This window comes from Gossypium raimondii, chromosome 8 (assembly GCF_025698545.1).
Source record: "Gossypium raimondii isolate GPD5lz chromosome 8, ASM2569854v1, whole genome shotgun sequence".
NCBI classification, from domain to species: Eukaryota; Viridiplantae; Streptophyta; class Magnoliopsida; order Malvales; family Malvaceae; genus Gossypium; species Gossypium raimondii.
The window spans coordinates 60,010,265-60,246,268 of record NC_068572.1 but is presented as its reverse complement, the minus strand read 5'-3'; the positions used below and the strand labels follow the sequence as shown (position 1 = coordinate 60,246,268).

General features: G+C 31.4%; 27 protein-coding genes across 46 annotated transcripts; 14 read left to right on the top strand and 13 right to left on the bottom strand.

Moving 5' to 3' along the window:
- Nucleotides 1–20,018: 20,018 nt before the first annotated feature.
- On the top strand, nt 20,019–24,987 carry LOC105792720 (isopentenyl-diphosphate Delta-isomerase I). The gene is made up of 6 exons (XM_012621458.2): nt 20,019–20,356; nt 21,247–21,302; nt 22,758–22,849; nt 23,782–23,884; nt 23,981–24,118; nt 24,502–24,987. Exons 1-6 carry the CDS (start codon nt 20,091–20,093, stop codon nt 24,750–24,752), a joined length of 906 nt encoding a protein of 301 aa, XP_012476912.1. The 5' UTR covers nt 20,019–20,090; the 3' UTR covers nt 24,753–24,987.
- A 652-nt stretch (nt 24,988–25,639) lies between these two features.
- Nucleotides 25,640–28,305, bottom strand: LOC105792707 (pentatricopeptide repeat-containing protein At1g25360). 2 transcript variants are annotated; one of them, XM_012621433.2, is made up of 2 exons: nt 27,766–28,305; nt 25,640–27,684 (listed from the first exon to the last, which is right to left on the bottom strand). In XM_012621433.2, the coding sequence occupies exons 1-2, from the start codon at nt 28,145–28,147 to the stop codon at nt 25,781–25,783; spliced, it is 2,286 nt and encodes a 761-aa protein (XP_012476887.2). In that variant the 5' UTR covers nt 28,148–28,305; the 3' UTR covers nt 25,640–25,780. The 2 variants fall into 2 exon arrangements, with proteins under 2 accessions (XP_012476887.2, XP_012476886.2); XM_012621432.2 differs by having other exon boundaries at nt 25,641–28,304.
- A 503-nt stretch (nt 28,306–28,808) lies between these two features.
- Nucleotides 28,809–33,321, bottom strand: LOC105792709 (histidine--tRNA ligase, cytoplasmic). Its single transcript, XM_012621435.2, has 7 exons — nt 32,258–33,321; nt 31,852–32,031; nt 31,458–31,715; nt 30,931–31,065; nt 30,429–30,716; nt 29,715–29,849; nt 28,809–29,427 (listed from the first exon to the last, which is right to left on the bottom strand). The coding sequence occupies exons 1-7, from the start codon at nt 33,179–33,181 to the stop codon at nt 29,122–29,124; spliced, it is 2,226 nt and encodes a 741-aa protein (XP_012476889.2). The 5' UTR covers nt 33,182–33,321; the 3' UTR covers nt 28,809–29,121.
- Nucleotides 33,322–36,417: 3,096 nt separating this feature from the next.
- On the bottom strand, nt 36,418–40,044 carry LOC105792716 (26S proteasome non-ATPase regulatory subunit 12 homolog A). The gene is made up of 12 exons (XM_012621452.2): nt 39,927–40,044; nt 39,614–39,811; nt 38,872–38,979; nt 38,666–38,770; nt 38,529–38,585; nt 38,220–38,416; nt 37,740–37,839; nt 37,554–37,666; nt 37,293–37,446; nt 37,126–37,203; nt 36,753–36,998; nt 36,418–36,660 (listed from the first exon to the last, which is right to left on the bottom strand). Exons 1-11 carry the CDS (start codon nt 39,927–39,929, stop codon nt 36,780–36,782), a joined length of 1,332 nt encoding a protein of 443 aa, XP_012476906.1. The 5' UTR covers nt 39,930–40,044; the 3' UTR covers nt 36,418–36,660; nt 36,753–36,779.
- A 3,278-nt stretch (nt 40,045–43,322) lies between these two features.
- On the top strand, nt 43,323–47,202 carry LOC105792717 (alcohol dehydrogenase-like 6). 2 transcript variants are annotated; one of them, XM_012621454.2, is made up of 10 exons: nt 43,323–43,491; nt 43,575–43,711; nt 44,790–44,827; nt 45,038–45,360; nt 45,579–45,661; nt 45,764–45,839; nt 45,932–45,993; nt 46,074–46,169; nt 46,273–46,434; nt 46,904–47,202. In XM_012621454.2, the coding sequence occupies exons 1-10, from the start codon at nt 43,443–43,445 to the stop codon at nt 47,018–47,020; spliced, it is 1,143 nt and encodes a 380-aa protein (XP_012476908.1). In that variant the 5' UTR covers nt 43,323–43,442; the 3' UTR covers nt 47,021–47,202. The 2 variants fall into 2 exon arrangements, with proteins under 2 accessions (XP_012476908.1, XP_052490159.1); XM_052634199.1 differs by lacking the exons at nt 43,323–43,491; nt 43,575–43,711 and adding an exon at nt 44,519–44,667.
- An 812-nt stretch (nt 47,203–48,014) lies between these two features.
- Nucleotides 48,015–51,437, bottom strand: LOC105792712 (uncharacterized). Its single transcript, XM_012621440.2, has 4 exons — nt 51,141–51,437; nt 49,601–50,435; nt 48,777–48,943; nt 48,015–48,400 (listed from the first exon to the last, which is right to left on the bottom strand). The coding sequence occupies exons 1-4, from the start codon at nt 51,350–51,352 to the stop codon at nt 48,193–48,195; spliced, it is 1,422 nt and encodes a 473-aa protein (XP_012476894.1). The 5' UTR covers nt 51,353–51,437; the 3' UTR covers nt 48,015–48,192.
- Nucleotides 51,438–53,142: 1,705 nt separating this feature from the next.
- Nucleotides 53,143–60,965, top strand: LOC105792713 (DNA-binding protein RHL1). Its single transcript, XM_012621444.2, has 12 exons — nt 53,143–53,627; nt 53,737–53,847; nt 54,892–54,978; nt 55,095–55,306; nt 55,955–56,070; nt 56,232–56,449; nt 57,823–57,859; nt 57,951–58,000; nt 58,158–58,206; nt 59,361–59,395; nt 60,227–60,265; nt 60,558–60,965. Exons 1-12 carry the CDS (start codon nt 53,310–53,312, stop codon nt 60,591–60,593), a joined length of 1,308 nt encoding a protein of 435 aa, XP_012476898.1. The 5' UTR covers nt 53,143–53,309; the 3' UTR covers nt 60,594–60,965.
- Nucleotides 60,966–61,929: 964 nt separating this feature from the next.
- LOC105792710 (probable metal-nicotianamine transporter YSL5) lies at nt 61,930–68,959 on the bottom strand. The gene is made up of 6 exons (XM_012621436.2): nt 68,421–68,959; nt 64,249–64,403; nt 63,940–64,037; nt 63,714–63,848; nt 63,446–63,635; nt 61,930–63,362 (listed from the first exon to the last, which is right to left on the bottom strand). Exons 1-6 carry the CDS (start codon nt 68,830–68,832, stop codon nt 62,259–62,261), a joined length of 2,094 nt encoding a protein of 697 aa, XP_012476890.1. The 5' UTR covers nt 68,833–68,959; the 3' UTR covers nt 61,930–62,258.
- A 9,498-nt stretch (nt 68,960–78,457) lies between these two features.
- Nucleotides 78,458–81,105, bottom strand: LOC105793478 (uncharacterized). The gene is made up of 4 exons (XM_012622385.2): nt 80,751–81,105; nt 80,082–80,594; nt 79,450–79,848; nt 78,458–79,347 (listed from the first exon to the last, which is right to left on the bottom strand). Exons 1-4 carry the CDS (start codon nt 81,103–81,105, stop codon nt 78,458–78,460), a joined length of 2,157 nt encoding a protein of 718 aa, XP_012477839.2.
- A 6,776-nt stretch (nt 81,106–87,881) lies between these two features.
- On the top strand, nt 87,882–96,503 carry LOC105792706 (uncharacterized). 3 transcript variants are annotated; one of them, XM_052634310.1, is made up of 15 exons: nt 87,882–88,547; nt 89,055–89,144; nt 89,364–89,426; nt 89,684–89,770; nt 89,881–90,033; nt 90,142–90,302; nt 90,530–90,764; nt 90,880–90,990; nt 91,511–92,569; nt 92,651–92,911; nt 93,697–93,882; nt 94,004–95,158; nt 95,307–95,657; nt 95,853–96,171; nt 96,245–96,503. In XM_052634310.1, the coding sequence occupies exons 1-14, from the start codon at nt 88,128–88,130 to the stop codon at nt 96,141–96,143; spliced, it is 4,623 nt and encodes a 1,540-aa protein (XP_052490270.1). In that variant the 5' UTR covers nt 87,882–88,127; the 3' UTR covers nt 96,144–96,171; nt 96,245–96,503. The 3 variants fall into 3 exon arrangements, with proteins under 3 accessions (XP_052490270.1, XP_012476884.2, XP_012476885.2); XM_012621430.2 differs by having other exon boundaries at nt 95,853–96,503; XM_012621431.2 differs by lacking the exon at nt 89,055–89,144 and having other exon boundaries at nt 95,853–96,503.
- Nucleotides 96,504–97,717: 1,214 nt separating this feature from the next.
- On the top strand, nt 97,718–98,469 carry LOC105792719 (protein METHYLENE BLUE SENSITIVITY 1). The gene has a single exon (XM_052634697.1). The coding sequence runs from the start codon at nt 97,864–97,866 to the stop codon at nt 98,176–98,178; it is 315 nt and encodes a 104-aa protein (XP_052490657.1). The 5' UTR covers nt 97,718–97,863; the 3' UTR covers nt 98,179–98,469.
- Nucleotides 98,470–100,894: 2,425 nt separating this feature from the next.
- Nucleotides 100,895–103,627, bottom strand: LOC105792708 (pentatricopeptide repeat-containing protein At4g21065). Its single transcript, XM_012621434.2, has one exon. The coding sequence runs from the start codon at nt 103,475–103,477 to the stop codon at nt 101,240–101,242; it is 2,238 nt and encodes a 745-aa protein (XP_012476888.1). The 5' UTR covers nt 103,478–103,627; the 3' UTR covers nt 100,895–101,239.
- A 2,811-nt stretch (nt 103,628–106,438) lies between these two features.
- LOC105792715 (zinc finger CCCH domain-containing protein ZFN-like) lies at nt 106,439–117,736 on the top strand. Of its 2 annotated transcripts, XM_012621447.2 has the most exons (7): nt 106,439–106,826; nt 108,377–108,534; nt 109,219–109,281; nt 114,397–114,516; nt 115,069–115,359; nt 116,150–116,470; nt 117,161–117,736. In XM_012621447.2, the coding sequence occupies exons 1-7, from the start codon at nt 106,712–106,714 to the stop codon at nt 117,440–117,442; spliced, it is 1,350 nt and encodes a 449-aa protein (XP_012476901.2). In that variant the 5' UTR covers nt 106,439–106,711; the 3' UTR covers nt 117,443–117,736. The 2 variants fall into 2 exon arrangements, with proteins under 2 accessions (XP_012476901.2, XP_012476903.2); XM_012621449.2 differs by lacking the exons at nt 106,439–106,826; nt 108,377–108,534 and adding an exon at nt 108,628–109,106.
- Nucleotides 117,737–125,076: 7,340 nt separating this feature from the next.
- On the top strand, nt 125,077–131,710 carry LOC105792711 (protein SIEVE ELEMENT OCCLUSION B). The gene is made up of 7 exons (XM_012621438.2): nt 125,077–125,346; nt 125,984–126,085; nt 127,515–127,936; nt 128,559–128,665; nt 129,067–129,158; nt 129,660–130,133; nt 130,859–131,710. The coding sequence occupies exons 1-7, from the start codon at nt 125,158–125,160 to the stop codon at nt 131,471–131,473; spliced, it is 2,001 nt and encodes a 666-aa protein (XP_012476892.1). The 5' UTR covers nt 125,077–125,157; the 3' UTR covers nt 131,474–131,710.
- A 538-nt stretch (nt 131,711–132,248) lies between these two features.
- On the bottom strand, nt 132,249–141,573 carry LOC105792705 (uncharacterized). 3 transcript variants are annotated; one of them, XM_052635084.1, is made up of 15 exons: nt 141,358–141,573; nt 139,597–139,719; nt 139,184–139,234; nt 138,988–139,083; nt 138,194–138,274; nt 137,987–138,105; nt 137,799–137,852; nt 137,060–137,176; nt 136,823–136,891; nt 136,502–136,568; nt 135,693–135,746; nt 135,496–135,618; nt 134,248–134,322; nt 133,060–133,092; nt 132,249–132,774 (listed from the first exon to the last, which is right to left on the bottom strand). In XM_052635084.1, exons 1-15 carry the CDS (start codon nt 141,373–141,375, stop codon nt 132,679–132,681), a joined length of 1,176 nt encoding a protein of 391 aa, XP_052491044.1. In that variant the 5' UTR covers nt 141,376–141,573; the 3' UTR covers nt 132,249–132,678. The 3 variants fall into 3 exon arrangements, with proteins under 3 accessions (XP_052491044.1, XP_012476882.1, XP_052491045.1); XM_012621428.2 differs by having other exon boundaries at nt 137,799–137,900; nt 141,358–141,568; XM_052635085.1 differs by lacking the exon at nt 141,358–141,573 and having other exon boundaries at nt 137,799–137,900; nt 139,044–139,083; nt 139,597–140,168.
- Nucleotides 141,574–142,504: 931 nt separating this feature from the next.
- Nucleotides 142,505–147,924, bottom strand: LOC105792704 (protein TRIGALACTOSYLDIACYLGLYCEROL 3, chloroplastic). Of its 2 annotated transcripts, XM_012621426.2 has the most exons (11): nt 147,456–147,924; nt 146,676–146,804; nt 145,411–145,506; nt 145,220–145,297; nt 145,078–145,139; nt 144,641–144,716; nt 144,215–144,322; nt 143,798–143,973; nt 143,626–143,710; nt 142,824–142,880; nt 142,505–142,719 (listed from the first exon to the last, which is right to left on the bottom strand). In XM_012621426.2, the coding sequence occupies exons 1-10, from the start codon at nt 147,654–147,656 to the stop codon at nt 142,842–142,844; spliced, it is 1,050 nt and encodes a 349-aa protein (XP_012476880.1). In that variant the 5' UTR covers nt 147,657–147,924; the 3' UTR covers nt 142,505–142,719; nt 142,824–142,841. The 2 variants fall into 2 exon arrangements, with proteins under 2 accessions (XP_012476880.1, XP_012476879.1); XM_012621425.2 differs by having other exon boundaries at nt 142,505–142,880; nt 147,456–147,923.
- A 12,771-nt stretch (nt 147,925–160,695) lies between these two features.
- LOC105792703 (putative F-box protein PP2-B12) lies at nt 160,696–164,185 on the top strand. The gene is made up of 3 exons (XM_012621424.2): nt 160,696–161,281; nt 162,096–162,214; nt 163,249–164,185. The coding sequence occupies exons 1-3, from the start codon at nt 160,964–160,966 to the stop codon at nt 163,742–163,744; spliced, it is 933 nt and encodes a 310-aa protein (XP_012476878.1). The 5' UTR covers nt 160,696–160,963; the 3' UTR covers nt 163,745–164,185.
- Nucleotides 164,186–165,710: 1,525 nt separating this feature from the next.
- LOC105792699 (uncharacterized) lies at nt 165,711–169,970 on the top strand. 3 transcript variants are annotated; one of them, XM_052634984.1, is made up of 4 exons: nt 165,711–165,979; nt 166,294–166,459; nt 167,674–167,808; nt 167,926–169,970. In XM_052634984.1, exon 4 carries the CDS (start codon nt 168,016–168,018, stop codon nt 169,795–169,797), a length of 1,782 nt encoding a protein of 593 aa, XP_052490944.1. In that variant the 5' UTR covers nt 165,711–165,979; nt 166,294–166,459; nt 167,674–167,808; nt 167,926–168,015; the 3' UTR covers nt 169,798–169,970. The 3 variants fall into 3 exon arrangements, with proteins under 3 accessions (XP_052490944.1, XP_012476866.1, XP_052490943.1); XM_012621412.2 differs by lacking the exon at nt 166,294–166,459; XM_052634983.1 differs by lacking the exon at nt 166,294–166,459 and having other exon boundaries at nt 167,674–169,970.
- Nucleotides 169,971–173,598: 3,628 nt separating this feature from the next.
- LOC105792698 (sterol 3-beta-glucosyltransferase UGT80A2) lies at nt 173,599–181,725 on the top strand. Of its 3 annotated transcripts, none has more exons than XM_012621409.1 (15): nt 173,599–173,849; nt 173,999–174,064; nt 174,678–174,781; nt 175,480–175,704; nt 176,615–176,726; nt 177,303–177,473; nt 177,763–177,826; nt 178,049–178,106; nt 178,187–178,364; nt 178,862–178,992; nt 179,299–179,401; nt 179,498–179,574; nt 180,401–180,448; nt 180,527–180,676; nt 181,294–181,725. In XM_012621409.1, the coding sequence occupies exons 1-15, from the start codon at nt 173,747–173,749 to the stop codon at nt 181,471–181,473; spliced, it is 1,770 nt and encodes a 589-aa protein (XP_012476863.1). In that variant the 5' UTR covers nt 173,599–173,746; the 3' UTR covers nt 181,474–181,725. The 3 variants fall into 3 exon arrangements, with proteins under 3 accessions (XP_012476863.1, XP_012476862.1, XP_012476864.2); XM_012621408.2 differs by having other exon boundaries at nt 174,570–174,781; XM_012621410.2 differs by lacking the exons at nt 173,599–173,849; nt 173,999–174,064; nt 174,678–174,781; nt 175,480–175,704 and having other exon boundaries at nt 176,591–176,726.
- A 119-nt stretch (nt 181,726–181,844) lies between these two features.
- LOC105792702 (mitochondrial protein pet191 homolog) lies at nt 181,845–184,861 on the bottom strand. The gene is made up of 3 exons (XM_012621423.2): nt 184,637–184,861; nt 184,405–184,509; nt 181,845–182,162 (listed from the first exon to the last, which is right to left on the bottom strand). Exons 1-3 carry the CDS (start codon nt 184,703–184,705, stop codon nt 182,121–182,123), a joined length of 216 nt encoding a protein of 71 aa, XP_012476877.1. The 5' UTR covers nt 184,706–184,861; the 3' UTR covers nt 181,845–182,120.
- A 5,883-nt stretch (nt 184,862–190,744) lies between these two features.
- On the bottom strand, nt 190,745–194,640 carry LOC105792701 (probable UDP-arabinopyranose mutase 5). Of its 4 annotated transcripts, none has more exons than XM_012621418.2 (4): nt 194,438–194,640; nt 194,316–194,359; nt 192,366–192,495; nt 190,745–192,276 (listed from the first exon to the last, which is right to left on the bottom strand). In XM_012621418.2, exon 4 carries the CDS (start codon nt 192,148–192,150, stop codon nt 191,089–191,091), a length of 1,062 nt encoding a protein of 353 aa, XP_012476872.2. In that variant the 5' UTR covers nt 192,151–192,276; nt 192,366–192,495; nt 194,316–194,359; nt 194,438–194,640; the 3' UTR covers nt 190,745–191,088. The 4 variants fall into 4 exon arrangements, with proteins under 4 accessions (XP_012476872.2, XP_012476873.2, XP_012476876.2 ...); XM_012621419.2 differs by having other exon boundaries at nt 192,438–192,495; XM_012621422.2 differs by having other exon boundaries at nt 190,745–192,140; nt 194,316–194,640.
- Nucleotides 194,641–197,162: 2,522 nt separating this feature from the next.
- On the top strand, nt 197,163–204,721 carry LOC105792700 (protein PELOTA 1). The gene is made up of 16 exons (XM_012621416.2): nt 197,163–197,474; nt 197,547–197,629; nt 198,440–198,512; nt 198,648–198,722; nt 198,806–198,862; nt 199,736–199,781; nt 200,874–200,949; nt 201,601–201,676; nt 201,830–201,862; nt 201,954–202,022; nt 202,192–202,298; nt 202,792–202,864; nt 202,983–203,021; nt 203,688–203,782; nt 204,248–204,354; nt 204,439–204,721. Exons 1-16 carry the CDS (start codon nt 197,424–197,426, stop codon nt 204,510–204,512), a joined length of 1,134 nt encoding a protein of 377 aa, XP_012476870.1. The 5' UTR covers nt 197,163–197,423; the 3' UTR covers nt 204,513–204,721.
- A 2,146-nt stretch (nt 204,722–206,867) lies between these two features.
- Nucleotides 206,868–213,152, top strand: LOC105792697 (uncharacterized). Its single transcript, XM_012621406.2, has 8 exons — nt 206,868–207,553; nt 208,661–208,752; nt 208,883–209,583; nt 209,673–209,743; nt 210,017–210,106; nt 210,222–210,422; nt 211,337–211,472; nt 212,407–213,152. The coding sequence occupies exons 1-8, from the start codon at nt 207,185–207,187 to the stop codon at nt 212,568–212,570; spliced, it is 1,824 nt and encodes a 607-aa protein (XP_012476860.2). The 5' UTR covers nt 206,868–207,184; the 3' UTR covers nt 212,571–213,152.
- A 448-nt stretch (nt 213,153–213,600) lies between these two features.
- LOC105792696 (uncharacterized) lies at nt 213,601–217,311 on the bottom strand. 2 transcript variants are annotated; one of them, XM_012621403.2, is made up of 6 exons: nt 217,146–217,311; nt 216,286–216,386; nt 216,098–216,175; nt 215,908–215,979; nt 215,726–215,823; nt 213,601–214,679 (listed from the first exon to the last, which is right to left on the bottom strand). In XM_012621403.2, exons 1-6 carry the CDS (start codon nt 217,167–217,169, stop codon nt 214,096–214,098), a joined length of 957 nt encoding a protein of 318 aa, XP_012476857.1. In that variant the 5' UTR covers nt 217,170–217,311; the 3' UTR covers nt 213,601–214,095. The 2 variants fall into 2 exon arrangements, with proteins under 2 accessions (XP_012476857.1, XP_052490127.1); XM_052634167.1 differs by lacking the exon at nt 217,146–217,311 and having other exon boundaries at nt 216,098–216,188; nt 216,286–216,384.
- A 1,357-nt stretch (nt 217,312–218,668) lies between these two features.
- Nucleotides 218,669–224,140, top strand: LOC105792695 (uncharacterized). Of its 4 annotated transcripts, none has more exons than XM_012621398.2 (5): nt 218,669–219,092; nt 219,197–219,250; nt 220,294–220,419; nt 221,009–221,212; nt 223,823–224,140. In XM_012621398.2, exons 1-4 carry the CDS (start codon nt 218,724–218,726, stop codon nt 221,186–221,188), a joined length of 729 nt encoding a protein of 242 aa, XP_012476852.1. In that variant the 5' UTR covers nt 218,669–218,723; the 3' UTR covers nt 221,189–221,212; nt 223,823–224,140. The 4 variants fall into 4 exon arrangements, with proteins under 4 accessions (XP_012476852.1, XP_012476853.1, XP_012476854.1 ...); XM_012621399.2 differs by having other exon boundaries at nt 223,770–224,140; XM_012621400.2 differs by lacking the exon at nt 223,823–224,140 and adding an exon at nt 222,996–223,217.
- Nucleotides 222,693–225,708, bottom strand: LOC105792694 (B3 domain-containing transcription factor VRN1). The gene is made up of 7 exons (XM_012621396.2): nt 225,467–225,708; nt 224,891–225,353; nt 224,653–224,792; nt 224,302–224,575; nt 224,052–224,207; nt 223,805–223,977; nt 222,693–223,052 (listed from the first exon to the last, which is right to left on the bottom strand). The coding sequence occupies exons 1-7, from the start codon at nt 225,539–225,541 to the stop codon at nt 222,798–222,800; spliced, it is 1,536 nt and encodes a 511-aa protein (XP_012476850.1). The 5' UTR covers nt 225,542–225,708; the 3' UTR covers nt 222,693–222,797.
- Nucleotides 225,709–227,601: 1,893 nt separating this feature from the next.
- LOC105792693 (26S proteasome non-ATPase regulatory subunit 8 homolog A) lies at nt 227,602–230,390 on the top strand. The gene is made up of 6 exons (XM_012621395.2): nt 227,602–227,772; nt 228,061–228,139; nt 228,726–228,828; nt 229,352–229,615; nt 229,797–229,908; nt 230,005–230,390. Exons 1-6 carry the CDS (start codon nt 227,668–227,670, stop codon nt 230,143–230,145), a joined length of 804 nt encoding a protein of 267 aa, XP_012476849.1. The 5' UTR covers nt 227,602–227,667; the 3' UTR covers nt 230,146–230,390.
- Nucleotides 230,391–236,004: the final 5,614 nt, after the last annotated feature.

Here is a 236,004-nt window from a genome sequence, read left to right as displayed (position 1 = left end):
ACTGGGCACACTTTCACACTCTCCGAAAACGGCCTATTTTTAAAAATTAAAAAAAAAACTAATATTATTGGACCACGGCTCATTTAAGCAAATTAGTTTGACTTTATCGCTTATAAAAACACAATCACGAGTATTTTCATAATTTACTAATGAAATATTTCTTGTCATTGGAATATAATGATCTAATCTCATCGCCTACGGATGTTAAGATGAAGAAATCATTACATCAAGAATCTTATAAAATCATTGATTGATATAGTTTTGATTTTACCCTAACTTCCACATTCATACACTCAAATACCTATTTTCACTTTTCTGATATCTCTCTTTTATTTTTTTACTTCTTCCCTGACCTTGAATTGTAGTGGAGTTTGATGATGTCGATTGTGGGCATAAAATTCCCATTTATCCAGGTTTATTTACTTTGTCCATTATACAATATCAATAGAGAATGCCCTCAACTTTTACCATTGTTCCCACTCATGAGTCCACAATAGATGCAATTCAAATTTTGCATCAATTGTTAGTAAATTTCTCACTGTTGCAAAAAAAAAATTATATCTATACCCGATATAAATATTTTGTCTCATACGAAAAAACATAGCAGACAAAGTAAAAGATTATTGCACGACTATATGACCATCGAGATTTATCATATAATAAACATTTCTTGTTATGAGGATCGTTTGGTTGACGCGGAGCATATATTACATTACTTTTCTAAACTTTCAAGTCATGTATTAATTATGATTTAAGTGGAGAATTGTACTTTTATCCAATAATATATACAAATAATTTCTTTTAATATTCATTTAAATAATTTTATTTTTTAATCCCAACAATAATTAATAAGTATAGAAATAAAAACACGAAAAATATTCAATATAGACTATTTCCGTATTTGTATAATATCCTAAAACATGCATTTAAATTTTTTATTTTTTTAAATAATTTATATAATTATTTAATTTAGTAAAAGTTAAGAAAAGGAATATGTAACGACCCGATAGTCACAGGTGTCAAAAAGTGTATTTCTGAGACTCCGTTACCGTAAATCGAACTCGTAAATATTTATTAAAAATATTTACGAAGTTAGTTGTGTAGTTAATTAGGTTTGAGTTAGATGAAATTGTATGAATTAAGAGCAGTTAAATAAAAGATTAAATTGTATAAAATGTGAAAGTTGAATTATAGATTAAAGAAAAATTAAAGGGACCAAAGGAACAATTATGCCAATAGTCATAATTGAGGCGGGATAAGTGTATATATATTATAAATATTTAAAGTTAAAATATATATAATAATATTATAATATTAAAACTTAAGAGTCAAGTATATATATTATTATATTATAATGATAAAGTAAAAGAAAATAAATAAATAAATAAAAGAATGAGAGAAAGAAACGAAACAGAGAAGGAAAGAAGGAAAAGAAAAAAAGAAAGGAGGAGAAAAGTTAGGGTTTTAAGGGTTCAAAGCTCAATTGGTTAGTTAATTTAGTCTATTTTCTTGTAATTTTTAATGTTTTTGAATTTGGTATTAAATACTACCGGACCCATGTCAAAATTTTAGAAATTATTAAGTTTTTAAGTGATGTTTATGTTGAAAATTTTTAGTATTAGGGATTAAATTGATAGATTTTAAGTTAGAAATGAAAATGGTTGAACTGTAGAATAAAGCTGTAAATTTTGAGTATTAGGGACTAAATTGTGAAAAATTGAAATTTAGGAATTTAAGTGAAATTAGGAGTTAAATCTAGTCTAAAGTAGAATTTGTATGAAAATATAAGATTGATTGTGAAGAAATAAATTTAATCTCGGTTTAGGGATTAAATTGGAATTTATGTAAATATTGAGTAAAAATTGAAATATTAAACATGAGATTGAATTGTGTTGTATTGATGAATTTTAATTGTTTTAATTCCGCAGCTAACGTCATACCGGAATCATCTACTAAAAAGGGAAAAGATAAAGTCGACGAGGAATAACTCAGAATTTCTGGTTTGTATTTCTATAATCCGAATCTAATTATTAATTGTTGAATTTTGATTAAATGTTATGGTAAGTGATTAAGGTGAGAATTATTGTGTTTTACAATTGAAATTGATTGATTTACTATGTGATGAATTTATTGAATTTATATTGATTGAAGTGGTATATATATATTGAATATATTGATTATTTGAATTGAAATGAATATTGGTTGTGTTTCGAAAGTGAATTGAAACCCTATTAACTGTATCGGGCTGAGTCGGATATAGATGACATGCCATAAGATTGGAAGAGTTCAGGGATTTCTTCGACTTCGAGTCGATGAGACACTGGGTGTCAATTTATTACTTCGGATTAATTCGATGAGGCACTGGGTGCCAATTTACTTCGGTTTAACCGATGAGACACTGGGTGTCAATTTATTACTTCGAATTATCTTATGAGGCACTGGGTGCCAAACTGGTGCATTTTGGTTGGATCCGTGTATCCGTTCGAGTCCGAGTCATGTTAATAGGGATAAATGAATAATAAAGTCTTATAATTGATATTGAAATGGAATGATATGAGAAATGAAGTGGAATAGTGAATTGAATATGGTATGGATAAAGCAATTGCATAAATGAAATGTGATTAAATTTGTGAAAAAGTTATTTCTATAGCAAGTGATGGAAAATTTAGTGTTGTATGGTTTTAAATGTTCAATTGTGCTTAACATTTCATTATACATATTATATTGTTTTATTTTAAATATTCGGATTATAGAAATACCACTGAGTTTTTATTCAGCATACGGTTTTGTTTTCCGTGCACAGGTTAGGTACTTAATTTTGACCATCGATTCAGCATCCAACAACGATCCCCAACTCAAACGTGGTGATGTTTTTCCTTTTGTGTCGGCATGTACCTAAGGTGTCTAAATATTAATCATTTTGTGGATTAATTGTAAATAATATTATAAGTTATTGTTATATATATATAAATATGTGTTTATGTTTGAGGTCAAATTATGGCAAATTTAAGTTAATGTTTAAATAAACATGAAATAGGTAAAATAGATTGAATTTGACATGTTTACAAATTGAATTTGAATGATGTTATATTGGTATGTTTTGATGATATAATTGTGGTACCTATGAGGATACATTGGTTAGGCACCTAGGATGGTTGTTTTGACATATTTTGGATGTGTTTGATTGTGTTTTGAATTGGTTAAACGAATGATTTTTTAGTTGCTTACTGTTCAAGCTTGCAGGGAATGGTAAACTTGTTGTTAAAGGTACATTTTGAGTCCACACGGCGTGTGACTGGACTGTGTGAGACACATGACCTGACCACACGGGCGTGTGAACCCTGCAGCTTTGAAATTTTTTAATATTTTACAAAAAATTCTCCGAGTCTCCGAATTAGTCCCGATTTGTTTCTAACACGTATATTGGGCCTCGAGGGCTCAAATAAGAGACATTATGTATGAATTTAATTGGTTTTTGACCTGAATATTATGTGATATCAATGTATAAATTTATGTCTGTTTGATCGATAAGTTTCAGTAATGCTCCGAAATCCTATTCCGACGACGAATGTGGGTTAGGGGTGTTACAAAATCAATACCCAAATTAAATTAAAATTTATATTTTATTCTTCTTTTGATTATTCTATTATTCTGATTGAAAGAAAAATTATTAGGGAATAAAGCTTTAGCTTATAATTATAAAAGTGAAGCGGATCAAGATTTATCTTATGCAATTATATATGCGGTCTTCAATCACAAAAGTTTCATTGATTACATTTTAATCGGTTTGATTAAAAAATCATTTGACTATTTATAAAGTTTTGTGTTTACTCGGTTTTACAAATCAAATAATAGAGCTAGAGAAAAAAAACCAATTTGTAAATAAAATTAATAAATGAATAGGGTTATATGAGTAATTTACCTATTTTCTAAAACGAGAAAAACTTATCCATTACATCCGCACAAATTTTATTTTGATCATAACCTAATATACAATTAATAACAAAACTATTATATTAGTAAATAAGGATTTGTTATACCATATCATTAATAACAAAAACTAGATACGGATCATAACCCTATATACAATTTTGCTACTGTGATTTTAATTTCTAATCAGTCCATCATTAGATAAAAATTAGTTACTCGAGTGTCTACAAGTATTTATCTCATACTAGAAATTAGTTAGAAATTAGAATCTAGAGTTTTTTGGGGTAAAATTAAGTTGCATATTTTTACAATAGTAAAATGTAATTTCACCATTTTAATAGCTTATATCTTTATCAAATTCTAAAAGATTAAATCGTTTTTTAGACAAAGTACAATTTTATCATTCTTGATCTAAAGTTTTAAAATTATAAAGAAGTTAATAGAAAATTTCCATTTTAAAAGGGTCAAGGCCCCACTCCTCCCTGGACTAATTCTTTGGGATAATGTATCTAACATTTTTTAAATAAAAGTATCAACATGAACTGAATAAAATATTTAAATATCAAATTGGACCTAATTGTTAAATTTATGTGCTAAAAATTAGATTAACTTGTTAAACAAAATTTAATATTTCAATTGTACAAGCCCAAATATGCCCGGGCCCAAACCAATAAACAGGCCCAATTAATAGCCCAAAACCCAAATTAACCTAGCCGAAACATTAACCCAAAACTCAGCCCAAAAAGAAAACATTAGCAGAAACCCTAAAGCGACCACCGGCGTTAGTTTGGCGCCAGAAGCTGCTACCTCTTTTTGCGCGCCTCAAAGACACACCTACTGCCAGTAAATGTCGCAAAGACGACCCTCCCCAGCGTGTGCCGTTCCATACGTCACGTTTGTACCTGCAACAACAAACAACAAACAAGGAAAAGGAAGCCAAACAGGATAGCAAAAATCGGGCAATATAATGCCAACAAATAACAGAATAGATTTGGTGGGATTTTATTTTATTTATTTCTTTTTCTTTTCCATTTTCGACTATAAAAAGGCCAATCTCAGGCACTGTAGTGGGGGGGGTTCTTTCAGTGTAAAAGACATATAGAAAAATAGAGAGAAAAATATTGAGATTACACAGTTTTTTTTCGAAGGTAAACGAGTTTTTTTTATTTCGTCTATTCTTTTATTTTGTTTTTTTATTTATTTATCTTTCATTTAAAATATAAAGAAAGGGGAAAGGAACTTACAGTCGCGGAGTCGTCGGGCGGTGTTTTCTCCGTGAAATCGGGCGTGGGCGTGAGGCCAATGGCGCAAAGGTGGGTTAAGGAAAACCCTAGCAGAGCACCTTCCCCCCATTTCTCCCTTTGTTATTTTAAGAAAAAGAAAAAAAGAAATAGAATGGTTTCTTTGAAAGGAAATTTTAGATTTTGTATTGAAGACAAAACGGCGCCGTTTTGGTGGCCATGACCCGCGCGTTGACCCGACCCGGGGAGGATCCGCGCGTTTTGAATTTTGGGGAGATTTGCGCTATGGATCCCTCCTTTTTGTGGCGCACTTCAATTAAATCCATTTTTATTTCTTTTAATTTTAGCCGCATATTTCGCTTTTGTTTCAATCGCCCATATCTCTGTGCGTTTTGGGAAAGCAGGATAATTTCCTTCGATCCTCCATTGTTTCTGCGCATTCAAATTGGTCTTTTTTCATTTATTTCAAATTTGCCCGTTTTTAGTCTTTTGTTCAATTTAATCCATTTTTTAAACTATTTCACTATTTAAATTTTTTATTTGTTGTTATTATCTTGTATTATTACTTGTTTATTATTATTTACTATTACTATTAATATTGTAATTATTATTTTCATGTACATACAAACATTTTTTTATATTTTAATTTCAAAAGCCTTTTTACTTTTGTAAGTATGTATATCTGTATATATATTTAAATGTTTTATATGCATATGTTATATCGTAATTATTATTATTTTATAACATTCATGCATTGTTTTTTTAATACATGTACATACGCATGGCTTTTATATATAATATATATATGCACTTTTTTATAATACCTCTATATATTTTATACATTTTTATTTGATTTTCTTACTTTTACATATATATAAATAAAACTTTTATATTTTAATTTTTTATAAATATTTATGTACATATGTTTTTTATTTTATTTTGTTTTTTACGATATACTTATACTTTTCTTTGTAAATATATACATATCGTATTTTGATATTTTTATCTTCACAATTTTCACATATACATACACGTGTTTTGCATGCATATTCTTAGAAACTATTGTGAGCTTGTTGTATATATTTCTTTACCTTCCTTTTATATGTACACTTCTATGTATGCATTAAATATATGCGTCGCATATATTTGCAAGTTTACTTGTATACTATATTTGTACATATATATACGCAAATATTTATTCGTGTATCTTTGAAAATTAAAGGATCATGATCATATTGTATATTAGTTCTTTAACATACCCTCTTGAAAATATATTTTGGTTTTAGCCATTCATCAAAGTTATTTTCTTGATTTAAAAGGGTTTTTTTTTAATAAAAGCATTTTTGGAAGTTTGGGATTTTCGAGGGAAATTGAGCCCTAACGTATTGGGTTCTGATTTTCTTTGTCAATCCTAATTGACCGAGAATATTTTTATTCAAAATGCATAAAAATCATTTTTGGGAACTTAACTTGTTGTGCCCTAACGTATTGGGTGTGGCATGTTACTTTCTCGAAATGAATATTTTCGTATAAAATAAAAGTGATATTCAAGTTTGGGGAATTATGAGGAATTGTACCCTAACGTATTGGGACTTGATTTCTTTACATGACTTAAACAATTGGTTATCCTTTTGCAAATTTCATCATTCAAGCTTATTTTAAAATCTTTTTAACTTTCGACACAAATACATCAAATAATCAATTTGGTACCGATTTTGGGCGTTACGAGGGTGCTAACCCTTCCTCGTGCGTAACTGACTTCCAAACCTGTTTTCAAAATTCGTAGACCAAAATAGTTTTTAAGGTGGGCCGGTCACACCTTAATAAAGGATCGGTGGCGACTCCAGTTTTATTTTTTAAAGTCGACAACTAAATTTTTGTTTTCAAAAAAACGGTTTCGACATCAATTATTGAGTTAAAGTGAAGTTTATGAAAATATTAATTTCATAAATAAAATAGCTTGACTTGATATATAAGGATAGCAAAAAGACTTGGGCTCCATGAGTTTCGATATAAGCTGATAGGGTTAATTTTTTTAAAGAAATTGAGCTTCAGAGCATGACGGGACAAGTTTAATTCTTCAATTAATCAGGTTGGGTCGATATAGAAAAAACCTGTTTTGCCCACCAAATTAATTATCAAGACACCATTTATATATAATATTAGTTTAGAATATACGATAATAAAATTTATATTAATATTTACTCTAACATAATTATGCATAGAAAATAGTTACTAGTATCATTAAAGATAAAAGAAATTATAAATGGTTATTCTATTTTGATAATAAAAATAAAAAATAAATATTATAACATTTTGGATCGGGTCGGAATTAAGTATAAATTTAATTTTTTTTTAAATCGATTCAGGATGAATAAATTAACATTTAATTCTAGTTGAGTTAGAATCGAGTTATATTAGAAGTATATTAGGTCGGAGTTGGGCGGGAAAGAAACCGTCTCGGTCTGACCCATTGCCATCTCTCTATATATTTAACTTAAACTAGGCTTAACTAAGAACACCTCTACTTATATAGAAAAAGATGGGCTGTGGCCCAAACAATTTTCAGATTTTATCATGGCCGAGGACAGCCTGCTGGTCAGTATTGTCATTTAAAAGATATTAAATTTAAAATTCCCTTTATTAAATAAGAATTTAGGCTAAACGTGAAATTCATAACATCTTGGTTAATATATAAAAAAGCCCTTAAATTATTATACTTTGTTTAAACAAGTCCACTTTTTAGTTAAATAAATCCTAATATATAACTTTTATCCATTAGAGTCCTTAATTTTAATGTTAATTTAAAATTATTTTGAATTTTAAACTAATTTATATTCTATGTTGATGCGAATAGTTTATTAAAAATAAAAAAATAATATTTTAAATTTCTTGAAAGTGCTTATCTACCTAACATTTAATCAGTCTTTTGAAACTTTACATTACTATTTTAAATTTTATGTTGATTTAAAAGTGTGTATAATTTCCATTGCATCAACATAAAATTAAGAGCATAAAATGCAAAATAAATTTAATTTAATATTAAAATCAATAGCTTTTATAGGTAAAAATCATAGGATAGGGGCTTATTCAACTACAAAAATAATTTAAGGGATTGTTTAAATAAAATACAGTAGTTTAAGGGCTTTTTTAGTATATCAACCTTGAAAACTTTGTTGAAAACTCGGTTGACAAGTTTGCCTATCCATTTATGTATTTTTAGTACATAGTTTAATATTAAAAAAAAACAATTAGATATAAATTGTTACACATACCTCGTTAAAGATACTTTTGCTAGGGATATTCTCAACACCTGATGCCACTGGACTATCGAATTTCGACTCTGCCATCTACCTTGTTTACTAGTGATCTCCTTCTTCGGTTAGAAAATTGTTTTGTCGTGTTGAAAGAAACATGCAAGTCATCTATCATTGATAACCTAATCACTTCAACAACGTGTATATCGCTTGTCACATACCTACTTTGTTATCTAATCACTTCACATTGCATTGTTAATCTTATAAAGAACTAATGTGTGATAGATTAACCTATCAGGAAGCATTGCATGGCATGATAACCCTCCTAGTCCTCAACAATGAGGGCACTTTCTCACTCTCCAAATTGACTCTCCGTTTCCATCCTAAGCCTTCCACTTTCCTCCTTTCCAAATTCCTACAACACTTCCACCTCCATCTCACGATTCTTCCTCCTCATTGAGTGAATCAATCCCAACTTCCATGCCACGTTCTTGTATCAATATATAACTTTTATCACATCTGTTAAAATTTAAAAATTAATTAAATGTATTATTAATTAAGATTATAGTCTTTTCTAAATTGAATTAGACTCGAGATGTGATTTTGAACTTCTAATATTTAAAATCTTAAAATATATTTATAATTTAATTTAATTAATAAGTTCTAATTCAAAAACAACTTTGTTGAACTTTATTTATCTAAAAACTTAGTTTTAGTGGGGCTAAATTGATCGAGCGGGACAAATTAGCCAACTCTTAAATAGGTCTAATGTTAATAAATAAATTTTAGTATAATCATTTAAACAAGACAGAGTAATTGAATGAAAGTGTAATTATTATGGTAATAATTACACCTCTTATAATTACAAAGAATTGTAATTCTCTAGGCGTGTTTGGCTAATAGAGTGTAATTACTTCGTAATTCCTATATCATACTTGGTAGTACAATTTGTAATTATAGAGGTAAATAATTTATCCTTTTTAAAAATATTAATTATTATAAAAATTACTACCATGATAAAAATCAAGTAACAAAAGTTAAAAAAAGTCATCATATGTATTGTGTTAGTATAAAAAGTAGTTGATAATGCAATTACTAATGAAAATAACAAGAAAAATGTTATCATATACATGCAATTTTATCTAATTATTATAGTGTTACATGTTTGTCACGTTATTTCCTCTTTAATATTTAACTAAAGCTCCTTTTCATCATATGTTGGTCATTAACCAAATTCATCATCATCATCTGAATTTGCATCATTAAGATTATCAAGATTTCTTTTCTTTTTTGCCATGTAATCTTTGAGGTATGGGTCATCCCAAATCCACTTATGACTGAAGTTATGAAGTACGCATGAGCTAACTTTGTTGTTTTTATGGTAAACTAAAGTGATGTTGTTAATACAAGAAATATTTTTTAGAACAACAAATGTCCTATCAACCACATTTCAAAGCCTTAAATATCTCAATTTAAAGAGTTTGTAAGTCATCTTTGGTGCTTGCATCTAGCTCCATTCTCTCAAATGGTATCATACCCCACAATATGATGTAATAAAATATTTTGTATTTGCATACTTAGCATCTACCATGTAATATTTGAGTTCACGGTGCAAATAGGTTCGTAACTTTAATCATATAAACTTATATAAACTTAATTTGGAGAAAGACTTATGTTATGTTATAGCTCTTTTTATAATATGTAAATTAATTAAAAATAGTAAAGTTTATAATACATGACATTTATAAATAATTTTTATAAAGTATCCAATAACTTTCATAACATTCGTGGGGTATGATACCATATAAGATAATAATGCTAGACACAAGCACAGTAGACAGCTCGTGAACTCTTTAATTTGAAACATTCAAGGTTTCAAAATGTGGTTGAGAAGAAATTTGTTGTTCTAACAAAAATATTTCTCGTATTAACATCATCTTAGTATAACATAAAAAAAAAATGTTGGATCGTATTAGTATGTTGCATATTTCACAACTTCAATCATAGATGAAATTGAGATGATCCGTACTTTGAAAAGTATATAAAAGAAGGAGATCTTGATTATGCAAATTCAAATTCAGATAATGATGAACTTGGTCAAAGACCAACAAATAATAATAAGGAGCACATATTAAATATTAAAAGGAATAACCCAACAAATATGAACTAGAACAATTAGATAAAATTACATATGATGTTTATATATATATATATATATATATATATATATATTTTTTTTTGGTAATCATATTATCGATTACTTTTTTAGACTAACATAATGCATATGATTGTTTAATTTTATTTTTGTTACTTTATCAAAAATATTTTTATCGTAGTAATTAATATTTTTAAAATGAAAATTAGTTAACTGTGTAATTAAAAATTATCTTGCTAAACATGTCTAAAAATTACAAATTCTTGTAATTAGAAGACAATATAAATATTACCCTAATAATTACATTTTATTTAATTACCCTATATTATTCAAGCACACCTAAATCCTAAATCCTAAATCCTAAATCTTAAACCCTACAAATCTTCTAACCCAACAAATTTAATATAAGGAGATTTTAAAAAAAATATCATGTTTCAAGGTGGTGTAGGTTGGTTTTTCAATTAAAATCTTCAGATGAAATCTGCTCACCCTAATATATTTATCAATATACCCTCATTTAATTTTTATAATTTGTTGTCAATTGAGCTTTAACTCGATTGATATGAACGTTGTTGTTAGTATAGGAGGATGTGGGTTCGAATGTATTGAAGCGCATTATTCTCCTATTTAAGGGTTGAGGAGGAACTATGAATAGTTTTAAGCATTGTATCAAAAAGAGCAGATATGATCACAACCTATAATGAGATTGTTCAAAAATAATTTCTTCAATGCTTTTAATTATAATTTCTTATTTTTATAAAAAGTATAACAAATATTTTAGTTTTATAAATGCTTTTGTATATTTCATCATATAAAAATCAATATAATAATAAGTTTATTTAAAAATTCGAGACAAATTAAGAGCAATAATTTTTAATAAAATCAGATTTAAGACAAAATAATAATAATAATAATAATAATAAGTTGAATTGGGTTTGGTTGGGTTGAATAAAAAGTCACGTAACTTACTCTGGTAATTCGATATCAAGATTTTATGATCTAATTCTAATCCGGATTAAACCATTTTTTTCCGACCCTAATCTGATTTAAATCGTTCTTTTCCGACTCTTGAAGAAGTCTATTGTTGATTATTAAATTTTAAGCTTGGTGCCCAATTCAAGACTTGTAAGTTTGGCATATTTTAATTTAGGTTGGACTTCATGTATTGACTATTGACGGCGGCATTACTTAGGAGTTGGGACTATTTGACCGTTGAAAAAAACAAATTGGGAAAATTTAAAAATTGGGGCACCTAATTTTCTGTAAATTTTCAACTATGATGTATATGTATAAATCAGATAGATTACCATGCTTACGTTAGTTTTTTTTTTTTAATCTTGTCTGATTTGAATGATGTAATTTAGAAGACTGAATTATCAAATAGTATCACTTTGACTTAATGGGCTGCCAATTTTGACTTATTATTTTTGTTTATGAACCGGCAAAATTGACTCCATATGGCCGGCCAAAGTATATGAATCTATAATAAAATATAATACATACTTTTTATATATTTATTCAGCTGAATAAGAGTCGGATTAAATTGATCAGTTGGATTAATTAGTTTGAGAGTCGATCGATGTATTGATTCGAACAAAAAGATTGAATTAATCTTTTAATAAACTATTCAAAATCGATAAAAAATCGAAATTCGAGACAAAAAGTCGACAATTGAACTAGTTGAACCGGATTATAAATTTTAATTTTTTTATGGGAAGGGATTCATGTTTTACACCATTTCATGATTTTTTTTGTATGATTAATATTTTAATGATACAACCATCATATTTCACATTTCACTTATATAAATCGTGCACCTCAAATTTGACATAAATAAAAATTTTCTAACTATTTATTTTATGTAAAAATTCAACCGTTTAATCAATAATAATATTTATAGTATTTTAGATTGATATGATAGAGATCTCGGATCGGTTAAAAATTTATATGCATAATAAATACAATTATATCAATAAATATAGCAGTTGGGTCGTGAAAATTTTAAATATACAGAAAATGTATGGAAGGGTATAAAACTATTTTTATTTTACACTGATGGAAATAGATCCTCCATATATTTTTATTACTTTTAAATTATTTATTTAGTTATTGTTTGACCAGTTGTGAAACCAATTTTGTGTTAAAATAGTTCTAATTGAATTATTATTATTTTAAAGGAGCCATAAATAATATTTTCTATTTAACCAAAAGACTAAAAGGGTTAAATTGAATAATTAAAATTTTGAAGGGGATAAACAAAATTATACCATTAAAGCAATGCCAAGGCCCCAACATGAGAAAGTAACATAAATACAATTAAATAAGTAAATGCACTAAAATCTACACAAAACGAATTATTCTTATATTAAGATTTATATAAAATTGAATCGCGCGTGATGGCATGATGGTTAAGCGTGTTCCTTGCTGTAGGTGTGGTTTGGGTTTGAGTTACGCTAATCGTGTTTGTTGTTTGGGCTTTACTCTATTATTATAACAGAGTTAACATTTATTGTTAAAATTCAATCCTCGCCCTGGAAATGGAGCATCAATATCTACTCCCTTAATGGACTTACAGAATACAAAAGATTAATTACTAAACTTGCTCCGATAGATACCTTATTGAAATTTGATTTATTTATTACACTCATCCTTCGTTTTCTATCTTTTAACCTTTTCCATATATAAAATAATAATAATTAAAGCCCTCAAAAACAACCAACTCTACTGATTGCTTGGGGACACCTCTAAATGGTAGGGTATAGGTTTTAGACAAATCTTATCTCGTGTGTCACGTGCAACTCACAATCACCTTTAAAAATAATTTAAACAATTCCATAAATCAATTAAATTATTTTTAAAAAAGGTCAAAATGCGTAGTTAATCCATATACTTTGATAAAATTTGATATTTTGTCCCTGCATTTACTTAAAAATTAAGATCTATTTTCTTAACTTAAAATCCTAGTCTAATCATTAAAGTTATTTGTATTTTCTTTAAATTTTACCAAATTGACAAGTTGATTAGGTTGCTTTCATCTGATGTGATATGCGATTAAAGAAAAATAAACACATTTAAGTTGTTAGATTTAACGAAAACTACCAATGATGATAATGATTGGATTAAGATTTTAATTTGAGAAAAGTATTAACTTTAAAGTACAATGACTAAATCTCGAAATTTTCAAAGTACAGGGCTAGTTGCGTATTTTAACTTTTCTGGAAAAATAACTTTTAATAAATTAGAAATATTCTCACTATCTAATTATAAAGTCTGATCTCAATATTCTCTTCCAACTTTTGTGTTGTAATTTGGATAATTTATGAGATTAGTTTACTTACTTTTCAGAAAAAATATTGTGAAATCACACCATAATTATTATTATTTTAAAAAATAACAATAATTATTTAAATAAAATAAAAATAAAAATGGGGACAAATCCTTCACATGTACAACATCTTGCTATTTGTACAACATGATTGTCTTCTTTGACCCACCAACTTCACGTGATAAAGAATTGTTTATGGATAGGATCAAATTGAATTGAACTAAAATAATTTTTGAGAAATTAATATTTAAATCCATGTTATTTAAGGTGCTAAATGAGAGCTTTACAAGTGTTGGCAATTGAATTAAATTTCAAGGTTAGATAACAAATTAGTCTAACATAAATTTTAAAATTATTTTATTTAAAATAAATAACTCTTTTTATTTTCCTTCAAACAAATTTCCATCTAAATAATCAACACTTCACCGAAAATAAATATTTCTAAATTTTCAACCCCATTTTTAGGCTTTTTATTACAATATTATTCTTAATTATTTTTCAAACTTGTTGATATAGAGTTCAACAAAGTAGAAGCTAACGAGGAGATAGTGATGGTTTTATGAACATCGGTTCATTTAAAAAAGTCGAGAGTTAGACAGTAACAAAATGATAAGTTGATTGTTTGAATTTTGAAAGAGAACGATTGCTCAAAGTAACTTTAGAATATTTAGAAAATCACCCCTTCTTCCTCAGTAAGAAAAATATTTATAAGAGAGATTCACTTGTTCATTAGTATGGCGTGGTAGGATAAGCATTCAGTCTCGCCAAATACATAAAGAATATTCATAGGCGTATATTATGAGATATTATCGGTATGAGACTTAAATGAACGCCTCATCAGATCAAGAGTATATTCACACTTGAGAGGTGTTCTCACCTAACGCTCAACCTTGATAATGGGAGGGTGCCGCTCCTTTACTCCGAGAGAGTGGTCTGATTGAACATCTCATTCGGCAATAGTCAATAGTAGGTCAACTCTGTTTAAGAACTTGACACGTTTTCACATGATAGAGATACATAACAAAATTATTATATTTTTTGGAATTAAAAACATTTTTTTTACTTATTTCGAGATTTACAATTCTGAAATTACTGTAAAATTCAAATACAATCATTTTCAATCCAATTAGGATTAGAGAGGAAAAAAATAGAGTCTATTTTGAACTTGTTGGAAAAATATTATCCATTATAAAACATTTTGGTGGTAAAGTAAATATAATAAATTTGTATAAACGTGATAAGTATTTGTGTTCTTCACAAAATTAAATTTTAGTCCTTATATTTTTATTTTTTGCAATTTAGTTAATCTCGTTTTAGATTTCAAAATTTAGGTATAATTGTTAACTGAATTTCTATTTTGGTTAAAATTGTTGATGTGATATTTTGAAATAATAAAATACTAACTCATTAGGCATATAACTAAAATAATGACATCATGATGAACTTGAATTTAACAAAATAATTTTTATAATATTAATAATTAGACCTAAATTTTAAAATCTAAAAATAAAATAATTAAATTATTTAAGCAATTAGGTAAGATTTTAGATTATTAGAAAAGGTAAGGTTTATTACGAATTAGTTTTTAATGTCTCTCGTGAAATCATCACTAAACATTTTCAATTTTTTTAAGAAAAAGTAACACATATCAGCGTTGCAATAAAATCATTATATCTTTTGAAAAGTTGTCCACTTTTCTAAATAATATAAAATTTAATATAAATTTCTAATATTTTTTCTAATTGATGTATTAAAAAACCGAATAATTAAAAAATTGTAAAATAAATTATTTATATTGTTTAAATATTTGCTGATATTAAATTTCATATTTAAACCCGAAAAATTTGCTCTTCTAAGCTCTACCTAATAAAATAAAGATATTGATATTAAGTCTCAATTTAAATCCAACGAATCCGTTCCTCTAACCAATGAAAGTAATATGGAGGTCTTTTGATGAAAACATAAAAGAAAGAAAGTAATATGGAGGTCATTATATTAGAAATTAGATTGTATTTTTTCCTTTTACTTAAAAATGGACAAATTAGTCTCTATATATCGAACAAAGAGCAAATTGATCATTTGATTAAAAGTTCTATCCAATTCTATTGTTAAAAATTGGTCTTTATACGTCAGCATGAGCCACGTCAATTTTAATAGTAGAAATTGATGAATTTTTGATAGAAATGATCAATTTACTCTTTGATCTAATATATATGGATCAATTTACCTATTTTTTAATAAAAGGCAAAGACATAATTTGAATTGTAGTACAAGGAACTCTGTGATACTTTTTAAAAAAAATATTATATATTTTATTGATTAAAAATATAAAAATATATAATGTTTAAAATGTTTAAAAATATTTTTATAAAATTCTAAAATATATAATTATAAATTTAAAAATATTAGAATAATATATAAAATTGAAAATGTTAAAAAATAAAAAATAAATCTTTAAATTTCAAGTAATTGTAAAAAAACTTCAAATTTAAATGCTTTTTTAGAAATTTATAATTATATATTTTAGAATTTCATAGAAAAATATTTTAAACTTTAAAAATTTAAATTTTTTTACATTTTTGTAATAATACCATTAATTTCAACTAATTTATTTTCAATTATTTTTAAAATTATATTTTTCTAGATTATATATATTCTGAATTTTTATATATTTATTTCCATTTCTATAGTGTATATTTTAATAAAAGAAAATATTTATTGTTTTACATAAAGATGTCATGTGACACTTTATAATTGACTATAACATTTTTTAACTTCTGTAAAAAAATTAATTAAAAAAAAACTTTAGATACCAAAATAAATAATGTGTAAACTTTAGAGTCCAAATAGATAATTAAGCCTTAAAAAGACAAAACAACAAAGCGTGGAATAAACTGGTTGGGCAAAGACAGCAGCTGCCACTTTTGATCCATTTGTTGTTAAAAAATTATTCACCATTTTTTTTTTGGTCTATTTTGAATGATTCTTTCATTTGTCAATTAAACAATAAATTAACAAAAAAAAAAAGGATTTTGGGAGAAATTTAAATTATGGCATCGCACCCAATATTTTGTGTGGAGAGAGTGTCAGCGTTTTTCATCAGAAATTTCTGGATTGAAAACGACTAAAAATGACACCTAATACTACCACGTGTGATTTGATTTGATTGTTAATTAGTTTCTTAATTAATATGCTAATATTGTTTCGATTGTATCGCTCTTCTTAGGATTAATGTAATTTTTGGTCCTTCAATTTAACAATTGATTCATTTTAGTATCTGTATTTTTTATTCATTTTGGTACAATAATTTGATAACAAGGTCCTTTTTTTTTTAAATATATTCTTGTTGAGGGTAAACCGGCTCCTTCAAAATAAGTAGTTTGTCGGGCAATTGGTTAGACCCCCAACAACTAAAGATATGATCCTTGTATCAGGGTTTTGTCCGCGGCCTTTGTGGAGAGTCGTGTGTGTTGAGGGAGGTGCTCGGTTGGTGGAGATATAACCTATAAGACTTGATAAATGTGTTACTATAGGGTCAATGAATAATAATTGAGCTACTTGGTTGTATTTCCACCACCTGAGGCGTCCCATTTTGTGAACCATATACTACTTTCTGCGAAGGCCGAGGACAAAACCTCGACATGGTGACAATACTTTTGATTGCTGCCGGCTTGATCAACTGCTTGGCAGACGGCATTTCAATGATTTCTCTTGAAGGAGTTGACCCATTCTGAACTGTCTTTAAATTTTTAATTGATGACGTGCAAGGGCGGAGCCAGGGGTTGGTAGGGGCCTCGCCCCCCCTAAAATAGAATAATTGACTTTTAGTCCTTTTAAATTTATGGACTTTAAAATTAGTATATAGTAAAATTACAATTTATCATATCCAAATGACAAAAGTTTGATTTAGTCATTTAAAATTTATAAAAATATAAGCTATTAAAAAAGTAAAATTACATTTTTGCTATCGTAAAAATATATAACTTAATTCCGACCCTCCCAAAAAAATTTCTCACTTTGCCCTTGATGACGTGGTACAATTTCAGAATGTTACCTCATTAAATTTTGACCCAATCTAGATTTAGAGACCAAAATCGACTTATTTGCCAATTTCAAATAGCATTGTGGACCCAAAATCAGTACTAAAATTAACCAAATTACCAAGTTTAGGGTTAAAATTATATTAATTAAAAATTAAAATAAAAACAATAGGGTTTAAATAGAATAATTAAGATAAATTTTGAATAAACTTTCAATTGGATTCAATGTATATAAATTATTAAATTAAATATAAAAGAATAATTAAAAATTGAAACTATTTTTTCAAAGATAATAAAAAATTGAAACTATTTGAATAGTGTGAAGTAGATTTGTTATTTTAATGTGATGTGGGCTATATTATACAAACATAATAAAATATTTAAAACATGACATTATATAAATATGTATGTGAAATAAAACGTGATGTAAAGCTACAAATTATTTCAATATATCTATAAAATAAATATTTGCTGTCGCTATAAAGTTTACGAATATTTTTCTTGGTAAATTAGTCACTAAATTATAAGTAAGTTATCGTTTTGATCTTTTAATTAAAAAATATTACAATTTAGTCATTAAACTATTCAAAATTCTCATTTAAGTTTACGAATTATTCAAATGTTTTTATTTAAGTCATTGGGTTGTTAAGTTTTTTTCTTTTAAAGTTCTACTAGCGAGCTTCAAGCAACGATTCAATAGTCAATATGGTAGATCAGTACTCATCAGTAAGTAGAAGAACACACCTTAGACCCGAGTCGATCTAACGATTAGTGTTAGAGATCGAAGAAAAAAGTTGTTTGAATTTGACTTGCAGATTTGTAACGTCTAAAGGTGTTTTCGTGAAAAAACTAAACTGTAAAAGAGGAGGGGAAAAAGAACTTTCGAATGATGTAGACAACATGAATAAAGAAAGCCATGTAGCATCCATTTTAACAACCCAATGACTTAAATGAAAACTTTTGAATAATTCAGTAACTAAATTATAATTTTTTAATTAAGTGACAACAAAATTTACCCATAATTTAATAACTAATGATATAATTTACCCTTTTTTAACTTTCCATTTGAAGTTATTAAAAAATCTTTTACTGCTTAGAACTATATTTTATATATTATTGTAAAATATTTAACTAAATTTAGTTTCAATAATGTTTGAATCTTTGATTTACCAAAATAATTTTCTCACTTTCAAAAGTACAGTCAAATTCTGCTATCAATTCCTAAATTTTATTCAAGCTTGCTATAATTTAATTAATTTTAATTTTTATACATTTCGAATATAGTTTATGTATTTTTAAAATTTGAATTTTCAATCTTGATCTAGAACAGTAACAATTAAAATTTTTATTAGTTTTATATTATCGTAAAGTTGTAAATTTAATCCATGTTCTTTAATTGGATTATTCTTAATCTTTATAATTTTGAATTTCAAATTTTAATATTGACACAAATTTGTTAACGACATTAATTAACTTTTTGTGACTAATACGTGAACTTTTAAGATTTGGTGTCTATATTTTTTTGTCCACTTTGGTACTTAAACTTGACAGATAGATTTATTTTTATCCCTGAACTTAAAAAATATATACTTTTGACTACGTAGTACAATTTTCAAGTGTCACACCATCAAATTCTGATAGGATTCAAGTTTAAGAATCAAAATGGACCTAATTACAAAGTTCAAGACCATGTTCTAAAGCAGACATAATTACCAATTTCAGAGACTAAAATTTATATTAATCCATTTTTTAAAAAATGTAAACTATATTAGCTGTCATCCAATTATGGTTTTTTCTTTTTTATCACCAAATTATTAGTAAATTTATTTTTTGGTTATCAAACTATGAAAAGTTACAAAATAGTCACCCAACTATTCATTGAAATTTGGGTGTTTCAATATTTGCGTTACCCGATTGATGACAAAAAAGATAAAATTAAATAGTTAGGTGACCAAAAAAGAAAAAAAATCATAATTGAGTGACCTCTATTATAGTTTACCCTTTGAAGAAAAAAAAGAAATTAAGAGTCAAAATTTCAGTCTATAAAAAATGAATAAAACATAGGCAAAAGACATTAAACAACAATGTGGCCGATTCCATTGACAGAGTAGAGCATATGCAGAGAGCAGCACTGACCAACAAATGCTTATGCTTTTAAATACTCCATACGCTCTCTCCCTTTCTCGCTCATTAGCTTCTTCCTCTTTCCCTTCTCCTCCCACGCGCCGCCTTCTTTCCATTTCTTCCACTTTTGCCCTTCCTTCCCCTCGATTCCCCCATTCCTCCCTCGTTTCCTCGAGGGTATCCCCGTCTTTTCGCACCCAAGCTTCAGCCGCCACCGCGACCATGGGTGACGCTCCCGACGTTGGTATGGACGCTGTCCAAAGACGCCTCATGTTTGAGGATGAGTGAGTTTTCCACTTTCCCCCGATTCCCCTTTTTTTCGCCCTTATTTACGGTTTTGCCATTTTTCCATTGCCTTCTGTTTGATGCTATGTTTGATTACCGAGGAAAATGATGGATAAAAGAAGGGAAGTTTAAGCTAAAGTTAACTGAGTTCATTAGGTTCCCTTTTTTTCTTTTTCTCTTTTGAAAATATATGTTATCGTTTTACAAACAACGTAACTGAAATTTAAGCTTGTTTAATAACTTTGTTGATTGAAACCCAGTTTTATTTGCCCCTTTTCTTTTATCAATACATATAAATTTCACGTAGACTTGTTGTATAGAATAAAGCATACGTATATGTGTGTTCTAGCTGGTAAGCATTGAAAGTGGACTTAAACTGATAATTTATTTAGCTACATGATTTGATGATTTATGAGATTGGAACTTTTGTAACTCTGGTTGGTGATTCAAAGGGAAAATGTTTGGGGAACCTCTTTTGTAACAGAGAAATAATTTCCCTTTTCTTTCATTGTGTCAGAGGCTGTTAAAATTTGAGCCATATTTGTATATTGACTGCTGAAAATTATTTTAATACATCAGCGAAAAAAGGGAGAAATATTTATTAAAAACCTGATACTATGACCATAGTTTTATTCATATTATTGGATGATCATCTTTTGACGGCTGGATATATTGACTGCGAAAAATGAATAGGATGATATTGCTAGCTAGTCCCATATTAATTAATTATTAGTATTATTATCTTGGATGCTATCTATTTTTTATGGCAGTTATGAAGCCTAAAAACAGAAGCAACCTGACTGTATGTAACGCTAACATATGCTTCAGAATTTTTTATCAGTCCCATACTGTATGTAACCTACTGGCCTTTGTTTCGATCTTCTTGTAGATGTATTTTAGTGGACGAGAGTGATAATGTTGTTGGCCATGAATCGAAGTACAACTGTAAGTAAAATGTCTATGATGCAGTTTCCATGGGGCACAGCACTTTGATTTTCATTATTTTTTTACTCGCTTTTTCTATGTTGTATATGCTCACTTTCTTTTTCCTGAAGTTCAATGGACTGCATATGATGTAATCTGGTCATGAAAGAAACTTGTTATTGTGATGACCAAATAGCTATGTTAACCGTCCAGTCACAAGATTAGTTATTAACTGAATTATGACATTTTCTTTATCTAGCTATTATTTATATGTATTTCCTCTGAATTTCTTCTTGTTTGGCACAATATAGCATTTGCACCGCTGAGTCTAGCTTCTGTGGTGGCCATCACTGACAACAAAGACTGAGTATGTTGTGATATGTTGTAAAACGTTCATATGAAAGTTGGTAAAATTTCTTAGGGCTTCCATAAATGGTTAATAAAAGAGTCCTCCTTTTATATGTGAGATTAGAAGGACATGAGGAAGCTCTATGGTTTTATTGTGTTCCTAATATTTAATTAGTTTCACTTTTCTCCGAGCAGAGATTGTACGCAAATATTAAATATGGTACACCGGTTGAATGTAGTCCTGCTTTGATACTTAGTATATTGATGTTGAGATTATGATATATTTGCTCCATTGCTATACTTGGGACTTCCATAAATGGTTAATAAAAGAGCCCTCCTTTTATATGTGAGATTAGAAGGACACGAGGAAGCTGCATGGTTTTATTGTGTTCCTAATATTTATTTAGTTTCACTTTTCTCTGAGCAGAGATTGTATGCAAATATTAAATGTGGGACACTGGTTGAATGTAGTCCTGCTTTGTTACTGAGTATATTGATGTTGAGATTGTGATATATTTGCTCCTAATATTTAATTATTGAGTGTTAATATTTTTAAGTTGGCATATTATCTTGATTGGTGGAAATCATATTATTGTTGTTTTGGTGTTGAAATAAGAAAGATGATCCAGTATTAAATTTGTCGGTGACTTTCATATAGAATGGGCCTATTAATGATCTCTCAATTTGTATAAGATGGAAAAGCTTGTTTGTAGAAATTTCTTAGTACACTGGAGCCTTAAACTTATTCAGTATTTTGCAAAACCCTGGTTATACAATTGGCCGAGCCTGAATTATTTAATGCTTTTTAATTTCTTTTATAACATTAAAAAGAAAAACCTTTAACATCGATCTTTATCAAGAACTTTGGCTATGTAAATCCAATGAGCTTATTCATTAGGCTCTAAGATGAATCACTTCATGTGCATGTGGGCCCTTTATTCTGTTTATCATTTAAGAAGTGAAGATAAAAAAAATGCTTGAATCTCTGGCCTGGATGCTGAATCTTTGAGTTTGTGTTTTACATTTGCATTATGGGAATTAAAGGACGTTAGTCTCTTTTTCTGCAGTCAATTTCTTCAGTATGTTGCCTTTATTTTTGCATTTTTAAAACCGTTTGAAAATTTACAGGTCATTTGTGGGAAAAGATTCTAACTGGAAAGATGCTGCATAGAGCATTCAGTGTATTTTTGTTTAACACAAAATATGAGTTGCTCCTTCAGGTAACATGATAGAATATGGATAGTTGAGATATTTAGAACTGTTGTTTCGAACTTCAGCATTATAATGACCATGAAGCAAACATGTTATGCCATTGAGTGTATTTATTTGCCTTGTTTTCTTTATCATTTACATTCATTGGAAATCATGCTTTTGGAATCTAAATCACTGTCCTTTTTATCATTTAGAGAACCTTACTAGTCCTAAACCCCAAAGTAAAAGGAGAATCGATAATAGTCCGAAGTTGGATAGGCTGACCACTATTAAGTCAATTTCTGTAGGGTCAGTTGCTTTTACTTATGGAATGGTTGTTAAAACAAATAAGAGAAAGTAAAAAAAAAAAGTGGGGAGCAGGATATTGTTCCTGGTCTTTGGCTTTGCCTGGTAAGATGAAAGAAAAATGGAAATATGGAAAATTGAAGGTGTAGAAAAGTAGAAAGATAAAAGAATATATTTTTTCTTTCTATTGGTGTGCTTGGTAGGAAAAATAAAAAAATTAAAAGAAAAAGGTAATTTTTTTTTCATTCATTGCTTGGTATAGTTGAAAAATGAGAAAAAAGAAATGCATAATTTTGAACACTTAACTTACATCTCTCTCTTTTTCTCTTCTCTTATCTTTCCAATTTGGAATGATTTGTTTTTTTGCATTTGGAGAGAACAGTGTCATATTTCCTATTTCCCATCGTTCCACTTTTCTGTTTAACCAAGCACACCCTTAGTGGAGCTAGCTAGCACCTCTAACTCCACTCTTAATTTCTATTTTGGTTCCGGCTATGACACCAAATACATTGCATAGCATTTTTTTTTTGTTCTTGTTTGTGCCAATTCAAAATGTATATGCTTGATAGCATCATAGCATATGCTAGTTATGCTTTGTAAATATTCGATGTGGAAAGTTTTTTTCACTTGCCTTTCCTTTTGGGTACTTGGGCAGCAACGATCTGCAACAAAGGTAACATTCCCTCTTGTCTGGACAAACACCTGTTGCAGCCATCCTTTATATCGTGAATCTGAGCTTATTTCGGAGAATCATCTTGGTATATATCTTCTGCACCTGTTCAATCTACCAGCACTTTTTTCTTACTGTGGCTGATAAAATTTTCCTATTTCCTTCTCTAATTTTCTGCTTACAGGGGTGAGGAATGCTGCCCAAAGGAAGCTTTTGGATGAGCTCGGTATTCCTGCTGAAGATGTTCCTGTTGATCAGTTCGTCCCACTGAGCCGCATGCTATACAAGGCACCTTCCGACGGCAAGTGGGGCGAGCATGAACGTAATACCAACACTCTCTCTCTGCTTAACATTCAGCACTAAGTTTTGCATATTTGGTCACTTTCAAGTCTTTTAACCGCAAGAAAAGTTTTTTTTTTGGATACAATGCATACCTTTGCCTATAACCTCCTAGCCTTTAAATCTAAGGGAGATACGTGCTTAAGCATGCTCGAACTTATGTCATCTGAATTGTTGCAATAGCAACGATGCCAACTGAGCTAATGCTCAATCAGCAATCAAAAAAAGTTTTGATGGAAAGTTATTACAGTTTACAGTTTACAAAATATATATTTCAATAGCTGGTGTTACAATTATTTTGTATCCATTTCTTGGCCCACCAATTGGCATTGTGGATATTACATGACCCTGTTCATTATTTTGCAGTTGATTACCTCCTATTCATTGTCCGAGATGTTAACGTTCATCCAAACCCTGATGAGGTAGCAGAGGCTAAATACGTGAACCGTGACCAACTGAAGGAGTTACTGCGTAAAGCTGATGCTGGTGAAGACGGTTTGAAACTGTCACCATGGTTCAGACTCGTCGTGGATAATTTCTTGTTCAAGTGGTGGGATCATGTCGAGAAAGGGACCCTTAAGGAAGTAAGTGACATGGAAACCATTCATAAGCTGTGATTTAAGATTTTAGAAGCAAAAAGGACATGAAACAAAGTTTGTCAATGGGTACTTCCAGAAAGAAAAAGGAAAGGTTTTAATTCCAATAAATTGCAGGTTTGAAATAGTTCTTAAACATGCTGGTTTCTTAATGTTTGTAAGATCGTGTTGCTGCTAAATTTTGACTTAAATGTTGCAAACTATAAGGGCATGTATTTTAGATTTGAGTTCAATAAAATAAAAGGTTATTTCTTTATATACATGATCAAGCACCCTTCCTATTGTAGCTTCGGATGATAAATTTCGAATTGCTATTTTATGGATTTTGCGCAGATATGATTTTTTTTTTCTAAAAAAAGGTAGAAGCATGTGCTGGATTGTGTTATTTGTGTTATCTGTATTTTTTGAATTATTTAAATTTATTTAATTGATATAAGATATGAATTTATTTATTATTATTTAAAATGCGATTTTGTAGAAAATTTTAACAAACATTAGATTTTGTAACGCTAAAAGAATATTTTATCTTAAAAATATATATTTTTAGAATTTCTCAATAATGAATAAACTTATATTCTAATACTATTGGAAGTGTTCAATCCTTAAGACAAATGACATCATAACAACATTAATTATAATTTTAAAAAGAATATTTTGTACTTTTATAATTGAGTTGATAACTCGATTAAGAGTGACACAACTGAACAAATAGTATAGTAATTAATACGTTTTTTTCAAGATTTACCATATTTTCTATGTGTTTTTATTTTCTTTCTTCTCTTCAGAAGATTTCCTAAAAATATTAAAAATAACTATCTATGCTTATTTTTAAATAGAAAGATGACATAATCTGGTTCAATAGCAAATGTAAAATTTTACATAAATGCTCAACTTATTAGTAGTAAATAAATATTCTTCATAAATTAGAATGAAATAGGACAAGAATTTTTTTTAAACAAATTATATTAAAATAAATTTATCTAATGGTTTAATACAATGATTTTTAAAAATTAAAGTTATAAATGAATCATATTTCACAAAAATTGTGCCTACCAGTAATCACCACAAGAGCACTGGGAATCTCTAAAATGATGAAACCTCTTTGCATCTCTTACAACAATTTCTCTTCCCACCACTTTTGACATAAACTTGAATGCATTATGGCAGTCTCCACAGATCCTAAGGTTCTTAAATACCCTGACCGTGGCTCCACGAGGAAGCCTCATTAGTGCGAAAGCTACGGCAAGCTTCTCGCTGTGAGCAGACAAGACACGTTCTTTCTGATCAGACTCTATATCATGTAACACAAACTTTGTGTCCGGAACATAACCTAATCTTTTCATTTCCGGCACCAGTTTGTTAAGATAACTGTACACTGCTTGCACCTCAGGGTGCACTGTGTCATCAACCAAGAAAACATGGACTTTGTTCTCGACCTCTACCCAACTACACCCAGGTTCCTTGCGTACTCCTCTATCTCTCATTAGTTTTCGTGCGTTTGCGGCATCATTCCACCGCCCAGCAGTAGCATACATATTAGACAAAAGCACGTAGCTTCCGTCATGATGTGGTATCAGTTCAATGAGTCGTTCTGCGGCTTGAATCCCCAAATCTACATTTCCATGAGTCCGACACCCAGCCAAAAGAGCCTCCCAAACTGCCGCGCCCGGCTCAAAAGGCATTGATGAAATCACATCATTTGCTTCTAGGAACTTTCCAGCTCGACAAAGCACATCAACAAGACGGGCATAATGATCTTCACCTGGGGTTATTCCATAAAGCCTATCCATTAAATTAAAATAATATTGGCTTTCTTTGACTAGACCTGCATGGCTACATGCAGATAGGATTGTTAGGAAAGTAATCCGATCAGGTGATATGCCTGCCTCCAACATCTGCTCGAAAAGTTCTAATGCCTGAATACCATGCCCATGCTGGCCTAGAGCTGCAATCATGGCATTCCAAGAGACTGAATCCAAATAAGGCATAGTAAGGAAAAGTAGATTGGAAGCTTCCACAACACCGCACCTTGCATACATTGTAATCAATGCATTTCCAGCCGAGAGACTTGAATCAAGCCCCAAACGAACAAGTTGAGCATGGAGTTGACGTCCATTTTCTAGTGCTCCTAACATGGAACAAGAACTGATTGCTCCAGCAAATGCATAATCACATGGCTGAAAACCCTCTGATTTCATCTGGTTAAACAACTTCAAACCCTCTTCCCCAAATCCATTTTGTGCTAATCCTGATATCATTACATTCCATGTTAAATGGTTCCTCTCAGGCATCTTACTGAAGAACAACCTGCCTTCATCAATACGACCGGCATTCACATAGCCAGATAAGATTGCATTCCACGAAACAATGTCTCTTACAGGCATGTTATCAAAAATCCGCCGTGCCCAATCCACTTTATCACATTTACAATACAATGTAATTAATGCATTATTCACAGGCAACGAAAAATCAAGGGTAGGCTTAGCCTCTGTCCTCAAAACGTAACAATGTACTTGCTTCCCAAGATAAAATAATCCAGCATTAGCACAACAACTAATAACACTGGTATATGCAAATTCATCAATTTTAATTCCCATAAAATACATTTTCCTAAACATATCTACTGCTTCGTCATAACGATTGCAATGTACGTACCCTGAAATCATAGCATTCCAAGCAACTGCCAACTTTTCACTCATCCCATCAACCAACTCTCTAGCTGCATCAAGTTCATCATTCCTGACATACCCTGTAACAATCGTTGTCCATGACAACTCATCTTTCGTATCTATCTCATCAAATAACTTCCTAGCTTCAAACATTAGTCCACAGTTAACATAAACAGAAACAAGTGCATTTAAAACCGAAGTAAAAAACCCTGTACCCGTCTTCAAAACTAAGCCATGCAATTGCTTACATTGCATTACTTTATTGAAAACACGAGCCAATCCACCTAAAACAGTAGTGAAAGTAAACTCATCGGGCCTAAATTCATCAAGTAACATCTGGCGAAACAGTTCAATACAAGAATTACCATCTTCATTGCGCGAATAGCCTGTGATCATCGCGTTGTAGAAAACACTGTCTCGGATGCTCAAAGGAGTTTCTTCGAACATTTTCTGCGCTGTTTTAACGTCACCTGATAAAGAATAAGCTAAAAGCAAAGATGTTCTTGAAGCTATATCCGGTTCAGGAATTTGATCGAACAGGTGGCGAGCATAGATAATCTTTGATGATTTACTATAAACATCAATGAGACGGTTGAGAAGGTGGCCACGTGGGTGGAAACCAAAAGTTATCATGTGAGAGTGGATGGTTTTGGCTAAGGAAAAAGAGGCCAAAGTTTGGGGGTAACATAGTTGCAGTTGAGAAGCGTAACGGTTAGCTACAGTACGTATAAAATCGGAACCCTTCATAGTCAGTTGATTTACCAGAATTCACAGGTTCGTTCATTTACCAGCACTAGTTCGTACCTTAGCAAGCAAGCTGCCGCGACCTCCGGTCTGCAAGCACCTCTGGTCCTAAGCACCCCCGGTCTCCAGGCTTAAGGCAACAGGGAGACAAGCTCCTTCGAAGCTTTTAACATATATAATTTGCCCTTTAACTTGCTCATTTGTGTTCCTAAATTTTTGGTACCTCCACATGTGGCAACCTTTAATTGTAACAAATTTTCTTTACTAAAAATATTCAAAATTATATAATATTTATATTTTGTAAACAATTATTAAATATAAATTATTGAGTTAATTTCATTAAGGATAATATTTATTAATTTAATTAATTTTAAGATTACAATAACAAATGGATTAACATTATTAAAAGAAAACATATTCAACAATTTATCGAATTAATTTTTATATTTTGAATTTTAAAATTTTAAAATTAATTTTTTAATTTTGATAACGTGATAAAAAATACAAATTTGGACTTTTTTAATGTTTTATTTTAATTTATACCTTTATTCACTTTGATAAAAATTTACTCCAATACTTCAAAAATAAGGATATTTTTTCGTGGCCAAAATGAAAATACCTAAAATTAGATGACCAAAATAAAATATAAACATAATGTAACATATACAAGTTAATTTGCATCTTAGATCACCCAAAGTAAAAGTTGACTGACAAAGTAGGTTTACCCAAATTATTACAACGTTAAAGCCTACAATGAACGACGAAATATTAATGTCACAAAAGTAAAATAAAATGTATAAAACCTTAAATATAATTATGGTTAAATAAAAAAAAATCAAAAGCATGAGTACATGGATCTATTTGCAATACAACAATTACTAAAGTAAATTTGTATGTTCAGACAAAAATATTTGAGAATCTCTACCTTTGTTGAGAATAGAAGAGCATTATGATGAGAGGGCAAAGAGACCCCTTTTTCATGGGTTCAACTTCAATCGTTGCTGTAGTTCACCAACAAGATTACTTCTAGGAATCACTTCCTCGTTGGTGGTTTCGATGTTTTTCAATTTTACGATCCCTTCATTTAGCTCTCGCTCGCCCACGATCACCATCCAAGGGACCTTTGAGTCTATGGCATATTCGATGTGCTTCATCACCTTTTTATGAACCTTGTATTCTGCTTTGATGTCTACGTCCCAAAGCTCACTGACCAGTTCTGCAGCTACAGCGAGTTTATCCCCCAGGACAGCAACCAAAACTTGGGTTTCAGTGGCTCGGACTGCCTGCAAGTGCCGTCCCAAAAGTAAGTATGTCAGTACGAGTGGTGGTAGACTCACGAATGAGTGTTATATACATGTATGTGTTTGCCACGAATATGCTGAACTTTTTTAAAGCTTTTTCAATGATTGGAGGATCATACCATACCCGTATCCAAATATACATAGGACAAGGGTGTCAAACATGGTTACTTCAAAAAGAAATGAGTCAACAAAGGAAATGATACTAAGAGAATCCTTTCGCACCACACTTAATGAATATATATCTCAAACATCTTAGGAATACAAATCACCTGGTTCTGTGCTTTCTCTTCCATTATGGTCAACACTCGTTCGATTCCAAGACTCATGCCAACGGCCGGAACCTGCTTTGTGCCAAAATTCCCGATCAGATTGTCATAACGCCCACCAGCACCAATTGAACCAACCTGAAAAGAAGTTCGATCATATTATCAAGGGGCAGCTAAACAACCAACAAAAGAAAAGAAAAGTTATGACATTTGCAGTTAAAAGTTACATTTTCAAAAGGTCCAATGATGAAAACATTCTTGAATTTTTTGGAAAAATGCCTACAGAAAAACTAGGAAATGGGAGCACTTAATGACCTCCGTTTCTTTTGTTTTTCATGGGCTTAAAAACCTACGCTGATGAAGCGCACATACGCACATGTACAACAGTTCTACATAGCTTCGTACTCTTGCACTGGAATAGAACAGAGTAAGAGTCTCTATCACCCTGGGTTATGAAGCAGAGATGGGGGAGGATCTAAAAGAACCGCCTAGAATTCCAAAGAATAAACCAAAGATGAATTCCTAATCAAAAAGTAGTTCCTTCGTCCTTCACCATCAATGGTTATCACATAAAAGTTCAAATTTGAGTATGGCTTGACCCACTATAAAGCTCTTAACATATATTTGATAATATACTACAAAAAAAAAAAAAAACCAGTACAGAATTCATGTATATGTACATAGCATTCATAGCCCCCTGGCAGAAAACATATTTACCTGCACACCTCCTTTAAAAGCAGCTTCAAATATGACACCAGTATAATAATCAAGACCTCTGGCGAGACTCAAATCGAAAACCACTTTGTCTATGCACCTTGATTTATACAAAGCATCAAATAAAATGGACAAGTCACCTAATGCTTCTTTGGAAGCATTGTGTTTAAGAAGCTCACTACCCTCAGTTCCTCCCATAATCTTTGACAATAATTCCAGAGGAGGTCCTCTTATCTTCACAAAAGTGCCAATTTTATCAGCTGTCTCAACAGATAACCCCTTCTCTTCCACCTAGCAAGTAATAATTGAACAATTCAAATTGAAACCATCATAACATATAATAAGATAAATAACTAAAAAATGAATATATGCAACACACATAATTTATCCACTAATAAAAAGAGAAAAAGGAACAGTTAGTATATGTCATGAAAAAATAATTGAACGGTGGTATATTTACACTGTTTCTCCAAGAATTTAGATGCTAGATAGAGGCAGTCCTCACCATTTCCTTTTTAACCTGTTCAAAGGATTGTTTGTCTAGCTTGTCAATACTTGAACAAATAGTTCTAAATTTTGCTGGTGGCACACCGCAGATTTCCAGCACTCCATCAAGTAACTTTCGGTGGTTCAATTTTATCTGTCAAAAGCAGATAAAAAGGAAATTAACCAATTTGGAAAGCACTTCGAGCAGTCTTTTGAACCAAAACATGGTAGTAAAAGAAGCAAAAAGCATAATGCTACAAATAACAGGAAAGTGCCTTTGACATCATGAGCTTAGGCAAGCTAGTGAAAATGAATGCTAAAACTGCACCAACTCACCAAAAATTGTAAAAATGAAACATCGAAATTTACAAACGTGCTAAATCTTTTTAAGTTGGAAAAATGCAAAATGTTAAATTCAGGTATAACAGCTCATGCAGGTATGTCAGCCTAAATTGTAAGTTTAGTATAACAACCGAAATACACACTAATTAACACCAAGAAGCTGAATATCAAATACTGACAGTGAATAGAGTAACGAAAATTTACCTCATAATCTCCAATGTTTAGTGCATTGAGTACTTCAGACAAAATTCTTACAACCTCAAAGTCAGGTCCCATCTTTTCATATTGACCAGCAATATCAAAATCACATTGATAAAATTCTCTATATCTCCCTTTAGATGGGTTATCCCTTCTCCAAACTTTATCTATGTGGTATCTTTTAAATGATGTGAGACCATTCATCGCCACATACCGAGAAAATGGAACAGTTAAATCATATCGTAGAGAACAAAGCTCTCCACCCTGTAAACAAATACGACAAAAAGTTAGAGCTAAAACTACATAAACCATACATCTAACTTCTCTACATGGAACAGCCATAATAAACAAATTTCACACAAAAGAAAAAGACTTCATTTAATGGATAGTTCTTACTAACCTGGTCTGCAAGATCATAAATCAATTTTGAATCCTCCCCATATTTTCCGGTAAGAGTCTCCTTCAATTCGAAAGCAGGAGTATCCAGGGCAGTGGCACAATGCCTCTCAAAAACCTTTGTTATAATAGAAAAGGCCTTCTTTCTTATTGTCATTTGCTCTTTCGCAAAATCCCGAGTACCCTAGAAACATCCAAGAAACTTAAACACTCTGCTGAATAAATAAGGCATACGATTATTGCATTATAATGATGTAAACTCGTTATCCTTCTCTTAATGTTTATAACATCAATGAAGATAAACCAACCCAGACGCAAATGCTCAACTCCTAGTTATAGTTTTAAGCAATATTTCCAACAAATGATAACTGAAGCTAATATGAAACAAGAATTATGGTTCAGCTTTTTACCTTAGGGGTCTTGGGGATCCTTCTACTTTCATTGCTCTCCAAAATCTCCTTCACCTTCTTCAACAACCCATCAAAATCTGCACTTTTTGGATCTAAAAATGATAAAAATTCCTCAACTATTTTCTCTAAACCCTCTCCCTTACTCATCAACCTATCCTTTATCATCTCCACAATAACACTAGTTCCCTTCCCAAGCAAAACCTTCCTTTTTTTCTTCTTTTCCGCTTTCACATTCCCTCCATCAAACTCTCCTCCTTTTCCACCACTCTTCTCATTCAAAAACTCAACACCTTCAAGCACGAAAAACGCGGTGACAGCCTCCCAAGAAACAATTTTCCATACAATCCCCAAAACCAACTCCACATCCTTCACCAACTTCACATAATCTTTCTCCAGCCCAGCTTCCACAGCCAATTTTACTCCATTTCTCAAACTTTCCTCACTTAAACACTCCTTTTCAAAAATACCCTTTAAACCCTCAACACCAACTGAACCCAAATTCGATCTCACTCTTTCCAAACTGCCCTCCCCTAAATTCCTCAATTCAAAGCACAAATGCAGTACTTTTCCCCCTAACTTCTCGCCCGAATTCGAAACCACACGAATAACAGAATGCAAGCTCTTGACAGCTTCCCTCACATTTCCATAAACAACAGGGATCTTAGAAAACGAGTCTGTGTTAACTTTATCATCACCTTTATTAGAACTCACTGCCAATTTGGAACCGTTAAGTAAGACTTTGATGTCGCTAGAAACCCCGATGTCTTCTTTGGAAACGGATCCGTCGCCGGAATCGGTCAAGTCGAAAGCTGATAAGTTAGCCCTTGCGGCCTCGCAGGAGAGGGCGGCAGATGCTATGGCGACGGTGGATAGAGCTGAGGAGCTTTGGTCCATAAGCTTGCATGATTCAAGTAAGGATGACATGGCGGATCCGCCTTGGTTTACGCCGCCCACCGCCGTGGTATTTTTGCGAGAGTAATTTGCGAAATAACGGCGAAAAAATGGAGTGTGTGATATGAAACAGAACGTTTGAGCTGTTAGCGTTTTTGCGCGAGTAAAATTCCAGCTAGGGTTTTGGTGATTTTTGTTTGGTTAAACTACACTCAATGTCACTAAATTATTAGTAAATTTACGTTTTTGTAACTTAACTTTAAAATATTACAAAACGGTCATTAAATTATTAGAAAATTTTTATTTAAGTCCCTAAGCTGTTAATGTTGTTGTTGTATGGCCTTTTCCATTTAAACTGCTTGCACCAATCAAAAGCTTTTGTTCCTATCCTCTTCTACAGTTTAAGGTTTTTTTAAACAACTTTTAATAACATAAATCTGCAAACCAAAATACAAGCAACAATCTTCTCTGATTTCTGGCATTGACCGTGAAATTAACTTGGATCTAGGTTTGTTCTACTCTTCGATAGATACTGATCCACTATATTGATCATCAAATTGCCCCTTAGAACTCGCTAGCTGGACTTTTAAAAAAAACAACCTAATAACTTAAATAAAAAAAATTTTGAATAGTTCAATGACTTAAATAAAAAATTTTATTAATCAAATTATCATTTTGTAACTTTTTAAAGTCGAGTGATGAACAGATAAATTTATTAATAGTCTAGTGACCTTGAATGTAATTAACCCTTTTCGTTTTTGTTAGCCTTTGTTAAGGTTAATGTAATTTTAGCCTTGAACTTGCGGATCAAGTTCAATTTAATATTTATATTTTTTATTCATTTCGGCTACTAAGTCTATTTTTGGCTCATTAACTCGAAATTTGTAAAATTGTTATAACGAATACAATACCAATGATTAAAATAGACTTAATTATCAAGTTTAAGTACTAAAATCGAAAAAATTTATAAATACTAATATAAATCTAATTATCAAATTCAACAATTAAAAACTTTTTTAACAAGAGCATAAGTTGACTAAAGTTTGAATTCAAGATTTGATTAGACTTATAAATCAATCTAGTTTGATTTCTATTCATTCATGTTGTGGGTTGGATTAATTATTTATTTATAAATTTAAAATTACAATTTCTTCAAAGTTTTTATACTATTAGTATATTTGGAATTTAATTCTCATATTTTATTTTCAAAATTTAGTTTATCTACTTTTTAATTAAAAATTTAAGTCCATTTATTAATATTGTTAGAATTCTTTTATCTTGGTGTGGCATTTTGAAAAATAAAATAAACTTAGAATCTACGTAACCAAAAAAAACATTATAACGAACATGAATTTAATAATGAATTTTTACTATGGTAACATTTCTTAAAATTCACATCAATTAGAATAAACTATTTAGACTAATTAATGGTTATAAAATTGAGGTATTAAATTATATTAAAATTAAAGTATATAAACTAAATCTCAAATTTGAGTGAAATATAATAATCAAATTGGAATTTAACCACTTTTATAATCTAAAAAGTAGAATGATTGGAATTGAAATTTACTTATAATGTTCTTGTGCCAAAAAAAAAAGACGAGTTTCATTGTGGAAGACTTCCTTTTATATTAAAATCCTATTGCACACATATGCGTGTGGAAATTATAGGTTTAAAACACAAATGTATGTTTAAAATAGCATACAATAAATAATGAAACATATACATCGATAAACAATACTAAATGCACTACAATTATATATAATGGTTTTGCCAACAATTGTTAGTATGAGTTGACTTTAGATACAACTCAATTAACAAAAGTATAAATATATACAACTAATGGAGGTAATAACTTATACATATTAAAATAAAAATGTATAAAATGTATTAAAATGGAGCTTGGGTTGGGTGGTAATTTTAATGTTGTACAACTTTCATTGGGGAGAGTAAAATATATTCAAATAGTACAACTTTCATGCGCATTTTAATTTATTATTGTTTGAATGAAAAGACTAAAATATATTCAAATAGTATAATTTTTTTATTATGGAAGAGTATTTCTATAATTTCTTAACCGAGTTGGTGATTCGGTTGAGGATGTCACAAATTCAGTAAAATACTTTGATAAAGATAATAAATTATGCATATTAAAATAAAATGTATAAAATTCATTCAAATGAAATTTTGGCTAAGTAGTAAATTTAAGATTTTAATAATTCAATAATTGTTGCGAGTTTAAATTCTTCCATATACATGTTTTAATTAGTTTTTGTTAAAATGAAAAACTAAAATATCCTAAAATAATATAATTTATTTTAATTACGGAAATTGATAACCCGATTGAGGACAACACAAACTCAGTAAAACACTTAATACCTAGTAAGTATAGATACAATTAATGAAAGTAATAAAACGTATTTTCATAATTTTTTAACCGAGATAATGATCCGATTAAGGGCAACATCAACTTAGTCAAAACTTAAATAATAATGTAGGTACATTCAGTATAAATTTATTTATTCAAATTTATATTTAATCGTGTTCAATTACATTTTATAACCCTTTGAAATTAAAGTTAAAACTTATCAATAATTTACTATCTTTGACGTAATTTACTTTTTAAATAAATAAACATATTTTCAAAGACTATTAATAATTATGTTATAAATAAATAAAATAAACACATAAAACAACACTAATATATCTAATTATATATAATAATCCAACACTGATGAGCTTTACATAAATCTTTTCTTCTTGGTATGAACTTCACATAATTTTTACTTTGAGCTAACTTGGCCCAAATTTGATACAATTGCTTGCTACCATGATCTTGCCTCCTTAAAAAATTACCAAAAGTACCACAAAAACCTTGGAGCAAGAATCAAATTATATTTTAGCACTTCTATTAAAAATGATAAATTATAAAAATTTTAACATTAAAGCACGCATGACACGTCAAGTGTAATTATTTTCTTATCCTGTCAGCAACACTAATTTTTAACAGTAAAAATAATAAATTTTTCAACAAAAATATTAATTTACTATTTGATCTAACATAGAAAGACTAATTTGTCCATTTTTTAAGTAAAAGACGCAATCTGACTTTTATACTTTTATCTCATACCCCTTCAACAGATCGTAGCGATGCAATCATTTAAAGATACCAAATGGGAGTAAACTGATAAAGAAGCTTTGTTAAAACGAGTTACTCCGACGCATGGAAATCATCAAAGACGAAAGTGACGCAAGAATACAAGTGCAATGAATGCTCGAAGAAATAGTGGTGAAATAATGTGAAAGATGCGAAATTGTCGAATAGTGATGAAGAATACAAATACCAAACCTAATTGTTTTCCTCCCAACTGCTATAAAAAACAAGCACCATCTTTTGGTTTTCCCTATAGTAACCAAACTTCAGTTATAGAAAAGGTCATAGCAACATACTTTTTTTTACCATCTATTAGACCACTTGTCTCCAAAAAACACATTTCAACTCGGCCACAACCTGTAGATTATGAAATTGATGTCATGGATTTGTCCATTTTGTATGTGAACATAAAGACATGAAGTTGAACGTGACGAAGGAAGGATGATTACCTGTAGTTTGGTGAATGTTCGTCGTTTTCATACTTTCAGAGCAGCTTTGTGAACCATGGTTTCTTTGTGTATTTGGTGGCAACTCTTCTCGACAAGATCAAGAAGTTTTTCCAAGTTCGAAGCCCACGAATTGAGAATTTCATTGCTATCCTTTGCTACCTGGAAGCAGACTATTCCCATTGGTCGGTCAATCTTTGCCACCAGTGCCTTGGAGACAACCATTTCAGAAAGATGCTTCTCAGCTTCCTGGAGTGAAAAGATAATTATAATTAGCACAGAACATGGAAATAGCAAGGTGGCATGCTTCTCAACTAGCGACAAGGTTTCTCGAGAAAACAGATAAGAGGGAGAAGGAAAACAGAAAGGGACAAACCTGGATAGTGAGACACAACAACTCTGCAAGTCTCTTCAATGTAATCCTCGAGTAGTACTTTGAAACAACAAGGATATTCTGAAAAGCAATAAATTGGTTTCCGATGAAAAATGGTTAAGAAATTAATGAGTGAATCGAATTTTATAGCAAGAGGGTGGAAAATTTACATGTTCAATAATTCTCATTCTCAAATCTTCTGCAGCTTTGTCACCCAAAGAGCCTCCAAGCATGTTCTTCTCATTCTCAAATTCATCCTTGTATAAATTCCACAGGGATGTCCACTGGATAACCTCCATTGTAACTAACTGTTTCAATAGCAACCTGTAACAGAAGATAAAGCAAATTGGTCAACAGATGATATAACATTTAATAAACAACAAGCCAAGAGCTCGAAGTATTCGTGAATACTAAATTCATCAAGGACCTACTTAAATTTTGGGATCTCAGAAAGATTCTTATCCTCCAATGTGGAATTAAGAAGGCTTGACTGCATTGGATCATGTGGGGCCAAGATCAAGTACCAACAGATTTTTCTTAAGACCTGCAAATAAAGCTATATACATGAGAATAGCTCAACAGAACTTTGAAAGGAAATATATTGAGATGAGCTTTACCGGAATCCACTGAGATGGATCTTCTCTTATGGATGGAATCTCGTATATTGCCTTATAGCAACGGCAAATTTCAAGGTAGTCATTGTTATGAAAGTAATACCTACAGAGGTAAGTAAACCTCATGAGTAAGACGATTCCAAACACATAGCAGGAGAGAAGGTAATTCATGAAATTCATTTCACATCCAATCACTTTGCAGTTATTTGGGTTTTTACAGTGAAGTAAAGATGGTTCATATGTCTTCTTAAGTTGCTTGGTTATAATGGTAAGTCAGTTTAACTATAAAAGCCAAAGCAGGAACTATGATTCTCATTCTTACATTCAATGAAAATTTGAGAACTGTAGCTATAATGGTTAATATTTTTCCAGGACCTATGATCCTCATTCTTACATTGGTTCTGGTTTTTATTTTTTACAGTTACTATGCAAAGCTAGTCGAGTATAAAAATATGGAAGCCAGCAAGCAAACAAGCCAAGTACCTAATCATCAGTTCATAGTAGATACGCTTCAACTCCAATAGTGAAGGTATATCAGCAGGAGGCTCCTCCACAACATTGTCACCTTCTTTGGGTTTCTTCTTTTCCTTGGAGGTATCGACCTCAAATACTCTAGGACTAATCTTCCTTGACAGAATTTGAGCACGGACATAATCCTGGCGATCTAAGCAGAGGCGAACCTGCATAGTTTAATTATTGGCACATAGACGCAATTATTATTTTAATCTTAATCTAAAAGATACAGTAATATTTAAAACAATAGGGGCAATGATCAAAATAAGATGCCCATACTTGTTCAAGAATGAAGGCAATTTTCTCAGTTTTTGCCATGGCACCAAAAGTTTCCACCTGCAGATCAAACCAAACAAAAATTAGAAAAACGGGATAAATGGCAAAGAAGCTATAATCTTTTTATAAAGGAAACTTACTGCAACTTCCTGCATTAAATCTGCAGCTTCAGCAATAAGGCCCTGTTCTTCTTTAATCTTTGCAAGTCTCCTAATCAATCTTGCTCTCTCAATTTCAACATAAATCTACAGATGAAGAGAAATAAATTTGTTCCGAGAAAGTGTTAAAACATTAAACTGGTTACATCAAATAAGAAGAAAACTTAATGTCAAATTCAAACACTTACCTTTCCAGCAGACACACTGTTCAGGGTCTTGATAAGCTCTATACGAGTTTCAAGATCTGGTGCCTCATCAATGTATTGCATTGCTTGCTGAACCATCGCAGTCACTGCCTGCAGAGTGCAGAAAAATAAACAACTCTTGTAAGTAATAATATTGGTTAATCATAACCTAGGTAGAAAACTTCAACAAGGATATGAAAAACCCTCAACCAAATAGCCGTTGCAGTGCGTCAACATTTCAGACAAAACTACTTTATAAAACTAGAAGGGAGGGCTAAAAAAATCTATATTTAGGGGCTTAATCAAGAGGATAAGATCTGAACTTCACTAAACAATATGGTTCAGTAAAGGGTTTTCATCTATGTCCTGTGGTTCTAACTTCAATGGTAACAACCATTAAAATGGAAATTCTGTTCTAATTAACATGAGTTTAATAGAATCATAAACTTAATCACACAACAACAATGGACTTCAGCTAAATGTACAATAAAATGCCAAACATACCAATAAACCTACATCTCAAAAAGTACTACTTACAACTACCAAATGAAGCATTTACAGCAATCAAATAAGTAAGAAAACCCTAAAATGCTCAGGATAGATGCACATCCACTTACAAATAATCAAATTAGATTCAGCCAACAATGATACACATAAACCCTAAATTTCCAAACACAAAGCGAGTAAAACGATAATTGAATCCAGCAAATAGAAACCGCACACGCACAAGAAGAACACCCTTTACCTGCTTAAGTTGACCACGTTTCTTAGACAAATTAACGATCTGTTCATTGAGAGACTTCCAATCCTTAGCTTCAAAGCAAAGCTGCAAAATGTCAGAGACCGCTTTCTTGGTGCCAACCACATCGCCGGCAAACCGCATCTGCTTCTCAACATTAAGCAACTGGTCGATCGCCGCTTCCAGATTCGCATTTTTACCCTCCTGCAAAATTCCCCCAAAAAAATGAAAAAAAAAAGTGAGAAACTGAATTTTTAGAAGGAAATAGAGATTTTAGATCTGAAAAAAATATATAATTAACAAATTTTTGAAGTTTTACCATAGCTTCAGCCTTCAAATGATGAAACCTAGCAGAGAGAAAAAGGGAGGACGAATTGTGAGACTTTTTTATATAGGTATAAAAAAAAAAAGTCTTATAAAGCCCTGAAGGGGACAGCCACGATTAAACCGGGTTTTGGTATTTAAATTCAACAAAGCCCGGTTTATAGGGTCGCTTTTTTTTGTTCCTTTCTTTATGCACAAGAAAAAGAGTAAAACACTTTAAATGAACCGAGCATTCTTCATTGAACCTTACATGGGCCGGTCCGGATCAAGGTACGGCCCGATTTTAATTTTTTAATGCCATTAAAAAATCTTAACAGTGAAATATACATAAATTGTCACATGAGCTGCATTAATATCATTAAAATTTTAACAGTTCAATCAATTTTTTTCAATTCAAAATCAAATAATTTAACTAAAAATTAAAGGTTAATAAAAATAAATATTTAAAATAAATACAATGAAGGTCATATTGGTCAATTCAAAAGTTATCTAAATTAGTATTTTATTTAAATTAGTTTCTAATGTCACACGCATTGCCTATAATTTTACGCATTTATTTTTAAATAGTTTTAAATAAAATTTTAATTATTGTTATTTGTAATTGATAATGATAATTTCTCGTAGTTTTAAATAATATACCCACTTAAAACTATATAACAAAGTAAACTATAATATTAATTTGGAATAAAAAATAAGTAAAGCAACATGCAACAATTATAATAATAATTTATGATAAATACAAAAATATTTAAATTAAATTAATAAACACATTTATTAATAATTATTAAAATTTTGTTAGAAATTTAATTTTCACATGCACCAAATAAATAACGGATAAATAAATAAATAAAAGAAACAATTTTAAGAGAATTTGTTTTACATTGTACAAGTAATTTACAAAAAAAAACCAATATCATGATATTATATTGCCTCAACATCGATGAAAATAAGATTCAATCACTTTTCGTGTCATTGTTGATAAAATATGATTTGATAATATCTCTTGAATAACTATTGCTTTAATATTTCATTCTTTATATATATATATATATATATATAATGTTAACTTATTAATGCTCACTGTCTTTATTTTTTACTAGTAATTTTTGTTAGATGTTACTTGATTTATAACCATTATTTACTTTATGAGTGTCTATGTGTTTGTAATATTTTGAGATTTACATGAAAATAAATAACTCGAAGGCTAATATACTAAACAAACCCTTAAATTATTACACTTTGTTTAAACAAATCCTTCAACTATTTTTATAGTTAAATAAGCCCTAATATATGGTCTTTACTAAAATTTAAATATTAAAGTAAATCTATGGCTTAAATATGCCATTGAGTCCCAGTACCCATTTGAATTTAAAATTTAATCTCTATACTTTAATTTTGAGATATTGGGTCTCTGTACTTTTTTATTTAAAACTTGGTCCATCAATATAATTTTCTCATTAAAATTAATGGTTTCAAATGTAAAATTCTTTTTTAGCCCTCAACATTTATAGTTTTTTGTTAATTTAGTCACTACCCTTTAAAAGTACTTAAAATTTCAAAAAAATATTATTTTCATATTAAATAAAAATAAAAATTATATTTAGAATAAAAATAATGAAAAAAACTCCTTAAATTTCAAAAAAATAAAAATAAAAATAAAAAAATCCAAAATTCAATGTTATGTAAATTAGATCGGACTAACCAGTTGGACTAAGAGTTAGTTGGGGTATAGATCCAACAAGAGGTAAAAAACCGTTGACCCACGAACTGGTACGAACCGGTTGAATCAAATTAAAAAATCGATTAAAGCTATTTTGAAATAGTTTGACCAATTGATTCCTAAAACAGTTGGTCTGATCTGTTTAAATCACGTAAATTATTAAAAAATAAAAACCTGTTTAATTGTCAGTTCAACTGGTTTTTTTAGCCTAGTTCAACCACTCCTTATCGGTTCATAAGTCAATCCATTTTTACTTCTCATCGGATTGATACCTCAACTGATTCCCTGACTAACTGGCCAGTTAGGTCCAGTGTAGGCAACATTGAATTTTTGAATGTATTTTTAAAAGCATTTTTTTAATTTAAAGAGTTTTTATTTAAAAATTATAATTTTTTAATTTTTTATGATTTTATTTAAAATATGAAAAATAACTTTTAAAATTGTTCATGTAAATGACTAAATTGACAAAAAAAACTATAAATGTTGAGAGTTAAAAAATTGCCATTAATATTATTAACTTTAACAGCAAAAAGAAAAAAAAAAGAAAGAGAAAAGTATATGAAGTCAGTGTCTCAAAATTAAAGTATAATAATTAAATTTTAAAATTTAAAAGAGTGCAAAGACTTTTATCATATTTAAATCTAAACATATCTTTAATTACAGACTCTTATATTAATTTCTTATTGATGCAATAGAAATTATATACACTTTAATAACAATATAAAATTTAAAAGAACAATTAATCGTGTTATATATATAAAATATAAATGCAAATTAATTTAAAATATTAGTTTACTTCTTAATTAATAAATTATTCTGGTGAAATTCAAATAAACTTAAATGCAAATTAATTTAACATTTAAATATTAAAATTAAGATTTTTAAAAGAATGATTAACAATATAAACACTTTTTAAGAAAATTTAAAAGATTAGTTTAAATAACAAATTATTTCATCAAATTCAAATTAACATAGAATTTAAATTAGTTTAAAATTTTAAAATATTTTTATTGATATTAAAATCAATATTTTCAAAAAGAGTAATTAAGTGTTATATATAAGTATTTTTGAAAAATTTAAAATAATAAATTACTGTTTAATTAATAAACTATTTTTATCAAATATAAATTAACATAAAATGCAAATTAATTTAAAAATTTAAAATATTTTCATTGTGTTATTAAAATTAAATGTTTTAATGAGTAAAAATCGTAGATTAGGACTTATTTAACTACGAAAACAATATTTACTTGTTTAAATAATGTATAATAGTTTTAAGGTTTTTTAGTATATTGATAAATATAAAAATATCCATGGATTTTGATCCAATGTTGAATGTCTTATGTGAAATTTAATTTTGTGTAATTTTATACAAAAAAATTGTTTGATTCAAACTTCACAAATAATTGACATCATTATCAAACAACCCCATTTTGCATTGATACATTGTATATAAAAATAATTATATTAATTGTGTGTATGTATACATATGAACCACAATTCAAGTTTCATGTATATAATTGCACAAAATCAAAGTTCATGTATCAAATTGCATATTAGACTAAAGTTCATGTATGAATTTGATATTAAGAACTGAGTCAACTCGTTGAAAACAAAAAAGAACAGAGTCAACTCACCTACTACCTTACCTACCAACCCACCGATCAACAGCTCCTTTCCACCCACAACTACTACTTCCCATTCTGCCTTTTCTCCTCCATTTTTAAACTAAAAAGAAGCAAACAGTTGAAATAAATTGAAAACTAATAATCAGCAAAAGCAAAAATAAAAATGTCATCATCATCTTCCATTGATCAACCCAATGTCATCACCTGCAAAGGTAAATTCTGTCACACCCATTTTTCAATTTTTTTTCGATGTGGGTATTTATGGTTTCATTGATATTTGGTTTAAAATGAAAAGCAATGGTGGCATGGGAAGCTGGAAAAGATCTGGTTATGGAGGAAGTGGAAGTGAGCCCACCTCAGCCTCTAGAAATTAGGGTTAAAGTCATTTGCACCTCTCTTTGCCGCACTGACATTACTGCCTGGGAATCTCAGGTGCCCTTTCTTCTTCTTTCTTTTCATGGGTTAATTGCACTATATGTCCCCGGACTCTTAAAGTATCATTATCGTATTAATCAAGTTCTTCTCTCGTCCAAATGGATGTTAAATATCATCTGAATAAGACGTAAAGTATATTTAAAGCTAATATTTTTAAAATCGAAGTAGACTATGTTTTTAAGGATAAATATTAAAATTATAGATCAGCTTTGAATTAATGTGTAATTTGATACAATTTATAAATGAAGTTTGATTTTGTGTAATTATACACATTAAACTCAAACTTGCTCAAATGTATATATAAAACTTTAATTTTATTCAATTCTACACATTTATATAAATAAGTACATAATATTTTTTATATTGGATAAGTATAATTATTTGTGTAATAAATATGTAAAAATAAAATAGTGTTTTACCGAAAATGATATTAGTTCTTTACAAAATTGAATCAAATCAAAATTTTATGTATAAAACTACACAAAATCAAAATTTGTTTATAGTTTTGGGATTTATCCTTTTTTTTTTAAGACATTAGATACTTGATTAAAATTTGATCTTGCGTTTTAATATATGTTTTCCGTGAGATCCAATCTAAAATTTGATCATGGTTAGACTGGCGAAAGTACCTATTTAATATGATATTAATACTTTAAGGACTTAATTAGAATATTTTGAAATTTGATGACTAATTGACAATTTAGGCAGTAATTTAGGGACATCTAGTATAATTATTAACTTTTCTTATTGTCTTACAAGCTAGCTTTTGAAGTTTATGTTCATTGCCCATTGAGTTTGTTGAATCTTTGTCATTAACAGTGTTGGAACTTAAATATAATAGAGTAATTTCGGTTGCCGGATTTAACATGGTATTTGAAATCTCCCTAAGTCGTATTTTTGGAGCTGCCACTGATTTGAATCCGGCGAAGCGTGTTTAAAACTTAAATATAATAGTTGAGTCATTTTATTTTAAGGAATATTGGTTTAAATAACATAACATAGATGCCATGCTCAATGAATGTCGAATGAGAATGTTATATCAAATTTGGGCACTAAAATCTCTAGTTGATTGCAGGCTATATTTCCTCGGATATTCGGCCATGAAGCATCAGGGTCAGTTCAGCACCGTTTCTGGTTTTAAGCATTCTTTATTAGTTCTTTTAGTTTTTAAAACTTCAATCTGTTTCTCCATCTGTTCGATAAAATGTCGAAGAGAAACTAGTTAAACCCATAATAAAGATTTGTATATTCTACCGATTAGTGATACCATTGTCGTGTTTAGCATTACTTTGGATTTAAGTTTTAGTGTTGTTTTCTTTGTAGGATTGTCGAGAGTGTGGGCGAGGGAGTGACTGAATTTGTGAAGGGGGACCATGTGCTTACAGTATTCACCGGAGAATGCAAGACGTGCAAACACTGTGAATCCAAAAAGAGTAACATGTGCCAAGTTTTAGGCTTAGAAAGAAGAGGTGTGATGCACAGCGATCAGGGTACGCGTTTCTCGGTTAAAGGGAAACCCGTTTATCATTATTGTGCAGTTTCAAGTTTCAGTGAGTATACGGTCGTGCACTCTGGATGTGCCGTTAAAGTCAGCCAGCAGGCACCTCTGGAGAAAATATGCCTACTGAGTTGCGGAGTAGCTGCAGGTATTGCAGAACTCACTGTCCAAACTCTCTTTCAATCTCGATTTTTCAACTATGTAGTAGGAACGTATGTTGAAACCTTTATGTACAATTAATGCTCATATGAAAATGAAAGTATGAATATTTGGGTTTCCATGAGTTTCTTAGCTAACTAATACATTCTTGAGCCTTATAAGTTCATCTTGTTTTACTACACTTGATAATTTAGCCTATGGTTTTAGGTCTTGGTGCAGCTTGGAATGTTGCTGATATCTCTAAAGGATCAATCGTGGTGATTTTCGGACTCGGAACTGTAGGCCTCGCTGTAAGTATTACTTGAACGTTTCGGTAAAAGCTCAGTGCTGTAATGACCCGTCAGCCATATTTGCTCCATTTTGGTTAATCATTAATATGCTTGTATGATAAGGTTGCTCAAGGTGCCAAACTTAGGGGAGCATCTCAGATAATTGGTGTTGATATTAATCCCGAAAAGTATGAAAAAGGTAAGTTCAATATTGCACCTCCAATTTCCAGGTTTCTGAGTCCTGAGCCTGTTGAAATTTCTCTGAAAACAAATTTATCATTACGGTTGCAGCAAAGTGTTTCGGAGTCACGGACTTCTTGAATCCCAACGAGTATAACGAACCTATTCAACAGGTACCCATTCAAAGAGCAACAAAGTTCAATAGGTAAAACCTTATGCAATAAGAAACTAAAACTCAATCAGTATGTTTCAGGTTATTAAGCGAATATCCGGTGGAGGGACGGATTACTCCTTCGAATGCATAGGCAACACCGGAATGGTAACAACTGCACTGCAATCGTGCTGTGACGTAATTTCCTTGACTCATGATTTGATAATCCTTCTCTGTTCTAGAGAAGATTCTTAATCATCAAAACCGAAACTCACCAGTTTCTTTGCCATCCATTCCGTAGGGATGGGGTTTAACAGTTACGCTCGGTGTACCAAAAACGAACCCGGAAATAGCATCTCATTATTCAGCATTTCTTTCTGGGAAAACATTGAAAGGGTCCCTATTTGGAGGATGGAAACCTAAATCTGATCTTCCTTCATTAGTAAACAAGTACATGAACCGGGTAAGATTTTCCATAACATCTTGTTAGATTGATTCGTACTTATTACTTCATTGATAAATTAGTGAAAAAATAACTTATTTTTATAACAAAAATTTCGGGGGGGGGGGTTTAATTCCACATCACTCGATTAATGGAACTTCGTAACGATATTGGTGATTTGAACTAAGGCATAAACATTAATAATAGTAGGACCAAATTATGTCAAATTAAAGTATAAAGACTAAATCATCAAAGTGAGTATAATATATGGACGAAAACCATAATTTAACCTTAAAAGGAAAAATCTTGAGAATAAAAAGGCAAGACTTAGGTGCTTCACAATAAACCTTGATTTTCCATGGTTGTGAATCTGTAGAACATTCAGCAAGCTTGAAGGTGGCAACCATGCATGTCTGTGAATGTTATTTTATCTTATACATGCATCTATCTATCTATCTATCTATATATAAATTTATCATTGTTTTCACAGGAAATACAGGTTGATGAGTTCATCACACATAATCTGCCATTTGAGGACATCAACAAAGCTTTCACTCTGATGAGAGAAGGAAAATGCTTGCGATGTGTCATTCACATGCCAAATTAGTTTTCCATTTATGGGATTGTATCAATAAATGTGGAAATCTCCCTAACTTGGGCAATTCGTGTACTTTATTTATATTTTATACAAATTTTAATATTTGTATATGTATTATGTTTGTGTAACCTTTTCCTATTGTATTTTTTATCATGTTAATATTATTATTTTGACTGAGTTAATTTCACAAATTAATTGAACACCAATTTAGTTATAAAAAATTTAAAAGACATTTAAAAATATATATTACTATAAAGGTATTTGTCTCTTTTTATATAAAATTTATAAAAAAACAAATTAAACCCAAAATAAATCTTAGATTTGAACCTAAGACAATAAGATTTCAAAAACCTCAACTCTACCCTTTCAATTAAAGCCTAATTGTTGATTTTTACATGAATTTTTTTTATAAACATAGCTTTTACATAATTTTCTTTGAAAAATGAGATGAAAGAGATAGCCATTTTCTACCTTAATACATAAAAACAAATCATTCCAAACTGAAATGATAACATAAAAGCAAAGCCTTAATGTTGCACACCATACCAATTCCATTATTCTATGGGTTGGTTCTCACAACATCTAACCAACTCAAACTTTGTTACTCTATCAAGCAAAAGTGAAGAATAAGAGCAATCACGGTTTGACTCGGTTCTTCTAGAGTAAAAATCCAGCTAATACACAGTATTGTGAATCTTTTTAAAACAAAAAACAAGCTGAAAGCCATACCTAAGCAAACTGAACACTGCAGTTCATTTTGGTTTTTACAATATTCTCTTCGGCCCTAGTGACAAGGACATATAATAAAGTTTGCGAAATAATGGGCAAGCTTCTAACTGAAGAGGATCAGTAAATTATTACTGCAACTTCAGAGCTTCTAGGGTAGCTAGTTAACCATAATATGATATAATCAAGCATAAAGGCTAATGTCTCTTAAGCTTAAGCCTACTTGGTTAAATTATTATATATATCTGTCTCTATCTAATGGGAAAAAGTGGTCATCTTCCTTTAAAATGTTCTCTAACTATGCCTTTCATTAATTGAAACAGCCAAAATGTTAGTAAAAAAGCAAGTCTGGTTAACCGTATACAAGTTATAGGTAACAACAATAAACATAGCCCAAGAGTGCTTTAACCAAAAATGGATCTCTTCTTACTGGCATGTCAGACTGGTTAGTGCAGCTAGTTACCGGTTAAAGCCCGTGGACTATGCTCAATAGTAAACAAAGACATCCCTGTCTGTGCTACTGCTCTCACGAATGCCATATTTGCAGTCAAAGTTGGGGCACGCCAATAATCACCAGTTCCAAACACAATCTTGTTTTTCAGTGCTAGCTTTCTTGTAGTTGGCAGGCCTATCAGTCGTTCTGAAGGGCTATCTCGCACAACCCTGTTACGGTTCATACATACAAATGTTGAGATAAGTCATATGACTCCAAGTATAACCTAGGATCTAAGATATAACATAACAACTTATTTCACAAAAAGGGCACTATTTCCTGCGATTTTCCAGCAGTATGCACTTCTGACTCTAAATCAGTAAACTTAGAAATGAGTCCTATGACTCTGATGAAAAGCTAGCAACGAATCTTAGTTTTTTCTTCTTTATTAAAATTTCTGCAGCTTTAATTGAGATTTCAGAATTGAAACCAGATTTCGTGCTAGTTTGATATGCTACCACAAACCTAAATGACTTATCACTTAGTTAAATCCTTAGACTCATGTCATTTCACCATTAACTTAGCAATAGTTGTCAGAAAACTCACAGGAGGCATTTCAGGAGCTGATCAGCTCTGTGCTTCTCATTAGCTCCTCCACACATCCATACTAGCTCCTTGAACTCTGAAAGAACACTCTCACATATTATGCCCCTCTTCCCAGATACAGCAGCACTGAGGTTCGCGTGTATTGGGTACTGAAGTTCAGACATTGCCTGGCAATAGGTACAAACCTTGTTGAAAGAAAGTTCTACGTACAATTTAAGATATAATAAGGCATAAAACAAAACAGCAATAATGCTAACAATAGAAGACGTAAAAAGTTAGCATCATAAAGTAGAACAAAAACCGATGTTTATTAAGAAGACAGAAAATTTATACATGTAACTGAAAATCTTTTTGCTTTTCCTACTATGATGGAAAGACAGTTGGCTACTGAGAAAATGGCATATCTTCTATAATCTTTTCAACTTTTCTAGTAAGGTTTGCTGGGGGTGAAGAAATATAATTGGCCATCTGACTTTTCCGCAACAAGCCAACTCATTTCATTGTAATTAATTTAACAAGAAATATTCCTCACTGTCATTCCTCATCTTTAAGTTAATGTGTAGGCAACGCATGAACCAGAGCAAACAAGAGATTAGTGAACTGTAGTCCACAAATTAAAAAAAAAAAGTCATCAGAAGTTGTATACATACAGTGAACCTTCAAAAAAACATAATTTTCAATTTAAATATCCATGCGTAGAACCTGTTTTAGACCATGAAGGTTTCATGGGGTAATGCCAAAGATACGAGGATTGAGGAAGAGATTTCAATTTTTCCATATTGATCAACTCAGTGGGAAGAACATAGCTTTAATGAAAATTTTACCTGGGCAATCACAAAATCATAATTTCCCTTGAATCGATGCCGCAGTTCAACCTCTGGTTTATTCAAAAGTTCCTCGGCACAACCATTGCTAATTCCTGATACAATAGCTATCAAAGCTGTTGTATCAAAGTTGATAAAATCATCGTCATGGGAAAAATCCTCCATCTTAGTAGATTCCACCTTTTTCATTTGTGAAAGAAGAGCAGAAAAAGAATTGCTAGAGCCTAAGTTAGGATTCACGTTCTCTCCTTGATGCTCAGGAGGAAATACATTCAGAAATGAGTCTTTCACCTCATGCTCAGAACTAATGACATTATTCACAACATGATCAAACTTAATTTCAAGTACACATGCCTCCTTATACATCCCTGGAATTACATGAACCCATTCACCTTCAGTTTCCTCGGCAAAATCAAAATCAGAGTCAGAGAATTCCAGAGCTAGCTTGGAGGCACCAAGTTCATCCTTAAGTTTCTGATGGTTAAAAATGGTGAGTCCATTTGAAAAGAAAAGGATAATAGAGTAAGGTCTTAAGGTGTTGGTTGACTTTGCTGCATCAAGAACTTGTTGAATTCTAGACTTCAAACCCTTGGTCTTGTTATTTGAATGCCAAGTAATGTAATTCGGGTTTCTATCAGAAACAATAACCCAAACTGGGTTTTTGTTGAGATTACATACAATATGGACGTGGATGGAATTCAAAGAAGCAGCAGCAGAAAGGGTTTTATGTTTACTTGATAATGAGAGAGGAAGTGGCTTGCAAACACGAGAAACTGCAGTTATAAAAGGTTGTTGAAGAATGTAGACAATGGCTTCCAGGTGCCCAAGGTTGACGCTGTTCATTCCAAACAAGATAACAAAAACCTTTCATCAATTGTATGCTTACCATTAAGGTTACACATGCGTACGAAACAATATATGTGATGTTCGAACCAGAGTTTTTAAGGTGTGTGCCAATACATTGCAGCTTGCTGATAGACAACAAAAGCACCCCAAATCCTCCTGAGCAAATCGCATTTGATCAGGCACACGCCTAGGCAATTCGTTTGTTTTTAATCTTTCTCATTAACCATACCTTCGCTAGTAAGAAGGCTAAAACTCCGTACTTCTCAAATTTTGAATATTCAACAGCATAAAGGGCACCATAAACATAAAGAAATCATGCATATTGCCCAACAAAAACCATTTGCATGATTTTGTAAGATGAATTGGACCGTTCTTCAAATTTTAAGCTCATTTCATAAATACACATAAACAAGCCTGCAAAATCACGCACAAATAAGCATAATCTCTTGACTTGTGAGTGGGTTTTTTTGCATCTTGTGCTGGATTCTAGCACCTAAACCATGCTTTACGCCCTTAAAAACACTGGTTTTAACTTTTAACTACTTAATTTAATGAAAAACTTATTTTATTTACAACTATTAAATGATTCTTTTTCCTTTTTTTTTTCTAATTATCAAATACATGTACAAAGAGCTAAATTGTAAAATAGACGAGAAGACAAAAAAACGATGGCGAACTAAAGAGAAAGAAGAACCTGAGAGGTTGAGAAGAAGCTAGATGAATGGGAAAGCGGGAGAGGAACGAGAACTCGGACTGGACCAACTTCAAGAGTGTGTGCTTGCAATTTGATTTGATGGTGGCGACGTCCAAACAATCTATTTTTTCTATCAACTCTCGGCATCTCTTCTTCGCCGCTTCCACCTCCGCCTCCATGCTCCGCCGTTCCCGGTTACCCTGATTCCTCATGATCGTCAAATCTCTCCAAAATTTTATTACTTGGATCAAAAAAGTAAGTTTATCTCTTCTATAAGTTTATTTGTCATCTACAAAATTAAAGGTTAAACTACACAGTATCTTTTCCTTTTTTATTCATTTAACTTAAAAAAAAATTATAATTTATTCATTAAATTATTCAAAAGGTTTTTTCTCTTTTTCACACCATATGTGCCAATCGAAAACTCTATTTCTTTTTTTTTTTATAATTCAATTTATTTTCATGAAATAACTTTAGATCTCACGAATTTATGAAGCAAAATTTAAATAGCTTTTTTCTCCGATATCGGATATTGATTGTCAAATCGACTTTGATCTAAAATATATTCTTCTACTTGTTGATAGATACCGATTCAACGTACCGATCGTTAAATTGTTACTTGGAGCTCGCTCGTAAAATTTAAATAAAAAATTTAACAACTCAATAATTTAAATAATAAATTTTGAATATTTTAATAACTTAAATAAAACCTTCAAAAATTTTAGTGACTAAATTGTAACTCTTTTAATTAAATAACCAAAACAAAAATTCACTCATAGGAACTAATGGGTAGTTTATTCAAAAATTAATTTGAGATGACGAAATTTATAATCTTTGTCGTATAGCACAAATAGTAAGCTATAAGGAAAGAATGTTCAATCAAGTCTACTAAGCTTTGTACAAATACTTAAAATTTTTAATCTTTTGTCGTATAACACATTATAGATCACAAAACTTTTTATACAACACATTATTATATTTTTAATTTTTAATAGTTATATATAAATAGAGATAAAATGATAATTTTATATAAGTAGCATTTGGGAACTAGGGTTTTAGAATTAGAATTTGTATTTCAAAAATAGTGTAAATTGAGTAGTAAACTATTTAAAATGTAAAATTCATGATAATTCCTTAAATCCGTGGATTTATTAGTGTCTATTTAGTAATGAATTTGAAAATTTGAAAATATTTTTGAATATAACAGATTCATGTTTTTATCCAATTTTTACTTATTTTGTATCCAATATCAATTAATTTACTCATAATATATGCATTCTCTATTGTAACTTATTGATTAGATTAATAATTACTAATTTCCATCCTTCATTAGAAATAAAGCCTAAATGCATGGGTTGAGCCTACAGAAATTAGAAATGCTTTTTCGTACTAATAATTGCTAGGTGCAATAGTAAGGTATGTTCTGTTTTAAGAGAAAATTATAAGTTTGAACCTTAAAATAACATTATTTAAAGGTAGGGACCTTAGCACCAAAGCCAATTTCACAAATCTCTCTAATATCAGTTTTAGATGTTCATCAAGGGTATGAAACTTGACTTGAAGATATTACTAAATTGGTTTCGAGAAACAACGAGGAAGTATGTAATGATATGCCTTTTTTTTGTCTTGTTATGTTTTTAATTTGTTATTAGATTCTAGTGAGTGATAATTTTCTTTATTTATCATACATATTAGTTATTCAACAATATTTTTAAGATTTTATTTTTCTAGAATTTTTTTATACTTTTGAGTTTTTTAATTTTTTATGTAGAATCAGGGTTAACTTGATAGAAAAATAAAATATGAGTACTAAAATTATTATTATAGAAACTAAAGATACCACTAAAAAGATATTTCTGAAACTTTAGTGACCCAATTATAATTTTTTAATTAAATAATTAAAACGAAAATTTAACCATAATTTAATCACTGTGGAATTACCAAAAGAAAAAGTAGACTCAAGCAAACCGGACCTTGTGCGAATATAATAAATTAAAAGGAAAAAACAAAAGGCAACGAGTAAGCAAGAGAAAAGCCTGAAAAAAAGGCAGCAAAAAAACCAATCGGATTTTCCCGCCTTACCCGCAAATTGTAGCGGCAACGATTATCACTGAAACCACACTGTTTTCCATTTCCAGATCTCGATCAATCGATCCCAAATTTAAAAAAATGGTGAAAGCTTCATCTTCAAAGAAACCACCCATTGCTGAAACCCCAGAAGCCACTGAGCGTAGAAGACTGAAGAAATTAGCTTTGAAGAACAACTTACTTTCCGACACACCGGCCGCCCCTAAATCTTACGTTCCTCTTAGCCCATCCAAACAAGTAATCAAACACCATGGCAGAGATATTCTCAGGAAATCTCAAAGGAAAAACCGTTTCCTCTTCTCTTTCCCCGGTCTTCTTGCTCCTATTTCTGGTGGCAAGATTGGTGAGCTCAAGAATTTGGGATCAAAAAACCCTATACTCTACCTTGATTTTCCTCAGGTTTTAAATTTTAAATTTTAAATTTTAATTTCAATTCATTTTCTTCTGATTTGCTTTAGAGTAGGAAAATCTAATGGTGGAATTTGTTTTTTTTGGGGGGGTTTTATAGGGTCAAATGAAGTTGTTTGGGACCATTGTGTATCCGAAGAATAGGTATTTGAGTTTGCTGTTCTCTCGTGGTGGAAAGAACGTTATGTGCGATGATTACTTTGACAACATGGTTCGTACTTTTTTTCATGCTTCGGGAGTATTGGCAAATCAGTGGTGTTTATTTATCACTAAGTTTCTTTCAATTCTTTCAACATGTGAGATGAATCGGGTTCTGAATGTGCAACGAATGTTTGCTCTTCTTTCCATAAAGCTCACATCCTATTATTTCGATGTTTGAACTTAAGAGTTGAGGTCAACGAGGCTTTGGTTGTGTTGGTAAAGGTTGAGGCTCTAGGAACTCGAGCGCCTAGGTTTGAGTCTCATCATTTTAAATTATGTTTGGGCTGGTTAGTTAGTTAGTTAGTTAGCTAGTTAGTTAGTTAGAGTTGAGTAACTTAGGAAAAGAAAAAACTTAAAGAGTTGAGACCTTCAGGTTACTAGTCCCTTCTAATTACCAGTGTTTTCTGGATATTAGGAGATGTTGATGTTATAAGTGATGTGGATGAATATTGGGTTGCAGGGCAATGCTAACATTGTCTCACAGTACAGATAACTAATTTGAACAATTTGATGCTCATTAGCACTTAATTCAATGTTCTTGTAACTGGACTGGAGGTTGAACTGATGGGGCTTTGGTTGGTTGATACTGTCTGATTTTTATCCCCTCATGATGAATAATATTAGGTATACAATGGAACTTTTAATTGGCTTTTATTCTTTCTTTTTGAATGTCATTTTTCATGGGGTTGCCAAATGTCAAAAAGGAAAAACTTAGTTGTGTTTGTTCTTTATTATTACTTTTTCTATATCCTTTACTACTTAGAGGAGATTATATGCTCTAATTTTGGTTACCTATAAACTATAGCCTTCCAGTTTTTACTTGGTTGGGTGCTTAGAATGCCATTGGGCTCAATATGTTAATGTTGTCTTCCATATAAAGGTTCCAGGTAGCTTGGATCTAACAATATATGGTTTTTCTTTTTCCTCACGAGTCATCATTAGTTCTTCGTATTTCCATGCTAGCAGCTATCCTATTAATTCTTCTCAACTATATATTTTGGAGCATGTTTCATTTTTTTTTTCTAAATCATCACTGCAATATGATATTTTTCAGATTGTATTCTCTGATGCATGGTGGATTGGAAAAAAAGATGAGAACCCAGATGAAGTGCGACTTGATTTTCCAAAGGAACTGTTTGAGGTTGTTTCTTTTGATAATAGTTTCTTATGTTTGAATGCTTATTTGCTCTAGAGTGTTTCTGTGACTTGCAGATAAGCTCCCTTATTAATCTTCATCAAAGTAAATTACTATTTCAGGGAGAGCAGATGGAATATGACTTTAAAGGTGGTGCTGGGGTGACATCTATTAACAAGCAAGGCATTCCAAGAACAGAAATGAAACAGGCTGATACGGAGTCCCTCGATACTGAGTCTGAAGATGCTTTATCAGATGATGAAACCAGCTTGAAAGTAAAGATGGAAGCGACACCAACTCGGCACTCTGCAAGAAATGCTGGAAAAAGATTCAAGTACACTTCTACATGTTTTGTTTTATTTTACATGCAATCTTTATTATTATTATTATTGTTGTTGTTGTTGTTGTTGTTTAAAGATGTCTGTAGTTATCCAATCCTTGTAGCTGTGGAATATAGGATTGTATCAATTCAGTATTAATTTATGCCTGTAGAACTGAGAACTGACTAGTATTTCTTTGGTTGATCCAATTGGTAGATTTTCTGTTAAGCAATTAATATGGAGGTAGTGGAACATAGAAATGATTTATTTCCTATGGAGCTTTACAGGATGGCTACATTTGTTCTCTTCTTATATGGTAATGTATTATAGTGACTGATTGCTAGACCAGAATACTATTATGATCTGTATGATAGAAGTGTCATGAACAATTCTATTGATTATTAATGCTAGAGCACATAGAACACATTTCTGGTCACATGAGGTTCCTGGGGATTGTCATGCACTTCTATTGACATTCTTCTAGTACCAATACCTAACTTTGTTGTCCATTTATTGAGGTCCTATTTGTGCTTCCCCTAGTCCATACTTTCTCTTTTGTAAATAAATCTATGTATTAAGCTTAAGAGTATCTAAGTAGCATTTATATATGTTTTACCAGTTTTGGAAGTTGAGTTCATCTTTGACTTCTCATGTTAATTTAGATTTGCTGAGGCTTCTTCCGAGGAAGACACTGTCAGAAGTGATGCTGAACCATCGGATGAAGAAGAAAAGAAAGTTGGCCTGAAACTTGATTTCAGCGACAATGATATCGTTGCAAATATCCTGATATAGCATATCTTGATTATTTTGTATTATCCAATTGCATATTCCTCTTGCCTCATTTCTGTAGGTTAGGAGGATGTATTTTAATTTTTTGTCTATTTATTTACATAAGTTATTCTACAGCATTTTTTTTTTGGCTCCTTAACTGATAGTTACAACCTATTACTTCTGCCCCTGTGGTCCTTGGTTCTGATGATTCAGAAGATAATCAGGTCTCCAAACAAATTCAAACTAACCTAATTCCAGTGACCAAGTTTAAAAAAACAACCCAGACAACCGTTACAGTGCCTAAATCTAAGGAAAATTCAAACACAAGTCATGGTTCACTTGTTCAAGCTACCATATCTACATTGTTTAAGAAAGCAGAAGAAAAGGTAAGGCAAAACAATCATTATTATGACAAGAGAAGTTGTGTTATTTAGTTTTACTTCATTGGGTACACTTTTTCTCCTCTTACCTGATTGTATGGCATGTTACTGGCTATGTAGTGAATTTGGAAGCATACCGAGAGGTTTTTGTGGTTAGTTGCATCATGGATTTTCTAATTTTATCTGTGCATGTTCTTAGGAATGTTTCCACTGTTTATCATGCGGACTTGACTGTTTATATTAATGATTTAGATCTAATTTTCTTATCGATCACATATTTCTCGTTTATTTAGATTTTAGATGGTCTGTATCCTTCCATGTGCTTGACATTTTTTATTACCTAAGCCTTCCACGGATTTTATTAAAAGCACAAGAAATTTCCTGCCTCTTTATTCAATCATTTGCTTGTAGACAAGCTTTGTTTTTGCATAACCATCCATAATCTTGCGCATCAATTTTTTTGGCTAGTGAGATAGTTAATCCCTTTAATTAGCAAAAAATGAAGAAGCATGAAAGTGTATGGGCCACTGTGCAGTGTATAGGTGAACCTCAAAAACAAATATATGAAACATGTTTTTGCATATATCAATTTTCTTTTGGGTACATAATCATACTTTCAAGTTCAACCATGTCAAATCAAACTTCTAATCAGGTGAAAAATTGATTTGTGATTATCAAAGTTGCATGAGTTTATGTAAGAAGTATGTAGGTGACACCATGCTTTCAAGTTCAACCATCCTTTCACTTCTTTTGGGTACATAATCGTACTTTCAAGTTCAGCCATGCCTAATCAAAGTTCTAGTCTAGTAAGGTGAAAAGTTGAATTTTGTAGTTGTTGAAATTGCATGAGTTTATGTCAAGCATTGCTTGCCATGATATTAATGATGTTAGTATTTTGTGCGTGCTTTACGTGTAAAATTCTGGTTGGAGATTTGCATAGGCATTCTTATACCTTTCCTCCTCCCTTTGGGTTAGCAGCATTACTTCAAAGAATAGAATCAACTCTCTCTCTCTCTCTCTCCCCCTCCCTTTCCTTGTAGGTTTCTATCTTGAGCATAATAATTGTTACTGCCCATGACTTTATGCCATGTTGCTATAAGAATTTGCCTCTACTCCATGAAGTTAATTGCTTTGTTCCTAGAGTAATGCTAAAGTAGAAATATTTCACCTTAAGTTTAAACAATGTAGTTGAGATATGCCAAGCAATGCTGTCTCAATCCTAATAGGCCCTTTCTGATTTCCTTGATAGGTAATGGATCATGCATTTATTTTTGCCACTGAGTTGTATAATTACTCTCTGGGAAGTTGGTTTGGCCGTAAGTGTATTTTTCAATATTAAAAGTTCTTATGTACTAATAATATTGCTTTAATTCCTGAAGGGACCAAGAAGTTCAGATAAATCTTCTCCCTCAAAAGGTTGCAGTTATTCCTGCTTTCTTATTATAAAATATTGTGAAAGATTATTAATATTTCTGATTTTTAACCCTGTTGTGCACTTTCCATCTAGTTTCTGGCAAGAAGTCGCAGTGTAAGAATTCAGAAAAGAAGGTTGGTCAGGTTAAATTGAGCTTGGATAAGGTTTTGTTTCTCCGATTTCTGTAAAACATTTATATTTTCCAACTTTTTGCCTGTCGTTTAACCGTATGAAAATTTTGGGAAATTATTGTAGTTGAAGGTAGTAACTGACAAGCAGCATCTGCTTTTGATGTCGCAGAATGATGGATCTAGTAAAAAGGGAAAAGTAATTAAAGGAAGAACCAGTGGTAATAATCTCTTTTCCTTTCTTGCTTCATATTGATGCATGCATGTGCAATAGACTGATGTACTCTCAATGAGAAAGTACAAGAGTCTAATGTAAGTTGTCATGACTTTTCACCATGGACCATTAGTACCTATTCATGTAAACTGGAGGGGACTGTACATATCATTTTCATAGAATCTATCATTTGAATGAGTGAAAAAGGAGGGCATGGTTTGGGTCAGGCTTCGAATCTATTGCCTGTGGCTGAAGTGTTGATTATGGAGAAGGGTGAAGCATTGTCAGCTGTTGGATGTAATGCTTTATTTATAAGGTTCAGAAAAACGTGTTTTAGTTCTGTAATGAGGTCCATGCGTATGAGTTTCAACTATCTCAGCTAGTGCACATAACCATCCTCTGTTTTGGTCAACGCTTTGTAAACATAAAGCGTGTATTACACTAGGAACTACAGTGATGATAATTCTCATTTTGTTTGCTTGATTGACTGACAGTTAGCTGACCTTTATGAAAGGGTACTGAAAGGTATATTAGGTTCCATACTTTGGTTGTTTGATTTTATGAATTTGTTCATATACCTTTCCTAATTGAATAAGATCATCTAGTTATTTATTATCATGAAAAATGTCATTAATACCCTGAAAGGCAGAATAACTTTTTACTGCTGGCTGCTTTCCCTTTTTGGCCTTTGTGCATATGCTTTGTATTTTATCCTCAGCTTCAAGAACTTTGGTAAGAAGTATGGGGTTCATTTTGCTATCAATTTGCAGTTGAACAAGTAGGTTATATAGAATAAATCTTTGTTACTTGGATGTGAGTGTGGATACAAGTATATGTTGGACTCAGGTATGTTTGAATTTTTTCTAAGTTTTTAATGTATTTTGTGGGTCGTTGGAGGGTCATATTCTCATGTCCATGTTTGAACATGGCTATTGGATACGGGTACTTCAAAAGAAAAATGAAGAGTCGGAACAATATAGGAATAAATTGTTGTGCAAAAATTATGTACTTCATCTCACAAAATTTAGCTTCAAGTTTGCATTTTCCTATGGTTTTCAGAACTTATTCAAAGCGCTAGTTTATCTCTTTTTTACTTTTAATTACCTTTGGCATATTCTTTTTTGGTTAAGAATTTTGATGGAGTCTTCTTTAAAATTGCAGGAGCAGGAACCAAAAGAAAGAAGGAAGAATCTGAGGTATCATGTCTGTATTTTAAAATTCCAGTGTTTCTTATGAAGTACTTTCTTTTTGCATCAACTAAACCATGTACTAGGATAGTAGTGTCATAATCATTCTCCTGATCTCAAACATATTATCTAATGTCATTTTCACATTTCCTTATTTTCATGTTGCCCCTTAGAATCGGATAAAACTCACTAACCTTATGAGACACTACCAATTTACTTGCGCCTGCTGACAAATCATGTTTGGTTTTAAAGTTGAAGTAAATTTGTAATAACTTTGTGCACATTTTTATGTTTTTTGTAATATGATTTACTGCTCAAAAAAATTATAATAACTTTGAGGGACCTACAGCATCAATCAGTTACTGTTGTTGTGTTGAGTTTATGAAATGGTTTTCAAATTTATCAAATTTAGATTCCATCTTTGTTCTCTTGCGATGAGATTTTCCTGTCTAAGCAATTATAGATAAACTTTTACAAATGGAAGCATTTGTAATCTCATCAATGCGAAGAAAAAGATTTGTAGAATTTTCACCATTATATAGAGAGTTGTTTGGTGACATTGATAACTTTGAGGGACCTTTTTCCTTCGAATGTTGGCTACTATTGTCGAACCACTTATTCCTTTGTGTTGTTTTGATTTTGCCTTCTCTCTTACACTTTTCAATCCATGCATAAAGTTCAGAATACAGAAATCCCTTTTCTTGTAACATGGATTAAGGACCTATCTATGTCGAAATACTTTCATATTTTATGTAGTTTTGATTGTGAATGTGATCCTTTGCAATGCCTTTTTTTTTCTTTATTCTTCAATGTGGTTAATACTGCAAACAAACTTTGTAGGTCGAAGATGACATTGAAGAAATCTCTAGCACATCACAGGTGAGACTTCTTTTTCAGCTTTTACCATAGTTGTGCAAAATAAGCTATGTTATCCAAACTCTTAATCTTCCTTAAAATACCCGACACGTATTCAGACATGGGTCTGGGGTGGGTTATACCCATATTGGACACATACCTTTATCCTGACACTCACCATTGGGTCCGGTTAACATAAGAACAAAAAAGAAAATCCTAAAAAGGCCTTTCTACCCATGCCTAGCTCCAGCCTAAGCATCGGAAATGGGATGTCTGTTGTCCATGATACTGATTTATTCTTGTTTATCTTATTTAGGATACTAATGGAAGTGATGAAGATTGGACAACATAAAATTATATTACCACTATGGTAAATATAAGGAATAACAAAAGCAAAATCAAGCAAGACACTTACTGAAGTGATTAAGGAACAACAATGAGAAAAATCGACAAACTATGACAATGACGGTATGTTTTCTGAGGGGATCAGATTTTCAATTGATATGTAAAATTAGTCAGTTATGTTAGAAGTTTAGATTTTTACATTGAGTACATTTGTCATTAGTCCTTCACTTGGTTGCTTATATCAAATAGAAAAAAGGGTAGCCTTTAGGAGAAACATAATAGTAACTTATCATGTTAAATTATGTTACTTCTGTCAATCAACTTGAACTCAGGATAGCTATTTCTCGAATCTTAGTAAAAGGCTGAACTTAATATCTCACTTTTTATATTTCATGAAAAAAAACACCATTTGGAAGTGGAGGGTTTCTTCAAACAAGGAGTCGGGTCAAGTATCCAATAAAATGATTTCTCTTGCTTAAGTGGTTGTTATCTGTTAAGAGATAGCAAGGATTGGATCTCAGTATCTGTTACTATTACTATTATTATTCATTCTCAAGCTGTGGATATATATATATAATCCATTAGCTTGTAAATGAATTGACCTTCAAATTTCAATGAATTATTCATTGTTTGTGTACGTTTGTTTAGTTCTAAGTTTGACTTGAATTCAAAATTGTGCTCTAGTTAATTTAAAATTAGATGTTGAGTTTATTTGTTTGAACTAAACATGTATATTAGTTTTAGATGATATTAAAATTATAAGCACAACGTATACATACATATTGCATATATTGCCGGATATTAGTAGTGCACGAAAATATATATATTGATTTTAAATGAAAAATCCCAACATCTTCTTTAATATTCCTTTAAATTATGTTTTTAGCTACTGCTGAATACAAAAGCTATATTCTTTAAAGCTGGAAATGGTTTGGTTTGATTTAAATTTGCAAAAGAAAATACAAGTGTAGGTGAATGTATGGTTTTCTAGTTTTAAATATTTTACACTGTAAATAATAATAAATGAAGTTCAGTTTAATTCAAATAATTTTAATTTGAGAGGAATGACTTCAAACCTTATTAAAATTAAATCTAGTTTTTCAAGATCCTTGAATATCCAACTTTGGTTCTTCCCCATCCATATTTATTTTGTGGGTTCAAGTCTACGTGTGAACATTGCCTGAATACATTCCATGTTTCGATCTTATTGTGCTTTATATTATTTTGTTATAATTATAATTGCTCGTACATGTATTATTTATTATGATTATACTATATCAATATTTACCTGTAATTGTATTCGTAAAAAACAAACAAACAAACATAGAGAGATTCATTGATGATATCAGGAAATGAGCCAAACTTTCAGTATAACTTCAATTGAAAAACCTAGCGACACTAAGTATTTTACGTATCACACATGCTAGAACAAAGACCGTATGAACTAACTATATGTCACTTTTCATTCATTCATTCACCTATAACATACATCACAATCCTTTGATACCCGATGATTCATCACTCGTCGTACTTCATTTTGTCGTGCCAACAATACCAGCAGAAAAAGAAAACGCGGAGAAATAACATGCACATAACATACAAAATTATAAATAATTGACGATGCTGTTTTACGTGCCTAGGGTAACCATCTATAGATTTTGTACGAATGCATTCAACTTTTTGAGTTCAAGAAATTATCGACCCTAGCGTTTGTTGCCCTCGAGAGAAATTTCATGCAAATTGGTGGTTGAACCCCGGCTAGAGCGAGTATTGAACTTGGCAAAGTCCATATACCGTCACCACAGATCAAACCGGAGGCAACTGCTGGTGCAAACGCAGCGGCCTTTTCTTTGTTTAACTTTTCCCAAACGAACAAAATCAAACTTCCGACACACATGTCAATGGCAAAGTACGGGCCGAGGTAAAAAGGTATTGCCATTGCCATCGGAAGTGGAATGCAGGATCCCCATTTCTTACCCAGCATATCTTTAATGGAGTTTATTAGAATGGCTGCACCGAAGAACACGTAACATAACAAGAGGCAGTCTTTCGGCAAAGCAGAGAAGCCTTGCACTCCCAGTACAGACATGTTGCGATAAACAATTCCGAAAGGAGCGGCATATTGACTGCCGGGAAGTCCAAGGTCATCGAATGCGTTGTAGAACAGCCAGAAGACACAAGGCGAAACTATGCAGCCCATGGCTGTGCCAATCACTTGGCTAACAAACATGGACCTAGGAGAAGCAAGGGTCAAGTAACCGGTCTTAAAATCCTGCATTAGGTCAGAAGCTGTTGCAACAATGTTCATCATTACACCACATGCTATGAGACCTGCAAGGACACCACCATTTGGACCAGCCCAAGCTCCAATCGTAAAGATTGCTAGCTTACCATAGGTCGAAGCAAGGGACCAATCGGTCAATCCAGTTCCATATGCATTGCAAAAAGCCAATGTTGGTGCAAAGATGTAAATGACCAATACGTAATACCATTTGAGTTCAGGAAAGATGAATGGAAGAACTATGGTGGAGATGCTAGCAATTGTTACATAACCTGCAACAGAAAACCATGTAGGAATTTGGTCTTTTAGAAAGAGTTGGATTCGGCGCTGGTCATCGTATGATAGCTTGTCTGAGGTATCAGAAGAATGCTGATTTGCAACGGGGAGAGATTGTTGTCCTCGAAATTGATAAAACAAGCCTGTGAGGGTTCTAGTAAACACCTTGACAAAGTTGTATAGCCCATCACCTAGGATCAAGGCTATGGCAATGAACACCTGGATTTAAGGAATAACGAATCTTGAGATCGATGTTACCATGTCGGGAAACTATAGTTTCGTTGGTCTCAATGGAAACTAACCTGGTAACCTTGTAGGCCGTGCATATTTTTTTTGGGAAGATCTGCATTAAACCAATCACCCTTTCTATTTTCAATGAGAGGCCACATTAGACCCCATGAAAGTATTCCTCCAAGCAGCACTGATATGTTTATTATGTAGGGGCAAATCATCCCTACTCCAACATATGTTGCTGAGAAATCGAAGAAAAACCTGAAATATTAGCAAACAAGTCGCTTAGTACTCGTTTTCGAGTTCACTAAGGGAAGAAATTGAACTGATTCTACGCACATGTTTTCGTATGCTTTAAGCCCAAACGTAGGGAAGCTAATAAATCCACAACCGTCTCCAGCAGTGTAAAACCATTGAAAGAAACCCCATAAAAAGCTGAAAGAAAAGAACTTCCCCAATGTTTTCACTTGCTTCCTACAAGTAAAAAACATGAAAAGATTAGAACGTATAAACATCGTAATCGTCAGCTTTAATTAGAAACCGCAACTATGATAACAATTTTTACCTTGCTAGCTTAGCTCCTTGAGGAGTATGGAAGCTATTGATGAGATGTGCAGTTGCAGTACCACTCGGATATGTCAACTTGAAGTCTATGATCATGATCTGAGAAAAACAAGAGGGCAAAAAAGTTGGTAATGGAAGTTAACATAGGCAAAAAGAACCTTTCCTTGAAAGAATATCATTTCATTATTAGCTCAACGATTTCAAATCCTATATATAAACATAATGTTTATATTATTATAGACACAATATATTTAGAAAGTGGGATTTCTATGTCCATTCAACTTCAATACAGGGGCAAAGCAGAGTGTACCTTCCGAAGAGGCACCACTGAGAAGAGACCGAGAAAGCTAACAACAAAGAGGAAGCCAATAATCCATCCGAGTGACGGATTCTTGAAACCGCCGTTATCCCCAGATTGCTTTGCGACACGTTCGCTCATTCCGAAGAGGTAACTCCCGAATCCCCCTGTTTGTCAGCAGGTAAAAGTAAGTAAAAGCTTCTGCAAACCAGTTGAGGTTGTAGTTTAACCAAAATGAATGCAGAGGTTATCTTCAATCAATCATAAACACAGCATACTTTACAAAAATTTTCAATTTAAAACATGTACTGCAACCACAAGTTTTATGCGGTAAATGAAATTTGTTATGTAATTACATGATGTTATCTTTCAATCAATTATAAACACAACATGCTTTACAAAATTTTCAGTTCAAAGCATGTACTGCAACCACAAGTTTCATGCTTTAGATTACAGCATAGCATTTTTGTGGTTTTGATTCTGGGTCTTACATGAATAGTGTATCACACAATTCCATGTCAAACATGAGAGAGTGATTTCATAATAGTAAATCACCCATGGAACTCGTTCATTTCATAGCTTTCAATGATCTATGGTCATCTTCAAAGTAGTAGATATGTTTTTTTGAAGGACTAGACCATGGGTTGAACAGTCAAACTTGGACTAGATAATTCTACCTTGGGCTAGTCTGATTTAAATTTAAAATAAATAATTAAAATATGTTTATTTAATTTCAATTTTAAATAAATATAAATATAAACATAAAAAATTAATATTTTTATAATATTTGAATAGTGAAAATGAATCATTAAGTCGGGTTGGGCCACCACTCACCTTAGCTCATGAACAGATATAAAACCTTTTAAATATATAAAAGAAAAAAAAATTAACATACATGTTTTTAACACTCACACCAGCTTCGTTGAGCATTCATTCAGTAATGTTTAATATAGCACATGTCCCTATTTCAAGAAAGAAATATTTAATGACAATTAGATGAATCCATGAATAAACCATTGTTAAAAGGAGACATTTATGTTGGCAAAAAAAACCCAATCAGCCAGGTACAGGGGGAATATATAATATTCAACTTGATTCAGAACGAGATAGATAGGTTTTTTACTGAGGTTTTTGAGGTTCAGAGGCAGTTTTAAATAAAATTTAATTCCATTGTAGAATGGGTTAACACTATAAAGTAATTGTAATTATTTCCTAAATTATAATTACATCTTTAAGAAAATAAAAAATCCTACCTAATTACTGACATAAAATTTTCAATTCTCAACTCCTATAAAATTAAATAATATATTTGAGATTATCTAATTATACTCGATTTAATGAGACATACCAACTACAATTACTATCTAAATATATATAGGTATCTAATTACAAATAATTAGATCAAAATAATCAAGTTCAATTACTAAATAACTTCACAAACAAAAATTTTTCTATCCTTATACTACGGGTCTCTATTATAGAATCTTTTTAAAAAAATTAAACCAAAGTAATGATTAGCATAAATAACATGATAATCATCCAATGAGAACATGGGCAGTTCAAAGCTATGTAAAGATTAATATGAAAACACTGTGTCAGCGTGAGTTTAGCAAATGTGAAAAGGTGTAAAAGCAATGGAGACATCAGGCAGCTATAAATATAAAATTAAAAATTCCTAAAAGGGGTTCCCACTTTAAAATGGTCTAAAAAGTCTGTATCATTGACTTATTGACTTTATTCAGTATTCCGAAACACGCCTAACGACTTCGATCTCAATCTCATCTCAGCGTATCATTAGTCCCTTCCCCAAAGCAAGAACTTGGCCTCACTCACTGTCACTCACCCATCCGTCGCCTTTACAAAATATCCTCTAATAAAGTTGAATTAATAATTTTAAAAAATTAAAGCAACAATGTTTTAAAAGAAAAAGGGTTAATAACTTTTTTGCCCCTCTAACTTTACTAAAAAAATCATTTAAACCCTCTATTTATTTTTTTATCTCTTTTAACATTTGAACTTGCTTTTTTTTTATAATCAAATTACCCTAAATGGATGAAAATATTAACATTTATTAACTTTACTGACAATGTATAAACACAGATTGTCACGTAAATGATACATAAACATTTAATTAAACTTTAAAATTTTAAAAATATAAAATATATATTTTTATAATTTAATAATTTTAAATTTTAAAAATTAATTAATTATTGATGTGTTATCTACGTGACACGTGTATGCAATGTCAACAAAGTTAAATAATAATAATTTTTCAGTATTTGACAAAAATTACAAGTGTAAGAGTTAAAAATGTGAAAAATTAAATGAAGAATTAAAATGATCTTTTGTAAATTTGAAACACCAATTAAGTAATTATAAAAAAATTAAAGTAACAATGCATACCACTAATCCAATAAATTAATTAAAATATATTTTAAGAAAACGGTTAATAACATATTAAATTAATAAGTGAAATTATATTATTTAGCTAAACTCAGTCAACAAGTGACAAGTCCAACACTATTCAGTGGGAAAGACATGATACAGCCTTGACTTTTCAAAATGGTAAATTCATTATATGGTCCTTTCGAAATTTATGAAATCACAAGTTAATATAATAATAAAATTACATTTTATCCTCTAAAAATACAATATTCATTTTAACCACTAATCCAATTTTATAAAAATTAAATTAAAACTCAATCCACGACAATTCACCACTATTAGGAGAAGACAATAACACAAGCAAAAAGTCTTGGTCTTCCAAAATAATACTTAAATTCATTATGTAATTTATACTATTATTTAAGCATTTTGTTGAGTTAATATCACAATAACACAAGCAAAAGTCTTGGTCTTCCAAAATAATACTTAAATTCATTATGTAATTTATACTATTATTTAAGCATTTTGTTGAGTTAATATCACTCTCAATCATATCACTATTTTAGTTATTAAATTTCAAAAATATTTTTATAATTAAAATAAGTTATATTATTCGAGGTTACTTTAAACTTTTCTATTTAAAAAATGAATAATATGCAAATGGTGAGATTTGAACCCAAATCAATTATATTAATAAAACATTTTATTTACTACTCAACTAAAGCTTTATTTTGAATTTTTTTATATTTTAATTTTAATTTTAATCATACACACTTTATTACTTCCATCAATTGTATATAATGAATTTGATTGAATTGGTATCGAAATTAACTTGACACCAACTCAATATTAATAACAATGCAATGATAAACAATTAAATTTATTTTTTAATTTTAATACCATACATATTTCATGTATAATTATGATTAATTAATTTTAAGCGTATGTTCCTTTATTTATTATATATTATTTTTAAACATGTATTTGTGTTTTATATTTGTGTTTACCACACGACATAATATTTTTAATCCTTTAAATTTTATGAAATACAAATTAATAAAATAAAAATTTATGAAAGTGAATTACTTGTAAAGCAACGAATTTCCGAAACAAATTTAGGGCAAATTTAATTAATGTAATAGTCAAATTAAAATTAATAAATGAAATATAATGTATGGGTAAAAGTGACCGTCGGAATAAATTTTATTTTATATATCAATTAATATTTATTAATTACAGAAATTTATTTTATTATATTATAATAAAATATAGATTGCTATTATATATTTAAATAAATTTCTCAATTTGAAAAAAGAAAAGTTAAAACGGTAAACAAAGTCGTAATTTTATACCAAACTCAATTGACCCTCGTTCCTAATTCTGCTCTTAGCCCTATACTTTTCAGAATTCTAAAATTTAATCCCTCTGTTTTAGTTTTATGAATTTAATCTTGTTATTTGTCCAGTTTAAAAATTAAAATCCCATAGACTGTATTTAATTTTGAAAAAACTTTGAATATTAAAATAATACATATTCAAATTTAATAAAAATACATTTTGAAGTTTAAATTTCCAAAACTAAATTTTCGGAAATGAAAGCAGAGGATTAAATATTAAAAATCTGAAGAGTATAGGGATTTGTGGTTAGAATTAAACCTTCCCTAAATTTTTGCTTTAGATTCATGAATGGGGCAGTTTTTACTCAGTGATCTGATTTGTAGAACAAATTGGGGGATCATATCACAGTAATTCTTTCAGAGCATAACAAAAATCAAGAGGAAAGTTCAAAAAAAAACATACCGCTAAAGGCGATGCCGGAGGAGGCGACGACGCAGGTTTGAATCACGGTGTTTTCTTGGCGGGTAAAGGGCTGTCTGAGCAAACCGGATTTTGAGAGCAATTTAGTCCACGTCTTGACGAAGAAAAACCCTAACAATCCAGCCGAGACGTTGAGGGAAGGGATGATTCCGGTTGTTAAATTCAACTTCATTACTATGAAAGTAAACAATATGCTCAACACGAAGCTCACGGCGAACGCCCTCATCGTCAGTTGTTTCTTCCATGGCGGTACTTCCCTGTTCTCAAAGATTTGTTCCACCGACATCTCGTGCTCAGCTCCATTGTTACTGCTCTTGCGACCGCCATGTTCTTCTTCTTCTTCATGGTTGAATCCATTATCTACCTTATCTTCATCTCTTCCAAGCCCATCCATTTGCCTACTTTTCTTTTTTGGTAAAATTATAGGAATCTTATAAGTTTTATCCTTATAAATTGAAATGAATCTCCATTATTAAAAGTAGGTTGGTTTTTATAGGAAAAAGTGTTTGGCAGACAGGAAAAAACTAAACTTCGAAAAAAGATCACACGGAAAGTTAAATTATTAAAATATAGGAATAACATAAATATATTTACATATATTAAATTTTTAAATATTGATTTTTCCATTTCTATTAATACTTAAATTTATATTTTTTATCAAATCATCATAAAATAATAAAAATTAACATTTTTAATTTTGAATATCAAAATAAAATTTTACCATATTTAAATTTTATAATTTTAAAATAGATTAAAATATAATTTTATTTTAAGCACGAAAACCCTTACTTATCCCTATTAAAATATTATTTTCCGATCAAACTGATCTAATCTAATTTAATTCTAAATCAATATTTTTAGCATCATAAGATGTAAGCAATCAGGGTATAAATATATTTTTAATCATATATTGAATTGTGTATAATTTATTTTATGTTAATATAAGGTTATTTTCGTACTTTCACATTAATAAAAACACTTTTAATATAAGTTGTCACTATCAACTTTTGTCTCCTAATTTAAAGAAGAGCTTCAATGGAGTTCTTTAAATGTTATTATTTTAATTTTTTAATAATTTATTAATTGTTGGTTTGCTAACAAGTGGGTCAATGTTAAATCTCCGAACGGCGTGAACGTGCGGATATAAAACACACATAACTTTTTACTCTTTTTATTATTTTGGGCAAATGATGTAAAGGTCTCAATGTCTCATTCCACGCACTCTTCAAATGATTTGACATAAATATCGATTTTAATATTTTTTAGGCTCGGCTTATGACTAAACCTTTGAATTTTACCTCTTAATACCGCTTTTAGCGTATGGTTAAATTATCATTTTGATATTTATATTTTTTTATCAGTTTAGACAATGTATTTTTATTTTTATATCCTGTTATCTCAATAAAATTTTCATTAAAAAATAAATATACTAATGACGCGCTGTCATGCCTCAAAAATTTTAAAAATACTTAAATTTTTAATATTATTAAAATAAAAATCATAAAAATCTCAATTTTTTATATTTTTAAGGAATTTAGAATTTTTTAAGCACAAAATGCCATAGAAATCTTAAAACCATTTTCATAAAATTCAATTTTTTAAAGAAACCCTAAAATTCCAAACAAACAAATTTTTAAATTTTTCGAAGTTTTTGCATATTTATACTTTTAAATTTTTATAATTTTCAAAATAGATTATTGATATTTTATTTTTATTTTATAATTTTCGAGAGATTTTAGGTGACTTTTTAAAAATATATATGATTTTTTAGGACTTTTAATGGTTTTTAGTTTTTTATATTTTAAAATTTTTAATGAAATTTGGGTGGAGGCAACGAGGATTACAGGATTAAAATACAATGGCAAAAATAAAAAACAGTACAAGTACTAATGTGATAGTTTAGCTATAACACATGGCCAAAAAGAGATATTAGGTTTTATGGTTTAAATTTTAATTTTATTGCGAGCTAACAACACTTACGAGACCTAAACCCACAAGTTCAGAACTCTGTGAGCCCATGACCTCACAAGGCCAGGTCCCCGCAAGCTCACACCAGGGGACTATACCCTTGACATGGATAGGATGTCTGCCATTTGTACACCACAAGTACTTATTTGTCCTAACATGACAATTCGTACTTACGACGATAGGATATCAATAGGTTGGCTAGGCTATTGTGAGTCTACAAATAATATGGGGACGACACACAAAGTCTAATAACCCTTTTAAGACCCACAAACATCTTAGGGTATTCTCGATAATCTCTTTCCCTCTTCTATCCAACAATAATTATCATAAGGAGTCTATATTCTAATAATTTGCAATTTTTTATCCACTAGATGAACTATCACAAACGATCACATCACTGATTTTGTATCAACAATTGGTGTGGTGAGTGTGTTCCAACCTTCAAAACTAAAAACAATGGCTTAGCCCAATACTCAAAACATCACAAGCTTCCCCTAGCAACCAAAATTTCCATAGTTAGATAGAACTCTGGCTAACAACACTAGATTCTCACAGGCCATTCACTCAACAATAATATCATCTTGAGTATGACCACTCTCTAGGATACTACAACCCTTATTTTGGATACCCCTCCCCAGCTAAGGGACTTCAAGTCCCAAATCAAAACTCTAATCTCCGATAGGGCCTACACCTTCACAATCTACAACAACAATTCTAAAAATAACAATATATATGCGACCACGACCATTAACGACAAATGCTCCTCAAATAATGAATAAGGGAGTTGATGGTCACTCAACGAGCCTCCTATTAGCAGTGACAAGCAGGTGGTAAAGATGTCATGACTCTGGTGTTTAACTAAAAGCAATGACAACCAATTCGTAGACCAACATGCCCATGAAATGAAGATGGGTGTGTTCTTCAAATGGTTTCTTGCTAAAGAAAATACCTAGATAGCAAGATGAATGAGCTAAGGTAAGCACTCTACAACATGCAAACTGCTAAGCCAAGTGGGGCGAGCTGAGTCCAAAGCTCTAACAATCTTTTAATGATTGAAACATCTAATACATTTTCCCCTACAACTTCAAGCTACAAAAGAAAAGTGCCACGGTACCAAAAATCCTGAAGAGCACATTGAACAATATGACGATTGTATGGAGATTCTGAAAGTCTCGGATGCGCTAAAATATAGATGAAAAAATAGAACGTCTGTAATGACAATATATCGCAAAGAAAAGAGAAATAAAAATAAAAATACACATAGATTTTTACGTGGAAACCCTTTTGGGAAAAAACCACGGGTAGAGGAGAAGAAAATCCACTATGTCGAATTTGAATGATTACAAAAGGAGTTTCGACTACATCTTTTAGAAATGCTAATATGTATTATACTCATAAATACTAAATCTTTTAGAAAGAATATATATTTTATTTAACTTGACTTGCAAGCAATCTCTTAGAATTTGGGTCACACAACTCTAACAATCTCCACATTGACACGAATTCTTAACGAACAAGTTTTTCACCTCTTCCATAAAATCCTTAAGGGTTTAACTTCAACACTGAACACCAACCAAGTTTGAGCAATATCACCACGAGCAATAATATCACAAAAAAATGATACCAAACATCAATGTGTTTTGTTCTCTCATTAAACATTTGATCTTTTGTAAGGAATATGGCACCCTGACTGTTACAAAATACTGTACTGATTTGAATGTATTCATTGAGTTCACTAAATAGTCCCTTTCAACCAAATAGTTTATTTACAAGCCTCAGTAATCGCCATGTACTCAGCTTCAGTGATAGATAAAGCGACTGTAGTTTGCAAAGTGGTTTTCCAACTAATTGCACAACCTCTGATTGTAAAGACATAACTTGTAAGAGATCTTTTTCTATCAAGGTCTCCAGCAAAATCAACATCAACATACCCAATGACTCCATCTCTAGTTCTTCCAAACTGTAAGCAAACATCAGTAGTACATCATAAGTATCTTAAAATCTACTGAACTACTTTCCAATGTTCTTTATCGAGATTCGCCATGTTTCTGCTAACTGCACTGACTGCATATGATAAATCTGGACGTGAACAAGCCATAGTATACATGAGAGATCCCACTTCACCAGAATATTGAACATGTGACATGTACTCAATCTCATCACCTGATTGTGGAGACAAAGCCGATGAAAGTCTGAAATGGGCTGCTAAATGAGTACTAACAGGCTTAGCACTCTGCATATTGAACCTGTAAAAAACTTTCTCAATGTACCCCTTCTGACTTAGGTACAATTTACTTACTTTTCTATCTCTGAGAATCTCCATACCAAGTATCTTATTTGCTGGCCCAAATCTTTCATCTCAAATTCTTCACTTAGTTGGGCTTCAACCTTTCTTATCTCACATTTATCTTTTACTGCTATCAGCATGTCATCAACATAAAGGAGTAGATACATAAAAGAACAATCACTATTTTTCTTAAAGTAAACACAACTATCAAAACTACTTATTGTGAAATCATAAGAAGTCATAAAGAATCAAATCTCTTGTACCACTATCTTGGTGATTGTTTCAAACCGTAAATGGACTTTTTTTAGAAAACAAACATAGTCTTCTTTTTCTTAGACTGTAAAACCCTCTGGTTGTTGCATATAAATATCTTCCTCAAGTTCTCTATGCAAAAATACAGTTTTTATATCTAACTGTTGAAGCTCCAAATCATGCATGGCCACTATACCAAGCAAAGCTTGAATCAAACTATGCTTCACAACTGAGGAGAAGACATTTGTGAAGTCTACTCCTGGAATTTGACTGTAACCCTTTGTAATAAGCCATGCTTTATATCTGGGTTCTTCAACTCTTAGAGTCCATTATTTCTTTTTAAACGCCCATTTACAATGAACAACCTTTTTACCTTTAGGAAGTTTCACAAGATCTCATGTTCTGTTTTTGTGGAGTGATTCCATCTCATATTGAATAGCAACTTTTCTAAGTCTTCACAGTGAACTGCCTCAGAATAATCAGATGGCTCTTAGTTTGCATTTATATCTTCAACCATATTTAAAGCATAAATAACTTGATCAGCCTCGACATACTTCTTTGGAGGTTTGATTTCTCTTCTAGTTATATTTTTGGCGATAAAGTTTTGTGGTAAAGAAGCAACTCTATTCTGAATTTTTGTACTGGCTTGAGGAGTCGACTCTGTTGTAGATTCTGGATTAATCTAATGCTCCACTTGTTTTTGATTTTCTTTATTGGAAGATTCTTTAATAGATAAGTTAGGTAGCATAGCAGTTTCATCAAAAACATCTCTGCTAATCATAACTTTTCTATTTTCAGAAAACTATAACTTATACCATTTTACACCAGTTTTGTAATCAAGAAAAACACATTTAATGGATCTCGGTTCCAATTTTCCATTATCAACATGAGCATACACAGGACACCCAAAGATCTTTACATCGGAATAGTCAGTAGGATTACGAGACCATACCTCTTGTAGAGTTTTTTTCTCAATGACAACGGATGGATATCGGTTGATCAAAAAACATGTAGTAGAGGCTGTTTTCGCCCAAAACGACTTTGGTAAGTTGGCATTTGACAACATACATTGAACCTTCTTTATGATCGTTTTGCAACACCGTTTTACTGTGTAGTATGACAAACTGTTAAGTGTCTCACGATCCTTTCTAACTTACACAGTTTATTAAACTCATCAGAACAGAACTCTAAACCATTGTCTGTGCGAAGGTATTTTTGTTTTCTCGTCTGTTTTTCAATCATAGTTTTCTAAGACTTAAATACAAAAAACACATTGCTTTTCTTTTTCAGGAAGAACGTCCAAACTTTTCTGGAAAAATCATCAATAAAAGTTAGCATATAATTAGATCCACCTCTCGAAGGCACTCTAAATGGCCCCCCAGATCAGAATAAATATACTCCAACGTTTCCTTCGTGTTATGGATTCCTCTTGTGAATCGAACTCTCTTTTGCTTCCCAAAAACGTAGTGCTCACAAAACTTTAGTTTGCAAATTCCTTGCAAATCAAGAAGTCCTTTTTTACTCAATTATGCCATGTCAATCCTACTCATATGCCCTAGGCGCATATACCAAAGTTTAGTAATATCATAATCTGACAAGGATGAGGAAGCGACAACTGCATCACCAGTAACAGTAGAACCCTGTAAAACATATAACTTGGTAGTCTTTCTCTGCCCTTTCATCACAATAAGGGAACCTTTGAAAATCTTCAAAACCCCACTTTTAGTTCTGTATCTGTATCATTTTGAAGTAAAAGTACTCAATGAAATTAAATTTCTCTTCAATTCTGGAACATGTCGCACGTCACTAAGTATTCTGAAAACTCCGTCAAACATCTTAACTTTAATCGTTCCAACACCTGCAATTTTACACGAATCATTATTTCCCATCAAAATAACACATTCAGACACTGTTTCGTAAGTTGTAAACCAATCTCGATTGGGACTTATGTGAAAGGTGCAACCTGAATCAATGATCCATTCCTCGCTCACTTTAGAATTGTTGATAGAAGTGACTAGAAGTTCACCATCGTTGTAGTCTTCTACAACATCAGCTTCACCAGAATTTTCTGGTTTTTTTCCTTTTGATTCTCAACCTCCCTTTTGATCTTTTTTCTGTAGCTTATAGCACTCAGATTTAATGTGTTATTTTTTTCTTGCATAAGTTACAAGTTTTACCTCTGTTTGAATACTTCGAACTACCCTTAGATTTACTGTGATGATTCTATTCATGTGTCCTTCCACGATCATCATCAGCATTCTGATCTTGTCTCCAACGAACAATGAGACTCTCTCCCTTAGAGTCGGGTTTAACCACAAGATGATTCATCTTATCATACGAGGTTAAAGAATCATAAACCTTATCAATTGTGAGAGACTCGCGACTATATAAAATCCTGTCTCTAAAGGTTAAATAAGACGGGGGCAACGAACAAAGTAGAATCAACCCTAGATATTCCTTATCATACTGAACCTCTATGGCCTCCAAGTTTGAAAGAATTTCTTTAAACACTGTTAAGTGTTAGTGCACAGACGTACTTTCCTCCAAACGATGAGCATAAAGACGCTGTTTCATATGCAACTTGCTGGTTAGAGTTTTCGACATACATATTTGTTCCAGTCTCTTCCATAATACAGTGGAGGTCTTCTCCTTCATCACATCCTGTAAAATTTCGTTAAACAAATGCATATGTAATTGTGTTAACGCCTTTCGATCATTACGCTTATTCTCTTCATCCGTTAATGTTGAATGCATCTTATCTATCCCTAGCAGGGCATCCTCCAGATCTATCTGCGCAAGAACTACTTGCATCTTAATCTGCCACAACACAAATCTGGTATTGAGATCTAACAGCGGAATTTCATACTTCAAATACGCCATTACTGTAATCGAGATGAATAAACCGGAAGCTTTGATACCAATTTGAAAAAATAGAATGTCGGTAATGACAATATATCGCAAAAAAAAAAAGAGAAATAAAAATAAAGTACACACAGATTTTTACGTGGAAACCATTTCGGGAAAAAACCACTGGCAGATGAGAAGAAAATTCACTATGTCGAATTCGAATGATTACAAGTGGAGTTTTGACTGCATCTATTTATAGGTTGAAAAAACCTAATTCTAATCAAAGTTAAATATATTATGTTAATAAATGTTAAATATATTATACTCATAAATAATAAATCTTCTAGAAAAAATATATATTTTGTTTAACTTGACTTGCAAGTAATTTATTAGAATTTGGGTCACACAACTCTAACAGTAGAGTGTTCCCAATGACCTTTAGAAATCACGCCAAAACCTAGTACTCCTCATTCCCAGCATGATTCACTCGTAACTTCAGTGAGATGAAGAAACAGTTCATTGGGTATTTCTTAGCTAATAAAGAGTAAGACTAAAACCAGTTTACTTGAAACTAGACAAATACTACTAGCATTCACTTGTCATTTTAGTGAAATGATGGTAGAATGACGAGATTAAACAGACAATTAGGGTGCTTAGACCTATATATATAATAACCTTGCAACACGAGCACCTCAAATATGCCATAACCAATAAAGGTTACTTAGGGTTATTTTAGTATTACTTTTGAAAAGTGTTTCTGAGAAGTGTTTTTGGGAAGTTTTGTTTAAAATTTAAGTGTTTAGTATTGCTGTCAAAAAATACTTTTGAGAAATAAAATGACCATTTTAGACATGATACTATAAAGTAACAAATATGCATTTAAATAATGTTCAAATTAGTTAATATTATGATATTTTAGGAATAATATACAAAATAATTTATTATAACTTATTCTGTAAAATTTTTGTATTAAAATTTCTATAAAATTTCTGTAAAATCAAACAATCAGAAAACAACTAAACTAAAAGAGAAGAAAAAATGAACAACTTGAAGAGAAGAAGAAGAAAAGAAACTCACGAGTGGAGAAATTAAAAGAGGAACAAAAGAGGAGAACTAGAGGAAAGAACTTTGAAAGAAAAAATGGTTACTCTAACGTGTCTTTTGAATAAGATAAACTGATGTTAAAAATGTAAATAGCAGCAAAAGCACTTTTTGGCTGGGAAAAAGTTAAAATTTTCAAATTTTCCATATGCCAAATTTTTTTTTTAAGTTTAAATTTTTACTCAACTGATATCTGTTTGGCAATACTTTTAAATGAGAAGTACTTTTTTTAGAGAAAAATCCATCTCAAAAGCACTGCTGGACGGGGCCTTAATCAAGTTTACGATAAGGTGAACAAGTTCGCAACAACAGACAATGTTGAACAAGCTACTCCCCTGACCTCGACCAAAACTCACTATTTCCAGTATAATTAAAAAGAAATCGTGCCTTGATTTTAAATTTTGGAACAAATATATGTGTTGACATTGTATTATCTTTAGCGAAGAATGGGAAAGACTTGTTGGCAATCCTTGAAAAACTTAAATGAACTGAAAATTAATGTTTCTTTGCTTTCACATTTTATTTTATTTTTGAAAATGAAAACAACAAGGAAAATATATTTGATTGAAAATTTTAAAAATAATTTTAGAAAATAAAAATATGTAAAAATTATTAAAAAATACAAATATTTCCAATGATTTACTATTAGAATAATATTTAATGCACCATCATTGCATAAGTTTCATGCACTATTAATAAATAATAACATATGATACATCATCATTAAATTAAACAAAAGATATATGGAAGACTTGTGAAATAAATACTAATAACTTTATTAAACATAATTAAATATTGATCATAACAATTATAAATAAATATTAATAACTTTTGTATTTGGGACTTTGGGTTTAAAAGTTTAGAGTCTAGGGTTTCGAGTTTATGATCTAGAGTTTAAGGTTTTAGCACTTATTTATAATTTAACTATTATTTAGTTAAATTTAAATAAAATTATTGGTATTTATTATAAATCATCCATTATTTTATAGGTGTCATGTTTTTATTCATTGATGGTGTATGGATCTTATCTACCAATAGTGCAGTGGCGAACTTAGGGGCGCTGGCAGGAGCCCAAGCCCCCTAAAATGAAAAATTTTCATTTAGACCCCTTAAAATTTTTAATTTTTAATGGTAAAATTACACATTGGCCTCCCCCAAAATGATAAAATTTTGATTTAATCATTTAAAAATTATAAAGATATAAATTATTAAAATGGTAAAATTATATTTTTATTATAGTAAAAATATACAATTTAATTTCGATCCCCCTCAAATTTTCTGGTTTTGTCCTTGGATAGTGCATCAAATATTCTTCCTTTAATATATATATATATATATATATTGTAAAAAACTGGCATTCATTAAACCCTTCAACAAAACCAAAACGACAGCAAAAAGAAAACATATCGTCAAAAACAAAACAAGCAGCTAAAACCAGAAAATAAAACAAAACCCAAAAGAATACCAGCAAAATTCCGAGAAAATCAGCAACTAAAGCTCCCAAGATCGGAAAACAAGTAGCTTTGAATGCAAGACCGGAGATTCTTAGAACCTTCTCCAAACATCAAAGCCCACTCCCAAAGCAGCCCCGACGAGACCATTCATAGCGATCTAACTCCGCTACCTCGACAACCTTTGCAGGTGCCTCTTCAACCCAAAAGCAAGGCGCTTTTTGTTTTCGGCCTATCATCGCCAGCTCATGCACCGCTCTGTTCGCCTCACTGGGTATAAAATTGTAAGTGATCTTTTCAAAAGCTCCTGCCAGACTTTGAATATGTTGTGAAATAAAACAGAGAACAGATCTATCAGTACTGTTTGAGACTAATTTCTTTATAACTGTTAGCGAGTCACCCTCCAAGATTACCTTCCTAAAACCCATGTCCAGAGCAAAATAGATAGCCCTCTCACAAGCTCTCGCTTCGGCCACAAAAGCATCTGCGATATCCACCATCGGGTATGTACATGCACCCATGATTAGACCCTCAGAATCCCTTATAAGTACCGCTGAAATAGAACTATTATAAATACTTGCAAACGAGGCATCAAAATTCAGCTTTATAACCCCGGCCATAGGAGGTCTCCACAGCTCGTTCCTTCTCATACCACCAGTCAGATCTTTAGTTTTAACAAAACTTAAATCCTGATGATAGCTCTGAATAAAACCAACCAAATCATGGAGCTTAAATTTTAAACCCTCATTGACTAGTTTATTTCTCTTGTACCAAAGAGCCCATAACGAGATAGCACTAAGTTTCTTTTCATTCATGTTCATTGCTAAAAAGACACTGACAAAGTTTGATGTTCCATCCGAGGTCAAAACTCCAGAATCCATTGAGAGCTTCAAAAGAGACCACAACTGCTGCTGGACATTACAGTACCATAATAAATGATGGGAATCCTCCGTCTCTGATTTGCACAGAGGGCACACCGGATCAGCTCGTAATCGCCTTTTCACTAAGTTCATGAAATGCGGCACATAGTTCTTAATAAGACGCTAAAGGTGGATTTTAATTTTAGCAGGGATCTGAAGATCCCAAATTTCTGTAAAAATTTTACTGTAACTCTCAGATACTGTTTGCTTGATCGTACATGTAATCAACAACCTATATCTACTCTTAACTGAGTATTCTCCAGAATAAACTTGCAAATCAGAAGATCCACACCCAGCAATGGGGATAGTGATGATACGCTCAGCTTGTTCAACACTAAAGAGTTGATAAAGAACCTCTTTATTCCAGGTACGAGTCTCTGCATTTAAAAGTTGCTCTACCGTGGTCCATTGGGTATCCATAGAATGAACTAACAGTCGACCACTCCCAGGGCCCGGTATCCACGGATCATTCCAAATATTCACCCTCGCACCGCTGCCAATCCGCCACAGCAACCCATCGTCAAACACATCCCTGGCACTACAAATACTTCTCCAGGTAAGTGAAAGGTAAGACCCCACTTTGGCTGAAAAATATCAGAAAATAGAAAGTAACGGGCTTTAAGAACTCTTGAAAGAATACAATCGGGCTGAGAAAAAATTCGCCAAACTTGCTTAGCTAAAAGGGCTTTGTTAAACAGATAAAGATCTCGGAAACCCATCCCACCATAAGCCTTAGGTAAACAAAGCGCACTCCACGTACTCCAATTAATACCCTTGGACGTCTTATTGTTGGCCCACCAAAATTTGTTTAAAATACCTTCAAGCTGATGACAAAAAGTTTTAGGTAACTCAAAGTATTGCATAACGTAAATCGGAAGCGCTTGAAGAACCGCCTTAATAAACACTTCTTTCCCACCCATCGAAAGATACCTAATACTCCATCCCGAAATACGCTTCCGAAACCTGTCAACAAAGTTGGAGAAAGCCCATTTCTTTTTCCTCCCCACCATCATTGGAAGGCCCAAGTACTTATCCGGATTCGAAGCCCAACTAACTCCTAAGGTACCACAAATCTCAGCACGGAGTTCCTCTCCCACATTCGCACCAAAATAAATTAATGATTTTCCCAAGTTAATTTTTTGCCCCGAAGCTAACTCATACTCCTTTAATATATTACGGACAGAACAAGCACCATCAATCGCGGCATCACCAAAAATGATGCAATCATCTGCAAACAACAAATGAGATATCGAAAATTTTTCCCTACCGATCGGAGCACCTTTTAGTTCATTTTTAATCTTCGCCTCCTTCAACAAACAAGAGAGCCCTTCTGCACATAGGAGAAAAAGATAGGGACTAAGGGGGTCCGATTGCCTTAGTCCTCTAGATGGACTAAAACTCTCACTAACTTCACCATTGATATCCACCGTATAATTGACCGATCAGACACAACGCATGATGAGTATTAACCAATCCTGATGAAAACCCAACCTAGACAACATTCCGGCCAAGAAGTCCCACTCCACCCGATCATAGGCCTTGCTAAGGTCTAGTTTGAGTGCAAAGTTCCCATGTTTACCCCTTTTCTTCATTTTTAGAGAATGAATAACCTCATAAGCAATAAGGGTATTATCAGAGATTTGCCTGCCAGGGATAAAAGCACCTTGAGCTTCATCTATACAGAATCCTAAGAAAGGCCTCATGCGTGCAACGATAGCTGTAGCAATAATCTTGTAGAGCACATTACATAAGCTAATAGGACGGAATTGAGAGAGGTTCTTAGGCTTATCAAATTTAGGGATTAGAACGATGCGTGTCTTGTTAATCTCTCCCAGCTCCATTTTCCCATTCAAGACCTCCAAGCAGAATAAAGCAACCTCATCCCCAACAATATGCCAATACCTCTGAAAAACAAAGCCGAAAACCCATCAGGTCCAGGAGCCTTCAAAGGCGCCATAGATTTTACTGCTAGCCAAACATCATCCTTAGTGAATGGTTGCAGGAGTTTGTCGTTCATATTCCTAGAGATTCGTTTTTTCACCAGTCCAAGCACTCGGTCGTCTCCTCCCACCTCCAAAGCTGTAAAGAGATTCTCGAAATACTGCACAGCAAGTCTCAACATATCCTCTGTCTCCGTGGTCCACTGACCCAAATCATCCTCCAAACCATGGACACGGTTGCGATTGTGACGAGCCACTGCAACCTTATGAAAAAAGGATGAGTTCCGATCACCATAGTGGAGCCAATTTAGACGTGCACGCTGAGCCCAATACACCTCCTATTTATCTGCTTCAAAGTTCAATCCAAGCTGTACTTCCAAAATTTCACCCAATATTTCATCAGTGGGATCCTTTTCTAACAGCTCTGAAAGTCGTTTTTCCAAATCTAATTTATACCCCTTTTGTTCATGACACCGTGAGCGACTCCAATTATGGAACATCTTCCCAAGATGCATTAATTTAAGCGGCAGGCTACCCTAATAACCAGTCCAACCCCGTTGAACAACTTCCTCAAATTCATCTTCTAAGCACCATTTAGCCTCAAAACGAAGGGGAAAAGTCGATCTGTTAGCCTGTTGGCGCACCCTACCCATGGTATTTAGTAATAACGGGTAATGATCAGAAAAAGAATGGTTCAAATGATCCAAAGAAAAATTCAGGAAAAGAGACAACCAATCCGGATTAGCAACACCTCTATCCAGGCGTTCCCGTAAATTTGAGGATAAAACCCGCTCCCGTTCCCATGTAAACCATCTGCCAGTATAGCCAACATCATAAAGTGAACAATCCTCCAAAACTGATCGAAATTCAGCCATTTGACTTGCCGACCGAAGCCGTCCACCTTTTTTCTCAAACGAACTTAATATCTCATTAAAATCACCTATTACCACCCATGGCGAAGACTGATCATGTCCCAATTTACGCAATAGTTCCCACGAATTCCGCCTATACCTTACATCAAGACAACCATAAAATCCTGTGAACCTCCATTCCATCCCATTATCAGGATCAAGAATCATCGTATCCACATGAGAAGGAGAATAACTTCTAATCGAAACAAGGTCATTACCAGTCCAACCTAACGACAAGCCACCCTTCGAACCCACCGCCCCAATATCAATTCCATTAAAATACCCACACTTCAACCGCACCTTCTCCATTTTTTTAGACTAAGCTTTGTTTCAATAAGAAACAAAACTCGGGGATTTAAGGCTCGTAATTTATTTCGGAGCCTATTAACCGTCCTAGGCCTCCCCAAGCCTCGGACGTTCCAGCTTAGCAACTTCATGGTGCCCGGCTGCTCTGTCCAACAGAGCCAGCCGATAAATCTTTTTCTGCAAAATCAGAAGTCCTACGCTGTCGCTTCTTCCCCTCCTAGCATGAAGCGGAACATTTTCAACATTTAGCATCATATCCATAGGCTATTGGCCCACCATTGTCCCATTAATTGATCGATTTTCCCCATCTGAGCCTATCCAACTCCTATCATCCCCTCCAACCTCCCGAAGCCAACGACTAGGAATAACAGATCGCATTCTCACCATCGCTCGAATAGATAGATCCCAACCAAACGCTATATTCTCTGGCGCCATTCTAGTTCGAACCGGGCAAAAACTCTCCCATGCCCAAGTTTCCCGCAAATAAAACAAAAAAAGGCTTAATTTTTCATACTGAAAACGAGCATAAAATATCCTGTCAGACCCAACCATTACTTTCTTCCTTCGTCGTAAGGGATTAGTCACATTTAGTTGGACTCGAATGCGCATGATAGCAGAAGAAGTACCAAACCGATCAAACAAATCATATTCCAAAAACTTACCCAAAAAATCACCAAATTGCCTGGCCATTGGTTCTGACACCAATCCTGGAGGAAGATCATGGACTTGAACCCAAAACTCAGTAAAAATTAAGGGCACCAATGAAGGATTCTCACCAGGCTGGATCCTGTGAAGTAATAACAGATGATTCTTAAAGAACCATGGCGTACCCGCAAGTACTCTTTGTATATCCACTTCGTGAAAAAATTGAAAGAGAAATCGTCTGTCTCCCAGATCTGATATGCAGATGCCTCTAATCGGGTGCCATAAATCAGCCATAGTATTACGAAACGAGGGAAAATGAACAATAGTATCCGTCAAGCAACGGCCCACCAAACAAAGGTGCAGATTCTGATCCACAACCGCCTCATCTTCTTCAAAAGCCTCTTCTTCCTCATCCGTCAACGCTAGATTCGCCAACTCCTTTTCCATGACCCTACACATGAAAATGCAACCCAAGCCACTAGCAGTCCCCCAAACGCACAACTGCAAACGAAAACCCGTAGACCAATAAGAAACGTGCCAAAGTGGCAGACGAAGAAACGTGCCAAAGCGGCAGACTTTCTTCCTTTAATATTTTTAATAAAAGCAATAAATAAATATTTACTTAATGTAAGATATTTTCAGATATTTTTATTTTATTTTATTTAAAAAAATTATATTATCATTTAAAAATTTTACTGACTTCATTTTTCAATTCGTCAATGAATAATTGATTGATAAAATCTTAAAATTATAATATAAATCCAGCCTGTAATGCATGAGACAACCATTTTAACTTTTAAGTATTTAATATATTATTACATGCGAAACTGAAAGATAATAATTATATTTTATACTACTTATTATAAAATAATTGATTCTATTTTTGTCAATACCTTTTAATATGTATAAAATGATGGTTTGAAAGGTAAACGCACCTAACAACAAATTTGATAACTTTCATGGGCTCATTCGAGGTTAAGAATTAGGATTATTATCAAGTTAATTGCACTAAACACTTCCAATTATGGCTTTTATTCTAATATAAACTGTAATTTTGAAATATGAAAATATAGAAATTAAATTTTTATAAATAAAAACACAATGTTTATATTATAAATTTATGAAAAGTATAAAGATTTATGACATATTTTAACTTTTATATATTAATAAAATATATTTTATAATTAATGTAAATTAAAAAATATTACCTGATATAAAAATAAATTTTATTATTTAATTTGAATTTACTAAGTCAGATTGACCATCCGACTCTCGAACAAGATTAAACTCAAGTTTAAATTAAAATTTTTTAATACAAATTTAAAATAAATAATTTTAATCAAATATTAAAATATTCGAATGCAATTAAGATGGACATTTCGAGACAAGACGTATAAGATATAGAGAGCACCGAGAGTGATTACAAGGAAATTGATGGTCCACACGGAAAGGCATTAGAGGTGGAAGGGACCAAAATTCTTTTCCAAACTGTGGAGATTTGGCTATCAGTCTTGGCTGAGAGTCATGAAATTTGTTACTTATATTTAAAAAAAAGTTAAATAAATGTTAAAATAAATTATTATGCTAAATTATTTTGATTAAAAAAATTAAATTAAAGGCTAAAATAATTTATTTACAAAGTTAGAGTATCAAATAAATTATTATGCTAAATTATTTTTTTGATTAAGTGTACCTTCAATTATAGTGGTCGGCATGTTTGTTAGAGAGCATGATGGGATAAGAATTGATATATCCATCTTCTTCCGTTTTTGTTGATGGTTAGTAGTTTATTTATTCAGAAAGCACTTATAATGAGAAAAGTATTTATTATTATCAATGCTAAATATCTTAATTAAAAATATTTATCTCCATAAAATTTGATTACATTTAGAATCTCTTTGTATTTCTCCAATCCACATGTGGTGGAGCTTGAAAAAATTTTTAGAGGCGAAATTAAATTATATATTTTACAATAGTAAAATATAATTTTATCATTTTAATAACTTACATATTTATAATATTTAAAAGGTTAAATCAAATTGTTATTATTTTTGAAGAATCAAAGTGCAATTTTATCGTTACTAATTTAAAATTTTATAAATTATAGATAGCTTAAATTAAAATTTTACCATTTTATGGGGTCCACACTACCTCCACTGACTACTACACTTCACTTTTTATTAAATTTCAACTTAACTTTGTAAAATGTGCACTTATAATTTATTTATTAATTAACACAATATCCATATATTTCTCTATTACGTGTAATGGGTTAATTGGATTAAGCATCCTCAAACAATTGATTAAATTCTAATTGATCCTTATACCAGAGGATATTTTAATTTAATTCTCAAACTAACATTATTATTCCAATTAAGTCTTTTGTCATCAACTAAGAGTAAATTGCACTAGGGTCACTTAATTATTGATAATATTTTATTTCGATCACCTAATTATAAAAAGTTATAAATTAGTCACTAGCATTTTTGAAATATTTTTAATCACTTGTATGTTAAGTCTCATATAGAAATGGTCGCAGGATAGATATTTGCATTTTTGAATTATCCAAATTTGCAAATCTATCTAAAATTAAAAAATTTATTATCCACAATTTATCTGAGTATTATTATACAAATTTGAATCTAAAACAAAATTATTATTTGTCGGATATCTAAATTTGAAAAAAAAAAATAACGATTTTAAAATTCCCAATCATTTACGAAATTTGAATTTGATAATGTTGAGGCGGAAAAGGCTCATCTGAGAGAAGTCCTCCCTTCAAAGTGTCATCCTTTGGGCAGTCGACTTAAACCTCAATAATCAAAGGTATTGTTCCTGTGCTGAGGTTTTGTCCCCAGCCTTTGCAGAGAGTCGTGTACATTAGGGGTGTTCATTGTTCGATTAAAACTGAATTAACCGACTGAACCGATCTAATTCAGTTAATCGATCGATGGCCAAATTTAGTCCAGTTGGAGCTCAATTAATGATTTTTTTAAATTTTGGTTATCAGTTAACTGGGTTCGAAATCGGGTAATTAATCGAATTAACCGAAATAAATAATATATTATATATAATATATTTTTTATATTAGCAATGTATTTTTAACTATTATTTTATATTAATTGAAATAAACAATATATATTATATATAATATATTTTTGAACTATTAAAAAATTTAACATTAACCATGCATATTTTATATGTTTTATATTTATTTTAACTAAAAGACAAAAACATATAAATTTCGGTTCGATTAGTGTGTTTGAACAAAATTTCAATTCGGTTAACGGTTAGAGATTTTTACATTTTGAATAATTTGATTAATAATATTTTGGTTCTGTTAATAATTGAACCGGCTGTTTGAACACCCTTAGTGTGCAAAGCTCAAATGGTACTGGGTAGACCTGTCCATGGGCCGGGCCGGGCCAAGAAAAAATTCGGCCCTACTCCTAGGCCCGGGCCGGCTCGGCCCGAAATATAGGCCTGAAATTTTGTCCAGGTCCGACCCGGGAAAAAAAATCTTAAGCCCGAGCTCGGCCCATTTTTTAATAAACACCAAAAAATTATTTTAAAAATAAAAAAATAAAAAAAAAGTATTTTAAAAATATTTTAAAAATAAAAATAAAAATAAAAAATATATATTTATTATACTCGGGTCGGGCCGGGCCCGGGCCAAAAAACTTGTGCTCGAGGACCGGCCCGTTTTCTAAACGGGCCTAATTTTTTTGCCCAAACCCATATTTCAGGCCTATATTTTTACCCGAATCCTCCCATATTTCGGTCTGACTGTCGGGCCGGGCCGCGCCGCCCGGCCCATGGACAGGTCTAGCACTGGGTTAGCAAATAAGTTACATATAAGGCCAATGTTGGTGGTTCGAATTATGGCACACCTAGGTACCTCTATAATTATTCACATGCCCAATATTAACACCTATTCTAAGGGTGAGTTTGGATGGGCAGTGCGTTTACCTGCGGTTAGTGTAAAAACAACGGTGGTGGTGAGATTAGATACTATAGCAATACTGTAGCGTGAGACAAAAAGTAAGCTAAATGCACCGCACCCAATCACCCATCCAAACCCACCCTAAGTCTTGTAGGTATTGATCTCCACCAACCGAAGTACTCTCTCTATGAACCATACATGACTCTTTGCGAAGGTTGAGGACAAAACCCCAACATAGGGCAATACCTTTAATTATTGAGGTCTGAGTTGGTTGCCCAGAGGACGACGCTTCGAAGACAACTTAAGGGGGGAGTTGACTCCTCTGTGAGAAGTATTGCCTTCGAAGTGTCGTCCTCTAGATAATTGACCTAGACCTCAACAATTGAAGGTACACACCTCAAGTGGTAGCAGGTTTGCAAATAAGTTGTGTGTAAGGCCAACGGTGGTGGTTCAAGCTACGACGTGTCCAGGTACATCAATAATTATTTATATGCCTAGTACTAACACCTAATTATGATATTTGAATTCGCATACATTATCCAAATAAATAATACAAGGCTAGATAATGAATATTCGAGATAACCATTCGTATCCTCTCTGAATCCGTAATGAATAATAATTTTAAAACCCAAATTCGAATATTATCTAAATACACAAAAGAAGAAGAAGAATAAATACCGGTGGATATGTGAATTTGTAATCCGAATTGTCTATCAGTCTCTAACAAAATGCTACCAGATAATTTATTTTAGATCCAATTCTACAAAAGGTCCATGTATTAAGTCCACCAAATTTACATTTATATTGTGATTTGGGCCTTTGGGCCATTTCTTAAAAGAAAATGAAACAAATTTGATTTATGGGGTGAAACTTGAGATGGCGCTCACTCTCATCTTCAGCTGCAACCAAAACCCCTCACAAACCCCCCACTTAAAAGTTTCACAATAAAAAACCTTCTAAGTTTTAACACTTTGATCCAATTATGCATTACAATTTCAGCAGATCCAACGGCTAATCCCTGTTTTTCTCCGGTTCAAATTCGGCTTCATTTTTCGCTACCTTTGTAAATTGCCGCGAAAAACCCTAACCCTAACCCTAAAGCTCCTCAACTTTTCTCAATGACGAAGGTTCACGGAACCGGCGTTTACGACTTCAAGCGCCACCATGTGGCGGAGTACCCGGTTGAGTTAGCCGACAAACCGGAAACGAAACCTCCTCACAGTTCATCCCTTCCGAGCTCTATTACTTTGTCTGAAATCCAGCGGGACCAGCTGACTAGAATAGCAGCCGCGAATTGGCTGAAGAGCGGTGGTTCGAAGCCTGAAAAGCCGTTCGACCCGCAGCTGGTTAAGGAGATTTATGAGACCGAGCTTACGGTGAAGTCGGAAGGGAAGTCTCAGAGGAAAACTGTGCCGTTGCAGAGGGTTATGATATTGGAGGTTAGTCAGTATTTGGAGAATTACTTATGGCCGAATTTTGATGCTGAGACGGCTTCGTATGAGCATGTCATGTCCATGATTTTGATGGTCAATGAGAAGGTGAAGCCCTTTTTTAACTAAATTAAATTTGTTTTAAATAACTTTGATAGATCTAACTTGTTGAATTACTCTTTGCTTGTTGCTTTGCTACTTTTTTTTTTCTTTCTTATTCTGAGCAAATTATATTTTACATTATCTATGTTAGAGTTGGTGATAAAAGAAGTAGGACATATTTTGTTGATAATATTCGTTTTTTTTTTGTCAATTATGATTTTGCCTTTGGCTTTTATAACTTCATAGGAAGATCAAGTAAAAAGCAACATTCATTTGCAGCAGTTTCAACTACATCGGAACCTTAGGGATTTTTATTTTAATGATCTTTGGCATTTTTGTTCTAGTCCTCCAGACTGTATTGAACCCCTTTTGAAGACTGATGCCTATGAAACTATTCTGAATGCACTAAGTTTTAGTTTATGAAATGTTCCTTTTCAGATTAAAAGAAAATTCATATGCAGCACGAGGTAATTTAATGAGCGGGTTTTGACAATTTGTCTTTGAACATTGTAGTTTCGAGAGAATGTGGCTGCTTGGGGATGCTTTTATGATAGGAAGGATGTGTTCACAGGATTCCTTGAGAGGGTTCTTCGGCTTAAGGAGGTTTGTATTGCTATCTCTTTTAGGTAGAATTAATTCAAGGAAGTGTCTAACGGTATATAAGAACTCGACATGCTATTTTCTTTTTATGTATGATCTCATAAATCTGGTAATATTTGTTTCTTTTCTTCAAACAAAAGCACTAGATGTAGTACTTCAGTATTCTTTGTTCAGAAATTGATGACAAATAGGTTAAATCTTTGATAACTGGTTTGGATGCAGGGAAGAGAATTAACCATTGCAGAGAAAACAAATTATCTGGTTTTCATGATCAATGCTTTTCAGGTAATCTAGCACCTAAGTATGCATTTTAGTGAATGCTTTTGGATGTTACAAATTCATGCATCTGTCAAATATTTGCTCCTATGGAATATAACCTCAGACAGTTGAATGGAAGAACTTGATTTGCGTACTCTCTTACCTTAAAACAGTATAATAGAGCTGAAGATGATAAGCAATAGTTCATAGTACATGTGTAAACATAGAACAGCATTCTCGAGCTACTATCAATTTTGTAATGCTGTACCTGCTGAATGTGACAGAGTTTGGAAGATGAAATTGTCAGGGAAACTGTCCTTAGATTAGCAAGTCTGCGATCTTGGCACAGTTTGTCGTATGGCCGTTTTCAGGTAAGATTTTATTGAATGAATTGTATTTTTCAGTCTCCTTTTGCTGGTGGATATTTTATTCTCTCTCTCTTATTATCATCATCATCATCATCATCATTATTTCTCCGTAGATGGAACTTTGTCTAAATCCAGATTTGATCAAGAAATGGAAAAGAATGATAAAGAAAGAATCTGATGATGCCAAGAAGCTAGGAGTGCGTCTTGATCCCTTATCTTCATTGGAAGTTAACTTCTTGAGAAATCTGATAGAAGAGTTTCTTGAGGTGCTATGCTGGAGAATAAGTTGCTTCTTTTTTTTTTTTCATGGTGGGTGGGGGTTTGGTGTTCAATGATTTTGCAGCAATTAATTGCCAATTTTTCATGTTACTTAGGTGCTTGATCATAAGGTTTTTACCCAGAAGAATCCTGTCAGTGAAGATGATGAACTTAATGCTTCTAGTTTTTTCGATCAAGTTGATGATGCTTCTATTTTGTACTGTGAAAGGTTTATGGAGTTTCTCATTGATTTATTGAGTCAGCTGCCAACAAGGAGGTATCATTGCCCTGCAACAGGATCCTATCCTCTTAGCTTTAACTGATTTATTTTTCTTTTGTTGTTGGTTATTTATTTGCATTTTCTGGGGGAAAAAAAGGGGGTGGTTAACAAATGTCTTATTGTTTCATGTTGAAACTCCTTGTTCATCTGCTTATTTAGTACTCTTTGAACCTTCTCTTCATTGTCTTCTTTTTCCATTTCTGATTTTCTTTTTTGTGGTACAGGTATCTGAGGCCTCTCGTGGCTGATGTAGCTGTAGTTTCCAAATGCCATTTAAGTGCTCTTTATAGACATGACAAAGGGAAACTCTTTGCACAACTTGTGGACTTGCTACAGTTCTATGAAAATTTTGAGATAAATGATCATGTTGGCACTCAGTTGACGGATGATGAGGTGCTCCAATCTCATTATGATCGTTTTCAATCCTTCCAACTGCTTGCTTTTAAGAAAGTTCCCAAGGTCTGTCATTGGTGGTTGGTTTATGCGTCTAACTAGCAGAAAGTTCTTATCTTCACAGTTCATAGGTTCCAGATTTTGACTCTTTTTTTTCCTTTTGCTTCTGTGGTGCTTGTAGTTGAAAGAACTTGCACTGGCCAATGTTGGTGCAATACACAAGCGGGTGGATCTCTCAAAGAAATTGTCTGTACTTTCTCCTGGAGAATTAAAGGACTTGGTTTGCTCTAAGGTTTGTAGGTTGTGAAGTTGTTTGTTTTTTGCTATTATCATTATATATTTTGGTACTTAATTTGAAACTAGGATTTTCAGAGAATGAAGTTATGTGAGATGTTCACCGCAACTATTGTAGTGTCATCATTGTTTATGGGTTGTAATTTTAGTTCTCTTGTGAATGCATTTATTAAACATGTTTCATGATAGCTTAGTTGAGTGAAGTGTATATATTACTTGATTTCTTGGTCTAATCAGTGATGGAGATCCACTCAGGTTATACTGCATTGAACAGTTTGGATTGTTCTTTTAGTTTCATGACCTTCTTACTTCATCTGGTACAAGATGATGTGCATCCTTATTTTAGCTTTTGCCATGTTCTTTGCTTTATTGTTTATTCAGCTAGGACCATAACTTGTTTTATTTTTTGGTTGAGTTTTAGCTGGTGATATGCTTGCAGTGCATGCTCACCTGTCTGTGAACGAAATTACCATTACTATAACCAATTTCCATAATGCATTTACCAATTTTCTTTTCAGCTCAAACTGGTTTCAAATGAAGATCCTTGGTCAGACAGGGTTGATTTTCTTATTGAGGTTATGGTCTCTTTTTTTGAGAAGCACCAGTCTCAAAAAGAAGCCATAAATGCTCTTCCTCTCTACCCAAATGAGCAGATTATGTGGGATGAAAGCGTTGTGCCGAGTATTAATTACTCTGGTGAAGGTTGTCTCGCTCTTCCTAAGCTGAACCTGCAATTCTTAACACTCCATGATTATCTTCTAAGGAATTTCAATCTCTTCCGTCTGGAGTCTACTTATGAAATTCGTGAGGACATCCAGGAAGCCATTCCTCACCTTCTTTCCTATATCAATAATGAGGGAGAAACTGCTTTCCGTGGCTGGTCAAGAATGGCTGTGCCAATTAGAGAATTCAAGATCACTGAGGTAAAGCAGCCAAATATTGGAGAAGTCAAGCCTGCTTCTGTAACTGCAGCGATTACATACAGCATTTCTAGTTATAAATCACAAATAAGATCAGAATGGGATGCCCTTAAGGAGCATGATGTTTTATTTTTGCTATCTATTAGCCCCTCATTTAAACCTCTAAGTGCAGAGGAAGAGGCTAAGGCTAGTGTGCCGCAGAAGCTTGGTCTGCAGTATGTACGAGGATGTGAAATTATTGAGATTCGTGATGAGGAGGGGACTCTCATGAATGATTTCAGTGGAAGAACTAAACGTGAGGAATGGAAGCCACCAAAAGGTGAACTGAGAACTGTGACTGTTGCTTTAGATGCTGCACAGTATCACATGGATGTCACTGACATTGCTGAAAAAGGTACTGAAGATGTTTATGGGACGTTCAATGTGTTGATGAGGAGGAAGCCTAAGGAAAATAACTTCAAAGCAATTTTAGAGTCTATCAGAGATCTTATGAATGAATATTGTATTGTTCCTGATTGGTTGCATAAAATATTTTTGGGCTATGGGCATCCTTCTGCTGCACAGTGGACAAACATGCCTGATCTTCTGGAGACAGTGGATTTCAAAGATACTTTTCTTAATGCAGATCATCTGAAAGAGAGTTTTTCACATTATCAGGTACTGATCAGTGTTTCTACTTTTACTATTGCAGTTAATGTGGTCTGGGAGTACTGAAACCTTCTGTTGTTTTATTTGTAGGTTTCCTTTGTTGATTCAGATGGTAGGGAAACTTTGGATCCACGACCACCATTCCGCATCAAGCTTCCTCGGTCATTTAAAAGTGATACTCATGCTCCATCAGAAAATGGAAGACCTGATACTGGTGTCAGTGATGCCAAGATGGTAGATGCTTGTGTTGAGAAAGAAAAACTAATTGTTGAAGCATATATCCCTCCTGACCCAGGTCCTTATCCTCAAGATCAACCAAAACAGAACTCTGTTAGATTTACACCTACTCAGGTCTCAGCCAACTCTTTTAATTTATTGGAATGTAATTTGATTTGTTATCTTATGGTTTCTAAGATAGATAACTGGGGTGGGGAGGTTTGTATTCCAATAACTAATGTGTTGATAATCTGTGGACTTCTAGCGGCACGCAACATATATGCTAACACCACATTAGTTATCTAGGGATCCTATATGCTAATACCACCTAAGATATCAAAGTGAGTGAGGTATCTATTTCATAAAATCTAGTAGATGATGACTACTTCTTGATGCATGCAGACTAAATATTTTAGCTTTGATATGTAATTAGGGTCCTGGAATTCAATTCTTCATCTTTTGAGAAAAGTTGATAATTCCATGTATTTTGTATTTATTTCATTCATCTTGTTTTCCTTTTCTTGCATTCTCTGAAGAAGAGCTCTCACTTTTAGTAAAATAGAAAAGTCGTTCAGTATTATGCCTGGAGAATTGTTTCAATAGTGCAGCTTTATTAGGGAATAGAGTAATTGAAAATTTTTGTTATGATGAGTTATTGTTTTCAATTTATTTGTTTCTTTCTTGGTTCCTGTCTTCCCATTTTCTCTTTTTGGAAATAGAATGTTTCATAGAAAATATTATCATCCTGCAGTTCAATTTATCATGAATATGTCAGGAAATGTTAATTTTTCATGACTAGAAGCAAAGAGAGATTTTCTAGAGAGCTGGTGCTGATTGGCTAATATTAATCATAAGTTAAAGTTTATAAATGTTGAAATGGTTTTTGAACCACTTGTAATCCTCCCTTTCTTTTTGTGCAGATTGGAGCAATCATATCAGGTATTCAGCCTGGATTAACTATGGTTGTGGGTCCACCAGGAACGGGGAAAACTGATACGGCAGTGCAAATATTGAATGTTCTCTATCACAATTGCCCGTCCCAGAGAACATTAATAATTACTCATTCTAATCAAGCTTTGAATGACCTTTTTGAGAAGATAATGGAGGTATGTTATTCATTTTAATGGTTGCAATTTCTTCTTTCCTCCATCCGGTGTTAAGCTTATGCTCTGTAAAATTCAGCAATACATTGTGCAAATTTACTTGATCTATGTTACTGTGTTGCAGAGAGATGTGCCTGCTCGCTATCTTCTTCGTCTTGGTCAGGGTGAGCAAGAGCTAGCAACTGACTTGGATTTCAGTAGGCAGGGCCGTGTGAATGCTATGCTTGTTCGACGGCTGGAACTGCTTAGTGAGGTAGAGAGGCTTGCAAGGTCACTACAACTTCCCGAAGATGTAGGGTATACTTGTGAAACTGCTGGATATTTTTGGTTGCTCCATGTATATTCACGCTGGGAGCAATTTATTGCTGCGTGTGCGGGTAATGAAGATAAACCGGCATTTGTCCAAGACCACTTCCCTTTCAAAGAGTTCTTCTCCAACACCTCTCAGGCAGTCTTTACTGGCCAATCATTTGAGAAAGACATGCGGGCAGCCAAGGGTTGCTTCCGTCATCTTAAGACTATGTTCCAAGAACTTGAAGAGTGCAGGGCATTTGAATTGCTCAAATCAACAGCTGATCGAGCCAATTACCTGATGACCAAGCAGGCAAAGATTGTGGCAATGACATGTACCCATGCAGCCCTAAAGAGAAAAGATTTTCTTCAACTTGGTTTCAAGTATGACAACTTGTTGATGGAAGAAAGTGCTCAAATTCTCGAGATTGAAACTTTCATCCCAATGTTGCTTCAAAGGCAGGAGGATGGTTATGCACGACTTAAACGCTGCATATTGATTGGTGATCATCACCAGCTGCCTCCTGTTGTGAAAAATATGGCTTTCCAAAAGTATAGCCATATGGATCAAAGTTTGTTTACCAGATTTGTTCGACTAGGTATTCCTTACATTGAGCTTAATGCCCAGGGTAGAGCCAGGCCAAGTATAGCCCAACTTTACAACTGGAGGTACCGGGATTTGGGGGACCTTCCTTCGGTGAAAGAGGAAGCTATCTTCTATAGAGCAAATGCTGGATTTTCCTATGATTACCAATTAGTGGATGTACCTGACTACCATGGGAGAGGTGAGTCTGCTCCCTCTCCTTGGTTCTATCAAAATGAAGGCGAAGCTGAATATGTTGTCAGTGTCTATATATACATGCGATTGCTTGGCTACCCTGCAAATAAAATTTCCATCTTGACAACTTATAATGGTCAGAAGCTTCTAATTCGTGATGTTATCAATAGACGATGCCTTCCATATGATTTTATTGGTCCACCGTGTAAGGTAAGTTATTTCTGATTTTACCTCTCACAAGGTGTTCTTTAGATATCTCTGGCTGTAATCTTGCAAGAGCCTGCCTTCATGGCTTCTTTTTTTTTCAATACCAGGTTCTTATATTGCTCGAATTTCTTATTAATATGCCTTTCTACAGGTTACTACAGTTGATAAGTTTCAAGGGCAGCAAAATGATTTCATTTTGCTTTCTCTTGTTCGTACTCGCTTTGTCGGGCACCTTCGTGATGTTAGAAGATTGGTGGTTGCCATGTCACGTGCTCGCCTTGGCTTGTATGTCTTTTGTCGCCGTTCTCTGTTTGAACAGTGTTATGAACTCCAACCTACTTTCCAGCGGCTGCTTCAAAGACCTGATCATCTTGCTCTAAATTTGAATGAGGGCACATCATTTACTGAACGTCATGTTGATGACATTGGGCATCCATATCTTGTTAGCAGTGTTGAGGAGATGGCTAACATAGTTTTTGGGAGAATAGATCAATTACAACAGGTGTGTCTCTTTGTTTGATGATATATCGAATCTGTTATTTTTGTATCTGGTTTATAGTGTTTCCTATGCTCTTTTTATGACATGCAATAATAGCAATAGCTTTCCTGTCACGAGCACCACAAGATGTTGGAGTGCTAGGACCTAATAATTCCGAATGCTGTATCTCTTAGGTTTGACATTTTTTTTATTCTCCAGGCACAAGCCATGTATCAGTACATGGCTTATTCTGAACAATTCACTGGAATATCCGAGGAGCAAAACAATGAACAGGATTCAACGTCCCCAAACCAGGCAATGGAAGTTGATACCTCAGTGGCTGAAAACGGTGGAATTAATAACGGTGTACATGAAAACAACGGACAGGAAGCTAAAGAAGATGGAGAGGATCATGCAAATGGTGAAGACGGGGTGCTACCTTCAGAGGACCATCCCAATACGGAAAACGAAACCCAAGTTAGCACAAATGATGAAAACACGGTGACCTAGTTAATGATCCCATCCTTGAGTTACAAAGGTAGTAGCCAGCTCGCATTGGCAATCAAACTGCTTCAATCTTAAACCATCCAGGACTGCTTACTTTCATGCAGGTGCCACTTAGCAACGGTCCCTACGAGCGGGGAGCTTTATCAAGCTGCGAATATACTTTTGCTTTCTCGGAATTTAGAGGATTACACGTTGAGAGGTAAAAGGTTCTAAATCCTTTCGTATTCCATGTTTGAAAGCTTGCAAATGGGTTTGTTGAGGGTTAAATATTTAGAGTTGTTTTATATTATTTTACATCATTTTTACTAAATATTTTAGTTTATATTCTAAAAGATTCTATAACTATACATTTTCGTTCCATAATCCGTCTCTAATTTCTTTTTAAATAAAAATAAACCCTTTTTTATCCGAGTTTAAAATTCGAATTTGATGTAATTGGATTTAATTATAAAAAAATAACTTGAATTAATTCAACGTGAAACGTGTCAACTTAATTCAAGTAATTTGATTTAAAATAATTTAAACTTTATATTAACCCAAATTTAAAATTAATTCGATTTAAAATAATTTAAGAAAATCTTAAAATCTAATTTTACACCATCCAAATCAATCCCACTTAAAATTAATTCAACCTGTTTGAGTGACAGTTCTACCAGTGATTGTATTAGTCTACAAAATTAAAAGCACCAGATAAACCTACAAACTGCCCGCTTGTTTTCCTTCGAAAGTATATGGAAGGTGGTTTTATTATAGTATCGGATTAAATATATTATTAAAAAAATCAAATATGATCAATATCATTAAAATTAAAATTTTATAATTTTATTAACGAAAATTTTATTTGAAGTTAAATTGTAAATAATTTAGATATAATGATAATTTTAATCTTTAATATTTATATATTTTGTTAATTTTGTTTTTCAGTTCAATTTAATCTTTATTATTATTTTTTTTTGAAAAAGTCGAATTTGATCATAATTTTTTTAAAAAATTGAGTCAAATCAATATTCTTTTAACGAGGATTTGGATTAAAATGTTAAATTTTAGTTATGATAGCTTGTATGACTATTCAAACGTAATTCATTTTGTTTTTAAATTTTTTTACATATTTTTAATTTTAAATTATTTATTAATGTAACATATAATATAATTAGTGTCATGTCAAGATAAAATATATATTAACTGTTTTTTGAGTTTCACATCAACAATGTTAAAATTAATATTTTAGTTAGTATATCTTTTATAAAAGAACAATTTAACTCTTTTAAAAAATTAATAATATTTATTTGTACAATATGATTATATATGTTTTTTATATAAAATCTAGAATTATTCATAGTCTCTCTTTAGTGTATAAATAAGAGGATAATACATTTCAATACACTCAATAACACGTCTTTTTGTGTTGCTGATATTTTTTATATCAATTGAATTAAAACTTAATCCGCTAAAAGGTTGATAGTTAAATTTAATTAAAAAATTTAAATTTAAATTGATAAAAAATGTAATATTGGAGAATAAATTTGAATTATCCCTAAAAATATTAATTTAATACAGTGAGAGGGAGTAAAGCTACATTCACTTTTTCCTTCTTCTTTTCCCTTATTCCCGCAATAATTCTAAGCCAACCGCTAACCCCTCCGAAAAAGAAAAAAAAACCCAAAAGCTTCCCAATTTTCCTTTTTGGTTCTTTGATTTCATAATTATCATCAATCAATCAATCATGACCGGAAAAGCCAAGCCCAAGAAGCACACGGCCAAGGAACTCGCCGCCAAGGTCGACGCTGCCACCACCAACCGTGGTGGCGGCAAAGCCGGATTAGCTGACCGTTCTGGGGTTGAGAAAGGAGGACATGCCAAATACGAGTGTCCTCATTGCAAAACAACCGCTCCCGATGTGAAATCGATGCAGATCCATCATGATGCCAAACATCCCAAAATTCCTTTTGAAGAATCTAAGCTTATTAATCGTCATGCTGTTCATGTCGCTGAGCCATCTAAGCCTCGTCCTGGTGTTAGGGGTAGCCTTAGAAAATAATAAAATAACAAAAATAAATAAATAAATTGTTGTTCTGGATAAATTTGGCGTTTTGGGGATTTTTAAATATCTGGGTTTGGTTCTTTCTTCTTCTGTTTTTTCCCTTTTATTTTTATTTGTTCTGTAACTATTTGTGATGGTAGTAGAGATGGTAAAGATAAAAGAAGGGGGTTTTAGGTGAAAAAAAAGGTTGGATTTTATTTACAAAATCTCCTTGATGATGATTATGATGATATATACATATTAATCCATCTTAACTATGAAGATTATAGTTCTTCATTTAATGCTTAATTGAAATGTTTGTGTATGTATGTTTCTTGTCGTATATTAACATATGCTTGTTTTTGTTTGTTTGTTCAAGAATTTGTTTATTTTAGAGGATTGGGTAGCTAAAGCTTAGAACAATAGCATGTAGGGTTTAGTTTCTATAACTATGCTTAATAATGAGAGAATTGTGCATGTTTGATGTGTTTGGATTCTTTAGAATAGATTTTTAGAGAGATAAAAATGTGTGTTTCCATTTCATGGGACCTTGTATTAGGAGTCAGATTGCATTTTGTCTCCTTTACTCAGAAAATGGGTAAATTAGTTCTCGTACTCTTAGATGAAAGAGTAAACCTTATGTTGATCTACAAGGACCAATTTTTAACAGTAGAAATGGACGAAATTTGTAACAGAAGGACCCTTTTGCTCTTTGATCTAACATGTAGGAATTAATTTACTATTTTTTAGTAGAGTGGGCAAAATACAATTCGACTTGTAGTACAAGGGCCTCAATAGTAATTTTACCGTGTTTCCCTAGGTTTTTAGAGAGTTAAAATGTGTGTTCCAAGATTGGAACTGATAATTTTTAATTGCAGTTTTTTGGTGTTCATTTTGATAAAAATTGGAATTGTATTTATGAATGTTATGTTATTGCTTACTATGATAGGTTATTACTAGTAATTGAGTATTAAAATGTTCTGTACTAGTTCAAAACTTCTATGTCTCTTTTTATCTTTTTTACCCATAGCCCTGTTCTCAAAGTCTTGAATGTGGTCTGTGTGGTAGGTTATATCTTGCTGAGAGTTAATTATGTTGCTGCTGGATATATGAGAGCTTCATATCGGTAAGCTTACTGTCTTCTATATTGCTTTTTGTATGAATTTGTTATAATTTTGTGTAACGTTAGAACGTGATCGATCATTGATGTTGTTATCTGGTGGTGGTTTGAAGAGTTATTTTCTTGGTAGAACTTTGATGCTTGTGAATTGTGATCTGATGATGGTGGTCAAGAGGGGTTATTTCTTACTAGATCTTTGTCTTTCAAGTTGCTATCTGATTTAGGGTTGTAATTGGCCGAATCGAGCTTGAACTTGGCTTGATATAAAGTCGAATTATTCGAGCTGGATTTTTATTAAGCTAAATTATTAGAGCTTAAAAAGTAGTGTACACACTTAAACTTTCATGTTGTTATCTGATTTAGGGTTGTAATCAGGCCAAGCTGAGCTCAAGCTGGGCTTGAGATAAAATCGATTTATTTGAGCTCAATTCGATTAAGCTCTATTATTCAAGTTTAAAAAATACTTAAAACCCAATGGGTAGAGAAGGTGAGACACAAAGAAAGATGGGAGGGATGTGAAAAAAAGGGCATATCTATATATGTATACATATATAGGGTAAAAATAATAAATTAATATTGAAAATTATGTTATAAATGAAAAGCCAATTAGGGCTCGTGAGCTCTTTGAATTGAGTATTATGATACATAAACTTGCCTCAACCAACAGCTCGAATTACTTTAGCCCGATTCGATAGTAACCTAATTGGATTTGAGTAGCTTGCAAATCTAGTAGCTCATTTATGCCCTTTATCAGATTGTGGTCAGGAAGGGTTATTTCTTAGTAATTGTTCATGTTTTCACTTTTACTTTGCTTTTCTAAGCCTGACTGAAAACCTTTGTTCTATTACTTTTGACTTTGATGCAAGTGTCGGTACGGGTATACGGCCAATATAGGTATGTTCGATTTTTTCTACGTATTTGGAGGATTCTGGGAAGGTTATATCCTCGGTCTTATTTTTGGATACCCATCTCATATGGGTTTTAAACACAAGTACTTCGAGAAATATAAAGAGTCCGGAGCAACATAGTTGAAGATCATGCTTTCCAGTTTCTTCTTTGTTACCATCCTACTACGAACAGTTATTCTTGTGAAAGAAAGGATTCTAGGCCCTTCAAATTCACATTTATATAATTTCTTTTTCTTTTTTCTTTTTATCAATATAGGGAAGTAAAGTAAGCAAGCAAATTGCTTAATTCATTTTCTGTAAATATATTTCTGTAATTATATTTGTGAACTCATTAAAAAATCTACAGTAGCAGTGATTAAGCCTTTTGTTTGGTATCTTAATGACACTAGTTGATGTAATCTTTACCAATTTATAATGTACCAAGAAAATGCTTAAGATAATGAATAACTAATTAAATTATTTTAAATATTTAAACATATATGCTTATTTAATCTTGATGCATGGAGATGACGGTATGACATTAAAAGATCCTTTGATTACACTCGTCTCTAGTTTTGGATTTGATTACTCGGATCCCAGAAAAAGTAAGGTTATATGGTCGAATTACTCAGGTCATGGTCTTAAAAATTTGGTTCAATTGTTCTATTCAATCAATTTGTATCAATTTTTAAGTTAACTAAATCAAAATTTTTTTCGGGTCGATATCTCGGTTGAAAAAAGTGATGCTAAATCAAATTTTAATCTAATAAATATTTATATATCCTATTTAAAAAAAGTGATGCTAAAGCAGATTTCAATCTATAATAAAGAAAAGGAAGTGGCTTAGCTAAAATTTAAAGGAATAAAGAGGTGGGTCCTTCCTGAACCTTAGGCATCAACAAGGCAAGCTCTGCAAGATGACGAGATGGCCGTGATTGCAATGGAGAGTCGGCTAAACACAAAAGCTCAAGCTCAACCAGGGCCATCTCTTGAGAAAGGACATCCCGTCATGTTATACTCGACGCGTCTCCATACTGGTAGCACCGTGAAACATGTGCATGTACCAGTTCAATCACCAGTAATCTCCGCAGGAGCAGCAGCCATGCTTAAAATGATGAAATCGGTGGATATCTCTCACAATTATTTCCTTGTCTAGTAGCTGAGAAGTATATCTCATAAAGTTATGACAGTCATCGCATATTCGAAGGTTCTTCATTATCCGAATTGGTGTTTGAGATGCAGTACTAATGATACCGTAAGCAGTGGCAAGCTTTTCACTGTGGAAACCAAGTAACATTTCCCCTTCCCCTTGCTTTTTTTCAACATCCTGCATTACCAGTTTGGCATCAGATGAGTACCCGATTTCCCTCAATCTTCCGATTAGCTTATATAGATACGCACATATCTCGTTTTTTTGCGGATGGGATCTATCATCCATGATGAAAGCATGAACTTGATTCCTGATCTGGATCCAAGATTGACAGGGTTGCTTTTTAACCCCTCTACTTTGCATCAATCTTCTCACAGTTGCAACCTCCTCCCATCTTTGTTTTATGGCATAAATATTTGATAGCAAAACATAAGGTCCGGCATCGAGTGTTTTACAACGAAGTAGATTTTCAGAAACCCATTCTGCCATCTCGATATCTCTGTGAAGTCGACAAGAGGATAAAAACGACCTCCAAACTGCTCTCAAGTGATGGATGCCATTTTCATCAATGAACTTCTTTATCTCCTTAAACTGACCAGCACGTCCATATAGATCAACCATGCGAGTGAAGTGCTCAACTCCAGGCTTGATACCATAAACTTCTTTCATCAACCTGAAATATCGACAACCTTCTTCAACAAGCCCTGCATGGCTGCAAGCAGTTAAAACCCCAATAAAAGTTACCTCATTTGGCAAAAGTCCGTGACTCATCGAGAATTCAAATAGCTGGACGGCCTCCCTTCCTCGACCATGTAAAGCATAACTATATACCATTGAAGTCCACAACACAACATTCATATCATTAGTTTGCTTGAAAATCCTCTTAGCATCATCCAAATTTCCACATTTAGCATACATGTCAATTAATGAGGATCCCAAATGAGCATCTAATTTATGCCCCATTTTCTGAACAAGGCCATGAACCTGCCGGCCGAGTTCCAACACACCAAAACTAGCACAAGCAGAAACAATGCTAGTGATACTAAACGCATCAATGTCGATATCTTTACGAACCATAGAGGTGAATGTTTTAAAAGCATCTTCAAACTCACCATTCAGAACCAATCCAGAAATAATTGAACTCCAAGAAATGACTTCTTCAATGGAGTTTTCATTTCTCCCGAAATACGTATCCATTTTCTTGAAAACTTTCAATGCCATTTTCATTTCCCCACATTTGCAGTACATATCAATAAGTGAATTCCTCAAGAAACCATCAACATGGATTCCCGATAACAACACCCTTCCATGGATTTGTTTCCCTAATTCTAAATCTTTCAACAATGAAACCAAAACCAAAGCTATAGAAAAAGTTACTTCATTAAACAAAGTTCCATCTTTTACCATCTCATAGAGTAGTTTCAATGCAATTCTTTCAAACCCATTTCGCATTAAGCCATTTATAATCGTATTCCAAATAGAAACACCCTTCAAACCCTGCCTTCTAAACAAATCAACAGCCTTATCCACATTCCCAGTATCCAAATATGCACCAATCATTATATTCCATGTAACACTATTTTTCTCTTCCATTGACTCAAACAACCATTTGGCAGATCCAAAATCCTCACATTTGACGTAAAAACAAAAAAGGGCATTCTCCAAAATAACATCAAAAACAACCCCATTCCTTAAAATCCAACCATGAACTCCTTTCCCTATCTTAAGCTCACTCAAGCTAGAACAACACTTCAAAACGCTAGACAAAGTGAATTGATTTGGTTTAATACCCTCATTTTGCATGTTCTTAAAAAGTTCCAACGCAGCCCCATTAGAACCAACACGCGCAAAAGTAGAAACCAGTATTGTCCAAGTTCGAACGTCTCTGTGGGGCATTTCATCAAACAGTTTACATGCATGGTTTAAGTTTTTAGATTTCACGTACACATTCAATAAGTGGTTAGCCACATCTAAGTTTTGAAAGGAACCATCTTTTATAGCCTTAACGTGAAGGGAACTAGTTGTGGGGAAAGGTAAAGAATGGTGGGAATAGAATTTACAATGATGAAAATGAAAGGGAGATAGTTTCTTCAACAGAAATACAACAATGGTGGGGATTTTTAGATGGGCTTTTGGGGTTAAACAGTAAGTAGAAACCATTTTAGTAGCTCTGAATTGGATAGAGCTTGCATTGTTAGAGGCGTAAATGATTGGCAATATTATGGTTGAAGAGAAAGAAAATGGCCGTAAAGAATCCTAACATTTTGGGATCGGCCAAATGTGTGTTCGCACCATCTGTAAGATATATTTATCTTCAAGTTAGCATTTTATGATAGTTTCGTGGTATACAAGCTAAATCCAAAATTGTTTATTATGCTTAAAATTGAATTATAAATTTTTGTAAGGTTAAAATATTATTTTATTATTTAATAATTTATGATATTATTATTTTTAAAGTAGAAGTATTTATGGGTTGGGTTGAGTTCGGCTTGGATCGGGTCGGGTCTTAATAAAATTTTATGCCAATTTGATAAGTTCAATTCGGCTCGAAAATTGATCTAAAATTTTATCCAAATCCGATTCGGATAAAAATACTAAAACTCAGGCTCAGCCCGACTCACTCGTATTAAAATTTTTTATATAAAAAAAATTAAAAAAACCATAATACATCAAAAATACTAAAATCATTAAAATAAAAATTTTTCAACAAATTAAAAGTAAAATAATTTTTTTACTTAAATAATACAAAAATAGGTGCAACATAACAAACAAAGGCATTTAAAATAGTAGTAAAATGAACAATAAAATAAAAGCTATACAATATCCAAATAATAACAACAAAATAGTAACAACATAATAGTGAAATGACAATAAAACAATGACAAAACAATATATATTTTTTTGCAAATTCGAGTCGGTTCGGGCCGACAAACTTTACCCGTGGCTCGACTCATTTTTTAAATAAGCATTATTTTTTCTCAAGTCTATTTTTTGGGCCTATATTTTTGTCCAAACCCTTTCACTTTTTGAGATCCGGCTTGAAGCCATGGACATGTCTATTTTGAAGGGATTAAATATATATTATTTTAGATTAGTAATTTTACTATACATTAATTTATAATTCTATTATTTAAGAAGGGATTAATTTATAATTTTTATTTTTATTTTTGACAGCTAAGGCTCCTTTTTCAATGAAATCATTTGTTAAAATAAAAACAACTTAATGAAAAAAAATTAATTAAGATCACCAGAATAGTAAAATGTATTATTTTAAAACTTGAATTATAGTTTTGATGTTTTTATTGTGTTTTTTTTTCTATTTTATACAATATCTAGAATTACTTATAAACCCTCATTAATTTTTAAATAGAAAGATAATACATTTTATCGTACTCGAACCCACATTCTCCTGCACTTTTTATAATTTAATTTTATATAATATAATTTCTTTGATTTTAATATCATTATTATTTTAAATAATTAATATCATTATCTATTTCGGTTAAAATGTTAACTCTTAAAACCACTAATTTCTAACTTTTATCATAATAACATGGATTTTTTATGTTGGAAGGGATATTTTAAGATAAAATCCATAAGTGAAATACTTAATTGTGTTAATTTTTTTTAGCCAATGATATTATAGAAATAGAGGATTAAAATACAAATTAAATAAAATGACTAAATTCCAAATTCGAATATAACAAAAGGATCAAAACCAAATTTGACCTTTCCTATGCCACCTGACTCAACTCCGGTTCCAAAATCCACACTCGCTCTTATTTTATGACACGTGTCCAACAAAATTTTAAACGGCCAATAGAAAGAGATCTCATGCAAAGACAAATAAGCAAGAATGACGTACATACTATGTAAAATAAACAAGCCATTATCTAAAATAAAAATAAGGCTAACATACTAAAAAAGCCCCTAAACTATTATCCCTTGTTTAAACAAGTCCTTATGCCCTAACCTATAACTTTTTATCTACGAAAGCCCTTGATTTTATATTATAATAAAAATATTTATAATATTTAAATAATTAAATCAAATTTTTATCATTATAGGGAAGTTAAAGCGTAATTTTACCATTGTTAATTATTTTTTTATGTGCGATACTCTCACGTGTTTAATATTAGTTTAACTAATGATAACAAGTCCACGCTTAAATAATAAAATTGAAGTCAAAATTTGAAGGACTTAAAGTCTGACTCGATTCCACGTACTGCTCAGGTGTAAAGAAGAGAATATAGGGTTAATATTGCTTTCAGCCCCTATACTTATTACATATATGAAATTTAGTCTTTTTCTTTTTTAATTCTAGAAGTTTAATTATTATATTATATTATTTTAATAATTAAAGTCCAATTTATAATATCATAAAAATAATTTCGTTCAATTAGATAACATAGTTTTTTAAAATAAAAATGTACTCAAATGACAATTTAAAGTTACATGAAAGCTATAGAAGCAAAATAAATCATGCTTCTTCTGTGAAATAGTACTGAAGTACCTTGCAACTTTGAAATCAAAATTGTAAACTTTACAACCCCAAATTCAATATTTATATTTATATATTTGGTCCTTCATATATGTAATGAGAGACTTTTGACGTTGTTATTAATTAAACTTAAATTATTAAATAAAAGAGGAGAGAGTAAATTTCAAACAGTAAAATGTACTATTAGTCCCTGTATTTATATAGATTTTGAGATTTAGTTTATGTACTTTAAAAGTTCAAAATCAGTCCTCATACTTTTCAATTTAAAATTTTAGTCCGACCATTATTGTCGTTTGTAGTTTTTGTCAAAATTTGTCAATTTAATATGTTGGTAATTATTTTATGATTGGACTGAGAATTTTAAATAAAGAAAGTAAGATGACTTAGTTTTTAACTTTTTAAATACAAAAAACTAAATATCAAAATTTGTCAAAGTACAGGGACTAACAACATATTTTAACCATTTCAAACATGTGAAGAGTATAGGGACTGAAATCAGAATTAAACCAGTGAACACAAATGGGATTCCATATGATCATCAATTTCGTCGGTCTGCGTATAATATTAGCGAACAAATAAAAAAGAAAAGTTAGTGGGTTTTGTTTGGATGGTTGGCTTTTATTTTTATTTTATGTTTTATTATTTTTTTTTGTGGAGAAGAGAAAACAACGCTATTTCGCCTTTATCAAAAAATCAAATTCTTTTTTAGTAAAAAAAAAAAAATCTCTCTGAAAATAACCGTTTTTTGGTTTCTCTGGTTTTTCTGTTACGAAGGAGGAGAGAGGGGGCAGAGGTTTTTTTTTGGCGAAAGTGACGGCGTGGTTTTGTGACGGAGGAATGAGAGTTCCGGCTTGGAGGTGGTGCTAACGTGACAATAGTGGTGATGGAGGAAGATGACTGCTGAATGGAAATTATTATTCGATGCAGGAATTTCGATGTCCCGAATAGCATCAGCAGTGGCCGTAGCTGTGACTGAAGGTGCCTCGCTTTCACCGTCGTTGAATCAAGGTCTCCCTCTCTTTTTAATTATCGTATGTTTTTATTTATTTATTTTTATAATGGTTATTATATTATTTTTCTCTTTTATTTTGAGATAAATGCAATATTGCGATTCATATAATTCTCTTGGTTATTTGAATTGCCATTTATTTTCACTTCAATGGTGATTTTCCAGTTTGATCGTTGTTAAAATCCCGTTATTCGCTAAATTTTAAATTTTAATAATCAGTCTAAAATTCTTAATTGCATTTAAATTATTGTGATAAAAGTGCAAATTCTGCGGTGATTTTTGTCTTATGAGTGTTTTTTCTTTATTGATTTATTTTTTCATTTATGCTTTATTACGTAGAAAACAGCTTAAGCTCTTAAACTCTTTTTCTTTATTAGGATTATTTTGATTATTGCTTTTACTGCTTTTTCAGTGCTACTTATTTGTCTGAACAAGCATATGATAGAAAGCAAAATTATGGTTAAAAAGTTTTAAAAATGACAAAAATGTTTAATTTTGACGGGGATAATAAGGATTTAAATTGCGGTTGTAGACGTATAGCATTTATCATGATTGCAGATGTAATAGATTCTATATAGTGGTCAATTATGGTGAACATCAATGATGAATATCTAAAGAACGAGATAGTGGTGAATCGAAAGGAGAGTTCACATTGAACAAGCTTATTCCAGACATAATCACATGTATTCGGTTCCAAAAGAGTGGTGAATTGAAACTCTTTTCTCTGATACCGTTTCTCTTTAGTTAAACCCATTGTTGTGTTCTGTTGGTTGTATCTTCTTCTAAATGGATTCATTAGTTTAATGATTTTACTTTAACTCTCTTTTGAACTGTTACTCTTTTACCTATTCCATTTGTCAGTACTTTTTTAAGTTTTAAGCACTGTATTAATTGAACCAAAATTGTTCACTAGACGAGACTATTCGTATTCGAATTAGATTTGGACAGAATTTTTGTAATTAATTTCTAGTATTTAATTTTTTAAAATAATAATATGAATTTTCGAGTTTGGTCTGGATTTGACCGAAATCAAATTTGAGCAAGCAAACTTAAAAAAAAAAAAAAGAGGGACCAAGGGTGGGACCATTTACAGGTTTGTGTACCAATATTCTAAGAGCATATCTTTATAGTTAACAGAATATTGGTACTTTTATTTCTCTGTAGAACTTTTTGCAATGAGCATAGTTAATCTTCATGCTTTCTTCAACACCGAGTTTTAGAAAATGAAAATTTTTGTTGTTGTAAACTTTCTCAAGTTAGTTAAATAGTAGCTTCAATCTACGAAAGGAAGAAAAGAATATAAAATATTTTCATAAGGCCTTTTTATTGATGCCTTAGAAAATATGGAATAGTGTCTCTTTCCTCGAATAATTTAGCCAATGGGGCTTGCATAAGTCAAAGGTCAGAGTGAGTTTCTTACTGCTGCATGCCACAACCTTGCTTGTTGTATGTTAAGTGAATATTTTCAATTTGTAATACCCCTTTAGTATTTCTTTGATTCTTTTTTTTTCATGTGTTTGCTGAACCTACTTTTTAAAAATTATTTCAGATGCTATGTGGCAAATGAACTTAAGATCCAGTGAAACAATGGAATCTGGTTACTACCCAGAGCGTCCTGGGGAACCAGATTGTTCTTATTATATTAGGACGGGCCTTTGTAGATTTGGAGCTACATGTCGTTTTAATCATCCTCCTAACAGAAAGCTGGTATAAACCATGGTTTGTTTGGACAATTCTCATGAATCCAGAGTTAATGCTTTGAGTATCTCTTCTTTTTTTTTTTTTTTGTGCATTCTTCTTATCATAATTGTGTTTAAGGCGTTATTTATTTACATAAATTTTGATACATTAAGAATTCGTGCTATATAGATTTTGGCGTATTCATGTATTCATGTCGTGCTTGTGTTATTATTATTATTATTATTTTGTTGTGTTGTATTCTCGTTATGTAACTGCATTGCAAATTCAGGATTACCAAGTCTATTTTTAGTAAATGCCAAAGAGCTTCTCAAGTTTATTCATGTTGTCTATTATTCGTAAATGCCAAAGAGCTTCATAAGTTTATTTATTTTAGAAACCTTTGATTATTATATTTGACATGATTTTATTCACTGGTAGTTGGAAGTTTTTGACACAGGAAACTTTTAAACAAGGGTCTTTTCTACTAAATCACTCTAAAACAGAACTCATTGTAGGAAAATTTATAGAGTATTAGATCCTCAAGAGATAAGATCGTTCCGCATATGCACACATGTAAACACTTGCTGCTACCAACATGGGTATACTTCATCTGCTACTGTCATTTCATTTCAACTTTGTCCCACTACTCATATAACTTTTTAGATATCAATTGTCATTTAAAATATTTATTTAGATTATATCAAATTTCAGGCTATTGCCGCTGCTAGAATGAAAGGAGAGTTTCCAGAAAGAGTAGGACAACCTGAATGTCAGGCATGTACTTATTCCCTATTTTCCCATGTATTGACAATGTTGCTACTTTTACATGCGATTTACAATGTGCAATGTATGATTAACAAGAAGTATAGTAAAGTAAAAGGTTTATTTCTCTTTCTAGTAGTTTGGCATAGCAATCAAACTTTAGTCTGAACCCTCAACTGGTTTAGATGATTGGCTCATCCTAAGATTTTTCCTTTTTGTTCTTGTTGAAATATGTGAAACCCATATATTTTGGGATATATTTTAAAGTTATTTAGGTAGATAAATCTTATTTAGTTAGATAAATCTTAGAATAAATCATTTGAGATATTCTAAGAATATTTTATTTTATCTTTTAGTAGTTTATTAGAATAGGGGAATTATTTTCCTTATCTTTTAGTAATTTAATAGAATAAGGGAATTATTTTCTCAATTAGGTTATGACTCTTTCCTCTATTTAAATTCAGTTGTTTAGTTAATAAAATATAGATCAGTTTTATTAAATGCTCTTTTGAAAACTTTCATGGCATCTGAGCTAGGTTATCTCTAGTAGCATCATGGTTAAAACAGCCTTCATTGGAGATAAGAGATCCAGGAATCAAACAGAGGAAGAAAGTTTTACCGTTGAAACAACTAATGAAAATTATGAGGGCCAAAGTTCTCTAGAAGGGTCTTCATTCACTAAGGAACAACTAGAGCATCTACACAAACTTTTTCAATCACCACAATTTCGGATGAATTCTTATCTTCCTAACTCATCCAATAATCCTTCTTCCTCCTTTGCCCAATCAGATACTGATTTTTCTATTTTTTTCAGTGCCCAGCCTTGTAAAACAAACACGTGGATCATTGATTCTGAAGCTAGTGATCACATGACTAGTAGTCATTTTCTTTTTTCAACTTACACACCTTGTGCAGGAAACAAAAAAATTAAAGTAGCAGGTGGGTAGTTCTCGGCAATAGCTGGGAAAGGCACTGTTAAAATTTCACCTTCCTTGGTTTTACATGGTGTTTTACATGTGCCAAATCTAGCTTGTAATCTCATATCGGTCAGTAAATTATCCTAGTCCTCAAATTGTCATGTTATATTTGACTCCTCTATGTGTAAATTTCAAGACATAGTCTTGGGTAGAATGATTGGCAATGCTAAAGAATCTGGTGGAATTTACTTTCTTGACGACGACCATCTAAGTCAACCAACAACTACTTTATGTTTAAATTCTGCTTCTAGTTTTGATAAGGTTATGATTTGGCATTATAGGCTTGGAGATCCTAATTTTTACTATTTAAGATATTTGTTACCTAATCTATTTAGAAATAAAAGTCCTTCATATCACTGTGAATTTTGTGAATTGGCTAAACATCATCGGTCATTCTTCCCACCTCAAAAATATAAAGCTTCCAAACCTTTTTCGTTAATTCATAGTCTTGTTTGGGGACCTTCAAGAGTCTTAACTTTTTCAGGAAAACGTTGGTTTGTCACATTTATTGATGATCATACTCGCATTTATTGAGTCTTTTTATTAAAAGTTAAGTCTGAAGTTAAAAATGTGTTTCAGTCTTTTTATGCTATGGTAAAAACACAATTTGATGTGAGAATAGAAGTACTTTGGAGTTACAATGGTGGGGAATTTTTTAGTGACCAATTAGGTGTTTTCTTATCTAAACATGGTATAGTCCACCAAAGCTCTTGTACAAATACACCACAACAAAATGGGGTTGTAGAAAGAAAAAACTGACATCTTTCGGAAGTAACTAGAGCCTTGATGTTCACTAGTCAGGTACCACATTATCTTTGGGGTGAAGCCTTGTTAACAACTATATATCTTATTAATAGAATGCCTAGTAAAACTCTAAACTATATAACTCCTTTCAGTCTCTTTAAAGATAACTTTTCTAACTCTAAATTGATCACAAATTTATCCATCCGAGTTTTTGGGTGTAGTGTTTTTGTTCATCTTCACAACCAAGGTAAACTAGATCCTAGAGCAAAAAAATGTGTCTTTATTGGCTATGCTTCTAATAAAAAGGGTTACAAATGTTATTATTCAATTTTTAGGAAGATTATTGTTACCATGGATGTCACATTTGTTAAAATGCAATATTACTTTGATTCTAATCTTCAGGGAGGGAATTATAGTAAGGAAGATTCTGTAATTGATCAAGAAAACACTAGGAATATACAACATAGGGATTCTAATAATGGGGAAGGTAAATTTATGATTAACACAGAAATTAATGATGTTAATGAAAAGGAGTATGAAGGTGTAGAGTCTGATCATAAGAATAAAGAACAAACAAAAGAGTTAATTGTTTACTCAAGAAGAAATCGAAATCAAGAAAGTGAAATCCACCAAATTCATCATCAAGAATCCGACCCGCAAGATCTTGTCAAAAGTCTAAGTAAAGCTCATAATCCAACCAATAAATTTTCTGGTTTAGATATTCCAATTGCTAAAAGAAAAGATGTTAGAAATGTTGTCAAATATCCTATGTCTAACTTTGTGTCCTATAAAGCCTTGTCTTCGACATTCTCAACCTTTGTTTCGTGTCTTGATACTGTGAAAATACCTAAAAATGTGAAAGATGCTTTACAAGTTCTTGAGTGGAAGGAGGCTATTTTAGAGGAGATGCGCGTTCTTGGAAAAACAGGTACATGGGGAACAGTGGAATTACCTGTAGGGAAGAAAACTGTGGGCTGTAAATGGGTGTTCACAACCAAATTCAAACCGGATGGATCTTTAGATAGATACAAAACCCGACTGGTGGCTAAAGGGTACACTCAAACATACGGGATAGATTATCTTGAAACATTTGCTCTAATAGCCAAATTAAATTCTGTTAGAGTTCTTTTATCAATTGCTGTTAATCTTAATTGGTCCCTATAGCAGCTAGATGTGAAGAATACTTTCCTAAATGGGAAACTTAAAGAAGAAGTTTACATGGATCCTCCTCTAGGTTTTGAAGTAAAGTTTGGAACTCGAGTATGTAAGCTCAGGAAATTTTTGTATGGTTTAAAAAAGTCTCCTCGAGCTTGGTTTGAACGATTCACTCAAGTTGTTAAAAGATAAGGTTACTCACAAGGGCAAGCTGATCACACAATGTTCTATCGACGCTCACAAAGAGGTAGAATAGCAGTTATTATAGTTTGTCGATGATATCATTCTTACAAGAGATGATGTGGATGAAATAAAGCATCTCAAGGAGCATCTAGCATTGGAGTTTGAGATTAAAGACTTGGGTCCTTTGAAATACTTTCTTGGAATGGAAGTTGCTCGATGAAAGAAGGGTCTTGTAGTCTCTCAGAAAAAATATGTGATTGATCTTTTAAAAAAGGCTGGGATGAGTGGTTGGCGCCCAGCTAACACATCAATTGATCCAAATGTAAAAGTCGAAAATAAAGAAGGTTGATTAGTTGATAAAGGGTAGTACCAAAGATTTGTCAGTAAGTTAATTTACTTATCACATATAAGGCCAGACATAGCTTTTGCAGTGAGCTTATTGAGGCAATTTATGCACTCCCCAATGGAGGAACATGAAGAAGCAGTGTTTCGGATTCTAAAGATATTTGAAGAGTTCACCTGGAAAGGGCTTATTCTTCAAGAAATCCGAACAAAGAGTAATTGAAGCTTATACAGATGCAGACTGGGTAGGCTCAATAACAGATAGAAGATCTACATCAGGATATACATTTGTTTGGGGAAACCTAGTGACTTGGCGAAGCAAAAAACAAAATGTTGTAGTAAGAAGTAGTGCAGAGGCTGAGTTTAGATCAATGGCTTAAGGAATTTGTGAAATGATGTGGTTAAAAAGAATTATGGAAGAGCTGAGGAAACCAATAACTTCACCGAGGAAGTTGTACTGTGATAGCAAAGCTGCCATTAGTATTGCTCTCAATCCAATCCAACATGACAGAGTTAAACATGTTGAGATTGATAGACACTTTATCAAGGAGAAGATTGAAGAAGGCCAAGTGTGCATGTCGTTTGTTCCTTCAAAACAACAGATTGCTAACATACTCCCCAAAGGGCTCTCTAAGACAAGCTTTGATTTTCTTGTAAGCAAGTTGGGCATGATTGATATATATGCACTAACTTGAGGGAGGGTGTTGAAATATGTGAAACCCATATATTTTGGGATATATTTTAAAGTTATTTAGGTAGATAAATCTTAGAATAAATCATTTGAGATATTCTAAGAATATTTTATTTTATCTTTTAGTAGTTTATTAGAATAAGAGAATTATTTTCCTTATCTTTTAGTAGTTTATTAGAATAAGGGAATTATTTTCTCAATTCGGTTATGACTGTTTTCTCTATTTAAATTCAGTTGTTTAGTTAATAAAATATAGAACAGTTTTATTAAATGTTCTCTTGAAAACTTTCAGTTCTTGTATATTAATTTCACTCTTTCTCTTCTAGAAATGCAAGATGCACTGATTTCTGATGTTATTGCATTGGAAGCTCAATTTCAGTCTGGACTGGTGTTGTCAAGGGGTACATCTAGGCGTGCCAGATAACAAAAGTGCCTTAGACCCTTTTGGGTGAGACACTTTGATCTGGTGATTGCCTGGTCCATCTAGGCGTGCTACTTTATAAGGCTATATATATATAAACCCAGCCTAATTGAAGTTCTCTTAATTTATTTTATTTTTAACTTTATTTTTAATTATTTATATCTATACTAGTGAGAAAGAAGCTAATATGGAACTTTCTACTTCTCAATATTTGAGTATTCAAACAACAGACATCATACCATACAGAAATTTGTATATTGGCCAACAAAAGAAAAATGAAATTGTAAGTTTTATAGTTAAACTTGACCACTATTTAGAGCTTATTATTATTATTATTATTATTATTATAATACACACAGACATAATACAAAAGCACGCATATATACATATTGCATTTCACTTAAGTCAGGCAAGTGCTTTTTCTTTCACTTTGCTCCATGGGCAATATAAGGGCTCTAGTGCCTAGAGTGCGCCTTGTACCCTTGACAGAACTGATCTTGACAGAAGCTACTCTTTTTTCATTGCCTCATATAACATATGAGATTCTATGTCTCTCATTTTCATGCATGCTTGGATCTGAAAACTGACATTTTGCTCTTATAACTGCTGTGCAGTACTACCTGAAAACAGGAACTTGCAAATTTGGAGCTACATGCAAGTTTCATCATCCTAGAGAACAAGCAGGGATAGCTGGGAGAGTTTCCTTAAATATTTTGGGCTATCCTTTTCGCCCGGTCTGGATTTCAGTTTTTAACTTTTACTCCTTGCAATACAATTTTATAATGATATATATTTTTCTTTTTAAATCTCAGGTCTCTTCTAACATTATTTTTGTATGCTACTTGTCTTTCTAAAAAAAAAAGTTACAATTTTTTTACTTGGATTAGTTTTAGCAAAAGGTGGAAAACGATACCATCCTGTAAAGCTTGTCCAATTGTACAGTCCTATCAACTAATGTTAATTGGTTTATCATTTAGATCCCATACGTAGAATGCACACACAGACAAGGATTATGAAATAAAATTTATGGCTTGCTTTGAACATTTCCTCTTTTTAGTTGAGTTATGAATCTGTCCTTAAGTTTAAATATGGGTTGCATGAACAAAAACACTGCTGAATTGGACCATTGCTGGCGTCAAGATTGATATTGAGTTGTTGTATAACTTTGGACCTCATTTGGTCAAGATGTATTTATTCAATGGTTGGTTTCTAACCTGTGGAGTTTTTCAAGGTTATTGGTGCTTGATATGTTTAATGTAACTTGTTTTCTCTTTTCCGTCATACAGAATGAGACTGAGTGTGCATATTATCTAAGAACCGGACAATGCAAGTTTGGGAGCACTTGTAAATTCCATCATCCTCAGCCAACTAATATGATGATTTCATTGCGTGGCTCTCCTATTTATCCGACTGTCGCTTCTCCAACCACTCCTGGTCAGCAGTCATATCCAGGAGGGATTACAAATTGGTCAAGAGCATCTTTCATTCCTAGCCCCCGCTGGCAAGGTCCTTCAAGTTATGCACCTCTGATTTTACCCCAAGGGATGGTATCAGTTCCAGGGTGGAATGCTTACAGCGTAAGTTTTTCCTCTACCTTATTACTAGTGTGCATGGTTGTTTAGTGTTTACACATGGTTGGCCAACATTAATAGTGATACATGAGGCAAATTATGAGAATTATAGTAGTCAATATGCTAATACTTGGTGTTTGGAAAATAATAATATTTGTTTCTTGAGTCAAGCTGAGTATTACCAGCCTTCTTTGAAATTTCTTTTATTGTTGATGACCTTTTTAGGCTTCTCCTGGGCCTGAATAGAATACATTTGGAGCAGACTGTAATGATGCTGAAATTTCTTTTAAAACTGTATCTGTGATTGTTGAATTACATAACTATTTAGAAAGAAATGAAATTGAATCAGAAAATTTGTAGCTTAATTTTTAACTTATTTGCTTGGCTGCTTGTTTCTACAAAGGCCTTGAGTCTATCACCTTGTGATTACATTATCCAATGTATGCTATAAACCAGAACCTGTCCACGCATGTATTTCAATTGAAGAACAAATATTTTATGGTAACTGAAATTTTATGCCTGTTTCTAGAGCTGATTGTTTCCCCCTAGTCGTTTGATTGACATGGCCTGATGGCATCTCTAACTTTGTAACTGTATCAAAATGCCTGAGAGCATACTTTCTCTATTGTTTTTTGTTTATGGATAGAAGTTGTACAGAAGTTGGGTTCTGTAATTTATTTTCCCTTGGACTAGTAAGCATTTATGCAGCATGAAGTTGTGATCAATGAGAAGTGCCACCATTAATTATCCATTAGGAAAAGAAGTGCTACCATTCTTATACTTTTCATTTCTCCAGGCATCAGTCTCTTCTTCAGAGAACCTGCAGCAGACAAATGGAAATAATCAAATCTATGGAACCTCAAACCAGAATGAATCGGTGACTGGAGGATCTCAAGCATCCTTTTCTCAATTTCGTTCTGGCTCTGTCCCTATAGGTTTTTATGCATTGCCGAGGGAGAATGTATTTCCTGAGAGACCTGGCCAGCCCGAATGCCAATTTTACATGAAGACCGGAGATTGTAAATTTGGAGCAGTTTGTAGGTTTCATCACCCACGAGAGAGAGTTCCTCCTGCCCCTGATTGTTTGTTGAGTCCAATAGGCCTTCCTTTACGTCCGGTGAGTTTTGCAACTGGTGGTAACTCCATCTTAGTTTGTTTCTGAATATCGATCCGTTTAAGTTATTAGGCTGCTTATGAAAAGCTTAGCCTTATGCTATGTAAAAATATATCATTCCCTTCCTATTACCTCCTTACATTGGCCTTTTCCTTTTCTTGATAAGTTTGGTTTCCTAATTGTTGGGTTTTATTTAGAGCCAATCTAATAAATCTTGCTTGTTAGAAAATGGATATTTACTTTGATACTGTTGCTGGGCAATTGGTCCTTCTGTAGTTCCCATGCTAAAATATTAAATTAGATTAGACGTAGTTGGCATACAAAATAAGTAGTTGTGTATTGACGTAGGACAAATGATGATCACCCTGCATCTTTTTTGAGGTTTAGCGAATCAGGATTTAGGGATTATTTGTGGATCAAAAAGTCTAAGGCTATTAGACAGCAATTAAGTTTTGACTGTGAAAGGTGCTGGAATTAAGAATTAGTTCCCAAGATTTGAATGTTTTGCGTATCTGATTCTCCATCTCTCATATTCATTGAGGTGGTTTGAGGTTAGCTTTTGTTCTTTTCATTGTCTTCCTTGCAATATTCCCATTGATTTTACGGTGCACATGATGTCATTAGACGCTAGTTTCATTGTTTCTAACCTGATTTTTTTACATTATTGATATTGCTACTTTTGAATTTTAACAGGGAGAACCTTTATGCGATTTCTATTCTCGATATGGAATTTGCAAGTTTGGTCCAAGTTGCAAGTTTAACCATCCTATGGGAATTTTCACGTACAATTACTCCATATCATCTCCATCTGGTGCCCCTGTACACCATCTCTTGGGGTCTTCTTCAGGAACTTCTGGGTTAAACCTGTCGTCGGAGGGGCTTGTTGAATCAGGCTCTACAAAGCTCAGGCGAATTTCGCTTTCAGAGAATAGGCAATTGTCTTCTAGTGATGAAAATATTGATACAGAGGGATAAACACTGCAACATGATAGGAGCTGATTACAGTTTGACAATCTTTTAGTTGATGAGGCAGAGTAATCTATAAATTCATTTCCCATTGTTGGAGATGTTCACAGTTATGTTCTTTTGAAAATACACAATTCAGTTGACAGTTGTGTCATCTGAATTTCTTGTATAAATCTGAAAATGATTCCACATTTGGTAAAACCTTGTGAACAGTTCATCTGTCCCGAAACTCCTTTTTACTTTTTTGTGTGTTATATTTCTTTCACAGTATGGTATACGAGGCATTGCTTTTGCAGTTTTTAAGCCCCTCCCTTGTTTTTTTCATGAATCTTCATCTAGCTGCTCTTTTTAAGATTTCCAGTCTAAGCCTGGCCTTTCAAATGCCTGATCGAGTAACGTTCAGCCACTCTGCTTTGTCCATACAGCATAGCTTCCTCATTCATATCGTACTATCATACTTCTTCCTACTGTCTCCTTTTTCTTCTCGGTTCTCACATCTGCAGACATTTCCGAATCTCAGATTTGTTACTTGAGGTAATAATTGCTATATTCATATATCTGGAGTAATTCTCATTTTTTCCGTTTTTATCATATGTGAGAGAAATTGTCAACCTGAAGTATAAATGAGTACACACTTCATTTTTCTGCAAAAAGAAGTGGAACATTATTATGTATATTGTCAGATGAATTCTTTGAACTCTTTCGAAACTCCCAAAGATCTTACCTCATTATACTCGAGTCACTGAAGATGAGTCTGCAAGTCATTCCAACAGAATCTCATGTTCTATGGGATTAATGTATCTTTACCAAGAATCACTCTTGTTTTTGCGGGAAGGCTTCTGAATAAAATATTCCAGATTTCTATCAAATACACTTGACAAAATCATCTCAGGTATAATTTCTAACGTGCAAACTTGTGTGTTTCTGTGTGTTATTTGTGTGTGTGTATATATGTATAATATATATAGTCTGTTTAGGGAGAAAGAAGTTCTGAAATTATTGGAAATATTCACTAGTTTCAAATGTAAGCTTCTACTTGATGCCAATGTTTGATGTGTCTTTGCAACTTTACATTCATGACAACCTAATTCTATCTAATAATACTGTCTGCTGGATCTCTTTGGAAAGTTCATGTTTTTAGGTTGTAATGGTTTGTTGTGTTTCATTGCAACCTTGGTAGTTCTGTTTTCTACTTACAAACAGATATTATAGGATATAGAGTGTTTGAGCTCCTTGTGTGTTATGATACTGTTAACTTTTCATTTTCCTTGGACTACTCTTATTCAATGCCATGTTCGACAAACCATCTAAATGCTAACACAGACTTTTGAAATCTGACAAAACATGTCCTTTAATAGGTGAAATTTATCTTACTGCATCAGTTCTATTTACAAGTTTATATTGTCTTAGAAGTTCAGGTCCGCATTTAAACTGTTGTCTGTGAACGCAGTTTATCAATTTTACTTGTTTGCACCAACATTTCTGTATAAGGATTAAATTACTTAGTTATATCATCATTCAAATACATGAAAAAAATTGAGCATACCCATGTTGAATAAATATCGATATCTGACACTTACCCTCATGTTTTCTGACCATGTAACATGTTTTGAAATACTTCCCGTTTTCTGGATAACAATTTGGATCATGCATTCTTTAATCTAACATTAGATCAAGCATTTTGCCATTTTGATTTTAGATTATGGATAATCAGGGTGCTTATTGGATAAAAGACCAAATTGGTAAAAACCAAAGTTGAGGAACCAAGTAAAGCTTCATATCGAGCTTGTGGTCTCAATAAGAACAGCTAGCCATTGACAACAGGTTCTTTTTTTCTCCCTACTATGTTTGATTTCATGATTCTTTTGTCATCAATATTTTGGTTTAGAAAATCTGATCTTTCATGCTACAATCTTGTGTCCTTCACTCATTATTATCATGTATTTGGTTCATCTTGCTTTTTTTCTTTTCAATAGAAATTATCTCGATTATTATTGTTGATGTTTTTAGGCTTTACAAACAGGATTAGCCAGTGACATCCACCATTTAAGATATGTTTAAAATTTAAAAAAAAAAAGGAATTGAGAAAGAAATGTAACATGTGAAAGTCTTTTAATCTTGTTTGTGAGTTAACTTCAGTCTTAATGTACCAATTATGATTTTTTTAATGATGTTTTCTTAAATCTCTTTCTCATTACAATTCGTAATGAAGGGAGAAACAGTTAAGTAATTTTATATTTTGACATGCTTTTGTGACTTTTGAAAATAAATAATATTTCCTAATTTTTTGAAAGTACACATACTTAAATACTTTTGGAAGTATTTTGAAAATTTTAATTGCTCTTTTAAATTTTATGTTGATGTTAAAGTGTATATAATTTCTATTACATCAATAAGACATTAGATTGGGTCTAGAAATTCAAAATATTTTTATTTCAATATCAAAATCAAAGGATTTATAAGTAAAAATCGTTTAACTACAAAAATAATTTAAAGATTTATTTAAATAGAAGGTAATGTAGTTTAAGTATTTTTATTAATACATTTGTCAAATGAATCTAGATTTCAATTTTTCATATTTTTTTACTTGGTAATGAGAAAAAGGTTTCATTTCAAGTGTTAGAAAAAGTAAAAGCCAACTTGAAAGCTTTAAAGGTCTCACTTAATCATATGATTTGGAATTGTCATGGTATCTACCCTTTAGCCTTATAAAGCATTTAAATCAAGAGTTTCCTTTTTTCATCAACAAGTTTGCAGTTCCAAAGCAAAGGAATTTTTATTTGGGTAAATATAAAAAATATATATGAATTTTGATTTAATTTGTAATTTGATATATGAAGTTTGATTTTGTGTAATCTTATATAGTAAACTTGATTTTGGTTCAAATGTATACAAAAAATTTGATTTTGTTTCAATTGTACACATTTAAATAAATGAATTCATCAATATAATTATTTGTGCATAAAAATGTAAACGTAAAATTATGCTATAGCGACAATGATGTTAATTGTTTATAAAATTGATTAAAATCAAAATGTCATGTATAAAATTGCACAAAATTTAAGCTCACATATAACATTGCACATTGAAAAAGTTCATATATAATTTTGAGATTTATTCCTTTTTAATTATTTTATTAGAATCAGTTTTACAAGTCTTGAATTAAATAATTTAATTTAGGGTATGTTTGGATAATACAAAGTAATTGAATGAAAGTGTAATTACTTTGGTAATAATAACACTTATAATTACAAAATATTGTAATTCCATAGATGTGTTTGGTTGACAAAGCGTAATTACATTGTAATTTCCTATGTCATATTTGGTAGTACAAATTGTAATTACATAGTTACATAATTCATTTAAAAAAATAATTACTCTAAAAATTATTATTAAAATCAAACCATTATAAGTATTATGTTATATTTGTTGGGTTGTTCACTCTTTAATATTTAACCTATGCTCTTTATCAACATCTATTGGTCCTTAACTGAGTTCATCATCATTTAAATTTGAATTTGCATCATTAAGACTATGGAGATCTACTTCCACATACTCTTCGAAGTATGGATCATTTTAATTTTACCTATGATTGAAGTTATGAAATATGCAATACACTAATACGACCCAAGTTTTTTTTTTATGCTATATTAAGGTGATGTTAATATGGAAAATAATTTTTTAGAAGAACAAATGTCTTTTCAACCACATTTTAAAGCCTCCAATGTCTCAAATTAAAAAATTCTTAAGCTATCTATGGTGCTTGTGTTTGGCACTTTTCTCTCAAATAGTACCATATTCGAGGATATGGTGCAAGATAACATTTCCTATTGCATAATTGGATCGATCTTATAATATTTAGGATCATAATTCAAATAGTTTGTAGCTTTAATTATAAAAAATTATAAAAACTTAATTTAGAGAAAGACTTACCGTTAGGTTATATCCATTTTATAATATGTAAGTTAAGTAAAATATAACACAAAATTTATAATACATAACCTTTATAAAAAAATTATAAATTGTCCATACCTTTCATAAAACTTCTTATAAATAATATAATTTTTGCTATAATTTTAGAAAGTTATTTTTATAAATAAATATATTATAGCACTTTTATAATATGCTAATTATATTTTATAAGAAATTTTTTGTCATAATTATCTCAAACACTCATACGTGTTTATGTTTATAATATAATTTTTATAACTTGTATAAAAAAATTTTTAAATTGAATCTAGATGTAATTACTGCGTAATTACTTCAATTCTCATTCTCCCCTAAGAATTTGGCGTGTCTATGCTTATAATATAAGCATATAATTTTCATAACTTGTATAAAAATATTTTTCAAAATTAGATTTGGGTGTAATTATTTGCGTAATTACTCTAATTTGATGGAATCCATCAATTACAATAGTTGCCCAAACATGTCACTTTTGTGTAATTACAAGTAATTTCACTCATATCCAATTATTATATGACTTTCTCAACACAACTTTAATAATTAACTAGTCAACACTTCGCACGGTAAAAAATTTAACTTGAAAACTAAAATTGACATAAAGAAAATGATTATTGGTATTTGAAATAAAGTTTATTTTAATGCAATTATAATAGGATTATAGTCGCATAATTAAGTAACAAAAATAACTCACGCAAAAATTCATTTATAATACGATAAAATAATTCGCATATATGAACTAGATTTTGTGACACTAGTGAAAGAAAATAATTTAATATTATTAACGCATTTTCAATTACTGTATTTATAATTTGTAATTTTTATTTAAAATGATATTAAAATATAAAAGATAAAATTGTTATAATATTATTATTAATTACAATTTAAAAGAAGAATCATTTTATATTTTCACAATTAATTTAGTAATCCGATTAAAAGTAACATTGACTCGATAAAATGTTTAAATAATATATACAAATTAATAATAATAGATGTATAATTCGATAAAAAGAATTAAAGGTATGAAGGAGTGGCAAAAGGAATTTGCAACAATGAAAAAGAAAAAGTAGTGTCGCTTGAGAAAAAAAAGCCCACGACGACCACCATAATTGTCTGCAAAAGCAATTATTTATTTTATCGATGCTGTCGAACTGCTGCTTTTTTTTTCTTTGCATGAAGCCCGTGCTCTCATTTGAAACGGACGGGATACATAGTCGGTTAAAATGAAAATCAATCGGTGTATTGATTTGAATATAGGAATTAAATAGGTTGAAGTTAACGTTTGGATCTGTTGAATATTTTTTCTTTAAATTTTTATGAAATTCTTAATTATTGTTGAATCGATTAAATAAAAAATTTGACCGATTTAATAGTTGATTTGATTATAAAACATTATTTTTTATTTAACAAATTTATTTATTTTTATTCTTTAATGATGCATGATAATTTTAACCTCAAAAGTATATCAAATAACTATATCTTTTATATATTGAATTATTGTTTTATGAAAAATAATTAGTCATAAATCAACTTTCGTTAACATTCTATTATAATGGTAGTTAGAAGAAAAATAGGCAACGTAAAAAAATAAGAACAGAAAATAGCTGACACAATCGATCTTTGTTAACTTAACTCGAACACAAGTGCAAAGCCTTGTTCAATAAATGATTTTATTCAGCAATGGTTCAGATTATCTATTGGCTTAAGGCCAATCTACCTTTACATAAAGAAATAATTGTAACCCCAATATCAACCCCAATTATCACAAATCACTCACCTAATTGTCTCACAATACTAGCAATAAACTCTCCAGAGAATACCTAAAAAAAATGTCACAAAATAACCACAAGAAAATACATCCCCACTCCACCTGCTCTGCTTCAATTTAATTTTTTCTATTTATTTTTAATATTTTTAATATTTTTAAAGTCACGTAAATATTTAAACATAATTCTTCAAAAATATTTGAGCATAAAATATATGAATTTTTATAATATATTATTACAATTTTACCCTTTTAATAGTTAATATATATACAAAGATAAAATGATAATTTTATATAATGGATTCTCATCCTCTAATGTAATATATATAATTATAATTATAATTTTTTATTTATATGAATAATACAAGAATAAAAAATGAAATTTGGCAAATATATACAAATTTGATGCATTGACAGTCACTGTCATCAATCGGAATGAAAATTAGTGAACTTTTTTTTAATTTCAAATGATTTCATTCTTATTAAAATCTAAATTAGTAATATACATCCAAAAAAGTTTATTGGTTAAATATGTCAATTTTTTAAAAATTTAAGTAAATAAGTCATTTTTAGAGAAAGTGTGTGAAAGCACGTCTAACTAAACACATTTTCTTTACAGTAATGTAAAAGTGTACTCAGTTGGATAAACTTTCCTATTGATATGTCAGGAAAAGCGCATCAAACTGAACGAGTTTTCTTCATAAATCCTCTCTAAAAACTATTTCTTGAAATTTAAATAAAATGGTTTATTTGACCAATTAACTTTTTTTTTGACATATTCAATTAATTTAACCATTATTAAAATATTTAAATAAAAAAGGAATAAAATAGAAAATAATTAATAATGGGGGTGATGCTCAACAACAAGTAATTAAAAATAAAAAGTAGGAAGTTTGAACAGATGAAAAATGCTAGCTGTTCTTCAGTCTTCAGCCTAGCTTCCAATTAACTCAAACAAATGCTTTAATTTGCTTTAGTCATGTGATTCACATATATATAAGATTAATTGCACTAAACGTCCCCAAAATAGCACTTCGACTTTAAATTATCATAAAGCTTTATGATGTTCTTGTTAAGTTCTTAAAGTATTGTTGTTATTTCAATTAGGTCCTTTTATTAGCTTAGTTGTGAATTTAAATGTTAAATGTGCTAGTTTGAATTAGACATGAAGTATGTTTAATACTCACAAATTAAATTACAAATACATGTATACTTATTGGATAATTTGAATGATTTATTTAAAAAATATATAGGTTTATTGAAATTTAGGAGGGTTATTTTATTTTTTAATACTCAAGTTGTTCTCGGAATAAATACACAAGTGCTTATAAATTGTTCCGTGTGTTTTATATATACTATGTGCCATATTTGAGTCGGCATTTAAAACCCCAAACTAATGCTTAAGCTAACCAAAAGACTTGATTGATACGATCAAGGCAGAAGGTAAGAGGAGCCAAAAAATTCAGAAAATTGTGATTAAGCCTTTTAATATTTTTGAAATTTTTATTTAGGTCCTTCAAAAATTTAGAAATTTTAATTAAGCCCTACAAAAGTTTCAAAAATCTTAATTAAACTCTCGAAATTTTTTGAAAATCCTCATTAATTTTCACATTTTAAAAAAATTAATTAGACCCCCTAAATTTTTGAAAAATTCTAATTAAACCTCGATTTTTAAAAAAATATTTAAGTAGATCCCAAAACTTAATGTCCCATTCCATCATTGGATATGATAATGATAATTTGATGACTCCATTAAAAACATTTTCAAGTTCAAAAACAAACTCTTTGAGGACGTTCCGTGAAATTAACCCGATATGTTTTTTTTGTTGGGTATGAACCCAATAATATGCTTTAATTGGAAAATAATCAATCCTTAAGAGTTTGTTATATATATATATATGAACAAATCTGCAATCTAAGACTCACACTCGCACTCACATTCACTCTTTCCCTTTCACTTTCAGTCTGAAGTTTGAGTTTTGACCAGAGCTTAAAAATGGCAGCAACAGCTGCATCCAGCCTTAGCTACGGCATTGGTGGTACTCAGATTTTATGGGTACCACAGGGACTGTTAGAGCAAATTGTGAGCACTCACTCTTCTTATCAAACCCACCATGTTGATCTTCAACATCTTGTTAACCTCATTTCCTGCATTTTCCAAAACGCTACCGTTTCTTCCTCAAAGGTACTCTCTCTCTCTCTATATATATAATATACATGACCGGCCGGTATTATTCACGTACCGTGGGTAGGGGTGAATTTAGAATTTTTGGGTTGAAATTTAATTATGAAGTTTTAAGAGGTTAAAATATAATTTTATCATTTGTTAATATATAGTTTCATCATTTTTAAGGGATTGAAAAGATTTTTTTTTGAGAGTCAAGGTAAAATTTTATCATATATATTATTTTATAATTTCATTATTTGTAAATGGACTAAACTAGTAATTTTTCATTTGGACCTTGCCTCCCTTCCCTCTTAAATTCACCCCTAATGGTGGAGATTTCGTCTTCTGACTATGCCAAAAGTTCGAAATAATAGGTTAACATAGGGAGAGTATCTTGTTGAGTGCTTGAGAAGGCGAACCATGCGCATTGATATGCATAGTTGGCATTCTCAAGTAGCCAACGAGACGTTTTTACTCTTTGAATCTATCGCATTTTCAAATTATCAAGCACAATTGGAAAATAAAACCCCCTTCAAATATATACTAAATGTACTAAGGGTCTTACTTAAGATCTAATCTTTGATAATATATATAATTTACCAACACTAAAAGTTATTACGAGATAAATGATATATATTTATGATATTCGATTTAGGGTGTTGAACAATATGCACAATTAACCGATATGATCAATAAGCTGGAAACTGTGGACGGTATGCGTCAAGCTTTGGAAAATATTCGAAATCTCTCTTGTGAGGTAAATTGTTACTTCCTTTTTCTATTTTCATAAATAGTCAATTATTTTTATTTAGATTGAAATATTTTAAATTTAAATTTAAAGGGTGTAATTCACATAGAAAATGAATTGAGAATAGTTATGCATTATCTTATGCTTGAGTATTTGAATAATAATATTAATAATTAGATTTAATAAAGAGAAACTTTTGACCCACTAAATATATAATAAAATTTTATTTAACTTTACTTTTATTAGAAAAATCTAAGCCACCTTTTACTTTTTTTTCTTTATAAAAATAATAAATAATATTTTTTATCTAAACATAAATATTTGTGCAGTATGAATCGAAAATTGGATAGTCCACCCCAAAAGCTTGACTATAATTTATAAAAATAAAAATAAATGATTTAACTGAGTGAAGTAAAATAAATTCTTTTGAAATATTCTTTATTTCCAACAAACACTTTATTAAATAAAACTTAAAAATAAATACAAATAATTTATTTGTTTATTATCCATTAGCATCCATGAATTGCAGGTGTATGTAAGTTTATACACTAACAACATATTAAATCTAAATATTAATAATTTCACCTTACGGTGTATAAATGTATACGTTGAATACTACCACTTACTAAAAAGTTGAATTAAGGTTACCTCAAAAAGAAAAAAGTTTAATTAAGGTTAAAATGTACTGTTAATATGTTGCGCAAAATTCGGGTAAAATCGAATTAATTTGGTTAATTAATTAAATTCTGTTAATTGGTCAGTTAATCGAATTAATTCGGTTGGGGTCGGTTAATAACTTTTTAGAAGTTCGGTTAACGGTTAATTCGATTCGAAATCGGTTAATTAACCGAAAATTTATATTTTTTATATACATTTTACATATATTAAATTCGGTTAATTCGATTAATTTTTTATGTATTTTATACTTGTTTTAACCAAAAAACAAAAAATATATATATAAATTTCGGTTATTTCGGTTAACCGACCGAATTAACCAAAAAAGTTCAGTTCGGTTAAGGGTTTAAAAGGGTCGATTAATTTGATTAATGGTAGTTTAGGTCGGTTAACCGATTGAACACCCCTAACTGTTAGTCCCTGTAGTTGTATAGAATTTGAGATTTGGCCCATATACTTACTTTTTCAATTTAAAAAGCTTAGTCCAATCATTATCATCATTGATAGTTTTTGTAAAATTTTGTCAGAACTTAATATTCTTTTTTTGTGTCAACCATATGTTGACAACCTAATCAAAATTTAAGTTGACAAATGTTGATAAAAAATATTTATGATTTTAATAACCAAGATTTTTAAATAAAAAAATAGGACTTAATTTTTAATCAAAGAATCTCGAATTTTAACAAAATACTAACGATTTTAATGACAACCTAATCTCAAAATTTTTAACTTTTACGGAAAATACTTACTATTTTAAATGCAGATGTCATGCTGTGTATCAACAATGGCAAGCAGTGTGGACGAAACAACAATGCAAATGCTCCGCAGGCTGAAAGACTATTCATGGAACGCCAAAGTGGTGTTGGCGATGGCCGCTTTCGCATGCAGTGTTGCTGAGTCGTCAATGCTTGTCAAGCATCGTAACACCGACCCTATTGCCATGTACGTTGAAACCCTCAAAGGCCACCGTTATACCACCACGGATTTCACCGTGCTCGAACACATCGGGCTTTTCAAGGCCATGATCGATGTCGCCAACACCAACTTGGCCTTTCTGGCCCCTTCCATTTCTCGCATTCCCAAAGAGGTCCACTCCATCAAAGATGCCATTGCTTGTTTCCCCACAGCTGCATACAAGATCCTTCGGATTGTTTTGCAAATCACAAGCATTTTAAGCAAAAAGAAGTAAGCTTTTTTGTTTTTAATATTTGAGAATTATTATGTTCGTAGTGGCGGAACAAGTCATTGAGTTTTGGGGCTATTTAAAATTTTTAAATATTTTAAAGGGTTTAATTAAAATTTTACCAACAGGGAAGGAAGGGGGAAGGTCCCTTCTGGCTCTAATTTAGTTCTGCCACTGTATGCTGATTACGATTTGGCTTAATTTACCTTTTGACCTCTGAACTATATCTGTTTTTCATTTTGTACTTTTTTCTTCTACACTTTGATACATGAACTATCATTTTCTTCCCAATTAACCCCCCAAAAAAATTTTCTGACTCCTGATATATTCTTATCAGTCACCGATGATTTTGGGGGTAAAAAGGGTTGAAAATAATAGTTCAAATATCAAAACGAGACAAAAAAAAAATTATTTACCAAAATAGAAAAAAGGTATAATTTATGGACCAAATCATAAATAAACCCTTACTATTTTGTCTTTTGGAAAAATAGAAAAAGATGACATTATTTAAAATTTTTAAAATAAATTTATTTATCTTCATTTCAGCTGACATAATAGTGCATAAATTATATATTATTATGCATGAAATATAATTTATGAAATATTTTTTAAAATTATTTTCAGGGACCATTTTGAATCCACAATCCAAGAATTAAATGTCTTGGCAAATGAAGTTAGCCATATAAATAACATCCTTCAAGAGAAGTTAACCCTTTGCCTAAGGGATGCTGGTAAGCCTTTTATATACCACAAATAAATATGTTTATTAAAAAATTATATAATAAAATAAACTTTTATTTCAAATTTATTGTCACGGCTTCAATTTTTATACAATTTTATATAATTTAATTCATTTGTAGTGAATATATACTATTTTTTATGGATTTGACTATTACCGATTCAAATATTATAATTATCATTTACGACATATTCGAAATGAAGTATATTAACCTTTGGATTTTTTTTTCCAAATCTGTTTTACTTTTACATATAATAAATTTGAATGTCATAATTTATTTTATTTTTCAGATAATAAATTTAAATATCCAAATTGAAGTAATTATTTCCTTTTGTTTTTAAAATTTTTATTTAAAAATATTGTGAATATTCATATAATGGAAATGGCATGCAGAAAAATATACATATGAAGATATAACCATACGTATTACTAAAATCAGCATCTCAGAATTCATCGACAAAATCATGCAATACGTGAGGACTCAGGTAATTTGGTTTAATTACAGTTTTCATCTAATATTGCTGGATCAATTTTGGTTTTAGTCCCTTTACTATGCTATAATTTGTGATTTAGTCCTTTTGCTTTAATTAGGTATAATTTCATCCTCTTTATAAGTAGGTCCAAATGGATAAACCTGTTGGTTGCTGCCGTTAAAATGATGATGTAATTTAAAAAATTAAAACAATTTTGAACGTTCATTGCGATGTAAATATATTATTGAATATGATTGATTGGTTTTCCATGTGACCTTAATTATGACCATATAATAGTAAAAAAAAAATCAAAGCATCAGTTTACGGTAGCAACTAACCATGTTATCAATTTAGACCTATTAATAACATTATAAAAGTAGAGGATCAAATTATAATGAATTAAAATAGAAGGAATATATCCTAAAATTGAATTACAAATATACATTGTCATGCATCAAATATTAAACCTTTCAACAATTAATCATTCCTTTTTCGACATGAATAAACAAACAGGGCTTTGAAAATCTAAGAAACAAGCATCTTTTGTTCCTCATATCGGATCTCGACATCTCTATCGATGAGATCAAGGCTCTCAATTGGTTGTACCAAAGAAACGACCAAATGTATGAGATCGTTTGGCTCCCGATCATCGACTTGTCGATGTCGTACGATGTGAAACGATTTTGGGAGCTTAAACAGTTGATGAAATGGAGTGTGGCAGTGGAGCCAACAAGGGTCGAGGCCGACGTCGTCGAGTTTGTGAAGAAAGAGTGGCATTTCATAAGGCAGGCGATTGCAGTGTCGATGACTTCGGCCGGGGAAGTGGTGTGCCAAAATGCTCTCCCCATGCTGTGGACTTGGGGGAACACGGCTTTCCCATTTAGTGATAAAACCGAGGAGATTCTATGGAACTCTATCGATGAACGACATGGTTGGAAGCTTGAGTTGGTGCTTGATGACTTCATTGTCCCCGAATTACGTTCATGGGTACGTTGCATACATTCATAAACTCTCTTCATATATATATTTTTAAATATTTTATATTAATGTTTATAAATTTTAAAATTAAATTTAAAATTAATTAATTAAATATTTTTTATAGTTTAATTTGAATTCAAACTAAATTAAATTAACGAGGTAAAAGGGTTAAATCACTTTTGGGGGTCTGAATTTGATAGCTATTTTCACATTAGAGTCTAAACTTTTTTTATCTCAATTAATATTTGAACTTAGCAATTGTTTCTATATTAGGGCTTGAAATTTTTTTTTTGTTCCTTTCTGATATTATTTGAAAATCCTAAAGTTTAGGCCACAATGCAGAAACAATTGTCAAGTTTAGGGATTAACTTAGATAAAAAAAGTTAAAGGTCCAATATACGAATAATGTACCAGTCGGTGTTCGCTTTGGGTTATTTCGAGTTTAGATTATTTTAGGTTCAAATCATTTTAGGTTTAAATCATTTAAGTTTACCGATCAGGATTTTCAAGTCAAATATTTCAAATTGTTATTCAAATATGACAATCAAATTTAACTCATTTTAGATTATTTATTTGAATTATTTTAAATTTGAGTTTAAGGGATTGTGAATTTTCATAATAAAATTAAATTAAATTGATTTATGGAATGAAATTTCGAATTGGGTTCAAAGTTTACAATTTCATTAACTATTATTTTTTCTTTTATCATTTAATTCGGTCCATGATTTTATCAGATAGAGAATCGAACAACATTCGTTTGCTTATTCGGCGGAGGTGACATTTCATGGATTCAAGAATTCACCGAGAAAGTCAAATACGCCGCCTACGCCGCCGGCGTTACCTTAAAACTAGTTTACGTCGGAAAAAACAAAGCCAAATTAGGCTTATCAAAAACCGACCTCAGCCGTGACATCAACGTCATAGAATCGGAGTTCCGGTGGCGGTTCTGGACAAAACTAGAAAGCATATTACACGCCAAAATCCGACGCGGCAAAACAACTACCGCTTATAAAACTGATGTAGTGATCCATGAAGCTTTGAAAGTGGTTGGCCATGGCGGAAAAGGCGAATCGTGGGCCGTTTTCTCGATGGGACCCGACCCGATGGTAACAACCGACGGCGAAACGGGTTTAACCATCATGTCGAATTACCTGAATTGGAGACAAGACACTACTGGACTACGGTTCTTAGAAGGTGTGAAGCATTACAAAGAGGTGATATCGAGGGATGTTCATGGCTGTCTCAAGGTTCATTTGCCAGTTCTGGGTCGGGTTCCGGGTATTATGGTTTGCCCCGATTGCTCTAAAGTGATGGATATGTTTTATACGTATCGCTGTTGTGATGAGTGATTTGTTTAAATTCGGGACTAAATATCTATACCTTAATTCAAATTGGTCCCTTTTTTTGTCAATGGTATTTAATCTATTTATTTTATCTTATCTTATAAAAAATTATAGTATTCGACAAAAAAACATGCCACCTGTCATGTTTTTATTGGTCGGTATTATTTTTATAAAATTAGATAAAATTAATAGTTTAAACACATTATTATAAAAGATACGGATAAATCTTCTACTATTATATTATATCTATGCTTTAAGAGTGTTTTTAACCATTTTATGTTGTTGTAATTTTAGATTAAATCTCTTTATTTAAATACTATAATATAATATAATTTTATATTACATTACATTACATGTCATTTATGATTTTATAATTAAATGTTCTCTAAAAATCTCGCAAAATAGAGAGAAACTTCTAATTTGAGTACCTCATAGATGTTTTAAAATATGGATCGATCATCAAACTAGCTACATCATTGATTATCAAGTCAATCGGTTTAATTGTTGATTCAATAATAATTAAATAAATAATTAAAAATTATTTAGAAATCAATTCAATTCTTTTGTCACATTCAGTTTTCCGTCCAATCAATCTGGTTTGATTCCACCAACAAGAGTCATAAGTGATGTCCAAAGGGACTACCGTAGTCACCCAACTAACTTGAATTTTTAGTGTTTCCAATTTTATGTTAATCGGCTGGTGATCAAAAAAGATAAAATTGAATAATTGAGTGATCATTTTGTAACTTCTCATGGTTAAATTGAGTAACAAAAAGACATAGGGACTACTAATACAATTTACCCTTAATAAATTTAAATTTTGAATCTAGATATCTTGCATCATTGTCTTATCCTCAGGCTTTGGGCTTCAAGCAAGAAGCTATAAGTTGACACTACAGATAAAATCAGTAAGCTAAAGGAAGGCTCTTATTATTTTCCTCCCAGTTCCTATAAAACATTATATTCTTTTTATTCCACTAAATAATCGAATGATTTAATCCGGTACCTATATCGAATGTAAACAAATGAACTGAAGCAGGCACCGAGCTCAGCTCCATACGAGGATCGCGCAATTTTGTTTGGAAAAAGTACCTGCTTAATCTCTTCCTTCCATTTAGCAACATCCTATGACTATGATGCACAATGGTATGTAACATTTTACACAGTTTTACCTGAGCCAACAAAATCGGAGAATGCAGTCAATGTTCTTGCTAGTGATATGGATCGACCCAGCACTTATCGTTCTTCACAGCTTTCTCCCATCGTTGTCTGAAAAAGTACAACTCGACGTAGGACTGCCTCCTTACCTGTACAGATCAAGTTCGTACTCCGATAATTATAACCGGTGTTTTTGTGCACTTAAATGATTGCCAAGTCAGTCAATGCCTAGAAAAAGATCTTTTGATATTTTCAACATTTGAACTCTATTTACAACAAATAATCAACAAGGGATCGAATAAGTTCTCCTTTGGCTAAATCTCCAAGCCAGCACCTCAAAGTACCATGCATAAGACTTATACAGAACACATGTTGTAAATCAATAATGCATACCATAGGGAAGATGATGCAAAGCAATAGACCCAGATACTTACTTCCACTCTAGGATCTTGTGGACGACGAGGTTTCTGCAATACAGAAACAGACCAAATAGTTAGCCAAGACAAAATACCAAAGGTACCACAATTGACTCGGGAAAGAATACGACAGGCCATACATTTTCATAGTTTTCATTTTCACAGATAGCGATGGCCGTTATATTTGCACAAGCTAACCAATTAATTCACATTTTATCTAAAAGAAACCTTTTCAGGGGTTCGGATTTGGTGTAACTAAAGCAAGCAACTCATGTAGAGATTTTAAGACATTCTCAAATCAACGGTATCGGTTTATAATCCGTTCCCGGTAGTTTTCGGCTTAAATATACTCTTATACAACATACAATCAGATACCAGAAAGATGAAAAAAGAACATTCGGAGCATTGAACAACCAATAAACCAGCACAAGAAATCCACTGAACTTCCGAGATGACAGATAATAGCAGTGTTTAAAAAATCAGACTGGACTGCCCTATATCATTAAACCAGGTATCTTTCAAATCGGTTGAACCAATAAAAAACTTAAAAAAGAAAAACCAACAAAATCCCTATAAACCGTTTTAAACTTTTTTTTTTAATTCTTTTCATTAAATTAAACCTTGAATTTATATTAAATATTCTTACATTTAGTCCAATACACAGTTTTGTTAAATATTTACTATACTTATATAATATTAATATTTAACCTTTTTAATACCAGAGCACATACGTTTATGCATGCTTTCTGCTGTGAATGAAATTGTTTAGAAATACAAAATGGAGCTGTGGTGTTATACACACACACACACATGTATACATATACTGTATATGACTTCACCATTTGGCTATCCCTTCTACAAAGATTGTCCTTATATCCTAATACGTGTTCCCAATAAATTTTGCCCCTTTCGCATAAGGACACAAGTACATCAAGGCCTTAATCACCAGCAATAGCAGAGAGAGCATTGGCTAAAAGAACACAGTTTTTCCAAATGTAGTAATCGACACAACAGCAGTAAAGCACTAGCAGGAACCTAGAGCAGAGATTCAGCAATCACTAAACTGCTGAGCACCATCATTCAAGGATATTTGCTTAAATAAAGAAAATAATGTACCATTAAAATGTTTTTTTTTCCCGGGGGAGGGGGGGGTGGATAAGCTATGTACCACTAACATCTTATTGATAGAGATATCAAATTTCTAACCTTTTTTTTCTTTGCTTTAACATAGTGGCGCAGTATGTATGCATCATTCACAACAATACCTTTGATTCGATCACCCTATTAAAGAAAAACATGTTAAGCAACAATCTTTTGGGTAAGCAAAATAAGAGAGAAACCCACTTTAAATAGCTTGCTTGTGCACAATAACCAATTTTTGTATAATAATTGTGTTTAACAGGTTAAATTTTTACATAAAATTTTACACATGTAGCTAAAGCAAGCAACTCATGTAACTAAAGACAACATCTGTATTGCAATGATCTTTGTTCAAGGGTAAGAACTAGTAACTAAAGCAACTCATGGAGCGATGTAAGACATTCTCAAACCAATGGTAATGGTGTATGATTCTTGCCTGTAGTTTTGAGTTTAGATATCCTCTTATACAACATATAAAATCTCAGAACTTCTAGATTTCAAACACATTTTAAATTGGACTAACAGATAGCAGGAGCAATTTAACCTTAAAGAACTGCTGAATAGAATTAAACATAATAAGAGATATGCTCTGCCGCCATTTTGTTTAATTCATTTGTCTGCATCAATCTACTCTTCCTTATATCCAGAGGGCTTGCTAAGAACTTAATACCAAAGAACATATGTTTACACTTTAATATGCAAGATTTCTGCCGTGAATGTATGATTTTCACCATTTGGCAACCCTTTCTACAAAAATTGTTCATATGTCTTAAACAAATATATGTTCCAAATGTTAATTTCACATATGAACACACAAGTACTTGAGGGCCTAAATCACCAATAATAGCAAAGCTGTGGTTTAAAGGTATGGAGCTCAAGGGTTTTAGGTGCTTCGTTAAGAAATTCCTTGTTATTGTTTGATGAAAAAAAAATTAAGCTTAAAATGTCCCAATATGTAGATTTTAGAGAAATAAAACTCAAGTCCAGCATCGGTACCACTAAGAATATTTTAGTTTATGCACCACAACCATTGAATATGTTAGTTGCATAAACTGGACTTCTTGATATTAAGGCTTATTTAGTTGCATCTTATGCATCACCGTGTTTGAACCACAGTTTTGCAAATCAACCATAATGCCAAAATAAGCCTTAACCAGCCTGGCATAAGATGCAACTAACCACAAAGCAATCAGTACAGCAGCAGTAAAGCATTTCTCGAAATTGCTTACCACCATTACTAAAGGATGATAATGCTTGAATACAGAAAATAATGTACCTTTTAAGATCTTGTGGAAATAGATATTAATTTCTAACCTTGTCCAGCCGTCGACCTCCAGCAGTAGAGCGATTTTTCGCACCCATGCCCCCTAGAGTAGGACGATTGTGGTGGACTACATACTCAGCATCGACAATACCAATATTTTTGGTTCGATCACCCTATTAAAATACAGGTTAAGCAAAATTCTATTGCTTTAGCAAAATAAGATGAAAACCCACTTTAAGTAGCTTGCCTGTGCACAATAACCAACTTGCATATCTATACCCCAGGCATGGATCAAATCATTCTGGAAAAAGATAAATAAATAAAAGAATGTAAATAGATAAGGATGTGACATTAAAAGAGGAAGAAAGAAAGAAAAACTGATGTATGAGGCTATTTTATAAACCTTTAACTAGCATGACCAAGGAACATTCACAGGCTTGCAAAACTAGAGCAAAGTTTGAGGGTGTGTTTGTACACCATGGAGTAATTGCTAGAAAGTGTAATTACTAAACTAGTAATTACACCCTCTTGTAATTACAAGGAATTCTAATTCCTAGAATAAAAAAATTTTAAAAAAAGTTTGAAAGTCATCATGGCTAATTACCCCGTACAATTCCCCCAATTCTCAACCCCCTCATAAGAATTGGAGCAAGTAACTGAGGTGCTACAATTCCTCTCAATTTAGTTAGACCTACTAATTACAATGGCTACACAAAAATGGCACACATGTGTAATTACAAGCAATTACACCCAAATCCAATTACTATATGGCTTTCCAAACACACCGTACACATAACAAATCTCAAAAACATTAACAAAACAAAAAATGCAAACCAGCTCCTTCTTATCAATCATTCAGTTAACCTAAAAATCATGTTTCAGTTAAACTCAGCTCCATATTATAGATGTATCATTTCGTATTTAGCATTAAATGGTATGACAGCAAAGATATATGGCAATTGAACTCCATGCCCCACCCAAAAAAGAGGGAAGATGTTAAGGAAAGAAAAGAGGCAAGAATAAGGATGTAAAAATCCCACAGTCTAAAAGGCAAACCTGAATCATGTACCATACACAACGCCAGGCAGCTCTCGAGAAAACAGGGGCCATCATTTCGATCCACCTGTAACATTCTCTTGTTCCTTAGATTTGGGAAGCAAAACCAAAATTTGACAGAGGTTTCAAATTCATTAATTTTGTTGAGTTGCACAATAATAGCTTCTGTAAGCATAGATTCTTTTGTGAATCTCAGTAGAAAAAATACCCTCTCACATCAATAGAATTAAAATGACAGTTCCTTAACTTAATTATTTTGTGAAGAATAAGTAAATTCTAAGAACCAATGGAGAATATTTAGTAATTTTACTGATATTTTACCCCGTGCATGGAGGTCCTTTACTATGGGCATCACAATGCTTCCCATTAGCACCTGGTTTGAAAGCTGTCCTGCAATGAGAAATCATACACAATGAAGCAAATTAAGTCACTAGTTTCAATAGACTATGTATTAAACAAATTTGTGCATGATTTACAAAAGTAGTGTATTCAGAATATGCAATGTATAGCAGAAGTAGCTTTCAGAGTAGATATTGAGAAATAAATGACTACAAGAACCTGTGCACAATTGATTTGCTTTCACGTGCAGTAATTTGATGGTGTACCTCTGATTTAGAACGATCAAGTGCAGGCTGCGATATCTCAAGCCCTTCATGCTCAATAATTGACATATATCTGAGTTATCAAATTAAGTTATAGATTTTAAATTTTGAATCTATAAAATAGAATATCAGTGGTAATTAAATAAGATGCAGTTATTTAATAGCCAAAACACTTTCTCCTTTTAAATAAACATATAGCAAAATTTAGCAGACATGGGAAAGGAAACAAACAACTTCATAAGCTTTGCAGTAACTATCATACTTCCTTCAACACATGATAGAACTATACTTTGAAACTGCAACTGAAAGGGCAAAAACTGAACATCGATACACACAGCATTAAGCAATTTCAACTGCAGGTAGAATATCATCAGCTGAAGCAAACCATCTCTATCAGGCTCCACAGTCATTCTTAATTCTATAGACAGGGTATAACTAAGAGTAGTCTATGGCTATCACCGCTACACTACTCGTAGAACTGTTCAACAAAAGCCATCATAAATTTCCACATTTGTGCACGTTTCAGGACCTCTGAGTTATTTAAATGCATCTTAATTATCACACAGCATAAGTTTATTAGCAACATTTTTCTACTTGAACTATAAAAGGATTTCATTTCTCAAATTGACAGAAATGAGCAGAGAGCTTCTAACATATAATCTGTGTTCTAATATGGATAATTGCATTCAACGTACACTTTCGGGTGAAAATGTTCAACTCCAAGGTCCTCATCCCAGAGAAAAATGTAACTATATTCCGAAACAATATCAGGGTGTAAGAAACGCTTTGCAAACCACCTAATCACCGAGAAACAAAATCCAGGAGAGATTTAGAATAATGCTACTTCCCTATAATTTGTTATGGGATTGGAAAGATTCCTTACCATTTAGTTTGATTGCGTGCAGAAACATGTATGACTTTATCACACCATTCAAAATGCTTCCATTCATCAACAATACCATCATAATGGAAAAGCATAACTACAAAATCACTAGATAGAAACTACACAATAGAAAACAAAGAACAATCAAACTCAAAAATATATACAAGCAACTGGTATACTTTAAAGAACAAAGGAATTATCATCTACCATCTTGACCATTTTGTCTACTAGATCTTTTTGCTTTATTCCAACAGCAACTGCAAATAAGCTGGTAGAAGTATTTTCCTTCTGTCCAAACAGTAGTGCAATAGTAAAATTAGTATGGCCACATCAGACATGTCAGTGTCATATTGACCAAATGAATTGCCCCTGGAGGAATTAGCAGCATGATAATTTTGACATGAAGGTTATACACCACGTGTTAATTCTTTTACAAGATTTCCATGTATTTAGAGGACCCTTGGATGTTCATATACCCATACCCAGCATATAAGTCAAACTCGGGTACTTTGAGAAAAATAGAGAGTCAGAGCAACATAGTTCTGAAGTTCCAATTCGGAAGTTCCAATGAATTAACATTATTCTATTTGCGAAAATAGAAATTGTCAAAACCAAAAGTGCACAAAGAATTATTGAGAAATCTATAAGCTAAAAAGAGGTTCTATCCTTCTAATCTAAATCCAAACAACAAATCAACCAACTGTAAACTATCTGCGATTCAAGAATATCCAGAGACATGAATGTGCTGCAATGGTGCAATTCCAACTTTACTAATAAAACCCATCAAAGTTGTATGTTTAATTAAAGTTGCATGCGCTTTACTCAGCCAGAGGCTTACAGTAAGGTGCAGTTTTTTCCATGGAGTTGTTTCAAATGGGAAAGTGTACGCTCCATAAATTCTATTCTCAAAATTCGAGTGAGAAACATGTTTACAAGGTTACGTGCCCATTCATATTGGTTACGGGAAAGTGCATGCTCACTCACATTGATTAAAACATTACCTCTGGGAAGCCCCATAAAGGTCGCATCTCTAAGTTCGATGTATTTTCAATGATACCTTCAGGTAATGGCGCAGTTCCGGGAGGCTTGCACTGGTTCTAAAAATATGAAACAGAAAATGGATTATTGTCTGCCAGAAAAACATTTTCATAAATAAGGATGTGATTAAGCAAAATCTTTAAAGTCTCCTGAACAAACCTTGCAATTACCAACATTTGAGCTCTGCAAAATATCAGCTAATCCCCATGTCTGCACAGAGGGAACAACTTTCATTCTAGATATCCATCAATATATCTCTTTCTATTCGATATATGGCACTGACTTCCAAAAAGAAAAACTGATAAAAGGTTCATATTCGACCTTTAAATTATTGGAGATACAAACAACCTACAAATTTCAAACTTAAACCCATAGGGGAAAAATGTAATAAATAAATCAATAGCATCTTCAACTGTATGCTGATGGGAATCCACAGAATATTAAACGGTGTGAATATTAATTAGACGATGCAAATGAAGAAAACCATACAGAGAGACCCGCTATAGCACATATAGAAAGTCAAATAATGCAACAAAATTCATATCATATGGGATCTAAAATGGAAAATATACCTCTCTATTTTCTGTTTCTACATTTGAAAACCCTAGAAGGTAAACTATAGAGAGCAAAGCAGTGGCTGGAACAATGCTACAAAGACATGAACCCCAACCTTTCCGTTCAGCAATCAGAGGTATCTGTCAGATATAACAAACCAAATAAATAACGATTTAAACAATTAGAAATCCAACTAGCAGATTAGAAGGCACACATCTTCCCAAATTATGACATAGTAAGTATAAGTATTGATGCAGATTCTATGACTAACTAAAGAATTAGAGGAATAGGCAACCAAGCAAATTGGGGAGCAAAAATATTCCAAAATTTTGACATAGCCCTTGGTAAATTTACCAAAGATGAAATTGAGTAAAGATCTATTTCTATCAGAGGGCAATATGAAGATTTCGAGTAAGTGTTTACATAATTTTCTTCTGTCAAAAGAAATAATTTTCTTCTGTCAAAAGAAATGATTCATCGAAATAATGAGTCAATGGAGAGTAAACATTAATGATTCATAATCATAAACATTGATATCTAACAAAAGAATTAAAGGCCAACAAAACAAGCAAATTGGATTTCGTAAATATTCTCAAATAATATGACAGAATAAACATTAGTGATTCAAGAATGTAAACACTGATGCAGCTTCTATAATTATAACAGAGTAAGCATTAGTGACTAGCGGCTGTAAACATCAATGCAGCTTCTATAATTAACTAAAGAATCATATGTAATAGGACAACAAGCAGATACGAGGACACAAATATTCTCAAATTATGACATAGGAAACATTAATGATTCATAATCATAAACATTGATATCTAACAAAGGAATTAAAAGCCAACAAAACAAGAAATTGGATTTCATAAATATTCTAAAATTATGAGAGTAAACATTAGTGATTCATGGATGTAAACATCGATGCAGCTTCTATAATTAACTAAAGAATCACATGCAATTGGACAACAAGCAGATAGGAGGGGACACAAATACTTTCAAATTATGACATCAGAAACGTTAGTGAATCGCGAATATAAACATCTACAAAGCATATTATTCGTTAATATTGTCTCTGGTAAGAATCAAAAGATTTCAAAACTACAGACAAGTATTAGGAGCAATGGTAGGAACATTGCATTCCCAAGGGGAGATGTAGTTTCAAACTTTGGAGATAACATTGCTGGAAGAGACAATAAACTCCGAACATTGACCCTAAAACAGAGGAGAATAAAAAAAAAAGACTTCAAAACTATTAAGTGAATAACCAATAAGCTTCATTGAAGTGAGGCATAGAGACCATGAAGAAGTTCCCCGTTTCTTTATAAAATCAATGAATTTCATAGCATAACAACATCATGCAACAAATGCATCAAGAAAAAAGAAAAAAAAACTCAATTTCAATATATTTTATATGCACATAGACACACATACACAAATAACTTGAATACCCTGAAATTTGTGCAAATAAAAAAGAAGACAGTATTTTGCATATAAAATTAGATGACATTTCACAGAATTAAAAATTAAAATTCTATTCAAATACAAATTCAAATATAATTCTAACTTTTCTACTCTCTTTACTTTTTTACTGAAAAAAACAAAAATAAAGATGAAAATAGAGCCTAAAAAACCATGACTGTTCCAACATACAAATTCCTAGTTCTAAGCATAGATCAATAAGATTCTGCACGAACGAGAAAAAATGAAGAGAAAAGTAGAAAAGATAATCAGGAATTAATTATTATCAACTTTTATTATTAAAGAAAAAAACTTACAAAATGTACTGATTTCATATCGACGAAACATGAAAATAAAAACAACTTTTTGCTTCTGGCTTGAAGCTTAAAAATGGGGTGTCCTTAGATAAGAAACGAAAACGTTTTCCAGGAAAATTTTCAAAAAAAAAAATAGAAACAGGAAAAGGATTGTATATATATTATATGATAGGAAAGATTTTTTTTTTTTAAATACAGAGTTGGGCTGAATGCATGAAAACGAAGCAGTTTTGAATTATTTTTTCTTTTACATTTTTTAAATTTATATATATTTTTAGAATAATATTAATAATAATTAAAATAACGAAAAAAAATAGAAACCGAAGAACGCGGCAGAAATAACTGGCGGAAAATTTTGTCCGTTTCCCACGCTTATAATTTTCATATTTCTGTTTAGATTTTTATTTATTTATTAAAATTTAAATTATTTTTAATAAATTATGACTAAACTACACCCAAGGTCATTAAACTATTAGTAAGTTTATATTTTGGTCATTTAATTTTAAAAGGTTACAAAATAATCATTGAATTTTTCGAAAGTATTTATTTTAAGCTATTGGGTTGTTAAGTTTTATTTTAAATTTAGTTAGTAAACTCCAAGTGACAATCAGTACCCACCAATTGGTTGTTAAAAACAATTTAACACTATTAACAGTTAGATTTAAATTTTAAAATATAAAAAGTAGAGATTAAATTCTTAAAAGTAAAATTATAAGGACTAAATTTTAAATTTGTGAAGAGTATAATAACCTATAACATATTTTAACCAAATATAGTCTCTAAAAAGTAGATATTATTTTAATAGCCACACCAATGTTTTTCGTGTCTATTTTAAGGCATATGTTCAAGGTTTGAAATTACTTTTTCATCTTTAAAGCTCAAATTACTAATTCTTAATTCAATAATTGGTGCAGCAAAACTTAAATAAATAAACAATAAAAATATTTATAAAATTTATAAAACTAATTCAACCATCAATATATTTTTATATGGTTTTTTTACAAATTTTGAATGATTCGCTCAAAAATTGGTTCACCATGCTTAGATCAATATACCAATTAGTTCCCAACTCAACCGATCCAATCCAATTCAAATAACACTAATATAATTAAAAGGCAAAACCATAAGAATAACTTTACGAATCAACTAAATTAAGCTTCGGATTTGTCTTTGATTATTTCTTTGCATCCAATAATTGTCATTTTACACTTAAAAAATGGTATGTTCTCAGAGTGCAGGATTTTTTAATTTCTGTTGTAGAAAATAAAGTCTTTTTACAGGAAAGAACACTTGCAAAGATAATAGCAAAGGTAACCAACTCCCCAAAAGAAAAGAGCTACACTGATCTAAAACAACATTGACCTGCAAATACAATGCCAAACATTGAAAATTGACATTTTTTACTTAATTTTCCTGAGAATCCTAGCTAAAAAGAAATTCAATGACCAGATTTGATCTTTTGAAACCTTCGTATATATGTGCCTCTAATATCTGATTGGACCATCCAGATTCCCAGATGCAAACTGAAAAACATAAGGGCAATTAAATAAGATCATAGATGTCGGTATATATATTAACACAATCCATCTGTTGAATTTATCGATACATATAACATTTAATTTACTCAAAATTCAACCTGCATGATATATGTGAATAGGACATAAAAATATATGGATATCTCTCTTACATATATAGACACAAACATATGTATTAACTCATCTAAGAAGGTTTTCAAAATTGGACTAGTGGTCGAACTGCTCAGACCACCATTTCCTAGTTCGACCGGTCCAACCAGTTCAATTGAATAAATTATTAAAAAATAAAAATATATATTTAAAAATAGAAGGAAAAAAACAGTTCAACCAATTCGAACCGGCTGGTTCAACTGGTTCGCTGGTCAACCGATCCAACACCTTATTCTAGACCAATGCCCCGGCCAGGTCCCAATCCTACCGGTCCGACCAGATGGTCCGGTCCAGTTCCAAAAACAATGATCTAAGAAGTAACATATGCATGAAGATCCCAAACCGACTGCCCTTAGTTCTTGCTCATAAGAGAGAGACAAGGTGTACCTATGTCACTCAAACTACTATGTGAGTATCAAACAAGGGGATGTGACTGACACGGGTATGTTCAATTATTTTCTAAGCTTTTCCATGTATTCGAGGGACTGCAAAGGGTCATATCCCAATACTCATGCCCATATGCATCAGATAAATTACACTGTATTCTCTTTTTAAGTTCATGGCAACTAGTTTCAGTCATTACCTGTCTAACAATTGGATTTGTCGACGTTGTAAATTCTTCGGTCATTCCTTGCCAAACAACCTTCCCCTCATGAAGAAACAATAACCTATTACGTAAAGATGAAGTTCATTAAGTATGGCATCCAACATCATAGCAAAAAACCAATTAAAAACATCATGATTTCGGGGTAAACCTGTCAACAGCTCTTAGAATGGTACTATGTTGATGAGTAACAACCACATAAGATGCAATCTTCCCTTGTTTCCCCGATGCATCTTCACCCTTTGTATGGACAGAGCGGATGAGATCTTCAACAACGGTCGATGCAATTGGATCGAGCCCAGCTGTTGGTTCGTCATATAAAAGCACCTGAAGAAATAAAAGGAGGTGACCAAGCCGGAATATATACTCCAGTGGGAATGTGGACTAAATTTTATGGTCCTACAGTTAGGGATTAAACTCTGAAAGAAAATAGGATCGGCTGGATACTAGTAGAAACTTGAAAGGAAGACCAATTGAATGTTTATCTTAAGATACAAAACCGAGGCAGTTATACGTCATTACAACTTCCGATCCACATCCATTAATTTCAAAGAGAAATTTACTGTACCTCCGGCTCAATTGATTCTTTGGAGATGTCACAAATTATAGAACGAGCTAAAGCAACTCTTTTCTTCATTCCTCCGGACAACTCAGAAGGTAATCTTTCTTCAACTCCCTGAAGAGAACATTGCGTCAGAATTTTTAATCAGCCGGAAACTTAAATACTAAGGCACCTACAGTGCAGAAAGAGGTGACAGAAGTAAAGGCATACACTTGTTACGTTCTATGAGAATTGAGATTCCACAATTAACTACGGAAAACAAGTTCCAACTGTTCATTATGCTGATTTTCACTTAAGCCCGACCCAACATCTTGCTAAGATCTTACTTATTTGTTACAGGTTAACTCTGAATCAAGCCAAAAAGTTCCGAGCCAGGACAGATAATTAACATTCTATGCTATCCAAGAAAAGGAAGTGGAATCACAAGCATACCTTTAAACCAACAGCAGCCAAGGTCTCCGTCACGAGCTGTGAAATTTGTTCATCAGACATGCATGAATTTTCGTATCTATGCATTAATAAGCACAAAGTCATCAACCAGCTCAAGTAATTTCTTTATTTTGGGAGAAAAGGAAATCAGAATCCAAGATAACCCCCTAAAAGCCAATGATGTTTGAACCGGACTGGACTGGCCAGTCAAACTGGTTGTTCTGGGAACCAGCCGGGGTACCGGTCTGGAGAATGGCCTTGAACCGGTTTAGACCGGGAACTGGTTGAACCAGGTTGCTTTATTTTTATTTTTTGAATTTTCAATAATTTTTTAATCAGACTGGCGAACCAATGACCTGATCAGTTCGACCACCAAAACATTGCTAAAAACTAAGGAAAAAAGGCAGTATTTGTAGGAAAGAATTTATACTGTCTCTTACAAAAGGAAACCAACATTTTCACGAACGGTCAAAGAATCAAAAAGTGCTGCACTCTGAAAAACCTGTTAGCGAAGAGTAAACAAAGAAATGGATCATGCCACTGATAAATTATATCATATTTAGAGCTTAAATAAAATTTTACCAATCCAATTCGAAGACCAGATATCTCATCATCACCAATCAAACCCATTCTCTTTTTGCCTCGAATATATACCTCTCCCTACACATGAGAGTTATGTATTCTTTTTATAAGGATCTAAGCAGTAATAAATCAATATGCAACACAAACGAATTACCAAAACTATGAAGACAGACTCAATAAGCATTGCTCACCTTGTCTGGTGCAAGAAGTCCAGCAATAATCTTCAGAATCGTAGATTTCCCAGTGCCGGAAGGACCAATAATTCCAACAGCTTCACCATGCCTAATCTATTAATCAAAGGAGACGTTAGGAATCAACAGAAAAAAGTGAAACAAAATTAATAATAATAGAGAATACTACTACATGAAATGGCAAAAAACCGAGCTATGATCGTACACAAAGAAAATTTATGTTTCTAACTCACCTTTGTTCATATTTTTGGACATGGGGAATTGGTAAAAAGGGATCCAAAATTAGGATACAAGTACATGGATACATCATATCATTATAGAACACTAGACAGACATCTAAGACTGTAAACTGTAAATAAGAACTTGATACGACTAATTCAGGATGCCACCAAGTTAAGGCTAACATGTTACTCATATATCCCATTTTGTCTATGGCTAAGGTGTCAGGTATGATCGAGCCAACCTTAAACCGTCCATGTTTGAACATGCTTTGGGTACCCAGAAAGTATGAAGTCCTTAAATCATTCGAGACAAAGTTAGTTCTGTTCAATTTGAGAGAAATACTTCAATGCAGTCCAGACATAAGGTCCGATTCTCATTCATGATCCCGAAGTTGAAGAAACTTAAAATCAAGATGGGGCTATATACAATACATCCTTAAAAACCACCTAAACTAAACCATATATGTTATCAAAAAGCTAAATTAGATTTGAAGTAGGAAGATAGTACAATGAAATGAAATAGATAGAACTAGTGAAATTTAAAACCAAACACCTAAATGGAACTAATCCCCTTTAAGAATCAACAAAAAAGACTATCAAATACACTCAACTAAAACTGATCATTTACATCACCATCTCCATTGCAGCTATAAACCAGAAAATATAATCAGTAATGAAGGAAAAAAACATGAAATAGAAACCCAATTTCTTTTCCTGATAGGAAAATAAAATGAAAGAAAGCTGTTTTTTATTCATGTGGTGGAAAATAAAAGTTTCAGTCTAGTGAAGATGAAATAAGTTGGAACGAATATAGTGAAGTCTAGCATAGTAATCTAGAACTCCATGTCATCTTATGCACTTGTTTGAAAACGATAGAACGGAAAACTCTTCCTACGAGTAAAAATGTTCAAACAGTAATTCCAAGAAGTATCTTCTAAGAACTTGAAACAACCCTCATGCAGTACAATCCATAAATATCTGTTCACATGTAGTCCAAACACTCACGGAAATAACATAAAACATATCTAAAGCCAAGAAAATCACCTTGAAGCTCACACCTCGCAAGATATGTTTTTCTCCAAATGATTTGTAAACATTTCGACATTCAATGAGAACATCAGAATCATTCTCATGCTTCACTTCCTTGCTGAAATTCCCATATTTGGATGATTCCTAAAAATAAATGCAAAAATCACCATGTTGAGACTGAGAAACTAAAAATAAAACATGTAAACTCATATCTTCGAGTTCCCAAGGCTTCACTTGGTTATTGCTTTTGCTGGTTGTTTCCTATTCCAAAAGCAAAATGTTCATTTGGACACAAAAATAATATTTTTTTAAACAATTAAACATTAAAATTGCATACTTAAATAAAACAATTATGTTAGAAATGGAAGTGCATTTTATTTATTTGTCCACTAATGTTCTACCATTTACTTCTGCATCTTAGCTACCTTTTTTTAAAGCAAAAACAAATAGCAATAAGGAAACAGAGACTAGAATCTCTAAATGCCTAAAAAAAGAGTTGGATAATTTTACACGGTTCAATTGCAAGAGACAATATAAGCATAATTTGGATGCAAAAATTACCTTGAAACAACAAATTATAAACAATTTGGAAGCATAAAACAAAAACAAGAAAAAAAGAAAGTAATAGCAAGTCCTATAATATAAGCAAAGACATTTCTAGCAATCAAGCAGATTCCATTAAAACAAACAGCACAAAATTTTCAAGTCAACCTAAATCAACTTCCATTAAAAATCCTTCTAAATTAAATAAAAAAAGAGAGAAAAAAACAGAAAAAAAATTGCAGAAATAATTACAGTAAATTTAGTTCCATGGAATTCATCACGTCCCAGGTTTCTAGTAGGAGGAGCCATACAAGCACAGATAACATTTCTTTGCCCCTTTTTCTCATTGAAACAACAAAATTTGTTCCTTTCTTTACCCAAATCACAATGCCTAGTTGATGTAACTACAGGGAACGGCCCCAATAAACTTGATGAAAAGGTCGCACTTGTCATTTTTTCTTTGAGAGAAATGAAAAAAAAAACTTCGAAAACCCTGATATATTAATAGAATCCCATCATTTTTTGACAACGAAATTTCAAAGAGAATTGTAAAAGGAAATCTGGGTATGGAAAATTAGTGAATTTGGAGAAGACCCAGAATCGGATTCATAGAGATTTAGGAAATCTGAGAAATACCCAGATAGGTTTATATTGATCAAAGAAAAATGGAGTCCCCCAAAGTTGAAGTAGGCAAATGGATTTGGAATATAGTAGCCAAAAATCTAATTAAAACTTAATGATTAAATTGATAAAAATGAAAAATGAAAATTGGGACAAAGAAAAAGGGTATTTCGTATTATATTAGAAGGTTAAAGTATCTAAGAGAACCTTGTATTATAGGAATTGTATCAAATTAGTCCCTTTATTAAAATGGCTCAATTTAATCTCTATACTATTAAAAGAATTAAATAAATTACAGTTTAATTTCAAACAAAAATTTCATTTATAAAACTATAAAATCATTAACATTATTAACTATGTTAAATAGTAAATATTATTTGTATTTCAATTGGCCTTTATTTAATTTTTTAATAATATAAGGATTAAATTCATCTATCACTAATTTAATGTAATCTCTATGACATAAGCATCTATTATGTAGTTTCACCTATATTAGAAATTAGAAGAGTGAAGAATGTGCTCATTGGATTGGCGGCTTAAATGGTCAGTTGGTTGGTGGAACCGTGTGTATATATGAGGTATTGGTGTGTGGAGTCGGGTGAAGTTTGAATTGGATTTAAATATAATATTAATGTATTTTATATTTGTTTAAGTTAAATTTAATTAAAAATAGAGTTTAATTTTTTATTTAAATTTATTCATATTTTTAAATAGTTAACTTAAGCTCATTTTAATTCTATTCATATTGTTTTTGAAAAAATTAAAAATATATATTTATATTATTTTTAATTCAATATTTTTTATCTATTAAAATTTTATATATAGTCATCTTAACATTTTTTTAATTTTATAACATATAAAAAAAAACATGATATAAAACATTACAAACTAAAAAAATGGGTTAAGTCGGGTCAAGTTTAGGCCTTAAATGTTCAAACCTGAGCCTGACTCGTATTTTAAATAGACTTAACTTTTTACACAAGTCTATTTTCGAACTTAATGTTTTTATTCAAACCCTCCTAAATTTCAAACAGATTTTTAAATTTCGACAGGTAATTCAATTCATGAATAATGTTTATGTGAAGGTTACTTAATTATTAGAAATAATTATTAAATAAAAAGTTATTGTTTATAAACTGTGAAACGAGCTATTTGTATAATTAATCTTGAACTTAAATTTACTGACCAATCTCATTATCGATAAATGAGAAATGTATTCGAATTGAACTTTTTATTTCTTTTAAATTTGGGTTTCAGCTAAAAGAGCCCAATAAATAACTAATGCCCAAATAATTAATACCAAAAAGTAGCACAAAAGGCAGCCCATGACAGCTATCACCTAATCAGTATGACTTTCAAGTTTTTGTTCACTACTTATATGTTTGACTTAGAGGTGTTCATGGGCCGCCCGGCCCACCCAAAATATGGGAGGGTTTGGGTAAAAATATAGGCCTAAAATATGAGCTTCGGCAAAAAAATGAGGCCCGTTTAGAAAATGGGTTGGGCCTCGGGCATCACTTTTTGGTCCGAGCCCAGCCCGGCCCGAATATAATAAATATATTTTTTTATTTTTAAAAATATTTTAAAAATAATACCTTTTTTAATTTTCTAAAATTTTTTTGGTGTTTATTTAAAAAATGGGTCGGGCTGGGCTCGGGCTTAGGAATTTTCTCCTGGGCCGGGCCTGGACAAAATTCCAGGCCCGTATTTTGGGCCGGGCCGAGCCTGGGCCTAGGACTCGGGCCAAAATTTTTTATGGGCCCGGCCCATGAACACCTCTAGTTTGACTCTGTGAAGTAAAAATTTAAAACTTAAAATATATATTAATTTCTATACATTTTATACGTTTAAAATTTAATCTCTTACTTATATTTTCTATTTTAGAAATGTAAACTTTTTACTTTTTGAATTTAAAATTTAGGTCTATTTGTTATTATTGTTAAATTTATTTTATTAAATTCAATGGTATGACATTTTGAAATTAGAAAAAAAATCAATTAATAGTAATGTAACAAAAAAAAGTTGAATGTTTTTGTGGTTTTTTCTTAAAAATATCTGCTCGAATGATAATTTTTTTTGTTGAAATAATGTTCTTAAAACAAATTGTCGTCAATGTTTTGGTTGAAATAGTTCACAATATTAAATATTTAGACTAGCTAATGAGATTATACAAATAGAAAGATCAAATTGGGTAAAAAGTTAAGTGTATAGATTAAATTATAAGCTCCAACATAGTATAGGGGCTAAAAATGAAGTTTGATCAATGTAAAAAACAAGGTGAGGCAAATCTAAAAAATGTAAAGATTTGTATCCGTCTCTAAAACTCTTATGACATTCAATTATATATAATTATGAAACATTTTAATCGAGAAGTTAACGATATTAACTATTTGGATTAATTAATAACATTATAAACGTAAATGACCAAATTATATTAAAAATTAAGTGTAATGGTTAAAACAAAAATTTAAGAATAATAAAAGGATCAACACTGGAATTTAACCATTTTTCTAAAAATAACAAAAAAACAAAAGGAGAGGACCATTATGGTGAACGTGTCAACAAAAGAAGGCCCTAAGCGCCTTCATTTTGTATCGAGTTTAATATAGATGACAAAAAAATCATCCTAAAATTAAGTGTAACGGTTAAAACACAAATTTAAGCATAATAAAAAGGATCAACACTGAAATTTAACCATTTTTCTAAAATAAAAAAAGACCATGATGGTGAACATGTCAACCAAAGAAGGTCCCGAGCACCTTCATTTTATATTGAGTTTAGTGGAAAAACTACACAGTATGTGTTAAATTTTAGTCAAAAGTCAATAACAAATGTCATATGTTAGTCACTTATTGGGCTAATGTGTCACATCAACAACCCGCTAAAAGAAATAAAAATTTTAACGGCAGCTATTAATTCATACATTTATATTATTTAGAGTAACTAAATTAATAAAAAATTTGGAGTGATCAAAATAAGACAAACTCTATTTTAGAGTAACCATGGGTGTAGTTTATCCTAAAATATACAAATTTGAAACTATATAAAATGAAAATACAAAAGATGTTTACTCTAAATCTAACTTATGATTGCTAACAAATTTCATTTTACCCGTAATCTTTTAGATGCTACTTGATTGATTATAACTATTGAATATACCTAACTACTAATTATTATTTATAAAGTTAAAGTTCAATTTTAATTGTTATATAACTCTAATACGATTAAGTGATAATTAATATAATTAAAATTCAATTCAATTTAATAACTCTATTTTACATGAATAAATGAGCACAACTTTAAAAATAATAAAATTTTATTTTTATAATAATGTCAATATTAAATTAAAATCATTTTAATCAAAATTATAATTACAATTATAATAACTTCTTATTATATTTTATACTTAAAGTTCTATTCAAATAATAATTCAACTTAAAATCAACAAACTTTATTTACATCAAACTTTTTTAAACTAATAATTGTAAAATAAATTAGAATTACTTTTAAATGTATAATTATTACAACATTTTATGTCAACTTTAAACTAATAATTTTAAATTAAATATTATAATTATTTTAAATATCAATTTAATAGTGTGATGAAAAATAATGAGTATTTCCGTTAATTCAAAAGTTTCTCTAAACTCATATTTTATATATATTATATATATATTTATTTTATATTAAAATTATATATAATACATAAAAAAAAGGAACAATTCCCCAAAAATATATTAAATCTCAAAATCCATTCACCTTCACAGTTTTTCCCTATACCCCCGCCGCTGAGAACCGCCTTCAATTCTATATGATCCATCTGTGTAAGAAAGTAAATGATAATTTTTACAAAAATAAAAACAGGGAAGTGACGTGTAGCAATTATAATAATTCATCATAAATAAAAACAATGTTAACATGTATTTTAAATACCAAAACGGAAAAATATTTACACTAAATTAATAAATAAATTTAAAAATAATGGTTGAAAATGTTTTTCACCTACACTAAATAAATTAAAAATGTTTTACTTTTTTTTAACCTTCATCTCGTATGTTTTAACTTCATGTATGGCGATGACGACATAGACAACAACAACAATATCAATTAAAATGATCTTTTATATATTTTTAACGTTGTCGTGCTTGAGTATGATTTGATGATTTTTTGAAAACCATTGCTTCAATTCTCCATTCTTTTTAGATATTTCTAACTTATTATAATATTAACAATCTTCATTCTTTTTACTGGTCTCCTTTTAAGCATTTGCATTTTTATATAATTTAATAAAGTATTCTATTTAATGTAATTAATATAAACAACCAGAGATAATTAAAATATTGTATAAATAAAAGTAATTGAAATCGTAAATTAAGTGATGGTGCAATACTAAAAGTTACGTATGTGCAATGTTTAAAAGAATATAAATAATAATAATTTATAATATAAATTAGTTATACTATAAATATGTTAAATAATAATGTTATTTTTTGCCCTAAAATGATTGACATGTATGTAACTTTCTTATAATAACACCTCTTTGTAAACCATATTTATCGTGTATGTCTCCTTTTGCATGTTGGATAACCATCTTTCCCTAGTATTGTTTTAAAGCTAAAATTCATTGGCAACTATTTCATGAAAAACAAAATATGTTCCTTTCCTTGGAATTTTTGCACTCACAAATTGCCAAAAGCACGAGCTAGAGTTGTGATCAGTGGTGGAGTTAAAAATTATTTTTTAGGAAGTTAAAATTAAATTATATATTTTTTATAGTAAAATGTAAATTTACTATGTTAATAGTCTATATATCTTTATAATTTTTAAATGATTAAATCAATTTTTTATAATTTTGAGGGGCCAAAGTGAATATGAACAATAACATAATTTTCGAAAATCTCCTTCATACCGAGTCTATCTTGATCCAGTTGTCTTTATATTGAAAAATTCCGGCGTAAGCCTTCCACCATGGATATGTATGAATAAATATCACCATATTTATTTTGGAAGATAAAAGTAGTCACGGATCTTGGCATTAAGTTTTAAGGGGACATAATTAAAATTTTTAAAAAATTTGAGAGTTTTAGTGAAATTTTTCAAAAAAATTGATTAATACTGCAGTTAAAACTTTCAAAAATTTAGAGATTTTAAGAAATTAAAAAAATTGAAGAGTCTAAGTTTAATAATAATTTTAAAAATTTTAACGGTTTAATTATTTTTTTGAAAAATTTAAATATATAATTAAAATTTTTAAAATTTCAGGAGAAACTATTATATAATCAAACAAATTATTTATTTAGTAGTATAAATTCAAATAATGTAGAAGAGAATAAACTATTATATACTCGAATATTTCTCTGAAAATACACGTGGAATAAATCCAGTAACTCTTGTAAATCAGTACTTGAAGATAATTTGATTAATCTCATATGTATGGAGTTGAGTTGTAAGCAACCAAGCTATACAATGTCTTCTATTATTGGTATTGGAATTATCACTTGAATCTTATTTATTATTTTATTGACTAAAATATTATTAAATAATTATTTAATAATATAATACCATACTAATTTAATTGAAAATTAATATAATAATTTAAATTATAAAATAATAATTTTGTCATTAATTTAAATTTTTAAAAATTTTTACTTATTTTTTACTTAAAAATCAATTCGCCTCTTTATTATTTTTGCCTATAATCTATTAATAAATTTGTTTTTGAAATTTAGGAATTGACACTTCGAAATATGTTTTTAATTATGAAAACATTCAAAAAAAAGTAAGGTGATTAAATAATGTAATTTATTTTTAAAATATTTAATTTATATTTAAATTAAAAACCGATTCAAAGTGCAGAGTTTGTGGGAGTACGTGTACATTGAGTGAAAAGACCACGTTGATGACTCAGCCTTCCACGCCTTCTTTTTCTTTTGGGGTTAGTTTATTAATAATTAGATGAAAAAGAAAACATGGGGTTGAAAAAAGTGTGTTATTTTCTTTATTTTTAAGGAAAATAAAGTATGTAAATTTTCTTTATTTTCAAGAAAATGTCTTTTCTTTAAGCTAAAATATACTTCTTAATTAAAATTAAAATTTGGCTCTTAAATTAAAAGATTCATTTTTTTTCATATTTTAGAAGTAGGCATTAATTATTATTATTTATTTTAAATATTAATTATAAAATTTTGATTTTCACTTTAATACAATTTTTATTTTATTTTTGGAGTACCTTCGAGCACATCCAGTAAAATTGGAACATTTTATTTATTTAGTAAAGGACAAAATTGATAATTTAAGTGTTAATATGTGACAAAATTTACATTTTAAAAATTAAAAACTGAATTCAGAAACTAATTTATTTAATATTTTAACAGTTTTCTTAATTTTATTTGAGGTCTTCTCAAAATCCTGTGAATACCTCTTAATAATCATAGTTTTAATCCGAATATTTAATTTCTTTTTATCTATATTAAAAGAAAAGCAAATCTTTTGGTATATAATTTGATTGACAATTAGTCAAATCTTTAATTTATTTATTAATTTTAAATGTGAAACCACGTCTGAGATAAGAAGACTTTTTTCCTTTTCTTTTAAAAGAATTAGGCTTTTTCTTGAAAAAGAAGTTGAGAATTGTTTAATATTACTAATATTAAAAAGTAAAAGGATTCTTTAATAAAACATTAATTAAATATAAATATACGATTGTAAATTTTGATATAATTAAAACTTTTATTTACAAATTTTTATTTAGAATTTAAAATAATTTTTTTATGTAATGTTTAATTTATACTTATGCATAGATTGTGGTTATATAAATTACACCTCAAGTCATTTAACTATATTAATTTATTGAGTATTAATTCAATTGGCATGGACATTGTTGTCAATATAGGAGGACGTGGATTCGAATGTACTGAAATGTATTATCTTCTTATTTATGGGTTGAGGAGGGGCTATGAGTAGTTCTAGACATTATGTTAAAAGAAAAAAAAATATAATTAGAACTTATAATCAGATTGTTAAAAAATATTAATTCACCAAACAATAAAAAGTACAAAATAGTTATTAAAAATATAATCGAGTCAAGCCGAGTTCTAATATTGTCAAATCTAAGTTTAGGATTAATAATATATATTTTTGAAATATTTTGTGAGCAAACTTATAACAATTAATATCCCGTGACAAGGTGGCTATAACTCTTTTCTTTAATACAAATTAGTTTTTCAAAAAATTTTAAGGCGAAATTGATAGAAATTATAAAAATTTAGAACTAAATTTATTATTACACCTATATGTATATATTTTTGCATATTCTCTTCATCACAAAGTTAACAACAAATAACCTAATTAGACGTCGCCTCCAATTAACTCCCTTATCATCCCTTTAGATAGCATTTTAACTTTGACCCATAAAAGTTTTGACCGCAATGGAGTTGGAATTTTTTATTGGAGTACTTTGTTCCAATTAACTCCAGTCGCCTTTTCTTTTCCTCTTTTACCCATCTTTTCTTTTCTCATTTTAGAGTTGTTTCATTATTTCATCTTTCAATAATATTTTATTATTCTAATATTTGTTAAATTTTTGCTTATTAATTTTTTTTGCAATTAGTAAAATTTATAATTAAGTGATATAAATATTTGATGTATAATTATATATAAATAATATTATTTCAAATAAAATCAGTTTCTATAAAATTTAATTATTTATTATATTTATAATAAAATATTTTTGATATATTATTTTAATTATTTAATATTAATAAAAGATTATTGGGTATAGATAAAATTTTAATAAAATTTAATCTATTTATTAATTTCATAAATATTAAATAAAATATATCTTTTGTTAAATATTTGCATCTTTTTTGTATTATATTTATGTTTTCTAGATAAAGTCTTTAATGGTCATTTTCTCTTTTCATTATAATTCACCTCACCACTACAACTGTGTTTAAATCCAAACACACCCCACCGCTGTTTCTAATCTCACAACCATTGTTATTTTTAACATCACCAGAGGTAAACAGATTGCCTATCCAAACTATGTCTTAGACTTATAAGGACAAATCTAATTAGTTGGTGGACTATTTTATAACTTTTTATAATTGAACGATGAAAAGGAAACTTAATTATAGTTAGATGGCCTACAGTGCAATTTACCCTAGTGAAAAATTTTCAACATCACATTTGTGAGGACGTCAATTGCTATGCATGATTTGATGCAACTATTTTTTTATTATTATAATTATACTAAATAATTTTTTATTGAGTTTGTGATATGATGTAATGAGTCAAATGATAATAAATATTAATATAAAATTAGTTTTGGGACTGGTCCTGGTTCTTTCTCTTGTCCATAATGGCTAAGTGCTTTTCTCACTTGACCTTGACAAGGTTCTAGAGCCGGTATGCAAAACAAATAAATACATAAATTTGTTGAGGATGTATATGTAATTCTAGAAACGCATTAATTTAAATTAAAAATATCCATTTCTTTATAAGTTAACACATTTATGTTAATGTAGAAAATGGTTAAATTATTATTTGAGGTCTGAATTTGGTAATTATTTCTATATTGAGGTTTAATTTTTTTTGTTCAATTAGTCAGTAAATTTGACAATTATTTTTATATTGAAACTTGAATTAGGCAATTGTTTTCATATCGAGACATAATTTTTTTTAATTCAAGTTAGTCCTATGATTTTCAAGGAAACATCAGGGACTAACTTTGACAAAAAAAATTAAAACCCCAATGTGAGAGTAATTGTCAAGTTCAGGCTAAATAGTGTGACTTAACCCTTTTAAAAAATAAAATAGGAGTGCACACTAACAAATATTGGATGTAATGATGAGGCGCATTATACTTTTTAAGAGATAAATTAAGTTTAAACATTGAAGACGATATTGCTGAAATGAACAACAATGCACCCCAAACATAGACCGTAAAACTAATATAAAGAATACACAAAAATATATAGAGATTAGAAAAATTATCTATTCGGTAACTTTGGGGCATATTAAGTTTATGCCATGAATCAACCCAATTAATAAAATTATTTATTTTTTAGAAAATAATAAATATCAATATATTGTTTTTTTATTTTCTCCAATATTTTTTGAAACGAAATAAAATAACCAAAAATCAAAGCTTCAAGGATTAAACTCGAGATCATTTAAGGTGTAATTATTGAATTTTTTATTAATATATATATTTAACATTAAGTTTTGTTTCACTCAAACTGAGATAATCTAGTGTATAAAAAGTGTGATTAAATTCGATGTCATAAATTGAAGGCACCAATACATTATAAAAAGTCCAATTTAAATTTTTACCATAAAAGGTTACTAGGGTATTTAAGATTTTTAAGTTTTAATAAAATTAAAGCGAAATGTTCATTTTATTGTTCATATTTAGGGTTCATAATTCTCAACAATATTGTTTACAATGTTTGAACTCGCATTCTCTTATTGGAGTGCAATGTATTTTAACGTTACACCTAACACTTGTTAGTACTTATTTACCAATAATTTATGATAATTTGACGTTTTATCTAAAAATTAAATTAATTTTTATTTTAAATAATTTAATTTATTTAATTTTTATAAAAACCGTTTTTTAAAAACTACTACATTCAAAGTTTCTAAATATATATTTTAAATTTTTTTATCAACAATAAACTTAAAATAATAAGTACCAACAAGATACTAGTTGAAGAAATATCAATATTGTCTTGTAAATGTGAGAGTGTTGTCCACGAATAATGTACTCTCAGCTTTTAGGGATGTGTCACGCTGGTGTTATGAGCACAATATCATATTTGTCATCCTAAAGCATACCTTTTAAGTTTCAATCTAAAACCTTTCTCAATTTGAATATCTTTCGTGTTGGTTTTATTGAAAACAAATTAGTGTCAATGACTTTTGAAAAATATATTGATTTTTCTAAAACTCTTTTTTTTTTTGTGTGTGTGTTTGAATGATTTTTAAAAATATTTTTCAACAAAATTTCTTGAAATAATTTTTGTTACAAAAATTATAAAACATTGCTCTTTGTTAACCAAAAAAAAATCTTATAATAATTATATTATTTTATATAGACTTAATTAAAACATAAAAGTTATATGAATGGGAGTAGTTAGCAAGATATTAAAACGAAAAGGAATAAATGAAGTTAAGTATGATTTAAATAAATATTCATATTTATATTATTAAAATATTAATATTTTATATTATAAATACATTTGTTATTAGATTTTAATAAATTATAATCTACATATTTATTATTAAAATATTAGGAAAATAAAATATTCAAAACTTTATTTAAAAATATTAATTTTAAAATGAATTATTAAAAAAATTAAAATGTTATTTTATTAAAACAATAAACAATACAAATTATATTAATGCTTTATTATATATTATTTAATATTGATATTATGTTTAATAATATAAAATATAATATTCTAAATTTTATTATTAATATAATAATATTTGACTTGATTTAACTAATATAAAAAAGTCTTATTTTTCGTTGACTTTTTTTAGTTTATGCGAGATAAACATGGGAATATTAAAAAATAATTCCTAAGCCAAATTTCATTTAAATAATAAAATTATTTATCTAATTTTATTAATATATTACTTTCATTATTGAAATTTTATTTATTTATTTCCAGTTGAATTGATCTGTAATTAATTTAAGACCAAGCAAATCAAACTCATAACATGCATAAATACTAATATGTGGTTCTCAATTATGGCGTATACCCATTGAAGAAGGATTTTTAAATATTTTCTCAAAATATTTTTTCAAGTAATACAGCTAGTATTGTCCTTTTCAATTGAAAAAAAGGTAAACGTCTCTTTTGTTTGAAAAATTAAATATAATTGAATATTCGTCTTCTCTTCTAGAAAGAAAAATATAATCGCTTCATTGAAAAAAATAAATACTAAATTAAGAATTGAAATTAATTTTAAGTATCAAGTAATAAATTAACCCTTAAATTATGATATTTTTATGCTAATAAAGCCTTGAAGGTGTCGATAATGACAATTTAAAAGTGACAACTTGAAGGTGGTCAGAACCATTCAAAATTCCTCATTGTCAAGTTCGAACTCTGCTCTCATTAAACGTATTCATCAGTTGTTGTTGAATGGAGGTTCGTGGGATATTCAACATCTTCATATGGACCACAATAAAACTACGGACTGCTTGACCAAAATAGCTTTTGATACATACTAAGGACTGAAGATTTTTGAGGAGATCCTGAGAGAGATGTTAGCACTTTCTCCTACAGTCCAAACAAGTGACAGCTCTGCTCTGAGAATTATTATGTAGTTAAATTATTTTGATTATTTTTTTACAAAAAAAAAGACAGCAGATCAAATATCTGCATGTTTAGAAAATATTTCGAATCCACAAATATACCTAACAATCCAAATTTGTTTACTATCCGTAAAATTATTCAAGTATTACTATTAAATTTTAAATATGGATTAAATAATATTACAATTAGATAACGGGATCAATTAATTTCAAAACATTCAATCATTTTTCAATATTTAAATCTACAAAATCTAAATTTTAATTCGCTAATGTTTTTATATATAAACTCAAAATTATAAATATTTCATAACTAATAAATTCATATATTCAAATTCGAATATGTTATTTAAATAAGAAATATGAATTCAAATATGCATACGTGGGACAATAAATGATTGTATAAAATAAAGATGTTAACTCTTTCTAATAGTTTAATACTACATCAGTAATTTCAAGATAAAATTCTAAAATTCAAGATGAAAATTTTGATATGATATTAAACTATTGAAAAAATACCGATGATGTGTCACTAATTCATACAATCCTTTTGAGACATTCGTAAATAACTAATAATAATTTAAAATTCATATTTTTCAATCCCTAATATCTAAATTGAATTTGTGTGGATATCGGAAATGATTAGATTCAAAAGTAAATGCTTTTATTTATTTATTTATAAGTTTAAAAATTAAATATAAACCTCATAAGAAAATATATAAAAATTATATACATACATTATCAAATATGATATTTAAGTAATACAGCTAGCATTTTCTAATTTTTAAAAATGTTATTTTATGAGAATATAATTTTTATCACTAAATTTAGTAAGTAGGTTTAATTTCGTATTTATATATTTTATTCATGAAAAATAGTTTTATTTTAGTTTTGAACTTGAAAAATATAAAATGTGATGATGCAACACTCTTAAATAGTGCCATATCATCACTTGAAAATTAAAAAATTCATCTAAATTTTCAGGTGATGAAATGGTAAAATTTTAGAGTGTCATATTCACTGTTTTAATAACCGGATTGATGGTTAAATATGTTAGATAATTAATTCTCGATTCAACCAGTTCGATCGGTTTGATCGTCAGATAAATAATAATTAAAAATTCATAAAAATGTAAAAAGAAAATAAATAAAAAAATATTAAACCGATTGAACTTGTTCAACTATAGATTCCTATCTCGATTTTTTATTTTTACAAATTTTAAGCAGTTTTTGAGTTAACCGATTCAACCCTTTTGTTGAAACTGTTATATCAATCAGTTCTCTGTCAGTCTGATTTGGTCATGTTTCAAGAACACTAGTCACATAATTACATATTGACAAAATGCAAATCTAGTGGTTAAAATGGACCTAGTTGTTAAATTTAAGAATCAAAATATACTAAGAAAGTATAGGTATATGTACCAAATAAATCTAGTTGCCAAGTTCAGTACCAAAAATTATATTATTCTTTTTTTTATTTACAGGTTTAAAAAATTAAATATAAACCTCATAAAAAAGAAATATAATAATTATGTACATATATACCTACATTATCAATTACCAATATTGTGTGGGTGACCGACACGGATACGGTGAATCTTCGAGAGCCTGAAGTTCCAGTCTCAGATGCAAAGACGCAAAGCTCCTTTTTTAGGGATTCGATTCCATTGCCGAATTTTGCCTTTTTCTCCTTATAAACTACAAGACTTAACCGCTAAGCTTTCCTTTCCCCCTCTTATTATATAGACTCACTCATATTATCCCATCCATTCTCATTTTTCACTCACTAAACCCTCCCAATACCTTACTCACTGTATATGAAATCGGAGGTTTCTGAAATGGGAAGCGGTGTTGGCGGCGGTGGAGGAGGGAACAAGTATGGCAGTTTAAACCTTACTGATCTACCGCAAGATTGCATCGCTACCGTGATTTCATTCACTTCCCCTCGAGATGCGTGTCGGTTGTCACTCGTTTCAACTACTTTCAAATCGGCTTCCGAATCCGACGCCGTTTGGGAGAGTTTCTTGCCGTCGGATCACCAGGCTTCGATTCCTTCGTCGCTCTCTTTTTCTTCGAAGAAAGAACTTTATCTTAGCCTTTGTGAAAATCATATCCTAATCGATGGTGGCCGAAAGGTTGTTACGTAATTTAAATTCGAATAATTCGATTCTGATTTTTTTTTTCGTTTTCAGATGCTTTACATTACAATTTCAATTTAAAAAAAATAATGTTTTTCCTTTTTATGCGAAGTTTGATTGTTTTTGTTGTTGATCCATGAGTATGTTGCCTTCAATTTTTTAACAATATTTATCTTTGATGGTGACGAGAAGGTTGTCACGTAATTTAATTTTCAGTTTCAGTTGAATTTGAATGCTTCGGTTCCGAATTTTTTTACCCTTAGATGCTTTACATTACAATTTCAAAATTTTTCAAAAAATAATAGCGAAATATTATTGTTTTTGTTGTTGATCTATGAATATGTTGACTTAAGTTTTCAACAATGTTGATCTTTGATGATGGCTGAAAGGTTTTACGTAATTTAAAATTTCCATTTTTAGAGAAATTGAATGCTTCGATTTCCATTTTTTCACTTTTTTGATGCTTTACGTTACAATTTCAAAATTTAAAAAAAAAAATCTTTTTTGATGCGAAGTATAGTTGTTTTTGTTGTGATCCACGAATACGTTGACTTAAGTTTTTAACAATGTTGATCTTTGATGTTTGGCCGAAATGTTGCTACCTAGTTTGATTTTCCATTTTAGAGTTAAATTTTGAATGCTTCGATTCTCAATTTTTCACTTTTAGATGCTTTACATTTCACTTTCAAATTTTTTCTAAAAAAATAATGTTTTCTTCTTTTTTTATGCAAAATTTTGGTTGTTTTTGTTGTTGATCCATTGATATGTTGACCTAGTCATTAACACTGTTGATCTTTGATGAAAAAATCAGAGCCTTCAATTGGAAAGAGTGAGTGGCAAGAAAGTTTACATGCTATCTGCCAGGGACCTCTTTATTGTATGGGGTGACACTCCAACTTACTGGAGATGGATCTCTATTCCTGAGTCCAGGTTTCTCTCTTTTCTCTTACTATTTTTGAATATGATGTGGATACTTTTGAATGGGATATGAATATACAATATGTTGAAATTTACTTGAAACAAATTATTAACCTGTTATATAAGGCGAGCAATTTTCTTTTTAACCGATAAACCGACCCATTTGGTTTTGTCTAAGTCTGGTGCGGTGGGTTGGTTGGTTTTGACCTCAGTTTAATCAGTTAAGTTAATTAGGTCGGTAAACCAACATATATTTATATTTTATACTATATAATATAGATATATAACCATATAAACCCAACGCAATAACTCAAGGCTGGTTAACCGAGAAATTGACTGGACTGAATTCGGTTTTGTTTTGTTTGGTTGGTTTTATCAACTAAAGTCAATTTGAATCTGGTCGGTTATCTTATGTTGAAGTCTTAAGTCGGTTTGAAAAAAAAAAATGATTAATCGAACCGATTGTTCTCCCCTGTATGTAGTATATTAAACCAGTGAAATGCACTAATTGTGAGGTATCTAGGTTTTATACACCCTAGCGGAGAATTGTGTATCCTAAGCTTGCACATGTTATAATTTAATATTATTTAGAATGGAATATGTGGCTGATACAAGTATGATTGAAAATTTAATCTTGTTTTATGTGTTTGGAGACCTAACTTCATATTAATGTTCGAATAAATCTATGATTAAATGTCGGAAATGGATAATTTATGGAAAATGAAGAATATGATCGATGTATACTGTTATAGATTTATTGGATGGAATAAGTTCAAAAGGTACATGGTCGAGAAATGAAGAACTCAAAATGGATAATTTATAGGAAATTGAAGAATCCGATCAAAATATGCTATTGTTGATATATTGGATAGATTAGGTTCGGAAGATACGTGGGTCAGAACAATGTTGCTCCAAGTTTTCGTTTTTTGTATTTTGGATACAATGTTGCTCTGATATATGCCATTATAGGCTCCTCTTTTATCTCTTTAGTGGAGTACGCTTAAACGACCCAATCCATCCCTTATGATATATGATAAATATTTCAGGTTTGAAGAGGTAGCAGAGCTTATCAATGTTTGTTGGCTTGAAATCCGTGGGAAGATCGCAATCTCCATGCTTTCTCCCATGACGCGCTACAAGGCTTGCCTTGTGTTCAAAGCAACTGCTAGGGCTTACGGGTTTGATTTCCAACCTGCAGAGGTTAGTGTCAGCATTGCTGGCACCGAAGGTTGTAAGAGAACAGTCTATCTGGATGCAGCTAGAGGCCTTCGACAACGTTACCAGATTGTACCGAGGCGAATCGGGCTATTTAGCCGTTCCCGTTTCCTTGGGTTGCAAGCGCCAGTACCTCTGGCCCCTGCAGGTGGTGATGATCAGTACCCAAAGACTAGAGGAGATGGGTGGTTGGAAATTGAATTGGGTGAGTTTTTCAATGATGGATCCATTGATGGGGAACTAGAAATGAGTGTTATGGAGGTAGAAGGTGGTCATTGGAAGGGTGGTCTCATTGTCCAGGGGATTGAAATTCGGCCTTGTCTTTGAAGTTTGCCCTTGACTTCAATCGGCAACGGGTATGTTCAATTATTTTCCGACTCTTTGTTCATATATTTGGAGAGTTAAAATGCTGTACTCTTGTTGTTCATTGATTCTGTCAATGAAGAGTCAAGTTAAGTATTAGCTCCGATGGACATGCGGCTACGGTTCCAAGAGAACTCAAAAAAGAAGAGGGAAAAGACGAGGAGTTGAAAGAAACAAAAAAATGAAGTGGAAGCAACGGGTCACCGGAGGTTCGGAACCTCTCTATTGTTTGATATACCCAAGGCCTCATCTTTTTATCATGTTAGCACTGAATGATCTTTGTTAAGGCATTGTAGTAACGGAAGGAATTTACCTTTTCTATAATTTGATACTATCTTTAATGATACTACTTATTGCAAATTTCATATGAACAAATATTCAATCGTAATAACTGTTGTTTTTTTTTTTGTTGTTGTTGGTTCAGTTTGTTTAAGAAAAGAAATTGTACCAAGTTTTGATAAACAATGGAGAAATTCAAGTGCATGCTGTTGAACATTCTGTCAATGGACGATTTTAGTTTTTTAATATAAAATTTTAATTTAATTTGTTCTTTAATAATTAAAATATTATTCTAAATAAATTTTTAATTAATTTATTTATTATTATAAATTGAAGAAAAATAATATTAATTTGTTGTATTACATTTTGTCATTGGAGTTCTTCATGGGCAGGTCAAGTTTGGATTGGGTCTTAATAAAAATTTAGGTTCAGGTTCGATTGATAGATCCAAGTTTAGCTCTATTTAACAATGGATCTAAATTTTTGTCTGAGTTTGGTTTGGATAAAAATGTTAAAATTTGAATTCACCTCGGTCTACTTGTATTATTTTTAAAATTTTTTAATTTTTTATATAAAAAATTTAATATATTAAAAATATTAAAATAAATGCTTTTAACAAATTGAAAATTGATTAAAATTTTGTATTTAAATAATACTAAAATAAGTACAATTTAATAAGCAAGTATTTTAAAATAGTGATAAAATTAATAATAAAACTTATGTCATACAAAACTAAATATTAATAATAAAATAGTAATAAATGGTAAAAAAAGTGTCAAAAAGTGGAAAAACAGTAGCAAAACAACAGGATTTTTTATTGTTCTAGATTTGGTCAAAAATTTTTTTACTCAAGATCCGACTTATTTCTAAATGAGTATTTTTTTTGCCTAAGTCCATTTTTTAAATTTACATTTTTACTCGAACTCTCTTATTTTTTGGACAGGTCGTTAGATCTGGTTCATGGGCAACTCTATTTGTCACTACATTCCACTCAAAATATTATTTTTACAAAATAATTTATCATTTTATTTAATCTTGTTCTTAAATCACAATAAATAATATTCATTTTAAAAATTGTTTTTAGTTAATATTATTCTTATAAATTAAATAATAAATTTTACATTTTAGATAAATAAACTAAATAAGGCAATATAATATATTTAATAATGTGTTAAATAATCTTACATTTGGATAATTTTATTACAAATATAATTTATAATATGTGAATCAATAGGTTTAATTTTTACATATTGGAACTTATCATGCAAAAAGATTTTTTTATCTGGATTTTATTATATATATTTTATTTGACTAAATTTAATGATGTTTAAATCAAATCGGATTCATCGATTAGATTAGTTGGATTGGCAAACAATGGGAGTATCGGTCCGAAGAATGATATTGAAATATTAATGTATATATTATCCATATAGAATTCATGATTTGTAAAAATTCACTAGTTAAATTTTTATTGATAGGTTCAAGTACTGCATTAAAAAATATAGGTATTAAATAATGCATAAATTGACAAATCATGTACCATATTGAACATTTTCAAAGTATAAGTACTACATCAGATATTTTATGAAATGACAGGTGCTAAATGAGACGTTATCCCTTAAAAATGTTATTTCTCTTTCATAAACTGCTATTTACTATCAGACAAGGAGAGAGAAAACGATTACGAAAATTTTCCCATCATTTTTCCAGTTTTTCTTCATTTTCCGATCATCCAAACACAAACCAAAACAACTTCTTTTGTCTAATTCCATTTTTCCTTCACCAATTACCCCACTTTCTCACTTATTCTAGGGTTTCTTTAGCTTCCATTTCTTTCTCAAATGAGGAGGTAAATAAAAAGAGCCTTATTCTTGTCGGCATCGCGGGATTTTTAAATAGCTAGACCTAATTTAATTCAAGGTAATATTTTCTCTTTGGTCCATTGGGTATTTAAATTTTCCATTTTTTGGTGAAAGAAAGTGAACTGATTTGTTTAATGCGTTTAAAATTAGTGATTGGCTGAGTTAAGAAAAGGTATTAATCTTGTTAAAAGTTTTCATTGAGTTTAATGTGAGTTCAATTATGATGCCCCTTGAATCTATCCCATTTTGTAATTTCAATTTTTTTGAACTTGGAACTTAGGTGATTGAATTATTTAGTCATTTTTTAAGGAATCAAAATGTTTATCATTTGTTTCTTAAGCAGTCCATAAATTTGCATTTGTTTCACTGCAGGAAAACTATGGCATTGAATTGAAAGCTTTTAGTTTGCTATGATATCTATCCAATTTCACCTTTACTGTAAATTATTCTAGTTTTTTCTGCTTGTTAAAGAGTTTTATGATGCAATGGAAAAGTTCTTTGTATCTTCGGCTGCAAGGGTAAAAATTTTCAGAAGAAGGTCTCTCTTACATCTTGATTAATGCCCGATTCATGCTTATGCTGTCTAGTAGAATTTAGTTACTATCTGCTCTATGGGCCCTTGTTTGATAGATATGTGTTAGTGAATCCTTTTATGCTGTTCATTTAGTTTATGCATCCTTTTAGTTTACTTTTATAAATAGGATTTGAAGTCTTGGCAAAATCCGGTGAAGTTTGTTTCTGGATATCACGCTTTATAATCTGCCGATATTAAGTAAGAATGTTGTTTCTTTAAAAACTTTTAAATAGCTTATATCGATTTTGTAGTTGCAAAGAATTGCATTTTTTGTCCTGTTCTGAATGTGATTGCTTAGAGAGCCTGGGACATGATTTCTTAGTTTTCTCTATATCATCCTATTTTCCATCATCAATATCATCTTTTCTTTTTATTCTCCCTAAAGTTTAGCCTGATTTTAGTCCCTTCAACAAGAGGGAACAATCAGGTGAGCCATGGTGGCTTCAATTTTAGGTGTTTTGAGTTTGTTAGATTTTGGTCATGGACTTTTGGTGTTATTGGCTTCAATTGTGTCGGCTTTCAGGCTAGTTGAGTTGGTTATTTGGTTAGGTTTATCAATTTTGCGCTACCAGAAGTAGGAAAAACGATCGCCTTCTAGTTCATCTGGTTTCAAGTCTTTTTAGTTTTCCAGTTGATTGGGTTCAAGTTATATGGAATCGGGTTGTTGGCCTTTGAATCTATTTTGGTTATGTGAAAACTTTCAGGCGATTCATCATAGTTATATGAAATTTACGGCATTGTCTTTCGAATTTAAATGTGATACCATTTAAGATTAGCCTTGAACCGAAAAGATCCTTGAGCAGGGAGATGCGGCTTTGATGGAAAATTTCCCTTTGTCATGTTAAGAAAAATTTGCAAATACCTATTAATTCTAGAATTGCTAAATTACTGTTCTTCATTGTTTTTATTGATGATTTGCTATTGGTATCCATGTTTAGGAATTATAGGAATCAACGCACACCATTTGAATTTTTTTTCCAAATTTCAATATTGTACTTTTCTGCCCCTTTCTCTGGGATTGTTTTCTTTTAATTGTTATACACAGATGTTTGTAGAGCTCACCGGCCTTGAGTTCTTGAAACTCAAATTCTCCCTTCCCCTTCCCATTATGAAAGAAGGGTTACTGTTAAATTGTTCATCTCGAAACTACTACTCATTAGTTTCTTTTTCTGTCACAGGTGTGTTTTCTATTCCTTTTGGTGTTAAAATCGGTTGCTGCGTCAACTGACAGCTTGAAAAGGGATTAAGCTGGCAATGTTGCTGTTTTATAGGGAAGAAAATTGTTTCGATTTCTATGTCGATTAACTATACTGGTATAATTATTTACATTTGATGTCTGGTTTCTTTTGGCTACCTTCCCGAACCCCCTCAGCCCCTGAAGAATATATACTAATTTCCTTCCTTTTTTTCTTCTACCACGTTATCTACAGCTAACTAAGAGTATATATATCTGCTTATTGCATGGAGGGAGCCCTTTGAACCACATTAGACTGTTGTTTCATTTGTTTCTTGCTTTGGTGATGGATCATGCTTTAGTGGTACCCGATTCTTCTGATGCCATTGTAGAACATTCATTAGTTATTGGGCAGGAATTTCCCGATGTTGAAACTTGCAGAAGAACCTTGAAAGATATTGCTATAGCAATGCATTTTGACCTTAGGATAGTGAAATCTGATCGAAGCCGATTTATAGCCAAGTGTTCCAAAGAAGGTTGTCCATGGCGTGTCCATGTGGCAAAATGTCCTGGAGTTCCAACTTTTACGATTAGAACTCTGCACGGAGAGCATACATGTGAAGGGGTTCGTAACCTCCATCATCAGCAAGCATCGGTGGGTTGGGTTGCAAGATCAGTAGAAGCACGTATTCGGGATAACCCACAGTACAAGCCGAAAGAAATATTGCAAGATATTCGGGACCAGCATGGAGTTGCTGTTTCTTATATGCAAGCTTGGCGTGGGAAGGAACGGAGTATGGCTGCACTTCATGGGACTTTTGAAGAAGGGTATCGCCTTCTTCCTGCATACTGTGAGCAAATAAGGAAAACCAACCCAGGAAGTGTTGCATCGGTTGTTGCCACTCGACAAGAAAATTGTTTCCAGTGCCTCTTTATTTCTTACCGTGCATCTATCTACGGGTTTATAAATGCTTGTAGACCACTTCTGGAACTTGATAAGGTGGATCTGAAAGGAAAATACTTGGGTTCATTGCTTTGTGCCGCAGCAGTTGATGCTGATGATGCTTTGTTTCCCTTGGCAATTGCTATTGTTGATGTTGAAAATGATGAAAATTGGATGTGGTTCGTGTCAGAGTTGAGAAAGCTTCTTGGTGTGAACACTGAAAACATGCCCAGACTTACGATATTGTCTGAAAGACGGCAAAGCATTGTGGGCGCGGTAGAAACCCATTTTCCGAGCGCTTTTCATGGATTTTGTCTACGTTATATCAGTGAAAATTTCCGTGATACGTTTAAGAACACGAAATTGGTTAATATCTTTTGGAATGCTGTTTATGCTCTCACTTCTGCCGAGTTCGAGAGCAAAATTGCAGAAATGGTAGAAATCTCACATGATGTTTTACAATGGTTTCAAGTCTTCCCTCCCCAGCTTTGGGCAGTCGCATATTTTGAAGGAGTGCGATATGGCCACTTCACACTAGGTGTGACTGAGTTGTTGTATAATTGGGCCCTCGAATGTCATGAGCTCCCTGTTGTGCAAATGATGGAACATATTCGCCTTCAACTAACCTCTTGGTTTAACAATCGTCGTGAAACCGGAATAAGATGGACCTCAATTCTTGTTCCCTCCGCCGAGAAGCGGATTTCAGAGGCAATTGCAGATGCTCATTGCTACCAAGTACTTAGAGCGAATGAAGTTGAGTTTGAGATCGTCTCAACTGAGCGGACAAACATAGTTGATATTAGGAGTCGTGTGTGTTCCTGTCGCCGTTGGCAGTTATACGGTTTACCGTGCGCGCACGCTGCAGCCGCACTTATTTCTTCTGGGCAGAATGTTCATCTGTTTGCCGAACCGTGTTTCACGGTGGCAAGCCACCGAGAGACCTATTTGCAGATGATAAATCCTATCCCGGATAAGAGCTACTGGAAGGAGTCAAGGGAAGGAACTGAGGGTGGAGCTGCAAATCTCGATATCACGATACGTCCTCCTAAAACTCGCCGGCCACCTGGGAGACCGAAAAAGAAAGTTCTTCGTGTCGAGAACTTGAAGCGCCCAAAACGAGTTGTTCAATGTGGTAGATGCCATTTACTAGGACATTCTCAAAAGAAATGCACAATGCCAATTTGACCCTGATTTAGCCCCTTTTTTTTGTAAGATTTCTTTACTTCCTTTTTACTCCTTTAATAATTTTCTTCTGCTTATGAAATTCCTATAGAATCAGTGTTCATGTTTGTTGTTAATCTTATTGTATGTTTTTAGTAACATTTTCTAGTTGCAGAAATAAGCATCCACTTCCCTAAGTACATACTAATTAAATTTTTGTTAATCCGACCCTTTATTTTCTTGAGGGGCGGAATTGAATAATAAAATTCTTAGATCAAAATATAATTTGATTAGTTATGATTTAATTATTTTTGAAAAAGGTTGAACAGAATTTTTGTTTCATTGAGGGTTAGAGTGCAATTTTATAATTTAATGATTTTAAAGAGACTGAAATGTAATTTTTCATTTTTTGGGGGCCAGGCCCTACCGGTGTCTAATAGTTGTACCCGAGACATTTTTGGTTTCTTGTATTGGTTCTTTGGGAAATTTTTAAACGTATGAAAAGACTTAAAAAGGAAGATTGAATATACCTATACTAGGGGCGAAGCCAAAAAAAAACTTTTTATTGAGGGGTCAATATTGAATTATAAATTTAAAATTTTTTATCATTTAATTAATTGATTACTTCACAAATTTGGAGCACTAGAAGAGGAATTTTAACAGAGGGTGAAGGTCTTTGCTTTTGTCACGGAACCAAAACTTTCGTTTCGCGTTTCATGTGGCTTCAGGAAATCCTTTTGATCCAAACACATCTAAGTCAACTTAATCACCAAACAATTGAGGATTAATCAAGAATTCCTCCAATGCACCAGTTTATATAACGGAAGCAACTTAACTAAAATAATGCACAAAAGAACAAAAAATCATAAAAAATAATACACGAGAGGTGTTTGAATAAATGCTTTCAAAGAATTTTATTAGGGGGGAGTTTTTTTTATTTAAGTTGAGCTCTCCCAAAACCAATAATCTAGATCAAATTATATAGATGGACGAGATTAGCTTACCAAGATAGTCTATCCTTCCAAATCTGCATCATTAGGTCACCCAGATTTCAATCTAACAGGTTTCTCCAACAATTCTTTGAATCGGACTAATTCTCGTGAGCTAAATGATCTTCATCTAATCGATAGACCTCTATGAGATGTATCTTGTACCATGGTTTCAGACTTGCCAAGACATAACGGAGAGCAGAGAGTGGCGCTGGCCCCTTAGCTAATTGGTATAATACCAATATTAGTCCCTTTTGAGTCTTAAATTTAAGCCCTTTTAAAAGTTTTTTTTTACCTTTAGCCCCCAATCTTTTGATCCCTCAGTAATAAATTCCTAGCTTTCCCCTTTACCTATACCGAACTTATCTCGAGTTCGAGTAACAGTATATATATGTGCAGTTAATGATTTTTAATGATGATCGAGATATTTGTGTTTAATATATATTAATTCTGACTTAAATATGAATATATAATCTTTTAAGAATCGTGTAAATGTATAAATTAACTTTTAAAAACTGAATATATATATATATATATATATATATATATATATATAGCTCTTCGATAATCAAATTAATAAATAAAAAGGTACACTTTTTCATAAGGAACTCCGCCATTGATGTGCATCAAAGCTGCCTATAAATGCGAAGGGTAAGATATTGTGCTTTTCTTGCATGTGATCTACACCTGTCAATTTATCACATATAAATGAACAATTTTTTTTCTCAGTTTTCTTTTTTAAATTATTATTTATAAATGAATTTAGTTGGATTTAGATCTTTGCAAAGTCGATCTATATTTAGAACTCATGCTGATCACATTACCATCCAGCCATGAAAATTTTCTTTCATGTTTATGGATTCAGACTTCAAAACTCAATTAGTCATCTAATATTGAACCCTTGAAAAAATTTATAAAAATTCCCGAATTTTAATTTAACAAAACACTATGAAAAGAATATCAAATCTTGTAAAATAAAACCCCAAAACAGAGGGAAAAAAATTGTTCAACTTTTATACTCTTGAAAATTTGAAATTTAATTTTATATTTTTATTTTCAAGAATTTAGTTTTTTAATTTTAGATTTCAAAATTCAGATTTAATTGCTAGTTTTACTAAATTTTACCGTTAAATTCAAGTTTGTTATAATATTTTTCAATTATATGACTACCAAATGAGTATCTTTTCTACTTTCAAAATGTCATACAAAAGAACTTTATAAAAAATAAAAGTATTAATTGTTAAACTTGAATATTAAAATATGAAAAATAAATAAATTAGATTATTAAAATGAAAATATAATAACTAAATTCAAAAATACATGGACTTAAAACAAACCTTTTATTTCCTTTGAGAAAACTCAAAAACAGAGAAGAGCTTATAAATGTAATATGACCTTTGAAGAGGCATAGAAGCTAACAAATATAACATGACCTTTGAAAAGGCATACAGGCTAGAAGCAAATTCAAATCATTTGTTAAATACATTTATTATAAACAATTAAAGAGTAAATTACATTACTAGTCACTCAATTGTGTAAGTAATTTTATTTTAATCATTAAATTATAATTTTTTATTCAATTATTAATTTTTTAAAATTAAATATTTTAGATGCGATTCAGTGAGTAAACGAATTTTGATTTGGATTTTGAAAATTTTCACATTATTATTAAAATTTCAGTAAAAGGATTTTGAACTTTGTTGTCATTTTGCTTTAAAACATATAAAAAAATAAGTTTTGAATATATTAACCTAATATTTGACTTTTAAACAATTGCATTTACTCTCAATTTTTTAGACACTTTTGACTTAACTAGAGTAATTGCTATTGGCTTTTTTTTTGGATCAAATTTTAATTGTTTAAAAGTCAAATATTTGGTTAATGTATTCAAAACTCTTCTTTATGAGTTCTTTTAAAGCAAAACCATAACAAATAACTTAAGGTTGAATTTTTGGTTAATATATACGAAAGTATTTAAATTTAGTAATTTATATTTATTTGGTACTTTTTTTATTAAATTGGCACTTAAATTTGAAAATTATAAGCTAATTTGATTTTTTTAGGTACTGATTAACATGATAAAATATGTTGACATGGCACTGATTAATAATTGCATGGTGACATGTGGTAACTTCACATTTTAACATGTGACAAAAGTAAATAAATTATTTAAAATTTATAAAAAAATTACTTTTTTTTTAATTTGTCATGTGTCAAAATGTGAGGTTGTCATGTGCCATCATATTATTGATCATTAGTGTCACGACAACATATTTTAATAGTGTTAGTCAGATATCTAAAAAAGTATAATGTTGGTTTACGATTTTTAAATTTAGGTACCAAGATGATATAAGTTACCAAGTTCAAACACCTCATTATATATTAATCTTTTTACTATGAAAGTTTAATAATTATGCAAAATTTCAAAAATTAAATTAGAATTCCATTATTCACTTAATAGTGGGTTGCTTAAAATATTTAATTTGAAAAATTTAGCGATTAAATAAAAACTATAGAATTTTAAAAGATTTAAATAATTAAATAAAAAGAAATATAGTTGAGTTAAAAAATAGAATAAGTAAGGGAATATTTATGGTTTTTACCAATAATTAAAAAATTAAATATATAAAAATTATATAAAAAATTATTGTACCTTTACGAGTTTTGACATAATGTTTCGGCTGGTGGAGTTGGTTAACAAATCTGAAATTCTTTAAATTGGCGCTCTTTACTAAAAACATCTACGGTCAAGGTTTTTACACGTGTCCGGCTTTCTTTATTCCCATCCAACGTCTCTCCATTTTGTTTTCCTTTCTTTTTCTTTTTCTTTTTCTTTTCCGTTTCTCGTGAAAAAAGAAACACAAAAGGAAACCTTTAAATTCTCTCGTTTCCTCTCAGAATATTCTTCTTCTTCTTCTTCTTCTTCTTCTTCATCATCATCATTGTCTGCTAGGGTTTCTTTAAATTCTTTTCATTTGACCAAAATGGCGGATTTGCCTGAGGCGACTCGTCGGAACACTAACGTTGTTTCCCGCGATATTTCCATTGATGTTTCCTGCGATGATTCCAATTGTGCTGATTCTTCAGGTTTATGGTTTTTTTTTACATTTTTTTTGGATTTGTTTTACGTTTATTTGATTTACTGTTTATTTAAGTGATTTAATTCAGCAATTGCTTTCGAATGTAACATTTTTTTTCAAGCGGGTGTGGATTTATGAGATATGTGATTTGTTTAGGTTGTTCAAGTGATATGCCTGATGTTGAAATTGTCAGTGAAGATGATAAGAGTTCTTCAGCATCAGGTTTGTGTTTTTTTAATATGGCATTTATATGTGTATGTATTTTTTTAATTTGATCACTAATGAGAAAAGTTTGTTTTGTGTTTGAAATGGGACATGTAGATATTTATGATAGTATTATGAATAAAATCGGCCAATTTAATCCCTTTGGGAGAACGAAAAATAATGAACTAGCATTATCTAGAGAAAATCCAACATAATGTTGGTACTTGGTAATTCTGTACATGCTTGGTAATAAGTCTTAACTCTTCTTTTATCCCTGTCCGTGTCAACTTGTAGTTGATGCCATCAAATGACTTAATGCTACCTGTTCAGCATGTGTATAAGAAAGTTTCAGAGATACTATTACATGTAACTTGTGTTATTTCCCATAAAGTTTGAAACTTATTTGTTTTTGTACTGCATTGCATTCTAGGGTTTTTTTTCCCTTGCTCTAGTTCTGACCAATCCACTATCATAATAATCTTACTTGTAAATGCCTTAGCATGTGTTCTTTATTCAAATGAAGGTAATCATGCATACTATCATTATTGCACAAAAACGACTCTACCATGCTTTACTGAAAGGACTTTGGCTGGACAAAACATGCATGCTGAAGCATCTACTTCTGCCATAGATTCAGGATCTAATCAGCTATCAAAATCTCGGAGACTAACACACAGCAAACTGGTTAAATATGCGTCCAAATTTTTGGATGATACAGTTCCATTTAGAAAGAAGGTATGAGATGCTAACCTTTGGTTGTACTTTTGTTTTCTTTGTTTTTGTGTTGATACTTGCATAGAGTTAAACGGTCATAGGACCAGTGTTCCAAATTAAACTAGTTTTAATTCAGGGGTATGATTCCATTACATTTGAGAAGTGCATTTTGATTTTGTGAAGTGACTTGATTTTATCAGCATCAATGTGTCTATATTGATACTGGAAGCATGATAATTGCAAACCTGTTACTGCACCTACGTGGATAGAGGTGGCAATTGGGCAGGTCGGTCACTTAAGTTTACATCATTTTGAGTTAAAAGAAACTCAGTTCGTGTCAGTTCTGTTCATTTTGGGTCAGAATTTTGTCTTCAAACTTGATTCAGGTTGGATGGGTTCGGATTGTTGCCTTTTCTTGGTTAACTTGGTTTGGGTCAGCATCGGGTCAACTTCTCCAGCTTATACATGAGAAACAGATTCATGCTTAGGCAAAATCATAAGAATATAATGCTTGATTAAAAGCAAAATGGGTGGAAGTTTAACATTTCGAATTCTTAGTCTTGGCTTATTGTACTTTGGCTATTTCAATGAGAGTTTCCCTTTTATGGTCCTCCCTGTACATTATAATATATTATTTTTAAATTTCACGTTGCTACTTCTCCATTTTTGTGTTGATAATGAAACTTTAAACCTTATCTTCAAATTCTTTATTTTTGCAGATCAAGTGGTTGCCTCGACTTGCTATTGTGAAACATGATGGAACCGTACAATGTGATTTTCCTACTGATATGAAACCACATGCACTTGATTATGTCGTTTGCTCTGCGAAAGATGATATAGACCCACCAGATATCCCAAATATACCTCCACTGCAAATAGTAATGCTTATTGTGGGAACACGAGGAGATGTACAACCATTTGTTGCTATTGGAAAACGTTTACAGGTTACATTCCTTTTCTTGTCCAGGCAAACCTTGTAATAGCCTTTTAGAACTTTGAAGTATTCATACAGCCTGCAGGTTTGGTATCTTTATCAAAGAGCCTGCACTTAGACTGTGTTCTTGTGCTTTCATAGTAAACTTTGGTTGCATGACATAATATTGGTTTATAATATTTAATCATTGGTGTAACAAATATTGCTATCACAGTGGCATTCGTACAATACAGTACATTATGTTTGTAATGGTTATGCGTGTCTAAATGATTGTGTGGTGAGCTAAAGACAGTGTCGGTGCAAACTTGCTACTTTGTTGTAAAGAAAAGATTTTAGATTGGTAATTGTGACAAGACAGAGAGTGCAAGCAATAAGATATGAGGTTTGGTTAGTGAGCAATGTGAAAAGGGATGGATGTTTTCAGGATTGGAATCTTATGGTAGACAGCAGCAATGTGATAAAGGCAACTGCATAAATTTCTTAAAGGGAATGTCACTAGAAACGTTTTCTTAAATTAGAAAAGCATTTTTTATGTTCTAATTCAAATTTAAAACATAATTACTTCAATTTCATAATTTTTGGTCGCTTTCTTTCCCTTAGATATGGCATCCAGTTACAACCCTGATTTGTTAACATTGACTCAAGACAGAAAAGGGTAATCAAATTTATTCTTCCATGATTTTAGTAATATTCAAGGAAGTGACGTTGGTAAACAGAGAATATTTCAAAAACAGTTAATGGTGTTGATATCACTATATTCATCATGCAGAGAAATTGTTGCTGTAGGAGTTTATTTCTTATACAATAATTATGATGGTTGTGTAGTTGTTTAATTTATATTTTCTCCTTTTTTTCCCAGTTTTTCTTTCAACCATAGTCTCTACTTTTCTGAGCTGATGGAGTTCAAATTTTGCTTGCAGGCAGATGGTCATAGGGTTAGATTGGCAACACACTCAAATTTTAAAGATTTCGTTTTGGATGCTGGGTTAGAGTTCTACCCTTTAGGGGGAGATCCAAAAGTTCTTGCTGGCTGTAAGTAACCTACATGTCACTTAATAATATTACTAAACTAAATATCTACTTATTATTGAGGGTAAGATCCTTTGTTATAACTCCATCTAGTTGCCCTGGAAATATATATGGCACAGGTGGGACCTGTTTGAGGTAGATTCATTTTTAATCTTGATTTTATTTATTTTTAGACACGCTTTCTCATCAAATACCACAAAGCACAAACTCTAATAAAACACATTTTTTAAGGACATCTGGAAGATTCTATGAGCAATTGAAAGCTCTTTGTGAGAGAAAAGTGCTGCAGAAGGTCTGTTTAGTGGCCTTATGTATTTTCATGTTTCAATTGAGGCTACTACAGGCCTCTGTTTTCTGCCCCTTTTCCTGATTCTCTGGTTTTGTATAAAGGTGTTGTATACCCATGCATTTGGCAATATTGGATCTTCTTGCTTTCATTATTCTAGTAATTACTAAAGATTACCTTAAATCACTAGAAAGAGTTTTCTAAGACATTGTCTTTTGTCTACTTCCAGGCATATGAATTAGGAGTCTCTTTTACCTTGTAAAGTATTGCACTGATCACTGAGTTTTCTGCAGATATGGTCAAAAATAAAGGATTCTTGCCGTCAAATCCTTCAGAAATTCCTGTTCAGAGGCAACAAATGAAGGATATAATATTCTCTCTTCTTGATGCATGCAAGGAAGACGATCCTCACAGTGGTGTTAAATTTGATGTAGATGCCATAATTGCCAATCCTCCAGCATATGGTTAGGGCCTATTACCTCTTTCATTTTTAAGCTGTATGTTTTTGTCTGAAGACAATTGAACATTTTGATTGGAAAGGGTCTTTTTGTTTTATCTCATTTTTAAGCTGTATGTTTTTGTCTGAAGACAATTGAGCATTTTTAAGCTGTCCATTTTTATGCCCTACATATTCAATGTTCTCTATTTAAATGGTATTGTGATGCATCAAACTTATAAGACTTATGCCCTTTTCCTTTCTCTGTCTCTCTCTCTCTTTCTCTTTCGTTTAATGGAAAAAAAATGCTTTTTCAGGACATACACATGTTGCAGAGGCGCTAAATGTACCACTTCATATATTCTTCACTATGCCATGGACGTAAGTCTTGGTTGGTTGTGATTATTATGATGTTAATTTTTTTTTTTCTGAATGAATAGGTTTTGGATTGTGCATGCATCGGTGATTCTGGCATTGCTCATCTTTGGTGCTTTCTTTTTGTGACAATTCAATCCTTTCTAGGACTGATGTGTATTCTTGTATGTGTGAGTTCAGAAATTGAGAATAATTACCGAGTCATTGTCTTTTTTCACCTTCTGTCAGGCCTACTAGTGAATTTCCCCATCCTTTATCTCGTGTTAAACACTCAGCTGGTTACAGAGTGAGTCTGGTTTTTGCTTCTCCAGTCTTGGATTTTATCTACATTGAGGTCTACTCATATATTGGTAATCTCGAATACAGCTTTCATATCATATTGTTGATGCCCTAATATGGCTGGGAATACGGGACATGATAAATGAGTTCAGGAAGAAAACGCTGAAGCTGAGACCTGTTACCTATTTGAGAGGATCCTATAGCTCTCCTCCTGATGTGCCTTACGGGTATATATGGAGCCCTCACCTTGTTCCCAAACCAAAAGGTCATTTTATTTACATCCCTTAGACTGATAAAACGCTTCATTTATTTTGACAAATACTTGTATAATTGATGATTGAGATATGATTCAAGATGAGCACTTTCAAGTCTTTTTGCCTTTGTTAAAAAAAGTTTCTCAGGGTCGTATCTGTAAAGTGCTGCGATCTTACTAGCATGTATCAGGGCTGTCAACCACCCTGATATATTTGCTTCTTGTCTGTGTACCTTAAATTGACTAATTTGTCAGTACTTGGGAAACCCTGATATATAGGAGTTATTTTCTGATACTATTAAAGGTCTTCATATCCTTGGCCAATTCTAAAATTTTCTTTTCGTTTTACATTTTGAAAAGGTACTTGGGAAACCCTGATAAATAGGAGTTATTTTCTGACCATTAAAGGTCTTCCTATCCTTGGCCAATTCTAAAATGTCATGCATGTTGATCTTGTTGTTGCCATTTGAAAGATGCATGTTTTGATGTGGTATGGTTTTCTCCTGCAGACTGGGGAAAGAATATTGACGTGGTTGGCTTTTGTTTCCTTGACCTCGCATCCAGTTATAAGCCACCAGAGTCGCTTCTTAAATGGATCGATGCTGGTGATAAGCCTATCTATATTGGTTTTGGTAGTCTTGTGAGTTTGCTTCTACAACTTTTCCTTTTTTAAACAGTAAAATGAGAGTTCATAACAGTTTGTTCTTCATGCACAATTTTGATATTTTATTTATTTATTATCTCTGAGAGTCTGAGGTATATGTGCTTTTCTTTATATTTATTTCCTTATAATTTAATTGATTATTTTAATTTTGGGGATTATTTATGTGCATCTTATCTTACTATAAAAAATTGTATTGGCTTCATTAAACCACATATTCAATTTTTTTATCATATTTAGTTGATCTGGGCTTAAATGTTTCTAACTGCTTTGAACTTCCAACAGCCTGTTCAACAACCGGGAGAGATGACCAAGATTATAGTACAAGCTCTAGAGAAAACTGGACAAAGAGGCATTATAAACAAAGGCTGGGGTGGTCTTGGCAATTGTAATTTCACTTGTTCTTTTCTCGTCTTTCATTAGTTAGATTTTCAGTGTTTTTCAGTGTGTAGGAGTGGATAGTGGTTAATTATCTTTGGTGCAGTGGAAAAACCAAAGGACTTTGTGTACTCACTAGACAACTGCCCCCATGACTGGCTATTTGAACGATGTGTGGCTGTGGTAAGTTGCAACGAAAAACTTTGAGCTCCCAGGGCCATCGAAACAATTTTCTGTTTCTATTTTATATATTATGTCATTCTCTTGAAAGATTCTTGAAATTAGCAATGAGCATGGTGGATCATGATTTGTACATTTTATATGTAGGGATAGTGTGTTTTATGTCGTAAAAAGACCTGCAAACTAGTTTAAGCTCCTTGGCCCTGGAGGGTTTGTTTTTTGTATTTCTTTTGTGTAAAGTTGTTTTTGTTTTCGATGTGGATGGTAGTTGCATTTGAAACATTTTATAAGGAGAAAGGCCATCATTCATGTATCTCGTCTTCATCCCTAGTTGAATGCATCATGATTTGTACATTTTATATGTAGGGATAGTATGTTTTATGTCACAATAGACCTGCAAATTAGTGTAAGCTCCTTGGCCTCGCAGGGTTTGCTTTTTGTAATTCTTTTGCACAAAGTTGTTTTTGTCTTCGATATGGATGGTAGTTGCATTTGAAACATTTTACAAAGGAAAAGGCCACCATTCATGTATCTCGTCTTCATCCCCAGTTGAATGCATCATGATTTGTACATTTTATATGTAGGGATAGTGTGTTTTATGTCACAAAAGACCTGTAAACTAGTGTAAGCTCCTTGGCCTTGGAGGGTTTGCTTTTTGCAATTCTTTTGCGTAAAGTTGTGTTTGTCTTCAATAGGGATGGTAGTTGCATTTAAAACATTTTACAAGGAAAAGTCCGTCATTCATGTATCTTGTCTTTTTATGTAAAATGAACCTGCAGCTCTCCCATTCGTCTTGACTTTTGATCGTTTCCTTGTGTGTTTTCCGCAGGTTCATCACGGTGGAGCTGGAACTACTGCTGCTGGTCTCAAAGCTGCGGTAACTTGGCAACTCCAAGTGCATATCTATTCAAATTTGTTCTCCACTTTTTGAAGTCATTTCTACTCTTGAATACAGTGTCCAACAACTATTGTTCCTTTCTTCGGGGACCAGCCTTTCTGGGGTGAGCAAGTGCATGCCAAAGGAGTAGGTCCTGCACCCATTCCGATTGATGAGTTCTCACTTGACAAGCTGGTCGAAGCAATACGCTTTATGCTGAAACCTGAGGTATGAATGAGTTTCTTCTAGGATTACTTTTGAGTCATTATTATCTGAAATTATTACATTATTAATCAGTTTTGATTAAGGATGATTAAGAAATTAGTTTACGTTTTAGTCATAGTCAACTGCAAAAGAATAGCAAGGTTTCTGGTTCTGGAAGGTTTAACCCTGGTGTGATAATGGTTTGGTTGCTTTATTACTTATTAACCTAGATGTCCTGGATTTAAGCACTGTTTTCAGAACCAGACCGGCCGGGGTACCGAGATTAGACCGGTTGAACCAGTAGGACTGACCAGGCCAGTCGAATTGGTTTTCTCCCGGTCCAATTTTGAAAAGCTTGGATTTAAGTGGCTAAAAAGCTATGTTTATTTTTCTTGATATACTTTTTTCCGACACCCACATTTGACATATTCAAACATGGGTATCCTTCAAAATACATAGAAATTTTTTTATATAACCAGTAAAAGAATTCCAGTTTAGGCTAGAAGAGACATCCTCAACCAGCAAAAGAAAAGGGAAAACTAACAAACTTGTATATATAACATAAGTTCAAGTGTGGTTTTGAGCTTAGTAAATCCGAATATTGCAGCATAGATGATTTAAAAGGAAATGGTTTGATGCAGGTGAAAGAACGTGCTGATGAGTTAGCAAGAGCCATGGAAGGTGAGGATGGAGTTGCAGGTTCAGTAAAAGCCTTCTATAAACATTTTCCTGTTAGAAAATCTAAGGACGAACCTGATACAACCCAAACTCATCATCATTCGGGAGTATTCTCGATAAGACGTTGTTTTGGTCATGCATAATTCTGGTGTTGTAACATGTTTTGATCATAGTTGTCTCCCTTCAATGCGGCCAAAAAGGGGGGAAATAGTAAGAACAGAAGATTTTCGAGTTTCCATTTTTTGAAATCGTATTCATCAGAATGAACCATTATCACTCAGATTTGAAGTGCCAACAGAGCATTAATTCACTCTTTTGGGTTGTTGAGAGTAATATTTGTTGTATTTTGGTTCAAATACTTTAAAATATATAAATTACATGGTATATTTAACTGATTTGTGTGTGCTTTTAGAACAGGGAAGGCTCACTATTCACTTTATGTCCGAACAGTTAATTCTCCAACTATATAATAAAAATTTAGAATAAATTAAGCATAATGGTATTGCAACATGGCTCTATCCAACACTAATCCAAAGCCTTCTTATTATATTGTAACAGTGTGAATTAATGAATTAACTCTGCAAGACAGTATGGTTAGGAATCTACCTCATTTTAGTAAAAGCTAGGAAGCTGAATCATGGTAACATGGGAAATTCGTCTAACGGTTTAACTCTCGGACAAAAATCGTTATCACACAGAATTCAGGGAGACAAAAAAGTCGGGAATTTTGGATTCACCCTAAACCAATACAACGGATGCTTTCAAGAATTTGATGGCATCCCCCTTTCACTTAGTAGCCCTTGTTCCCACGGATCCTAGCTCTCATGTCAACCTAGTACAAGAAGGGAAAAAAAAAGCATAACATGTTAGCTATATATATCGTAAAACATCGTCGAGTTTGCCTTGTTCATGTGAAAAATAGCTTCTTTTTTGTTCAAACTAAGAGAAGTATAAACCCAATTTAATCTACTTTAAAAGGATAATAATTTTCTGTTTATCATGAAACTGTTAAGCAAATATAGCAATGTGCAATATAAGATTTATTGTAATGATGATACACCTACAAGAAACCTAACAGTTTGTGAATTCGTAATTGTGTGTTAGTGTATTTTCTCATGTCCTAACCAAGTTTACGAGGTATTTTTGGACATGACATTTTTGCTCAAGTCTCACCTGCTTGGCGCATTTTACTGTGTGGTGTCTTAATAAAACAGGCCAAGCTTGGATAAAATTTTCTAGCATATTTCGGGCAGGGCATGGACAAGACACAATTTTTGTTAATATAAGGCCAAGGCCCGACTTAACCCATGAATAGATCATAGTAACCATGCAAAACAGCAATTTGCAGCTGCACAAAGTAAGTATCAACCTAAAAAGTTGCATAGAATAGAGGGGCTGGGGGCATGGAATCCTGAAAATACATGCTTTTGATAACAAGAAAAACAAAAAGGTTTCATGTTGCTTTTTATGCATTAAACTTGTGAATTCCATCCTTAAACATCTTTTGTACCAAGTTCTTATATCAAGAGCTTAAGTTGAAGAAAACAACCATTTCCAAAAGCCGATACCAAGAAACACGGAAACCCCACAAATAAGATGTTTGGTCTAAACCAAAATATACATTGTAGTTACAGTAGAGTTATATAACCGTAGTTCAATCAGTCTTATTCTAGGTCTTGAGCATTGGTTTGTTTTATCTACAACTTATCATCTACAATCATGGAATCCCAACCATTCACACTGGATCAATCCATCTAAATCTAATATTATCATCACTAGACCTAGTAGAGTTATATAACTGTAGTTCAATCGGTCTTATTCTAGGTCTTGAGCATTGGTTCGTTTTGTCTACAACTTATCATCTACAATCATGGAATCCCAACCATTCACAATGGATCAATCCATCTAGATCTGATAATATCATCACTAAACCTAGTAGTTTTGGATACAATACTTAAAAAAATAACTAAAACACAACAGTAGAGACTAAACATAAAATATTAAAACAAACACGACGTGAATACATGAATATGTCACACAAAACGAAACAAATTATTAACATGTCAAAATTTATAGATATATAACACTTTCAATATGATTATAACTTGGAAAAAAAACGCAACACAAACACCATAAGGATACAAATATTACTAGTTCTAGTCCTCACCAGAGGTGGATAACAAGGGGGGACAGCCAGGGGCCCTGGCCACCCAAAATTGAAAAATTGCAATTCTAGCCCCTCTATAAATGATCAAATTATAAATTAATATTGGGGGAAGTTATGCTTTGGTCCCCCAAAAATGAAAAAATTCTATTTAGTCCCTTAAAAATGATAAAATAATAAATTAATACATGATAAAATATATATTTGACATCTCAAAAAGTTATAATTTAATTTTGCCCCCCCCCCCTTAAAAAATTTCTCGATTCACCCCTGGTCCTCGCCTTCTCTATATGCAGCAAAAGTAATTGTAAGTTATGTTCAATCTAATCGATATCAGCAGAAGGCCAATTCATTTCCATTCATGCCATAAAAAAAGGGTTAATTGCACCAAACATTCACAAACTATTGGTCAAAATCTAAATTGATCCCTAAACTCTACAACGTCCCAATTGAATCTTCAAATTGAAATATCATCCTAATTAGGTCATTCCGTCTGTCTAACCATCAGCTTTGAGGCTAATACCAACTTGGATCCGACAGGTTTTGAAACATTTATTAATCCATTAGTGTCTAAAAAAATGAAACCACCTTAAATCAAGCTGACATTTAAGGCCAAAGTTAAACTGTTAGACTAAGGAAAGGATCTGATTAAAACAATACATCTATTTGAGGATTCAATTGGAATGCTTTGAAGTTTAGAGACTAATTTAGAACTTGGCCTTTAAATTGGAACATCTGAAGCAATTAAACCAAAAAAAAAGAAAAAGGATAGCCCTCCCTAAACCAATTAGAATTATAACTTCCATCATCATCAACTCCATGACTAAAACCCTAAACCCTATTCATAAAAAATTAAAAATCTTCATCAAGATAACAAACATGGCAAATACAGAAGAAGAATTGAACATACCTGTCCTCTTTTGCAATTGAAATAAGTTTCTCTGAGTCCAACACATTCGCTTGGTATACAAGGGCTTTTCTCTCCAGCGCATTCCCTAACTGAACGCTTCTCAACCTACCCCATATTAATCCCCAAATTTAGTAAAATTCTATCATTTCACGTTAGGGTAAAATTAAATTGGGAAATCAAAGGAAAAAAAACAACAATAAAGAGAGTAGACGAAAAAGGGAAAGAAGAATACCTTAACACAATCTGATTCGCTTAGACACTTCACCAGTTCCATAGCCAAACCTTTGCAAGATTTTGACATTTTTTCAATTTCCCAACAAAAAATTTCTTTTGGGTCCAAATGTTCCCAGCAAATTATATATATATAAGCCTTTTTATACTTGGGGATGATTTGAATTTTCCCTTTTCATACGTAGCCATAGAGTTCGAAATTGTCAGTTATATATATAAAATATACATATTAATCCATGGTTTAAGGCGGATAAACCGATCAAATCATCATTTCTCAATTTAATCTTTTATAAAAAAAATAAAAATTATTCAAATGGATACATCAATTAATTCTTAATTTAACTAATATCACTTATCGATTCCATCAGATTCCAATATTTATTTAATAATAAATAAATAATAATTTAAAAATTGCTAGTTTTTTGCTTACTCTCTTTTATGGGTACATACTACATAGTGTTTGCTCTATTTTTGTTATTAAATACCCGACCAAACCGATTAAATTGAGCCAATACTTTGGAGTTGGCAAGAGCTTCTCCACCTAAAATGAAAATTTTAAATTCAGTCTCTTTATATTACAAGTTAATTTATAGTAAAATTATATTTTAACTCTCCAAAATACAGAAAAAAATCTATTTAGTTCTTTAAAAAATAATAAAATTATAAATTAATACATAATAAAATTATATTTTGACATCTCAAAAATTTTATAATTTAATTCCTACTCTTAAAATTGTTGTAACAGCCCGATTTTGGGTCTAGATGGAACAGTGGTTTTTGGACGACAAATCCGACGAGGAAAAAGAAAATGTAATGGCCTGAATTTTCAGAGGTGTCGGAACGGTGATTCGAGATCACTAAATTCGACAAATGAGTAGAAAATATTATTAATTTAGTGAGTATAAGTTAAATGTGAAGTTAGGAAAATTTTTAAAATAGTGAATAGTGCACTAGAAATAAATATTAAAATAATTAGAATAAAAAACAAGGTATCGAGACCTCGGAGATTTTAAATCGAGCCATAAATATTTTTATAAATATTTATGGAGTGTTAAAAAGTTAGTATTAAAGTTTCGTTAAGAAATTTTAAAGTTCCGATAATTAATTGAACAAAAAGAACTAAATTGTAACAATTGCAAAATTATGGGAAATGATTAAATAGCTTAAATAATAAAAGGAAGAGGCCTTCAAAGGCAAATAGACCCAAGGTCTATTTGGGCTGTACGGCAAAGGCATGAAATCAACAACAAAGTAAGGAGAATTAAGGGAAAAATTGGAATATTGCAAAATTTACTTAATAAAGTTAGGACCAAAGTGGAATTATCTAGATTTCTCTTTATTTTTCTGCATTCTCATCAGTAAAAACACCATAGAAGGGTTTCCTTAAGCTGGTTATTCCTATTTTTACTGCAGGTAAGTTCAATTGTTGATTATTTCTTGAAATTTTGGTGTTTTTGTGACTTTTACAACTAGGACCACTTGTTGAATTCATTAGTTTTTGATTCTATGAAAGAATTTGAAAGTTGATATGAATATGTGCTGAAAGTATATGATGATTTAGCATGGAATTAGAGCTTTAAATTGTTTATATGCTGATTTTATTGAAAGAATTGAATAGAAAGTGAATGTTTGGGACCTAATAGTAAAAGAGTTTGAAGATAGAGTTATATGTGAAAATTATGAATTTCAATAGTTGTGAAACAACTTATAATGTCTAGGTAAGTTATTAATTGAGAAAATTAGATTAATTGAGGGGTTAATTGAGAAAGGACCGAATTGTATAAACTGTGAAATTTGGGGCAAAATGGAAATTAACATTTTGCACTAAAGCAGTTTTAGACAGCAGCAGTAGTATAACTTTGAAAAATCACCAAAAATTATGGGAATTGAATTAGAGGATGAATAAAATATGAAATTAAATATTATTGAGTCTAGTTTCTCATAGAAGAAACGGTGTAAGCAATGAAATTGTAAATCATGAGATATAATAAATTTTGTGAGACAATGTTAGAATGATTTGGGTTTCCCTTGTTCTGACTTTGGAAAATCATCAAAAATTGAAGAAAAATAATTATGAGTTATAATTTATATGCTTAGAATCCTTAATGAGTCTATTTTCAAAGGAAATAAATGCAAATATCATCCAAATTCTGTACAATTAGATAACTCATTTTTAGTGAAGAGTGGTCGGAACTGTCAGACAGCGAAATAGGGGAAACTTTAAAGAATAAACTGTACTATTTGGCTGAACCAAAAATTCTAAAAATTTTATGGTAAGAAGGTATGTGAGTCTAGTTTCAGGTAAAATTAACGGATCTTAATTTGGAGCTCTGTAGCTCCGGATAGAAATAATTTAGTGACTCTGACTCAGATAAACAGCTTTGAATATACATGTGAGTGAATAGTGAAATTATAGCTAATGTTGTTTAAGTGTGATATACACATTAAGGATGTGGAATGGAGAGGAGGAGGAGGAAAATTGGGAAATATATGAATGATTTGTATATAATTGGTCATATGCTTAATTATAATTGATAAACGATGAAATAGAAATGATGCTTATATTTGTGTATTATTGGTCATGGTTTAAGCTCATGTGTGAAAATAAAGTTTCATAGTATGTGTGTATGGTATATTCGGTATATGATTTGGCATGAAATAATGTCATGAATGGTTTATGAATTAACACATGTTGGTAAGCCTGATACATGAATAAATGTTGTGCCCATCCATGCTTATAATGTTTATGCTATATGTGTATTTGGCTAACATATTTGGTGTATATGCTTAGGCTTTGGCCAAGTAGTGGCTAGATTATGCCACGTTAAATTTATAAGTTATGCATTGAAATGGTTTATTGTGTGGTTAGTTCCAAAAAGAGTTATGTTTAAATACATTAGCTTGCAACCATGGTTGAATGATATGCTTATATCTTGTGTGATGTGCATAGAAACAAGTGTGGAAAGATAATGAAATAGTAAGTTCATATGGCTGAAATTTAATGATTAAATGTTAATTTCATGAATTATATAATGTATGATGAAATGTATTTAGTGTTGAAATGAGAGTAAAATAAAAATGCGAAAATCGAATAAATGATCAAATTAAGCGGAACGCCGGATTTGAGTACTTCTGATCAAAAGATAAAGTGATAAGTAGTAGCTTTAGCTACACTTATCTGATCAAGTGAAAAAGTGATAAGTGTTATACTTATTTGATCAAGTGAAAAAGTGATAAATGCTATACTTATCTGATCAAGTGACAAAGTGATAAGTGGTAACTTTGCTACACTTATCTGATCAGGGACAAATGATAAGTGATCATACGTAAGACCATAGTTATACTATGGCAAAGTGAAAGTGAAGTACTCAATTTTCCGTAACCGTTCTCTAATTTGATTAAGGATGGTAAGTGACAAATGGGCCCAAATGAATTAAAGTAAATGGATAAGTGGTAGTGTATTTATACCAGGATGATGTTGTTATTTAAGCTAAAGTGATATTTTCATTGCAAAATTAAGAATTTCATAAATGTGTTATTGAATGGTATAATCGATAAACGTTGAGTTAAATGGTAAATACGTATTAGTGTTGAACTTAATGTCATTGAATTGTACGTGAATTAAATGGAAATTGCTAGTGAATTGATTTAAATTGTGAGCATGAGAAGTTGCGAATTGAATGAAATGGAAATGAAACATTGAATTGCATGAGTATGTATCGGGTCTCGTAGGCCCTAATTATTATGATTATAATATTTTGAGGATATATTGTGAAAAGTTATAGAAACATGTTAATTATTTTGAAAGTTTTAATTTAGATGAAATTTTATAACTCGGTTAAATACGTTTACAAGTGTATGTGTTTTGGTAATGCCTCGTACCTTATTCTGGTGTTGGATACGGGTAAGAGGTGTAACAATTGTTCTTATTTTTATTTTATATCTTTTAATTTTGTTTTAAATAATCCATTTTAACATCCTTTATTCTCTAATTTTTCACCTAAAATTATGGAAAGGAATCATTTATTAATGATTTGAATAATGAACTAAATGAGAGAGGAATTGAACAACAGCAGTTTGAGGCTGAGATGTACAGACTATGATGAAATTTTATTTTAAAGATTTTATTGATTCAACGAATTAATGAGTTGAATTTATAATATTTAAACTATATTAATTATAATTAATATATACAATCAACTCGTGTATTGCATTGAATAAAAGCATGTTTAAAAGATAAAAATACACATTAAGTCACAAAATTATATTTATTTTTTTCTACCAAACTATTAAAATTTAGGGTAAACTATACAAAGGGTCACTCAATTATGCTCATATTCTTGTTTTAATCACCCAATTTTAATTCTTTTTTCAATTTAAGCAATAACCTTGAATTCATTCCTATTTAGGTCACCCGGCGTTAAATTAATAACGAAAAGTCTTTTTTCTAACTGGTATAATAACACATTCAGTCCTCAATACTTAGATATTCTATCAATTTGATCCTAATTCTAAATAATTCAATAGATTTAACCATTCACAATTACAAATTCTATCAAATTGATTCTCAAACTTCCTAATTAAAACTTTTAACTTTTGAAACAGAGGCATTCCACATCTATAAATTTGTAAACCCCCCAACAAAAATTTTCTCTCAACTAATGAGTTATTTTTCGAGCGAATTTCTAATACCAATGAGCTTATCTTGAAACTTCATTTTCTTTTTTTTTCTTAGTAGTTTTCTTCTAAATACAACATTTCATAATCATTTGATTGATAAAATTTTGGCTAAAGAAAACGGAAAACCTTAAAAAAAAAAACACTTTACGTTTGCTCTTATTGTTAATAGTATGATATTTCCTGCAATGTACATATAAACAGTCCTTGAAATTGGAAATTAAATCCATTGTTAAAAATATAGTTTTAAAAAATCCAATTGTTCAATCAATAATTATAAAAGAAAACTTATGAACATTTATTTTTCATAAGAAAAAAAGTGAAAGAATTAATTGAATTTCCTTTTATTACATGGATAATATTTTTGATTTTATAAACTGATTAAGAGATTATTATGTGTTCTATTTATTTTAATTATTTGTTTTTAATTTTAAATCCACAGTAGGCAAAATGTATTACTAATAATATGATTTAGTATCAAATCATTTATCAAATTAATTAAAAACTAAAATTATGTTAGTCAAAGTGAGAAATTATTTTTTACAAATATCACATTATTTATATAATTATATTATATATATTATATTATATTTTAAATTTTAAATTTTCTATCATTTTTACCGTGTTTAGTTAATTCCTAACATTAATTTCTTAAAAATATAAATAAAAATAGTTACATACCTAATTGGATAATTTCAACCATAAATAAAACAATTAATAGATGTGAAATGTCTTTGTTTTAAAAGCTAAAAGCTTTAGTTAAAAAGTTTGATAATCAAATTGATAGAATTTGTAAATATGAAGGGTTAAATTTATTGAATTATTTAATATTAGGATCAAATTGATAGAATAAGTAAGCATTGGTGACTAAATATGTTATTATATTGGTTTAAAAAATTTTCTGTTATCAATTTAACCTCGAGTAACCCAAATAGGAACGAATCTAAATATTAGTGCCTAAATTAGAAAAAATTAAAATTGAGTGATCAAAATAAAAATGTGATTATAATTGGATGACCATTTATACAATTTACCCTAAAATTTATAATATGTTGTTAACGATAACATAAAATCATATCCAATATTTTATTATTTACCAAGTAAAAATATCGTGAAAATCCTTATATTAAGAGTTGATTGTATTTTGACCTCTCCACTTAAAAATGACAAATTAGTCTCTATACATTATATCAAAGAGCAAATTGATATTTCTATTAAAAATTAACCTCTATTCATCAACATAAGGTACACGTGCCAAGCAGTTATTTCATCAATTATGTCGATTTTTAAAAGTCCAAACGGACGATTAAAAAAAAAGATTAATTTAATTTTTGGTTTAATATATAAGAAACTAAATTAAAGGGGCAAAACTGCATGACTGTATACTGACAGAGAAAGGCTTACTACTATTGCATAAAAACTTGAAGAACAATGAGCATAAAGATAATTCATGCTATTTAACACAATAAAAAGTAACCCAAATTCTCTCCAAGGATGATATACGAGTAGTTTGAACCAATGTCATGAAAACCAGACCGAAAGTCTAACCGAACAAGCCTTCGGCTTCCGGTTGAACCAGTTCAATCAACCGGATCCGATTATTGCAATGGTTTTAACTACTCATTACAGCGTCTCTATAGCCATAACTAAAACCGAGAGACTAAGCAAAGCCAGGTCTGCAACAACAATGAGCCTAAATATGCTTTTATTCATCCATTTGGCTATATATATAGGGTGGATATATGTTAAAAACACTGAAATCATGATTAGTAGTTCCTAGACTGCTGAGGATCGTGATGAGCTAGATCCAACTGATTGCCAGAGCTTGACCCACTCCAGCATAGCTTTAGCAGCACGAGCAAACACAGGGTCCATCGATCCTAGCCGCTCTTTAACAGCGTTTGCCACCTCAATTATGCATTCCTCCACTGTTGTAGCTTCTCGTGGCAACCTTACAGACTGAAAGAAGGGGATAACTTCCTCCATCAGCTTCACACCCTCCCACTCCTTTTTCAAGCTTGCTATAGGGTCACCTCTATCGGTTCTCCATATGTACGGCAGTCCAGTTTTCACACCGAGCCCCAGATGATCGCATACAATCTTAACACACAACCCACTCCAGATGTCTTCCATTGTTTCCCACCTACACTTACCTTCCCCAGCCAACTTCAGAGCTGGAACCAATGCAGGTCCTACTGCCTCCCGCTCAAAAGCGATGTTGATTCCACTAATGGGTATGAGGGACCTGGCTGGGACGGTCATAACTGCATCAACATATCGGGAATTCCTTTGCCTTGCCTTGAGGGCTTGAGTAGGTGCATCATGATCAGCCAGATTAAGCCATAGCCCACATGACAAAGCACATTTCACCCCACCCCGAAGACTGAATGGGTAGCCACGAACAAAATCAGCTCCTTCAGCATAAGGGTCATACAGAGTATTAAAAAAGAATGGTGTGGCTGGGTTGGTAAGGTTGCTTATATGCTGGGCAACAGCATCCACCAAAAAGCCCTTAGGGTCTCGGGCTGGGAGGCAGTCATCGTCTACAGAGATAATGTATTTTTTCCGAGAAACAAGATATCCAAAATACCTGCAGGAATAGCCAGAGAAGAGAATCGAAGTAGAAGAACCCACCACTTGATCTATGTCGGGCTTTCCGTAGACATCAAGGTTAAAGCCTTCAGGTATTTTGAGTTCCTCTTTCAAATCAGGGTCTTTGACAATTATGACATGAAATCGAGAGAACATTGGTCTCCATTCATTCATGAATATTGTCAGATCCGAACGAAGAGCTCCTATAACAATGTCAACCTCATCATCCTTAATTGCTAGAGACATCTTGCCAAATACCAACAATCCAATCCCAAAGAGCTAGGCCTCTTAAAAGCAACCGTTTGTAACTCTCTAGTCCAATGTACTTTGTGTTCCACTGATTAAACCAATCTCAGAATTTCTCAGAACATCCTACAGAGGGAACAGAAGTTCATCATAGAAATCAACTCAAAATCCATTGTAAAAGAAAAACGAATATTTGAAACTCCAAAATGACTTACTGGTAGGAAGGACAGGGGTAAGTGTGACTCGAATGTTGAGTGCTTGTATAAGAGAAAAGACCTCGTCCTTACCGGTATCTATAAACAACTTGAGAACTCTCTCAGTTAACTTTCCAGCTCTCAGCGTTCTCTGCCAAAACATGGAAATACATCTTACAACATGAATGCCATTAGAACTAAACAAGAGATTAAAGATAAAAATGTACCAGGTTAAAGAGACAAACTGGATTTGTATACCGAAAAATAAGATAATCAGACAGAAGAACGAGGCTAAAAATATGTATAAATAGCTAAAAAAGGAGATACAGAAAAAATCCAGATGAGAAAGAAGGGGACGGAAAAATTTACGAAAACAAAAAAAGGTAAAATCTGAAATGTGCAATGGAAAATGAAAAAGGGAAAAAATGATCATAACATAGAAACTTTAGTGCAAAGGTTGCAGCAATTGTAAAACTTCTCACATAAGCGATTCGAGAGAGCAATGTGAGCTATTGTCAAAGCACCAGAAGATAAAAAAAGAGGAAAAGGGTTCATGAGCCTCCTCAAGTGCTATCATGTTGCCTTATCTTTAAACATGTACAAACTTTAATGATGCTCAACTCGTAGAAATAGCCAGATTCTCAACACGGGCAACTTTAATAATCAAACCTTCAAAACTTTAAATTTAACATCAATTTTTCAATATCTTGATTATTTTGTCCTACCAAAGTAGAGTTTCATGATCTAGAACTTGGGACATTAAAACTGAAACGAAAAAGAGAGAGCAGTGGCTTTGAACGTCCTAAGGCCACAAACTTTCATAAAAGTATAATAGAGAATGGGGATTAAATTTAATAGGAAATATTAACCAATGTTGTCAAGAGCACACCGTAGGCACTAGTACCCTAAACTGCCTGAGGCAATATGTACATATGTGTATTTCTATACATGTCTCTGTATATGTAAACATATGCAACAAGCTTAACACATGTAATTAGAGAAATGAACTTTAGAGATTGGTCCACTTTATCGATGAAACAAGCAAAATTTTCTTTTAATTTTGTTGGCCATCATGCATAACTTTTTTAAGGTCCCAAATCCGTTGTCAAATACCAAATATTGATAATTAGAGAGTTTGGCATTATCCCTATCTTACCAGTAAAGTTACATCTAATGAAAAGAATCAAAAGTAAAATAAATTGAAGATTACTTCAATCAAGCAAGCTTTTTATGCCTGTCATCTTTATCTTACAATAAAATATGCCTTGACAAACAAGCCATATGACGGATTAAATGTACCTGACCTAAACCGGTTTAAAGAGCTTTTTTTATCTGACGCTAAGGCGTGAGGGCTTGTCAACACTGAAATTGACTTAAATCTACTATTAAAAAAGGAAAGATATTTAAGAATCACAACATAAACTTGAATATTGAAAAAAATAAAGAAACCCAAAAATCATAGATCATCAAACAAATTTGGCAATGCAGATTATAGGCAATAATACCTCAAGAAAACTATTAACTACTTTCTAAAGACTTAGCTATATTCTCGTCGAAGTCGAAGGAATCGTTTGCCCAAAAGTACATACAATACAATTTCAAAACCCACCTAATAAGGAATTCATAGCTTCACATAAGGGGGGGGGGGATCCCTCAAATTAAACAAGAAACTAAAACTACCCATCAAGCCAAAAGGCAAAAGAACCCTACAAACTAACAAAGAAATTAAAATTACCCATCAAATCAAAAGGCAAGAAAAAAAACCCACAAAATAACAAAGAAATTAAAACTACACATCAAGCCGAAGGGCAAGAAGAAAAACCCACAAACTAAACAAGATATTAAAACTACCCATCAAGCCAAAAGGCAAGAAAAACCCGCAAAATAACAATGAAATTAAAAGTACCCATCAAGTCAAAAGGCAACAAAAACTCAAAAAAGAAATTGAAAAAATGAGAAATAATATTTTACCAGGAAGAGGTCGATGACGATATGGTCGGGAAGAGGAGAGAGATCTGCGATATTGGAAAGGTTAAGAACAGCTGAATCTATAGTCAGAGATAGCAAAGAGGGCGAGGTTCTCATTCACTTACTGCTTATTTTTTCTCTGTAAATTTATATTTTTAAAATTAATATCTTCAATTTATAACTAAGAGTCTAAAACAAAAAAAAATTACAAAACGAAAATGAAAATAAATTTCTAAGAAAATAAAGTAGAAGATTTTTGCACTGGTTTCTCCGTCGTTCGTCCTTCAACCTTTGACAACTGGAATGTTTGCCCGCTTCACAGGGTTGATTATTGTTAATTTTTTTATAATTTAAATTATTTTATATTTTAATATTTATTTATTAATAATTTAGAATTTCAAAATCTTTGCCACGTGTTGTACTTAGGATTTAGCTTAGGATGCCAACTAAAAGTACCATGGACAATTAATTCATTTAATAAGTAATTAATTATGTGTTTATTAAAATAGGAAATAATTAAATAAATATTTAGTAGAAAAATTGAACTTGATGCTTCTTTGGTTAATTATTTATTTGTATCAATTTATACATTAAATTTTTGAAGGTAAAATCAGGGTAAATTTTAAAAAAATTGAGGGACCGGAATTAAATTATATATTTTTATGATAGTAAAAATACAATTTCATCATTTTAGTAACCTATATATTTATAATTTTAAATGATTAAATTAAATTTTTATCATTTTAGAGGTCAATGTATAATTTTATAAATTATATAAGGACCTAAATGAAAAAAAATCATTTTATGGGGCCAAAATCCTATCTTCACCATTGGTGTGACTTTTATAATTTAAAAAAATCACTTAGTAGTGTTGTAATAAAATATAATATTGAAAATGTTGATTGAACTTGTCATGATTAAAAAAATTTTGTTGGATAATTCTCTTTGGAAAAAAATGACATTGACTTTGTAATTTCTATAGTTAACAATTTTAACTATTTAAATTAATTAATAAAATTATAAAATAAATGGATCAATTTATGTAAAGAGTTAAAGCATGTGGGTAAAATCCAAGTTTCAACATGGTATAGAGGTCAAAGCTAAATATTACCATTTTTTATAATGTCAAAAGAAAGGTAAATCCAAAATGTATTAGTTATGATGACTTTTTCGAGCATTGAAATTATATATAATCACGTAATGTTTTAATTGAAAATATTAATGGTATTAACCAATAAAAGGGTTAATTTTTCTATTAGTCCTTGTATTTTGTAAAACTTGATAATTTAAGCTTTGTACTTTAATTTGATTTAGTATCTATATTTTTAAAATTTAGAATTTCAATCATCATCAAACGATAATGGTTAAATTCATTAAGTTCTACTAGTTCCAATATTCGATTCACCAACCATATTATCATATGCGTAATGTTATGGTAGCTAGTTATTTCCACATATTGTTTGCTAAAATTCCAATTAATGGACTAACAATTGTCAATTCATTAACATTGAAATTTCAAAATTCAAAAAAAAATATAAGGACTTGGAATGATCCAATTAGAGAATATGGACAAAAATACAACTGCATGCACAATACAAGTACAAGATTAGTAATTGAATTTAACCAAACGAAATTAATTGTTATTGTTCAGGTCAAGACTAAAATTAAAAATTTGAAACATATAGGGACTAAAATTGACCAATTCAAATAGTATAATGACTAAATTTGATTAAATTAAAATACATAAATTAAATCCACAACTTTCGCTACTAACCTAATAAAATAGCAACTTCTATAAAAATTTTAAATATATATATAATAACTAAATGTAACTTTAGTTAAAATGATAAAGCGAAATATTAAACATTATTATGCTTTGAGTGGTTGGAATCAACTCATGTGCAAGTATTTTTAAAATTTTTTATGAAAAGACAAAAGTGTCTTCAAGACATTAAAATAGGTTTTTTTAAATAATTTTATGACTGAAGTGAGACTAAATGATCAATGACACTAACTCAATTACTATCTTAAATATGGTATAGATAATCACCTCAATGATAAACACCTCATTCCTTAACACAAGGTTGAAAGTTTAATCCTCACCTATATTAATCATCATATCTGCAGTGGATACTTTTATTTCGACTAAAATAAATATATTATAGATAAATAGTGAATACAATTTGATTTTTCTAGCGATCTTGTAATTGAATTGGTGATACCAAATTCAATAGCCCGTAATGTAAATTGGGTGAAAATATAATAATTAGGTAAAACACTATTTATAAAAATATAAAATTTTATCCAAATAAAAAAATTCATTGAATCAACTACATACGTAATTTTTTCATACAACTTCTCAAAACAAAGCATAAGTTATTCATTTTTTTATTCACCTATTTTTTCAAATTAGAGTAGAAAGTTATCGACTCTTTTTTTTATTATAAAAATATAATTGTTCATCAAAAATAAAAAAATTATATAAAATATTATTTTTCACCCAGTAATATGATAAATTTTAGTGCTAATTTAAAATTTTCAAATTTTAATATTACAAATTTTAATAATAAAATTTCATATTATAAGTTTATGAAGCACTAATTTAATTAAAAATAAATAGAGTAAAATTATAAAAGTAGTATATTAACAATATTAAATAAATAATTTAGTTAACAAACGAAAAACTACTCTTTCTATCCGATCACTCCAAATTCCAAATACACCCTTAAGAATTATAAAGTAACATGTCACAAATTTATAATTACATCTAAATTAAATTATTAAGTGGGTTTCTGGGCTTTTTTTTAAATAAAAGAATTTGTATACATATATAATATTTACTTTCATTACGCTTACTCTTTTGTTATTACTTAATCACAGCTTCTATCAACACCGCTGACGTCGCGTCGTTATATTCTACCTCACCGCCATCGGCCGACGTCCTCCCTTCTTCTTTCATAATTCATATCACATCTCAAATCCTGATTATTTTCCCTTTAATTTATACCCTTTTCGTGTTTATATACTTGCAAGTTCGTATTTGGGTAAATTCAATTTCAAGCTAATTCTTTTTAAATAAAAGGAGGAAAAACAGATTTTATAGTGAAAATCATGAAGGTCGTACACCGAGACCTAGTTCCCAATGGCCCTGGCAGCGTCAAGGTAAAAAAAGAGAGGGATTTTTTCCCTTTGAGTTTTGATTTTTTCTTTTTAATGTAATATTATTGATTGCAGATGATACCAGTGGATTCAGAGGATCTCTGGTTTGCTTACAATTTGATAGCTACTGGGGATTGGGTTATGGCTCGAACCGTCAGGTATTTTTTTGGTTCCATTATTTAACTGTGTGCTTTCTTTTTTGAATTGAATTTAGCTGCTTTATATCGTTATGGATGAGGTAATTTAGGGTTTTACAGAGCTTTTATGTAGTATGATTAGTTTAAATTCTATAATGTTCGTCTTTATTTTTAATGTTACTGTTTTCTGTTAATATGGTGTTTCTTGTTCATGAATTAGTAGTACTCATAAGTCGGTTATTTGTTAGTTGATGATTAAAATTTTTTTTTCTCATGGTAGCTTTGGTTCAAGAAATAAAAAAACATTTATGTCGGTTGCATGAATACTCCTGCAATCATTCTTATCCTTCACCATCACGTCCTCAAGTTCTAATAGTTTCATGTTATTGTTTATCACTTTTAACCATGTCTTTTTTGGTTTCCCCTTCAAGCTTTCACTAGATGCAACTTTAATTTGTTCCATCCTCCTAGTAGTATAAATGGTTTTTTCTCACTTTATCTTCTATAGGAATCATCCTGACGCGGAGACTGATATCCTTATTTCTAACTCGGCCCTTGTCACACTACATCATTGTAACATTTGCATCTTGGTTATACCCATCTTTTGTATATGTTTCTCTTGTCAGTCCAACATTCCATACCATATAGCAAAGCAAGTTTGATTGTTGTCCTGTAAAACTTCCTCTTCAAATTCGAAGGTTTTTCTCATACTAGGTCATAACTTTTAAGTGCAGTGATATTTTTAGCATGTAAAACAAAAATTGAAACAGGTCAATGTTTGTAAGTTTCTTGATGTCATACCTTATTAGTATTATGTGCATTCCATAATAGGAAAGTTCTAAGGGAGACAGCCGGTGGAAGAGATGCAGAGCGTGTTGCCCTGAAGTTGGAAATAAAAGTCGAGGTATGATTGTTTAAGACTGCCAATTGATTTTTCTCAGTTTTTTGACCTGCCAATAAGTTTTAACAGCGTGGTTGGTTTTTAATTTTGTAGTTAATGTATGAATATTAGTACTGATATCATGTCATATTTCTTTAGGCCATAGATTATGACAAAGAAGGATCTGTCTTGCGTATAAGGGGAAAGAACACCTTGGAGAATGAGCATGTTAAGGTAGGTGCACCATAGGATTTTGTCCCTTTTTTCCCTCCTTTTTCTTCTTCTTGCTTTTAAAATGCACCATCATCTTGTTGCAGATAGGACAATTCCATACTCTCGAACTTGAGCTTCAGCGACCTTTTGTTTTAAGAAAGGTAGCTATCCTTTTTGGAATAGTCTATATCATTGTATCTTTTCCTGTTTGTCCTCTTGCTTTGGGTGCTATATCTGTGCGATATAAAAATTGTATGCTTTTAGGCATCTCTCTCAAATGTCTACTGTTGATAGTTATGAATGTTGCTCTAGTTGCTACACTTCATCTGTGCACATATTCCTGTATAGTTAGAGAATCTTTGATATTGTATGAATGATATGTTGTTTAGTTTCTACATGTTTTGGGTTTTTTAGAGATATGCCATGTACGTACATATCTGACGGGAAAGATGTATCTCTGTCTCTGGCTGGGTGTGCTAGAAAAGAGGGATGGGGGCCATCAAGAATCCTTGAGAGGGGATAGTTGACAGAGGTCAAAGGCATGGACATAAGCTTGAAAAGTAAAATTGCTTACTGAAACCTACATTTAGAAACTAATTAGAACAAGAAAGCACATATTATCTAGTTTTATTCAAGTTATAGAAAGCAAGAAAATGTGGAATGGCTCATGCCCAAATTATAGAAATCATTGAGAAATCTTAATTGTGATTCTAGCCTATCCTGATTGCAACACTAAATACTGACTAAACTTCTAGGTTATATTCTCTGTAGCCGTTATTTCTTTTATACCCTTCTGAACAAAAGTCTTCTTTTGTAATTCATGGACCTGATGGAATGTCATTATCTCTGCACATAATATTAGCTAGTTGCTTGGATTATGTTCTTCATAGCTTTTGTTTTATGTGATTAGTCTTATTGTTGTTCATCTATTACTAGTATTTCTGTTATTGTTTCTCTTTAAAGCGTACTGTCTTCTCTCTTTCAAAGTATTTGATACTCTCACTGAATTGTGGAATTTTTGTTGCATATTTTAGAAAATATGGGACTCATTGGCATTAGATGTTCTCCGGCAGGCCTCTGGTATGTAGTCTGACTTCTCCAATTGTCTGTATTGCTACAGAATGAAAGCATCTGTTGTTTATTATTGTGCTTAGAGCTGATTTCTGAGTTTCATCTGTGTTTGATGGCAAATTCCTGTTATCTTGGTTAGTGTTTCTGAGAAGTGTTTTCTAGGATCAGAGAATTTTTAGCTGATTTACCTCTGCACTTCCTGCTTAAAGTGTTGATTTTAATAAGAAGGGGAAAGAATCTCTTATAGCTTCACAACTACGGTTAAAGAGTTCATGATTAGGGCTGTTTGCCAGTTCTTATTTAGTAACAGACTGGCATATCTTGTGTCAGTTAAACTGTTAGTTTGTGGCATTAATTTAGGTTTGATTCCTTCATTTAGTGCTGTTGATTTTAGGCTTGGTATTAACATTGAACCACCATGCAATCACATGGGTCTAAAAATGGTATCACATGTCATCATCTAGATAAAGCTGGCAAAGCTATTGGTTTTAGTCCTGGTATTAACATTTTATCACCATACCCAAAAACTTGTCCAGTCCGATTTTGAATCTAAAGTGACCCTGCCTGGCTTAGAAATTCCAAAAAAATGCTTTTGTACCTTTTTATTAAAAATATTTATAGTACTAATCAGCACCACCTCATAAAGTTTCAGGTTGGCATGTTATCATCAACAAAAATAGTCATGTGGCCTAATTTAACTATAAAGCTTTAACCGTGTTATTAACTGTTCTTAAATTACATTTTATTGAATAAAACCATTAAAATTCGGAACTGAAATAATAGAGGAACAAATTCAGGCTTCAACCAAAAAAATACTAAAATGATGACATTCCTACTTTATATTTGTTACTTGTCACAGTGTCTTTGTCTATCTGCTTATCTCTTCTAATCGTTGAATAAGTGTTTGGATTCTCTTCTCCCTCCTTTTGTTTCTTGCCTTTCTCCTAAAATATGGTTGTCTTCTTGTATCTTCATTTGCTCTGTAGTTTGTCTTCTGTGTCTCAACTTCAGTAATGCAAATTTAGGTTGCATCACTTTTCTATTTGAAAGGTTTTTAACAAGTATGATTTAACTTTGCAATTACTGCTTAATATATTTCAGATCCTGGTGCGAGTGCAGATCTGGCTGTGGTACTAATGCAAGAAGGGCTAGCAAATATTTTGCTTGTTGGTAAAAGGTATGTGTGACTAACTTGAAGAATGAATTTGGTACTCTGCTTTAGATGCTTGTTAAGGTGATAATATGAAGTTGGGAGATTATCCTTTACTTTGTTGGGTGCCTGACATCCCTAGAAATCTAAGATGTGGAGTTCAAAAAATCATTTAATAAAGGCGTTTGACATCTATGGGATGATTTGTGGTGTTTCAGTTTTTTGGTGATAAGGATGCTAAAGTATTCCACTTTGTAACTTGAGTATCTCTTCTGGTTTGTAGTAGTCCTCTTTGTAGCATTTCTTTCTAGAAAAGACGGGGTTGTATTTTTGTTTCTTAAACTTTTGTTAAGTATTGACGTAAATTGTCAGGAAAAGATTTTGGGCAAGTGTATAAGAGTGTTGGGAGCAAGTGACCAGTCCTTTCTGAAGTAGAATTCATCAGTTGCAATTTTTTTTGTTTGGAATGAAATCATAGGTTGCATTTAGGAAGCACATGAACCTTCATTTTAAATCATCCTTTTCAAAGTATTACTCATGAGAAGATGCTGTTACACCATGTCTGCTTGATCCAGTTCCTGTCTGCTACTTGCATATTTGACTTTCGAATGTTAATTTCTTTAGTATTTAATGGTGTACAAGATTTTTAACTTACTACCATTGTGATCTGTACAATAGTATGACAAGTACCCGTTCACGGATTGAAACTTCAATTCCTCGTAAGCATGGACCTGCCATTGCTGGTTATGAATCGGTATGTATTTTTAAAAAAAATTATTCTTATACGTTTGGAATTTGTTTCTGATTTAGAAAGCCCTGTACCTTTGAGATCATGTAGTGAGAATTGGGTTTTGTTCTCTACCTTTTTACTTTGTGTACTTATTGGTTTCTTTTTAACATTCTACAGGCTTTGAAGAAGTTCTTTGAGAATGTTCTACAGGTCAGTTATACTTGAATTGTAATATCACTGTTTTATATGATTTTAAGTGCATTTATTTTATTTCTAAGTTGTTTTTGTGCATCTTTGATAGGCTTTCCTCAAACATGTTGATTTCAATGTTGTTCGCTGTGCTGTTATTGCTAGTCCTGGCTTCACAAAGGTCTGAGACAAAGCCTTTTAACTCATTTCCTTTCTAGTTGCCTTGATTCTTCGTTTACTTCAATTTTCCTTAGGCAATAACTCATGGAAAAACATTTTACAGCAATTTTCTGTTTAAACATGTGTTACATTTGGCTTTATTATCTTTTTTATTTCTTTATATGTTTCAGGACCAGTTCCATCGTCATCTTATGTTGGAGGCAGAAAGAAGACAATTGAGGCCAATTATTGAGAATAAGTCGCGAATAATTCTTGTACATACTAGCTCCGGATATAAGTAAGTTTGCTTTCTGCTTCAGCTTTTACTCTGCTAACTGTAATGGGCAATGTAAATTTGCCTTGCATCTAAAATATCTAGGGGCTCGATGTGATATATTAACAGTTCCATTATTTCGGGACATCTATATTCTGTGTCTCGAGAATTTCCTTGTACATTCTTAGTGAACCACATTATGTTCTTTGCTTCCCTACTTACTTACATTGCATTCAGTATCTATTTTGAAAAATCTGGCATTAGAATATACTAGTCTACACATTAAGAACTCTATAGAACGATGTTCACCTACTTTGTGATCTTCAATAAAATATGGGGATTCTGAAATGCTTCGATCTGGTAACAGGAGTGTAAAAGTTGATGGCTTCATTTGTCTTACCTATATTCCTTAGTGAATTCAGATGCCCTTATAAATTTTCTAACTGATGCTATTTTATTTCAGAGCTTTAGTACAAATATGAAATATGGATCTTAGTGTAACTTGACTATAATGCAGGCATAGTTTGAAAGAAGTCTTGGATGCCCCAAATGTTATGAGCATGATAAAAGACACCAAAGCAGCGCAAGAGGTATTATAGAAACCATACCAGGCTAAGAATTTTATTTTTTTATTCATTGGTTGTTCCTTGTTTTTATTTATTTCTTCTCATAACAGCTTTTTATGCTTTGTTTCCCTAATTTTACCAGGTCCGAGCTCTCAAGGATTTCTTCAACATGCTTTCAAATGTAAGGTTCAAACTTAGTGTTTCTACACTATTTTTTGGTTGTATTCCATGTATAGAATGACTTAATGATACTTTCATTTTTGTTAATATGTTCTTACTTGCATTAAGAGAATGGAAGTCGAAATGTGGTTTATCTTTTAATATATGGTGAAAGTGAAGGTTATGAAACAGAGCCCAATAACAATGACTAGAGTGACTTAGCTATGGGCTATAGGTTAATTGTGTTTTGGCCTTTTCATGGTAATTAAGTAGTTTGGGTTAATGATCTGGCTGGCCAAACAATATATAATTGTATACAATGTTTTTAGTTGATTAATTAGAAGTGAATATTAAGTATTTTATTACACTTTAAAACATTACAAACGAAAGGACATGATTCCGAATGAAGATGCTGCACAAAATGAATGTGTCAGAATTGATGTTCATGGTGTCATGAATAGTTACCAAAAAATGACTTCTCTCACAGACACGCGTATATGCATGTGCACACATGCACATGGATGTATATGTACAGAATGTGTGTGCCCATATTAATTAGTTGAGGAAGTGGCTGAGGGAACTGGAGTCTTGGCTGGATAAACAATGGCTCGATTGCTTGTTTTAGAACTTAGTTGTCTTCTATTTGGCTATGTTCTTATCTTATAGTTGCTTTGGTTTTATCATAAAGGATCCGGCACGTGCATGCTATGGGCCAAAACATGTGGAGGTTGCCCATGAGCGAATGGCAGTTCAAACACTTCTTATTACCGACGATCTCTTCAGGTTGGTATATCATATGATCAACTCAATATGTTTGGACAGTTGTTTAGATTGAATGAGAATTTAGTAGCACATAATTGTTTTTCCGTTTCCTGCTGCTATTCTGCTGATATTCTCTGGATTTGACAGTGAGATTGATGGGAAGCACACAAAAATTGCTGTACAATTCAAATTTATCTGCTTGCTGTAGCAATATGTCTTTATGCATGAATACGTAGAACCTCGGAACGAATATGTCACTTAGTACACGCATCATGGTCCTATTTTAGGATTTTGACCATGTTATATTTACACAGTGACACAGTAAAAGGGAAAACAAAAAACACGACATGCATAAATGGATTGCCAAATCTATTACTGACATTAGAGGGTTTGGGGTGTTAGTGTTCACTATTTTGTATCATTCTCGGGGTCGGCCTTCTTTCTTTCATTAGCTTATTGTCATTTAATTGCTGACTTCGCATGCAGGAATTCGGATGTAATTACGAGGCAAAAGTATGTCGGTTTGGTGAACTCTGTTAAGAATTCGGGGGGCACTGCTCACATTTTTTCGTCTATGCACGTATCAGGGGAACGTGAGTATTCGTTTGCTGCATTTGGTCTTTTCTTTTTATAATTTTTCCGAATTCCGTTACACTCATTTTCACATCCATATTCAGAACTGGCACAGCTGACCGGCATTGCGGCAATCCTTCGTTTCCCTCTTCCGGATCTGGAAGACATCGAAATGTAGGGTACCGTTTTCTTCATATGTTCGGAGTTTCCGGCATCGAGATTTTATACTGTACTCATATTTCTCCCCCTTTTCGGTCATATATATATAATGTGTTAATCAGTATTTGAACTGTATCATATCCAGATACTAGCGAGTATTTAATCAACTCTAGAAGTGTAACATTATTTCATTCAGTGTGTTATGGAAATAAAATATTTAATTCAAAAGTTTTTTGCATTATCCTACATCTGGCTTTCTGGGTACATCCTACGGCTTTAAATTATTGTTTAAATATTTTAATATATTTTTTAATTTTCATTATTTCTCGTTTAAAGATTTAATCAATTGATAAAATACGGATTCAATCAATGAGTATTTGATTATATTTCTTTTAATAATCATTTAATACATATAATATTTTGTTTCATTTTAAATTAAATTTCTTTACTAAAGTCAATCCAATTATTGAACCACTGAAAAAATGATTAATATTCTTTTTCGTTAAAAGTTAATATTCGATTCAACACCTGTTTTATTGAAAAACTAAATAAAATGATAAAAGAAAAAACCAAAAAAAAATGCAGAGTATTTTGGCTCATTCTCGACCGTTGAACAGTTTTCATTGAATTTACAGTCTTGTAACGTGGCCCCCAAACTCTCTGTGTTGCATTCATACATACAAATATAGAAAATAAATACAATTTTTTTTAAAAATTGTACGAATAATAAACATTTTAAACATGATTAATATAATATTAAAATACATACTTATATAAATTATTAAAGTTTATACAAATATTATGACATCTAATTGTATATTCTTTTATAAATATAAGAGATAATTTAATTGAGGAATTAATTTGTACAAGGATTGATTTAATTTTTTAATAAAAATCAAAATACAAATTGCCCCTAAATACAGGGACTTTTTTAATACTTTTACCTTTTATAAAAGTAAAATAAAGTATATATACTAAAGAACACATATATAAAACGAAAGAAAGAAGACTTTTCTGATTAGTTTTATAAATATTAATTTTATTAATTTAAATCTAAAATATTCCTTTCGGTTAGAATAATTAATCAAATAATTGAATTGAAATTAATAAAACCGATTCAAATATTGCTATTTAAATTGGTTTCTCATTTTATTTATGGTATAGTTTAAATTTAACTCGTCGATTTAAGAATCGATTTGATGAGAGATATAAAATCAATTGATTCAGTAAATAAGTATGTGCTGATCGAATCTGGTTAAAATTTTCAAACAACACATTTTATAATTTTTAAATATATTTATTCTAAACCAACAGGTGATTTTGACTTATTTCACCAATTCAAAATCCATTACTTACTCAGCCGTACCAAATAGTCAAATAAGATCTAATTCAACGTGTTTCACTTTTTGTATAGAAGGAGAAATAAAGCAAGCAAAATATTGGAAATATAAGGGTTAAAATACCTGAGGTCCCTATATAGAGACTAGATCAAATTATTTTCTATATTATTAAAAGAATCAACTAAGTTCAAATTGTAATAGAATTAATATTTATTGTATAAAAATATCTTGAAAATTATTTTTCTTATTTGCAATTTAATTTCAAACAGAAAGTTTCATTTAAAGAACCATTAAAAAATAAAATATTAATTTTATTAAAAATAAATGATTTTTTAAAATAGTAACTATTAACTCTATTTTAATTTGATATTATTTGAATCTTTTTAACAATATAAGGATTAAATTAAACCATTTAATAATAAATAGACTAATTTAATTAAATCTATATAATAAAGCACCTCTCAAATACATTCACCATTATATATTAACCCTTTGAGTAATAATCAAATCAAATATTACACTGAAAATCGATTTTTCTCACTCAGCCGTCCTGAATACACAAATTGAAATAATTCAACGTGCTCCACTTTCTTTTTTTTTATATAAAAGGAAAGTTAAAGCAAAATACTGGAAATATGGTATCTTTTATAAAAGGAAAATAAACTATATATATATATATATATTCATATATATTCTTTAATATTTATGGTAAAAGTACTATGGAGGCTATTCTATTAAGAGTTAAATTGTATTTTATCCTATTTATTAAAAAGAATAAATTAATTCTTATATATTAAATTAAAGAATAAATTGATCATTTTATCAAAATTTCATTTATTTCTACTATCTGGTTATTCAGTGGGCAAGCCAATTTTAAACAGTATAAGTTGATGAAAATTTCAACATAGAAAATAAATTTGTTCTTTGATTTAACATAGATAAACTAATTTACTCATTTTCTGAGTAATACAGGTGTCTCCTTGGTAGTTTTTCCATCTATATATATAAAAATCATATATTCGTATAAAAGAAAAAGAAGAAGCTTTTTCTTTATTCCTGTGGATCTTTGGTCACATATTCACATGGACATGGAGATGGGTCTCAAACATTCGTTTCTTTTTCCCTTTCTCTTCCCTTCCAAGTTTTCAACTTTGATTCTCTTTTAACTGAAAAACCAGAGCCCCAAACTCATACGTTTTCTAACTCCTTCCCCTTTCAGACCAAGTCCTTTGCCCCAAATCTTTGTCACAAAAACCCCAAACAAAAAACTTTGAAGGTCCCATTTCAAATAACCCATTTCAAATAACCCATTTCGAAAACCAATCCCAACCATGCTATTTTGAAACAAAAAATGGCTAGTTGTCCTCAAAACTCAATCTTGTACAACGGTACCCGTTGTGCTTGTCAAGTTGGTCGTTTTCTCAATGTTGCTGCCAACAGTTGTATTACTTATGCTGGGAATTCAGCTATTAAAACTGATTCTGGGATTGATTATTATGCTATTTCGATTCCAAAGAACATTTTGTCATTTGATTCAATCAAGAAGTTTACTCAATCCCAAGCTGTTTTCTTGGAAGCTACGCTTGTGATGTTGCTTTCTTGGCTTGTTTTTTGCTTCTTTTTGAGGTTTATGAAGCTTGGTGATGGAAGAAATGTTTGGTTTAAGATTAGGTGGTGGATTAGTCGTTTGGATGTTTGCTTTGCTACTAGGCATTGGCTGGTTAGTCCCTTTCTTTTAATCTTCTTACAGTAATGAATTCTTTTTAATGTACTAGAAAGTTAAAAAAAAAAGGGATCTTGCCTTTCTAGGATTCGAATTTGAGGCATTTTTAAATGCTCCAAATGCAATTTCAATGTTGTATTGGCTTATATCTTTATGGTTTCTAGATGGACTAAATTGAAATTCTAGCATTTCTTGTGCCAAACTACAATTTTAACATATATTCATTTAGGATTTTATACATTTGGAGGGACTAAAGCAGAAATTTTCCACTTTAAGGGGGCCAAATGGATTTATATGTGTTTTTCCTAAGTGGGATTTCTTTTTTGCAGTCAACAAGTATGTATAGATATGTTATTTGGATTATTTTGGACTCGGGTGTAAGTGTCCGATAGGTATGTATCCAATACGGGTATATTTAGTGTATTTGGAGGATCTTTGAGAGGTCATTTTCGAAAAATGTGCAGGATATTTCAAGTAAAATGAAGAGTCTGAGCGACATAGATATATAGGATGGTGGTTGAGATTTTGGAGTGCTTTGAAAATTTTGGGGTGACCTAGGGATTGATTTTTGTTAGCTAATTAAGAAGTCCTTGTTAATGTGTTTTTGTAAGCTATGTAAGTGTCTGATAGGGTATGTATCTGATATGGGTATATTTAGTTTTTTATTCAATGTTTTTCATATATTTGAAGGACCTTTAGAAGGTCATATTTCATATCCATGTTCAAATATGTGCTGTGGTATTTCAAGCAAAATGAAGAGTCAGAGCAACATAGATGTATAGGATGATAGCGTGCTCGAGTTTAGATTTAGATTGTCTTGAAAAGTTTGGAGTGACCTAGGTATTGGTTTATGTTAGCTAATCAAGAAGTCCTTGATAATGTGTTTTATTGAGATGTATTTAACTTTTGCATGCTTGGATTCGGGTGTCTTATTGTTGAAACCGGTCATTTGGATCTTACTTAGGAAAGTTGAAAGAAATTGAAATTCGTATGTCTAAGGAATGATTACAATTATGATTTTGGGAACTAGAATAAAAGTATGTTAAACATGTTTTCTTGATGTATAAACCTGATAAACTTTGACTTGTATCCTTTGTTATTTAGGATGATCAAAAATTGGTTGTGAAACGGAAAACAGAACTCGGTGGAACTTTCTCGATTGCTAGTTGGATACTTTTCACTGGGCTGTTTGCCGCGTGAGTGAGGATAATGTTCTTGAAGCAAGCATTTGATTTTCGAATTCTTATGGATGTTTTCTTAAACCCTTTTGACATATGAATACACATTGATTTACGTTTTCCTCCTCGTCTTCATGATTTATCTTAGGTTGCTTTACCAGCTCATCGCAAAGAGAACCATTGAAGTACATAACGTGATAGCGACAAATGCACCTGACCTAGCTTCCTTCAGGAATGACGTTGAATTTAACATGACACCTGTTTCTAGTATGAGTTGCTCGAATTTACGGAGTCCTACTACTTTACTTTCCGGAAGTTCCGGTTTCCTTGAAGACAAAGTTCTCCCTATTTCGGATATTCTCAATGTTTCATGTCATAATACAAGTTTAGGGCCAACTATAACTCTCAAGTGCAGCAATTGTCGACTCAATCAAGATTTTATGTCCATTTCATGGCAATTTGTCGATCTTCCGAACAGCCCTGCAAGTGCTGTAGGTTTTCAGTTCAATGTAACTGCGAAAGATCATATTAGGAGAGATCATGTGAGTTTCGTTAGTGGAACATTGATGAATGGTAGCAACTTTGATAATAGCCCGGTTACATTCAGAGGGACAGACACAAACATATTGATATTCAATTTATTTCCCCGTATATACCGCAGTGCAAAAAATCTGAGGCTAATTCAACCTCTCTTTCATGAATTCGTCCCGGGGTCGTCTTTGCGTGACACTTCTCAGCTCCGAGCCTCACTCGAGAATGCTAATGATGGACTAATCAACACTACATTATATGTCAACTATCTTTCTTCCTACATCATTGAGACCGAAAATCAAAATATAATAGGTGCTGGTGAGTAATTTTCCTTGCCTGTGCGTATTTTGTTTAATTTCTGTTGCTGTTCCATGTATTAATGCAATATTGTTTTATTCGACTTGCAGTGGGTTTCCTTGCTGATCTTGGTGGGTTATATTGCATTAGTATGGGGATATTTTTCTATCTCTTGGTGCAAGTAAGTTGCGTCCCTCATGAGCTTATCGTTTCATTCTTTCTTTATACGTTCTCCCTTCATTTTCCGGATATATTATAAAGATTCAAGTATAGATTGATCGAGGACCTTCTATTGTCAAGAACTGATGATATTACGTTTTATTAATACCCTTCTTTTCGATGAACTGAAAAATGCTTATATTCAGTATTTGTGCATCATGACGAAAAAAAAAAAAAAACGGAGCTTGAAGTATTCGACATTTCGTATATAACCTGCTTGGTTTGTACTTTGTAGTGTGAGTTCAGAATAAAACGGCTTCGCAATGAAGATAGCATTTTACGGAGGATCAGAAATAGAAGAAAAGCTCAAGAACACTGGGATAAAGTAATTTCTTTCTCATAAGAACAAATAGCCTATTTTTTAATCAATTCAAGTATTTCTCTCTGATTTAGTCCTTTAGTATACAGTTGCAGTACACTAATGTGCTTTTCTTTACCAGGTGAGAAAATACGTCATGTACACGTGGAATTGCAGCGCATTGGATGTTGACAACCACTCTAAAGCAGAACCTGGTCATGGTTGTTTCCAACTTCCATTGGGCCCTGGTAATGGATCTGTTCGTGGGGGTGGGTCATCGAGGAAGCGAAAGCAGCTACGTGAGACAGAATTAAGTTTTCACAAGCAAGTCTCCAGTGAAAAGGTAGATTCTATCAATATCGTTGTTAACACACGAGGGATCTTGTTTGACATGTCTGCAATTTATTTTAGTTACTAGTCATTCTTAAGTGAGTCCAGTATGCAAATTGTTTTGACATGTCTGCAGAATCGAGTTACCTGTACTTGGTAATATGACTGTTATCAATGGCCAAGTAATGTAGTTTTACCTAAAACTGTGTTGGTTGTCCAAACTGAAGTACTAACATGAGTCGAGTATCCAATGATCCTCCAAATATATCTGAAAAGGAAATGGTAAAAAGACCTTTCCAGTCCCTCTCAGTTTTGAAATTGAGCAAATTGGTCCCTTTCAAAAAAATTGGAGCAATTTAATCCTTGCCAATTTTGAAAGTGAGCAACTAAGGACAATTAATCACGATGTTACTATTTCCCGTCAATTGTACATAGTTTTGATTGGTATAGTTACAAATTTATCCTTCGATGTTTACATATTTTGTCATTTTGACCTTAATTTTAAAAAATTGAACAAATTCAGCCTTAACATTTACGTAAATGTTGCAAGATAAATTTGTTAAATTAGGATCAAATTGGCAGAATGTGTAAAGTTTGAGGTCTAAATTTATTATTATACCAGTCAAAATCATGTACAATTAATGGAAAACATTAACATATCGTGATTAATTGTCTGTAGTTGCTCACTTTTGAATTGACAGGATTAAATTGCTCTAGGTTTTTTAGAGTGACCAGTTTGTTCAATTTCGAAATTGAGAGGGACTGGAGAAATCCTTTTACCGGAAAAAACCTAGAAAAAATTGAACATACCTGTAACAGAGTATCAGGGTTTGATATTTCCTTGGGTAAAAACCATTAGTAATTCTGTCTCGAACTTTTGGATCTATAGGTTTCTAATCGCAAGTTTTCCTTGAATGTTATATGCAGGCCCTCAAACACAATACACGTGGATCAGCTAAGGCTGAGACGAAACATTGCATCGGTTCAAAAGATGCAGTTGCTATCCAGCATCAAGCATTTGCTATCGATGATGATATAATAATTCCACCGCCTCCGACACTAGGTACGAACTTAGCTATTACGATTATTATCATTATCATCACATGTTGCATGAAAAGACTTAATTGGAGTTGATTTTTTTTCAAGTCATACTTGGAATTATACTTTCCACTATGCCGGGAAGGAAAAAAAGTCGTGGAGGGCTAGGGGGATATGCTTTTTGAATCACTGCTTTATTGTTTAAAGATTGTCATGTAAACTCGTAACTATAATTAATACATCAAGATGATTTCTTACTATATGTTGAAGGTTAAAGTACCTGGGAGGTCATAGGGACCGGATCAAATTATTCCCTCTATTAAATAAATCAATTCAGTCTCTATACTATTAAAAAGAATTAAATAAGCCCAAATTGTAAGAGAGTTAACATTTATTGTATAAAAAAGGTCTTGAAAATTATATATTTTTCCAATTGCAATTCAATTCCAAAGAAAATATTTCATTTATAGAACCATAAAAACTTTAAAAATACTCTATTCTGATTTGGTCTTATTTGATTCTTTTTAACAGTAGAGGGACTAATTTGATCAGGTCCCTATAATAGAGTGACCTCTCAGTTAAACTACCAATGTTGACCCATTATCATGGCACTTTTATCGTCTATGTTACTCCGATTTAGGTTTGGGTGTTGAATTCGGATATGTGCTTGATATGAGTATGTTTGAATTTTTCAAAGTTTTTCACGTATTGAGAGGGTCATATCTCCATAATCGTACTTGGGTATGTGTCATAGACGAGTGCTTAAATGAAACTAAAAGAGTCGGAGTAGTATAGTTAATGTCAAAGTAATGTTCTTTGAAATGAACTAGACCTTTCGGTGTGATGAACTGAAACTGTATGCCTTTGTGTTCTTCGAAAACCCTTGATAGTTATTTTATTTAGCTGACATATTTTATGTTGAAGTCACTCATTTCAGCCCTGTTCCTTGCTCAATGCAGAATTGAAGTCCGGTTCGGAGATCGAGTTGTCTGATATACAGAAGAATTTCCAACGTTTATATGACTATAATGTCATGCTGAGAGAGAAGTTCGTAGCCACCCAGTCTTTGCTTCGCGATTTAGCCGCTAAGTCCCCATCTCCAACAACAGAAAGGCAAACATAACATTGCTGAATTTATTCAATCAAATGTTCTCTCCTTGTATCCCTAGATTTTCCTGGGGTCTTTTCAGACCTTTTCCGGAAGCAAGCAAAAAAGGGTGTTTTAAGTTTAGTCCTGTTGATTCACACAGTCACCTTTAGGAGCCGGCATTCAACAGGTTTGTGTTATTCGTTTTCCTATCCTTGATATTCTTTGTACAAAGAAAAAAGTGTCTAGTCCTTTATGTTCCATGCCTCTTCCGGCTCAACTGTGTACCTACTCCACACCACTGTCGGGATTGAAAGTTTCTTTCTGGTGTGATTGGTTTATGAAGCAAGCAAAAATATGTTGTTGTACGTCGATTTCTTGATGGAGCTCAAGGCTCTGTTATCCTATGTAACCATGAATACCAAGGTTTTGTGTTGTAAGATAGCATATAGCATGAACCAGGAGATTGCAAGAGAGAGCTAATCACTTTCATAAGGAAATTTTCATTTTCATATTTGTTGATTTCATTTAACCTGTGTTTGTTGTTACACTTGACAATTCACATTTGTAATGTTTTGTATAATTATTTTTAAACAAAAATAAGATGTGGATTAGACATATTAATCATGTTTATATTAGGTTGAGTTCGGTTCGATTTGAACGGGGTTTTGGATATTTTGAGTTGTCTATTATAATTTGATTCAGTTTTAAATTTTTCATGTTAATTTTATTTTGACGAAATCAATTTTGTTTTTATGATTTTTGGACTTTATTTGATGAAGCTTCAAAATTTTTTAATAAATATTTTTAAAACTAATAATTTTCGAACTAAATAAAAATAATCAATTAACTCTTAAAAAACATTTTTATATAAAATTTGTGTTATTTTAATTTTATTTTCATTATCTTAAATATAAAATATTTGTTTTACATCATAAAAATTAGATTAATTATAAAATAAATAAATAAAATCAGCTAATAGGGTTATAACAAGAACCAAAACCATGCAGTCATGAGAAAAATAGCTAAAATATGAACTGAAAACAACATGAAAAGAAGATGAATATACAAAAATGTCAAAATCTATATTATGCAAATTATTAGTACCTCAAAAATCATATAAATATAAAATACCTACAAGATTATGACACAAGAAAATACACGAACACGAAACAAATACACAATTGTCATGTCTATTCCTATAAATCATTCTTCACCGTACCTATCTCTCAAGCAAGAATCATAACACAATACAGATATCATACATGGGAGAAAGTTAAATGCTCTTTTGCACCTGCAAATATGACTCACTCCCCGCAAAAACTTAGATGTGTCTTCTGTTCCATGAAAACCAAAGCTCGAAACTCGGGTTAGATGCAAACCCATTTTCCAGAATTTCATCAGTTCTAAGTGGAAATACTTAGAAGACGATAATGTCACCAATTACAAATTACGAAAAAACGCAAGCAAGCAGCAATCAAGCTAAACTCACATTACCTGTTTTCTCCTCGAATGGAGCTCTATCTTTAAACCGATAGGAAAAACCATAACAGCTCCTTATCTACTGTGTTGTCTTCCTTTCACTACTTCTCGAATCCTTAGCCGAGCGCAAACCTAAAGCATTAGCAAACATTCGCTTTGCAGCTCCTAGATGTTCTTCTTTAGAGTACTCTTTGTTAACTCTATTTCGACTTCTACCTGGTATACTAGCATTGGTTGGTCGCTTTTCGGTTTGTTCATCAGAAACATTCCTCTCACAAACTACCGAAGTATTATGTTTACTTGTGTTGCTATTTGCTTTACTACATGCATCCACCGGTTTCCTCTGTTCAAGAACAGCATCCTGATGAGTTTCTGTTCTCGAATTATTATCAACTTTATCTGTATCATGAACACTTGGTTCATCAGTTTTCCCCCAGTCTTTCAAATCCCGGGCACTATCGTCTAGATTGCATAAGTTAATTCTTTGGCCTAAAGCATGTGCAATCATTCGACGAGCTACAATAGGAACAGTTCGTGGCTTATGCTTAACAGGTTCTCGAACCTCTCCAACATCCATTGCAAAAATCCGTTCTCGAGCAGCTAAGTAAGCTGCTTCTCTTTCCTCAAGACTAAGCTCAAAAGAAGGCAAGTTTTTCTCCATTACTGAAAAACAAAAGGGCGACCTTTAGATATTAACGGCCAGGTTCAACACCTTAATATTATTAGTAATCAATGTAGAGAAAAATCACTAACATATGCAGACAAAAAAATTTAGAATAATAAGTAACAAAATCGAAAGAAAAAAGCGACTCGTTCCTGTGGCATCAAATTCAGATCAAGATAAAGGATCACTTAAATCCTGGAGAGACCTCTAAATAATTAAACATGTTCAGAAAATCGTTGAGTAACGCGTGTTACTTACTGTAATTTCTAGCGATTACAAAAATAATGATAAGAAAGACAAACTCAAAACTAGCCAACACAACTTGACATAAAATGGATAAATAAATAGTGTGTTCCATCCATTGGAGATAATCCAAAGAGAACCAAATTTCATAAACAAAAGTAACAAAGAACGAACTGATATTTTATTAAGGTAATTAGATTTGTTTTGCTAGATATGCTCTTCAAAATCTACTCCTTTTTCCTCGGAGCACACAATGACAAAAAAATGTACTTAATGACCGAAAAATTATTGGTATGCATATTGCAAGAAAGGGCACCAACTCCCTTGTTTTGGAAAGTGAATGATGGAGGACACTGAAATGGTGGGATAGATGTATCCTTCCCCAACCCACCATAGTCCCCCATTTTTTAAACCCTCCAACTTGGTAAGATCTTGGAATCCTTCCTCGTCCTTATTTCACTTTTCTTTGGTACATAAAAGGGATATGAATATGATTTTAAAATAAACTTAAATGTGCCTCTTTCCTTCTATTCCATTTTTTAAGCAAACAAGAGTGACAGGCTAATCCTCCCATTCCGTTCTCTCATCAATTTTCCCTATCTGTATTCCATATAGTTCCAAATGGGAAAAGGCCCATAGTAACTTGTATGGCATGCTTAGTTGCTTACTAATCCTCTATAACTAGCCCATAGAAAAGAGTGTAAAGAAAATAGATATTCTCAGCTATACATGTTATTCTTATTTCTTAAAAATTGCCAATGACTTCTTGCTTCAATAGGGAAATCATGAACATGAACTTCACCTGGTGTAGTTCCTTCTCTTGTTAATATATGGCGAGATGCTGTGAGAGACTGAGGCTCATCACACTGCCATAGTATATCACTAACAAGAATGGAAGGTCTGCAAGACAAAATGCTGCCAGGTCATGAGCACCGCTATAACTAAATTTTCCAAAAACCAACGATAAGCAAACAAATTCCGTACATTGATGTCTCTGGGCATCGTTGCAAAATCAAATGCCGATCGTCTCCTTCACCAATTGATTCATGAGCAAATCTAGCCAATTTAACAAAACATCAATACTAAAAGCTAACTAAGAAAGCTCTACAGCTCCAAATTCGATTTAACTGATGATGCATTTTATCAGCCTATCTAGTAAAAAAGAGAGAAGTACCCAAATATATCTGCAAGACGATGCAGGAGAAGCCGATTGTATGAATTCATAGGTTCCAACTCTAGGATCCCATCTGAGCTGCAATCCAACACTTTTTTCATTCATAATGATCATGATTGAATGAGAATTGTACATTAAATGAACTTCCTACAATTTTGTTGTGTTGGGATGTGAGGTTATTCAGTTACCTTGTATCATCCTGAAGGAAATTCATAAAAGCCTCCTCCATTGACAGAACTAGATGCTTGCAAGGAAGATTGTCCTTAACTAGAAACGCCAGTTCCTCCACCTGCATCTCAGTATTAGTCCACCAAAAATTTACTTTTGGAAAACCCCCAAAAGCAAATGGTCTATATAATTTCTATGCAACTTTTACGAATTAACTTTGAGATAGCAATTATTCAGTAAAATAAGCAGATTTTTCAGTTTTTGAGCACTAAAAATCAACAATGATGGTAAATAATAATTACCCAGAAAGCGAAAACGGATGGTTATCAAGTGCTTCAAGCCTTAAAGTATTTAGACACAATTCGATGAAAAACAAAAAAAAATTAACTTTTGAGACAGCACAATGTATCGTTTTACTAATTCAATTATTCAGTAAGTAATTGACTTCGAACAATAACTAGATAAACAGAATTCTCAGTTTTGAACACTAAAAATCAATAATTATGAGTAAATAATAACTACCCAGAAAGCGAAAATTGATGATTATCAAGTGGTTCAAGCCTAAACTATTTATACATAATTCGATGAAGAACAAAAATTCAACTTTAGAGATAGCAAAATATATAATTTTACTCATTCAATTATTCAGTAAATAATTGACTTCAAACAATAAGTACATGAACAAAATTTTCAGTTTTGCACACTAAAAATCAATGATTATGGGTGAATAATAATTACCCAGAAAGCGAAAATTGATGATTATCGACTGCTTCAACGAATTTATGTTCCAATTAAGCCAAAAAGAAAACACCTCAACTACTTACACATAATTCCAGACTTTAAAAAAAAAAAAAAGACAGTTTAAGAGGAAGAAGTTTACCATTGCGAACTGCGTAATGCTCATGTTTGGTTAAAAAGAAAATTTAAAAATTTTATAAGATAAACAGGTTCAGAAAATTCAGGGCGGGAAGAGAGAGAGAAAAACTAGAGATAAACAGGGAAAATTGTTCAAAGATCCGCGAGACTGTGTTTATGATGTCGTTTTTTTATTTATTTATTTTTAATTTTCTTTTAATTTTTTTGGATAATTTATACAGTACGCCTTTGAAAGTTGACGGACCGATAATGGTTCGAAAATTTTCTTTGAAATTAATAAAACTAAATTTTTTTAAAAAAAATCAACAGTTAAATAGATTGAATCAGTTTGATATAATTTTTATTTTTTAAAAATTTTATGAATTTTAATTATTTATTTTTGGTTCGTTGATCGAACTTATTGAATTGAGAATTAATGATCTAACTTGTTCAATCACCGGTGCAGTTATTAAAATATCGAACGTGACATTAAAATTATACCACATAAACACTTAAAAATTATATAAATTTTAAGTAATAATGTGGTACAATCTCGAGTGTTAACTCATCACACTTTATATTTTACAAGTTTAAGAACCAAAATTGACTTAATATTTAAGTTGAAGTGCTAAAGTAGACCAAAATTATATTATCCCTTTAATACATGTATGAAGTGAACCTAATTACCAAGTTTATGGGTCAAAATTACATTATCCTTTTTATAGAATACCTATTTCTAGGCATAATCTTTCAACCCTTAAATTGTGTCTTACTAAATATTGTAATAACTATTTTATCAATTAAGTTAAGGCTTAATTGACATCCTTTGAGATGATAGATTAGCTTAATTGGGGTTTTTAAGATTTTTCATATGTTTTCTTTCGGGTTAAGTTTGGGTTCAGATAATTTTCTACTACAATCAATTTGAGTTTAAAGTTATTTTCTACTACAATAATTTTCTACTACAATCAATTTTCTACTACATATGATGAGGCTTCGGATATTTATAATATAAAAAATATTTTGAAACATTGCATATATCAAATTCAAGTCTTACTGTGCATAATTGTCACATATGCTTCTTCAATCATATTATACCCGTATGCTATGTATGAATTTTGTTCGATTCTTTTACTTCTTAAATTATTGTACTTTATATTAGTTTGATTCTATAGTGTAATTGCTCGGGTATGTATTTATATTTGTGGATGTATTCTATTACCAGAGAATTGTAGTAATAAATCTTTTATTTAAAAAAATTAGAAAATAAGTTTAATTGATATACTTAAAACATTATTCTATGCATTACTTTTAATATGATTTAACCAACCAAACGTTTTTTTGTTTTTTATAAATATAACAAAAAATTATTACTAATAAAATGATCTAATTTATAAATTAATAAATCTTATGAAAATACTTTGTTAAATAAATAAAATTGATAGGAAATATAAAAGAAGATATAATTAATTAATAAATAGTTTTATTAAAATACTTTGTTAAATAAATAATTCGATAACAAATATAAAATATAATTTTATATGATAATGAATATAAAAATGGAAAGCCAGAAAAACAGAAAAAGAATCTGAAATTCTAAGTGATGTCTACAGCTCTGCCGTCGACGGCATGGCATTCGATGACGCTTCAGCGACGGCCTCCGCTTCCTCAGTGGCGGCGTCCTTTAATAGTCCAATCCTTTAGGCGGAGCGACTTCGACACCTTCGCTCGCCGCGTGGCCTCCGGCGAGGCCTTGAAGGACGCTTGGCGAACGGCCAACGACCGCTTCGAGCAATTCGTCTTCGAAGCTAAAAAAACCGCTGAACGGTTAGACCGCCAGTACTCCGTTTCCCGCCGAATCTCCTCCGTCGTTCAATCCGCCACTGACCGTGCACGTGAGCTCGACCGGGAGTTCGAGATTGGAATCCGTTGGCGAACATCTACTATGGATTTTCGTAGGAATTGGCCTAGGGTTCGTGTTTTATTTTATTTCTTGGTCTAGAATTGAACTTCTTTTATTCATTTGGAATTTTTATACTAACATTTTGTTTGAGGATTTTTTGGATATGGTTGCAGTACAGGAAGCAGCTGAATGATTTCTTAGAAACTCCATTAGGAAGAAGTTTTGCTGTAAGTAAGATTAGGCCAAATATCAATTTTACTTATTTTCTTGAGTTATTTTTGTAGGCTTCATTTCTTTGTTACTTGTTGCTCCTAAAAGAACTCCAATAATTGAAAAGAAATAGCGAACTTCAAAATTTTGTACTAATTTGATAAAAAGAATTGTGTATTTTGCTATGATACAAGGATTAATCCAAAGATTGTTCTTTAATTTGAAGTAAGTCATGCATTTTTATTTCCATGAAAGTTGTATCCTTAAATGTTTGATCTTTCGAAATGTTCATTGCATTTTATATCCAAGAAATCTAGAAAGCATAGCCAAAAGAAAAAAATTTCTGCAGAGCATTTATGATAACTAAACCATATGTTCATCCACCCCGCTTTTGTTTTTGGTTTAACAGTGATTCTAGTATGAAAGAAATATGATGTTAACATGGGTTGTAGTGAGGAAAAACTCCTTAAAAGTTAAAGGGGTTTGATTTGCAATACTCGATATCATGTTTTCATTATCTCTTATGAATTAAAGAGGATGAACAACTTATGTCTATTAAGCAGCGGATATCTGACATCATTGTCATTGGGTTTTAAGATTGCTTGTATCCAAGTTGAGCTTTATGTCTTCTGTAAGTCAGGTTTTGGTTGAATAGTTAATATGTCCAAGTTGCTAGTTGCCTTCATTTTGGAATCCATGGGATATTCATATTATTCGTATTTGTTGTTTTGGGCCTAAATGTAAGGTGAGTGTTATGTGGTTTTACATGTCATGTCACTTGTACACAAGTTTGTATAGGTGGCCTTGCATTTGAGTTAGGTTCTGCGTATATTAATCTGTTCTGGGTAATATGCTTATGATTCTCATTCCCCAAATCTTTTTCCTATAAATTTAATCTTTTAAAGGTGTTTTGCTTCAGTGTGGAGAAAATGAGAGTGAATTTCTTTTGAAATTCTTAACCTTGGATAGGATCTGGATATATTGTATTGTGTGCTTTGGTAATTAGTTATAGTTCGTTTGCTACCTCATTTCATGTAGAGTTTTTTTCATCCATCTGCAGACGATTTTCTTCCTCTGGTTTGCATTATCTGGTTGGCTTTTTCGATTCTTAATATTTGCCATGTGGATACTACCATTTGCTGGGCCTCTTCTCATCGGGACTATTGCCAATAGTCTTGTTATTAAGGTATCAGCTATCACTTATTGCTATAATATGGCACAGATAAATGCAAGACAAAAGCGATGACTTTCTGTAACATATGTGATTCTTTGTAAAATTTGTTTATTTTTCATTGCTTTTCATCCCCGTAAAAGGTGATACTACGTAGTGTCTATCCGTAACATATGGAACAATAGGGTTAAACTCAAAGTCTAGTCTTCCATTTATTGTACTTGCTATTCTGATGATTACAGTTAAAGTAGCTCCTTCTTAAACTATATCTTTTACGATTACAGTTAAATTAGATTGCAACTTCTTGCATGTTATGCTAGTGAGTTCTTCAAGTATAGGATGATTTTGGGGCATAAGATAGTGCTAGTTTTACTAGAATGGTGTATTGTATTTGAGTAGATTTTTTGACTTTGTATATGGTTTGAAAAGGGAATTTGATTGCAGAAGCAAACTAGGGTGCATATATTCACGATACCATTCCAAATATTTTTTAAAACCTTCTTCATTGCAGAATTTTGTTCATTACATTCAACCAACTTTATTTTACCAATAAAACATCGTTTAAAATGGCAAACTGACCTTTTTTATGATAAAAATCGGACAGGGTGCTTGTCCAGCTTGTAGGAAACAGTTTGCTGGTTATAAAAACCAAATGATACGCTGTGCAAGCTGTGGAAACATTGTATGGCAACCAGAAGGAGACTTCTTTGGCAGAGATAGTAGGCGCACCGGTTCAAGAAAGTCCGAACCAGAAATTATCGACGTCGAGTTTGAGGAGAAATGACAAGATGGTCTTGGAAATATACAGGTATGATTCTCGCCTTGCCATAGTCCAATGAGTCTGAGCACCTCCCTCCCCTTTTTTCCTAATCTCGAAAAACAGTTTTTACTCCATTTGCCATCAGTGTCTGTACTGTATATATTGTAGTTCTGAGTTTTTCCTGATGATAGAAAATGTTTCATTTCATAGCATTTAGCATGTAGTTTGAACTTTGATGTGAGGCTTAGATGATGAAATTTCTGTTCGATGTTGGACAAAAATTATGATTAATTTGTAACTTTTAAATAAAATCTATATAGAGTTGAATAAAATCCTCAAATCACTTATCTAGAAAAAATATCAAATCGTTTGAACTATTTTTCAATTTTTTTTAAATTTTACAAAGTTTAGAAAAAATTTATTTTTGGGATGATTCTCAAATTATACATAAATTTTGTGTAATGTTATATAAGAAATTTGATTTGCTGTATGTATGCACAAATGATTTGTTTTTGAGAGAAATTTGTATTTTGATTGAATTTTACAAAATGTGCCACTTTAAGTTTAAGTTGAGAAACAAATGAACAATTTTAAATAAATTTTATGTGGAGAAAACAAAAAGAAATGTTTAAAATACTTGAATGGATTAAAGGATATAATCAAGTTAAGTTGCTTTCTTTTTTTTTTTTTAATCTTTTAGTCGAAGGATTATGTTTTAATTAAAAAATTAATTATATTTATGTTGAGAAAATATAATTGTTTGTATATTTAATAGGTAAGCATAAAATAATACTATATGGATAACGGTATTAGTCATATGAAATTTATATTAATTTAAGATTTATGCCTATTCTCATTTATATTAATTGTTCAAAAGGATTCAATATCCTATCTAATTTAACAATGTCACTCAATACTATATTAAAATTTTAATATTTTAATATACGGTATGTCATCACTTAATTTATTATTGAGCTTAAAATTTTCAAATAATCTTTTGAATAATATATGACCCATTTTTACTCTTTTAAACTTTATAAGCAAAAATTAACACAGATGAACTTATTGAAGGTTTTTCCAATAAATTTATGAAAAAAATCAATATAAGACATCTGTAATTTGTTTTCATTGAAGTTATTTGATGGGTATAATTTCCTTTATTGTCTTATTTTTGTTTATTGTATAATTTTCCTTTTAATAAAATAAGAAACTTATGATATTGACATTAATATAGTGAACTAGTTTTCTAATGGTATTTAAATTCGAATAGACTAATTGATCGGATCGGAAACTAATTGAGGTATCAATTCAAAAAAAGGGTTAGATCGGTTAACTTGTAAAATCACTCAAAATCAGGCTAAAAAACCTGTTTAATCAAATTTTTTTTTTCTATTTTTTAGTTTTAAAATTTTTGTGGTTGAATTGAGAATCGGTAATATGATCGGTTTGACTGTCAATCCTGCCATTTACACACTAAATCAGCTAGCAAATTCAAGCAAGAAGAGAAGGCTTAAACTGAGACATCTACTGCGTCATACAAATTTTTATACAAACAAAACTAACTCGGTACATTATCCATACATTACTGAGTCACAAAACGAGTCACATATTCATGGTGAATCTTAGCAGATGTTCAACCAAGAGTTAAACCATCTCTGAAAATGGAGACTTCGAAAACAATATTTGTTTTCTTGATCATCTTAAACACACAAACGTCTCCAACTTTGAGCTTATTTCCCTGTACAAATGCCCGCCAGCCGACGCTAAATCGGCCTGCCCTGTCCGAGCAAATAATCATCCTTACACGCCATGATTTATGCTTATATTTAAGGGTCACATCTTCCGGAATTTGCTCCATGTGTTCGTCGCAAAAGCGTTCTGGGATGCTCTGCATAAGGTTGATGATGCTTAGATAGTGAACAAAAAAGAAAGAAAACCGAGATTGATGCACCATTGATGCAATGTTGTATGCGAGTTTTTTTAGATTGATAGCTGATTCTTGCTTCATAAGTAAATAGTTTACGTTAATATGATTGAAAATGTTCATTCGATATTTGGAGATTTAACTGATGGCATCGAAGCTAATAAACTGTCAGTTTTTTAGATTTAATGCTGATTCTTGCTTCCTAAGTAAATAGTATTTGTTGATATGATCGAAATGTTCAAAATTTTGAGATTTAACTGACTGCAGGCATCGAAGCTAGGTTGTATTCTAGTTTCTTAGATCGATGTCTGATTGTTTCTTGTTTCCCAAGTAAATAGCAGATGCTAATATGATCAAAATGTTTGATATTTTAAGATTCAACTGACTGCATGCATCGAAGCTAAGCTGTATGCGAGTTTTTCTGATTCATGGTTGATTGATGCTTGCTTGTTTAGCAAGTAAGAGATGTTGATGTGATCGAAATGTTCGATATTTCGAGAATCAACTGATTGCAGGCATTGAAGCCAAGTTGTATGCTGGTTTCTTAGATTGATGTCTGATTGTTTCTTGCTTCCCAAGTAAATAGTAGATTTTTATATGATCGTAACATTCGATATTTCGAGATTCAAAGGACTGCATGCATTGAAGCTAAGTTTTATGTTCCTTTTTATCTTTATGAAGCTAAATATGCAAATTTACGGGGAAAAGATCTTTACCGGAAACCCTCTCTGCAGAAAATTTGTTGTGATAATGACTTTGAACAACGGATGAGCCGACCTGAGTTTGCTTACTCTTTCAAGAGCTCTAGCAATGGCAGTTCCTTTGCTTGGAAGCCTTTGAATAGCTCGCCGTGCTGAAGTCTTATTCTGCATCGCCTCATCGAACTTTCCTGCAGGTAAGAACATTAGGTGCAATTTTGATTCAATAGCACTCCGGAAATTTCTTCGATCTCTTATGACTTACCATCTCTGGTCTTAATTTTTCTTCTCGGAACTTGAGATCCTTTATTCCTCTTTGAATATCTAATCATTTCATCTTCACTAGAATGATCATATTCAATCTGACTCCGAGCATTCAATTCCCTCTTGTGCCGACCATGACCTATTTTACTCCCACGAGCTGAACCGCGGATCAGCCATAGTAAAAACATACATAGATGTCACTAAATCATACAAATCTTTAACTTAGTAATGCTTGTAGGTATTGTACGTACTGCTAGTATGGCGATCATTTGAATCTTCGGGGTTCCGGAAAATAGTAACCCTAAATGATATTTCGGGTCCCTCTAGCAGTTCAAAGGCACAAGAATCGCCTACTCGTAAATCATTGTCGATTGCAAATGCCTTCCAACCACGGCCAAAGCTTGTGCAATGATATTTATTGTATACTTTGAGATGAATGGGCCAAGTTCTCCCGTCTCGATCTTTAAGGATAACATCGGCCTCCTTCCAAGTGAAATAAGTTCTCGCGAACGTAAATGGAACATTCTGCAATTATTAGCTCGAAACGATTTCATTCAATTGATATTCAATATGTAATGCCAATGCGTCAAGGGAGAGCTTACAGCATGAAATGCGGTAATGTACGATGGCTGTATATTAACTACAAAGAATGGCTTTTCCGATCCAAAATGGTTAGCTGACGATGCCGATGATCTCTGGGCAGCAGACGTGCCTCCACCAGCTTGCTCCGGACCGATTTTACCTGTCGAGTAACATCAAATTCGAAAGAATAGTGAACAAAATCTGAGCTCAAAAAGAACATATTAAATCAGTAAATTTATATCATCATATATTCTATACTTCCATCTCTGCTTGACATTCGAAACTCCGATTTTTTCGCATTCGTAGCTCCCTGCATTCTTGTTCTCTTACGAGGCGAAGAACGTGTTTTCTCCGTTGTTTTCCGGGATGGCGATACGTTGTTGACTATTTCAACCACATCCTCACTCCCGACTTCTTCCACGTCCGGTATTTGGAGCTCCACATCATGGTTATCGATACCGTTCGGGTATTCGATTTCGAATGTAGTCTGATCAAATATCATGAACACGTAAAACCGCGAATGACCTTCGTATCTAAAGATCAATAGGTTCCCATACTTCAAAGAGAAATAATCCGCAAAGTCTTTCCAACCATTAGCTAACCAAATCTCACCATCACATTTCATCAACTCTACTTTCCATTCTGGCCCCGTCGGAGCTTTAACGATTACGGTATTCGATAGATCGTCTCCGTATAAACTAACGAACCTTTTCGGCAAGGGCTGCAACAAATTCAGAAAATTCAGAAAAAAAATGCAGAGAAATTAGAATTAGCAGAAAGAACCAAAGCAGAAACAAAGAAACCCAAGAAGCAAAGAAGAGGAAGGGTTATTACAAGCTTTTGAGTTTGGGACAGAATAATCCTGAAAAAATGAAGTGTTTTTGGATGATTCATGGATGAGATAAACATTTTTCTTTTCTTACAACCAATGGAAGTGAGAGAGATTGAAGAAGAAAAGCTCTATTATGCCCTTGTATTTATTGTGATTACATTTACAAATTCTGACAAGAGATTTAATCATATGGTGAGATTATGTTCACTGCTGCAAGAAACACATCTAATGAAGATAATTTGTTCTCTTGACTTGTTTGACCAGCTCATGGTTTTGTATAACTTTTTTTTTTACCCAATTTTCTTAAATGAAATTTGTCCCAAAAATAACTTATGTAAGTTGAATGGGTTTTTGGATATTTCATAATTGAGTTGTAATTAATCGTGCTTAGAATTATCTGGCTGGTTAGAAAAGTGGGAATATCTGAATAAGAATATAGGTTCGAAAAATAAATTTAGTTAAAAATTAAGACTCATTTAGTTTCGGGTAAAATTTGTTTTACTCAGGCCCAACCTAAATCACATGCTATGCTTTTTTTCTTAATATTTTTAGTGTGATGTATTATATGTTTTAAATTTTTTTATATAAAAAATAATTTATTTCTTTTTGTTACGGTCGGATCAGACTTGGGTTTAATATTTTTAATATGGGTCAGGCTTCAACAAAATTTTAGATTCATTTTTCAGGCTAAATACGAGCCTAAAAAGTTGACCTACAATTTTATATCGACTCAACCCATGATTAGATTTATTTTAATTAAATGAATGAATAGGTTATTTTTAAATGCATGGGTAGAAAATTTTATATAGATCCAAATTCGAAATGACGATTTTTTAAACTTTGAATCAGTTTTATTTTAAAGTTTAATTTTCCATGTTTTATGAATCTGAACATTTATTTTAATTATTATGTATTAGACATTTGATTTCATTAAAAAACATTTGATTTCATTAATGGTATGTGACAATCTTAGATTGTGTCACATACCATATTTTAATAATCGGATCGATGATTGAATAAGTCAGATCACTAGTTTTTGATTCAATCAGTTCAATCGGTTCAATTGTCGGACCAACAATAATTAAATAAATAATTAAAAATTCATAAAAAAACTCTAATAAAATTATTAAACTAATTTAACTTGTTCAACTGTCGATTTTTATCTCGGTTTCGATTTTTACCAATTTCAAACAATTTTCTAGTTAATCTATTGAACCCCTTTGTTGGACCGTTATATTGATCTTGCTCCAGTAACACTGATCACATCATCAAATCTTGACAGAATCTAAGTTAAGGGATCAAAATAGATCTAATTTTCAAGTTTAAGGACCAAAGTGGACAAAAAAAGTATAAGTACCAAAGTGAACTTAGTTGTCAAGTTTAGTGGCCAAAAAATATATTATCTCATTTATTTAACATTATTTTTTAAATAATTTACCTTTAAATTTTTAAAATTTCATTTATCAAACAAACTAATCATATTCCATACTTAATTTTAATTTTAAGAAATATATCAAACAATTTTATAACTTGAATTCAATGTTTAATTTTCAATACATAGATTTTCAACCCTTAATTTTCTAGTTTATTAAACAACACCTAAATTTTTGAGTTTTCGAGTTTATAAAACAACACTTAGTTCATCTGTACTGTAAAAGTTTGATTCTACACATTGTAATTTTACTTGTATATGTACTTGTACTTGTAAATTTCAAAAAAAAATAAAAATTTGCAATCCATATTTCAAACTGAATCAGATATAAATAATTATATATAATATTAATAACTTATATGGATTCAATTCGAACTAAGACCTATCCAAGGATTGGGTAGCTCACCCGACTCAACTTGGACCATATAAAAAATATATAAAATATCAATTTTTTAAATTTTTAAATAGTAAAATGAGTTTTTTTAGTGTCTGACTATCTCGAAAACAGAGCTAGACTTAGAAATTTTTCTGGAACTGGGCCCTAGGCGATGATCCCTTTAACTCGAACCCATCCTTAAAAAAACCACAGCCCGACCCAATCTGATCAGCGCAATTCCAACCGACAGGACCGGTTTAGGTAAAACCGGAAAAGAAAAAGAAAAAGCCGAGTTCCAATTTTTTTTTTGCCTTATATATTATGCTGTAAGTGAAAATAGAAAAAGGAATTTTCCATTGTTTCGGCAACACGAAAGCTTGCGAGAGAGAGAAAAAATGGATCCACAGCTAACTGAAGTGTCGCAGATGTTCGAGCGATTCAAAGCTGCATTCATTAGAAAAGATTTCGATTCATGCGCCAATCTCCTTTCTCAACTCAAGGTTTTTTTATTTGTTTTGAACTTGTTCAAACCCTAATCCATTCTCTCTATTCGGGCTAAAATTCTAGGGCTCTGATTCGTCTCGAGATGATGGATCCCGTTTTTTAGATCGTTAGTTTATTTGGATGGTTGATTTTGTTCAGGGTTTAGGGATTTTAGGGGTTTTGTTGTGTTTCTATTGTTTGCGATATTTGAATTAGCTGCTGTGTTTGAGTTCGGGAAATTGGATCGATGAAATTGATGCGTTTGAAATGTTGCTCAAGTGATTTTGGGTTTTTTATTATTGCAGGTTTTGCTGACAAAGTTTAGGAGCCTTCCTCCGCTATTTGAAAACACCCCTAATTCGGTTAACGAAGTGCTCTTAGCAAGTAATTCTTATGACTCAGTTCATTGTTTTGCTTTCTCATTTTTATTTTATTTCTATGTTGGTCCATCAAGCACTAGCTTTCACATATTTTGAAGGATTCTATATGAAAAAACCTCAGCACTTATACATATTGTAACTTATTAGATGTAGCTTTGTTCCGTAGTGAGGACATATCTCAAATATGATTAGGAACATGCAAGGTTGGTTCATTTTTTGGGATCACTAAGCTTCTTTTCTTTTGTGTGCCTATGGTTGTAGTTAAATCTATGTTACTAGGACTCGGATGTTAATGTTGAATTTTCTGATGTCGGTATGTTGAATTTTCTGCCAAGTTTTTTCATGTATTCAGAGAGTTATTGGAGGGTTATATCCTCATACCCATGTTTGGACTTGTGTTAGACATGGATATATCAAGAAAAAATGAAGAGTGGGGGCAACAGTTAAACATTTGAGCATGTTGCAGCTTCTATATGAATTTAACTTTAACCCATTTGAATAGAATTAAGAATTTGAATCTCTGCTTGTCTGAAGATTATCAATTACCAGTTCTTTAATTATTGCTTTTATTTTTTCACTGATAATTTCAGGGGAAATTTACGAACATGCTGTTGTCCTCAGTGTTAAGATTGAGGATCAAGATGCCTTTGAGAGGGACTTTTTCCAGTTGAAGCCCTATTATACGGATGCTGGGTTAGTTGCTTGTCTTTTTAGGGTTATGCTTAAGGTTTTTTGCTCTGTAGTTTGGGAATTATGTCTATTACCTTTGTTGTTGCTGTTGTGCTGTATATCTAATTTTCTTTCCAGGTCTAGTTTTTTTCTTCTCGATATAATTTCCTCCCCTTTCTCTCTAGCTGTTAAGATAGATGAATATATAAGAGGGGCATTCTATAAAGCTCTGCCTAACCATTAGTAAAATATGGATATCGATTCTTCTAATTAGAAAATCAAGTTACAAGTGTTTTTTTGTGTGTGTATATATATGTTGTAAGACTTTTAATACATAAAGAAATTAAAATGGATTTTGTGTCTTGTATGAGTGTGATGGTATTGGATTTGTTTTAACTCTTGGCCTATGAACAAATTGTCTTAAGGAAACTTCCACTCCTTTTAATGTGTGTACTCTTATGTGCGAATAAATTTCTTATGTAGAAGCCTCTATTATTCAGATTAAGGAAATGATGGTAATTATTTTTCTTTTTTCCTGATGGAGCAGTAGCCGTCTTCCACCATCCCAGCAAGAGTACCTGATTCTAGGTCTTAATCTCTTGAGACTTCTTGTCCAGAACAGAATTGCTGAGTTCCATACCGAACTGGAACTGCTTTCGGCCACTGCCCTGGAGAATCCTTGCATCAAGCATGCTGTGGAGCTGGAGCAATCCTTCATGGAAGGGGCTTACAATCGTGTCCTGAGTGCTAGACAAAATGCTCCTCATGAAACTTATGTTTATTTCATGGATCTCTTGGCAAAAACAGTGAGGTAAGCAATTGTATTTCATGTGACAGTTTTCTGGGGGATAACAATATTAAAGCATGGTAGACTGTCTTTTAAATTATGGCTGTATTTGTGACCATTTTGAATCTAAGATCATTCCAACATCAGTTTCGTAGAATCAGCTCTATGTGGTATTGTTGTTTATTCATAAACGTGTCATTTTCAGAGATGAAATAGCTGGATGCAGTGAGAAGGCATATGATTATCTTTCAATTAACGATGCCCGACAGATGTTACTTTTCTCATCTGATCAAGAACTTTTGGAATACATCAAAGAGGTAAGCATTCTTGTAAACATCGATAATACCCATTTTCATCAAAAGACTTTCAGGAAAAAAAAAAGCTTATTTGGACCTGTATTACATTTGTCGCAGGAGCATCCTGACTGGGAGGTGAAGAATGGATCCGTGTATTTCCAGAAGGCTAAAGATTCTGCACCATGTAAGGAGATCCCATCCCTACAACTGATTAACCAAACTCTTAGCTATGCTAGGGAGTTGGAGCGGATTGTGTAGGCAAGCTGCTATCCAGTGGTTGCTTTTGCTGCTCTTAAAGAAAATTCATATAACTTGCAATCATTTTGTTGTTGTGGGTTTTTACTTTCTACATTCAGTATGAAACTTAAAAAAGTTGTTTCCATTTCATATTTCTAGTTATATACATTAGTAGCTTCCAAATTGCTAGAATCTATGTTAGTTGGATTTCGAGACGAATGTTGGATGTGTTTGAATATGCATGCATTTTGGTTTTCAAGTTTTTCATATATGATGGAGTGACTTAATTTAGATTAGTTAAGTGATCATAATTTATAAATTTATTAATAGTTGAGTTACAGATTAATTAAAAAACTAATAAAAGTCTATTTATAACTCATTTAATTCCAGGGATGAAAAAGTAAATAAATATTTAAATTTTTAAATGATTGGTATTTTAAAAAAGTATCATCATTTTAAATTTTAATAAATTTTAAAAAGCATAAATGAGATGTCATTCCATGTCGGCAAAAAAGTTGACTAACAATTTCCTTTCAAATCAGGCTTGATAAAAATTAAAGATAAGGAGAATATTGTAAAAGATGATAAACGTTAAGGGCAAATTTTATTATTTGCCGATATATTATATATACATGAAAATATACTTCAATTACATTAATTTAAAATATAAAATAAACAATAATGTTCAATTATTTTAATTATTGCATTATATTTTTAATGTAATTATAAAATATGGTTAAGAAAAAATTGTCTCAACATATTAATACACATTTATACAAGTTGATAGTAATTGAAATCAATTGAAATACATCGAAATTTTAACTAAAATTAAATTGAAACACATTAAATTAGTGTTATCGTCTAAAATTAGATCAAATTCAATCAACCATATAAATTTACTTTAAAAATAGGTACAAGTATATTCTCAATCTATTCATATTCCACACATTGAGATATACGTGTAGTGTATATACCAAAGACTCTTGAAAATATTCAATTCTTGGAGGTAAATTATCATAAGGTTACTAATTTATTAGTAAATTTACGTTTCAGTTACTCATTGTGAAAAAGAAAAGTTATAAAATGGTCACTAAAATATTTGAAAATTTCATTTAACTGGCTAGGTTGTTAAAATTGTTGTTATACGACCTTCTCTATCTGCAACACCTACACCAATTGAAAGTTCTCATTTTCCTTCTCTTCTATAGTTTAGTTTTTTTTTTCCATAAAACAACTTTGAATTTCACTTATCTGCGAACCAAAGTCCAATTAGCTTTCTTCTTCGATATCCAACATCACCCGTCAGATAGACTTGATTTAATGTATGCTCTTCTACTCACCGATGAGTATTGATCCACGTGCTAATTGTCGAATTGTCGCTTGAAGCTCGCTAGTCGGACTATAAAAAAATTTCAACAACCCAGTAGTTTAAATAAAAAGCTTTCGAATAATTTAGCGACATAAATGGAAGCTTTCAAATAATTCAATGACTATTTTATAATTTTTTAAAGTTAAATTACCAAAGCATAAACTTACTAATAGTTTACCGACCTCGACTATATTTTACTTTAAAATTTAAATAAAAATATGAAATATATTTTAAAAAAATGAAGTTGACCTTGAGCATTCATTGTTGGAACCTCATTAAACATGGAATGAAAATATAATTTTTATTATAATTTGGAGGTTGTCAATTACTAAGTCAATTATTCAATAGGGCAGCTTCATTGCTCGTCATTCCTTTTTGGTTCTATCTGTTTATCCTTTCATGCTTAATACCTTTGTAACATTATCACCCAACTGTCAAGACGAAATTCTAGTCTCTTTAGCTTGTGTATTTTTATGGTATTTTTATATTTTATTGTAAGGGTTAATATCTGATAGAATCGAGTGAAAAAAAATTGAGTTAGTATAGTTAACGATTCCTATTTTATTATTCTAACTTGATTTAATTTTTTTTTCGAGTTAAATCGAATGAAATGAAATTTAAATCAAGTCGAATTAAATAAAATTATTCTAGTTAAAATAAAATTGCAACAAGCTTCATTGGTTGGTCCTTATATGGTTGGAAAATGCTTACTATAAAATATCAGAAAGCTTGTTGTTTCTTTCGCTGAAGAACCAATGGAATTAATTTGTTGCGTTGGGTTCTTCGTAAATTTTGACCTTAGTTTTGGTCTCCAGTTAGAGTTTTTTTTCTCGACTTAGTTGAAAACTTGAATATATGAAGAGGTCAAGTTTATAGAGTGAAAGCGTCTTACTAAATAACCGAGAAGGTAAATCATACAAGATGCACATTGTTATATTCAAACTCGCGTCACATATTATTTTTCACCCATAAATCTTTTATATATTGTGAGATATGGCTTCAAGTCCAATCATGCGTAACATGCATGGTTCACCTTTTTTGGCTCCCAACAAAGAACTCCCCAGAAGTAAAGTCAGAAATCTTTTGAGAGTGAATTTCAATTTTATATTTTTTATAAGAGTTAAAATATAATTTCATCATTCTAAAATTTTATATCATTTTTCAGGATCAATATGCAATTTTATCACGTATTAATTTAAAGTTTTGTAAAATTTAAAAGGTCAAAATTGAATTTTTTTGTTTTGGGAGGCTGAGACACTTGCCAACAACCTTTGCGTTGCTTTAGCGCTCTCACCCTATAAATTCGTCACCTCTTCAAACATTTAAACTTTCAATAAAGTCGAGAGACAAAATACTTCATCGAATATACATTAAATATAGTTATAAAAATACATTAAAAATATGAGCTAACATATAGTAACTTACAAACTAATTTATTGTTTTAGTTTTAAGATGTGACTCGTTTTCGCCGGCCAAAAACTTAGGTTAATACCTCATTTTAAATATAATTTAATAATAAACTAGATTATGGGACGAATAAGATGTAAAGTGTAAAATATTTTACCTTAAATTTTGGTTGAAATATATTTATAAATTGATGTAAGTTAGGATATTTTTCTGATTTTATTTATAAATTAATTTTTATAAATTTTATATAAAATAAAAAATATTTGTTATTTTGTACAAAGAATGTATTTTTAGTCATTTCTTGATTGAGTTAATTCTTAATTAAATTGTGGATTGGTGTGAAATCGTTCTTATTGTTATTTGTTATTTAACTTATTTAACCGCTACAAGATCCATAAATCCATGAGCTGACGTAAAAACATCTCTTTTCTTGTCTTCAGATACAATCTATAGGGGCTTGCCCATTGTTTGTACATAAACCCTTGTGAGGCTTTCGTGAAGTTTTAGTAGTTTTTCCGCTTTCAGGATATATTATCCTGTTTGTGTCTCATGAAAAGAACTAGCAAGTTGATAGATTATTATTCTAATGATATAACATAATAAAAGGTTCATCTAACTCACATAATGAAACAAGAAGAGACTCATAACATCAACTCAATTAGAGACTAAAATATAAAAAATTTATTTGATGTATTAGCGGTGAAATTTTTAACTCCACAAATGAAGTTAAAAATCATTATGTATTCTTAGTTGGTATTTTAAAAAAATTTAAAACTAAATAATGAAACATATGACGTTTTTTCATCTCATTTGTGTAGTTAAAAACCCCACAGCTAATATATCTAATAATAATTTATATATATTACAGCATACCCAGATGTCAGTGAAAAATTATATCAAAACTATATTTATAATATATATATATATATATATATATATATATATATATATATATGTCAAAAAAAAGCAATTAAGCTTTAGTTGAAATGATAAAATTGAGTCTTTGGGAATTTTATATCTTAAGTTTAAATCAATATTTTTATAGGTTTAAATTAATTTATATAGATTTTCTATAAAAATATAGAAAAAATTATTTATAATAAAATTTATTTAATTTTGAAAAAATTAAATATTTTTAATTGAGTTAATTTTAAATAACTCATCAATTTAGTCAAAATTTAATAATAGTATAGATTAATGCCTTAAAAATATTATTTTACATTAAATAAAATAATTACTTTAATATAATATATGTTAGCCAAAAATCCTATATATATTGCATAAGGACATCCCAATGAAAGCCACCACACAAACAACAAAGTTTTTGGTTTCAGAATTCAGACATTCCTAGGTAACAGATTTTCTTCTTTTCTTTTTCTCATAAACCAAACAGAAAACCCCAGAATTTTCCCCAGGAAAGTAGAAGAAAGTAAAGAAATGGAGAAAAAAGGAATAATTATATGCTTCGTTGTGATCCTTTTGGGGATAATATCAGCCATTACTGGCTTTGCAGCTGAATCTACAAGGGTTAAGGTAAAAAAAAAAAAATTAAAAAGCATCAAAATTTGTAATTTTTTTTTAAGGTTTTCTAATTATGTTTTTCTATATATTGAGTTTTTTTTTTTTTTTGCAGACTTCGCAAGTAACGATAGACGCTTCTGGTCAATGTGTATATCCAAAGAACTCAGCGCATGCACTTGGCTTAATATCAGCCCTCATGCTTTTGATCGCAAAAATAATAATAAATGTCGCCACCGGTTGTTTTTGTTGCCGGAAAACCGATCAGTCCCGGAGCTCTAACCAGATAAAACCTCTTGTCTTCTATATTGCTTTTTGGTAAATTTCAATTACACTACTTCTAGATTTACTTTTTTCTTTCTTGAATTATTTTTAACATGTTATATTATATTTATATAAATATACTAGAGATGTCCACGGTCGGGTGGCCCGCTCGACTTTGGGACCGGCTTGAATAAAGAGGCTTTGTCACGATCAGGTTCGGCCCGAATGTAAATAAAATGTTTTTATTTAATTTTAATTATAAGAATATGTAAAGATTAATATAAAAATAAAAATAAAAATTATTATTTTATTAATTTTAAATAGTAATGAGTTTCTCTGTTGAGTCGGGTTCGAATTTGAACTTAAAATGTTTTTGAAAATTGAGCCTCAACTCGACTTAATTTGGTCTATGGACACCTCTAGCATGCAGATATACGGGCTATTATTAATTACAATGTCAAGGGAAACAGAAAAAAATTCACAAGCAAAGTCAAAATGATGATATATATTCATTTTTATTTATTTATTTTGAATTTTGAAATATTATTCAAAAGACAATTGTCATCATCAAAACCCGAATTAAGAAAAATTTTCAATTCACCGATAACGTACCTAAAAACAACTATATATATATATATATGTACGTGTGTTAATGGCACTATACACCTGAAAGTATCATCCAATTTTAAATTTTTCATAAACTTCAAAACAATTTAACTGAGTTCTCAAAATATTAGTATCATTTTAATTAAATCTTTTTTATATCAATCTTGTGATTAGTTTAAGCATTATGCATGCTCAAATCTGGCATGAAATATTTTATAACATGCGAGTCAAATTGCAAAATGTGTAATTATTGTATGAACTATTTGGATATGATAAGCTCTCTTAAATTTTAATGACATTTTTCTAATACGTCGAGTCAAATTGTTCTCACAATAGGTATACTGAAATTTGTAATTTGATCAATGTATTTTAAAATACTCAAAGTCAAATCTTAGCGGTCATTTAACACCTAAATTGATGGTTAAGTTGATGGAATGACATGATTTATACAATATTGATACTTTGAGGACTTAATTAGGATAGTTTGAAGTTTATAAACCAATTCTAAAATAGACAATAGTTTGGGGATATTTGAAGGAATTCCCCTATAAAACACAAACTTAAAACATAACCTTGATTAAGTTTGTTGTTATGAGATAGACTAAATCCAAAGTGGAAAAATATATAATTATAAAGATATTTGTTTCTCTTTTAACACTTTTTTTTTTAGAATTTCCCTTCCACTTTTTAAATTAAAAAAATTACCCATACAATGG

Coding starts and splice junctions, on each gene's coding strand:
- LOC105792694 (XM_012621396.2), bottom strand. CDS start 225,541: ATGTTTATCTCATCCATGAATCATCCAAAAACACTTCATTTTTTCAGG. Junction 225,354..225,466: donor TGTCCCAAACTCAAAAGCTT/GTAATAACCCTT, acceptor AATTTGTTGCAG/CCCTTGCCGAAAAGGTTCGT. Junction 224,576..224,652: donor ACATTACCGCATTTCATGCT/GTAAGCTCTCCC, acceptor TAATAATTGCAG/AATGTTCCATTTACGTTCGC.
- LOC105792693 (XM_012621395.2), top strand. CDS start 227,668: ATGGATCCACAGCTAACTGAAGTGTCGCAGATGTTCGAGCGATTCAAA. Junction 227,773..228,060: donor ATCTCCTTTCTCAACTCAAG/GTTTTTTTATTT, acceptor TTATTATTGCAG/GTTTTGCTGACAAAGTTTAG. Junction 228,829..229,351: donor CCCTATTATACGGATGCTGG/GTTAGTTGCTTG, acceptor CTGATGGAGCAG/TAGCCGTCTTCCACCATCCC.
- LOC105792707 (XM_012621432.2), bottom strand. CDS start 28,147: ATGAAGGGTTCCGATTTTATACGTACTGTAGCTAACCGTTACGCTTCT.
- LOC105792710 (XM_012621436.2), bottom strand. CDS start 68,832: ATGGATGGGCTTGGAAGAGATGAAGATAAGGTAGATAATGGATTCAAC. Junction 64,404..68,420: donor CTCCGGCATCGCCTTTAGCG/GTATGTTTTTTT, acceptor GCTGACAAACAG/GGGGATTCGGGAGTTACCTC. Junction 64,038..64,248: donor CAGTGGTGCCTCTTCGGAAG/GTACACTCTGCT, acceptor TGTTTTTCTCAG/ATCATGATCATAGACTTCAA.
- LOC105792704 (XM_012621426.2), bottom strand. CDS start 147,656: ATGACAAGTGCGACCTTTTCATCAAGTTTATTGGGGCCGTTCCCTGTA. Junction 144,717..145,077: donor GAAAATGTTGGTTTCCTTTT/GTAAGAGACAGT, acceptor ATTAATGCATAG/ATACGAAAATTCATGCATGT. Junction 142,881..143,625: donor CAAATCCAATTGTTAGACAG/GTAATGACTGAA, acceptor TATGTTTTTCAG/TTTGCATCTGGGAATCTGGA.
- LOC105792706 (XM_052634310.1), top strand. CDS start 88,128: ATGACGAAGGTTCACGGAACCGGCGTTTACGACTTCAAGCGCCACCAT. Junction 89,427..89,683: donor TCATGATCAATGCTTTTCAG/GTAATCTAGCAC, acceptor TGAATGTGACAG/AGTTTGGAAGATGAAATTGT. Junction 89,771..89,880: donor TGTCGTATGGCCGTTTTCAG/GTAAGATTTTAT, acceptor ATTTCTCCGTAG/ATGGAACTTTGTCTAAATCC.
- LOC105792697 (XM_012621406.2), top strand. CDS start 207,185: ATGGCTAGTTGTCCTCAAAACTCAATCTTGTACAACGGTACCCGTTGT. Junction 209,744..210,016: donor TTTTCTATCTCTTGGTGCAA/GTAAGTTGCGTC, acceptor TGTACTTTGTAG/TGTGAGTTCAGAATAAAACG. Junction 211,473..212,406: donor TCCACCGCCTCCGACACTAG/GTACGAACTTAG, acceptor TGCTCAATGCAG/AATTGAAGTCCGGTTCGGAG.
- LOC105792709 (XM_012621435.2), bottom strand. CDS start 33,181: ATGTCATCCTTACTTGAATCATGCAAGCTTATGGACCAAAGCTCCTCA. Junction 32,032..32,257: donor GGATCCCCAAGACCCCTAAG/GTAAAAAGCTGA, acceptor GGATGTTTCTAG/GGTACTCGGGATTTTGCGAA. Junction 31,066..31,457: donor TAAACATTGGAGATTATGAG/GTAAATTTTCGT, acceptor TGCTTTTGACAG/ATAAAATTGAACCACCGAAA.
- LOC105792712 (XM_012621440.2), bottom strand. CDS start 51,352: ATGAGGAATCAGGGTAACCGGGAACGGCGGAGCATGGAGGCGGAGGTG. Junction 50,436..51,140: donor GCTTCTTCTCAACCTCTCAG/GTTCTTCTTTCT, acceptor TGGAATGAACAG/CGTCAACCTTGGGCACCTGG. Junction 48,401..48,776: donor CAGCTCCTGAAATGCCTCCT/GTGAGTTTTCTG, acceptor GAACCGTAACAG/GGTTGTGCGAGATAGCCCTT.
- LOC105792720 (XM_012621458.2), top strand. CDS start 20,091: ATGCTTATGCTTTTAAATACTCCATACGCTCTCTCCCTTTCTCGCTCA. Junction 21,303..22,757: donor CCATGAATCGAAGTACAACT/GTAAGTAAAATG, acceptor GAAAATTTACAG/GTCATTTGTGGGAAAAGATT. Junction 22,850..23,781: donor AATATGAGTTGCTCCTTCAG/GTAACATGATAG, acceptor GTACTTGGGCAG/CAACGATCTGCAACAAAGGT.
- LOC105792711 (XM_012621438.2), top strand. CDS start 125,158: ATGGCAGCAACAGCTGCATCCAGCCTTAGCTACGGCATTGGTGGTACT. Junction 125,347..125,983: donor CTACCGTTTCTTCCTCAAAG/GTACTCTCTCTC, acceptor TATTCGATTTAG/GGTGTTGAACAATATGCACA. Junction 129,159..129,659: donor TGCAATACGTGAGGACTCAG/GTAATTTGGTTT, acceptor ATAAACAAACAG/GGCTTTGAAAATCTAAGAAA.
- LOC105792715 (XM_012621447.2), top strand. CDS start 106,712: ATGACTGCTGAATGGAAATTATTATTCGATGCAGGAATTTCGATGTCC. Junction 106,827..108,376: donor TTCACCGTCGTTGAATCAAG/GTCTCCCTCTCT, acceptor AAATTATTTCAG/ATGCTATGTGGCAAATGAAC. Junction 114,517..115,068: donor TGGGCTATCCTTTTCGCCCG/GTCTGGATTTCA, acceptor TCCGTCATACAG/AATGAGACTGAGTGTGCATA.
- LOC105792699 (XM_012621412.2), top strand. CDS start 168,016: ATGGATCATGCTTTAGTGGTACCCGATTCTTCTGATGCCATTGTAGAA.
- LOC105792700 (XM_012621416.2), top strand. CDS start 197,424: ATGAAGGTCGTACACCGAGACCTAGTTCCCAATGGCCCTGGCAGCGTC. Junction 202,023..202,191: donor CTAGTCCTGGCTTCACAAAG/GTCTGAGACAAA, acceptor TATATGTTTCAG/GACCAGTTCCATCGTCATCT. Junction 202,299..202,791: donor CATACTAGCTCCGGATATAA/GTAAGTTTGCTT, acceptor ACTATAATGCAG/GCATAGTTTGAAAGAAGTCT.
- LOC105792702 (XM_012621423.2), bottom strand. CDS start 184,705: ATGTCAAAATCTTGCAAAGGTTTGGCTATGGAACTGGTGAAGTGTCTA. Junction 184,510..184,636: donor GCGAATCAGATTGTGTTAAG/GTATTCTTCTTT, acceptor AATATGGGGTAG/GTTGAGAAGCGTTCAGTTAG. Junction 182,163..184,404: donor TCAATTGCAAAAGAGGACAG/GTATGTTCAATT, acceptor TTCTTGTACTAG/GTTGACATGAGAGCTAGGAT.
- LOC105792708 (XM_012621434.2), bottom strand. CDS start 103,477: ATGGTTTCTACTTACTGTTTAACCCCAAAAGCCCATCTAAAAATCCCC.
- LOC105792701 (XM_012621422.2), bottom strand. CDS start 194,429: ATGAGAACCTCGCCCTCTTTGCTATCTCTGACTATAGATTCAGCTGTT. Junction 192,496..194,315: donor TCGTCATCGACCTCTTCCTG/GTAAAATATTAT, acceptor ATGTTTTGGCAG/AGAACGCTGAGAGCTGGAAA. Junction 192,141..192,365: donor TACCCCTGTCCTTCCTACCA/GTAAGTCATTTT, acceptor AGATGTCTCTAG/CAATTAAGGATGATGAGGTT.
- LOC105792705 (XM_012621428.2), bottom strand. Junction 136,569..136,822: donor AAAGGACCTCCATGCACGGG/GTAAAATATCAG, acceptor AGAATGTTACAG/GTGGATCGAAATGATGGCCC. Junction 132,775..133,059: donor CACAAGATCCTAGAGTGGAA/GTAAGTATCTGG, acceptor TGATCTGTACAG/GTAAGGAGGCAGTCCTACGT.
- LOC105792703 (XM_012621424.2), top strand. CDS start 160,964: ATGAAATCGGAGGTTTCTGAAATGGGAAGCGGTGTTGGCGGCGGTGGA. Junction 161,282..162,095: donor TAATCGATGGTGGCCGAAAG/GTTGTTACGTAA, acceptor TGAAAAAATCAG/AGCCTTCAATTGGAAAGAGT. Junction 162,215..163,248: donor ATCTCTATTCCTGAGTCCAG/GTTTCTCTCTTT, acceptor TAAATATTTCAG/GTTTGAAGAGGTAGCAGAGC.
- LOC105792716 (XM_012621452.2), bottom strand. Junction 38,980..39,613: donor AACGTGGTCAACTTAAGCAG/GTAAAGGGTGTT, acceptor TGCACTCTGCAG/GCAGTGACTGCGATGGTTCA. Junction 38,771..38,871: donor ACAGTGTGTCTGCTGGAAAG/GTAAGTGTTTGA, acceptor CTTCATCTGTAG/ATTTATGTTGAAATTGAGAG.
- LOC105792698 (XM_012621408.2), top strand. CDS start 173,747: ATGGCGGATTTGCCTGAGGCGACTCGTCGGAACACTAACGTTGTTTCC. Junction 174,065..174,569: donor TAAGAGTTCTTCAGCATCAG/GTTTGTGTTTTT, acceptor ATTCAAATGAAG/GTAATCATGCATACTATCAT. Junction 178,365..178,861: donor CCTTGTTCCCAAACCAAAAG/GTCATTTTATTT, acceptor TTTCTCCTGCAG/ACTGGGGAAAGAATATTGAC.
- LOC105793478 (XM_012622385.2), bottom strand. CDS start 81,105: ATGGAGCTGGGAGAGATTAACAAGACACGCATCGTTCTAATCCCTAAA. Junction 80,595..80,750: donor CGGAATGTTGTCTAGGTTGG/GTTTTCATCAGG, acceptor TCCTATGTGCAG/AAGGGCTCTCTTGTTTGTTG. Junction 79,348..79,449: donor AACAGTATCTGAGAGTTACA/GTAAAATTTTTA, acceptor TCATGAACTTAG/TGAAAAGGCGATTACGAGCT.
- LOC105792717 (XM_012621454.2), top strand. CDS start 43,443: ATGTCATCATCATCTTCCATTGATCAACCCAATGTCATCACCTGCAAA. Junction 45,840..45,931: donor TCCCGAAAAGTATGAAAAAG/GTAAGTTCAATA, acceptor TTACGGTTGCAG/CAAAGTGTTTCGGAGTCACG. Junction 46,170..46,272: donor CACTGCAATCGTGCTGTGAC/GTAATTTCCTTG, acceptor TCCATTCCGTAG/GGATGGGGTTTAACAGTTAC.
- LOC105792719 (XM_052634697.1), top strand. CDS start 97,864: ATGACCGGAAAAGCCAAGCCCAAGAAGCACACGGCCAAGGAACTCGCC.
- LOC105792696 (XM_012621403.2), bottom strand. CDS start 217,169: ATGAGCATTACGCAGTTCGCAATG. Junction 215,980..216,097: donor CGTCTTGCAGATATATTTGG/GTACTTCTCTCT, acceptor TAAATTGGCTAG/ATTTGCTCATGAATCAATTG. Junction 214,680..215,725: donor AAGAGAAGGAACTACACCAG/GTGAAGTTCATG, acceptor TTTGTTTTTCAG/TAATGGAGAAAAACTTGCCT.
- LOC105792695 (XM_012621398.2), top strand. CDS start 218,724: ATGTCTACAGCTCTGCCGTCGACGGCATGGCATTCGATGACGCTTCAG. Junction 219,251..220,293: donor CATTAGGAAGAAGTTTTGCT/GTAAGTAAGATT, acceptor ATCCATCTGCAG/ACGATTTTCTTCCTCTGGTT. Junction 220,420..221,008: donor CCAATAGTCTTGTTATTAAG/GTATCAGCTATC, acceptor AAAATCGGACAG/GGTGCTTGTCCAGCTTGTAG.
- LOC105792713 (XM_012621444.2), top strand. CDS start 53,310: ATGGTGAAAGCTTCATCTTCAAAGAAACCACCCATTGCTGAAACCCCA. Junction 53,628..53,736: donor TCTACCTTGATTTTCCTCAG/GTTTTAAATTTT, acceptor GGGGTTTTATAG/GGTCAAATGAAGTTGTTTGG. Junction 58,001..58,157: donor CAGAAAAGAAGGTTGGTCAG/GTTAAATTGAGC, acceptor TTGATGTCGCAG/AATGATGGATCTAGTAAAAA.